The sequence below is a fragment of the Telmatherina bonti genome (genome assembly GCF_933228915.1).
Source record: "Telmatherina bonti genome assembly, chromosome: 3".
NCBI lineage: Eukaryota > Metazoa > Chordata > Actinopteri > Atheriniformes > Telmatherinidae > Telmatherina > Telmatherina bonti.
The window spans coordinates 24689516-24977873 of record NC_136621.1 but is presented as its reverse complement, the minus strand read 5'-3'; the positions used below and the strand labels follow the sequence as shown (position 1 = coordinate 24977873).

The following is a 288358-nucleotide window of genomic DNA, read 5'->3' as shown; positions in this document are numbered from 1 at the left end:
AAGCTGAGAGTGGGAGCTTTTTAACTTATGGTAAAAGCAACATAGTGGACTGCACTAATACACATTAGCTGCGTTAAAGCGTCCAGTTTTAAGTTAAAAAGAATAAAACTACAAAAAGTCTCTACTGTTTCTGATTATGCCTCAGCATAACAATTTCAGCACAGTTCTGGCCTTGGAGCAAACGCCCCGAGCTCAATGCAACATAACATCATCCCCATAAGAAGCATAATGTACTTATACCAAGGATTTAACTATTATATCAGGAACACTGCCAACTAACATGAAAAATCCAGCGGGTTTGTCAGTCCTTTCGATGTCGGGAATAAAAAATGAGACTCTCAGTCAACAACAGAGCATTTCACATCTTTGGCTTGTATCTGAGTCGAGATCAGATACAGGCCCAGGGCTCTCGTGGCTGTGCTCTCTGCCTACCCTGGGTGGCCATGGCCTGGCTGGAGTCTAATGTTGATGATGTTCTTGGCCCACTGGGACCTATGCCCTGTGGTTAAGGGGGACTGTGGCTGGGACCTTCCTCTGATGCCTTCTGGGCAAATGCATGGACGTTTTCATGGTGTGGTGCCTGGGATTGCTGCTGATTGGCCGGGTGTCAAGGCAACCCTGGACTGCCACTAGCGATCGCAGAGGCATGGTTGCATGTGCACTATCATGTCTGCATAGTCATGTCTGCATGGTGACATCTGCACAACAGAGGCTCAAGTGGTAGAGCTGCTTGTCTTGAGACCTGATGGTCTGCGGTTTGAGTTCTGCTCCCCTACGCTGCTGTGGCCCCAAGAGGGACAGAAATGTTCCCTAAGGGGCTGGTCTCAGAACTCCAGAGCGCTGCTGCTCAATTTCCTCTAAAACCAAGAAAATGCATCATATCACTCCTGTCCTCAGATCTTCAGACTGGCTTCCTGTCTGTCAAAGAATTGACTTTAAAATCCTGCTGTTAGTTTGTAAAAGACTGAATGCTTTAGGACAAAAAAGTTCTGTATCATCTGGTTTGTTATGAACCAACCAGATCCCTCAGGTCATCAGTGTTAAATTTACTTTCTGTTCCAGATTCAGAACTTAACATGGAAAGGCTGCGTTCAGTCTTTATGCTCCTTACATCTGGAAAAAACTCCCAGAAAACAGCAGGTCTGCGCTCAGCTGCTTAAATCAAGGTTCAAAACTTTATTTGCGGCAATCTATCAAAAGAACAGTAAATTTCTCACACTGTAACTTTTATTTCATTTTTCAAATTTTATTTCATTGTAATGCTTCCTAAACTCCACTGTAATGTTTTTAATGTTTCTATGTACAGCACTTTGAACTGTCTTGTACACATAAATTTGCTTTGCTTTGATATACTCTGTTCAGTTTGCACCAAACGTGGTTTTTCTTAAGATCAAACTTCTTCACTTTTATCTTCTTTGTCTGATGAACAATGTCTGATGGAAATTGCCCCAAAGGGATTAAAGAAAATACTTTCTTTTGGTAACCTCCAAATAAGCAGTACTTGTGTTGTTGTTTTTGTTTTTGTTTTTTTCTGTCCTCTCATGAACTTATAAAGATTTGATGGCTGAGCTAACTGACTTCTAAAGAGCCAAAGACTTAACCCTTATTTTTTTGTGTGTGTTTGTGTGTGTGTGTTTTTGATCTGATATTGGGGTGATATTGCTGGAACATCCATTTGCAGTAAGACTGGCAGCTGAGTTCAGTACTTTCCACTTATAGATAATCTTTCTCATTCTAGAAAGATGAACTCCAAATTGTCTGAAAAGGACCTTAAAGCTCTTCCTAAAGTATTGGGAGGCAGCAATAACTTCTCTAAGATTACCTCTGTCCTTTTTGGGATTGTGTTTACATTTGCCAGTGTTTGTGCTGTTATTTATTTGTGTAATGGGTTATTTCCTCTCTTTCAGATCTGATTGGTCAAGTTGTCCACCTGTCCACTTGTCCACTGCAGGGGCAGTATGTCTTCCACACTCTGTTCCCACCACAGCAGCCAAACCATGTGCCTTCCCAAGCCAGCCAGACAGAGTGTTGTGTGTCCTTGGTTTTGAGGTGGGTGTCACCTGCCACTCTGTTTTAGGTTTCGCTTTACTTTAGGTTAGTTTGTGGTTTTAGGTTTGGGGACATGTCCTGATCAGACAGACTGTGGCTGGTCTGGTTTGATGCTTTCTCAGTTGTTTGTCTGTTGTTTGTTTGATTATGATCATCATGACCCTTTTGCTTTGATTTGTGGGTTGTTTTTTTTGTGTTTTTTTTTTCAAGCGCACATGATCAGCATACTGCAAGACCTTTTGCTTTTACAGAGGTACTTGCGTGTTTCTGACTTTTTCCATGTACATAACAGTGCAAGATGCTAATGTATTGTTGTTCATCTGAGGTTTTCTTTACCTAAATGTCAGACCTCGTAAAGCCCTGAGGATTTCACTCATATGGGAAACTTATAAAATAAAATAAAATAAAATTTTTGAAATAAAAGAAAACATTTTCTTGTTGCAGTTTAATGCGATAAATTCTTCCTCTATGGTTTAGGGTGTAAGTAAACTTCCTACTTTTTGCTTAACTCCACCCACTGCTAATTTTGTTTTAAAAAATGGTTTAGATTAAGCACTTTTTAAGGCAGCCAAAGTGCTTTACATTGACCTGATCCACTTTGCTTTTCATCGACTGACTTCCTACCTTAAAAATCTGCTCTGCTCTAGATTGAAGTGTTTTCAAAGTACTGAGCAGCAAAAACAGAACAGCATAGCAGAGAGCAACTGTCCTTCTAGGATGTTTCAGAAACTCATGTAGTGCACCCGCTGGAACCACTCTGATTGACTAGATTTGCTGCAAAGCTGTGGCGTGGTACTTTCACGATTTGAGCTTGGTGTCTGTCACCAGATGAGGACCAGCAAGCAAAGAATTAAGTTCAGTGTTACTTAAAATGCCACTTAAAAGCACAAATCTGTCCTTTAATGTTCTGCTTTGTTTTGTCAAAGTTATTACTTCCACCAAAAGGGTTATGTTTACACCGACGTTTGTCTGTCTGTCTGTGTTCAACATGACTTAAAAAGTCATGGACAGGTTTTCATTAAATTTTTAGCATTTGTTGGAAATGTGAAAAGGAAGAAACAAATGAATTTTGGTGGTGATCCGGATCACTGTTTGGATCCAGGAATTTTTTAAAAGCCTTGGCGGAGGTTTGTGCTTTCCAAGTGCTTTTCTAGTTGAAGCTATATAAAATAACAGACAATTTCATGGTCTGCTCAACCCCAGTTTCATGTAAACTAAACTTACAAAAACTGCAGTTTTGTTCTAGAAATATAAATATATGACCATGTGTTTTATTTTGATTCCTTATAACAGAGATCCTCATTCCTGGTCCTCAAGGATCGGTATCCTGCAGGTTTTCCAAGTGTTCCTGCTGCAACACACCTGATTCAAATCAATGCATATTTAGCAGACGTGCAGAGCTTGTCTGAGTGTGAGTCAGGTGTGTTCCAGCAGGAAGACTTAGAAAACCTGCAGGACACCGGTCCTTGGGGACCCTGGTCACACACTGTGTTGTTGGAGCACTTGTGTTTTCAATAAGGATTTTTTTATTTCTGAAACTGAGAATTTAATGCATAAACAAATATCCCTTTCCCAATCATTTACAACATTCCAACAGCAGTACCAAAATGATGAACTAGAAGGTGATGTTTTGGATATGAGTCAAACAAAGCAGACTGTCGCAGCAGTGAACAGCTTTGTTTTTCAGGGAAGAGCAACTTTAATTATACAGTGAATGTTGACTTATTAATGTAGACGTTATTTTTTGTACCTATGTTTACTGTTCATTAGCATGTTTGCATAAAAATTAAATATTGCATAGAGACATCTAAAATCTCTCATAATAAAACTATCATTGCATAAAATGACCTTAATGCTGCAGTGATGACTATCACATCCTGTTGTCTCACTTCAGAGATGGGAAAAAAAGCTCTTTGGACTTAAAAGGAACTTAACTACTCATATCACACATCTGTTCATTGTTGCCATCATCACCATCATGCTAGTCATTATCTTTTACATCACTATGATTATCATCAAAATCTGCAACTGTTATCGTGGAACAACAGTCAATACATTGAAGAATGCACTGAATTCATAAACGCAAGCCTGCATAAATTCATTTATGTGTCCACTGCTTCAGCACAGAAATACATTTTGAACTGGGTTTGATATGAGCAGATGAGAGGGTTGTGCTTAATACTGCCTCCTACAAGGATGTTTCAATAATCTAGTCAAACTAACAGTAAATTTGCATCCACTCATGACTCTGTATATATCAGTTTACCTAAAAACTATTAGACCTTACAAAGTTGCTGCTATGGCAGCAATAGAAAAAGATTAAGACAAGCAATGTGGTCGGCCTTTTTGCATGCAATTGTGGGACCAGCAGTACTTCCAGCATGCACACAAAATGCAGAACACAGACCAATCCGTATGTGTAAAGCATTCTTCTCTGTCGACAGTAGCCATAGCAACTTGAAGCTGCTGTATCAGAGATGGCTAAATAAGCCTGGCCCTTCAATGAGACTTTGAAAAAGTGTATGATGAAAGTTTGTGAGGCCAGAAAAAAAAACAAGCATTTTCAAATGAGAGCGGAAACACAGTAGCTGATCACACATGATTTTGCCATCACTGTTAAATGAGATTCATTGTCATATATAGATTTTTTCAATAAATATCAATGTTGGCCTACTGTACATTTGAGTTTTACGTCCCTGGTGTAAGGAATCACAGACATCTGTGGTACTTATCTGCTTCTTATTATGTAGTTTTTACAAGTTACGACTGAAAAGACGAGAAGCAGGGAGCCAACTTTGTTTATTTCCGGTATCCGTCATACGTCACGTGCACCCTCTGTTCAATCAGAACCCTTCCCAACCCACCGCTTTAAAGAGGAATTAAGTGAGGACGTGTTTCATGTAAACCTCCATTTGGAATTATTATTTTCATGTAAACTCGGAGAATATGTTTATTAAAATTATTTAATTCTGAATTATTCATTCCAAATTAAAAAACATCATGTAACTGTACCTAATGACTATGAATCAGGTGATACTGAGTTGTAGATGCTCACAACATCTGAAAGCCTTTGAATAGGTTGAATGCAAATCTGCCTTTTTTTAAGCAGTGCAAGTTAAAGTCTCTCTTAATGGAAAATTATTTACTATTTTAATTTTACTGTCTGATTTTTACCATGCAGAGAAATGTATAAGAGAAGTTTAACACAAAAAAAACTCAACATTTATCCAGTAAAGGAGAAAGGTTTACCAGATCTTACACAACGTGAAATGTGAAAAGTAAAACATCCAGGGCATACATGCTTCTTTTCTCTCTTTGTTCTTCCGTCACCCCGACCAGTTTATGCAGATGGCTGTTCTCTCACAGCCTGTTTCTGCCAGAGGATTCTTCTTCCTATTAAAAGCCAGAATTTTGTTTTCTCACTGTTGCTCAGTGTTTGTTCAGAAGGAACCTATGAAATTATTATGATCACATTATTTTAATTTTAAGCATTACTACATTATTACAATATAAATACATTAAAAAATATATATTTAACAGACAGAGAGCTCTTTGCTGTGAAGTATGTGATGTGTTGCATTACCTTTGAAATGTACAATAATTGCAGTAATAGGTTCTCCAAAGAGAGTAAATATTTAAAAATGTTTTGAATACAAGTTAATTACATAGAGACTTTATTTACCATAAAGAAATGCCCTTTGGTGGTGATATTAAAATGCTGTGTTAAGTAAATTTGACATTATGTCTATTAACACCATTAATTTGGTTAGGAATTGGGATCGACGTAAAATAAAACAACACTTCTTGTTGTATTGTGATTTTTAAACAATGTAAGGTGCAATTAGATTTTATATTCTCAATATGCTTACCATAGTTTGTAAAGAAGTGCAGAAGTAAACAAGTCTCCCTTGCATAAAAAAGGTACTGGGAGTGATTTTATTGCTGTGAGGAGATGATGCAGCACAGAGCTGAATGATGAATTAAGATGGGTCAAATGCAGAGGAAAAATTTCCCAACAGGGATTACTAAAGTTTAACTTTAATTAATTTAGTGGAGCATTTATTTTAGTGGAGTCTGGAGAGCTGGTTTGCTTTACAGGTTTTGTGATGGCTAATTAAATAAAAACCATCCACTGAGTTGTTCATTCTCTCTTGACACTGGATTGAGCAACAACATTCAATTTACACATGGCAGGCCTCAGTTAATGTTGTCAGTGCTCACAGTTCACAACATTGATTATTTTTCAATGAGGAAGGTAGGTGGAGTGTTGTATTTATTGCTATTTAAATGTCCCCAGGAAATCAATTTTAAATCCTTATAAAAACGTCTATTAAGCCAGAATCTATTTATAAACATTTTAGTGTTTATTGATGTTAACCAACCCAAAAAAAAGTTTTAAAAATAATGTGTACAAATCAAAAATTTTTATTCAAAATGTAATGCATAGTCTTAATTCAATTTCAGAAAGAAGTTAATTATTTCAAAAAGAGGAAACACATTCTCCTGGGGGAAGAGTTGTGGGTTCCTGTAGGTCTTGTCCTCTCTTTTGATAAATACTTGTGCAGAGCCACTTTGGTGGGAATGGGGATATATTATTGTAATGTTGGGCTTGTTTGACCAAAGTGCAGCGTGAACATAATCTTGGTCCGCATGGATACACCCCCCTACAACTGAGCCGAGTCCCCGACCGGACCGGGTCTAGCGGACTATCCTGATGTAAATGCACCCTAAGTGCAGCTGCTTTCCTTAGATGCCTTTCTCCTCTGTGAACCCATGATGTTTGCACATACACATTATTATACACCTTGACCCAAATTTTGAATAAGGACGTTCTGGAGCTGCATTACTTTCCTTAACATTCACAATATCTCTGACCCATAATGCCATCCTGTTCACTATTAGACACTGAAATATCTCTGAGACACTTCCAAGGACATACTGCTGGGTGTTGTCTGCATAGCAGTGGAAGAAAATGTAAGTATTAAAAATGTGACTCAATGATGCGGCAAATAATGCAGCGGAAAAATATATTTTGAACTGAACCCTGGGGGACCCAATGAGAGATAAAACAAAATGCCAAACAATATGCCAAAATGGTTCCATTGTTTGCTCATGACATCAGCTTAACCAGAACTGTGCTGTTTACACCAGTTCTGTGCTCAAGACATTCAATTTTAGTGGCAGGGTTTACTTAAGTGAAAGTGAATGGATCACAAAAACCTTTGAAGAAAACAACAACACAGCTTGAGCCAACATTTAGACAAAGATTGTTTCGAAAGTGGCAACTCTTAGGAGACAAATTTCCACGTATGATGGTACAAGAAAAACGAAAGGCACTGTTCAAAAATAGCAATATGGAAATGGAAAAAGCCTAAACCTATCTTATTTATTTATTTGGTAACACAGACCCATTGAACAGATGAAACAGGATGTACAAGCCCCAGTGGCCATAGAATAACTTACAGCATGCATGACACTTGGGTGGACAATATTAAGAAAGCCCTTAGGGAGGCTTGTGGGGATAATGACAAGAGGCAGGTTGTAGATTTCATGCGGGAAAAATCCTGTTAGAAAGAAAGACTTCAAAGCTGCTCAGCACAGTGGGTTTTTCCAGTTAAATAAAATGCTTGGGACAATGGTTGGCCACCGCTGGAAGAACACATTTACAAGTGCAGAACATAGCCTGAGAGATTATTCACTTTAGCTAACTTTAGCAGTGGCTATCAGCTGAAACAGCATTTTTAAAGCGCTTCACTCATTTTTGGTGCAACAAATTATCACCTCTACACTTGGTTTTCTACTTTGGCAACTACCTCGTGGTGCTACTCCATCATATTCCATGGTCATTTCTTGTTAACTAATAAATGTGTCTCATTTTTAAAGCAACAACTGACAACATTTGCATACTGAGAATAGCTGCAGCGGAGGTAGTGGAATAGTCCTTGTAGCTGGTAAGTTTTAGTAGGAATGCATTTTTTGTGTGCTAAATTACTTAACTCGGACCTATGAATATGTAAGAATAAAAAGAGGTGCCCAACTCAAGTGATGAATAAGTGTTTTGTAGCGTGTGTGACAATTGATTTTCTGGCTAAAAATAAAGAAATCAGGACTTTTGAACAGTGCTATAAGTGTGAAAACAAATGCTTTTTTGTTGTGGCATCTGGACTATAACTGTTATATAATATACTAAAAGCACAGCATGATCAGCCTGCAGCACATCAAAGTGTTGCGTTACTGTAGCATAAAGTAACCAGTTGTGTGCAAGGTAGCTTAAAGGTCCCATACTGCAGAAAGTGACAAGGTGTTAAAGAGTGAGAACATCAAAATGTTCAGTAATGTGCACAGGCCTCTGTTCAGAAACTGTTCCTTAAAATTAAATGTCAGGACCTTAGTTAGGTTGTGATGTCACAACTATACAGGCACTGCCTTCAGTCATGCCTACAGCAACAGCATGAAAGGCACAGCACCAGTTCATTCCACATAAAGCCACTGGACACTGGAATAACCAGTTAGGAACAAGACTAAAATAATAATAAAAAAAAACATGGTAGGATGAATAATCTGTGCCAGTTTTTGAGCTGCAACTTTTATTTAAAAAAAAAAAGATGTTTTTGTATGTCATGTGAGACTTAACCAAAACATATTAAAAAGTCATTAAAGTGGAACCTTTGAATTAGTTAAACATTGATTAAAAAGAACAGCTGATGCCCCTGTACATACTGTATGCTAATACCTCAGTTATGATACACAGGGCACACTGACTTCATGTTTGTTGCTGGACATTTACTGGCCTGGAGTGCTGAGTTTTTTCTGTGAGGCCTGAAAACTATATTTTTGTCATGACCTCAACTGTCTCCTGATGTTTTTCAGCTATTTTTCCTTTTTCACACCTTTCCTCCCAGAGGAGTTCAGGTACAAAGCCATGTATTCATGTATTCTGAGTGTAACAAGGGGCAATGGATTCAGAAATAGTAAACCAAGAGCTACAGTGTGGAGAGAGAATCTCTCCTCTGTGCAGTGTTAGACACATGATGAAAGACAAGGGATCAAACAGATCAGGGCTGGAGATATTATGTGGCAGTGGCAATAATAAGCATGCAATAAAGTCTGAGCCAGATTAACTGCCAGGTTTATTGTCTTCTTATTGTCTGGAGATCCCAGTTGTTTTATTAACATGACATCAGCTGCAATTCTTAATATTCAATTTGACTTTTACTTTTAGGCTCCAACAGTTAAGCGACGCAGCAGAGAGGAAAATGTGAAGATGGAAGCTTCTGTAAAAACTTAATTATGTTAGAAGAAAAACAATTCTGTTAAAAAAAACATTTTAACTAATACCAGAAAAGTGAAAAAGGAAATTTACAATCCAGTTTTGAAAATCTATATCAAACAGACTTTTTTTTAAAAAACCTAAATAAGCCAAGAAATGTTTTACATAAAAGGCATTAATGCTAAAAACAAACATGTAGTTATTATGATAAAAAATAAACACATACATGCAAGTAAACTGAAATACCTTGAAACACACTGGGTGCACAGACACAATGCACGGACAAGCTTTTCCCTTGAAGCTTCTTTGAAAAGGTTTATAGAATCTTAAAATAGCAGTGGGGTCCATGAGCACGGAGATTTAAAAAAAATAAATAAAAGAGTGAGCTACTATAGAGCCACTGTAGTGTGACATCACACAGACAAACACACAACACCACAACCCTGCCATTGCCATTGCATTGTACTCCCCAACTGGGGCGTGAGAGCAGGAGGAGAGAAGGAGTGATGACAAGAGAAAAGGAAAATAGGATAAGGTTGGCAAGATGTGACAGGAAGAAAGAGAGAAAGTAAAAGACATGGAGAGGAAGCAAGAAATAAGAGGCCCGGACAGTGATAAAAGTGAGAAGATGAAGAGAAAAAAATCTGAATATACTGATGAAGGCTGATTTGTGTGGGACTACTGCAGCAGAGCAGCGTGTTTGAGGCTGAGCAGAGATGATTGCTGACTGATCTGAGAGATTTGTGAACAATAATGCACACGCACTTTTTAATCACACACACACACACACACACACACACACACACACACACACACACACACACACACACACACACACACACACACACACACACACACACACACACACACACACACACACACAAACACAGGTGTAAAGGCTGCATGTCCGGCAAAAATAATTCCCTCTCTGTTTGTGAGACTAATGGACCTGTTGGATGATAGCAGCATCCCGCTAGCCGATCACACAGCGCAGGCCGACAACAGGACACACCTACACAGTGTATGCTAAACAGCTGCAGCAGCTCTGCTCAGGAGAGACATTCTCAGCAGCCGTTTCCAACAAGCAAATAACAGCTGAGATTCACTGCCAGGATGGACAGATAAACGCAATGAAGACAGCTGAACCAGTATTACTGCACTGTCAACAATATTTTTCACAAACATCTAAAGAAGGGTGTCTCTTTACCCTGCAGTCGAAATAGCACCAGACCAAACATGGACAAACCTTCATATGGAATCAATTGATATTATTTATTCTGTTTAAATTAGTTCTAAACATCAAAACAACAAAATAATCTAATGAGATGAGGCGTCTCTTCCTCCTCATGCTGAGTGTGGAAGCTTTTGCTTTTCTGTCAATGCTTTTAAATGTCAGGATGGTTATAAGAGAAACCAATAATCCTCTCAACATGGCTGACCACAATGTACTCATATTGATAATGCAAAAGCATTCTGCCTTCTATGCAAGTTGTTTTGTCTCTAAGTTAACTGGATTAATTCCATGGTACCCCTGTGATGGACTGGCAACCTGTCTAGGGTGTATCCTGCTTCTCGCCTGATGACTGATAAGGGTTATTGGTAAGCAAAAACCTAAGTGGACAACGCTGTATAGATAATGAATGAATGAATGAATAATTCAATGTATGTTAAAATGAAATTGGAGCCACATCTTTGTGCACAACTTTGTGCAATGCAGCATCAGCAAGATAAACAGGTAACTTGCAGGCTTTGCTGGTTTGCAGCCTTATTGCAACATACACTGAGTCAAAGCGTTGAAACATTTTTTTGCCTGTTATCATGAGTGCCAGATGAGGTGGAGAATTTTAAACTAGCGGCATATTCTGATGTGAGTTAATGGTGAAAAATAAAATAAAAATGGACATAAAAAAAGATTGCAAGTGGAAATTTTTTGCGATAACATTTTCGTCCCCTCAGCTCTGGTGAACCAAAGGTACCCGAGTTGACATCGGCATTTTATGAAGTCAAAATTACTTTCCACCATAATCACTCAGATAACACACTGGATTATTTGCACATTGATAACACATTGTCTGGATTGCCTTGCTCAAGCAGTTTTCATGGAAATGGGCAGAAATAAATAAAAGCCTTAACTTTAACTCGGCTTAGGGCAGAGTAAGTCATGCCCTATGTGATGAACAGGGCCCGGCCTGAAAAGTTTTGATTGCTAGTTGAAAAGGGCAATTTGCACCCAAGTGTAAAAAGGGCAAACCATTTTTTGTCCCCATGAACGCCACTGGCTGTAAGCGTCAGCGCTGACTTGTATGAGCCGGAGTCAAAAGCAGCTTAGGCTGTTGTGGCTGGGCAACAGCATCGCCAGCTAGGAGCATGAAGAACAAGCTGCAGGATATCAGCTGCAGTTCTTTTTTACAATTCCAGCCTGTGTTTGTTGATAGATGTGGATTTTTCTTTCTCTTTTTTTTAAGCAAGAGATTAAGTTCAATGAAAACAAAAATTTGAATAGCAAAGCAAATCGCTCCAGTTTTCTTTCTTCCAGGTCCTTTACAGACACTTTATTCTCATAAACACGCGATAATTAAAAGGAATTCATTCACTGACAAATTAAGGCAGTTGAGTTGCCAATTCTTGAAGACATGTAGATTAAATATAAAAGACACAAGGCTACTATCATCTCCTGTCTCAAATAGTTTTGTCTTGCAACCATTCAACTTCAGAGTACCAGATTAAACTGACACAGGATGTTAAATAATACTGGATGTTACAACACAGCTAATGAGATGCAATAGCTTCCATCATGCTGAAACTTTGAAGCTTCACCAAATTAAATACTGCTGAGGCCAGGCCTTACAGCAGCTGATTGCTCGGTTCTCTAATGCTGGGCTTTGTTCCCCACTAATATGAAAGACTCATAATTGTCAGAAATAACAGACAGACAATGGAGCTCTTGGATGAATTGACCATTCATCATTCCAGAAATGACAGCCATTGTTTGAAGTTGCAAGACTTGCATTAGTAACTAAGTCAGGTAAGCAAAAATATATTTTATAAGATAAGCAGATTCAAACTGCGATGGACTGGCGAGCTGTCCAGGGTGTACCCTGCCTTTCGCCCAAAAGACTTCTGGGATAGGCTCCAGCTTCCCTGCGATCCTTCAATGGATTAAGCAGTTAGGAAAATGAATGAATGAATATTGCAGATTCAAAGACATAATTTAAATTTGTTGAATAATAAACCACATACACTTATAGAAGAACAGAACAGAATAATACTTTAATTCTAAAATGGGAAATTGTATTACTAGGTACATTTAGGTGCTTTGAATCAGGCTCTTTGTGTAACTAATCTGTAAAACATGGGCTACCAAAGCTATAAATTATGGACTGAGCTGAGCTTTTAGACTGCCAAATATGTTGCAGGGCATGTGCACAATTGTGATCTTTGAGCAAAGCATCTGTTTGTTTTAGTTAGATAAATCCCTGGTCTATCAACCCTGAAGATGGTGATCCATTCATTCAGCAACATTCAGATACTATGTAAAGCATCTTTTATATTCTGATTCTGATGTCTACAAACTCCAACTGCTAGGATCAGCTGCGCACCCCAACATATCTATTCTTTTCTTTGTTACCAGCTGCATTTATAGCCAAACTATATTCAACAGTAACAACAGCCACTTCAGTCATAACAACAGAGTTTGCAGAAAATTAAAAGATACTTCTGAAGCACACTTCAACAGACTGTATGTAAAGCCATGATACCACAGCACAGACCATATTTTTTTCATGTTTCCATAATCTTAGAGCTGCACAACATATCGTTTTAGGATTGTTGTAGCAATATCAGTGTGTGCAATAATTATATCGCAGTTCCTGCAGACTGGGAGGCAAATGAACTCATTTTCATCAATTTCAAGGCTACCCGACACACAGGTTTGTTTATTGCCAATGGCAATAAACAAGCCTTGTAGTAAAACACAATTCACGTTTGCACATGACAGAATGAAACATGTAGTCAAAACATAGCACAATGAAAGGAAACAATAAAAGATAACAAGAATAATTCTCAAATACAGACAAAAAAACATACTTGTAACATTCACAAAAAGAGGTCAAATCAGTGCAGATTGACTGCCAACAAGATCGCAGAAGTTCAGTATGACTTAAAGAGCAATTCAAGTAATCTGTTGAAAAGTTCTGTATTTTTTTCATATTGCAATATATACACATATATATATATATATATATATATATATATATATATACACATATATATATATATATATATATATATATATATATATATATATATATATATATATATAAAATATATATATATATATAAATATATATATATAAATATATATATATATATATATGTATATATATATATATATATATATATGTGTATATATATATATATGTGTGTGTATATATTGCAATATGAAAAAAATACAGAACTTTTCAACAGATTACTTGAATTGCTCTTTAAGTCATACTGAACTTCTGCGATCTTGTTGGCAGTCAATCTGCACTGATTTGACCTCTTTTTGTGAATGTTATATATATATATATATATATATATATATATATATATATATATATATATATATATATATATAAATAAATATATATATATATATATATATGGTTAGATAAAATCACAATGTAACTTTTTTCCATTATTGCGAAACCTTAACCCAGAAGAGCGTGCTTTTCAGTTCCCTCTCAGAAACTGTGTAGGACCCTCAGGACCTTCAAGCTCTCAGGACTCTTGACCAAATTCCTCTTGAGGATCCTACACAGTATCTTTGCTGTTCCAAACTGCGCCTTCTGGATATAGATGTACGATGTTCGTCAGCTGTCTGGAGTAAGGGTACCACTAGTACCCTTAGAGTTGTTATTTCCCACATATGCTCCCTCAGGTATGTTATTTTGGACAGATGCACCGTGATGAAGCATCAATTTCACTGTTAGTCAGTCATCATCCTCCAATCATTGTCTTCAGGAGGCAAATATTTTCCTTCAAAAAGCAATTCCATATGTTGTGCGTTTTCTTTCTAATCCACTCTGTGTCACTAACTATGAGCATTTACATATTGGTTTAAGCTATATTATACATACAATGATGTAGATATTTGTAAAAAAAAAAAAAAAAAAAAAAAAGTTATATACCTTGTCTATGTCAGTTTCTTTATAGAAAAGATGAAAAATAATTCCACAGCTATAAAACATGTTGAAAAGAGATCCTGAATCTTTATCTACTGTCTACAGTCACACACATTAACGGTCTTTCTTCTTTTAAGACGCCGGTTGTGTACAATTCACAAATTCAGACAAGACCTTTGTTTCAGTCTGAATAATGCCACTAAATCTTCATTCATACTGTTGCCAAGTTTATTTTGCTCATAGGCGGTACTGATTACTGACGTAACAGACATACAGACAATCAATAAAAAGCAAAATGCGCGCATAGAATCAGATGTTTTAAGCTCCCTCTGAGATACATGTTTAGTATTTATTGATATATCCTATGGGACAAGAGCTATTTTAAGCAAAGAATGTTGTCATCAAAACTGCATTTGTAACAGCTAGGATTTATGTTTATTTTGCCAGACAACAGCAAATTCAGCAAAAACAAAAAGTTCCCTTAGCGCTACAGACTCAATGATATTCATATTTAAGGCAGCGAATAGCTATGCTAATCAGATGGCAGTGTATCGTATTCATAATGTTTTTGTGATCCTATCTTAAGGGAAAATGTATAGTGTTGTATAAATGATGCTCTTTGATATGGTGAACTGGTTAACTGAGAGTTCACTTGGCAGATCTTACTTCCAGAGCAGATGGAGGTTTTTTTTTAATATATAGGTTAAGACAAAGTCTGCTAATGTAGTTTGTGTCATATACATACAGAGAAAGCTATTTTGGGGCTGGGACCCGGAGGTGAGGCGCATCCTTGAAGGCTTGCCAGTTCACCACAGGCTTAACTACAACACACGCACACACAAAGAGAACTTTTACCCAAAGACAATTTAGAATCACTAATTAACCCATCATGCATGGTTTGTTAGTTGTGGGGAAGCAGTGGAAGGAAACCCACTTTGGGACTGGGAGAGGCCATAGTCCTACGCACTGCACCATCCTGCTGCCTCCAACATGAAACTATGTTCCAAAACATGAAAAGATACAATCTTGTGTCATTTCAACAAAGCATCCCTGCCTGATAACTGATCAGATATCTTCTTTTTTTTAAGTTATTTTACTAAAAGCAACTAAGTTGAATTTCAGGACTACAAACATTGCAAACAGAGGGTTTAAAACAGCTGTTGCTCTGCATAGTAACCAGATTACATCATCACATTTTGACTGTGGATGTGACAGTTAAGTCATTTGTCAAGCAAAGACAGGATTTCTGTGTTTGTACGGACCTTTACAAATGTGACTTGTACTCCTGTGGATAAACATTATTTTCTCATGTAGAAAGCATTTTTAATGTGCTGCTCAGTCGAGCTGAAAGGAGCTAGGCCTTAAGACCTGCGGTGTAAATGCAGCCAGAGAACCATGGCAGCCAGCAGATCAGAACTAAATGCTGTAGTCTGGTTTAGTCACTATAGTAACCATATCAACCCAGCTACTTCCTTCCTCCCACTGTCTCTTTTCATTTCTCTCGCACACAAACACAAAACCCCATCATCCAATCATGCTTCACAAGACTTCAAGGCTAGCGAGACTTCCTAAAGCCTTCCAACATGGCTGGCTGTTTCTATCACATCCTGAGTTACCAGAGAATAATAACTATTGATGCAAGAGTGGAGAGACGCCAGGTGTTTGAGCAAGGCAGAAAAGCATGATTGTGCAAATGGGGATAAGGGGAGAAGGAGGGAGAAAAACAGGGGTGGAGGAGGAAAAATACAAAAAGGAGATAAAAGCTACAGCTAGAGAAAAAATTGGAGGTAAAAGTGTGGAAGGACTGAGTAAGTGAATGACAGCAGTGCGTCTTCTGCAAGTGACAGCAGGTGAGGGGAGCAGGTGTGTAAAATATTAAAGCAACTCAGCAGAGAACCTGGGCAAATGGCCCCGACCGATATGGGACATCCTGGGCTGGGACACACTCTGTCTCAAACACACACATGCAGACACACAGACAGAGAGTGGCATCCCACCACAGTGGCAGAGCAAAGCAGAAAGAACATGCATGTTTAATTCACAACCCTCCATTTCAGCATGTTCGTGTTTTTATGCTAGACACTGTGACCCCCAACCCCCATCTTCTATCCCCAACACACCAAGAACTATGGAGTCAAAAGAAGAGAATAACAAGGCTGGCAGAGAATGGCTGAGTACATATGGGGATAAGGTAAAGCCAACAACATTTCTTATTTCCCAAAGTGGTCCCTCTATAATGGATGTACTGCATTCTAAACTAACTTTGTGCCCCTCCTGGGTTTTCACGTGGCATTTCCCCCCATTCAATACCACTTCCTAAACATGTCTCACAACACACTATCCAAAGCCCTTTACCTAAATCCTGCTTGTTGTTTGGTGTCAGACATTAAACTGTGAAGAAGATGAAAAAGAGCTAGACAGGAAGAGTGAAATACAAACAGAGAGAGGACAGATTAGTTATGTTTATCAGTTTCTCTACTTGGGAGAAATAACAAGAGGTTTTGGAGTTGGAAGAGTACTATGTAACTTTACATGTAACTCCAGCTAAAGAGTTAAAATCATACTGTGGGATAGCAATGTATATGACATGAACAGTTGGCACTTTTCATGGAAAACAGCCAGTAAAGCTGAGCAGCTGTAAAATTATCCTAAATGTATGAACACAGGATATTTACTGTAGGTATAAAGTGTAAAAAGAATGTGTAAACCTTTAAAAGGAGTTATTGTACAGGTTTACACATTGCTTTTACACTTTATACCTACCATTCTGACATAGCAGCTCACAAAGTCTTTCCCTTTGACTCTCCCTTGTTTTCCACAGCATCCCAGAATAGACTCACTTTCCCTTGTGTTGAAGGAGATTGAATATACATGTACAGTAAAGATCATACAACATGTACAGTGAAGAATAGACACATGTTTTTTGGCAATTAAACAAATATTTTACTGTAGCATTATTTCAAGGGGAAGTACTGAGGCACAGAGCCTGAAGAACAAAAAATATATGTAACTGGATTGTACATACGGTTAAGAAGCCATCTGAGGGATTATGTTGACTTGTGAGGTACATTTCAGGCGGAAAGAGCTATTAAATATTAACTCGATAAAATACATGTCTAACCTAATTGCCAACTTACCAAGAAATGAGAAAATGTATCCGTTAAAATGCAATTTCACTCACAATTTAAACTTGGCTGGGAGCAGAGACTTCAGGATTTCTCTTATTTATTTCCAACGCACAAACACTGTGGACCTCCAGAAGCCTTTATTACCATTTTAAAGAAGGAAAAAGAAAACCGAGGCTGGTTTTGATAAGGCAGTTTAAAAAAATTACCTTAAAGCAATATTCCAAAAACAAGTCCAAGCTCAGTAATTGGAAACCTAAACAACTTAACAATAAAACCCTTTGTTTGAATCTGAGATTATCACCCTAATCCCCAACTCCGAGGTAACTTGAACCTTTTAAAACCGCTATCATGCTTTGAAGTTCCACTGTTTAAACCCAAGATTATATCTTTAAAAAGGAAAACTGTCCGTTTTAAAGTTTCTTTAAAAGAATTGCTGAAATGATTTACTTCTCCGCAGGCAGTGTTGTTTATCAGTTTCCAGCAGCGACCGTTTCTGTTTATGTGACACAGAATGATAGCAGCGGGACTGAATAGCTGATAAAAATGACAACTGGAGAAAGCCTTTACTTGAAATGTGACATAATCATTACAGTTAAGTTTGCATTCTGGCAGCTTAACACTACTTTAACACTAAGTATTTCACACTTATACTGCCCACATCCATGTATGGCCATTATTTTAGAATACTGTTTGCTTTAGTCTCCCTTCTGTATTTTCTTGGCATCTTCTTCATTCTGTCTTTGCACTCCACATAGCAAATCCTCTGGAAAATTACTTAGCCCAGCGAAGGTACAAGCATAAATTGAGACAATGTGGCAACAGAATGAGCAAGATTTACCCGCTCAAGCAGCAAAATAACACAATATTGTTTTTTATTATTGTTTTTTTTTTTTTTTTTTCATTGGTGGGGTATTGTTAGCCCACAGTAATAATGTTGAACAAGCCTACTGGGACTTATTTTGATCCTTCAGATTATAACAACACTGCTGACAGCAGGTGTGATAGCAACGGCCAAAACATATTACACAGAGCCTGTTTTTTTTTTTGGTTTTTTTTTTTCCCCCCCCAGCAAATTATGTTTGTTGGGTTTGGGTTGTCTGTATTTTTTTGTTTTGTTTTTTTAGTACTGAAGCTTCAAAATGGTTTACTGTTTTTAAATTAATGAGGGATAAAAACAGCCTCAAAACAACTCAATGGAAAATATAAAGAAAAGGAAGGGACCTGAGGAAGTGCTCTGCCCAAAATATTAAATGAAACTGAGTGATTAGAGTGCTGTCTGCTTATGAAATAATATGCTATTATCTCATGAACCTACGCATCACCGGAGTCTGCAAGTTTCTACCAGCATTCCTTTGTGACATTTGTTGTTGCAACAGTTTTAAATTAATATGATGCATTTCAATTCTTCATTTTAGTGAAGAAGCTGTTTGCTCCTCCATGGTAAAATATGCTTCTCTGCAGCAATTCTCCATGTTTGTTATTGGTCAGATGTTGCAACCACCACCCGGTTTATGTAAACACGCACTGACCAGGAAGGGAAAACCCTGGCTTAAATTACTGAGATGATAAATAGCTGCGTACGCTTAGCAGGATTAGCTGTGTAAAGGCCAGTTTATGCTCCCCTATGACCGTACATGGAGATGTCCATTTCAAATATTTCCATATGTCACCATTCTCAAACTCTCATGTGTCTTTTATGCTGCTATAATTGTTGAGTCAGTTCATTTACTAGTGGGGGGTGTTGAGTTGGGAGTAAATTGTTTTTCAATTGTCCAAAAGCACCAGAAGCAGAAGAATAAAACCAAGTTTTTGACTGTTCTCAGCTTCTGCTGTGTCTTTTTTAGGTACTTTTTACTTGGGCGTTTATTCATTGTCTTATTTCATATTCTTTATGTTCTGGCTTGTTCCTTTCGCTAGTTGCATGTGGGCTATATGACTCCATACTGCCTTCGTGATTTCCGGTATTCTATTGCTCTGTTTTCTGCGTCACATGACTGATAGCTAAGCTCCTTAAAACGCGTGTAACCAACACAGGAGAAGGACCAAACTCTCCATCCGTTTGTGCATCAGTTTTCTGTAATAAGCATAAATGGGCCTAATATGAAGCCAGGTAATGGAGAGCTATCCCCAGTATGTTAATCCAGCTTCAGTCTACAGCCCTACATGTGTCCGCATAACAAACCCAAGTCACAACCCTTCCTTTACTGTGCTGAACAGTGGTAATGCAGATATGCTTGGTTTGTTTTTATTATTAAACATGGTGTTGTGCATTATGACCCAACACCTCCACATTGGTCTGACCTGCCAAAAGCACATTGTTTTAATTTGATCAGATATATTTCTGCAAACATATGGTGCGCTGCCATGTTCTTTTTATTGGATAATAAGCCAAACAAGTCATAGTTGTTCAGTTTTTTTTTTCTAATTATACTATAATGCATCTCTAGAATGTCAGATGGAGTGCCGTTTTCATGTTCACTTTTCATTTTAATTTCTTTTAAATACCAACACTTTGGAGCTGATGTGAATTCGCTTAGATGATCAATCTCTGTATGATTGGTAACTGTTTTTGGAATGTCCTCATAGTTGTGCCTCATCCAGGCTATGGGGACACACATGACTGTTAGAAAACCTTTATATAGTGGATATTGCATTAAGATCATTGCTGATGACTTCCCTCCTTCCCTTAGGTTTTCAGAATGCCCTGACTTTAATGACTGTTAAATAAAAACTGTTTTAATTTTTGTGTGAAAAAAGTGTGTGCATAACTATAGAAACAAAAAGTTTTTGTCCAAATATTAGCCAGGGAGATTTTCTGCTGCATCTATGACTAACAGTAACATCTCTCTGTATTATTGCTTTCTTGCTTCATATATGGTCTGTCAGCTGATTTTATGCAATTATCGCCCCAAATCATATCTAAATATTTGTATACTTGGACATATCATCAAAACAACTGGGGCAACAGAGACACATGGAAACAATAAAAAGCAATATCCCTAAAGCCACACACAGTAATAGGTATGCTGGGCTCACCACAGAACCCGTGTGGTATACATCCTCAGAGTTTTCCAACAAAAATGATCAACAAATGAACAGAGGACCCTTGGCTGTTGTCCCATTCAAAGCTGCAGGAAGGATTAGAGGAATATTTACATGATAAACCTGGATAAGGATCAGGAAAAAAGTGATCCCCACTGTCAAACCCTCACACATTTTCCCTCACATGCTGTATCTGAACAGCTAACATCAGAAAAACTACCGACAAATGCCTTTACAATGATCTGCTGACGCACTAAGCCATTTGCCTTCTCTGGCTGATTTGGCCCTGAATTTATACCAAGACAGAGATTTGTGTAGTTTTCTTAATTCAAAATTGTGTTTTTATTTTCGAGGTAGCCTTGGTGAAACAGCTTTAAGGGGGATGGTTAGTTACAGGCTACAAACACTCAACACTCTCACCTGGGAGTCTCCAAAAATGACCGCGGACTTGTTATTTTGGCCACAGAGCAGTTCAGTTAGAGCAGTCGGGGGTTAAGTGCTCTGTTTAATGGCACATTAACAGAGACGATTTAAGGCGAGAAAGCATAATTTATTTATTTTTCCTATCATTTTATACTCAGTGGGGAGTTTAAGTCACTGACCTTCATGTTGCTTCTGCACTTTCCAACCTTTCAAGCCAATTCTCACCATCTCCCTCTCTTCTCTGGTTTTTTAAAAAAAATCTTTTCTTGCCAACACACATGCACAAACACGCACGCACACACACACACACACACACACACACACACACACACACACACACACACACACTGAATCTCCAGTCAACTTGTACTTCAAAAGACTGCTGTATTGCGGCAGTTATTGGTTCCTGTGTTTTGGTTTGTGTGCCCTGCGAGATTTAAAAGCTAAAGAGCCAGTTGTACTTTTATCAAAGCTTCTTCAGTCTGTCTATCAGTCAGCAAGGTCCACAGTCAGTACCAGAGAGAGAATTCAGATAAGAAAGACATATACACCCTTAACAATGTGCTGAACAGCACATAAAAAAAAAGATTTTAGAAGGATATTTTCTTTTTTCTTTCTGAAAGACTAGGAATATATATTTTTTGCAAACCTGCTGAGCAGTGGACTTGATACAGCAACGTGCAGCTAAGAGGTCTTTTTTTTAAAACATCCCTTTGGCTTTGCACAGCGCTGTTTTAGACCATGCAGGAGATACATTATTGCATATTTAAACAATGCTTGATCGTCTGTTAAAATAAAAATGATGTACCAGAGAATGTTGTATGTTCTATGGAAAGGTCTCCACTGACCGGAAGAAATTGCTCCCTGTGTGTAATTTTCTTATCTTCAACATCCATTTATTACATAAACAACTTCATCCCTTCCATTAGACAACCCCCAAAAGGAGTGACTCACTTAAGGTAAAATACAACATTTATCAAAAGTACTGGATTTATGGTTTTTTTTTTTTTTTCCACTTCAATTTTTACGACAAACATTACCAGTCAAAAGTTTGAAACTACTTTTACATTAAATCTAATGAGAAAGTGTGTCTAAACTTTTGACTGGTATTTTACCTACAAAAAGAGGCCATAAAATATGTCTCTAAAGCTGGAATACATAATGCATCAAATATACTTTGTGCAATTTGTAAGGGATGTCATCTTTTTCGTAGATTGTACTGAATTATTATATTAATTTTAGGTGAAGTGACCTCCTATATACCACATCTATCAATTAAATTACTGTCGGAACGAATTTCAAACATGCCATCTGCACAACCTGGTGGATGAAAAGCATCCACCTCCAGCAGCTGGAGAATGCAGAAAAAAAAAAGATTATAACTCCCTGCTTGCACTTAAAAATACCAAACACTTTGTATACAAATATCTAGGCATATGTTTTACAGCTTAGTGTATGTTTTTGAGCTGGACGTAGTGTGTAATGTCACTCACCTTGTCAGCCATAATCATAGAGGAGCCTCCATGGACTCCCAGGACTGGAAGTTGTGTCTGAACAGACAGGAAGTCAAGGATCTGGGCAATAGCTTCCTGATCGGTGCCATCAGCAAACACAATGCCATGGAGACGAGTGCGAGACAGAAGCTCACACACCTTAGAACACAGCGACACAACGTTTTAAACTAAGGACAGTGTGCATAGGTCTGTAATACTGCAAAGTGTGCAGTACGACTTCATTCTAACCTGTGTAATCACAGACTTTGGGTCTGTCTGGTTGATCCTCAGTGTTACCACAGAGACATCAAGGGCATTATCAGGGCGCCGCGGTGGTTGGACTTCCTGATCGGAAAGTGGGCGGGTCTGGCCCAGGATTACCCCGACACTAAGCCCTGGAGGCTTTTGGGATGCCACAGGCACCGTGACTGAGGAAAGTAGGAGCAACATCCAGGCCACTACACCCATCATACCCTGTAAAACACAGAAACATGAAATGTAAAAATGAATTGTAAATTAAAACAGAATGCTATGAACTTTTCATAATTCAATATATCTTATTCATAATTGAAAAGACTTAAAATGGTGAAAGTGGGTCATTTTGCTATTTTATAAAATATATCAGCTCATCTTGGCAGCTACATAAATTGGTGTTTTTTTTAATTGATGTGTCACATGACAGCTGTCCATACAGTGCATCGTCTTTGCATGCTTTGCTTGTTTGTGTGTGTGTGTGATTTACTAGCATCACGTCACGACAGTATTTTCACAACCATTATAAAGCACAGATTCACTAAGCATTTTCTGGACAGCATCTAAAACTAATGAACAGAAAAACAAGGGGCCAAGGTATCTGCGGTTGTCACTCTGATTGCATCTGCTGTCACATCTGCTGTGCTGCAGTTTCAGTGTGCACACAGATCAGACAACAACTCCACACAAACACAAAGTGACGGTGATCCAAGTATAGAAGGTAACTTTTGGCCCTTTACCGCTAGCATCTATTAAGCCCTTCCTGACAACGCTCCTCCTGGTTTGTAGGTGTTTCCATCAGGAGTTTTCCAGGCCGAATGCACACATTTTTAGCACCTACTCCGTTGGAGTTCTGACGGTGTGGAGTCTGCCTGTAAATGTGACGGTTACAGTTTGCAGGCAACTATTGGTCAGGATTTGGCATCGCAGGATGAGTCATGAGAGGAACTCCCAATAACAACTTTGGGTTGTCTCAGCAGGCAGCAGCATGAAAGCTTTTTCCGGCTCTTCATGGAATCTTTTCCTGATGGCAAGCCACAGACCGAGCAGCAGGTAAAGTGTGACCTTGACGCCCTCCGTTGTTGTCCCGGGTGTGTTGCAAACAAATGACCTCCCGATACTGACAAGCACCCTGCTACGCCAACCCCAGCCACACTGAGGGCACCTCAACTGTAGTAAAAATGGTCAAAACCAAGTGGTGTGGTGTTGGCTTAGAGGAAAAGGACCAAAATCACTTAAGGCTAACAGGTGTTTTAAAAGCGGAACCATGAACATCCTGCGTGAGAACAGTTTGGACTTTATCTGATTTAAGGTGAAAATAAGAAAAATCTAAGTTCCTGTGATGAATATTGTTTAAATGTGTTGATGTTTTATAGCTTTTATATTTTTTTAAGCTCATTTGTGTAAAAATAGAAGCACAAAGTGGCAAGCAGAAATAAACAATTAAATTAAATGTAGAAACATTTGAATAACATTTCAGGAAAAAAAGGAAAAACATACTGTAAAGATCAAATAATTTATTTCTATTAAATCTCATACTTATATTTTCCTTGTGCTGCAAAATACAGTAAATAAATTTTTTTGTTAAAAAAAAAAAAAAAGAATTAGTTTTTTTTTTTTTTTAAAACAAGCTGAAAATGTAATTGATTGTATAGTTGAGAAAATACATATTAAACAAGCAGCATGGGCCTTGTGGTTTCTGAACTTTCTTCACCAAATACCAGCAATTGCTTTAAAACAGCTTTAAAAGGGTGGAAAACCGCGGGTTTCTCAAAGATTGGCTTGTATTCATCTTCAAGAAAATGGTGACTAAGAAGTGTGACTTGAATTTAATTATCAGAGCAAAGCTTAAGCGTGCAACCATAGATTAAATGATTCACAGAGACTAGTGGGAGAACTATACTGTTCTTTTTCTATCCTCTACTGTTCAAATATTATTTTATTCAGTACCAAAGAAAATGACCATTTGGTAACCAGGGTTAAGCCCAACTACTTCTGCTAAAACCCTTATCAGGCATCATGAGATGCCCAAAATCTCTCTTCCAGTCTTTACATTTATATAAACATAATCTGTGCCTGTAGGCAACATGCTCAGTAAAGTGCCAGCAATTAATGGATAAAACAACCCTGAAATAAATGTAATATGATTTTATCTCGTTCTTTGGGGTCTAAAGGGAAAGATTTCAAGTTGCTCAAGGCACACAAGTGTCTGCATCAATCAATAACAATTTATGAGATAAAAAATAAAGCATGTTTTTGTTGCATATCCTAAAACCAAGCACCAACTTAAAAAAGAGGACTTTGAGCTCTTACTTTCTGCATACTCTGTGTTACCTTTTCCAGCAACGGGAGCAGATTTAAAAGAAGCAGATGAGTAGAGGAAATGCAGTGTGAAATGCCTTGGGCTAAATGAGAGCTAATGAAACCATGATGTGAATGCTACGTTGCATCTCAGCCAATTTCTTACACCACTACAGTCCAGCAGAGATGAAAAACACCCCAGGAGGAAACATCACATCTCCAAAATTAACTCATTGTCTCCAGATTTCCAAATCTTCCCCCTTTTTGTTTTCAGTATGCGCGCCCATACCTGCTAATGATCTGTGTCTGTGAGTTTTCTCTTGATGTGTGTATTTTCTTCATACTTTCTCTCTTTAATTCTGCCAATCTGTCTTTCCGGCTGGGTTAGTCTGTTTATGATCCATGTCATCTCACACCCGGTCTAATCAGGCCAGTTAGTCAAGTCAGTACTTTCCCAGCTTGCTTTCTCTGCCCTGGTGCCCACAGACTAGCCTGCAGCTCCAGCAGCACTTAACATACGCCGCTAAATCACACACCGCTACACTCCTGTCCCAGGGAATTAGTGTCAGCTCTAACCAACAGGACAAGATTACACTAACTTTCCCTGGAGTTAGCATCAAAGCTAACATCACTAGAAGTCACAGAGTGCTGCACCACAGTTTACAGAATGGTCAGCATAGCTGGCAGATTAAGTCACTGACTGTAAAGTTGTATTGTCATTTTTCAAACCATGTGTAGTGCAATAACTTCTGTGATCTGACTCCAAATCTCATGACGAGAACAAACTAATATGGCCATAATGCATTCAAGATACAGGATCTTATTAATGTCACAATATTAAATATTTAACTCTTCTAAAACTCTTTATTTAAAAAAAAAAAAAAAAAAAAAAAAACAAAGAAAAAACCTCTAAAAACAAATATTTCAATAGGAAAGCTTAGCAAAGCTTTATCACTTCATGTTCTCTACATGATAAAAATTTGCATTTAAGCAATCATTCTTTTATTCTTAACCAAAAGTACATCTTGGTTCTTGTGGCAAGAGCTAAACTCTAGATAAGCAAAAGTGATGTGCCTGTCCATGCTAGAGACAACACACCAAATGTTCAAGTGGGAGCTAAGAGACCCCCAAGCGGCTTCAGTGACAATAATTAAGAGCATGCCTTTCAGCACAGTGCAAAACAGCCAGAGGGATTTTCCTTGGATGTAAGCACATCTTTTATTTCAACTATGTTAGCCTTAACTTTTATTAAATAAAGCTCATGTGGGTGTAATTGTTTAAATCTATCAGCCCACAATTTTATTCTTTCATTCATCGCCAATGAAGCAGCTCTACACACTGTCTCGGAGATGACAACGCAAATTAGGATCTTGGTTAAAGGGTTATTTCCACGAAACTCTAAATTGTAGAGCGCTATTTTTTCCCAGAAGTCTTTGCACTGTTGTAAGTATATAATGAGACTTGAGCAGTTTAGATATTCAGTTCCTGGGAAAATAATTTAATTCACTTTAATTCTCACAAAAGAGAACATGGAGCTGAATATTTAAATATTTTTTCAGTGGCGTTGTACTTCAAGTCATAATTGCAAAGCTTCTATGCACGTTTATTTTTACTCTACTTGTTCAGTTTAATTTATTTCTGTTTCAGTTTAATGTTAGCAATTCAGCCTGTATAAAATAAACAAGTGGAGCTGAAAAGTAGCTAAACGCATTTATTTGATTTAAGAGAAAAGATTTAAAATATATCTTTAATAAGGTTCAAAGACAGAACAAAAGAAAACAAACATGGCAGTTAGGATGTCGCTGATGAGCCTCTTGAGAGAGAAAATAGGAAATATAAACAAGGAAACCAGTAAAGCAAGTCAGACCATCTCTAGAGCTCCTTTCCATCATCAAGATGATTCAGTAGGGTTCTCTTGACTCATAAGTCAAGCTTTACAAGTATCTGAGAAATGCCTAGCTACACATCAAAAGTAAATCTAGACACAGTCTCAGGGTTGAACAATACAGTAATATAATAATGCTGTTCTTTTTGTTATGACACACCCACTGGAGTTGCATCTAATATCATGAAAGTAATGGCCTTTATATCTCTGCTATGACTCAAAATGATGTAGAAAGCAGTTTTATTCCAAGTTTGTTTGTTTTTTTTCAATTTGGATGGTTAATTATAAAAAAAAAAAAACAGTTCTAAATTCTGAGAGAAAGGATCAAAATTATGTACATATTTGAACTGGCAATCTGCATGAAATCTGCGTTTCATTTATTAAAGCAGTTGCTAATTATCGGCAACTGGGACTGTCTGTAAGGTGCCTTCCACACAGAAAAATGATCAGCAAAGATGCCGTTCTCAACTGCAATGGGTATGCAGCAGGGTAATGAATGAAGAAAAATGTTACAACAGGAAATCTAAATAGATGTGTTAGTTTGGAAGTAAAAAAAATTCACATCAGAGTGCTTTCCATTTTGACAACTATTTGCTAATGTCCTAATTATATACTAAATATATTCCTATATTATTCATGTCGATTAAGCAATAAAACATTTGAAATATAGAACTCGTTAGAACGAAGATTGAAGTCATTATCACAATCCTATTATTTTACAATGTCACAAGATGTCACATTTGAGTTAAGGTTAATGATCCACAACTGTCCATTTAATTCACACTATTTGTCATTAATAAAGATTATTCATGCTACATATTGTATTGCTGCTGTCAAGCTTAATGTTATAAAAATAGTTATTTTCCCTTCCCCACCAAAACCTGTGACATGCCATCTCATATGTGACAATTGTCATTAAGTAAGTGACCCAAAAACATTAACCATCCAGTATCCCTTTTCTAATTTATGCAATCTTTATATACTAAATAGCTGAATGAAGAATAGAAACATACTTCACTGACTGCACGCGAGCTGCATGTCACATTACAGGCAAGCTGTGCTTTCAGGCCAGTGCATCTGCTTGATAAATAACATGCACATCAAGTGATTGCACAATGCTAATGGCTTTTATATTTGCACATAACTCAACGGCAATGGCAAAGATAGCTGTGTTGTTTTAGGAAAGTACCAGCTAGTGCATTCTGTCTGTTTGATTATGATACAAATGTATAATTTGCCAGGGTAATGTTTAAAGAGGTAAATGGACTTCTACTTATATATTACATTTTCATGTTGACCACTGGAAGCACTTGACACTGTATGTCACATTCACCCACTGATACCTCGATAGGCACACTAGTGGGCAATGCAGGGTTCAGTGTCTTGCCCTAGGACACTTGGAATTGATCCACCAGCGTTGCAATTGTAAGGCAACTAATCTGCCAACTGAGCTACAGTCATCCAGAACAATTGTGTACACCATTAAGAATGGTGTATGCAAGTGTATTTTGTTTAGAACAATTTGCTGCTGCAAATGACCATTTAAAATTTTCTCCCATATGCTCTTTAGTGAAGAACAGTCCACTGGCTGCAGTTATTGTCACAAGAAGGAGACATCAGAACAAAGCAGACACAAATTTTTCACTTTTGTGTAAATATTTTTAGGATAAACGAGGAAACAAGCATATAAACATATCACTAATCTCGTATTGCTATTTCTGAGCTGTTGGAGGAACGCAGGATGGATTTAGAGGAGTCAAACCCTGTTTTCCAGATGTGCTGTCCAAGTCCTAAATGCCATGTGTTGCTGAATAGTCAACGTTATTAAGTTTCCACACACTGCAGTCAATAACTAATACAGGACTTTCCAAAGTAACAGGAGCAAATGATGGAGCACATGTGCAGCTTGTGCCCCCCCCCCGCAAACTCTGATCATGTATATAGAAATTGCAAGCACATGCATTCACTTGTCATGCAGTGTCTGCGATGCCAAAAGCAAAATCAACGTTGTGGTAAAACGTCTCAGGTCAGTACATTATTCTTTTATTTTAAAAAACAGTGTTTTGCTCTCCTGGTTGCAAGCTGGAGAAGTTGGCTCTTAGGTGGGTCAATTTATGGAATTCTTAGTAAAAATGAATTAGACCTACATTAAAAACTAGAGTCCTATTCCATCTTTCTTTTTAAGAGGACTAACTCCCTTCACCCTATGCTCCCACCTGTTTAATTTGCAGAGGTATTATTATATGCCAGTTGGCTATTGCTTTTGTTCTCTTTCTAATGTCTTTATATTGTCTTTTTACTTCATCTACATTTTGCATCGTTTTATTGGTGGCATTAACATTTTCAGAAATTTGCTCCCATATAGCTTTTGAGTTTGTGTCCAATTTCTTTGCTGTAGGTTGCTTTCTCTCCAAACTCACAATGCTGTAAACCATGAAAAGCACAAAACCCTCATTTGAACAGGGAGTTTCCAAATAATAACTCTTAGTAAACCACCCACAAACCGTGGTTCAGACTCACAAAATTCTAGTTTTCACACTCAAATTACTATTTGCAAATTAGGGTCATACTAGATCTGGCGCTCAGTGTGCAACAGTTAAATGAAGACTTGGCGACCCACCTTTTACTTTGTAAACTTCAGTGGCAACAATACCGAGAAGCCAACTATTGGCATATTATCTGAAAATCCATGTTAAGTTTTATGGAAAAGAAATATAAAAGAACTTAAAGTTGCCATCCAATCAGATCTCCACCAAGCCTGACCTCAGTGTGTCTCCTAGGCTTGAGCAGGATGATAACCTTGCCTTTGTGCAGGCATGGCACCTTTCTTGGTTTGGTTCAGTTGGTTTGTTTGGTCCTGTTTTGGTTTGTTTTCGGTTAAGTTTCTATTTTACTTATGTTTCTTTAATAAAGTTTATTTTTGTTCTAAGCCTTTTTGTGCCTGCCTCCCTTTTTGGTTGCAGCCTTTGAGCTGGGTTGTAGCACATCTTCACAGGAATGTTTCAGAATGACAATGTTTCTAAAAATCTGGATTTTTCAGAACAATTTTCTGGATAATTTCCATTTCATTAAAGGTGTTGTGACCACATTAATTAGCATAAATCAGAACATCCTGTGTTTCTTCTATATACTTCTACATCCAATAAAAAAAGGAACTGTCACGGTTGGATAGTTTTAAGTACTTGTACACAGCACAGAGCTTGGACACAGCATCAGTGTAACATACAATGTTCAAACACACCACGGCGAGACAGGAACACTAATGCGTGACTGATTGGAGCTGAGCTGCAAACAGACACCAACATCTTTGGCATGCAACAGGCATAGCTGAGTGCCGTGAGAATGTCAGGTAAGATCTGTTGTCAGTAAACAGGTGGTGGTAAACAATGGCATCTGCCCTCAACAATACAATCAAGAATGTCAAGCTTACAGGAAATACATGGCTGCAAAAAACAACTTTTCATTTTAAACAGAATTTTGGATATATTTTCTCTTTTCCTACTGAACAAACAGTAAATATAAAAGCATAAGCATTAGGAGCGGAAAATTGAATTGAAAAAAATCAAATATCTGGATTTTTTGCTTCACAATTTTAAAATCAATAAAAAAAATAAAAAAAAAAGGTTTGCACTTTTTTTTGTTTGTTTCTTTTTAGTCTACAAAAGTTAGCAATATCAAAGAATTGTGAGAATCGCAATTTAAATCGAATCGGCACCCAAAAAATCGGAATCGAATCGGGACAAAAGCATATCGTCACAGCCCTACTGAGAAGGCATTCAAAATGGTTTGTTGCAAGGCTTTGGAAACATAATGCATTGTGCATTTCTGCTTGTGTATTTAAGGTTCATGATATGTAAAGGGACTTTATGAAACTTGAGCCTTACAAAGATAGTGAGGAGAGAACACTAATAGGCAAGTAATTATTGGGAAAACACACTCACACACACGCTGCATACAGCGGCTTAAAAATGTCAGTGAGGTTCCAGCTTAATGATCCAATTGTCATTCAGCTTTTGTTTTTTTAAATTCAAATAATTAGAATTACATGCACAAGATCTTCAACCCTTTAAGGTCCTGGTCTATCATTTGGTAGAGGTAAATTTGCAGTGCTTTGATGAATTTTTTCATAAAATTGAGGACATAAACGTGCCTGAGCCATCTCTACCACATGGTTTGATGAGTAAAACCCAAACTAAATGTTTGTTATAACACAGCTGTTTCAAATTTCAACCATTTCACTGTTGTTATATTACCATAAACTTCTTTTTAACATCTCAACCATTTGCTAAAAAATGCATTTATTCTGTTTATTTTTGCCAAATAAAAACATTTTTCACATTTGTTGTGTAAAAGTTAGAGTTAAGTAACATATATAAGTTGTTGAAATATTCATTAATTTTTTTATACCACGCAGTGGTATAAATAGGAATACTGCAACAAGTAAATCTCAACTAATAACTGAAAACAGGGGAAAACCAACATTCAAGAATATACTCAGGAGATATAAAGAGGCATAATCAATAGACTACAGGTTGAGACCACTGAATCTTTTTTGTACAGATCAAACAAGAGGCAGGAGAAGGATCACTAATTTTCCTGTTAATTAATTTGGTACATTAACAACAATAAACCACTAATGAGGTGCTGCTCCATCCTTGTCTACCTCTAAAGACAATAGTTTTAGGCTTCCTGTTGGGTATATAGCTCATGATAAAGCCAATCTGTTTGAAGAGCATATAATTCTCTGAAGAGGAGTTATGATTTATCTCATATAAAATAAATTAAAAAACACAGTAAAAATAGGAATATTGTCTTTCTGCATTGTTATCCACACGTTAATGAACAATTTTGCAGATGGTGACAGGTGTGGATGAAACAAGTGCAGCTCTAAGCTCTTGAAATTCAAGAAATAATGACGAAAATCAACAAACGGGTTTGTCCACTTACAATGCCAGCGGGGCTCTGCTTTCATTGTTGGAAAATGTAATCAGTGACTCATTATATACTGCTTGCTGAAAAGTAATTACAACACAAACTTCAGATCATCCACATCCACATGCCGCATCTTTTGCATTTAACATGAGCAGAAATGAAAACACTACTTTGTCATTCACTAAATAAGCAACAATCGGGTTGCTCTATTGATTGTTATTTTGATTACACCGTTAATTTGTGCACTAAACTTTTATATTAGCTGTAAAAAACAGGAACTAAGACTAGCACAAAGGAAACTGACTCTAAACTTAAAGTTTTTCTCTGGCATTTCATGTTCCATTAAATTTAGTTTAACATGAAAGAACTCCAAGCCAATTTTATAACAAGAGCAAGCATAGAGCATTTCCACCACTGATGCCAGCGCTGTCTTCCAAAGTTTTAACATGAGAGATTCCTGCCCATATCAAAAATTTATAGCTCCTCCATTTGCCAATTCCCCACTTTTCCTCAAAGTTAATGAAATTTGGCATCATAGTTTCTGCGTAATCTTGTTGACATGCAAAACAAAGCTATTCCTTGGGTTTCAGGTTGTGGGTTGACTGAGGACCTTTTTGAAAAGGATATACCTGGTCAACAGTGCTCAGTCCCTCAACTGTATGTATATAGTATTTTTTCACACAAATAATACATATTAATGATACATATCTTTCACAGCTCCTAATGGATATGTCCAATGTTATTTAATAAAAGTAAAACACATTTTCATCACTAAGAAATATGGTCAAAAAGTAGCTTGGACACATTCAGCAACAATTTAAATAAGTTTTTCAAACAGGATTATACAACGACAAAGGCTCCCTTGTTCATAATTTTTTCAATTTATTTGATCATAATATACAAATACATAATGTTCTACCTGCAGAAAAGAGATGTTAACTGACTAGTTTTGAGTACAACATGGAGAAGATAAGCATGCTGTATGAGTATCAGACATCCTGCTATCAAAAAAACGTAACATTTCCAAAGGCTACATGGAAATCACCACAGATTTTGAAATTCCTGTTTCATCTGTTTGTTATATCAAAAAGAAGCTAAAGGGGAATCTCAGTGAAGGAAGTCTGTGAAGGTTTGTGTGGGTTGTGGGGGGGAAAAAAGACACATCGCAAAAGACATCTAAAGAGCTCCAGACTGATCTGGAGCAATCTGAATTGGTGGTTTCAGCTTGTACCATTTACACTGCACACTGAAGCAAACAGGGCTCTGTGACTGAAGGGAAAGGCAGACACCCCTACTGAGAGACAGGCAGAAAAAGCCAAGACTAATGATTGGTAAAACATGCACAAATATGTGGATGTCCTCTGCAGAAAAGGGAACACATGCAGAGCTGTATGGGAATGTATCAGCTTGTTTATCAAGATATGCCATACAGCATATGCAAAAAAAACACACTCCCAACAACAAAGCATGGAAGAAGGTATTATGTTGTTGCTCTTTTGCCATCTCGCGTCCTGGAGAAAACTGTCAAAATATGAGGGGCATTTTTTTTTAAAGTTTATTAAATATAGTCAAAACTGTTCTTACAGGGTGTCAATACTTCCATATTAATACCTGAAGTCTTTACCATTAGTGTACATTATCAAGTTATTTACTACTGATGTCTCTCTGAAGTAATGTTTGCTGAACTTTTTAACCACTCATCAAACACAAAAGAATTCATTCATGTTGCAGAGTATGACAGATGAAATTAATAATAATGACTAGAAAAGTTTCCTTTAAATTAAATCTGTATTCAGACAATCATTTTTCTTTAAGATAATATGGCCAGTCAGATTTGACTTTGATGGTAGAGTACGACCATATCAATAAGATGAGAATATCTAGCGTTAACATAATATCCTTTTGAATCCCATTTTTCTGGTTTTTTTTCTCTTTTTCTGTTGTTTTTCTTTTTTCTAATTTGCTCTATAAGTGCAGTATTGTATGACAAAACCAAAATGATCTTTTAACTAAGTCAAATAATATTTTTTTCCTGAAAAGTTCAAAGAAATACCATCAAACACTTTTACATCAACTAAATATATTTAGCATGAGATTTAAAGGGTCACAATCCAGGTTAACTTTCAAAAGACATGCCTATTTATGTTTTTCTCCGACCTTTTTGTGCATAGGTTTACATTTCCAGGTATTGTTATACATTTACTAAAACATACTTTATATCATTATCCATCCACTTTGACACAGAATTACAAAGCCCAGTTGCTTGTTGTCTTATTTCATATAAGAAAGTAGAAGAAAGGGCTTTAAAAAAATCACATATTCATTTGTTTAATGTTGATATAAGTTCCAGCTGCCTCCCTGCTTGTCCTCGATAAAAATGCCCGCCTCCTCCCTAGACAGTCTTTTAACAGCCCAACAGCCTTTTTCCACATGAAAATTTCAGTATTGCAGAGAAATATGTGTACATGTGTTAGGGAGAGAGACTTCTGGCCAATTCTGTCTCAAGTTAGTGGTATCTGTGGAAACAGGGAAGCATAAAATGTTGTGTCATTTATTTTTCATTAGAAATAAATATGAACAAACAAGGACAAACACCAAAAAGAACACACACTCTTATTCACAGAGGGCCAGCCTTTAGCTTTTGTTGCTGCTTTTATGGCAACATCTATATTTGTGTGCCTGTGTTTGATGTTGAGGGCACTTATGTTTTTTGAGTGACAGGATGTCAAACAAAAGAAAGAAGAAACAGTTGGAGGAAACTAGAAGATTGAAGTTAACAAAAAGTGGAAAAAACTGAGAAGTGCTGAATCTCCTATGCTGGATAGGTCTCATTCTGGAAAGATGGAAGGATTTATAGGTTGAATTTTATTTCCATTTAAAAATGCATTTTGCTATCTAGTGTGTTCTTTTTAGGCAGTGTTTGTCTGTACTGGTACTCTCATCTTAGTCAAAAGAATCACAGTTATATGAGAATCAGAGTCTGTGAATAAGATTGAGGGGAGATCTTTCTTTTATGCGAGGAAATTTTTTAGGAGAAAATTGATTAAAATGTACATATTAGAAGAGCAGCCGACCTGTAACTGCATAAACACAAGGTTATGAAAACATTGTAAGACTGAGCCATACTTATGAATATACAATGCAATTTTCTAGCTTTTAATTATTAAAAGGACTTGAAACATTAAAATGACACAGGACAGTTGAAGACCAACATTTTAGACGATTTGATGTTAGTAAGACGTCATTTTTATCTGGAAATTCAAATTTGTTGTTATTCTTATATATGAAAAGCATGCCAATCTCCTAAACAATCTGCTATTGATAAAAAGGAAAATAGTTAATAACCAAACATTCTTAAGAGACCAAACATGGCTGCCTAAAGTTTGTGGTTTCCTGGTTGTACTGGGTGTGCCAGGCCTGTGTACACAGACCGCAAAATCTGATGGATATCTTTTGACAAATTGTAAATAAAACAAGGTGACACATCTCTGTGGTCTGCACACCAATCAGATTCATGAAAAATACACTTGTCAAAGTGTGATGCTGATAACAAAAGCCCTTTTTTTTAGATGCATCACTTGCATATTGACCAACACTAAAGGAGGGAAGAAGAATCCTCACATTGTTGAAAACCCTCCTAAAAAAAGAAATGTGTGTTATAAAAGACAAATGGCTTTGGATCAAGTCTGACGTATGAATAGAAGAAGTCTGTTAGTTTCCTTCTCTTTGCTATTCTCATTTCTACATATAGCGCTGAAACATACATATTTAAAGGGGATACATCCATAAGGCATGGACTATCTTTGGGAAAATGAGCATGAAAAACTAACATTATTGCTACGTTAGACAACTTTTGTAAAAAAAAAAAAAAAAAAAAGACACACAAATTAACCTTAATTTAGCATTTATCATTTAATGTTATTTTATTTGGGAGCAGCTCTGATTATCATACATTGTCTAGTCATGTTGCCATTAACTCTGATGCTGCGATCAAGCCACCAATGTCTAGACAAACCTATGGGATTTATTTACAGTTTATATTCAACTTGACCTCACCAACAGATAGATACATTTAACAGTTAATGGAGGCCAATTACCGTAAAAACACGGTGTATGGTTTTATTCGTCTATTGCTTAAAATAGATTTTCACTATTTGCATCCAGCACTGACAACAGATTTTCTTGTCCAGCCACTCATCGTCACTCAGCTTTCTATCTGTCTCTCACGCACAGTAGTGAGTGACTGGGGTCCCAGATCTGCTTGGTAAAGCTATTACCAGCAAAAATGAATTGTGTGTAGGTGTGCAGAGATGTGGATCAGAATGTAGCCACTCTAAATCAATAAGGAAATAAGGTCTTATTTCTCTGATTTACTGCTTTGTTCTGCAACTCACTCTTTGAGTCTTGTAAACACACTTGTATACTTGTAACACTCTTGTATACAATTGGAGGCAGAATCGGGGAGGAAAGGAAAGGCCCATTCAAGTCAAATGGATCCAATAGCTTGTTCTTCTTTATGCTCAACTGATTTCAGTCAGGAGTGTTGGAGCAGAGAAACAACAAAAAACAGAAGATTAGTGGCCCTTGAGGACCGGAATTTGACACCTCTGCCTAAGTGTCCTTAATTAAAAGAATTCATTTGTAAGAAATTAGTGTTAATTCATTCAGATCAAATCAAATTTGATTGATAAAGCGCTTTTCATGCCGAACAGCATAATAAAGTTCTTTACATAGTTAAAACATTCATTCATTCATTATCTGAACTGCTTAGTTCAATAGAGGGTCACGGGGAAGCTGGAGCCTATCCCAGCAGTCTTTGGGTGAGAGGCAGGGTACACCCTGGACAGATTGCCAGTCCATCGCAGCATAGTTAAAACAATTTATGGATGATAACACAAGTCATTTAACCCTTTAAAGAGCACTCCATTAAAAACTTGAATATTTACATTTTCAGCCATGGAAAAGAGTGTTATTTTAACATTTGGGAATATTGGAAGACTTTAAAACTTGGATTTTTTTTTTCTAAAATAACAGAAGTTATATAGTAATTAGTGAACAGTACCAACAATTTCTCACATTTCGTCCCTCCATAGTCTGCCCAAAATAGAACTCTAAGCCCAATTTTCTGTCTATTAATTTCATTTAGGTATAACAACAATAGAAAAATAAAAATTAAACATAATTAACATCTGGCTTGATGTTGCTGTAACAATATTTTAGGGTTACATCCACACCAGGAGCCACCCCCACCCATGACCACAGCAGGCGCTACCACTGAAACCACTCCAATCATGGCAAGACAGGTCCCCATCCAACATCAAAGGGCTGCAGTGCAGGACCTCAGCCATGCAGACAGGGAAACTGTTGCAACTCTGCCCCAGCAGCCCCAGCAGATCTTAAAAGTAACTAAAAATAAATTATGTTCTAAAATATGAAAGAATAAAGTAAGAGACTAAAACACAAATAAATTGAAAAAATATCTACATAAAGTAAATGAATAAAGACTATCATAAAGATTCAGTTAAAATCTAGGTTCTTCAGTCTCTTTAAAAAACGAAAAAACATCAACAGTCTCTTCAACCCTGACGTTCTCTAGCAGACTGTTTCACAGTCAAGGGCCATAGTGGTGGACCCAGGGCCCACTGTGGGTTTTACGGCTGAATTTAGAAAAAATTAGGAGGCCGGTGCCAGAGGACCTCGGGTCCAAGAGGGCTCATAAATTAAAAGCAGGCCAGAAAAATAAAAAGTTTTAAGACTGTTAAGACATTTACAAATTACTAAAAGAACCAAAAAGTCAACCCTGACACAAACAGGGAGCCAATACAGCAAAACTGTTAACTGTTCCTGTCTACTGGTCCTTATGAGAACGTGTGCCGCTGAGTTCTGGAGTAATTTTCAGTAGAAAATACTCTTTCTGAAAGGCCAGAGAGCAGGGAATTACAATAATCTAATCCACTGGAAATAAAAGTATGCATCAGCACTTCTGCGCTGGTAATGAAGAGAAATGCACAGACTGTGGTCTTTGTGAATATGTAGGATGAAATCCAGCTCAGAGTCAAAGAGAACACTCAGATATTTCACATAAAGGAGTCAAAGTCATTTTGGTGAAGTGATCTCTGTTTGTTTAGGACCGATTATTAAAAATTCAGTTTTGTCCTGGTTAAGCTGTTATCTGCCACCTTATCTGCCATAAATTTATATCTAAAATACAGTTTAAAAGAGTATTAAGTTAACTGGGTCTGTCATCAAGAGACAACAAGCACATCATCAGCACACCTGAAAGCCAATGCTGTGTTTCCAGATGACATTCCAAAGAGGCAACGTGTAGAAAATGATTAAATATTCGGCCTAAAACTTGGGAAACCGCACACTGGATTTCATGGATTCTTGAGAAGCATGTATACATGCTTACAAAAATTGTTGATCCATGAGCTAGGTATAAAACCATTTAAGAACGGCCCCTTGAGAGGCCCCCAGACTTGTCACTCTGTTTAACAAAATCTAGTGGTCTACTGTATCAAACACAGCACTAAGATCCATCAGAACGAAGTCAGAGTTTGAGTGTCTGAGCTAAACCAAAGATTGTTACCAATCTTTAAAATGACTGTCTTGGTACTGTGGTTTGTCCTAAAACCAGAATGATACATATTTTTAAATATTGTGTTGTTGTAAAACTTGTTTAATTGAATAAAAAAAGAAAAAAAAATTATCATTTCACATGAAAACAAGAACTTGGATACAGGTTGGTAGCTTTCAAGAATGTTTGTGTCTACATTATTGTTCTTCAGAAGAAGCCTCACCACTGCCATTTTATAGGCAGATGGGAAGATGTCCATCTCTACTATGTGTAAAAGCTCACAGTCAAAGAAACCATAAAATCTTTAAGAGTAATGTGTGAATAGGATCTAAAAGGTAGGTTGTTACTCAACCAAGGCAAAAAAGGTTAAAACTAACATGTTGTTTAGATAAGAGGCTGGATCTAATTGCATTGATCTCACTTCTGAAGTGGTCTGCAAAGTCCTTACATCCAGCTTTAGATGGCTGACTTGTTAAAATCTCTTTATTATTTTAAAAAGGAATTTGGGATTGATTCATTGTCTGCAGTGAGACAGGAAAAGTGAAGTATTCTTGCTTGATTCACTGTTTTTGTTGTAGATTATATGTTATATTTTCAGAGCTACACAGCTGATCCATTCAGATCTTTTAGCACTGTGGTCAGCAACACTATTGAACGTTTTGAGCCATCCATTCTGTGGCATCTCCATTTGCTTTTCTAACTATGCTACGGCCCAATTAGCGGTGACCTTTTATGGGCATTTCTTGGGTACCTATGCAAAGTAGAGGAAGTACCCAGCCGGCATATCCTTTTAACTTTAAGAAATGTTAGCATTCGCCAGTTTAAGTGCACATTCACATCAGCCTTTTTTATTCAAATCCAAGTCTGTTTGCTTGGAAAGTCTGCAACGTTTTGGGAAATGGGAATACGTCAAACAAATTCTGATTCGGACCAAAGAAGCAGACTCAGTCCGCCTACAAACGTAGATCTCAGTTCATTTCTAGCAGACTAAATACAGGAAGCGGACTACAAAAAAATTACTTTCTGCATTTAGCGTAGCTTTGCATTGTGGGTAAATACATAGCCATTGTCTTTTGCCTTGTCTGTTGTTCATACTGCGCTCATTGTTTCAGTGAATTTCTGCAGTATACTTGCATTTGACAAAATGAAAAAAATAAAAAACAGCAATAGTTCCGTGCTCCATGTTTAACTTGCAACAGAGCTTTCTTCTTCATGCGGGTCTTGTCCTCTCTTTTGCTAAATGCTAGTGCAGCGCCACCTTTGGTGTGAATGGGAACACATTATTCTAAAGGTCTGGCTCATTTTGACCAAAATAAAAGTGATCTCGGTTTAGCATGGATACACCTCCCTTCAACTAAGTCAAGTCCCCAATCGGACAGAGTCTATCAGATTATCCTGATGTGAATGCATCCTAAGATGAGAAAACACCAAAGAACAATTTTGCAGTCTACAAATGGTTTTTTTGTGAGAAAAAAAATTAAGAACAGCTTAAGTATAAATTTAATCAGATTCATGAGAAGATATTGTTGAATGAAGTCCAGCATATTTATGGTTTCTGATATAAGCTGCCATGGCGACACACCATAGTAACACTCAAAATCCTAGCTGAAATGACCATTTCCTTATACTTCTGCTTTTTAAGACACTGAAGATGATAGGACTTTTGCTGCATTTGTTGCCTTTCCGGTTGTTTCACAATTACAAAACTAATGTAATAATTTCAGTTTGAGCTTTCACCATTACACAATCAACATCTGAATCAATTATAGCCGCCAGCTCTGTGATATAGCTACACAAAATATGAGAACTTTGGACAAAACGCCACATTCCAGCTATGTGTATAAGCCTCAGTGATTACAACTAAATCAAAACAAAAAAAAAGGTTCTTTGTCATAAAGTTCAACCTCATAAATCTTCCATTAGGTAGTAACCCTGTCTTATGTCATTTGTAATAAATATATCAATGAATCAAATTATAAGTATGGCCCTGGGTGTTCGCCAGTTTGAAATTACTTGCAACTTTTCAATCAAAAACATTTGATCTTTGGCCATGTTTGCACAGAGTCCTATTTGTGGTGAGACATTGAATGTTATTGTCAGGCTGAAAGTAAACCAGGCAATGTTAATTCTCACAGAAAAAAAAGCCACAGGTGTGAGGCAGAGATACACTGTTACGTAAGCCACATGTATAAAGAGCAAATTAGCCATTTAGGTGTAAGACAGTAAACGCTGCATTTCTACTGTATAGTGGATATCTTGTAAAGTATAAATGAAAGTGTAAACAGTGCTTAGAGTTCCACTGGAATGAATAAACCACATGTGGTGATAGTCAGGCTCATGCTGTGATTGGATCACATTCACAGTTGATACAAAACTGCAGTTAAATGCACTTTATGAAAAATATCGGTGTATGAAGTTGGTGTGTTTGTAAACTTCACAGGCAAAAGTGGCAAAAAAAAACTACAGATGGATCCTTTCTCAAAAAGAAAGAAGCTCTCATATTTCCCAACTTCCCTTGATGTGGCAGGTGTCATGTTTTGATGACAAATGTGCAAGACCCACCAGGCTAACTTGCATAATACTCTGATAAGCAAAGTCACAGCTTGGACAGAAATTCCTACTTCGATACTTAACAAGATATTTTTTTTATTATAAGGTTATTATTATGGAACACTGTGTGATGTGAGATGTGAAGCTCAGACCCAGGCTTCATGCAAGTCCCAGTGAGCTGTGCTGGGACAACAACGCAACTGCAGACACAGTGACCGCTCTCAGGGCATGTTCACAATTTCGCTTTTTGGTCTCCTCTAAATGGATCGCGGTACGCTTCTAGGGACAGTATGATTTGTTTGGCACAGTATGAACACCAACCGCACTCTGATGCAGACCAAAGAAGTGCTTAAAGGCTGGGGGGTCTCTGTTCACTTGCAAACAAACTATCCAACAACCCAAGAGAAAGTGACTGTGACAGCTGCAATAAAGCATCAAGCAGAGGACAGAAGTAAGGAGAGTGTTGTTTGGGTGGGGGGGGGGGGGGGGGGGGGGGGGGGGCAACAGCATGTGTTAAGAGAAGTTCTTCGCACAGCAGCAAAATTAGGAACCCCAAAGCCAGAGTCCTGCACAGGCCTAATTTTACCAACACAAACCCACCCATATCTATTACGATAAACAAACCCAACCTGTTCATCCCTCCTATTGAAATCTCAACCCAACCGAATTATGTAATACCCACAACCTCGGCCTAACGTTAACACATTAAATAGACCCCCCCCCCATCACATTACTTTTCTTTATTAATTTGTTTGTACGATTAATGCTTTCTTATCATTTTCATTTATAATAAAAAGGCACAAAAACAACACACTAAGTATATTTGAAGGTGTTTTTTAAGCAGATCTTAAGATTTTTTTTTAACTTGCTTAATATTGCACTGAACCATTAGACCACCCCAGATAGTCTGTTATTTTGGTACTTGGGGGGGTGGCTTTATTCATTCGATTGTGAAAATTTTGCATAGACAAAATGTAGGTCCACCATCCCTGGCCTCAGCTGTGTTCTTCAACCCGGAATCACAGAACAAGCTTCAGAAAAATATGTCACTGACTGCTCTGGACACGTGATGGTGAGAACTTTCCTTGTAATAACGTTTGAATGAACTCTTGCAGTGCTCCACAATAAACGTGACCCCAGCGCTTGATCAGTAAAATACTTGTCATGTCCACAAAATTCAGTCTGCATGCACTATCCTGATGTGAATGCCACCCTTGGCTAAGTTCACATTGCAGGTCTTAAATGCTCAATTCTCATGTTTTTTTGTTTTTTTTGCACCTCCCATCAGACTCAACTGTGCACTAAAGCCCTGATGTCACAGATGAAGACATCACAATGGCTGCTACACGTTAGCATGTGTATCAGTTTTGAAATTTTTGTTCAATTAGAGTCTGACAAAGTCTGACAAAATGATTATATAATAATGTGTTGTCCATAATTTATGACCTAGATGTTGCAGTACCTAGTATTTGAACTGTTTGCGATGCTTTTAGGTTTTACTGATGTAAAGCAATTGTCAGTGGTGTACCTCGCCATCACACAGTGTTTTAGCCATTTATCACAATACACCCTCTGCTGAAGCAGTCCCACTATAGGTTGATCAAGTCTGGGTGTGTGTACTGTGGTTTGTTGTTTGCCTTAGCCACCCAGGTGGTGTCGTTTTGCTTGAACAACAACACAATGGCTCGTCCTCTTGGCAGTGTTGGCCAGCTCTTTGATGGTTTTCCTGTGACCCTGTCGCCTGACTCTGACCTCCCTGAGGAGCTTCGCTGTTGTGCTAGCTATGAAGCCCCTTCACCCCACCTCCACTAGGTGCACCCTTATCCTCTAGTTTCTGTACTGTGCCTCAGCTGCCAAGTTGTAATAGCGATGCGCCTTCTGCTCATATGTTTCTTCAACAGCCACCTCCCAGGAACTGTCAGTCCTATGATGCAGGCAAGCTAGCAATAATTAGACCAGAGGATGAGGTCCGGCTAAATGTTAGTTGTTGCAATCTCTGAAGGGAAAATGAGCCTTTGCTCTAAGTTGACTTGCGTGTTGGTACTGGGCTGCATTAAGTGGGGTTAAATTGGGGTTTGAGGGGCTAACCCTTGGCTTCTCCCATTCTCGAAACAAAAAGGAATACATAATTCTGTGAAAGAAAGAACCTTGATATGACTCTTTATCATGACAGTCGAACAGCTTAGCCAGAAGGACTTCAGTGTGATCTCAGCTATGTCTGAGAAAGACTCAGGTCTGTGGACCCAAAAATGATGAAGCATCTGATGACCAAACAAGACTCTACTGGTACAAAAGTATGGACATGTTGATGGGACATATTTTTGCTCTAGTGGGATGTAATCAAACTCACTAGCCTCAGACTTAAGCAAGTTAGTTAACAAGTTTGACTGGCTATCACATATTCTTAACAGTACAGATATAACATGAAGATATGAATGGAACAAGCTGATTCAGGATGCTGTGTGATGTCTTCAGGAGTGAGGAGATGACCTATTACAGCTGCATGAGAGCTGCTTCCTCCTCTTCCTGTTTGTTACAAGATGCAATTCTGTGACGCAAATAGCGCCATGCTGGCTATATAACAGGAACTTTAGGAAGAATAAATTCTTTTGATTGACAGAGTCGGTTTCATTTCAGCTACAATCACTGAAATGTCAGGTAGCACAAACCAGTGCTGTGACATTTAGTTGCATCTTGCAACTGTTACTGGAGGCAGTGCAACAAAACTTAATAACTAGGAGCACCACTACAATCGAGAATATGCAAAATGTGGCATGACAGTTCCAAACTTCAGCTGAGAGAAAGTCGAGGACAGCAAGTAATTTTGGATGAATAAAGCCAAACATCTACTGTCATTCCTTTTTTGTGGCTGACATATTGCAAATAGAGGAATGCCATTTATTGTATGACCCAGTCTCGGTGTGCCCAACATCTGTGAGGAAAACTTATTTACTCATCAGTAAACTTCAAATATCGCACACTTGTAAAGCACAACTACATCATAAAGCATATTTTTTATTTGCTGACACAGATGCATTTGTAGCATTATATGGTGTCTGCCGTGTGTATGAGGATGAAATTTCAATAAGTTTAATACACGTCACCATATGGTTACAGAAGAGCTGACACTTCCTTAATTCACACTGAATTGTTTCAAAATTTAGTTAATGTAAATTGGACACACTATAAACTATGAAGCATTTGTACAGTCCATGTGACTACGATGATTTTTCCATTTGACACGACAAACAAAATAGTCATGTTTTTTCCATCTTAATATTATTATTCGTGCTTTAATGATTCTGGTAGAAATAAAACAATGAATCCCAATATTCTGTTTTATTTTGCAAGAAGAGATTACACAATGATTTTGTCTTAAAAGACTTCTTAATAGTTTATGTTTATGAATGGTCAATTTATGACTAAAGCAACTATCAGAAATATAATAACAATGTAATGAAAATATCCATCTTTTGCTTGGATGTCCGAAATATTCTGCTGCTGCTGAAAATGGAGCACTGGTACTACAAGTACGGTTGTGCTCACTCACAAAAACAGGCAAATTATAGTTTTAAAGTTATGTTTAAATTAACTTTCTCAATCTCAAAAAGTCCACAACTTTTCTCCAACATACACAAAAACCTCAACAGTGTGTTGATTTATTTGAAACAGTATTTCAATTCAATGTGTATTTGAGGGAGAAAAAATAACACGCGGAAGAAAATAAAGCTATGCTACTTGAGCTTAAGCTGACTGATGAAATACTTAATGGACTTAACACCATTGGCACAGTTAGGTCTGTGCACACAGTGCCAGCCGTTCGCTTTCATAATCTAGCTGTTGGGTTATCAAAAGAATTACATTTCCTGCTCTCCCTATACAGCCTTTCTCCAACACAATGATGGTGTGACAGTAAAAAAAATGACTGTGCAAGCATTGTTAGAAGAAAGACAGACTGTGCGTGTGCTATATCCTCTCTTATAATTATGTCTGGTTCAGTGAAAATAAATGTACTAATCATCTCACTCACATACTGAGCAAATTTTGCCATAACGTATGTAAAATATCATATCATAAGCAGGGTAACCACATTTCACGGAATCATTGCAGCTTCAGCCACTCATAATGATCCCTGTTGGAGACAAATAAAGTGATGAAATCATTCTGATGGATTCAAGTGGCTGATCTGTTCCTCATTGCCATGGGAAACTGAATCAAATAGGATTTAAAAAGCTAAAGAATGTCTTAACTAGGACACTGTTGTATTAGTCTGAACTAAATATCTGGTTTCTGGAAAGCATAAAAACTCAAATTTATGTTTTTGAGATAAAAATGACTGAAAGGATAGGACCACACTACCCACCCTGAGGGATCACCTGAGGCTCTAAAACCCTCAGAGTGAAAAAAAAACCAAAACATTAAAGTCACAGGTAACAACTAAGCCTCCCACAAAGCTAGAAATGGGCTCAATCTCACAGCCACATGTAGTGTTTAATACTAATCAAGCTAATTCACAAGAACTGCATTCAAACGGAGACAGTAGGGGGGTTTCACTACAAGAGGAATTCCCCACCATTCTGAAAGCCTTAAGCTTACAAAAGACAAAGACTGACATCAAATGAAAGTACATCTATGTGTATCTATGTATGATGATTGTCCTTATAAAAAAGGTAAAATAGCAGCATTATACAGAAGTGCTAATGAGAATTTTCCTGGATCAAATGACCATTTCTAGCGTGTTGAAACTTTCACGCAGCTCTACAGTCCCACTCAGTTCTATCGAGTGTTTTAGTGGCAGATTTTCTGTTAGTTTTCTGTCTTCGTTGTTTCACTATTCATTTCCATGTTGTTTTATTAAAAAAAACTCAAACCCAAATTTGTTTTATCAGTCTTGTACAAAGCATCTCCAAAAAGCACAATACATTTCCCCAGGAAGCTACTGTAGACCAAAACAATAATTAAAGCGAGCGCATACTGGACCTACTTCATAATGTGCCTTGAGGCAGATCTCTAAAAATGAAAGCTCTTGTTGCTCCAGGTCTGGTTTTCATAATAAATAGCTGTTTGCTGCTGCATTCACCATAACATTGTAAGCTGATAGCTTTCAGTCTTCTGTTTATAGATTTGTTATGCAACTACCAAGTAGAAAAAATAGATAAAGAAATAAATCTATGCAGCTTTAAGAATAATATATCCACAAAGCAGTTTCACATATCAGTGAAGACTACAGTTTAAGGTTTTTGTGTCTTTGCTGACAGCAAGATTCACCATGCACACATTTAGTTCTCAATTTAACAAAGGTAATAACTAAACATTACTATCTTAGCATCTTTTAACCTTTTTACTGGTACTTCTGTTAACTAACCGTGAGCATACACTTTAACTGAAAGTAAAGTATGCCAGTTAAATTATGGTCAATACTTAACCACTGAGACTTAGACAGGTTGTTTCAGGTCAGACATTCTGTCAATACAGGTCAATAGAAGTCATAAACATCCCTTTAACCTTCAATGTTGCCATCTGTTATACAAATTATTTATCAATAATGGCATTCATTGCTGCCTGAAAAGATCTATGTGATCAAGATGGAAAGATAGAAAACACTGATTTTATAAGAGTGTTCACCGCAGTAAATGTGACTTAAAGGCAATATTTGTGTGTATGTACAATCTGGGGCTGGAGGCAAGGGTTAAGGCACATCCTGGATGGGTTGCCAGGCCATCACAAGGTCAAGACATAGACAACCACTCCCAGGGCTAATGTGGAGTCACCAGTTAACCTGACATGCATGTTTTCAGACTGAGGGAGGAAGTCAGAGTACCTGAAGAGACCTGTGCAGCACAGAGCTCTCACCCAACTTGAAAAAAAATAAATTAATAATTTGGCCTTTATCTCAATATAACATGATACTTTTATTGTAAAAACATGAAAAGCATAAAGTTATGACACAATGGTTTATTGTAAAAACATGAAGCACACTGTACAGCATGCAAATGTTGTTGCAACCTAGAAATATTAAAGCAAAATACATTTTATGGAAATTAGTCTCAAGCAGAAACACTTCAGCTCTTTTTGTAGGATTAATTGTTCTACTCTGATTTATTTTTGTACACAAAGGAATATGGGACAGTTATGAGCAGCACGGTATGTCACTTGCCTGCATGCAGTGAAAAAGTGCGTGTGTCTGTGTGTGTGTGTGTGTGTGTTCCTTTTCGTTAACATGCGTACCAGTAGTTACGCCTATGGCCTTTCTGTCTTCTGAAAAGTAAAATTGAATTGATAAAGGCTATATGCACCGCTGGGGCTAGGAGAAATAAGTTGCCGACACAAAGACTTAGTCCTGTCTGGTTTATCACTGTGCCCTCTAAGCTTCACCACAATGAGCACCTGTGAAGTACAAGTTTAATCACATTTAGTAAATTAGACATTTCTCTGATCTGCTGCCTGCACATTTTCCTCATTCAAGGACTAATATGTTTTATATCCCACATTTTCACTACATTTAGTTTCATGTTTTTGCAGTAAAACTATCATGTTATAACAAGATAAGGTCCCACATTTTTTTTATTTCAGTGAAGGCTCTGCTCCACATAGAAAGGCCTCAGTCAAGGGCTGCAACAAATACTCAAATCTCCTGTGTGCTTATTTAATTTAGCTTTACCCTAACCGACACAAGAACCAAGTAAGTTGTTTTTAGTGTGTTCACCAACCAACTTTATTTTATTTACAAAATATAAACAAGAATTTATCATTTGATTCCAGCATTAAACCTAAAAAGTAGTTCAGAAAGAGGGAAGGAGAGACAGTAATGTGGATCAAATAAAAGCAATTAAAAGCAATCTGGAATATAGTACGATCAAAGAAATTAATTGGTGACTTGTAAGGGTATCAAAATTGGGTATAAAAGAAGAATCCACTCCAGATTATGTTTTTCCAAGCAAGAAAAGGAAGTGACTCATAAGATAATACTGCTAGATTGCAAAAAGTCCTTGATCTGTCGACATGTACAGTGCATTAAACTGAAAAGACTGAAGAAGTCTGAGGAAATCTCAGTCCAAATGCCTAACTACTGCTGTATGAGTGTAACCTTTGAGCCCTCGGGCATAACTGCATGAGAAACCATCCTGCCACCATGATCAATATAACCACATGGACTCAAGAGTACCTTAGAAAACCACTCAGGATGGCTGCCTCTAAATCCAGAAACTAAGTAGGAACAGCTTTATGCATGGAAAAAGTCATATATCTGTATGTGTTCTGTGGTCGAATGAATTTGTGCATCAGACACTTGGGAAAAATCGACTGTGTTCGATGTGCTAAATATAACAAAAAAACATGCGGGCTTTCAGCAGACCGAGCTGCAAAAGTCGGCATCTGTGATGTTTTACGCGTGCACCAGTCTGCACAGCATGGAAGACTTGCAAATGCATGAATTTTGGAGATGCATATGATACCATAATATCTTTTCCTTGGAAGTCATTTCTTTTGTAACCAAGACAATACCTGACTTTAGTTGAATAACAATTTTGAAGACACAGAATGTGCCTGCTTGCTGGCCTGCCATCCAGATGTCTCCTACTGAAAACCTATAGCATATTATGCAAAGTAGAATCAGACAACAACTAACCACTGAGCAGCTGAAATCTTAGCAAAAAATTATAGAACAATGAATTATAAAAAAATGGCCAGAAATTGCTTTTTCAAAACAGCAATACTCAGCACCCTCCTTCTCAATTTATTTTAAAAAGTAATTACATAAAAGGGTAAAGTAATGCAGTGGTTGAACATGCCAAATTCCTTACATTGAGTTGTTCTCAAATTCAACATCCATATACTTTCTAAATACAATAAAGATTTGTTCCATGAAAACTGATTAATCAAGACTAAAAATTAATTGGTCAATTAAATCTTTATATTTTAAGTGGAAAAACTCCAAACCTTTCTGGATATGTGGACGGTAGGAACATGAAAGATGATTTCATGTTAAGACAACAATTTCTCGGTAACAGGACTATTTATCCTTGTCAAATTTCTAAATCCACCATTTCATCACTTTGCATGTGGGATGAAGATTATCCTGACTTTATCATGAACACTGTCTGCCTTGGAGTCATGATAAAAAAAACACAGAAACAACTTTTAAGATTGATCATAGGTAAGTTTTTTTATTCTCAAATCCAAATCCTAGCCTAAGCAAAAAGTATACAGTTTATTAGGTCTAAACAGGCTCCAGTTTTCTCATCTATTCCAATCCGATTATTTAAATCCTATCCATAAGGTTTTGAAAGACTTTGCTAGAACCTGATAAGTCTTATCAGAAATCTGAAGCAGATGGAGACGCTTTAAAACCATTAAAAATTCAATGACGCAGGTGTGCGCTCTGGATATAACATTTACACTAACAGTCTGTGTTTGCTGCAAGCTGCAAGCCACTAGTGCTGATAAATTCCTCAATAAGAGTTCTCCTAAAAAAAATTATTTAATAAATATGAAATCATTATTTTTTGAGAAGTACTACGCAAAATGAATCATTGGCTAACTGCAGTCCTTGTTTAGAAACATTTAGGATAATGTATGTGGTCTGACAGTTCAAAAGAGAAACATGATTTTTCAATCTACTAAAAATGTAGCACACTAATGATGTGCTAGGCATGAAATTATACCAGGGCATCATCAAAAACATCCTCCGCGGTCATCCTCATTACAGAACGATCAGTTAAGAAAGACCTGTATAAGTCAAATCCTACTTAATATCACCATGGCTCACTAACTCAGTAAATGAGACCACCGACTGTGTTTTGATTAAATGATTAAAAAGCACACGTTTATAAGAGGCTTTAGGGTTATTAACTTTGTCTCAGACTGCAACATCACACATCACTATACGGGAAAATCAGCAGGGGTCAAATTACTCATGATCATATGTCACTCAATGCTTTTTATGTGTAATTGCTATGAAAAAGGAAATGAAAACATTCATTTTCATCTTCTCAAGCCTCATGTGAGCGACATTTGACCTGTGTTTGTAGAAACAAAGAAAGGCTGCTGTGAGGGCAGGGGATTGGCTCTTACATTCATCTAACACGAACGAACAAAATGAGTATGACTTGTTGGTCACCGAGAGTCACATGCGACCAAATTTTGATGTTGAATGTTTTTTTTCTTTTTTTTCAGCATGCATATGTGAGCAACAAGCACAGGCACAGTAGTTTAATTGACTTTAAAGAAAGCACTTGCTCAGCAGATGACAGCTAAAGGCCATGCCGGAGGCGTGATGGCTGCACGTGAATTGGCTGTTTGTGTTGCAGGTAGAATCCAAACAACTTAAAGTTAACTTCACTGGATGTAACCAAGGGGGGAAAAAAAGAAAGAAAAAATACAGATAAGGGGATTATTTGCTGTAGCTCTTATCACATGATATGTCAATACTCCCTTCAGGACAAACACAGATACAATACAGGGCAGGAAGGTGCATTTTCCTCCCACATGTTCTTTGGCTTTTCCCTTTTTTTAAGCATCTTTTAAATTATTCTTCATAAGCTCCATGGTTGCAATTTCGTCTTTGTACTCCTACCTAAAATCCCCTAAACAGAGGGGGAAAAAAGGAGCGAAGGTTAAGATTCTTTGTTAGTTTTATCCCAGTATTTGTGACTCAAATGCATTTAACAACACATGTAGAACCACAGAATCACCTGAAAGATACCAGGGCAGTAATCCTATGGCACACACACAAGCCATAAGATAGTTATAGCTATTTTAGCAACAAGCTATTCTTTGATACTAAGCCATAGCCAATGCACATTATTTGCAATATTTTTTAATCATTTGAATAAAATTAATGGTTCAAAATAGGTGAAAGTTCTATATGTATCATTCATGAAAAGAAAGAATTGTGCATGACTGCTCTCTAATGCTTTCCCCTCCTGCAGGCACATGTAGACTTTAAGCTGATTTTGGGCTCTCATTCTAAAAATGTCTTGCAAAATTTGAATAATAAAAAATAAACAAAAAAACCCAGAGTAATCTGCATGATAACTTTTTAAAGCCCTTCCTCAGCTGTAAATGTGTAAAACATGCCCTCTTTCAAATAGATCTTCTATAAGGTGTGTGTTCAGCAGGACTTTTTTTGTTGCAAGCAGACAAAGAGTACTTTAGCATTTACATTCCACTTCTTTTAGGATCAGTAGATAATCTCAAGAGAGCTAGCCTGTTAACAGCAGCACAATAACATTATCAGCAGCACATTAACGTGAGAAATTAAACAGATGACGCTCCATACAAACAGAGAGAAATCAGTCCCGCCTGTGACAACAAGACAAGCCTCTTGAAGACAATGAGCTCTGAAAGACTCTACCTGCTCGGCCAAAAATACCGTCGGTTCGCTGAACGGCTCAATCAGATGCTTCTTGACACATGATTTCAAGACTGTGTCACACTGAAGCCAAAATGGAGCTCAGTATATAGTATGCATTACATCACAGAGCTTCTTTTTATTTCTGTGCTTATTCTATTAATCTTTGTTTCTGCATTTGGTTAATATCAGAAGTGAGAAGGGAAAAGACAAGGCCCAACTGAGCAACTGCTCTCAGGAGTGACAATAACACGGAGAAAGTGCACAGAAAGGTAGGCCTGCCATTAAATACTGTTGAGCTTCTAAACGTGTTATGACGTCACACCCAGAATTCGCTGCAGCTTTGCACAAGATATTTATATTAATGAAGACAGCAACAGCTCTCCACATTCATTGCTCCACACTCTATTGCATTTGTGTCCTACAGAGTTGATCTCCTTTTGTGTCATCCCACTCTTCAAGAAAATAGGCTACTGCTGTGAACATCATCAGTCTCTCCTCAGCTCTTTACAACACCACAATAGATTTGGAATTGCATGGAAAGTAATCTACCCTAAATGATCATGATAAATGAGCATACGGTATTTAAAAAGGGGGAGCTCTTACTCGTGTGCTTAAACATGACGGAGATATGTGAGATTCATTGCAAGCTTGGGTACTCTGTCCTGTCAGACTCTTCTAGATACCCTCACGTCACATCGGTGTGTATGCATTTGAGTGTGTGTGAAGACTTCAACATTGGAGAGTGGAGGAGAAGACACTTCTTGTGTCAGACTTGGCAAGGAAAGCGGGAGGAAGACGGAGGAAAATGTGTTTCCACAACGTGACTGCATTCAAAGCCTGAAAACTGTAATTTGAGCTATGAATTCATTACACGGCTTCTCATCAGCAGACAGGGATAACGTGATGCAACAGCGCCGCTTAGCGTCGCGCGGCGCCTGATCGCGGTCCTTACCTTCGGTGTCACAAAGCGTGGCTTCTGCTGGTTTGCAGCCGCGGAGCTTTTGCGCCTTCTTCTTCGGAGTCCGTGCACTGAATGTTGGGTTCTTTCGTGGGGCGAGGGTCTGTGCAGGCGGCCGCCACGGCCTGACTGTTTACTGGCATTTTGGTCTCTTCTCACAGCATCAGTGAAACCAGTGGAAAAGTGTTCAAACTTAATCTGAAAAGAGAAAAAGAAAAAAAAAACAGGACACCAAATGTAAGAGCTTCAGCTCCAGCTTTCAACGGTGAAGACTTGTTGACTTTGACTCTTTTTCTATAAATGAGCGCGCGCCTACAGCCTGCGTGAGCTATAGCATAACCCAGTATCACAGCCTTTCTCGTGACTCATAAGCATTTTAGCAATTTGAATAAATACGAGCTCACTTCAACTCCTTGTGTGTGCGTTTCAGCGCGGGTGTTCGTGCGAGTGCGTGCACGACCTCACTGGCTTGTGTTTGTGTGTTAAGACGTGCGTGCGTGCGTGCGCCTCTTTTTTTTTTTTTTTTTTTTTTTGGAGGATTAGGCTTCTGCGTGGAAAAAGCCTGCGCAACGAAAACGCAAGTTAGAATAAACGGTGGAACGGTGTGTGACAAATTAGTAGGCTGCGCTGTGCGTGTGTGCACGTGTTTTTCTGTGCGTGTGAGAGGAGAGAGAGAGAGAGAGAGAGAGAGAGAGAGGGAGAGAGAAAGGGGGAGAGGGGGCAGAGTAAAAACAGCCTGTGGCTCCTCAGCCAATATTCCCCTCACGCTTCTCTCTCCGGTGCCGCTCTCGTCTATGTAGGGCATGCAGCAGGTTGTGTGTCGAGGACTCGGACGAACGAAGGAGCGGAGAGGAACACAAACCAGCCACTCTTACCGAACCTGCCGCTGCTCTACTTTAAGGAAAAGGTGAGTGTGCAGCAGCATATGAGGCTGCATTAAAAACCACTGGGCCAAGACAACCATTGAGCAAAGGCAAAGAGAGTTCTAAACTCAAACAAAAGACACAATTTAGCTCACCCCATTCCCGTGACACATCTCTCAAGGCGGCCAGGTGGAGATGACATTGCAGCCTGTTACTCCATTCGGGTGCCCTCGGCAGGAGTGGGAATCACAAAAGACTCTGCCGTCAGATTAATCCATTCAATTCTTCTCCATTTAGTCCTCAAAAAAAAAAAAAAAAAAAAAAAAAAAAAAGGCCCCTCAAAAGTGATAAATCCACCTGTCTGGTTTCAGAAGATCTGCCCCCTCCCTCCACTGTCACCTACCCCTTAAAACAGATAGGCAGCAGCAGGCTATTCCAGTCGGGTGAGATGTCAAACGGTGTCCTTGCAGCGGCGGGAAGCGGAGTAGAGGGGAGCGAGGAACAAGCCGTTGACGCGCGTGGATCAGTTCGACTCTTGATGTCAAAATAACCGTTGGTTTGGAATCTCCAGCGGCAGCCCCGCGCGTTCCGCAGTGAGGGCTCGTGGACAGGTCCGCGCGCCTCCTCCTTCTCTCCTGTCCTCCTCCTCCTCCTCCTTCTCCTTGCGCCGCTCTCCGGATTCTTGGAGACTGAAGGGGGGGATTCCGTCACAAATAACATCAAAACACACACGCATAAATTCACGCACTGTCTCCACTCTCTCTTCTCACTCTCGCCCTCCCTTTCCTCTTCTTGTTTTTTTTTTCCTCACGCACTGTTCAGGGCGCTCCAAAGCCGCCCCTAAAATTTCAGAATAAGTTCAAACGGGTCGACTTATTTCTGTGGCTTTCTACGCCGCACGACGGGAGTGACGCTCAGCAGCAGACTGAGCGCCCGGGCGAGAAAAATGAGGCATTATCCGGCAGTGCTTTTACCCTGCAGCCCGACCGTCCGCCCACGCTCCACTGGCTAAAAGGTACTTGCACATCAACCTAGTTAATTAAATATATAAGAGGGGTAGAGAGGGTAGTGATGGGGGGGGGGGTGCAGACTTGGGTGACTTCACCTTCCCATTATGAATGAGAAAAGATACTAGAAGTAGGGAGTGAGGATTGCGCGCGCTGGGAGCATTTCGCCATGTCTACTCCTCCAAATAAAAAAAAAGGAAAAAAAAGCGACTCCAACTTCCACAGCGTGTTAAAAAACTGACGTGTCGCTATTCCTCAGCTGTAGTCGTGGGGTTGTCTGTCTGTCCTGTATTCTCCCCCCACCAAAAAAAAAAAAAAAGAAAGCGAGCAAATTGAAGCAATGGCGCGCGGCATCATTCGTCGTAAATGGCATCACCTGGTGCCATCTCGTTCAGCAAAACTGCATGCGCGCGTTTGTTCAAGCGTTACTGTATTAATGTTGTGTTGTGTGCGTGCGTCCGTGCGTGTGTTTATGCGCGCTGTGACGACTGTTCGCGTCAAACAAGTCGCTCCTTGGCGCCTCCGCTCATCAACTGCGCGCAGATTAACAAAAAAAACCATTTCAATATCCGCTAAACTGTTGTAACCTAATCTGGCACCCGTGCAGAGCCCACTCTTCCACAAAACCAATATGTCGATTGCTTCAAAATTACTGCACCAAAACGATTATTAGCTACTGATGGTGTGTCATGTCCCCTCCTCAGCGGCAGAGTTTTTTTTAAAAGCTATATGGATGAGATAAGGGGAAATGGAGGCAACGCTTGTGAATTACACAGTCTCAATTAAACATAATTAGCAGATCAAAACTGCAGCGCAGGGGGTCCTCGGGGAACGCTGACAGCCCCCCTCCTTTCCTTCCTCTCTGCATCTCCCTCTGAGTGTTGCCTTGGAGTCCCATTGCAGACAGATGGTGCAGATAGTCTACTGCAAGGGGTCATGTTAGCAGGCCGGGACTCTAGGACTGACTGTCATAAGCTGAATTACCCTTTGAAGCAAGAAACGGCTCTGCATAAGCAGATCAGAGAGGGCTTATTATTAACAAACAGTTCACTGCCCTCTTCCTCCTCCTCTACCTCCTCCTCCTCTATCCCTAGAATAAAAATCTCCACCTGTTGAGGTCCTCTATCCTCCTCCGTCAGAGCCAGAGCCTCCAAGGCTTGGAATAAAAGGAACACATGATTGCATAATGTGGACATAAAATAGAGGGAGAAAGACCCACACTAAGAGTGGATAATGGACTATTTTCTGTTTGAGAATAAAAATGGGTTTAAAGAAGATATCTGCTTTGCCTCTGACCATCTTCCATTAGAGATATTTCATTGGGAAAGGCCAGACAGGAAACCATTCATTCATTCATTTTCTGAACCGCTTAATCCAATTCAGGGTCGCGGGGAAGCTGGAGCCTATCCCAGCTGGCTTTGGGCGACAGGCAGGGTACACCCTGGACAGCTCGCCAGTCTATCGCAGGACAGTAAACCATATTGGGTACAAATAAACAATGACTCTTTAAAAAAAAGTGTAGCCCCAGTGGAGTCTTGCTGAGCTTGTCTTATTCTTTATTTAAACTAACGGTATTGAACTAAACACATTTTTTAAGCCTTCATACACTAAGCTTTAAAAAAAAAAAAAAGTGTTTTTCTTTAATTACATCTAAGGATATGCATGCCTGCAGAATGCCCTTTAGTAATTTCTGGGACATGACCTTTCTCTGGGTTCTTCATGTGCACACAGGCTTTAGGATTTCTCTTTCTCTTTCTCTCTCTCTCTTTCTCATTTAGTATGCAATCATCTGGTGCACACCAGCACAACACTTACACAGCATAGTGAGTCAGCTCTGCCCTGTTTGCATTGGAAGTTAGGCGGCAGAGTGGAGAGAGGTGGAGTCATCACCATTGGAACCATCTGAACATCTATCCCCTTCATAATAATAGATTTATAACTGCTAGTCTCGGTCGTCATGCATCTTTCATGGGCCAACAGCACACTGAACAGAAGTTACCCAGCCATGTCATGCTGCAGAGACAATGCCGGACAATCATGCAGACACTCAGCTCAGGTTCAGACCTGCTTCCCAGCATCCAAACACTGCGGTCTTTACCTCTTCATTTCTGATTAAATTTGACAAGCTGCTGTTAATAGCTTATACTAGAGTGTGTTTATAGAATATCTGAAAAACAGGAGAAAGTTATTATCACTGTGTAATGTGTTGACAACGTGCCAACTATTTTGTTAATATTCTGGATAATTATTCATGACAAAAGCTCATTCCAGTATTGAAGTCTGGCTAATAGTCAAAGCCCAGTGCTTTAATATTCCTGGAATGAATCGGAAGAGATGAGAAGAAGAAGTCTAATTAAAACACCCCCAACTAAGAAACCAGGAAGCAAGCACACAAACAAATGGATGAAAAATAAACAAACAAATGGGTAAATAAATTACATGGGAAAGAACTTGGTTACACAAGGCCTCTTACAAAAAAAATATGTATTTTATTATGTAATTTTTGTCTCTATAGTAACTGAATTTTCAGTGTTAGTATGTTATGCCAGAGAGAAAAAAAGATTAATACTGCTTAATATTTTGCCAGTGGTTCTGGACTTCAAAGTCACCATTCATTAACTACTTACTACAATAGAGGTTGTAGGATACCAGCCACTCATCAGAATTAAATCCAGCTTCACGTGGACCAGCCCCACTGCTCACACTCATCCAGGACAGCAGGCCGACTACAGCCCGTCTACTGCTGAAGATCTGCAGATGCGAATGTCCCTTTGAGCAAACCCTGTCAATTATAGCAGCTGCATAACAAAATGAAACTCACTCCTCCCGAAAAAGTCTGTGATTACCAACTTTGCCATTTTTTTTAAAGGACTGTTTCTATGACAACAGGACATAATGTCAGTCTGTGATGTACTTCTTCCTGTTATCTCTATATGTTTTAATGCAGAGCCTTGTGGATTTTTACATGATCAGGCAGCTAAAATGTTGTTTGGATTATTCAGGCTTGTTCAAAGCATTGTCCACTATGATTGCGCAAATGTCAGCATAGACTTGCCAGATTTGTTTTTAAAAATAACCTACCAACTCCATTGCAGCGCACAAAAGAGATTAGCTGGTAATCATTAAGATGTTGATTGTCAGACTAACATAATAAAAGATGCAGAAAAGTATGATTCATGTCCAAACTGCTGCTGGAAGCAAGCTGGTTGGTATAGAAAGTAGGTGGGCTGCGTTCAGTCTAATGACTGCATGAGGAGCTCAGAGGAAAGGCAAGTCTACAAGACAATTTCGTCTTTTATACAATGACTGTTCTTCATTTTCCTCCCAGATGAGGCTCTGGCATAGCACAGACATTACATTTCGGTACATGCCTTTATATAGACTTAGGAAATGAATCATTCCGTCAATAAATCGCATCAAAATAAGCTGAAATTTTTTTTCTAGGCTCTCTGTCTGGAGCAGAACACTGTGAAATCAGGCATTTATCGAGTTTTAGATTCCCCCTCTATCTTTTTATTTTGTTTCCATACCTCCATACCACTCTCCACCCTCTTTTGGTGTGTCACCCACAGAGAGTGGGTGACCTGGATTGAGCTCTCCCACAGAAGCCTCTGCTTCCAGCCAGAGAGGGGCGGTATCTCCAACAAGCTCTGGGCTGATTTCCCTGTATTTATTGGTAGAATCATCAACCATTAAAATTTATAGGCACATTTGTATCAAAAAATGATGGGTGATTACTTCCTGTCAGTGATGATCACATAGAAAAGTTAATGAATGCAGTAGCCAAATCAATTAACTGGGAGTGATGTAGTGCTGTCTTTCTTACCTGGTTTCATCAGCAATTATCCTTAGCATCTAAAGGTCAGTCAATAATTTATCAATCAACAGCAAGTAAAGGGAAAGTTTGAGCTCAGACAAAAACAGTTCCTTATAAAATTCATCTCTTCATTTTCACAACAAAAAATACAAAAACTTTTTCAAAAAAAGAACTGAATGTGCGTAAATGAAAAGCACTCTGCTATATAGCTGGGCTTACGTTTGATTACTTCAGGGGTGCCTAAATCCAGTCCTCAAGATCTACCTTTCTGCAACTTTTAGATGCATAACTTTTTCAGCACACAAATCAAATGGCTGAATTCCCTCATCTGCATGTCATTCAGCTCTGCAGAGGCCTGGTAATGAGGCATTCATTAGATTCAGGTGTGTTGGAGAAGGGTTGCATCTAAAAGTTGCAGGTTAGTAGATCTTGAAGACTGTATTTAGGCAACCCCAGATTTCAATCATACATATTTTGCATTAAGCATTAAAAAAAAAAATCTTACCATAATGAATTGGAATGAATTACTTATAAAAGTGATTTGAAGTTAATCAAGTTCCTTCTCTTTGGAGTTCAGACACATCATGTCTGCTTGCTAGGGAGAAGGACCAGAGCTCTGCAACTGCCTTCAGTGCTGAACGCCAACTCCTTTAATAACTGTAACGGCACAGGAGATGGGACCCAAAGGACACAGAAGACCTCAGGACTGGTTACAGATTTTATTGAAAATAACGGGGGACAAAGAAGCAGGAGGCTACGACAAGGACGGCTTGAAGTCCTCCTTTTGAGTACCCCAGCTGTGTCCTTCTGGTGATGACAGGAGGGTTAGTGAAAGACGGCACACAGGGAGAATCCAACTCCAGGAAAAAATGCCCAAGAAGGAAGAAAGGGAGTTCCTCTCACCCGAGGTTATTGGGGGTTTGTCCAGAATCCAAAATCCAAGTCCAATGCCCAGTCCAAGGTCCATACACCGAGTAGTAATCCAAGGGGAAGAGGCAAGGGAAAAACTCTGGGCAGGCAGGTTCTCAGGAGAAGGGGGAACAGGGCAGGAATACAGGGTAATCTTGAGTTCACAGAAGGCTGGAAGCAAACAGAGAGAATCTGACGATCTGGCAATCAACAATCCTGGGCCCGCTGCTTAAATAGAAGGAGGCAAAGGCGGTAATCATCAGCTCATCAGCACAGGAGGGTGCCTTCAGGGACGACTGGGAAAAACCATGACAAATAACATTTTCAAAAATTTTTTGATCACACATGTTGATAGAGCAGGGAAGGGCAACTCCAGTCCTGGAGGGCTGCAGTCCTGCAAGGGTTAGGAGTTTCCTTGCTGCAACACACCTGACTCGAATCAATGGCTAATTAGCAGAGTAGAGCAGAGTTTAATGTTTAGCTCTGCACCAACCTGCTAATTAAATTTGATGTGTGCCAACTCCTTTGAGAAAGTTTTCAATAACTTAATTACACATGCCTTCAGAGCATCCTGAACCATTTTGGTGGCATTTCAATGAAGCTTCTAGTAAGAGTTTGTTCCAATGCAAAGTCAATAAATCACTGAAATGGCATCTTTGACTGAAAATGGCCCACTTCCCTTTGGCTTAGTCCAGTGCTCCAAGAGACGTTTTTGTTTGCCATGGCTATTCGAACACAAAAAGTTGTAATTTTGCAGGGCTGCAAAAAAACAAAAAAAACAAAAATGGCGCAGTCACATAATTTTGCCCGAAGAGTCCCAAGCGCCTCAAAAAATAGTGTAAAAAATACATTTTTAGATTTTTTTTTTGAGAATGCAGTTTTTTTTTAGCATGTTCAGACATTTAAATAGCAATTCATTTGGGAGAAGAAGAAGAATGAAAGAAAGATCAACGTATGCATTTTAATAGCCCTTTACCACAGCTTTTGGTGCTTAGGCCTGAGCTCACCACTTAGGCCAACAATACCTAATAAACATGTTTAGTTTCTTCAGTGCATCTTTAAACTGAAATTTTTCAATGTAAGCTGGTTGCCAGGCAACCCAACACCACGAAGAACCACTTCAGAAAGTAAGGAAGCTTTATGAATGGTGGTCAGCTGCTTTAGCTACCTTAGCTAAAAAAGAAGCATTTTACATAATGTCATAACTTCTAACATTCTCTTACCTACAAGACCTTATTAAAAATAGACTCTCTTTGACTTTTCAAAGCTGTTCTAGTAAACCAGTGGTTTCCAAACCTTTTCTACAGGGCCCCCCTTTTCATCGACAACAACAATTTCAAGCCCATCACATGAAGCAAAGAAACATACTAAGAAATGTGTCATTAGTTTAGTGGATGAATTGTAGTTAACTAGGTCTATAGTTCATAACATATCCAATCTTCTGCTTTAGTGTGAAATATTTTAAACCAGGAATCTCTCCAAACTTCTTCAGGTGAGCCAAGTTTTTAGTGAGACAGATGGTGCTTTAGTAAAACAACTCTAAAGTAACCAACAGGCTTTTCTTTGTGTTTTGTTGATTAATCATTTGATTTTTTGAAAAAATTTATTTCAAACATGTAAAGGAAAATAATAGTTATAGAGTTTTAACAGAAAAGATAGTAGTGCTTGGATAGAGCAAACATAACTGACATAGTTGACAACTACATATTCTCTTTACATAAATACAACAAAACTTAATAATAACACCCAGTAATAATCAATCACCCTCCTCATTTATATACCTCGTAAAAATCATTTCTTTATATATATATTTTTTAAACTGACGTGTATTTGGACATTCCTTGAATGAGCTCTTCCACAATTTAACCCCGCAAATTGAAATACAAAAAGTTCTTCTCGTTGTACATACCTTTTAGTATTTTATAATTAAATTAACCCCTCAAATTATATCCCCCTTCCCTTCCGATGAATTACTTTGAATATGTTCTGGTAGGAGCTTATTTTTTGCTTTAAATAGGATTTGTGCTGTCAGAAATTCCACAATATCAACAAATTTCATGAGTCGTGACTGTAAAAGCAATGTGTCTGTGTGGCCTTGATATGCTGCCCTATTACTGACCCTTATTGCCTTCTTTTGCAAAATAACTGGTGGATATGTTGTTCTTATGTAGTTGTTACCCCAGATTTCTGCACAGTAAATGAGATATGGAAGAACTAATGAACAGTACAATATGCGGAGTGAATCATGATCTAATACCTGTTTTGCTTTATTCAATACCCCGATACTGTTGTACGGTAGGAATGAGTCTTGTAATGAGGACTGTAACTAGTTTGTATATGGATTTGTAATCACTCCAGGGTGTGCAGGAGTCAGATTGGAGCCAGCTGAGTACCGTGGTTGAATCTGTCCAATATACCACCCCTTGGAAAGTCTGGATCCAAACGCGGACAACTGTTCAGATCTCCAAAGATTTATTAGTATTTCCGAGTCTCTTGGATTCCTGAGGAGACGAGTGTGAATGTGAATGAGCAGACAGGCGGAGTGGCAGGCAAGCGGGTGGGCTGACCGATAGGCAGGCGGGCAGGCAGGCAGGATCTTCTAACAAGGAAGAGACACAAGCAGGTTAATGAACCGACGATCTGGACTATGAGCAATTCTGAGGCTGAAAATTGTTACTGCAGGGTAATTAGATTACATTAGATTAGATTAGATTAGATTAGATTAGATTAGAGTAGATTAGATTAGATTGACTTTATTGTCATTACACATGTACAAGTACAATGCAATGAAACACAGTTGGCATCTAACCAGAGAGTAATAAGCAACAAGTGCAAAGTATACATTATCTACAGTATGTACAAGTGTCTATTTTACAGCTGTGGCATGAAGCGATTGTCACAGTATACTGATTTAAGTACTATGAGCATTCAATACAGATGGGTATGTGCCTTAAATATACATCCAGTGTTGGCAGAAGCTATTAACATAATTACAGAGGTGGACATTAAATAGTATAAACAATAATGAGCAGCAGGCTAACTAAGTAAACAGTAAATTGGAGGGGCTGGTGCAATATTCAGTACATAGTATTCAGTCAGTTTTGGGGGTGGTGTAATGAGATGTAGGGTGCAATGAGGTAAGTTGGTGGGGAGGGCAGAGTTCAGCAGGGAGACAGACCTGGGGAAGAAGGGCTGTTCCTCAGCCTGCTTGTCTTTGTCCTGAGGCTCCTGAAGCACCTGCCAGACGGCAAGAGTGCAAACAGTCCATGTGCACGGTGGGAGGAGTCTTTGAGGATTCTGCGAGCTTGATGCAGACAGCGTTTCCTCTGGACATCCTCAAGGGCTGGAAGTGGAGTCCCTGTGATGCGATGAGCGGTTTTCACCACCCCCTGTAGTGCCTTGCGATCTGAGACAGCACAGTTCCCATACCAGACTGTGACACAACTGGTCAGGATGCTCTCGATTGCACAGTGATAAAAGTTCACCAGGATAGCTGAAGAATGTGTTTCTTCAGCATCTTCAGGAAGAAGAGGTGCTGGTGAGCCTTTTTCACAAGCCTGGAGGTGTTAGTGGTCCAAGTCAGGTCTTCCGAGACGTGGATCCCCAGGAACTTGAAGCTGGGGACACGCTCGACTACAATCCCATTGACGTGGATGGGGGCATGTGTGCATCCTCTTTCTCTCCTGAAGTCCACAATGAGTTCCTTGGTCTTGCTGGTGTTAAGGAGCAGGTTGCTGTTTGTGCACAACGTGGCCAGGTGCTGGACCTCCTCCCTGTAGGTCGACTCATTGTTGTTGCTTATGAGGCCAATCACTGTGGTGTCGTCAGCAAACGTGATGATGGAGTTAGATCCATGTACAGGCTTGCAGTCGTGGGTGAAGAAGAGTACAGGAATGGGCTTAACACACAGCCCTATGGTACGCCTGTGTTGAGATTGATGGTGGTGGAGCAGATATTGCCTGACTTTACATGCTGGGTCCTATTGGTCAGAAAGTCCTGTATCCAGAAGCAGAGGGGAGTGGTGATGCCCAGGTCTCCAAGTTTAGAGGTTAACTTTGAGGGTCTGATAGTGTTGAATGCTGAGCTGAAGTCCACAAACAGCATCCGTGCATATGTGTTGGTGTTGTCCAGATGTGTGAGCACAGAGTGCAGTGGAGATGCAGTGTAGTGGAGATGCGTGTATGGAGACTGCATCCTCTGTACTCCTATTGCTGCGATAGGCAAACTGATGTGAGTCCAATGTGAGTGGGAGGCAGCTCTTCAGATGATAGAACTAGCTGCTCAAAGCACTTCATCACAATGGGTGTAAGTGCAACTGGCCAGCAGTCATTCAGGCATGCCGGGCGAGAGTGTTTCGGTACCAGTACAATGGAGGTGGATTTAAGACATGTTAGCACCACTGCTTGGAGAAGGGACAGTTTGAAGATGTCCATGAAGACCTCTGCAAGCAGCTCTGCACATGCTTTGAGCACACGATCAGGGATGCCATCTGGGCCAGCAGCGTTTGGTGCATTGATCTGTTTCAGTGTGGTGTAGACGTCCACAGGGGTGAAGATGAGGGGCTGATGGTCTGCTAGCAGTCTGGTGTTGTTGGCTGCTTCGATGTTGTCCATATCAAAACGAGCAGGAGTAGGAGCAATTTAGCTGATTTAGAAACGATGCATCCGTGGTAAGCATAGAGGAGTGGCCTGGTTTGTAGTCACTGATGACCTGGATGCCATGCCACATGCATCTGGAGTTGGAGTTGGAGAAGTGCTCCTCTACCTTCAGCTTGTAGCAGTGCTTGGCCCTTTTGATGCCCTACTCAGGTTAGCCCCGGATGTGGTGTAGGCTTGAGCATCACCTGATCTGAAGGCAGGGTTGTGGGCCTTCAGCAGAAGCTGTACCTCCTTGTTCATCCATGGTCTCTGATTTGGGTACGTGGTGATCTGTTTCTCCATTGTGACACTGTTGATGGTGGTGTTGATATAGTCCAGCACAGAGGAGCTGTAGTCTGTGTTGGAACCTGACCTGGTGCACACAGTCTGTTCCATCCGGCAGTACCTTGATGGTCTTAGTTGATGGCTTCACACACTGGATAAGTGGTGAGTACTTAGGGATGAGAAACAGGGAGAGATGGTCTGACTGTCCGAGGTGGGGGAGGGGGGTTGCTGTGTAAGCCCCAGGAATGTTTGTATAAACTTGGTCCAGAGTTTTGTTTCCACTTGTGTTGCAGGAGACATGTTGGTGGAATTTTGGAAGTACTGACTTCAAGTTTGAATGATTGAAATCACTATAAAGGCAGCTTCCGGATGGGAAGTCTGTTGTTCTAAGTCTGTTGTTTGCTAATGGCTGCATACAGTTCGTTCATAGCTAGCCTAGCATTAGCGTCCGGGAGGATTTAGGCTGCAGTTATGATGGGAGAAGTGAACTCTCTTGGCAGATAGAACAGTTTACATCTAACTATGAGGAATTCTAGATTAGCTGAGCAGTGCCTCCCAACAATGACAGAGTTTCGGCACCAGGCTTTGTTGATATAACTGCACCGTCCTCCGCCTCTTGTCTTACCAGTCATCTGCCTTTCTGTCTGCCCAGAGTGTGTGGCGTCTGGCTAGCTTAATAGCACTGTCAGGTGAAGATCATGGCATTACAATCCGTAAGTCTCTTGTTGTTGTTGATACGGAGCCGTAGTTCATCCATTTTGTTCACCAGGGACTGCATATTAGCAAGGAAGATGCTGGGTAGGGTATTAGAATGATATTCATGTAGGACTATTCAGGTGTTGGTACGGAGGTTGTGATGTTCACCTTGGGGGTCAGAACACACACGATTCTCAGGGTAATTCTCTTTACTTTCACTCATAACAACACAACAGCACAGTATCATTGCACATGACAGGCTTACAGGTGCATAGTTCTGGGACTGGCTTAGGTGGATGAGTATAATTATGTGTGGTCTATAACAAAAGAAAATACAAAGAAAAATAATATAAGGCCATTCTTTCCAGGATTAGATACACATCAGAAACTACACATGCCATCCACACATTATACATAACCTCTCACTGTGTAATTAGGACAAAAGCTAACAATTAACTGGAATATAAAAGGTTAGCTCTCTTAATAGCATGGACAAGTCACGTGGTGAAGAGATTAACAGTTCTACATTAGCACAATAACCACATAACATTGAAAGTAAGAAAGATCCTGTTTAGGCAGAATTACGGCTATTTACTCATAAGTCCTCACAGGCACACACCTCTCAAATGTTCGGTTGCCCAGAAGTCCACCTTTAAGTCGGCTCTCTATGTGTTTATTACTGCTCATAAGTTTTACTTCTAGCAAGAAATTGTCCGTGTGCAGAATACAGCAGTTGCACATCTTTACCAAAAAGAGGGCACTCACGTCTCATCTACAGTCTTTCCAACATAGGGACAGCCAGTGTGGTGGCAACTGGGAATCAACAATCTGGCGATGAACAGCAGGCCAAGCCGGTCCAAATACTGCCGTTGCTGGTTACCAAACCAGGAGCTGGTGCTGATCTGGTTGCCAGGAAACCGGACATGCCCACCAGGGAACAGGATCCACTACAGATACATCTTGAAATTTTAGTTTGTACATATCTAATTTGTGGCTTCATTTAACGTCACCCCTAAGAATTTTATTTCAGTTGCTCTTTCGATAGTAACCCCATCCATGAGCGTAGCGGACGCGGGGTACATGGGGGACATGTCTCCCACCCTTCCCGCATCTCTGTCCCCCACAAGTTTTAGAGCCATTATAACCACTTAATCACCATTTTTACATGCTGAAACGTGTTTTTCCGAGCCGCACCTAAACGCATCACGAGCAGGCTAAGCTACGGCGGCTAATAACAAACACTGTGTGGCAACAGAGGAGTCTGTCTTAGGCATTGTTCCCATCTTCTGACATGTTCACCAAACCAGCTAGACAAGAGACAAAAAAAACTAAAAAACCGCGTCAGATGATTCATGCTGCTGAATGTCAACGCTGTTGAGCTGAAACAGATGTTCTATATTGTAAATGTCACCATGTGGATTATAAAGATGACAGATAGATGTCAATTAAATTAGCTAAGCTAACTTGTTAAGGCAGAGGTAGTAGTATCTACATTACTTGAATAACCTTTTGTACTCTTGGCAATTGTTTTGTTGCAAAAAAAGGTTTTAGTTGAGTATTATTATTCTAAAGTAATAATAAACTGCTATTACTGAAGTAAAGTCAGGCTACTATTTAAGTCTCTCTAAGATTGTCACTTCTGGGTAGAAAATAAGAATATAAATGTATTTCTGTTGCTCTGTTAAATTTGTAAAGATTTAATTATTTTTTGTGGTAGTTAAAGTTTAAAGTATATGAGTTTTATGATTTGCTGGTTATTATTTTGATTGAATAATTACATTAATGTTATTTGATGAATAAAATCAGATGTCAGGCTACACAGCATTTCAGTGGGTTGTTTTTTTCCTAGATCATTTTTATTCTTTCTCAGGTAATTATTTGGATGGGTACTTTTTACTTCTATGGAAGTAACATTGTTCTAAAGAAACAATACCCTTGCTTGAATTTTTGTTAATTTGCCCACAGAAATGAAACCATTCCTTCATTTCTGCACAGAAGTTGTTCCTACTGTTGTTTTCCACATATTTTATCCAACAGAAGAAGCAGGATGAGGGTGGAGACAGTGGTTCAGAGGTCAGCAGCAGGGATGGACATGGATGGTCTTCACAGCAGGAGAAATTATAACTAAAGTCCTGCTTTAGAAAGTCTGTGTTATAATTGACTAAGAGGAAATATTGATAGTATCAAAAGGATTTTAATGGTGGCAGTGAGGAAGGTGAGGACCCAAATGCAGAGATGAGGGAACTGGGATGCAGGTTGAAGACGGCTTTTAATCTTAACAGCAGCAAACAGGGAACAAACAACAAAATGATCCCACAACCAAGAACTGAAACTGAGGGGTATAAATACACTGGGGAACCAAACAAGAAACAGGTGTACTAAATGAACTAAAACAAGACCAGGTGAACTCAATGAACAAGAAATCAATAAAGCTAAACAACAAAAGGAAAAACTACAAAATAAAACAGGAAACCTGATACTAAGCACAAACCACATCATGACATTTTGGGATTAAATTCTACAACAATTTCACTTTTACTACTGTATGTTTTGTTAATTCATTTTTAATTTAGTTAGGTATAGCCCCCCCCCAAACGTTAACATAAACTGTTATTTATTTTTATCATATCACTGTTTCTGCTTGAGTGTAAAATGAATTTTAGAGCTCATGATATTATTTTGTAATATAGTTTTTTAGCCTGTAGTCTTTGATTTCCTTCAAAAAGGAAATATTAACACAGATGTAGTTTATCTGTCATTTAGAAGACAATATTTGTTTATAATTTATTTATTTGCAAATTTAATCTGACTGCTGTATCAGGCAGCAGGCATTGCTCCTAGTATTCTGTTTAGCTGATTAATTTTACACATCTGTGCTGTCATCATTGGTGATAAAATAAATGATAAAATAGCAGCATCTTAACGTTGACATGTTTATGGTGTCATTTTTACTCATCACTTTTAACTTTATATTAAATTATGTGGCTTTATTAGCCTGTTGCAGTGTCACTTCATGTCATTTTAGCGCTGATATATTTAAACAGGAACGGTGTTTTACAGAACTTTTTGTTTTCAGTGTCATCATTTGGCACATATTAATCTGACTACTCGCCCTGTAGACACTCAAGGGATCCTTCTCTGTCAACTCAACCAGTTTAGCAGCTTTAGATTTTATATTTTTGCTTTAGAGTTTGATAGTTTATCCATTTAAAGAACTAAAGTTGGTACCCTAGTCCTGTGCTGTTTAGTTATGCGGTTCTTTAGCTGCTGAGGATAGATGCAGTTGAAGTCTCTTTAAAAAACTCATCTTTTTACTTTGACTTTTAACTCCAGAGAGCAGGACCACTAGGTCTTTTCTGTCTTATTTTGTCTTTGAACTATTTTATTGTCTTTCAAATGTTTTTATTTTTATGCTATCAATGTTGATTTATTTTATTTTACCTGTACAACACTTTGGTCACTTCGTGGTATGTGAAAGTGCTCCACGAATAAGGTTTTGATTGACTGATTGAATAGCAGAGGATGATAAATCATTCTATAGATCTAAGCAATTTGTCCCCCTCACTTCTAAAATGATGGCTACGCCCTTGACCCCATCCAACTGTATATGTAACTGTAAATTAGATCTGTGATTTCCAAAGTGTATTATTTTTGTTTTACTCTGATTTAATGACAGTTTATTTCTGTCCTGCCATGTTTTTAATTTATTCAGTTCAGTATCATTCACTTCAGTTTTAATTTGTATGCCAGAACAAAAAATATTAGTATCATCAGCAAATAAAACCATCTTCAAAAGTTTTGAAACCTTGCATATGTCATTTATATGAAATTAAAAAAAGTTTAGGGCCCAACACTGATCCTTGAGGGATGCCACAGGTAATGTCCAAGCATGTCGAACAAACATTTTCCAATTTCACAAACTGTTTCCTGTTTGATAAATAACTTTTGATCCATTCTAATGATTTCCTCTAATGCCATTTCAGTCTAGTTTTGTGAATAATACATTATAGCTTATTGTGTCAAAGGCTTTTTTTTAGATCTATGAATATCCCTGCTGTATACTGTTTTTGGTCTGTTGAATTTGGGATTTCCTCAACTGAGTCAATTAATCCCATTGATGCTGTTCTATTAGATATAAATCCATACTGACTTTCCATGAGCAATTTATATTTTTCTATAAATGTGTCCAGTCGGTTATTGAAAAGTTTTTCTAAGATTTTGGAGAACTGAGACAATAACAACACAGGTCTGTAGTTTGTGAATTGGTGTTTGTTACCAGTTTTATACAAGGGTACTACCTTGGCTATTTTCATTTTGTCTAGAAATGATCCAGTTTGAAATTATATATTACAGATATATGTTTATGGTTTAAAAATCCCCTCAATCACTCTTTTCACAACAGCCATATCAACGTCATCATGGTCATTTGATGTCTTGCTTGTAAATTTCGGAACAGTATTTATAAGTTCTGTCTCATCCACTACAGTGAGGAACACTGAATTCAGTTTCCGGTCTATTACACTATGAAATTTCTCCTTAGATATTACCGGATCAGGGATTTGCTTTGCAAGATCAGATCTAACACTTACAAAGAACTTATTAAAATTGTTAACTACTTCATTGATGTTATAATTTCCATTATTATTGATATAGGATAACATAACTGTTTAGAGCCATTTTTTATTTCAGTGTTCAGTATGTTCCATATACCTTTCATATTATTCTTGTTGCCTTGTAATAATTTGTTAAAATACATTTTTTCTTGCTATTCTTATAATATTAGTGAATTTATTTTTATATTTTTTATATTTACTTTCAGCCTCTCAGGTTCTATGTCTCATAAATTCTCTGTAAAGTGTATTTTTCCTTTTGCATGCATTTTTTAACCCCTTTATAATCGAAGGTCGATCTGCATATTGCTGTTTCTGATTAAGTATCTCCACAGGACAATTTTCATGATATATGTTTTTAAATTTATTAAAGAGTTCATCATATGTACTATTTATGTCGTTGTAATTTACATTATTCCAGTTTTGAACTATTAAATCATTTTTGGGTGCAGTTATTGATACTTCCGTTATTCTATAGACATTTTAACTTTCAGGTTGATAAGTCTTGTAGTCAGTTTAATATATTGTGAAAACTGACTGATGGTCACTAATGTCACTGATAAGTATTCTGCTTTCTGTACTATTTACAATGTAATTTGTAAGTATATTATTAATGAGAGTGGCACAGTGGGAGGTAATCCTGGTGGGTCTGGTCTTTGGGGTACATGTTCATACTATATATTGTGTCAATGAAATCATCAGTCAAGTTATGTTTTTTTGGATTAAGAATGTTGTGGTTCCTGCTCTGACCTGTGCTGCAGTGGGTGTGCCTGTTTCCCTGGCAATCAAGTCCACACCAGGTTCTCATCGGGTAATCAGCAGCAGCAGCAAGATAAAAGGCCAGCTCAGTTCACCAGTCATCGCCTGATTGTTGTGTCATCTGTGTGCATGATTCTTGCCTGCCCGCCAACCTGCCTGCCTGCCTGCCTGCCTGCCTGCCTGCCTGCCTGCCTGCCTGCCTGCCTGCCTGCCTGCCTGCCTGCCAACCAACCAACCAGCCTGCCTGCCCGTCAACCAGCCTGCCTGCCCGCCAACCTGCCTGCCTGGCCACCTACCATTCTGCCCAGGAGAACAATAAACCTGTCCTAGTATCCACATCCAATCTGCACTTGGGTCCTTGTTTGTCCTACACTACAACAGAACAATCAGGCCATCAGGTATGGATCCAGCAGATTCTAACCCAGAAGGCGCCGCCGGACAACTTCAGCAAGCCCTATCCGGTCAGAATGCTCACTTAGCTCGACATGAGCAGATGCTTCTAACTTTGGACCAGAATTACCACACCATCCTTACGCAGTTGTCTCAACTCACCAGTCATGTGGCTGGTCTGGTACAGCCTGCTCCCGATCAGCAACAGGTTCCGGACTCATCCAGGCATCCTACCGCTTCTGCCACCCCGGTAAGAGAGACACACATCCCGGACCCCAAACCTTATGCCGGGGATCTGGGTAAATGTAGAGGGTTCTTACTCCAATGCTCACTTGTGTTTGACCAGAAGCCCATCACTTATGCCAGTGACAAATCCAAGATCTCCTACGTCATCGGACTTCTGGAGGGCAAGGCTTTGTCATGGGCAGAAGCAGCGTTTGAACGGCAGGGTTTCAGGCACATGTCTTATCCAGCTTTTATGGATGAGATGAAGAAGGTGTTTGACCATCCAGTGAGAGGGGGCGATGCCGTTAAGCGGCTGATTAATCTCCGACAAGGAAAAATGAGTGTTGCTGAGTTTGCTGTGGATTTCAGGACTGCGGCTGCGGATTCGGGCTGGAATGATCAGGCTCTTTGTGGAATCTTCACAAATGGTTTAAGCAGCCGGCTTAAGGATGAGCTTGCCACCCGTGATGCATCAGATTCCCTGGACGACCTGGTTTCCCTCTCAATAAGGCTGGACAACCGCTTACGGGAGAGAGACAGAGAGCGGCAGACTCGTTCTGAGCTGTATTTTCCCGGCTCCACCATCGGAGCGGTCCGCCCTTCCCTTCCTAGCACAACACAGTCCGAGGAGCCCATGCAGCTGGGCCGAGCTCATCTGTCCACGGAGGAACGACAGAGGAGGAGGGACACCGGCGTTTGTTTTTATTGTGGAAGACCAGGACACCAGAGAGCTGTCTGCACAGAACGGCCAAAAGATCTGGGTCGTCAGTAGCTGTGGGAGTACTGACGACCACCACTCCAAAGGTAATTCCCCACACAAAGACACTCATTCCAGCGGTGCTATATGTCAAGGGTTTCTCTCATCCAGTACAGGCTTTAGTGGATTCTGGAGCTGAAGCAAACTTTATTGACAAGGAATGGGCTGCAAGAATTAATCTAGACCTGGAGTCTCTCTTCCCTCCTGTTTCTGCCCGGGCTCTGGATGGCAGCATTCTTTACTCCATCACCCAAGAGTCTGTTCCGGTTAAACAAATTGTTTCGGGAAATCACCAGGAGTTTATCAGTTTCTTTGTTGTAAACTCACCAAATTCACCCCTGGTTTTAGGACACCCCTGGTTATCGTTACACAATCCCCATCTGGATTGGACTACTGGGAGGATTATTAACTGGAGTTCTTATTGTCATGCAACGTGTCTTCACTCTGCCGTCCCATCTGGTATAACCACTACCAGTCATTGTCCCACTTCTAAGGATTTGTCAGACATTCCTCTAGCCTACCATGACCTCGCTGAGGTGTTCAGTAAAGAGAGGGCCCTTTCTCTTCCTCCTCACCGACCATATGACTGCGCCATAGACTTGTTACCTGGGGCTCCGTTGCCAGCCAGTCGTCTGTACAATCTTTCTAAGCCAGAGACTGAGGCCATGGAGAAATATATTTCGGATTCGCTGGCTGCTGGTTTAATTAGACCTTCTTCTTCCCCTGTTGGCGCAGGTTTTTTCTTTGTCTCTAAGAAGGATGGTTCTCTTCGGCCTTGTATTGACTACCGGAGATTAAATGCTATAACCATAAAGAATAAGTATCCTCTGCCACTTCTTGAGTCTGCCTTCAACTCTCTCCATGGCTCAACAATCTTCACAAAGCTAGATCTCTGCAACGCATATCATCTGGTCAGGATAAAAGAGGGAGATGAGTGGAAGACAGCCTTCAAGACCCCACTCGGCCATTTTGAGTATCGAGTCATGCCTTTTGGACTTTGTAATGCCCCTGCTGTTTTCCAAGCCTTAGTTAATGATGTGCTGAGAGACTTCCTGAACCGTTTTGTTTTCGTCTATTTAGACGATATCCTCATCTTTTCCCACAACCTCACCGAACATATACAACATGTCCGACAAGTCCTGCAGAGACTTCTGGAGAATCGCCTATTCGTTAAGGCCGAGAAGTGTGATTTTCATAAGAACACTGTTTCTTTTCTCGGATACATTTTTGAGAGTGGGCAGGTCCGAGCAGATCCTGAGAAGGTCAAAGCTGTTACCGAATGGCCAGTCCCAACTTCTGTCAAGCAGCTGCAACGTTTCTTGGGTTTTGCTAATTTTTATCGCAGATTCATTCGCAATTATAGCCGCATCGCAGCTCCCCTGACAAGACTTACATCGCCTACAGTCCCATTTGTCTGGTCTGAGCCGGCGGCTCAGGCTTTTGTCAAGTTAAAGGATCTATTCACCCCTGCTCCTGTCCTCCTCCACCCTGATCTCAACCATCAATTTGTGGTGGAGGTTGATGCTTCTGATGTCGGCGTTGGAGCTGTCTTGTCCCAACGATCCCCAGAGTCTCAGAAGTTACATCCTTGTGCCTTTTTCTCTCGACGTCTAACACCAGCTGAGCAGTACTACCATGTCGGTGATAGGGAACTCTTAGCCATCAAACTCGCCCTGGAGCAGTGGCGCCATTGGTTGGAGGGATCCAAAGTGCCATTCCTCATCTGGACTGACCATAAGAACCTGGAATACCTACAGTCTGCTAGACAAATGAATCCCCGACAGGCCCGTTGGTCTCTTTTCTTCAATCGATTCCACTTCACGCTGTCATACAGACCTGGGTCCAAAAACCAGAAACCGGACTCTCTCTCTTGCCAATTTCCACCCAAGACTGCAGTTTCACCTGATACCATCTTACCTGCAACCTGTGTTGTAGCCGCTGTTTCCTGGGAGGTGGAGGACAGGGTTAGAGAGGCCCAACAGCAACAGCCTGACCCTGGCACAGGTCCCCGTAACCGCCTTTATGTCCCCAATTCTGTACGTTCCCAAGTCCTCCAGTGGGGACATTCCTCCCGCCTAGCATGCCACCCTGGTTCTGTGCGAACACTTTCTTTTCTGAGACGCAGATTCTGGTGGCCCACAATGGATAAAGATGTCCGGGAGTTTGTTGCAGCCTGTACGACGTGTGCACGCAGTAAGTCATCGCATCAGCCACCTGCGGGATTTCTTCGTCCATTACCTGTTCCAAGCAGACCCTGGTCGCACATTGCTCTGGACTTCGTCACTGGTCTTCCAGCCTCAAGAGGTAACACCACCATCCTCACAGTTGTTGATCGCTTTTCCAAAGCTGTTCACTTTATTGCCCTTCCCAAACTTCCTACTGCCAAGGAGACAGCCAACTTACTTGTTCATCATGTCTTTTGGCTCCATGGTCTGCCCACAGACATAGTATCAGACAGAGGACCCCAATTTACATCCCAGGTATGGAAGTCGTTTTGTCACTCACTCGGGGCCACTGTGAGCCTGTCGTCTGGTTTCCATCCCCAGACCAATGGCCAGGCTGAGAGGTCTAATCAGGATCTGGAAACTGCCCTGAGATGTGTGGCTGAGTCCAACCCCTCCTCCTGGTGCGACCATCTGGACTGGGTAGAGTATGCTCACAACTCCCTTACCTCTTCTGCTTCAGGCTTATCACCTTTCGAATGCTCCCTGGGATATCAGCCGCCCCTGTTTCCAGCACAGGAGGTGGAGGTTTCTGTGCCGTCGGTCCAGCTACACATCCGCCGCTGCCGACGGATTTGGAGGAAGGCTCGAACTGCGCTCCTTCATGCCTCCGTACGTACCCGCCGCATGGCGGATCGTCATCGGACTCCTGGACCCCATTACGCACCTGGCCAAAAGGTTTGGTTATCAGCAAAGAACATTCCATTGCGTACTGATGCCAAGAAGTTGGCCCCCCGCTTTTTGGGTCCTTTTGAGGTTGAGCGGATCATTAATCCCACCGTGGTCAAACTGAAACTCCCCAGTTCCATGAGAGTCCACCCTTCTTTCCATGTCTCCCAACTCAAGCCTGTTTCCTCTAGTCCTCTCGTCCCTCCTTCCAGACCCCCTCCTCCCGCCCGGCTTGTGGCGGGTCGCCCTGCCTACTCTGTCCGCCGTCTCCTGGATGTGCGGCGTCGGGGTCGTGGCTTCCAGTTTCTGGTGGACTGGGAGGGGTATGGTCCTGAGGAGCGTGCCTGGGTTCCGCGCTCATTTATTCTGGATGCCTCTCTGGTCCGGGATTTTCGTCGTGCTCATCCGGAGAAGTTTCGGTCGCCCGGTGGCTCCCGTGGAGGGGGGGGTACTGTTGTGGTTCCTGCTCTGACCTGTGCTGCAGTGGGTGTGCCTGTTTCCCTGGCAATCAAGTCCACACCAGGTTCTCATCGGGTAATCAGCAGCAGCAGCAAGATAAAAGGCCAGCTCAGTTCACCAGTCATCGCCTGATTGTTGTGTCATCTGTGTGCATGATTCTTGCCTGCCCGCCAACCTGCCTGCCTGGCCACCTACCATTCTGCCCAGGAGAACAATAAACCTGTCCTAGTATCCACATCCAATCTGCACTTGGGTCCTTGTTTGTCCTACACTACAACAAAGAATATTAATATTAAAGTCTCTACTCACAAAAATGTTTTACAGCACTTATTTACATACATTTCCTCCTTCCAGTCCTTGAACAGTTTAATATGTGAAGCTGGTGTCCTATATGCACAACTAATGATTACATGTTTATTCTTTTCTTTGAGTAGTTTAATTGATATGCATTCAAGCATGTTTTCCACCACTACGGTCATAGTGTCCAAAACCCAGAAGTTAATATTTTGGTCCACAAATATTGCAACTCCACCTCAACCTTTATTTTGTCTATCCATTTGTACAAACCTGTAACCCTCCAGCTCAAAATCTGACCCCTTTGCTGCATTTAACCATGCTTTAGTTACTGGAATGACAATGAATGATTGTGTGGATTGTTTCAAATATTCCTTAATGTTCGAGAAGTTAGCATACAGACTTCTGCCGTTACTGTGCAGAATTGATAGCTTCCCATCCTTATTGTTTTGGTTATATTGATCATCAGTGATATAGCAACAGTTATTATTGATAGAGTTGAAGAATTGTTCCATATCCAATACATTGTGATCAATATATTGAAATGTTTGAAGTTCAAAGTTATCAATCTCACTGAACCTCTTGGTTGTCTCCAGGGGTAAATGGGTAAGTTCTTTCAGATTGCAACATGTTTGTGTAGATGTTGTTACCTTACAGTCCAGCTTGTGTTGATCATTGGTATTTGGTGAACTCATTGATACTTTTAACCCTCAACACTTTGGCTTCCTATGGTGTCCCATTTAGCTTGATATAATGCCATTTGTAGTCCAAATGTGCTGAAGTTTCTTTTGCTTCCTTAGGTAACACGCTTGTTTAGCAATATCTGTGTTGTGCTTGGTTAGGCGCTCATTGATAAATACATTTGTACCTTTCGGCTTTGTCCCTTGTTTCAGCAGTGCAATCTTCTGTTTCTGTTGACAAACCGCAAGATGACAGCTGGTTTGTCTCTGGCATTTCTTCTGGGCAGGGGATGACAGGCTTCATTGTTGCCACAGTCCAGCTCTATGCCCCTGGTCTGCAAAAATGCAGCCATTTGCTGTTCAATGGAGTTGTCATCCAGGTCCCTGGTCCCCTCCCCGTTGCTAGCGGTCACTGCCCGAGCGTATGACCGGGGTTTTAAATCGAGCCCAGTGACGATGATGTCATTAATTCTCACGTACTGCTCCAAGTCAGAAACTTTGCTCTCCAGGAAAGCGATCCTCTTGTCCTTTGCCTCATTCTGGATGCAGAGACCTTTCACCTCCTCCACCAGTGCCAAGATTCCCTTCTGCTGCAGCCTGACAGCAGAAACCTCTTCCGAGAGTAAGTCAAGTGATTTTTTTATGTCATTGACCTTTTCAATTACAGGAGACTTCTTAGGACCCATTCTTCATCCATTTGTGCTAGTAGTCCTTAATGCTGTCAGCAGTTACCTTGGTCAGCAGATATTTCTATCAGATGTTAGCTCAGTGGTTAGTTACTGGTTAGCAACAAGTTCCGCTATTGCTCCTGTTATTGTCCTTCCAGTCTGTGTAAAAGAAAAAATTAGACAGAAAGGATCAAACCAAGTGATCAAGCATTTAATTCCGTGTGCATAATAATAAAAAAAAAAAGTAATCGAAGCAGTGCACCTGCAGCACCCACAGCACCACCAACCTTGAACAGTTCGACAGTAAATGATCATCATTTCCCAGCAATACTTTTACTAATTTGTGCAGTGTCAAAACTTTTTTGACACTGGAAATTTTTTTTTAGCCTTGCCTAGTCCAATTTGGAATTGTATGAAGCTGGAGCCTATCCCAACAATCATTGGGCGAGAGGCGGGGTACATCCTGGTCAGGTCACCAGTCCATCACAGGGCCAACCCAGAGAGATAAACAACCACTCACACTTACTCCTAGAGGCAATTTCGAGTAACCAATCAACCTAGCATACATGTCTTTGGATGATGGGAGAAAGCCAGAGTACATGGAGAGAACACACACACAGGGAGAATGTGCAAACTACAAACAGAAATGCCACCCTTTGAGCCCCCAGCTGAGGATAGAAACCAGCAATCTTGTTGCTGTGAGGCCACAGTGCTAACCACCATACCACTATGCAGCACCAAGTTTTATCAAGTAAAATATTTTAAGCTTTATGTTCTTCCTTTGGTTCAATAAGATGTTAGCTTTACTCCCCAACACCAGCTAGAGTAACAGAAAAGAATTAGTGGACAATCCGTGTTTTCTAAACCAATGTACCTTTGACTGCACCAAATAATAAAGATGTACATAAAATTTTAGTAAACAAAGGTGGTCTAATATTTTTCCCTCACTGTATATGTGTTTTAGTGTGCATAGATTTACAATAAAAACACAAGATGCATGGCTGTTTTATTTCAAATCAAAAGATTAACCTCTGCTTACTGTAACCACAAGATCACAGTTGGTGCTATTTCATTTTTAACTTTTATGGAGTATGTCATGAGTGGGAATATCCCCATGTTGATCTGGTTCAAAGGTTTTCAGACAGAGAGAAAGACAGGAGAGCTGTGGGAGAAGGGTTATAATTTTACAATTTTGACCCTTTACAGATTTATTCCTGCCCCAGTTTTAATTAGCACCTAAAACACCATGGCACACTGGTAAAGAAATCTTGACAGCTCAAAAAAAATCACAGAGCTGTGGGAAATCCTTGCGAGTCGCTATACAGCATACTCAGGACACTGTTACCAAGGAGCTGGTGGACTAAAGATTTCAATGTTACAGGCAGTAGCCAAATTAAACTAATTGGTCCAGCCCCCCAGAACAAATTTAAATAGCTCATCTTTAAGCTGTGATTTTTTATGGCTTTTATATTATCAGCATAGCTAGAGGGTGCATTAAATATCCAACTAGCAATAAAAGACTTGACTGCTGGATTAAATCATTGTTACATGTTCCACTAACACAGATCCACTGAGAAAAGTCTAACAGCACAACCTGTACAGATTTTTTAAGACAATTAAAGATTTGTCAGAACTTTTCTGCTGTTCAAGGTGGAAAGAATATGGTGTTAAAGGAGCTTTTTTTTAATATAAATAAATAAATAAAATAGTAGTTTGTGTGCATTTGCATCAGAGAAATTAACCTGAGCATAAACATGATAATCTGCTAATGTTTACTGCTGAACTCTCAAACTGTGTATTTTTAGGTCCCCTTAAACACTTAAATTCCATAAGCACACTTGAACCTCCTGTTTTCCATTAACACTGACTGAAAAAAAGCTCATGTAATGAGTTCAGTGAAGAGAGCCTTTTAAAAGTTTGGTGTTGTTGAATAAACAAGGACTAGCAAGATTTTCTCTGCAGATTTCTACTCCACTTATGGGGGCGAATCCAATAATCAGGCAATAACATAAGCTCCTAGCTCAGCCATTAGCCAAATGCTGATTGTGTTGTTATCTTGATGGTTTGATGCTGGAATCAGCATAATAGGTTAATGAAGAGAAAACGGCCAGTTTCTGGCTTCTGGGATTAGAAAAATTTGGCTTGTTTGTTTGAATGACAAGAACATGGGAGACTTAACTCTTTCTTTTAAAAGTATTAAAGGGTTTAATAAGGGATTAATGAATTTAAATGAATTGAAAAGGTAAAGAACTGGACATTTTGTAGTATATATGTGTGAATAGGAAGCAGTGATGGAATATGGACTAAACAATTAACTATATCAGAAATGCTTAAATGGGTTATTTGTTTAACTCCATTATACTAAATCAAATTACAAATCCATAAGTATTTACTTTAAATGGGCAATTAACGAATGAACAGATGAACCAAAGCAACAAAGGGACTTTCAAAGGTAACAATTACCGTGAATAAATTAATAAATTCAAACACCATTTATCCATTTCATAAGAATTGGATCCAACCTTCTGTAAATCACTTTGTAAGAGTCCTTTTAGATGCTTAATAAAATTTATTTCAATAAGTGCAGAGTGCATTTCACATTTATTTTGTCATATTATATTTTTATTATTATTTTTCTTACAGAATCAAATGCAAATTTACCATGTTTTTTTCCACATCCCAATGAGTTGGGTTAACCACTCATTTTAATTTGTGTGTGTGAGAGTACATAGTTCCTGTCTCTCTGTGTTAGTGCTATGATGGACTGGCAACATGTCTAGGGTCTGCCAGACTGGCTCTGATCTACTGGTGTACTTGTTTTTACTTAAGTGTTCCTGTTTGGGACATTTCTTTCCTGAATGCGAAACTTCAGCTCGGCAAGAATGTTAGCCATCTGCTGCATCTGCTAAAACGATCAGACAGGGAGAGTGGAGTAGCTACATTACTCTCTCTAACACAGACACACACAAAGCCATACATAGATGCTGATGCTGTTGCATTTTCTTGACACATATGGTCTGGTCAGTGTGTGATCAGTGAAGGCCACATTAAGATGACTCCAGTGGGACTATTTGTCTCCAATGGTGAGCAGCGTGTTTTTCTGTGCAGTCTCTTATGACGTTTTGTACTTTAATACCCACTGGCCAATATCATCCTAGTTACATCATTCCCATGAGAACAACACAAACACACTGTTATAGACATTATTGCTTCAATATCTTTCACAGTAACATCAGAGAGGAAATTCACTGGTAAAGATTGAAAAGAGGAACTCTTGTAAAGTGATTTTACTTTCTTCATAGAATATGACATACTACATATACAATATATCTTTTTTATGTTTAGATGTGCTTTTGAATTGAGAAAAAAGCATACAATTACCTAAAACATGAAGGAAAAGGAAAGCTTGATGTCCATTTTGTTAACATAGCAGGTGGTGGCAGTGAAGCTGTCATCAAAACTTTAATACCATAATCCTACAAAGTTTATGTTTTATGCTTCTGTAAATTACTCAGATGTCCAGTGTCTGTTGTCATAAAGATCTTGTGAGAAATCTTATTTAGTAAAATTTCAGCACAATTTTGACATCCACTCTCAGGCATGCCAAGTTTAAAGTGGAAAAAGTTAGAAAAAAAACTGGAACAGACCTTGATTTTACTCCTAAAAAATTATTTGCCCTTTTTGTTTTACACTCCAGCAATTTACATTACAACAGATTTGGCTTGTAAATTTTGCATCTGAGAGGCTGTTTAGAAGTGAAGTGGATCCAGTCTCAAACCAAACCAGTAATATTAAGTGAGAAAGTCTCTTTCTGTGTGTCTGCTCTCACTGCTGGTAAATGCTGCTGACACAAACAGGATATATGCAGCAGTTAAGCAATTACTTAGCTTGAATTCACAAGCGGCACAGCAACATATGCTGAAATGTATATGAGTGATGAGTGAACAAGTGAATGTGTCATGTCCAAATCAAGTGAACAAACTCCAGATGTTTATTGATTTAATCTCTCAATTTCTTCCAACTGCTCCTTGAGACAACACCTAATCATTTACAGCTTTCCACCAGAGAGTGGGGGTGCAAGGGGGTGAGTGGAGACAGAATATTTAGACAGCCTATGCAAAATATTTATGCACAAATAAATCATGTGCCAACTTCAGGTAGGTGTGGAGGTTATGCAGAACTGGATGAAGACATCCCTTTGCTTGCTGCTTCCTCTGCAACTTGATTGCGACAGTTACTGCCTGAGTGTTTCTACATCTGGCAACAACAGTGGCGTGGGTGGACTGACCATCATGAGTGGCCAACTGGGAACTCATGGCAAACAGAGAGCTGAAACAGCCCTGTGCTCTTCCGTTATAGAGAAAGAGAGCAGCATAGGATGTGGGTGTAGGGGGTATTAAGGGCATCATTGGATCACTTGTCCCTGGTTCTCCTGTAAACTATTGTTTAATGTCTGTAAATAGAAAAGAACATATTAGTAATGAATATGAAACACCAGTGAACTTTAAAGCTTCTGTGCATCCTGTAGAAAGGACAGGGTTATTTCAAACATATCAGAAAAGATGACTCTTGACAGGTAAAATTATTATGGGTTATGAGTTGAGCTAACAAGCAGCTGCTTTTTATTAATGTGAATAAACTATGCAACGACATTGCAGCTTGTCATTTCAGAACATGTGTAACTGATAACATTAAAAGAGCTCCGCGTGTGACAACATACACAAGGACACTAAATGTGGAGCAGTAAAGGGGTATTCAGCCATGACTGATTGCATTTTCTGAAACTTCCCCCTCTCTCCACACCCACCCTCCCAAAAAATGTTAGCATTACTTTTATTTATTCTTTATTCTTGTATATTATTTTTTTGTTACAGAAAATGATCAAATTGTAATTGTAAACGACAGCCTGTAAAGCAGTCATAAAAAAAAGTTCTAATGAAAGCAGGTAATATCTGAAATACTCGGTTTTGTACACTGATGGAAATGGGTTGAACAGCTAGTAAAACAACATTCAGGACTCACAATGTAACCTCCGCCATCATCAGTCTGACCTTCTATTGAAAGTTCCCCACTCTCACCCTCAAACATCTTTGAGCGCAACAAATTTTCTGCAATGCCTTTTGTCTTGCAAGAAACCTTACAAGTCTAAGTATCAAACTAATTTGCATTGCAAAAAATGAAAAACATTTTTTAATAATTAATTTTATTTATGCAATAATTTGATTTTTTTCTTTCAAATCATCATTCCTGGACGCTACTATTTCTCTTCCATTTGTAAATTTGCCTTGGTATTTTACTGTTGTTCCAAGCAGTGTTGATTGAGAATAAAATACTTCTGGTTTAATTTGCTGGTCTCATTCCCACTTCTTGAATTCCTTTCCTGAGCCCCATCTCCTCATGAGCGGTTTAAGCTTTTTCTCTACTTGACTCTACTCTGCTGGAAATTATGATAATTCACAAATCCTCCACAGACCTTTTCACAGCAGACATTTTGGCTTGTAATGTTGTCTGCACAGTTATAATTAATTACAATAAACACAAATGAAGTTCAGGAAAATGAGTTGGTTCCAGCACATGTTAATTAAGTCTGTTTCATTTGTGCTTTTTCATGCTAAGGCAACCAAAATCCCTTTTTGAGAAAGGGTCCATGTAGCATCTGTTGCTTTCAGTGGTTTCTACACCTGCAAAGTTTTGGACTTTTGGATGACTGCCCGATCCCTTCTGGTTTTATTTGTCAGCAATAACCTGACACTAACCTATTTCTTGCCTTTTTGAAAAATAAAAAACAGTTTTGTCCTACAACTCCTACCTGCTCAGTTTATTACAGTAATAACATAACTTTTGAGGTTGCAAAATGAAAATGATTTTATCATTTCAGGGAATACCAAAGATAGTCCTGCACTCTATAAACCTGAACCCCTTTATTACCTCATTATATATTCTATAATTTTTCTAAACTGTCTATTGTAGCCTTGCTTCCTGCATTCACCTCCCTGGATGTTTTCAGCAAGTTTAAACTCAGCTACATTTTAGATTTCTGGCTGCATGCCTGGTCCCCTCTGGTCTTTTTTGCCTTTTCAACATGCCTACCTGTTTCTGACCAGCATTGTCTCCTGCATTTTGCCTACTAAAATGTTTTTTTTTCCCTCATACTTCCCTCCTACATGCAAATACTGTCTTACTCCAAGTGATGAACCTGATTTTGAAGCTCCAAAACATGGGAACAGAGAGCATCAAAACCATGACAACAACAGCAAAAGTAGTTTAATCTAAGAATGTATTGGAATATAGATTTTCATCCATCTACTGTGGTGACAGTAGGCTAAGCATGTTAGCCAGCTTCTGTCTCTTTCTCTTTGTCTCTCCCTTGTGGATTGATTTTCAATCTTTATTTAACCTTTAGCTGTTGTGGACTACCTATGGAAAACAATAGCTGTTAGCTAATACATTATTTAGGTTACTACATAATGCATGACAACATAAAACACAGCATAGTAAAAGGTGTTTGAAGTATCACAACTAAAACTTTACTTCCAATCAAGTTGAAGGAATGAAGTAGTATCCTTTAACATTGAATTCCACATGTATTAGGGTCATTCAAAATGCCAATGTGCTATTTAAAATCCACCGCTCAGCATCTTTCTAGGCAGCAGAGAAACTCTTTGTGTAATGTTTTTCCTATGTGTTGCAAAGTGAGGATACTGCAGGTCTGCAGTCCACCTGAATATAAATGTGTGAAACTTGCCTGCTCACTAAGAATCAGTATGCAGAGTAATGAGAACAATTTGACAAATTACAACTGGCCATCCTCCGCATATGATGTACGAGTCTCATATTGCAGTACAATTAGTTGAAGTATTAAGTCTTCCATGATGGTGCTACAGGTGTCTGCTTTACCACATACTGAATTCTCTTTCTAAATTAGAAAACAGCTGTGGTCAGACTGCTCGCTCTTTGCCAAAAAAGATCTGAAACTGTCATTTGGCTTCATATAATAGGCTTATGAGATACAACAGCTTTTATATAAATTCCATATCTGTGATTTTTAGTGACAAAATAGGTGTTATCTGTGTTCCACAGCATCATCCCTACATGAAAGCATGATCTCTGATCCAAGTGGTTCCCAATGTTCAAATAATCACCTGCTGTGCCGAAAAAATGAGATAATTTCATATATTGCCCTTTTGCTTTCATAAATTCAACAGTAGAGTAGATCAGAGACTGTAAAAACAACAAAATCCTTTGAATCCTTTGCTTTCAAAACACCAAAAGGTACACACTCTAAGCCTGTCACCTATAAAGGTGATTTGTAGAAAATATACTACACTTCAAAATGTGTACATATGCTTTAAAAGAGGATAAACACCAAAAGCAGATATCATAAAACACATATGGGGTGCATCCGGTTAAAGAGACAGTATTCAGGGAATTATGTATTTCGGGGAATGTGTGTGTGTGTGTGTTTGGGGGGGGGGGGTGAGGAGTTGTTTGCTCTATGCCCTTGTGTGTGTGTGAGTGTGTGGAAAGAGCTTGTGTCTTCATTATTTTTTAATGCCTTGTTATCCAATGTTTGTTTTAATCCTTATAACTTGATTTGATTTGATTTGATTTTAGCATTCAGTCAAAAACATAGCCATAGAAATAAAAAATAATAAAAAAGCTGACATACATCTTATCTTCTCTCTTCTGATAATGCTGCAAGTTTTAGAGAGAGCAAAATTACTTATTAAAGGGGTGCTATTATGGTATTTGGAGTTTTCTGAGCTTTCTACAGTGTTACAGTGTTGAATCCTCATCAGACATGTGAACGGCACTGTTTTTTATCACCTAAACGCATGTTTGAGTTTGAGTTCCAGCACGCTCTCCGTTCGGTTTCCATGGCAACGAAAAACGCATTGTTTTAGAGAGTTTTTTCTACTTGGAAATCCTTGTGACGTCCCGGGGGATAAGGTTCGGTGATTGGTTACCTTCTACTGGTTAACAAGGGCATGTACAAATACATCAGGCGGGTGGAAAACGTTGGATAACGTTATTTCCAACGATGGCTGGTGAGTTTACCAAAGAGAGACATCCTGCTGCATTCGTTGCTGTGGGTTGCTGTTTTCCACTTCGTTTTCAGGGTCTGATTCAGGTTCCAACATGTAGGGCTGTATGCTATGTGTTGACATTGTATTTTGTTTTTTTTATTGAGTTCATATGAGCCTAATTATTCTGTTTATGAGATGTTACAATGACGGCGAAAGCAGTTGCGGTGTGCGCTCCTGATGTAGTGCAGTGGCGGGAGGCGGGGCTTAATGCAGAAGAGTCTCAATCCACTCGTTTTGCCCACAGGCTGATCTGACAGCCTACGGAGAGGGTTGATCTGAAGTAAATAAAGCGATTTGTGACAATAACTCAATCAATCCCAGCCCTTCTGGTCTCAGAAATAAAAATAAATTAGCCTGAAATGCACATAATAGTTCCACTTTAATGTATTCCCCAGAGACAACATTATTTAAATAAGTTGTCACTTTAAATTTAAACTACAAAGTTCTATAAACATTTTTTTATACTTTTAGTCCAGCTTAATGGGGCCAGCTTTTCCATTTCTATAAAAAAAAAGAACTGGTTATGAACTATCCAAAAAGGAAAAGCTGTAAGAACAGTGTAATTAAAGATTTTTGCTAAAGACATGACATGCTACGATGGTCTGTGACAGGAATCAAAGTGTTATGATTGATGGTAGAGTGTTGAGGAGTAGGTACTCATATGCAGGAGTACAAGATAACAAGCAGATGGATCTTCTGACTAAGAGTTATTTAAGAGGTAACAAAATGGTGGAACAGAAGGAGAAAGTTCCAGAGACAAAATCTTTACAAACAAAACAATTCTAAAGTTAAACAGTTAACTTAAAGCTTCATTTGCATTTGCATAAATCTAATATATCATGGTCAGTGATCATTCTAATGTTAAATGGCATGCAATATTTTCATATATATATATGCACATGTTGTTCAGTGAGTTAAATCACTATAATATCACTCTGTCATGGCTGTAACCATAGCAACACGTTAATCAACTGATTTAGATCAACTGGTTTTTGACAGGTGAATGACAGAAATGCAACAACAGTTATTTAGCATAAAAAATACATCAAGACAAACCTAAAATATTTTATATACTTTAGCATATTTAGCAAGTTTTTTTTTATAAAAAGGAAATAAACATTTTTATAAAATGTTTACTGTGTGGGACCATGGCATAAGCAGATTAAACAACTCAGATTTGGGCATTACACGATTATAAAGCTGTGTGTCGCAGCGTTCTAGACTCCATGTCATGCATTATAACCATGTAATGCACAGCACCCTGCTGTTTAATCCTCACATAGCTCAGATATTAAAATGATTCATTCTGTTGACTAAAACATATGTTTTTCTTTTTAACTTTTACACATAATTTTGCTGCCTACAAACTTTGGTAAGTTCTCTAGACATGCATCTTTTTTCCCCACAAACAGGTTTCATGAGGAACTCATTTGTATACGTTTTTATACACAATGCGTTAGTGGCCCTCTTCATCCATGAAGAGAGGCTGAGGAGGAGAGACAAATAGCAGCTGAATTTGATAAACATGTAACCATTTAGTCATTTAGAAAGGGCCAGTGAAAATGATTGGATGGCATTTCTTCAGTCCTGTCTGTTTCACAGGTAATTATTTTTTCTTTTAGCTGATGGATTAACAGCACATTCAAATCTTGATCAGTACAGCAGACTGAAGGAAAATACTTTTTTTGTCGACCCACATAAAATCTCCCACGACCCACTGCTGGGTTGAAACCCCATCTTTGGAAATGAATAGCATATTACAACAAAATAAGTATAAGGCTTGTAAACCCTCTGAAATAAGCTTTGCACGTTTCCGTGCTTTGGAGACACGGCTTTGAGGGAAGTCTAAAGAAAGGGGTTTGGACTTTTGAATTGTGTATTTTCAATATGTAGCCTCATTGACAATGTAATTCTGCAAAACCACATGTTTACTCTGCAAGATTATTTGCCACTGCTAACAATTTCCATTCCCATGCACACACTCACATTAACTCCATCATCATGATGCAGGTGTGGGTATGTTACCTGTCGGGCAGAGTGGACTCCACAAACATTATCCTTGCTTGGTTGGTGTAATCTGGACAGTGGATTAAATGACGGCCGGCACAAATTCACTGTGTTTGGAGTGCAACAGCAGTCCGGTGCATCCCTGAACAGAAAGGGTTCATCATGTGAAGCACGGACGCTTTGGCAGCAGCAGGGATTATTTGAAACTGATGGACACACAGCAGGACTCTCGCTACTCAAACAGCCTCTCTATCCTCCACTATATGGTTTATCCAGGTGGCGCGTCTATCAAGTGGATGTGGATGTATGTTTCCTGCTGTTTTTCTCTCTCTCCTGTTTCTCTCCATCTATTCATGGAAGTACCTCTATGCGTATGCCTCCTGCTCTCTTGCACACAAACAAATACATACATGTCTCTATATTTCCTGTGCGCTCTTTCTACAGTTAGCCTCTAACCTGCTGCTGAGACTGGGTGTCTCGGAGCAGATGTTCCAGCTCAAAACTCAGTTGACTTCTTCAGGAAGAAAACTTATGTCAGGGATAAGCTCACCAATAGGGTGCCTATGTTCCAAGCAAAGAAGGCTGGTAGTGAGAAAGCTCAGTTTAAATCAAGTTAAAAGTGTGAAGAAGAAAGACAATTTTTTCCCTTTGCTTGTATTTGCATTTTTGCTTTGTCTATGTGTTTAAAGTTTTTGATTTTTTTTTTTGGTTTTTTATTTCTTTCTTTGTCTTGTCCAGCATTTAAGCAGGCAAAATGGATTTTCTGGATGCATCATAGATATAATGCTCCCTTTGATATTCTGGTTTTTATTTTTATTTTCTATTTATTTTGAATATTGTTTGTATTACAAAGTTTTTAAGCTGCTGGACCGGACCGGAGAGGACAGAAGAGGGACAGAAAGAGAATCGAAAAGAAGAGAAAACAGAAAACACCTTGTAGAGAGAAAAAAAGAGACAGAAAGTAAAAAAGAAAGAATGAGAAAGAGAACAACCTACATACATTTGCATGTACATAAGCACACATACACACTCGCTTATATATACACACATCCATACACCTATATACACTAGAGTCATGTTCCCCCTGTGGGAGGATGAAGCCATCAACTATCAGGAAAACCTAGAGCTCACAAGCTCAGACACACAGGAAGAAAACCAGCCATTGTTAGTAAATAAACCTACAGATGACTCAGTGACTGTGTCACATGCAGAACATACAGAGTGGAACGTGTTCAGAGAAGAGTGATCATGCTAATGTGACCCTGCCCACATGCAGGCAAGAGGAAGGAAGAGTACCCCGAGGCCCGGGCAGCTGGCGGCCGTCCCCAAGCACAGACCCCAACCACCCCGCTCCAGAGCCAGCCATGCATCCACCCAGGAGGTGGCAGAGGGGGGGCCCCAGCAGAGCCGCCCACGGTCAGGGGGAACAGGCCCCAGCAAGGCCCAGCTCCACCGGGCGCCGGCCACCCAAGGCAGACAGAGTGTGGGCCCCAGGACCCCAGGAGCCTGAAGGCAACCCCCCACCCCCGCAGGCAGAGGGTACAGCCCATGCCAATGGAGAGCCAGGACACCCAGACCGCCACCGAACGGCAGCCAGGCCGTGCCCCAGTTCACCGGCTGCGCTCCCCAGGCACCAAGGCCCTCTCACCCCTCCAACACACACACACACACACAAACACCCGCTCCCATCACACACTCCCCCACCCCTCTGCCCCCCACCCCATTCACACACACACACACACACACACACACACACCATAACATCCCCGCCTCACACGCTCCCCTGGACACACCCTCACACTCATCATGCACCCCCTTCTCAGTCCCCATTCACACACTCTTCTGTGTTACACACAACCCACCCCAGTTCCCCTTATACACTGTCCCCCTATACATGCCCACACCTCCAACCCCATCCCTCAACCTCTGTACACCCACACACACCCCGTCACATACTCCACTCTACACACATACATAGCCCCTAACCCCCTTCCATCCGGCCTCATACTCCTTATACACAAGCACACTACATCATACACGCATCCATCGCATTGTGTCCCCCCGAACATGCCCCTTCCCATACCCCAGCCATCCTCATCCGCGTCCCATTGCCTACCCACTTACCTGAATTATTTCCCCCTTATTTCTCCCCTTACCCCCCCACCCCCACCCACAAACACACACACATATACACCTCTCTCACCTTCCATTTGCAACCTCACCTGTTCGCTCACAGTCACCCTCCTCTCCCCTTCCCAACATGCCCCAAGTGCGACGCCCCGGAGGGACAGAGGGCAGGCAGGCCCCTACAAAGGCCCCCATGACCACCGCTCACCACCCACAGTGCCCCCGCATCCCCCACAGATGCAGCCAACCTGCAGCCCCTCAAGGCCAGCAGTGCCCTCTTCCAGCCAAGCCAGCCGAGGCCCAGGTCTCACGGACAGCACCCCCCACCCCCACCCCGAATCCCTACGGAGAAGCCCCGGAAATGGGGGCATGGGAGGACCCCATCGCCCCTGCCTCCTTCACCGCCAATAAATTATTGTGAAGTGCAATTAAAATTGAGGGGGGTAACCACACCGTGTCGGGAGAGGAACAGCCTAAGCGGCCCCACCCGCCATACACTGCATGTCCCAACCCCCAAAACTTGACCATGAGTCGTTAGTGTTTTTGTGTTGTGGTGACTAAATGTGATTAAAACTGGGAGGTGAGCAGATACTAGGTGCAGTGATCAAGACCACCCTGATGGCCTTTCTCACCACCCAGCACACCGTGCCCACCTCCAAACGCCCTACCTGTCTGTGATGGAGAATGGGGAAGGAGAAGGGACCGGGGATGCACTCACACACCAACACACACACACTAACAGAAACACACATCCACATCCCAACCCATACAAGCCCACCCTACAAAATCATCCCCCAGATGTCCGCATCCCACCCATACCCCTACACTCACCCACACCCCCGTCACTCAAAAATACCCCCAAGCCTAGATCCCTGCCCCTCTCCTCCCTCCACTGCATCTCCCCTGAGACATTCCTCCGCAACCCCCTCACCTATCCCATCCATACCCTCCTAACCACTTCCCCTCCACCCACTGATATACACCCACCACCACAAGCACTCCCCCCCCCCACACACACCCATCCCCCACGTGTTCACACCAAGTGGCAACCTCTGGCGGTTAAAAGTGAAGCCTATGCGGAAGTGCATAAAACTGCAGGTCCCCCTTCATCCGCTAGGGGCTGGCTGCAAAACAAAGCAAATCCCCATAGACTCCCATGTTAAAAGGCCAACTTTACGGCAGAAATAAGCATGTTTACAGCCTGGTTCAAAAATCCATTTTCGGTTTATAGGTCAGGTTTACCTTCATGACAACTGTGGGGGGAGTGAATTTTTTTCTAACTTGCCCATTTTTAAGTAATTTAATCTTGAAGTTCGGCAAATTTAGGGGCGTGTCCTTTTTATTGACAGGTACCAATCTCTGGATTCAAGTAAGAAGAACGTAGAACAACCACGTTTTTTTTTAGCCGGTTAACAACGTGACTTAGCTTTAGCCCGCTTTCCTCCGTTAGCTGGGTAGCTCCCGTTATCTCGGGGTTAGCTTTAAGCTACAGAAAGCTCGGAGTTCACTCGATGTCAATCATCCGCCATGACGCTCATGTCTGCCCTCTCAGCTCCACCTCTTTACCCATATCTGTAATTTCCGTGCGAGACGACGCGCATGACGCTGCCAACATGGTGACAGTAGGAACCGCCCACCGAGCTTCAATTATGCTCTTCAGAAACCTATAGGTGACGTCACGGAGACTCCGCCCATCTCTTTATATACAGTCTATGCTCCACACACTCCCCGATACCCCACCATACATGCACCAACTCACTCCTCCACCACACTCCTACATACACACCCTCCTACCCCACCCCAAACTAAGGCACCCTCACACTCCCCTATACACACACGCCTACCCCCCACATGCATCCCCACCCTCCTCCATACAAACACCCCTTTCTTCGCCATGCTTAAGCGCCACCATACTTCCCCGTACACACATTCCTACCCCCCCCCCCCCCCCCACACACACACACGCACACACACACACACACACACACTAATGCACCACCCCACTCCCTATATGCAAACCCCTAACCTCCGCACACATGCACCCCTACCCTCCCCCATACATGCATCCCTACCCGTCGCACACATACACCACCGTCCCCCATACACATACCCTGAACACCCACCCACATGCACCACCACGCTTCACCACATTCATGCATCACTACAGAATGTTATATTGTGTAAGTTGTAAGTTTGGGTGTTTAATCATTGTGAAAGTGTTGATACATATTTGTCACCAGCAGGTCTGACTCAGCTTAATGGATAAATCAGATTCCCATTTTTTGGTTGGGAGAGAGTGTCTCATCCATTTCTCACATCAATGTGTAAAATTTTTATTTTAGTTTGAGGTTGCTAAGATTAAAGAACTTTGCTACCCTGATAGGAAGTTGTAAGTCTATGAGAATCAGGTTATACTTTTTACTTATTATCGATCTAAGTTGTTGGTATTCTAGAAATTTGTTACGACTGATTCCATATGGTGAAGTGAAAATGTCAAATGTCAAAATAACTGTTAATTCCTCAGACTGCAACTTTTATTTCATGCATATCTATTTTTTTCTCTTTTTATCTAATTTCTTTAGTTTATTTTTAGTTCGTTTTTAATGCTTCCTCCACCCTGCTCTAATGATTTTAATGTTTTTCTGAAAAGCATTTTGCATTGTCTTGTGCATAAAGTATGGTATACGAATGAACTTGCCTTGCCTATATGGTGAAAATCTATTTGTGAGAAAAAAATTAAATTAAAGCATGAGTGATCATTTAAAATGTAATAACAAACTATGCAGAGGAGCTCTGAAGCTTTCTTCACGCATTTTAAATATTTATGTTACTGTGTTAATGTTTCTCATTTAATATTATTCCTGCTGTGCTAACACATAGCGAGACACGAGTTACTATTTTGCCCTATTTGGTGTCCTTTGTATGGGGGATGGATATGCTGAAAGTAGAACCTCTTAAACGCAATGAAAGTAATGCTTTTTAATTATACATCTACAGACATAAAAGTGTGTGTATTTCATTGAGATTTCTTTCCAAGTCCATGTTCTTTGTACAATGAAAACCTGCCACATATTATTTTCATTTTGGGAAGATTTGTACAAATTACCCAGTTGTCACTTATGCATTCAAACTGACATAAAACTACAATATAAATCAGCCAAAGCTAATTGGAACACTGATTTGAGAAGCTGTGAAAACATGATTACTATGAACAATGCAGACTAATGCAAACTCCACCATCTTCAAAAGAAAGGCTTCCAGGGATGTTAACACTTCCGGTCAACGCCAATAGTTTTAACTTGAAAAAAGTGCAATTACCGGGTGATGACCCCTTTAAGGAGATTCAGTTAATACGAGTAAAAGCAGAGAAATATTTCAACTTTGCAGGGCTGTGGAATCCAATGACTGGATTTTGAACAATCCTGAATTACAGAGAATATAAAGTCACTCTCCCAAGAAGACCTGGTCTTATTGCATTGCAGAACTTATGGTAAGGTTATTGGTTAACTGACAAGTGGCTGGTCATAGGCTTTAAACATGGACTCTACACCATCACACACATCACACACACACACGCATCACACACATCCCTCCTGACATTATAATCCCCAAAACACATAACTCCTGCCCAGATTTCAATATCAATGCCTTTGTGGTAACATTTCATACCATATTAGTAGATTTATATCTGGAGAACTATTTAGATAGTTGTTAAGTGGACTATTTGATGTTTGATGGGATTCATGATTTACAAAAACAGATATTCTTGAACTTGGTGGAAAAGAATTGCAAGCTGGTCGGCCGTCTGCACAGACCAAGACTGGCAGAGTAATGTTGACTGATGATTGTGGCACAATGCCACAATACAAATAGGCTATAGTGTGTGAACACACACGAATGCCTCAATTCTATGGTGTGTAAGGTACTGTTGCGGTAATGTTTCTAAAAATAGCACGTACATAGCCCAAGGCTTGTTGCGTTTCTGAAGCCAGCGATGTCTCGCATCGCAGCTCGTCACAGCAGGTATGATCTCAAAGCCAAAAAGTGTTTTGATACGGCCGACCAGCTGGTGATGCCGGGAGACGGCAAGGTCGTCTGGGTTATGAAATGAATCCGTTGGAGATGCAGCAGTTTGTGGGTCTGCCTCGGCAGTTTGTTTGTTGTCAGGCAGGTCCATCTGGCGGGCAACAGAAGGACTGCTCATGTGGAGACGTTATGGTACATTTTGCGGTGTACCATCTCATGAGCCATCTCATGACACACTTTCTCACCCTGTTGAGCGCGGATGAAAGGAAGTATTTAGTACACAAAGCTCACTTTAAGGTATAATCTAGGCTTAACAGCCAGATACTGCAGACATACCCAACTTTTTATTCTGTTCTTTTTTACTTAACTGATGCTATATTTCATTTTAAGCTAGCTGTTAAAATTGAACCAGCTGCCAAAGCCTGCTCAGAAAAGATTAGTATCTTTCGTTAAATAATACAACTTGACATGTCTAAAGTTTACATACTCGGTTTATTTATCACTGTGTCTGTATCAGTGTGTCTCAAAGTGTTTATGAACGGTATGCCCACCCACGGAGCTCATCAGCTCTCACCGGAGTGTGTGGAACTCAAGCCCCCGGCCGGCCGCCGAAGAATAGCGGTCGTTAAATATTCATCCTCCGTTCCCAGTGGCACAGTTTTCCTCCCTGCAGACCGACCCCTACTGCTTTCTGCTTGGCCAGAGGAGCAGGTAAGGCGTGAAGCTGTGTAAGTAATTAAGATTATGAAAATGCAAAAGGGATTTGTTTAAATTTTGCGGGGGCATTTTTCCCTTTTTGTATTTCCCCCGCGTTTTGACCTTGTGAGAGGATGGGTAAACGTGACTATGGAGCACCAGTAACGTGAGGATTTCTTAAAGTAGGATGTATCGTAGCAGAGGTAAGTTTTTGGAGAGTTTGGATCCACATATCCACCCTCTCCGTTAAGTCTGCTGCACACACCCACGCGCAGTCTGTCATTTGTCAGCATCCTGGGACTTGGGATTTTCTTCATTACCTCTGCATGATAAATATTTCTCCGTAAGTTTGAAGATCAACGTAATAGATAAAGATCTGTGTGCTGGGCAAGCTTCCTGTGAACTTACCTGACCACCTGCAACCAGCTTGAAGTTAATAGGAGTGCTGCAGGTGTGGTGCTGCTCCACTAGATAGCAGCAGATTTCTGTGTGTTTGTGTGTGTGTGTGTGTGTTAGTGTTTTTTTTTAGTTTGTGTGTTCAGTGACAAAGATGATCTCTTGCTTCCCCTCAGGACCCGGATATTTTTGATGAGCCTCATCAAGTCCACCTCTGTCATAATTCAGCTTTATTCTCCAAGGCATGTATCCCAATTTCCCAGTGTTGACTCCTCTTTAAAAAAATTCTTTCAAAAGATGGTGGACCACCTGCCAGCAGCTGTTGCTTTGGGAAGATGGAGACTGGCTGCAGCTCAGAGCTTTACACATTTGAAAAGATTTTTAAATTCTTATCCAAAGGCACATGTGCAGTCAGAAACATACTGTTGGAAAAGAAAAAAATATTCTTTTACCATGCTCTTGTCTTTTTAAGACATCTCTATGAGCATTGTTTGGACACAAGCAAACACTACTGTGTTCTTTGCTGGTTGGTAATGATCAGATAGACTTACATCCCAAAAGATCAAGATCGGGCAACCCAACACCTATGCTGTGTAGCAGGACAGATCTAGCAATCTGACCCCTTCCCTGTGGAAGATGGATAATTTGGTTGATTGCACTAATAATCACAGTCCTGTCACCGATCCTTTGCTTGCTGTGGCTCTATGTGTATGTGTGTTTGTGAGAGTCAATCCTCTGTCACTGATACCAAGAGGGAAGACGTCATATCTCTTAGAAGTGAGTGTTTCTGCTGCCTCTGCCCCTTCTCCTGCAGTTCTTTACGTGGAAGTAGGTTTGTGGAGACTAATGTTCATCTCAAGACTGGTTAAAAACATTTAATACACATGTATACATTTATTAACGCATCACACTTGCCAGTATTGATAACTTTAAGAGAAAGAGAAGAGCAGATTCAGAATAGACCACATCCAGGTCGTCATCACCTCTAATGCACACAAATTAGATAGATATTTAAGATAGTTGATTACTAGATATTCATTAATTTGATGACATCTTGCTTCCAATCAGACTTTTCTTCAACATCTGATGTCGATCACTCTTTCTTCGTGTCTCTCTCGCTGGACCTTTTGTATTATTAATGCCCCGCCCCCTCAGACGCTCAGAGATCTCGTGTTACACCTGTAGAGCCAGATGACAAATTAAGAATCCGTCTACACCCCATCACAAGTAACTGTCCAGGCACACATACACTTACACATATGTGCACACATGCAAACACACACAAACAGGCAACTCATCTGCCCGTTTCTTTTTCTTTCTCACATACGCTTACTCACGCACACAAGCTATCGTGCACACTGATGAGGGCAGTGTGAAATAGGTGTCGTGTTGAATGAAGCAATGTGTTGTAGTGAGCAACAGAAGACAGGTCAGCAGAAGAAGTTCCTTGTGACCAAGAGGTATTAGTTAATACGTTTTTCTTTTTGTTTGTTTCTTTTTTTTTATGTTGACTACTGAAGAAGAGTTGTGCAGTCAGTATACAACAGATTTGAAGACTCCAGGCACTGGACTTACTCTTTAGTACCGTTTCTCGCTGCAGGGAAAATGACTAATGGAAAGCTCCTTCGGTGAATGAAGGTGGGAACACATCCATAAGAAGTTGGCTTTAGCTGCAAGTCTGCATGAGAAAGACTGAACCACAGTGGGGGTAGAGCTTTAGTTGGAGTTTGTGTGTTTTTTATGTTTGTATCTAACTTTAACAGAAAGCTAATGCTGCAGGGGAATGGAAATGATAAAAGCTATTACAGTAATAATCTCCTTGTAGGTGTGCAGTAAGACTCATTTTTATTATACAGTCAATGTTTGGTATACGTAAGCAGATTCAGATATATACAAGGTGTTCAGAGTGCTGGCTCACCAAACCTACTACCAATTAGTTTACAACATTCTTTAAAGATTGTTGGAAATTTAATTGTAAGCTTGAGGGATTAAAAACTTTAAGCAAGTCTTGAAGTGGAAAGTGATGTTTCACACAGTACATTATGGCAACTCTAACTGAAGTATTTAATACAACAGTTTGTGGTCAAATGTTAGCTCTTAATAATTAATAACTAAGAATGATATTTAGCATGATCCTAAATGTGTTAGGGATTTAAATCTCAGGGTTAGTGCTAACACCATGCACAAATCTTGAGCCATCTCTTGTGTATTTTACCATGAAAGTTGGAAATAGGTTTAGGGATTTATTGAAAGGTTTGTAAATGTGAATTGAAATGCAGTATATAAAACAGAATTTGTGAAACTGGTGTGAATATAAATATGTTTTATGGCTACTTTTATTCTTCAAATCAATCTAAACCCTCTTTGACAAGCTTTCTTGTAATTTCTTTAAGTAATCTACAGGAATAGTCTTGTAGGTTTTTGAAGGACATTTCAAAGCTTTTTCTTGGATGTTGGCTACCTTTTGTTCTGTTCTCTGTCAAGATGATCCCACATTGCAGAAATATTGAGGTGCGGTCTCTGGGGAGTTTTAATCTTTTCATAAAACTTGGTTGAAATTTGGCGAGCTCTATCAAGCAGCCATTCCTCAGCCAGTTTTCCCTGTTTCCCTTCTTGAAGAATGGCTTCTTGATATTATTATTGATGGAGCTTCAACAGTTCATAAGATGGATCAGCTGATGGACCTAAATTAAATATTTGTCTGAATGATCACTCAGATCCCGTGTCGAGTCTTAGCAGAATATTTTTAGATATTGTTCTGTTGTAGATAAGCAGACGGATGGGACAGACCTCAGTCAAGGCTGAGATATTCTGCTTTGGGTTTAAAGTGCTTCAGGAGCCACATTGTTGGTACAAAAGTGCTATTTTATAACTGTTTTCCTTTTTGCAGATGAAGCTGCTAAATACAAAATACATAAAGTTAAAATTTTAAATAGGTTCTTTTCTAAGTTGACTGTGAACACGACATCTGTCATATCAGTTAGGTTTATTGTGTCATAGGTAGGTTTTAAAAGGTTCAACAAAAAAGAAAAGTTTCAGAAGATGGTCAGGTATAAGTACTGAATTAAGACTACTTTAAAGGATTGCAAATGCCTAGCTCCCTAAAAGCAAAATACAGAAATACAGGGATAGCTCAAGACTTAAGCAACAATGTATTTCAATGTTTTTATGCAAACATATGTGTTTGTAAAATGATTCCTTAATCTAATCTTTTGTATATCTGAACAGAAGCCTTCATGGGGACTAGATTTAGGCAGTGTATGCTGCTTTGGCCAGGTGGACCTGTCCTCATACTTATACTGAACCTACATATAGTGCTTTTAGCACAAATATAAAGGCATATCTAAATCAAGAAAACCTTCTAAAGGTGGGTTCCACATTCTGTTTTTCATTTTAAAGACACATTTTCTTTATGATTATTTTCAAATACTTCCACATTGTTGACTTACAAGAATTGTAAATGTCATTCTCCATTTTAAGGTCAGCTCATTGCATCCTGCACAGAGGGCATGGTGTGCTCGTAGTCACTTGTCAAAATGCCTGGTAAGAAAGATGCTAAAAAGGACACAAAGAAGGGTGGAAAACCTGAACCAGAGAAAAAGAAAGAGGAGGACAAAAAAGGGAAAGATGATAAAAAAGGAGGAAAAGACGACAAGAAAGCTGGAAAGGATGATAAGAAAGGTGGAAAGGATGATAAGAAAGGGGGGAAGAAGGGAAAGGAAGAGCCACCCAAGGGAAAAGATGATGGGAAGAAAGGGAAAGACAAGGGGAAAGGTAAGAAAGTGGAGTCTGAGGAAGAAGAAGAGGAGCTGTTGAGTGATGAGATGGAGGATGAAGACTTTAGTGAGGAAGAGGATGAGGAAGATTCGGAGGATGACAGGAGAGGGAAGGGGCGAGGAGGCAAGGGAGGTAAAGCAAAGAAAGGAGGGAAATCTAGACGTGGGGAGGACTCTGAGGATGATGATGAAGATGAAGACGAGGAGGATGAAGATGAAGACATTGGTGGTAAATCCAAAAAACGAGGAAAAGACGACAAACAACATAAGGGAGGAAAATCTGACACTGATGCAAGGAAGAAAAAAGTTAAAAAGAAAGAGGAAACACCACAAGTTCCGGCAAAGGAAACTTTCCCTAAGAAAGGCTTGAAGAACATGTCCAGAATGTTTATGAAGTTCTCTGGTTTCAAAAGGCGCAGAAGCAGCATCAAGAAGCTCAAGAGCACATCACGTTTGTTCCTACGTTTGGGAAAGAGAAAAAGCCGGCTTGCTAAGAAGAAACGTCGCAAGTCAATGTTAAAGAATACTTCTCGATTCATGATGAGGTTTAAGGCGAGCAAAAAGAGAAAAAAGGAGAAGGAGGCCAAAGAGAAGGCAGCTGCAAAAGATGGAAAAAAACCAACCTATATGCTTCTTCGTCTGGGAGGAGGATCAAATGAGAAAAAGGGGGGCTTCTTTAAAGGTTTATTTAAAAAAAAGGATAGTGCTGGACCAGCTGACGATTTCAAGAACAGTAGTATGTTACTGGGTAAAGTTGCAGCGGCAACTAACTGGCTGACCAAACGCTTCCTGTCCACCAAAATGCGAGGACATTCAGGACATCAAGGCTGGGATGGTTATCGAGCAAGCGGCAGACAAGTCGGTTCCAGGCGGAATATGCAAGGTTATTATAACAGTGGTTATGAGCATGGAGAAGACATGTATGGATTCAACCAGCAATTAGTCAATCAGAAAGGTTATGGAGGATATGATGATGGTTATGGAGAGGATGCAGCAGCATATGGAAGCCAGGATCAGTTTGGTTACTATGACAATGGGGCTGACGGGCCTGATTATCAAGATCTGGGGTACTATGAGGAAGATGGGCTCTATGACGCAAATGCAGAATATTATGAAGGTGGTCTTTATGATGATGGTATGGTGGATTACTATAACCCTTATTCTTCTACACAAGAGTACTATGATAACCATGAAGCTGATCTCTATGGTTACCAGCAATATCCAGCTATGTATGGTGATGATACTTTGGCCTACTATGCTCTAATGGGTGAAGGCCATTTGTATGGAGGGGAGATGGATGGATTTCTTGATCCTCAGGTTCAAGCTTATTATGGTGAAAATGATCAGGGAGTTTACTATGGAGATGCACAAATTGGTTACTATGACAATGGGCAAACAGCATATTATGAGAATCCTCATTCTGCTACTATGGGAATGCAGGGAAGATTTCCCACAGATTATCAGCTTAGCTATAGGGATGCTGGCATGGTCTACCAAGACCTCAGCTCTCATTCAACAGCAGGATTCACACCAGGAAGCCAGCAAGGCTTTGGTTTTACAGGACAGGGTGTGGATCAGGCACAGGGTCTTTATGAGGACCAGTATGCAGGCCAAAGTAACCAATATAGCAGTGATACTGGTGGTGTTCACAAGGGTGACATTACATTTAGAGTTCCCAGACCTCAAGTGCGCCTGTTTGGGAAAGAACGTCTTGATGTTCCTATGCCTCCACCACCTACATTACCACCTGATCCAGAATTTGAAGACATGTCAGAGATCCAGTATGAAGATCAGATTCCTCTTGCATCTGGTCATCTTGGCGATATGATGTCACTGCAGCAGCAAATGTCAATGTCACCACAACAGATGATGATGTCCTCACAACCTATGTTTCCCCCTCAAACAATGTCTCCTCAACAACAAATGATGTCACCTCAGCAACAGATGATGTCACCACAACAGCAGACAATGCCAACACAGCAGCAGATGATGTTTCAGCAAGAACAGAGTATGTCCCCCCAGATGATGGCAACACAGATTTTGCCACAGCAGCACATTATGCCCCAGCAAATAATGTCACCACAAGACCAGATGATGCCACAGCCAATGATGTCACTACATCAGCCAATGATGTCACCACAAGACCAGATGATGTCACCACAAGATCAGATGATGCCCCAGCAAATGATGTCCCTACAAGACCAGATCATGCCTCAGCAAATGATATCTCCACAAGAGCAGTTGATGTCACAACAAATGATGTATCAGCAACAGATGTCTCCACAAATGATATCAACACAGGTAATTACAGCTCTGCTGTGTCTTTACTTCTGCCCATGAGGGAGAAACAGTCTCTTATACTACAGTGTCCAGTAAAACGTGAATAGGTATTCTTGTTAGCTTGATAAAATTTCTTCCCTTCAGCAGCCAATATAAAATATCAAGCAAAGTTTTAGTGAATGCAGTCAGGTCTGATTCCTGTTTAAGAACTATTTTTGACCCCAAATAACTGACAATTAGCTCATTGCAACAATTATGTACTATTCTGGTGTAGCTGATTGTCTAGAATTTTAAGTTTGTGTAGGAAGCTTTTTTTTCCTATGAACCTTTCCACTGTCAGGGGACAGGGGATTGGATTGAAATCAAGATCTGATGTTGGTTTTCCTAAACTTGGCTGATCATTATGAATAGGCTCAAACTGATGTTTCTGTAAAGTGCCCTGAGATGACATTCTTGTAAAGTGGCGCTATACAAATAAAGCCGTATTGAATTGAATTAAATACTGTTTTTAATAGTACTTAACCATTCTAATTATCAATAAATGGTATCATTAAAGAGTTTCTTGACTCAATTTTTTTATTTACTGTACACTTTCATTTATAATGTATTCATTGTCCTTATAACAGATGATGGCAGACCCAATGATGCAGCAGGGTTACGGACCCCCTTCTATACCAACACCATCCGCCATGATTATTAAACAAGCAAGCATGTCTCCCCTTCCTGCACGTCGCATACAATCCTCACCAACTCCATCCCGTCGTTCTGTCATCATGCCGTCTCCACAAATGCAACACCATCCTGTTACTAGACCTTCCCCATTATCCTCTCCTATGGTTGCACAGAGGCGCAGCCCATCCCCACAGGCATCCATGAGGAGTGGGTTAATTAATGCCCAAAGACCCCCATCTGTTATGTCTCGAAGGATCTCACCTCCTGTCTCCCCTATGGTGTCTCCTCTTGCTCGTAGGAGAATGCAACCTCAGAGATCACCATCTCCACTGGCTCGAGGACCGTCACCCCACCTCTCTCCCCGTGCTTCCACGATCCAACGTAGTCCTCCAGCCTCACCAAGAATGTCAATGAGGCAGCATTCTCCATCTTCATCTCCCCGCGTTTCCATGAGAAGGCAAAGTCCCTCACAGTCTCCTACTCCTGCCCAGCACCCATTTGGAGGGGGAAGGGTGCAAGGGTCACCCTCTCCTACCATTTCTCATGGCCCCACATCATCACCTCCTCCTCTCTCTCCACATCTCAGTAGAAGACCTTCTCCCTCTCCATCTTGTCGTAGTTTATCCCCTACAGCACCCCGGCCAGCTCCAACATCTCCCACCCTTTCCCGTCGGTCAACTCGGCTGCTGAGGGACCCCACACCATTGGCCAGGCCTAGGATGGGGGGAAATGTTCCTTTAGGTACCGTGAGACCCTCCCCCATGGGTCTCAGAGGACGACCAGTCCCTCCACCCACCCAAAATGTGCGTCCGTTTCGTGCTTCATCAATAAGAAGTAATAGATCATCTGTTCTTACAATAGACTCCTCCCTCAACTCTTCTCCTTTCCACTCTCCTCATATGGTTCATCGCACTCCATTAGGGAGGAGGGAATCTGGCCGAGTACCTCCCCGCCCAATTGCTCGAGGACGTCCTTTCATGGCCCAGCAGTCCATGAGGAGGATGCCTCCTGCCTCCCCACAGCTCTCCTTTAAACATATGCCTCACCCTGGATCCCCACGCCTCTCTCCTCAACTTTCTCGTCAGTCTTCACCCCTCCTACCTCATCGTGCTGTCCATTCCCCCGCTTTGACACCAGAAATGTACATGGCAGGCTCAAATGCAGATGCTTACATTGAGCAGTCGCATCAGTTTGCTGCCCCCTCCACTCCTATGTTATCTGGAGCTTTACAAAACCAGACTATTCAGCAGGCTTCATTTTCATCCACGTTTGCTCCAGATCCTACCCAAATTATGGGCATGAGTGAAATGGGTATGGAATCAGTAGGACCTTATGTGCCTTCATCCCCTATGCTGTCAGTTGCAATGCAAAACCAGGCCATTCAGGATGCATCCTATACTTCCTCAATGCAGGGACCAATGTCACCTTATGAGCAGTCAATGGCCCCTTCATCCCCCATTTTGTCCAGAGCCCTTCAAAATCAGGCTTTACGTGATGCCTCTTACGTGTCTCCCTTGCAAAGGCCAGGGTCACCTTATGAGCAACCTCTGCCACCTGCTTCCCCAATGCTGTCCGGAGCTTTGCAAAACCAGGCACTGAAAGAAGCATCTCAGGTGTCTCCAATTCAGAGACCTCAGTCTCCATATGCCCCATCTGTACCCTCATCTCCAATGCTCTCTGGAGCCATGAGACATGGTCAGGCACTAAGAGGCGTGGCTTCTTATAGAACTCCACAGTTACAATCACCATATGGACCAACTGTTGTTACTCCATTTGATTATGTCTCTGAGCCTGGCCCAGCACCATTGCTCCATGATGCACTGCAAAGTAGATCCGATTTGCACAATGTTTCTGCTTTGAGAACTCCTATGATGCAACGCCGTAATCCTTATGTACCAACTACGCCTCAGCTCAACTATGCACTTCAACAGAACTCAAACCTCCGCCAAGCATCTTATCAAACATCTATGCAACTTAGACAGCCCTCTCAAAGACCCACTTCACCAATGTTGGGAAGTGCATTGCAAAACCCACAGTTAATGCATGCATCATTCCGGCTGCCAGATGGGACCTTGGCATCGCCTTATACAGATACACGTTCCTCTCCGTTGCTTGGCCATGCACTGCAGAACCAACAGGTCCGCAGTGCCTCATATATGTTGCGTGATGGATCAGTTGTCAAGGTAGGTATAAAAGGAGTATATTTAACTGACAGTGTTTGTTATTAATTACAGTTCTATAATAATTAAAATTCTGCTTACATTATTATTCACTCCTCCATAACCAGGACCCTCGTGCACTTCAGAGACCAATGTCACCTAACCTTTATGGAGCGCTTCAAAACCAGGATGTCAAGGCTGCTTCATACACTCTCCCTGATGGCACCATCATAGATCCTAGACAGCAAGTAACCCATGACTTATAGTCCTTTTCTTTAAATAGGACTTTCTATTTCTATCTTTTTTTTTTTTTATCTTATTTTTATTCACTATTTCCCATTGTTACATTTGTTCAGTGTGTAGTTACTGCTAATAAATATTGTTCTTTTTTTGTATTGCTCTGTCTGCTTTTTCAGCAACCCATTTCTCCAAACCTCAGCAAAGCCCTGAATAATCCAGCTCTGCGCAGAGCCTCCTACTCTCTCCCCAATGGGACTATTGTGATAGACTCCAAGACACAAAAGTCCCCAGACCTTAAAGCAGCACTTCAGAACCCTTACCTAAAGAGTGCTTCTTACACCCTTCCAGATGGCACTATCATCATAGATCCAAGGAAACCTGTATCTCCAAACCTGTCCAGTGCCCTCCAACACTCCTCACTACTGAATGCCTCGTTTACACTACCAGGGGGTGTTCGAGACCCCAGTACACCTATGTCACCAAACCTGGCTCAGGTTAGATATAGATTCAGATCTCTTTGAAGGTTTTCTAATTTTTTTCCATATTTCACTGCTGTTTGTTCTATTTGATCTTAATTAAGTTATGACTCTCTCTTCCCCTTTTTTGTTTTCCATAATATAGTAGGAATTTATATGAACACACACTACACTGGTCGTTGGGTTATGTTGTTTCAACTTTACAACACTCGTTAAATACATGTGAATAAAAAAAGCAAGTTTGGATGTTATAAGGTTCTGTATAAACTCTTACAACGCAGGACACGTTATTTTATTTAAATGTACATTTTGATTTTTAATTATTTTTTTTTTAATTACCTCTTACGGGCTCCCCATCTGCGGGAGGAGCCATCGGGGTCGGGTGCAATGTGAGCTGGGCAGCAGCAAGAGGCGGAGGCCTTGGCGGTCTGATCCTCGGTTGCAGAAACTGGCTCTAGAGATGTGGAATGTCACCTCTCTGGTGGGGAAGGAGCCTGAGCTTGTGGGCAAGGTTGAGTGGTTCCGGCTAGATATAGTTGGACTCACCTTGACGCATGGCTTGGGCTCTCGAACCAGTACCCTCGAGAGGGGCTGGACCTTCTTCCACTCTGGAGTTGCTCATGGTGAGAGGCACCAAGCAGGTGTGGGCATTCTCATTAGCCCCCAGCTTGGTGCCTGCATGTTGGGGTTTACCCTGGTGGACGAAAGGGTAGTTTCCCTCCGCCTTCGGGTGGGGGGATGGGTTCTGACTTTTGTCTGTGCTTATACACCGAACAGCAGTTCAGAGTACCCACCCTTTCTGGAGTCCTTGGATGACGTGTTGAAGGGTGCTTCTGGGGACTCCCTTGTTCTCTTGGGGGATTTCAGTGCTTACATGGGCAATGACAGTGAGACCTGGAGGAGAGTGATTGGAAAGCATGCCTCCTCCTCCTCCTCCTACCAACTGGTCTTCTGGTGAGGAAGCAGAGCTGGGGGACTCAGGGTGGACTCTCCTATCTCTTTGGCTGAAGTAGCTGAGGTGGTCAAAAAGCTCCCCGGTGGCAAGGCCCCCAGGGGTGGATGAGATCTGCCCTGAGTTCCTTAAGGCTCTGGATGCTGTAGGGCTGTCCTGGCTGACACACCTCTGCAACATTGCATTGGCATCTGGGACAGTGCCTCTGGATTGGCAGACTGGGGTGGTGGTCCCATTTTTTAAGAAGGGGGACTAGAGGGTGTGTTCCAATTACAGGGGAATCACACTCCTCAGCCTCCAGTCTACGTGTGCTTTGTGGACCTGGAGAAGGCATTTGACCGTGTCCCCCGGGGAATGCTGTGGGGGGTTCTCTGGGAGTATGGGGTGCCGGATCCCCTTGTACAAGCTGTCCGGTTCCTGTATGACAGGTGTCAGAACTTGGTCTGAATCACCGATTTTGTTCATAACTTATATGGACAGAATTTCTAGGCGCAGCCGCGGCGTTGAGGGGATCCGGCTAGGTGGCCTCAGGACTGGCTTTTTGCAGATGACATGGTCCCATGGCTTCATCTTGGCCATGAACTCTAGCTCTTGCTTGAGCTATTCGCAGCCGAGTGTGAAGCGGCTGGGATGGGAATCAGCACCTCCAAATCAGAGACCATTGTCCTCAGCCATGGATTGCCCTCTCCGGGTCGGGAGTTAGGTCCTGCCTCAAGTGGAGGAGTTAAAGTATCTCGGGGTTTTGTTCCAGAGTAAGGGAAGGATGGAACATGAGATCAACAGACGGATCAGTGCGACATCTGCAGTAATCCGGACTCTTGGCCAGTCTGTCGAGGTGAAAAATGAGCTGAGCCAAAAGGAAAAGCTCTCGATTTACCAGTTGATCTATGTTCCTACCCTCACCTATGGTCATGAACTGTGGGTCGTGACTGAAAGAATGAGATCTCGATACAGACGGCTGAAATGAGTTTCCTCTGCACAGTGGCCAGGCTCTCCCTTAGAGATAGGGTGAGGACCTTGGTCATCGGGGAGGGGATCAGAGTAGAACCGCTCCTCCTTTGCATCAAGAGGAGGCAGCTGAGGTGCTGAGGCATCTGGTCAGGATGCCTCCTGGACGCTTCCCTGGTGAGGTGTGAGGAGACCCCGGGGGAGACCCAGGATACGCTGGAGGGATTATATCTCTCGGCTGGCCTGGAAGTGCTGTGGGATCCCCACCGCAGAGTTGGCAAATGTGGCTGGGGAAAGGAAACTCTGGGCTTCCCTGCTTAGGCTGCTGCCCTCGCAATCCGACCCTGGATAAGCAGCAGAAGATGGATGGATGGATGGTCTATTATAATTGCCTGTACTGTTTACCTATTAATATGATGTATAAAATATGTGTATTTAGATATGTGTATTTTTAGGGATTTTTAGGAATTAAGGGGGTATTTAAGGGTAAAAATTCATCTTGTACGGAATTTCAGATTACACTGTGGTGTAGGAACGGAACTCATTTGTAAACCAAGGACCATCTGTACAAAGATTTTTAAAAATCTCTCAAAACTGATGATGTTCTATTATTTCTAATAACTGGTAATCAAATCTGCTACTTTATTTCCTTAAAACCAGATAAATTGCAATTGTCTAATGTCTTATAGTCTCATTAACTGACACCATCTGTTGTAATACTCAGGCTCTAAGTAACCCGGCTTTGAAAGGAGCTTCATTCACCCTCCCAGATGGTACAATTATAGTGGACCCAAGAAAACCCAAGAGTCCGAACCTGGCAGCTGCCCTACAGAATCCCTACCTAAGGGGTGTTTCATACTCCCTGCCTGATGGTACCATCATTATTGACCCGCGGAATCAAGTTAGCCCCAACCTATCCAAAGTGTGTTTCTGTTAAACTTATTTTACTTTGCTAACATGCTTCTTCTTTTTTTCTTTTGTTCCCTTTGCACTAATCAGGTCCTTTTGTCTCTCAAAAGTAAACTAATTGTAGCAGCCACAGTCAGTTGAAAGCTATATTAATGATTTATATAAGGAAAATACAACAGTCATGTTCTTCAAGATACGGTAACTTGGAGTCTTTCTTCTGCAACTTGCAGGCTCTTTTAAATGAGAACCTTCGTGGTGCATCATTCCAGCTTCCAGAAGGTTCTCTGGTTATCCCTGGCCAGAAGCCCTCCACTCCAAACCTGGCAGCTGCCCTTAGGCAAAACAAAGACCTTCGTTCTGCAAATCTCTATCATCTCTCAGAAAACTCAGCACTGTCAGGTGCACCCAAACCCACCAGTCCTAACGTTTTCTCTGCACTGCAGGGTGGTGAGCTGCATGGTGTCAGTTTCAGGTAGGAGACTACACTTCTCATAAAAACTCAGATAGATGGCTAAATAGGCTTGTCCAAGTGTTGCACAGCATTACCTTTACAGATAATAGAAGTGCTATGCTGGGAAATGTAACTTTTTACCCATGTAGCATGACATAATATGTCCATTTGTCCCACAGGCTGCCGGATGACTCTCTTCTCACACGTCGGTTTCACAACCCAAGATTGTCAGATGCCATCCAAAACCAGCAGCTTCGCTATGCCTCATACAGTGTGCCAATCGGACTACAGGGTGAGGACTATCGCTATGCTGTTATACCTCCATATGGACCGCGCTCTGGCCACTGGGCCAGAAATGTTCAAGGAGGAGATGAAAGTGGGGAGGATGTTTGGGCAGCAGAGAGAGTTTTACCACATGGCACATTCCAGAATTTGTCCAAGTGGTCTATGTACAGAGAAGATGGGGTGTTAGAAGGATATTCACCATCTCCTCGGGTTGTGGATGGAAAGACTCAAAATGTCGACTGGACCCCCGGCAGAGTAAAAGTTCCAGGTCAAAGCTGGTATGATAAGGTATTTAGATTTATGATTAATTTGGGCGGTTATTTGAAAATACAAAGTAAGCTTTTTTTTTTCTTTAATACAGTTTGGTGGATAATAATCTAAAATGAGAATGAGTTTGATATATGCATAAGATGGTGAACCACCACAAAATGTTTTTGTTCAGCCCCAAACAACATAGCTATGTCATATGATTTTGTTGTGCTAATTATGTACTAATATATGTGTCTAGATCTACTCTATTGTAAGCATGCCCACAACAAGCTACAGGGTTAAACGCTGGGCGGAGGGAATGGAGGACATGACTCAGCTACCGTAAGCAAAATCCAGTACAATGAAAACAATCTGATTTTTTGGTTGTTCACTCTGTCAACCATTTTATAGCTTAAGATTAAAACTACACCGTTCATCTCAGTCCATATTCTTTCAGTTTTCTCATGCGGCAATTTATAATGGGTCTGGTCAAGTAGTCTTCTTTGCTCAGGCAAATTCCAAATCAGTCATGATAAAAGCTGGTTGACTTTTTCTGAAGAGCATCAGTGTCTCGTTTATAATCATCTACTTTAGCATAAGAAACACTAAGCTATCCTTCATGAAAGGAAAGGAGATCTTTTCTTCCTATGGTTTGTCATGTCTGCAACTTTAAAACCAAAGATGTTATTATCCTATTATCTTTCAATTTAATGTGATTTTTCAATAACCAACTTTAATATTGAGGTCCATTTGATCTTTTGTCTTTTTTTTTACATGTAACATATCCTTTGTGAAACTATATGATGAGAGCACATTTGACAAAATATGTAAATAGCTTTTTGTGAAAAATTATTTGAATTGCCTGTAGTTTCAGTTGTGCTGACACAGTACTGCTGAGAGACTGCTGTCAACAATTTACACTGCTAAGTGTAAATTGTTAACAGATAATTGTTGCAGTGCAGTCAGCTTTCCCTAACTCCTTAAAAATTTTCTTACCATCTTTACCTAATGACATTTTCCGGTGCATTTCAAGGAACAAATACTTTTTTAAATGCTTTATTAATATTTGTGTATTTCAAAAGGAAAATGCCACCACAATGTCATTGAGTATTTTATTAAACTGCCACACTTTCATACGTTTGTGTAGAACTTGAGTTAAAAACCTTCACCCTGAATTAGATAGTTGTGTTAATTCAACAGTACTTTTAAAGAAATCCGGGATTTTGATTGCCTTTGAAGTGTGATTAAAACTTGATGTGAAATTGAGTTTGGGAATGCTTCTCCAGGACACAAAATGTGCTCATTGCATGTCTTTTAATTTCCTCTGGGTTTAATTTCAGTGAGCTGAATGAAACTACAATTCTGATGAACCTCAAGAAGCGCTTCGACCAAGAACTTATATATGTATGCTAAACTTGTATTATGCAAATTAAGTAACCAGTATAAGAACATTTAAAATATATAGTTAAGCTACTGCTAGATATATGTATTCATTTACTGTCCTTTCCTGTCCCTTCTTTGTTTCTTCTTCCCAGACTTACATAGGCAGCATCCTTGTGTCTGTGAACCCCTACAAGTTGCTCAACATTTATGGCACAGACATGGTGCTTCAGTATGAAGGCCATGGTCTTGGTGACAATCCTCCGTAAGATCTTGGAGTGTGTGCTTGTGTGTGGCTTTAGTCGTGTTAGACACTGGATTTTTTTATCCTAAATAAGGAAGTAAAGGGTTCAGTCTGTTTGTAAGTAAGCTGAATATGTCAAAGTGTATTCTTACACTGCTGTACTAACTTAGATGAACACATCTGTCTTATCTCAACTATAATGATCTTATATAATGATCTTATTTATTGAACAAATAGTTAGATGCTGGATAGGCAGAAGCTGAGTTTAGTAAAACACCAAGCTTTAAACATTACTCCTTAACCTTTGTCTGTGATCCCTAAGACCATGTGTGTTTGAACTCTTGTTTTACATGTGTCTACATGTGTCTCCATGTGTCGTAAGCTGTACTGAGAGGTGCTGTTAGGTGGTAAACAGAAGTGTAAATGCCACCACTCTCAGGTGTTAGTCAGAGGGTAGTGTTACACTGTTTTTGGTTGGTTGCCAAGGGAGAGTTTAGTTATGGATTTCACTACCACTTCACTTCTTTGTCCAACAGACATGCAGTGTGAGCACAACTGATCAACTGACAAACGTGACTTTTCATTAAAAAAAACATTTTCTTGTGTTGCAGCCATCTCTTTGCCATTGCTAATCTCTCTTATACAACCATGATGGATGCCAAAAAGGACCAATGTATTGTGATCAGGTATAAATGTTGTTACAATTGTTTTTCTAATGGCTTAGATAGATCTGGAATAAAATGTTTATTTTACTTGCATTTTGACATAATGTGAGTTTTTTTTATGTCCCAATTATTACAAGTTATTTAAATACTAGGTATTGTGCCAATATAGCAAGTAATTTTCTATTATTTGACATTATGCTTTACCAAAATGAGGCTATATGGATTTTTTTCTTTTCTTTTTTTTCACTGTTATTCTGATTGCCTTTTCACTTATTATTCGTTTATTGTTCTTTTATTCTTATGATTATATGTTTTAGGAGTCCTAATGAAAAATATTTTTTATCCTTCTTGTTTATTTGCATCTCAAGTTAGCAAAACAACAACAACTAAACTTTTTGTGTGTAATTCTTACTTTCAGAATTTCTACTGATGTGGTTCTTTAACCGCGTTAGTCCAGAAGGAAAACATCTTTTTAAACACACAGTTAGGAAAATAATTTGTTGAATAGTATGTAGTATATGTTAATGGTTTTTGTTTTTTCCAGTGGAGAAAGTGGATCAGGGAAGACTGAAGCCACAAAACTGATCCTGCGTTATTTGACAGCCATACATCACAAACGCAACGTCACACAACAGGTAGCTGTCAACCATGTCTTTGTGTCTATATCAAAATGTAAGTTTATTCTCTGATCATTTAATTCAAGTATGTTTGTCAATTCTTTTTTCTTTCTATTATGCAACATCTTCCATCAGATAGAGGTAAAGTGTTTTGCTTTAATAACAACCACCAACCCTGTCGAAGGTAGCTATGGTAACCTTGCTCTGTGTGATGATTGGTCAGATCCTAGAGGCCACACCCCTGTTGGAGTCTTTCGGGAATGCCAAAACAGTGCGTAACGACAACTCCTCACGCTTTGGCAAATACACACAGATCTACATGGAAGAGTAAGTAGTAGCAGCACATACTGATGTTTATAGTGAAAAAGAAATAATAATAAAAAAAAACAATAAACAAACAATATTTTAATTTTTTAGGTCTTTTAGATCAAGAAAATTACTGGACTTTTAGTGTTTTCTCAAACAAATTGCACAATATTAAACAAGACCAAACTGTCATTTCATTTTGAGGGAAGAAACTGACCTTCATAAATGTTTAATGCTTGCAGATGCCTTGCATGAATTTGAAATGTGCTTGATGGTTTGTTTGGGTTTTTTTTTCATTTTTTCATTTCACATGTTCATGTTGTCTACCAGCTCAAAACAGGTTCAGACTGAGGGTTTCACTAAATACATTGTTTTTTCTCAGCTTGGCAAGTTTTTATGAATCGGCTTCGTATGAACACAATTATAATAAGCTGGACAAAATGGTATTATAATGAATTTGAATATTTATAATAATTTTATATATATAATTTATAATTGGATTATAATTGGAAATACATTGATTTGGCTTCTGCATTAGGAAACTCCAAGCATTTCCACAATCTGTCGGTGAATTTAGTGTCATAAGTTCAGAATCTTACAGCAGCAAGACATACTTTAGTGCGAAAAAGGCACACAGATGTTTGATTTAAAAAAGAAAGAACTAAATACAACAAAAGTAATATTCAGGAAATTTCTGAAAACAAAGCAAATGTTTTTTCTTTTGTCTGTGAACCCCACCATATTGACTGTATTTTCACAGAAAGCTAGAAGTATTAATAATTAATCTATCATTAATGTTAAAAAAATTTGTTTTGTGTGTTTTAGATCAACATGAAGCCTCATGATGCTATGAAACAGCAGTTACACTTGATTTGCTGTAAAATGCATGGAGGCATATATTTTTGGGCTGAGTAGCAAATGTGCTTACATGTCCCAGTAGCACAGTTAGATAAGTAGTTGATTTTCTGGTACAACTGTGACACGGAAGATCCAGATGCATTACACATGCATGACCTGTTACTTAACTCAGCCTCACTGTGTGAATGTGTGTGTGTGTCTGCCTGCCTGTGTGCAATTTACCAGGGGTGTAATCAGTGGTGCCATAACGTCTCAGTACCTGTTGGAGAAGTCCCGCATTGTCTTTCAGGTGAAAAACACAAGAACACATGGACACGCACACAGTAGGTCAAGTAGAGTCTTCTTACAAATGAGTCATTGTGAGAAAGAGGAGACTATAGAGTCACACAACATGAGCAATACCTTTCTTTCCCTGTGTGTTTGATCAAACGAGTTGCTGTCCTTTAATACATTTATCCACTTGCATCCAACAAATTTCCTTTAACTCACTTTGTGGACAGTATTAAACCCATTTAAACAAATCCACAACCATGGCTCTAAATCCCTCTGTATCTTTTAGCTCCCTGTTGTAATATGCATCCCTATGACTGGCTTATTCATGTGTTTGTGTGTGTGTGTATTTTCATCCACAGGCGAAATCCGAGAGGAATTACCACATCTTCTATGAGATGTTGGCAGGTCTTCCTCCAAATGAAAAGCACACACTGTACCTGCAGGAGGCTGAGACTTACTACTATCTGAATCAGGTGTTTTTATGAATGCTGCTCACACACTGCATGACCTACTGCTCGGTGTCTGGTTTCTTCTTTCTTATTTCAATGAAAGTTTAATTTTGGACTGATTACATCAGGTCACTGTTTTGTTAAATAAAATTGAGCTGTTGTGTGTTAAAATAATATTTATCTGTGTTATTATTTCTAATCCAGTTATTATAAGGTGATTTGCATTGCCACCCTGGTTTCATTAACTATTTTTACTATAATGCTTGATTCATAGTTCTGTCTTAAACTGATTCACTCCTTATGTCATAGGTACATTGTGTTTACATAAGCAGCATTTTGACACCAGAAAGTATTTTTTAAAAACAAACTCAACACTAAGAAAAACTATATTATTATCCTCTCGTTAAATGAAGGGTCAAATATGCATGTTTTTCCACAATAAAAACATCCCAGCATACCCCATTCTGATGCCATAGTGCTCATCCAAACCATGAGGTATGTCTTGTATATCACTGCAGGAAGATGAGCATCTAATCCATAAAAGTTTGCAAAAACAAGACTGAGAGCTTGTGATAAGTGTTATTTAATCAGAGGGAAATTATGTGAGGGTAATTATGTTGTTGTTGATAACAGTGCACGTGTGTGTGTGTGTGTGTGTGTGTGTGTGTGTGTGTGTGTGTGTGTGTGTGTGTGTGTGTGTGTGTGTGTGTGTGTGTGCGTGTTTGTTTGCAGGGAGGGAATTGTACCATAGAGGGGAAAGATGATGGGGAGGACTTTAAGCGTTTGCTGAGTGCCATGGATATCCTGTGTTTCACCCCAGAGGAACTAAATAGTATCTACAGGCTTTTGTCCTCTGTCCTTCATCTGGGGAACGTCTACTTCCAGCCACACCAGGTCTCCCTCTTGATTCTGCTCACAGAAATGTGCACACACATAAATATGATACATAACACCATTCGTATCACGGTTCAGTAGTAATGATAATGTTGATAGCTGATGGATAGCTGATGGTAATAATAAACAAATGTGTGCACTTCTGCAGGCTGAGGGCCAGGAAGTAGCGTCGGTGGTGAGTGCGCAGGAGATCAGGGTCGTAGCTGAGCTGCTGCAGGTCTCACCTGAGAACTTGCAAAAAGCTGTCACCTTCAAAATTACAGTGAGCAGACCCCAATTTTATAAAAACTTCCCCATCACTGACAACATATAATTATTTCAGATTATTATTATTATTAGTCACTAAATAAGTGTTATTAACAAAAACATGTGTTTAACACCGCTAGGATACAGTGAGGGAGAAGATTTACACTCCCCTGACAGTGGAGAGTGCTGTGGATGCCAGGTGAGTGACTGCAACAAAGCTCAGTATAGTATCTGTTCGGTAATATATATATATGATGCATCATGCTCTTGGAACAACTTAGTACTGAAGCCTGTCTGACTGTCTTGTTTGAGGCCTTTTAAAGTTCTTTATTCTTTTTTTTCCCCACCCCTTTTCAAAAATCATACCAAGAGACTATAGAGGGGGAGTGAAGAGTCTTTGATATTTTCTTCCAATCTTTGGTAGAGGCATGTGAGGACAAAGGACGTCAGGGCTGGGGGAGAGATTTTTCAGATGTCCTCTGTTTCCATAGGAACCGGGTTTTCTGTTTCCATGGAAACCTTATTGTGTGTTTCTCATAGAGATGCCGTTGCCAAGATCCTGTATTCGCTGCTGTTTAGTTGGCTGACAGAGCGCATCAACGGACGGGTCTACCCTCGCAACGAAGCCCTCTCCATCTCCATATTAGACATATATGGATTTGAGGTCCATAAAGGAATCTTTTCTACTGATGCTACTACAGATGTGTTTTGAGCCAAGTGATGCCGGTTAACCTAAACAAATGCCTAAGTCTCCTCTTTTTACCCTTCAGGAGCTGCAGGTAAACAGTTTTGAGCAGCTGTGCATCAACTACGCCAATGAAACTTTGCAGTTCTACTTTAACAGGATCGTCTTCCAGGAGGTGCAGGTCAGGGAAACCATAAACTCAGACTGCCAAACATATATGTGTTTTGGGATTATAAAAAGCCATCGTCTCCAGTTTTTGGCCTTGTGTATGCATTTCTGGTCCATTGAGGAGCATTATCATATGAGTATAAATACAGGAGGAGTATTAAGATCAACAAATAAATCATTTCTACTTGTTTGCATCATGCTATTGAAGTTTTAATTGAAAGGGAAATGATACAATACACCAATTTACATATAAATAACTTGCTTTGAAAATTTGGTCAATCAATCAATAAAAGCATCAGTGGTTTCTATAAAAGATAAACACAACACTCACACAAGTCAACAGTCAAGCACAAAATAAGGTCACATGAGGGAAAAATCAAATAAGGAAGCAGCACAATATATGTACAAGTTCAGTTTTTAAACTATTTTATTCTTTAAGGAAGAGCAGTTGTGTGCTGCATGTGGAGCTGTGCTACAGAATGTACAAATGTGAACTGAAAACACATGTTAACAGTAAGCCTACATTTATATCTCTTGAGCGCCACTATCGTTTTTAGCATACATGAGTAGGTTCATCTCCAAAAAAATCGATTGTAGAGTCAAAAGATACGTATCAGGTTTTGTGGATCTTTTTTTTCACATCTTTTAGGAACTAAAGTGGACACAGCAAAACTAGCAATGAAAGTGGGCTGTAAGAGTTTTACAATCATGTTTATTTGTATGTGCTAAATTGTGGTGTGTAGGAGGAATACATGCGGGAGCAGATCGAGTGGCAGCAGCAACCCTTCACTAACAACCAGGGGTGTCTTGATCTCATTGCTGCAAGGCCTCATGGGATACTGCGCATACTGGATGATCAATGCGGTTTTCCCCAGGTACACTTTCAGCTATAAAACCAGTCTTAATTTCTATTGCTGAAACACAGATAGTATAATAAATAATATATGTATAGATACAGAAAGTGTTGAATAAAATAAGACTGTTAAAAGACTTTCTTTAAGTTTCCAATTTATCATGTGGAGTCTATGCTTGTCACAAAGTTGGATTTGATTACAGATCACATCAAACCTCTTACAGTATGAAAGTGTACTATGAAGACTGGACAACTTCTATCAATAACTCATGATACAAATAGTTAATTCCTTAGTTTTTAAAAGAAATGGAATAAAACAAAAAATATATCACTATTGGATTTCTCTTGAACCAGGGGAGTGTCGTAGCCAGCTCAGATCAATACAAAGCTATTACACATGCCGACTTAACTGCTTACCTGCTGTGATCTTTATTTTCAGAGCTCTTTATATGAGAAGTTGACAGACTGCATATTGAGATAAATTTGTGATGAGGTCTCTGGTGCTCGGTGTGGAATATGAATACAGTCTGATGTGAAGAGAAGACTGAGGGAATCTGCTGAATGCAGACAGGCAGCATGCGATGGTGCTGTAAGGGTTTAGTTTTCATGGCTCACCAACCACTAACCGTTTCCAATTATTGCTAGGCAACAGACCACACCTTCCTTCAGAAGTGCCACTATCACCATGGAAACAACCCACTATATGTTAGGCCAAAGATGCCATTGCCAGAGTTCACACTGAAACACTATGCAGGGAAGGTCACCTATCAGGTATTTGTCTATTTGTTTTTGCTTTCTCTTCCTTTATTTCTGTCTTTCTACCTTTCTTCAATTAAATCCCAATTTATCCCTTGTTTTTCCCTCTGTTTTTCTTTTCTCTGTATGTCTGTCTATATTTCACGATATTCTTTTTTGAGTTGCTGTTTTATTTTATTTTCTTTCCTGTTGTAATCTTTAAATTTCTATTTTTATTCTTTGCCTTTGCGTCATAAATCACATTAGGAAACAGGAACAAATTTAACAAGGTTTAGGAACAAAGTGAGGTTGACATTTTAATTCAGTTGCCTTGTGATAATGTAGAATCCATACTTTTATGTATAAGCAAGATGGAAACTTTGCTTTATTGTTTTTAGGAAGCTCTCATTCTTCTTTGTAAAGTTTCCTTCACCATGTCCAACCACATCTTCAAATTTAACAAACAGTAGAAGGATTTTAAGTTTTACTCATGCATGACTTAAATTAGTACTACAGTTGTTGGTAATATGTGTAAATCAGTCTTTTCATTCACCAGAAATTAGTTTTCAAAGTTTACTAAGTTCAGACTAGAAGGAATTATTGTTTTACATTACATTCAAAAGTATTCACTCCTTGCTGTCAATAAAAAAACTTAAAGCCCCTTTAAATGGCTGCCTCAATTATTTTTTAAAATAATCCCACATTTCCCTTTCATTATCACAATTTTAGGTTTCCCTAATCAGTCTTAGCAGGAAGTGCTCAAGGCAAGACCAGTTTAGTTGTATAGCACAATTCTACAGCAGGATTATTCAAAGTGCTTTATAGACACATTGAAACATTAGAAATTAAAAAGCATAATTTTAACTTTAAAAAGAACAAAGGAGAAAGAAAAAAGAAAGAACATTGAACAAAAACAGTATTTAAAAGATGATCAGGTTTAAAATTTAGGTTAAAAAAAGTGCAGACTTTAATTTTTAAATAAAAACTATTCAAATGCAGCTGAGAATAGGCTCGTCTTTAACCTGGATTTAAATAAACTGAGCATTTCAGCTGATCTGAGGCTTTCTAGGAGTTTTTACAGACATGTGGAGGATAAAAGCTGAAGGCAGCTTCTTAACGTCTGGTTTCTTTTATCTCTGGGAATTCAGATGCATTCAGATGACCTGATGAGACCGGTTGGTTTATTCTTGGTCAAGAGTTCACTGATATATTGTGGTTCTAAACCATTCAGAACTTTATAGACCATCAACAGAACTTGAAAGTCCATCCAATGAAGGACAGGCAGCCAGTGTAAAGACCTCAGAGCTGCACTGATGTGGTCCAATCTCTTGCTCTTAGTGAGTGAGTAGCAGAATTCTGCTGTCCAATGTTGCATGGGGAACTCTAGTCTAAGTCTCTGGAAACATACAAAGTCTGATTAGAGGAGTTTTCCACTGATTATTGTGTAACAGTAGGGATTTCCCATTTCAGCCAAGAGCTCAGTTATAGAAACTATTTTCAGTCCAACCAAGTCCATTTGTCCCACATTTCTCAAATTGGCTGGGCTGGAAGATCCAAACTTCTACTTAACAGCAATGGAGGCTGCAGATATTTTTTCCCTGGTTTTATATCCAGATTTGGGCTTGTTTCACTGGCACAGACATGCTTCTCTGAATCCATGACTTCCTGAGGCTTATGGGCCTCCTGAAGTTTTTTTTCTTGTCTGAACGGGAAAAAAGATTAATGAATCAATTTTGAAATGTGGCAATTTGTATGAAAACTCTTCAAATTATGATACACTGCTGGGGAAGACTGAAAACAATATTATGTTGAAATATATGTTTGAAATATTTTCATTATTTAAAAGAATGTAACATAGATCTACATACATGATACCATCTTGAAACTTTTTAAACTTTGTACATTTGTTCACTTTAAAACCAACCTGTCTTCTATTGTGTTGCAACTTAAAATGCAAACAACTGTTAGATTCAGGCTTGTAGTTAAACAAGCTTGAATATGGTTTACTATAATATGACAATTTTGTGGTCTGAATTAGACTCTGATGTTTTTTTCTATGGTGTGTTGCAGGTGCACAAATTCTTGGATAAGAACTTTGACATGGTCCGTCAGGATGTACTGGACCTCTTCATCCAAAGCAAAAACAAAGTAAAAAATGCAGCTTTTTTTCTGATGGATTTTGGCGATTCTCCCTGTTGAATTTGTTTTTACCTCCACCAAGGAGGTTATGTTTATCTGTTTGTCTCTCTGTCAGTTTGTTTGTTTGCAGCTTCACACAAAATATACTACGTGGATTTTTTTCCCCCGAGAATAGGTCTTGGTCTAACTTAGAATCAATTCAATTTGGGGAGTGATCTGAATCACTATCTGTATGTGTATGCATGTGCACATTGTGCAGAATCAAATGAAAGATAAGCATAACTGTGTTTTCATCGTCTGATAATGTCCAGATTATGATTTGCAAATAAAGTAAAATAAAATAAAATAAAACAAGCTGTACATACTGCTATAAACTACATGCTAAAGTGTCAATACTTCCACTTTCTGAAAGAATCCTGACTGTTTGCTGAGATGTTGAAGTATTATTGTGAATCTTTCTCAAGTCTCTCATCTACCTCTTATCTTATCTTGTATTTGAGGATGACTTCTCTCTTTTGGGTTAACTCTCCCTTTTCTGTCTGTGTGTGATATATTTCTATGACTACAGATGGTATCAAGTCTCTTTTCAAAACACTCAGAGTCCGTATCAAATCAGCGCTCTAACTTGCGACGTAGCAGCACAGCTCGGCGTCAGCAAGCCAACACAGTCAGCACCAAGTTTCAGTCTAGCCTGCAGGAGCTGCTGGACAAGATGGAAAGGTTGGAGTAAAACTGTTTTTAAATTGTTTTTAAGCCAGAAATCTTTATATTGAAGTAACCTCATATCTTCCCACTTTAACTTTCAGCTGTGGCCCTGAAATAGCACACAAACATAATATGTAAATGTAAGGCAAATGTTTACTTAAATAGTGTGTTTAATACATAAAAGCTTTTCACTTTGTTTTAGAGATAGATAGAGAAGCTATGAAGAGAAATAGAAACAATGCAAAAACATTTTATATTTAGACATAATTAAAAAGGTCTGCACAAAAGTCTTACCTGATGATTTTTGCAGACACCTTTTAAATTTGTCTTAACATGATTTTAATTGTTTCTACATTCTCTCTATTTCTCATTATACCCTTCTTCTAATATATAGTGCATTTTAACTGATTCAAATCAAACATCAGTCTAGATGAGTTAAAGTACACAGTGCATAGGCGCATAAGATAAAAATCTTTTTACCGAACTTTAAACATGTCTACATTTTGCTGAAATCTAATCTCCACTCCTCCATTTCAGCGGTTTTTCTCGTAGCAGCTTTCTCCGTGTTTATTTTGAACTCTGGTCTGGACGAGCTGACCTGAATTCTAAATCTAAGAGCGCTGTCATGTTTATTTTCTTTAAACATATCTCAAATAGATTCTGGGCCTCAGCCATTCTGGGATTTGATGACTATCAGCAGGTTTAAAATATATTCTGCGGTAACTGCAAGCCAATGTAAAGATTTGAAACCTTAATGACCATCCCTTGAAAAAAATGGTTAGAAAAGTCCACTTTTTAATTAGGAGGTCTTTAAGTATCCCTTTAATAAAATGTGAAAAAGTAACCAATTTTTGAGAGATATTTATAAATTATTACCATGCGATATTTCAAAATTCCTATAGTCCAATCTTTGACTTTTTGGTGTCAAATAATGCGTAAATCAGACTGTGTTCAACAGTATTTTGAGCCTTTTTTTTTTTTTTTTTTTACCATAAAGCAATGCCAAATGTCTCAGAATCCGTATGCATCATATATGTCCTGCTGAGCTCTTATGGGTTAAAACTGGTGTGATGTGTTCTGGTTAAAACACCAGCAGCAGCAACTGTGCTGAGACTGAAGAACTTTGCTTTAACAAAGATAAAGTTGATTTTCTTTGATTATTTTAAGGGTAACAACTACAACAGAGCCCTTTTAAAATCCAACCTTCATTTATTTATTAATCACTTTATCGATTGTGATCTGTCTGTGTCAGGTGTAACCCTTACTTTGTGAGATGCATCAAGCCAAACCATCATAAGGTATCATTACATGATGTGTGCAGGTTTGCAGTGTTTGTTTTTGCATATTAATTTATATGTAGGCCTACTGTAAACAGCTCATTTATGTGTGTATGTGCAGGAGCCAGGAGTGTTTAACATGGACCTAGTCAACACTCAGCTGCACTACTCTGGTATTATAGAAACCACGTATATAAGAAGAGAGGGCTATCCAATCAGGATGCCCTTTCAGAGCTTCCTGACAAGGTTTGTTCCTGATTTATCTAAATGCTGAGCATGTTTCAAATTAATGCATATTTATTTATGTAGCAAATATAAAATGTCAAATGTTGGGCAACAACAAATGATAAAGTTTGTCTCCTGATACAAATTTGTATAAAAACTTGACATTTTCAAGTTAAAATGTTTAAGAAGATCAGAAATGATTATATGAAAGATTCATAAATCAATTAAATTTGAAAATTCTGTGAGAAAGAAAAGTGTATTTAGTTAATTTATGTTAATAATGATGTGATCTGGAAGAGTAGAAAAGAAATTCTTATAAGGAAGCCCAGTGAGCTCACAATACCAGCCTGGCTCTCTGAATTCTCAAAGCTGCCAGACAAAGCAAGCCAGCAATAACATACCTACTATAGCCCAATTTAAAAAAAAGCAATTGGGGGCAACTTACTTCTAGCACCTATATGTCATTAATGCAATTTTTAGACATATCCCATTTTTGATGGGTAACCAGCGTAATGATGTTTGTATAGCTGACATGTTTGCATGAATAAAAATACCAGTCACTCATGACAGTAGCTGTGAGCACTAAGGGAGCTAGATATATTGGAATACAGTTCAGACTATTAAACATCCTTTTTAGCTGCCTTTTACAAAATATATTTTTTCTGCTTCCCTGACCACTTTGTCAAAGTTGCTGTAATTATTGGTGTCTCAGAAGATAATACATTTCATACACATTGATCCCTCCATGCTGAAACAGCCATATGGCTTTTGTCAACTCCTGCTGTAGGAAAGCAGATTAAACCAATTGATCTCTCAGCACCTCTCACAACTTGATGCCAAAGTAATCTGACTTGCAGCAACATTCACAGTCGGCAGCGTTCACATTGAAAGTGCTAAAACCAAACAAATACCAAGCAGCCAACAGTCTGAATACCTAGAGCACCAATTAGCTTCATGCCAGAGCGCTCAGATTCACAGCCAACCTGAGATTTACAGGATTAAAGGACACGGTTGGGACACACGCTACAACTCTGGATTTCACTGATCCCTTGCCGGCATTTACTTCAGAATTCAGAGAGAATTGTGCTTTTTTCCTTTGTGACCACAGGTACAAAGCACTGCTCTGTCTAAAAGATCCACCACCTGCAGATGGAGAAAATTGTATTATCATGCTCCACAAGCTCTGTCCAGTCAAGACGGGCTCATACCAGGTGGGAGTCAGTAAGGTGAGCTCTCACATCAACACACACACAAACACAAGTTCAATTGTATTATCAACAGATACTGCTCAATTTTTCTCTGTATTTGCATTTGTGTTAGATTTTCCTCAAAGAGGACTTGTATCAGTTCTTGGAGGGGAAGCGTGACCGTGTGCTGGACATAGCTGCCATGACGCTACAGAGATATACCCGCATCTATTTTATCAGACGGAACTTTCTCAAATTCAGGCGCCGTGTGACTTTATTTGAAGCTCGCAGCAAAGGCTACCTGGCAAGGTAATGGGCACTTTCGAGAACAGCTGGTAGTATACATTTAATAGTTCATGAAATCTGTAATATTTTCATCATTCATCAAGAGGTGATGCCTTATATCCATCTCTGCAAAACATTTTTTTCAATTACTTTCTTGTTTTATTTTAAAGGAAAAAGAAAAATTAGACAGGATTTTCCAATTCTTAAATATATTAGTATCCTCCGTTTCTACCTGGAAGTTGACTCACCAGAACTTTCTTTAATGGCCTCGTCAAAACTTTCTTTAAACGCACCGCCCTGCTTGAGTCAGTAGATAGGAGTTTCAGACCCCGATTCAGCTATTTAGCCTTTAGTGTTTGGTTTCACTATGCCAAACAAGCTCTACCTTATCACAAAGACCTGCTTCTTTGTCCTTGATGTGAAGAGACAAGGCCAGAGAATTCAGGCTGTGCCCATCCATCAAAGGTGATAGATTTCTCATTTACTCCCAGTCCAGCAAAATCCAAGGATAATGCAAATTTGCACTCTCTTCTAGTGTGTTTTTAAAAAAATCACTAATAAAGTACTATAGTCTATGTTAAATGTTTTAATTCTGCAATACCAACTGCACACTCTGTAGTCTTAAGTGACATAGTGAGGTGTCACAAACAAATGGAAGGGCCCCTCATGGAGAATGCTTTATGAATGCATATTATGCATATTCTTTCTTCTCTCGGAATCTTTATGAATAATCCATTGTGGGGAACATTTTTCTCTCACCAGAAAAAAGTTTGTTCTGAGGAGGAAATACCTTATCAAGCTACGCTCTGCTGTGCTGCTAATCGTCAACCGCCAGCGCTACATGAGGGTATGCACACAGAGTTTGAGTGAATGGGGACTTTGCCGTCGACGGAAGAATTAAAAATGAACAAATGTGTGAAGTGTGATACTGTTGTCTTTCTGTCAGACAGTGGTGGAGCCTGCAAGGAAGGCGGAGGAGGTGAGTAGAGGTGGAAATGCAGGGAATATGTCCAAGGGAGGAGGGCGTGCTTTGCACAAAACAATGTGGAGCTTATAGTAAGATTTTGCATATGCACACACAGGATCGCGTCAATCGAGAAGTTGTAAATGTGACAACACTGCCTATACCAGCAGAGCTGGCTGGACTGTTGCAGGCTGCTTCAGGTTTGTGCACACACAAATACACAGAGGAGGCCTTGTGTCACCTCAAAAGTACCACAGTGAATAACTTATAATCACCTTCAAACAGAGTGTATCTGTCAATGAAAGCTTAGTTATAGCTGAGATTAACTTCATAAGCGTGTGTATGTGTGTGTGTGTTTTATAGGTTGTGAAGAACTGCATTCTGACTGCTTGGCAGTGGTCCAGGCTCCAAAAGTGCAGGTGGATCTTCAGCTGACACTACCTCTAGATGTCAACAATTACCTCATGACACACTATATCCGGGCCATGTTTCGGGTAAAAGCACACACACACATACACGGTACACACTGTAGTCTCTGAATGAATTCACATAGCACTAACCAAGACTTTATTTTCAAATGTAGTCATTTACATTATTTTAGGCACCTATAATTTAAGCTGAACAAATTCAAAATGATGTAGTTTTAGCAATCGAAATTGTGCAGAAGTGTCAAAACATAATTAATTGAGATGTGTGTATGTGTGTGTGTGTGTATTTGTATTGTAGGAGGCGTTGTTTGGGATGCTGACAGCTCCTCTGCAGAGTTCCCTGATGCGTCTGGATGAGGAGCTAAAACAAGGAGCCCTGAACATTTTCATTCTGGTACATGTTGTATTTGCTAGGAAACACCAACATCTACATTTAATTTCACACAACATAGATTCATTCTACTCTTAGATAGATTCTAGATAGATTACTTTTTTATAATTTAAAATAAAAATCAGTATACCAGAGATTATTTAATTATTTAATTATACGGCAGCTGATCCATAAAAACAATGTCATTAAAAAAAGTTTACAGCAACAGCAGTTATAAGGATATAAATGCCTGTTAATAGAAGTTGTGCATGGTGCACGGTCTCATATTAGTTAGCACTTTGCCCTCACATCAAGAAGGTTGGTGGTTTGAGCCACAGCTTGGGAGAGGTTTGAACAGTGGCCTTTCTGTGTGGAGTTTTAATGTTCTCCCTGTGTGTGTGTATGGGTTCTCTCTGTGTACTCTGGCTTCTTTCCATCATCCAAAGACATGTATGTTAAGTTGATTGATTACTTTAAATGATCCCTAGGAGTGTATGTGAGCATGAATGCTAATGTGTTGCCCTGTGATGGACTGGGGAGCTGTCCAGGGTGTACCCTGAGTCTCACTCAATGATTGCTGGGATAGGCTGCTGCTTCCCTGCGACCCTTAATTGGACAAAGCGTTTAAGAAAATGAATGAATAGTGCAGATGCTTAATTAAAGTTCCAGTGCCCAGTATGGCCTCATGTTGCTGGAATAAAACCAAATTCAGTGAGTAGTAAATGTGAGATATACTTTCTGGATGACGTGATCCTATCCTGTAGTTATATGACAACTTAAAGATTCCAGCATTACTTTTCCCATCCAATCAAGTTGATCAAAACCTCATATAAACTAGCATCTGTATCATTTTTGGAGCTCCTGTCATTAATTTTTATCCTACATGTAAAGTCAAAGGATGTGATATAAATAAATGATTCTTGTACTTTTTAGATACTCAGGTTTATGGGTGACCCAGATTTGAATGGGGCGCAGGAGAATCTGTTTGGGAACTACATCGTCCAGAGAGGACTTGCCAATCCCAGCCTCAGAGATGAGATACTGGTTCAGATAGCCAATCAGGTAAAAATTAAACAAACGATTAGTTATTTATTTGCACTAATTTGGCACGTTATCTGTATGTTCCTTCATTTACTTCAGCCTTGTCTTCTAGGTGTGGAGAAATCCGAACATCCTGAATTCAGAGCGAGGCTGGCTCCTCCTTTCCTCCTGTTTGTCTGCTTTCCTGCCCTCTCAAAGGCTGGCTAAATACCTGCTGAAGTAGGACATGCAGTCCTGAATATTTATTCCTCATATTAACATCTGTTATTCTACATTTTTGCTTCTTTAAACGTGTTTTACAGTAATTCATCCACACATTGTTCATTTTCATTGTTGCAGGTTTGTGTCAGACTATGGCCCAGACGGATACAACTGTGTGTGTCAGCACCATCTGCTTCAGGCCTTACAGCGGCTCAATGTCGGCCCAGAGTATGCTCGAACATATCCACCCTGTCTACTCGAATGGACCGCCAGTCGCAAGAAAGCTCACACTGTTCTGCACATACACTGCTTTGATGGTGAGATTACCAACAAAAAGTGCTCACGGGTGGTGATGTTAAACCATAGAAATGAAATCATGTGATATTAGCCATGAATTTACTGTTTTTTCTGTGATTACCTTTTGCTGACCCAGCCTGACCTCTCTCGCCAGTTGTTTTTTCCCTTTTACTTTGGTTTTCAACCTGAGCCAAGGCAAAGTTGATATCTGATATATATCATTTCCTCCTCTGATCTAGTTAATCTGTCCTTTGGCATTTTGGCAAGCGCACTGGGGATTAAACAACACCTGATACTCACTTCGGTTTACTGGCTGTGTTTATGTCTATCTGTGATGTTTTTGTCAGTGAGACAAGCCAATGAGGCTGGCGCCTATCATTTCATAGCCAAAATAGAATGTCTCTTAATGCATCACAAGATTGCACTCTGTCTCATAGTTGCAGTTTCATTGAATAATTACTGCATGACTGGAGCAATAGTTTTTCTTCCTCAGGTGTGTCCGTCTTGTGTCCGCTACATTCATGGACGACAGGAGAAGAGATAGCCAAAGACATCTTACAGCACAGGTATTGGTTTACTGGAAGAGAAAAGCATTACAAAGGAATACTGATGAAAGGAAACTGAAGGAAACATCTGAGTGTAACTGGTTGTTTTGTCTCTGTGTGTGTGTATGGGTGTAGAGGTGTGGTGGAGGGCCGACGAGGCTGGTCAGTGTTGCTGAAGGAACCGGCTCAGTGGGTTGAACTTGAAGGTTCTGACTATGTTTTGGACTTAATGTGCGACTTGGAGCTTCCTTCCGACTTCCCCAAACACAACAGTTACTTCATCATCTCTGCTCTGCAGCCAAGCAGAGTGCGATCCAATGCCAGCATGTGAGACCACAGACACGCACATTGCTGAGATTTTAATAAGCTTGCCAGCTGTCAGAGGTTTAAGGCTGTCACTATGTATAAGTGGTGGAAAGTTACTTAGTACACTGAAGTTCAAATATGCCATATTTTAAACTTTAATTAAATATGCTACAACAACATGCAACATGAAGATATAAAGGCTTACTGATGTTCTGGCCGCAGTACACAGTCTGCTAAGCTAGAAGGTGCCACCATATACACACAAGCACAATAAAGTTCTTTTTTACTTTTTCTCAGATCAATAACCTTGACAAAACAAACAAAAAACAACTTCCAGAAAGAGAGGGATAGGATCTGAGACCTGCTCAGTTTTATCTTTGTCAGAAAGATTTATGAGCTTTTTTAAAGGACACCTTAGGCTTCACTTTTGGTTTTGGTTGTTGTACGTATTGGTTTGAATTGCTGATGATCGTAGTTGTTTGTTAAGGTCGAGTAGCTACCCTTTAAAATACTGTAAATGTCCTGTACAATTTGTTTTAATCCATATTTTCATTCTATGAATTTGAAATTTAGAACATTTCAAGGGACTTTCAGTTTAAAACCCTTTCGGAAAATGTAACACTTGATTGAACTCCTTCACACAGGACTTAACGTTGGGGTAGTTGCATCTGTATGTAAGCCGATTCTGTGGCTTTGCAAGAGGTTCTGTTGATTTTACAACAGGGGTCAGCTATGGCAACTTTCATTTTTATGCACTTTAATCTAAAGTCTATTATTTTCTACTCTTTCAAAGAGGCGCTATGGAGGTGTCAATTGCAGCAATTCTCGTGCAAACTCTCCTCCACTCAGCTGTCAGTAGTGTTTATTTTCTGCTCCACTGATGGTGTATGTTTATTTATTTATTCATTAAGATTTAGTCATTTTGAATAGGAGATTGAACAAAGTGCAGGCGAGGTTAACGCACACCCAGTCCAACTGCCACACACACAGCCCACTCCTGATTGTTAGTGACTGTCTGATAAATATTAAGCAGCAGAGCATGTAACAGCATAAAAGACTAATTCTTTTCTCAAATGTTATCAGAGATCACAAGCAGAGCAGTGTGAGGGTTGAAGTCATTGCATTTCTTTCTTCTGTGCTTAATTTAAGGACTTTTCTTTTTTTTTGTTTGTTTTTCTTTTTTTGTTTCATAGAAGCCTGTTGGGTGGTGGTTTTGACATGCATGATGATGTAATTTCTTCATCCATACCTGGTTCTGATCAACTCAGTCAAGGTACGCGATATAACCAAACATATGAGTGCAAACACTCTATGATCAGAGTAGGCAACCAAATCCTCTCCTCTACTCCCTCCCTGCAGACTTGGATCACCAGAAAGGGATGGATCACTATCTTGACAGTCTTTTCGAACCGGTACTGTCTGACGGAGCAGGAGTAAGTAACATAATTCACTCATTTTGACACACTTGACAGCATAGGAAGAATATTCCGTCAACCATTTTGTATTAGTTTCTCAAAAATGAATGAAATATAAGTCTTAAGAGCTAGCTCGAAGCCTAATAACAGACAATCTAAATTATGTACAGATCCCACAGTTTTGCCACCAAATTCTGAATTTTCCCTGTCTTTGGGCCATCTCAATGAACAAGTATAACGCCTTAATCTGTATCTGGGATTCTCTCAAGATGCTAATGCATAGTGCAAAAACATATGCCAAAGTTTTACACACTGCCTCCCTGTAACCTTAACCTCTTCTCTAATATTAAGAAAAGAGGGTATACTGATGTCCTCTTTCACTACATTCATAAATCTCCTCTTTGGTCTTCGTAAAGGCCTCAGAGTTGGTAGTTCCAACATCACTGTCCTAAAAATATATTTACTGCCCCTCCTCATTATGGCAAGCCACTTTTATCTAGCCTCTCTGACTTTGTCTTCAAAACATCTAGCATGTGCTGTCCCTTTAAACCTGAAACTTTTCTCCACCCATTCCATCTTACTTGTACACATCTCTTCACTTCTTTTCCACTTTAACCATTGCCCTGGACTTTGAAGCCACAGAGTCCATCAGTATGTGTTTGTTAGTAGGATGGATTTGTACTGCATCAGTCTTATTCACAGCTAACGTTAGTATTTCACTTCTCTTTATTTGTTTATTTTTAATTGTTGGGTTGTAGTTGCTGAAGATTTAGATAAAACTTTATGTATTTAGTCAGAGCAGTGTTGCAGTGAATGCTGGCTAGGTTTGATCCATCAATCTCCAGCTGAGACGGTGATGTGGTTAATGTTAGCTGTGCTATCGGATGTGGCTGACAGGAATTAGCATGTATCAGGTGTGTTCTACAGACATCTCCTGCCCAGCAACCTATTACGTTACCCAGTTACCGTAACTGTCACAGCCACCGGATCACCACGGTGATTTCCCACCCAGGCAACATGAGGATCCGCTTACAAGGAACTGACACTTTGGCAAATGAAGAGCTTACTATTTAATGAGACATGGCCCACAAACACACACTGCTAAGGATTTATGGGTCAGAGCCTGATTTCTGATGGAGCAGTCACACAGTTAAGTGAGAGAAAAGGTTAATCAGGTAGTCAAAAATGCACAACTCAGTTAAAAACACTAAGTAGCACAGATAATTTATTAAATATATAACAAATATTTAAGGAACCAACTACTTACAACGTGCATGTATTGGCAGGTGAGATATGGTGTAGCTGTCATTTTTAGAGCTACCAAAAAATACTTTTTAAAATGAGTGACAGAGAGATGGAATAAATATATCTCTACGAACATTTTGATTTAAATTAAGAATCACCTTAATTTTCTACATTGCTTAGTCCAGTTCAGAGTCACAGAAACTGCAGCCTATCCCAGCCATTCCATTAGCAAGCAAGAGACAGGGTACACCCTGGACAAGTTGACAGTCCACCAAAGGCCCAATATAGAGAGGCAAACAACCATTAACACTCACACTTACTCCTAGGGACTATTTATAGTGACCAATTAACCTAACATGCAGGTCTTTGGACTGGGGGGGGAAGCTGGAGTACCATGCGTCCCACACTGTTTCCCACACTGCAACCTGTCCAGGTTTAATACTGGGGTAGATTCCAGCTTACCCAAAACATGAATGGGAATAAGTGGCATATGAAAATGAGTTAATGAAAGGATTAGACATTTCCCACTAGCATGACAGTATTCAGTACTTTTCATTTTCATTCAATTGTGAGATTTGAGTAATCTTTTCAAGAATACTTTAGGTAAAAAAAAAAAAAAAAAAAAATCCTTTTTTTTGTCTTTTAATTTGGTGGACTTCACCTTCATTTTTATGTTGAATTTGCGTCCTTTCTTCCCATGTTAAAACATTTGTCTGCCCTCACAGGAAGTAGAATCAGCTGCAGGACTGTCCAGCAGGATGAAGGGGGCTGGGGGAGTTGGTGGGAGATGGCAAGGGCAGGGGCAGTCCACAGGGCCTCCACCACCGCCTGGAGGTTTGTAACAAACAAATACACACCTGTTAAATATTCATACCTTTGCCACTTAAATGTACACACAAATAATTATTAAGTACTCATGCTTCACCTCTGACAGACACTGGATATGTGTGTGTGTGTGTGTGTGTGTGTGTGTGTGTGTGTGTGTGTGCGTGTTTTTGTGTCCACAGCTGTAAGAGTACTTCCTGTGGGAGGTGTGATGTTGCCACCTGTCGCTGCAGTGGCGCCTGTAACACCTGGTTTGTAGCAAATGTGGTGACAAATTTCCAAAAAAAAAAAAAAAAAATGAAACAGTCAAACATGATTTTGCATCCCGTCATCGTGTTTACTGTGTTCTTCCTCCAGATGCCCAGCCGGCTGTTTTGACTCAGCAGCAGCAGGAAATTGTCAACCAACAGGCCATCATCATGGTAACTCCTTCAGTTTTTATCTGCATCTTAATCTGTGTCACCATCTTTGCCATTGAGAGTCATGAGTCATTTTCTTGTTTCTCAGGCCCAGCAGATGACCATGCAAGCCATGGCTATAGTCAGCAGCCCAGTGTCAAGCCCCCCCACGTCCCCCATAACAAGCCCTCCCATGAGTCCTCTGCTCCATCACCCTCCAAGCCCATATGCCCCTTCAAGCTCATATGCTGTCATACCTCCAAGTCCATATGCAAACATCCCACCGAGCCCCTATGCCAACTTCACTCCGACTCCGTATGCTGCAGCAGACATCCTGCCCAGCCCTTATCCTTCTTCTGCTCAGCAGGGGCATACTGCATCACAGCCACAAACTCAGCTTCCTGCTGAGCCCCAGACTAAGCCCCCAGCCCAGCCTCGGCGTCAGATCCCCCAACCTGACCCTCTACTGAGCTCCACCAAAGCCGACAAAGCAGAGCTGATGCAGCCTAAAGCCAGCCCTGCAACGCTGGTCAGTAACTCTGAGACATGAGAGTTACCAGCTCACACTGACATACGGCAGTGTTTATCAAGGATGTTGTAGTTTTTATCATAAGCTTCCGAGCCCATCCAAGAGTAATGCACTATTTATGTACTTAATATGAAATGCATTTTTCTTTCTGTAGAAGGAAAAGTTTTTTTTTATTAGAAATTAAAAGAAGTGTTCCTTGGTAATGAGTGGTAACTCGTTAAAATAAAAAGAAGAAGAAAGAAAATGCATTGGCAAAAGATCCCAGATAGAAAACATACATTTTTTTCAGCCTAATGTCTCAGGGGAAATCAAGTCGATTTGAAAATGAAGCAAAAATCTTCAAACAGAAGTAAATATGGGGATGACGTAGATCTGGCTCTTAAACCTGATACTGAGGCTGGGGCTGTTTTCTCTGTTGTTGTTTTTTTTTATGTTTCTTGTTAATGAATATTTAGTTCTTTGAAATATTTTTTTCTTTCAGAGCAGTAATTCATATTTTATCTGATAGATTTCAGTTTTGTAAAGCTTCATATAATCAGCCTTGACAAACGGTCATGCCAGTCTTTGCCTGAGCACTGAAAAAAAATCAAACTAAATCCCAAGAGACGCTACACAAGGCTGTTAAATCTCAAGCACAAATTCTGTGTTGTCTGTCTGGGTTTTGCAGGCTAAGTCAGGAAAAGACAATGTACCCCGGAAAAATGCTCCAGGCGTTCTCATAAACAAGGAACCAGCCAGGAAATTTGGTATGAGCATGTGAGAGACACAAAGTTCATTCAGTCCCTTCAACTGAAACACATAGTTGGAAATGCTTGAGGCAACAGTGGATGGCTTACTGGCTGTGGTATTTCATGTGTGCATTTTGTGTGTGTGTTTTGTAGCCCCAGTGGCAACGTCTCCACCGCCCCCTGCTGGAGAAGTGGTGAAGTATTCAGACCAGACTGCAGATCACATCGTCCCCAGTCAAGACATCCAAGGTGACTGCAAGTTTAGATGTGGTGACTCAACCATTTTTTTTACAGTTTACAGCGGGAAACATTTGTGACCTGTTATTAATTTCCTGATTATTTTTCCTTGTATCTAAATCAGTGTTTGGGCTTGTTAAAAAATGTTAACTAGGATTCATTGTTATATGTCCACCTTAAGCTGATATGCTTGTTATCATTTTGAAGAAATCATCAAAAGGTACAACTCCCCGCCGCCACCCCAGGACCCACTTCCGCCTGGCAAGAGGTCAGTTTATATGGACACTCCAGCAAAAACTCAGAAACAGCAGTCATTTTTGTAAGATATGCGGATGTTTTATGCAGAGAACTTTATAGAAATTTAGGCCTGTAAATGTTGATTTTATCTTCAGTGAAACACAGGATCAAACAAACCACCAAATTATTATTTAGATGACTGCATTTGTGAATAACTGCATTTACACACATTAAGCTCACACAGATGACAAAGTGAATGATATATCAAGAGAAGAAGTCCTGAAAAATCTGACTGTAATGTTGTCACATTATGGATGCCTTTAGGAGACCAGATGGGAAGTTTAAAAAGAAGCAAACGCCTCGTGATGAAGCATTACAGATCCTCAAACCTCAGATGGACAACCCTCCTGCTCCACAAGTAAACATACACATCTGAAGCATGCAGTCACAGATAAAAATGAGCAGCACACACAACCATTTCAACACACACAGCAGAAATCAGTCAGTTAAGAAGCTGTGTGTGTGTGTGTGTGTGTGTTTCTCCAGCCCAAACGTCCTGTGGCACCTTCACCCTCCGCATCTGCAATGAAAGAAGCAGGGTTCAAACCCACCAAAAGCATCAAGCCAAGAGCATCTGATCGTCCCCTGCCCATACCTCCTCCAGGTACTTCCTCAAAGCTGCATCCGTCTGCATGTTCCATTTTGTGGATTTGTCCATTTTGTGTCTTTCTCACAAAAAACTAATTTTGTGTAGCTTTATGTGAACATACAACCTCAAAAAACACTGTTTCATCTTATAATTCAGCTATAGAGTACGTAGTCTTAATAAGTTTTCATCAGTTTATTTAACTGATTGCATTTAAAATGCACCAAAGAGGGAGGTCCTGCAAGTCACACGTTAGGCCCCATGCCCTGATCACACCAGACATTAGAGTTTATACGGGATGAGTCAGTCACAAGTGGATAGCTTTAAGTAAAAGAGAAAATTCTACCAGGTCATATTGATTGCTGTCTGACTGATCAAACCACACTCTGAGGTGGTCTGGGCTGCTTATGGGGACATATTTTATGTTGTGTGAAGATCGGAGTGCCTTGGGCCAAACTGACATGTAAGCCTCTGGGTGCGTGTAAAGATTTTATTTCTTACTGGGGTTTTTTTTCATCCAGAATGAATTTACACTTTGTGAAACTTCTGAAAACACAGGAAACGTAATGTACAGAAAACTTCCTCAGTGTTGTTTGTTTTCATTTCTATAGCATGCAGGCATAGAAATTTTTCTATGTCTCCTATGCATTTTGGTCTTCCAGGCTGCCTCCTTAACCGTTTCCCCAAACGTTTAGGACTGAGTCTGAAATTTTTCACTGGCATCTTAATTTAATAACAATACAAAAGATGTTACAAAAATAATTTATATCTAAATATATATTAACTTGTTTGTTGCCCACAGCTGGCCCTCAGTCCACTTCCTTTATGTGATGTGTGTGTGCAGATTAGCTCAGAGCTGTCTTCTTGTGATTGGTTGTTTAAGACATATTTTACTACCAGGTATGATCAGGACCTCAAATCCACAGGCAGAAGTCTTCTAGCAGCTGACAGGATTTTAGCAGTCAGGCTCCCACAGCTCAGGGACTCTATGTCTGAAGAGTGATGCAGGCAAAATCAGTCACATCTTTGAAATCATTATAGCCTTCACCAAGGAGGTTATGTTTTTGCTGGCATTTATCTGTCTATCTGTCTGTATGTTAGCAGCTTTAAACCAAAACTACTGGACAGATTTTCATGACTTTCTTTTCCCTGAGAAAGGTTCCTGATCTAACTTAGATTCCATAAAATTTTGTCAGTGCTCTAGGTCACCATGTGGATCCAGGAATTTTTTGAAGGAATCTTTATCATTGCCAGATTGCGCAGATTTTCAGTATATATGCATATGACTCCACAATAAATTGTCAGGATGCTTGGCCAAAATAAATAGGAGATGTTCTCAACAGGTTTTACAAGATACCAAAGATAGGTCTATATCCTGGCAAAATTCTAAATACTGCAATCCTGAACAGAAAAAAATAGGGGCTCTTGGAGTTTTTATCACTGAAACAGAACAAATTCAGATATAAACACAATATGGGCAAGACACTGTGGATTGATTATCAGTGAATCCAGGAATTTAATAGAGAATACGTATACAATTAATCTACGATGGACTGGCGACCTGTCCAGGGTGTACCCTGCCTCTTGCCCAAAGACTGCTGGGATAGGCTGCACCTCCCCCATGACCCTTAGTCAGACTAAGCGGTTAGGATAATAAATGAATGTATGAATTTACAATTAATTTAAGCATTTAATAGCAAGTGCAACCTTACAAAAAATGTTAAATAAAAGCAATTGGAACATGATAAATTCAGTATTGGTATTTTCCCTCTGAGCATGTCAGTATGCTAAAGCTAGCACTGTAGAGTCTCACTGAATAGCCAGCTGTTTATTTTGTTTCAGACGAAGTGAAGGTAACAAAAACATGTTTGATCTAGTTTCTCGAGAGCTTCCAGTGGAAATGGAAACCATCCAGACACAGCTTTATCAAAGCACCAATGAGGAGCACTACACCTACACCAACGTCCCCTGGAGACTATATCTAAGAAAGGAGGTTAGCATCTACACAAATACACAAACAATGAACATTTTTAGATGACCCAGTGTGTTAAGCACTAAAGCTGTAAGTACTACCTTTTCTTGTCTGTGTGACTGCAATTTCAATCAAGAACAAAACAATTGTCATTAAGGAAAGGTTATTTTTCATGTGCAGGTATTTTATCCCAAAGACAGTTTCAACAATCCTCTGGTGCTTGATCTTATTTTCAAACAGGTACATATTCCTCATTTGCTATTTTTAACTTATTGCCATATTGTGCTTGGTAAGTTTTGGTAATAACTGAAAAATCCTAGGATCATTCACCTAAATGATGATAAAAATTCCTTTTCTTTTCTTCTTTTCTCTCCTGCAGATAGTGAATGACACCCTGTCAGAGGCTTGTGTCCGCATCACTAGGGATGAAAGGCAGAAAATGAAAGCCCTTTTCGGTAGTCTGTCTGTTCCTCCTGGGGGTATTTCTTATGACTCTGCGCTCTAATTCAAACACATCTATCTGACATTTATGAATTTGTGTCTTCTTGTGTGAATGACAGCTAAATATGGTGTCGAGCAGAATATGGATCCAGTGGAAGAGCACGTGAAAAAAACAATTGTGACAGCAGCCAGGGAAACCTGGGAAATATACTTCTCCCGACTCTTCCCTGCCTCGGTGAGGGTGGTGGTGGATTTTTATAGGAGATAATCACTTGGTGTGTTATTTTAGTTTTTAAACCTCTCTTTGTGAATGTGTGTATCTGTGTGAGTGCAGGGCAGTGTAGGAACAGGTGTGCAGGTATTGTCAGTGTCGCACAGCGGTATTAAATTGCTGAAGACTGTGAAAAGCAGTGCTGCAGCTCCAGACTACTTCAGAGTCTTACGTCCATACACGTAAGTACTGCTCTTTGATACATACTGGCATTTCTCTATCATGCTCACAAAGTCAGGTGTGTTGTCAGGTGCACAAGCAAACATCAAACTATCCTGATTATTTTAGAAGAATACTGATACCTGGGTGAAGTGTTACAAGTTTTGGATTTTTAAGATGACTAATCAACTAATCCTTTATAGTGATCATCATTTTTGTGGCTGATACAGCATATTTGCTGCTGTGTGTATAAAGTGTGACCTCATATTTTTCTTGTTTTTTGGTTGTTGTTTTTTTTAGCTATGCAGACATCCTGTTTGTAACTATTCCATCTGAGAACATGTTGGAGTTCAATTTGGCCAATGAGAAGCTGATCCTGTTCTCTGCAAAAGCATTGCAAGTCAAACACCTCATAGACACCTTCATCAATGAGATCAAAAAGGTACAGCCCATACAGTAAACACACATACACCCATGTTTTATGCCAGATGCAAACTGAAATCGCACATTTCTCTTAGGACTCAGACTACGTAATTGCAGAGCGTAACTTTGTGAAAGACGACCACTCGATGCTTAGTTTCCATAAAGGTGACATCATCAGGCTGCAGGTTATGGATGGGCTGGAGAAAGGTGAAACACTGCTAGACTCTGTGTACTATTACATGCAGGGTAAATCTATAATCTAAAAATATGAAGGAATGCTGCCTCCTCCAGGTCACAGCTACGGTTGCGTGGTGAGGAAGAAAGTTGTGTTTTTGGAAGAGCTTAAAAGAGACACACAAGACTTTGGTGAGTTTTGAAGTGGTCAAATCCCTTAACTTCAACCACAAACTGAATCAGATCAACAAATTCAACATCTTTCCATGAAGTGGCAGATGTTAGTCTCAAATATAAGCACAGTGAAGACGGCTTTGAAATATAACCTGGACTGTGTCTGTGTACCCTGGAGATGTAATGATATTTTTTAGCTAAGGGGAGAAAAAGCTGCAATGACACTGACAGCGCCCACAGCACTCTTTAAACACAATATTGAATCTGAAAATTATTTTTCCAGATGAAAGATGCTGAAGCAATTTGAAATATATTGATTCATGTTCTTTCTTGGGGACATAAAAGATGAAATAGGATCACAGATGTCAAACAGATACTGCATAAGATGGACTACAGAGAAAGCAAATCTGCACACAAATGTGCAATTCATAGTTGATAGTTTTGGAGCCTTTTTTTTCTTTGATCACTGCAATCTGTCTTCAGAAATGTTACATAAATAATATAGGGTAGAAATAAGTTTAATATCTGAGCAGGGAGGATTTGTTACACCCAATTTATGACACTTCTGGTAGCCTTTCTGGCTGGTGTCATCATACTACCAATTTGCTGTAACATTATGACGACCTGCCTAATATGTTGTATGTCTTTGTCATGATGCCAGAAAAGCCCTGACCATTCTGGGCATTAACAAAGGATATTTGCGGGCCATATTTTCAAAGTAATATTCTTGTAAAAATGCCAGCATGTAGAACTTGGCATTTTATCAGGCTGAGAAGCATTGCTCACCTTCATCTGTTTGTGATTTTAATGTTAATGGATCATCAAGAAAAGATAGTTGCATGTTTGTATGTAAAACTGAGCTAAATAAATGTCTCTGAATACATAAAGCTGGTAAACTCTTAAGATTACATTTGAATGGCAGGTTGCAGCAGAACGAGTTAAAAAGAACAGATAAGGCCAATGGAAAGCAGAATCTGTAGCAGGTCTGTGTGTCAGGTTATCAGTAGAGCAGCAGAGGGGAGGCAGGTCTTGTAAATGATAAAGAAAGGCATGCAGATAATAATCTCACATGCTATTGGAGGAAAGGCAATGGTGGTGGGGAAGATGGTTTAGTAGTCAGGTGGGTATTCTCATGAAAACTGTCTGTTTATGTATCAGGTTGGAAGTTTGGTGCCGTGTTTGGGCGTCCCGGTGCATTCCCGTCTGAGTGCGTCCATCCCGTTGCTCCTCCTGACTTTCTGACACTGCCGTTGGACCGGAAGACAGAGCCTCGAGGTGGTGCTGGACAGTTTGCTGTGTCATCAGCTGTTGCTGTTGCTGTGGCTTCCACTATGGCTGCACATGAGATAGACCAAACCATCGAGGTTCACATGCAGAAACACACACATACACACAAATGCAATTCTGTCTTTATAGCAGTCAAACTCAGCTTGTTTTTCCCTGTCCATCTTTGCCTCTCAGAAAGTTTCCCTCGATGGCTTTTCTGATGGAGATCTGGATGAAAGGGCCCTACAGGATAGTAAATATGATATGTTGGAGTTTGCCAAGAAGTTCTTTAGACAAGCAACCAGTGGGAAGGGGTGAGACTGTCACAAACGTACAAAAACGTTTAAAACCTTTTCATGTTGGCATTCAGTATTAAGTAGCCTAATCATATACATTGACACTAATTATTTAAGTACAGTTTTAAAATACCACGTTACACACTTTAACACATTTTTTCAAACACTATCTTATTTTTCACTAAATTCAGCTGACTAATTTTTCTATGTTATCAATTATCAGGAACATTTTTCTCCTCAAGATTTGCTTATTGATATTGTTGAACACATAAAATCTTCACAGTCAGTCCAGGAATATTTATTCTCATACCTGATTTTTCTGTAACTGAAAAGTAAAACAAAAATTCAAAAACAATAGAATTTCTGTCCTTTTAAAACTACTCAGTGATCCATAGAGCCACCTTTCCTTCTAGCACCTGTCAGAGGCCTCTGTAAGTGTCTTGATCTGTTCACGACCAGGTTTCACTGCAGCAGTTACTGCAGCCTCCCAAATGCTGCAGAAAGACATATTTTCTTCCCTTGCTGTAAATGTCATGACTGAGAAAAGACGGAAGATTTTTGATAGAAATTCAGTCATGTGAGAAGGGGATGTGGTCATCTTTAAAGCCTGTGCTGACTCGTCACACCGTGGAGTGTTTGGATGCCCGTGACGGAGAATTGTCCTGCATAGAAATCACAGCTTAGTGGAAACAGACTTATTTCTGTTTAACTGCTTGAAGAAACCATCTTCCAGAAACTGGCAGGAGGTTTGGGAGTTGGTTTCTTTAGCACGTCCGCCTTCCAAGACTGTCCATGTATTTCATCTTCAATAATTACATCTGATGCAAAGTGTCCTAATTCACTCTGCTGGAGTCTGACTCGCACTGGTGTGTATCAGCACAGGTGGATTCATCTGCTCTAACAAGAGAAACCCTCATTTTAACTTAAAATTTTATATTTTGAGAAAATTTTAGAAATCCATTTTTGGGGTTTTCTCAGTTGTGATACTTTAAATTGTTAATCTTATTAAGGGCTGATCACATTTAAGCTTGGTTTACTTATAACCAAATTTTGGTGCATTATTTTCAGTGTTTTATATGAGTAAATTGTTAACAACATGCATCTAAAGGCAGCACGTTGTGACTGGTTTTGTTCTCAGAGATTCCCTGAAGAGCAAAAGCAAGAACAGAGACTCCAGAGAGCCCACTGAAATGATCAAGTTCTCTAAGGTGCCTTGTCCTTCCCATCACCACCTCACAGCAACGACAGTTCATTAAATTGTTCAGATTACATTTTGCTGAAATGATTTTGTCCTTTGCAGACTCCTCTGAGTGAATCTCTGATAGAGTTCACAGACCCAGCCATGAACAGGGTTGCAGCTGATCTCTTCCTTTGTAAGTTTTTGCCTTTTCTCATGTGTACTCTCACTGCAGTCTCGTGTCTGTCTGAAGTTGTCGTTTTCTTTTTGAGTTCTTGTTTATCAAATTAAGGAGACTCTAGGACAACCTTAATATTCTGACATTCAATGGAGAATAGATTAATTATTCCTATTTACATAAATTTGTTTTAAAATACCACTTCACTTACTTCCAGCTCCAAAACTGTCCTGAAGAGTCTTTATGTTTTGATCAACATTTAGCAAACTAATTTATTCTATTATCAATTTCTTTCTTTCTCTTTCTTTCTTTCTTTCTTTCTCTTTCTTTCTTTCTTTTTTCTTTCTTTCTTTCACTAATGCAGCTCTTTCTCTTACTTAAATGTGTATTTATACAAATGTACTGGCTTACTGATGCCTTGCTCTGTGGCACTCGTGTAAGGCAGACAAACATCTTGTGTTTTTTAACTGTTTCATGTACAATGAATTAATCTTTCTTTGTCACAAGGCTATGTCATCATAAATTATTGCTGGCCAGCAGATACATTACATGATGTTTTTTATATGACTTTGTCCCTTACTGACCTATTAGAGGCACAGCCTTAGCTTCATGGACAAGATAAAAATTGTTGACATAAAAGCAGCTTTGGTCAACCAAAGCACTCTATAAATAGAGATGTATGGTATGATATGGTTGTTACTTAATCCAATCTGAGTTTCTGAAAGTTCAGATTAGTGTGTGTGAATACAATGTCCTGTGTAGCTTGTAACAAGCCAGGTGACATGGCACCTTGGCCGTTTAAAAGAAGAGATGAGTATAGTTAATATGTGAGTGTGTGTGTGTGTGTGTGTGTGTGTGTGTGTGTGTGTGTGTGTATGTGTGTATGTGTGTGTGTGTGCATTTTGTGCAGGTATCATGCGCTTCATGGGTGATTCTGCACCAAGGGGTCTGGCAGAACATGAAGTGGTCAGCACATTCCTGAAGGTCAACATCCCTATCATTTTTTTCTTGCATTATCATTTTCTCAGACTGTATGCAAAGGCTCTTGCAAAATACTGACGCCTTGGTATTTTCAATTTAGAAGGGACCATATGTTGTCAACATGGTTAGATTCACAGATAAGTCAAGCCATGGTTACAGTTTGATTGGACTCAGTTATTGATCCACAACCTTTTTTTCCAGTGTACATGAATAGGAGAGTAATTGTCATTAATTGAACTAAATTTCACACTGTGATGTTGTGAAATTCTGCCCTTTCTAACTTTGTGGGTGATCATTATGCAAGAAAGTGTAGGTTAATTCAATGCCTAGATGTTGTCTTCAAGGTATTTGAATGGTAATTTTGTCAGATGATAATGCAGTTATAAAAAGGATTTGATTAGAGTATGCAACTGTCTGAAAATGCTCTACGTAACTGCAAATTGTTCAGTCAATTGTCTTATTGTGCTGCTTTTCAGTTGTATTTTCTGACACATTTACCTGTCTGAATATAAAACAAGACACTATCACACATATTAATGAGAGAAAATCACTGAGGAAGTTGAATACACTTTGGCTTTACTGTTTCATATAGAATTATATGAAAATATGAAGCTTAGGAGCTTGGGCACTGAGCTTTGATTCTACTGGAATTCATACATACTGGAGTTATTTGACTACCACCTACATTATATGTCCAATCTACTTTTGATTAAGTTTAGTAGGGCTTTCAATAAGACTGACATGCCTTTTTAAAAGTCCATTTTGATTTGACTAAGTATTTGAGCTGTAAAGAAACAATCTGATTGAACGGCTCTGAATCTGAATTTGACTGCTGCTTTTCATCATTTTCACTGTTTGAGTTTCCAGTCAGTGGATGAGTTTTATTGTTTTATAGACTGCATCAGCTGTTCAGTTGGTCATACTGCCGCAATCTTAAAATAAAATTTAAGATAACAAGACATAAAGCAGAAGTCTGGATGTGTATTTAAGCTGCTGAAAATCATAGTGAACCTTAAACCAACTTAAGATAGCCAGATACTGAGAGCAACAAAGAGGAAAACTGAAACTAAATAAATCAGATATACCACAACATGCACCATCTGAGTGAATGTAATGTTCAGTGTGAAAGTATGAGAAGAGTTAAAATAAAAATAAAGTATAATTTAAATAGAGAAATAGTAATATGTTTGGTCCAGCAGATTTTTATCCATCTTCTGTTCTGCCTGAACTTACAGTGCTGCAGGGAATCCAGAGGTATACTAAATCTACATTAAATGTATTTCACATTTGACCTCATCTTCCTCATATAGTGTAGATGAGTACTTAAAAGATAATGGGACTTGTACTTAAGAATTCATTATGAGTTTCCTCTGGCCATTTTGGAAATTCCATTAAAAATTAGACTTTTTTCCAGTATATATAAGAACTTAGAGAAACTTAGGATGTAGATAGTTTATAGTAACATTTCACAATCCTCATCTTAAGGCAGAATAAGGATGGAGTGATGATCTTTGGTCTTATGTTATATTAAATGTGTGTGTGCATGTGGTGTGTGTGTCTGTGTTTCCCTCAGCTGATAGGAGAGTTCACCTTAATGAGGGATGAAGCTTACTGCCAGCTCATCAAACAGCTTACTGCCAACACTAGCTCCAAACCGTAAGTCGGCTGGCCATGCACTATGTACACATCACACACCAACACACGGCACATGTTTCTTTGGTCTCTGAGCTTGTGATCCTGAGCATGTCGGTTCACTCTTGTGCTCTGCAGCGATAGTTGCCAACGAGGCTGGAGGCTGCTGTATATCCTCACTGCATTCCAACGCTGCTCTGAAGTCCTCAAGCCCTTTCTGCTGAAATACCTGCAGCAGGCTTCTCGCAGCGCCGGGCAACAGTATCAGGGTAAAAACATTGACAACATCTAGTATATAGTTGCACTTCATACTACCAAAGTCACCATTTGTGATTTGTTTTAAAAATTTCAGGTATTGCTAAAGCATGTGAGCAAAATCTAAAGAAGACGTTCCACTACGGCGGTCGCACTGTTCCACCAAACAACATGGAGCTGAAGGCTATGATGGTTAGTACCTCCTTTTATTTGTTTCCAAGGGTGCAAAAATACTGAAATCTCTCACATCAATAAAGTTACTAATGGTATAAGTGCACAGATTCTCTGTTAAACATTAAAGCAGCAACCAGTAAACATAGGAGCAGCAGAATGAACGAACGAATGAATTTGACAAGAACATGCACAGCAATCACATAACCTCAAAGAAAAACAGGTTTGGTGCCAGGCTACTATTCACCTTCTGTTTCTGGACGGGTAGTTACAGCCTACACACAGACATTTACACATTTGTATAGGTTTTTTTGGGACTGCGACCACTTTTTGGTAAAAGCATTTCACCAAACATTGTATGTTTGTGCATATAATTAATTCATTTGGAAAAGTGTCACACAGTCTTGAGGTTTTGTAAGACTGGACGAATGATGTTTTATGTCTGAGAACACTGAATTCCCCTCTCGTTGCATACCGTGTCTTCCTAGATGTTTTCTCTGAATTTTAAATACAAAAGAAATGTTGAAATATTTTATCATATTTTCAAATTTAGAGTTTTTAAGGATGTTACAGTGATGGGACAGTGTAGGCTATTTTGGTCATGAATTTTGAGTGTTCTCTTGTATCATGTTATCATGTTTCAAAAGTTTAGGAGATATTATCCTGAATGTGTCGGAGACTAGATTGCAATACAACATGAAAAGTGTGGAATAATCAGTGTAAACATAGATGTTGGAGGCTTCATAAGTCAAAGTATGTCTATTATGTTTAAAATAAACATAATAGTTCTAGAGTTTTTTATACCAAAGATTTCATTCCAGCTCAACCCCTAGATATTTGACTTCAGTGACATTATTTATGCTTTGCTTATTTGAAAAATCTGAGGAAAAGAGGAAAGTTTTTATTTACTAAAATTGAACATGGAAATAGTTTTGTCAACATTTAGGGTTAGATTGTAAATTCATCACCATTTAATAACTGTCTGCAATTCATTTGTTAATTTGAAAGCAACCTATTTTTCATTTCTTCTGAGTGGAGCACAATGTCATCAGCATGCAGCCCAAGTCTTCATGCATGTACATAGGTGAAAGGTAATTTATACAGAAAAGTAGGGATCCTAAAATAGACCCCTGAGGAATTCCCTTTGTAGCGTTTTAAATGTAGATTTAATGGGGTCCACCTTAACCCACTGATAGAGGATGCTTAAAAAGATTTTATCCACTTTGTGTTTGTACTGAGATGTCATATCTGTTTAGTTTGCCTAGTGAAATATTATGGTTCACAGTTTCAGTGGCTCTTTATAGATGAAGGAAAACTGGTCCAACCATTCCCATTTCATTATAAAAGGTTAGTTTGCGTTGAATATAAAACAGAATTTGTGTCTAAATGAGCCGTAAGTTGCTCAGCCACAATTTTTTCAAATACTTTTTAAGCAACTAGAAGAATGCTTATTGGCCAAACAAAAGCTTATTTGCTAATTGTTACCCAATTTAAATATAGTTGCTATCTTTGCAGGGTTAAGGGGAGCAGGAAATGAAGCAGAATAGCCACATTCAGGATAAAATTATGGCATTCAGACTCTAAATGATACACTTGTCATCATTCAGGACCAGTCATGTAAAAAAAAACAGGTTAATGTTATGTAAAATGTTGATTTTCTTTTAAGTCAGCAGTAAAATGTTTAATTAATACATTTGAACAGATATGCATGATGCTCATGAAAAAGTGTCTAAATAAACACTACTTGACAAAATACAGAATATTGACATGAGTATTTTCTTAAATTAAGTTGGTTTTTTTTTTTTTTTTAAAAAGTCCTTTAGTAAGGTGACTTCGGCAGCTATACTTGTCGCTGCTATGTATGCCTCTGGGATGTGTAGTTTTAGGTCCAGCAACCATTTTGAGTATTGGTGGCTGCTGGACTGGGACCTCTGATGAGGTCACACTGTCTTTTTTCCCACATGATTTCTTCCTGTATTTATTTTGCTTTTATAAAATTGTAAATATTTCAGGCATTTAAAATGAATGTTAAAATATTAAATCAGCATAATATCAAAGAATGCTGGAAGACAATGCAAAGTTCTTTATGAGTATCCAAGCTGATGATGAAATGGATCTTTCAAGCAGATAATTCACTGAAAGATTTTGCATCTGAGAACATTTTTATTGGCCAAGATACCAGATGACAAAAACTTTTGGACTGTTCAGCACTTAGATGCAATTTAAAAAGTATCGGCTTGAGTGTCTGCTTGACCTTTGTTTAGTACATCTGAAAACTTTAATTTTTGTTGTTTGTCACATTTTCAAATATGCATTAAAAAAAAGGTTAAAATATTTCATGGTATTTTGTTCACAAATAAATATTCCATCACCTATTTTTGGTCTTAAATAACAGTGAAGTTTGCATTGACTTTGATTATGTAATGTAATGCCACTGTAATTATTATATACCGCAAGCCTAATTTTATTTAAGGCAGGTCAAATTCTGCTTTTTTCTGGTCAATACACGATGGTTCTATAGTCATTTATTCTAGTCTATTCAGTAGTCATTTGTCAGACACTTTTATCCAGAGTGAATTACATCTCTTCAATTAAGCACACACGCATGTCTGTGGTCATGAAAAGACCAACAGAGATTTTATTTAACCAGAAGAGATCTAGAAAAACCTTGATGCAGTTTTTCTTTCAGAGATTCTGAAATTTGACAGTAGATGCCATGTTTCTGGGGAATATAGTCTGAAAAAAATTGCACAATTATGTCTCGATTCAGCAATCCCAAAAGATTCTGTACCCAATCATTTTAGCAGCTATTAAAGCTGAAGTCACTGTTGTGTTTATTCATGAACCAGTGAGCTTGAAGCTGAATTCCACAGAGACTTGCGGCGGGTAAACACTTAATGGCAAACAGTAATTTTTGCTCTTTTCTGGTCTTTTTGTTGATGACATAAAAAACAAGAACATTCACGTTGCACAGCACTGAAAAGTGTATAACTACATTATATATTCCGGGTTTTGATTAGTTTCGGCCTTGAAAAGCACACAGGAGAGTGTGTGTGCAGCATACAGCATGTAAGTGTGTGACTTTGCTTCTTTAGGCTGGACGAAGTTCCAAACGTCAGCTATTTCTCTTCCCCGGAGGCATTGAACGTCATGTGAAGATCAAGACATGTTCTGTAAGTGTTCATGTACTGCTGGCAGTTCAGTAATACTGGTGTACAAGTATAAGTAGGTTGTGATGGACTTGCTTGTTGTGGTGCTGCCTTGTTTTTCAGGTAGCCCTGGAGGTGATAGAGGAGCTCTGTTATGAGATGGGTTTGCACAGAATGGATGCCATGGAAGAATATGCTGTTTTTTTAGTGACTAACAGAGGTATGCTCACAGATGTCTTGTTCAGTCACACACACACACACACACACACAACTTGGTTGTATTCATGCATGATGTCAGTCTTCTTGTGATACTCAGTGAAACACATCCACCCACTGATCACATTTCAAACTGAAAGACAAAGTTATTTGTTGAGCCATAGCAGCATTGCTAAATATGAAATGCTTCCATAAACTTTGTGTGACAGTAGGTTCCATAAATTACACCATTAGAAAAGGACTTTATAACATTTTAAAGTGCATATGTGCCATTTATTTGCAGTTTATGTATCTTATCACCTTTCCAAGGAACTTATGTGACTGAAGCACACAATGTTTAGTTCAAAATACAACATATTGGTTGTTTAAATAAATTTACTTCACTTTGTTTTTGTCAAATATGTGCTCAAAAAGAATTTGATACTAGCAAAATGTCAATGTCTGAACAGAGGCAAGAGGTTTACTACTCTGCATAGAGCTGTGCTGTTGAATAGAACTTTTCTATCATACAAAAATACAGAAAAATGTCTATGATCTGTACATTAAAGATTAAGCTAAAATGAGCAAAATCTCTATTCAAGGGACAAACCCAAAATCTTATAATAGTCTGCATTTGTTCAGATGACAGTGCTTGTATGTCTATTCTTTTCAACATGAGATTACTAGCCACAAACACAGTATCCTAATGCATTGATTGTTATCTCTGGAAACCATCCATTTTCTGTTGCATATCTGGGTCAAGTCACAAGGGCAGCAACTTATGCAGGTAAACCCAGATTTCCCTCTGCCCACCCACATATACCAGCTCTTCAGGGTGGATCCCAAGACAATCCCAGGCCAGCAGAGATATAAGGCAGGAACATCCCTGTTTTCCCCCACACAGATGTGCCCCGAACACCTCACCAGGGAGGTGTCCAGGAGGCATCCTAACCAGATGTCTGAGCCCCCTCAACTGGCTCCTCTCAGTGTGGAGGAGTAGCTGCTCTACTCTGAGCCCCTGTTGGATAAGTGAGCGTCTCATTCTATCTGTATGAGAGAGCTCAGCCACCCTGCTGAGTACGCATTTCAGATGCCTGTATTCATGATTTTATTCTCTCGGTCACTACCCACAGCTTGTGACCATTGGTCATTGGCTGGTAGGTCAAGACTTCAGTAAAATTGCCTCTGTGCAACATTTCCAATATTCTGACACTTTGTCAGCTGTTCCTTCAGAGAAAATATGGACTTATTTTATGCAGATGTTAATGTGGCAAGTGTAGAGGGGAGGACTGAGTCCAACAGCGCCAACTAGGGGATTTTACCAACAAGGTGAATTATAGCTTGCTGCTAAACGTCAGCAGATTGGATTCAGACACAGACTGAGGAGTAGGCAAACCTGCCCAACGATAAGGCCCTCTGATTAGCCTTAATGGCTTACCCCTGGTGGATACAGATTGGTGTGGAAAAGTTAAGCATTCCTCACCACATTCAGAATTCATAATTCCTCTTGCCTGCCATAAGGGGGTCTTTATGCAGCACCCAGTCATTACACAGATGATTAAAATCTGGTCTATTGAAGCTAAAAATGATCTGAATTTTTGGTGGATACCCCCACAACCACCTGGATTTATGACTGTTAAACAAACAGACCACATCTTATGAGACTGAAATGTTGTGTCTGAGATGGTTGGCCAGCAGCACTCAAGCTCCAAAAAAAACTGCACACTCACCATTTCTCCTCACACTGTACTTAGACTTCCAGTGCAATTCTGAGTTCTGTCATCTACAGAAATACTCTGATGTTGTGGGATGTGTCAGTGCTGGACAAGAAACTGAGTGCAGAGAACTGACCAGTCAGTTTGTGAGGTGGTGCAGTAACAATCACATCATCTTGAACATTAACAAAACAAAAGAGATGGTTGTTGATTTCAGGGGGAATAGGAGTAAACAAAATAGAACAAGCCAAGGAAAAAATGCACAAATGAAATTCAGAGATCTTTTTCACTTTCTATGATCCCAAACTCATTTGCAATTGATTGAAGCACAATGATAAAAACAAAAATGGTCAGCTTTCAATTTGCTTTACTAATTAAAATTCAAACTATTTTGGGAGATGGATGCAGTATTTACTAGTGAATGTGGCTTTGAACTTTTACATCTGCAAAGGAACAGTTGATGTTAAATGATAGATAAATGGTGGAGCAGGTACACAATGCTGCCATCCTGACTTCAAAAGCAGTTGACTCTGTAGTAAGAGTCCACGGCTTTGGCAAATGCGGCTCTGAGTGCTGGCTACTGATTCCTCTTTTATTTCTTCTGTTTATGGGAAATTAGACACTAGAGTGTACTGCATCTCATCTGATGGTAACAGTGGTTTGCAGTAAAATGCAATCTGTCCCCAAAGAATATAAGTTTTATTTCACATAAAGCCACATAGAACAAAGATGCTTTTTCTGTAATGTCATAGCTATTGCTTTGTCCAATTCTGTTTATCGCTCGTGTTGATTTTTTACGTTTTTAAACATTTTATTTAAATAGCATAGTTGAGCAAAATGAAATTCATTTTTCAATTTCTACATTTCATATGTTAGCTTTGCCATTCTCAATAGTTAAAGCCTATTTTGACATGTTTGCATTCAACTGGAAACGTCATGCATTTATCATCCATTCTCTCTGGGGACACACGAGATGACAAAGGTGGATGGATGAGTAAAGATTGCCTAATTAAACAGAAAACATTTCTGAAGTAGGAACACAGGTCTATGAAACTATGAAACTGGGACTCAAGGATTGGAAGAAAAAATCATGAAAAAAAACACTGAAGCATATATACAAAGGGAAAGTCTATAAAGAAGCAGGTGTGGCAGTTATCATCTGGAAGCAGGGAACGTGGAATAAAACAGGCAACACTACAAATAAATCAAGAAACAAGACAGAGCTTAATATGACAAAAGACTAAAAAACAAAAAAAAAGAAGAAAATATAGTATGTATAAAATCAGCAGATCATGACGGGAAACGCATAGAAGCATAAAACAAATCAAACATTCATTAAATCTTTTTTTTTTTCATAAAGCACATTGTCATTTTTTCCCCAATCTTTCTGCCATCCCCAGATCACTTTAATTTAAAAGCATTTTGTTAACAGATGTGAAGCAAAAACGGCTTTGAATTCAAATGGAGAGACCCCTGATCACATCAGTGAAGTTTAAGATGCAGTGCTGGATGACATGGCTCAATGGAGCTCCATCTGTACAGTTTCTCACGTTAGTACTGTTCCCTCTTGGACAAACAGATGTCACTGTCCTGGTAGGACAAGCCTTTTGTTAAATCTGCTGGAAAGGAAAAAGGCCAGATGTATTCTGCCAGATCAAACAAAACATGAGCTCTCATATTTCTGCAGTTACTGAGGTTTTCTTTTTTTCTTTTTTTTTCTTATTTCACCTTAGCACCATCCATCAGATCAACTCAGCTAAATGAAAATGCCTTCCATGTTTCTTGAAAGCCATGGCTTCATTTAGAAGCACAAATATCCAAGAAATCAGTGGTAATTTGTGGTCATCTTGATAATTTAAGATTTAAACACCACAGGAACAATAATCCCTCACTGTAGAATAACAGTGCAAACACAGAACGAGTTGTTTCTTGTGCTTTCAGTTCTCTCTAATGAACAAAATACTTCCAAGCTGCTAATCTGTTTTATTAAAAAAGATTAGCAGCTTGTTCCATTGTTAAATATCGCCACATGATCACAGCCGGCAGCTGCTCCCATTCATGTAATGCACAGCAGGTTACCCAGCATGTAAATACACAGTAATAATATGACATTTCAGCATCTATGTCGGTAAATTAACTAATTTTTAGGGTACAGTTAGATTGAGGAATCCCTAATGATTCACATTTTTTTTATGTACAGTAACATCATCATGTGTATTGATTTAGGTCAAAATGTGCGTCCTCTGAATAAGCATGAGTATATCCTGGATGTAGCCACAGAGGCAGAGGTAGTCGACACCAACTACAGCCTCTGGTTTCGACGAGTTGTTTGGACTCAGCCGCTCAAGTTTGAGAATGAACTCTGTGTTGCCATGCAATACAACCAGGTACTACTCGATATGTTTCACATACTGCACACACCCTGTATCTGCAACCCACTTGTTTTTGTATGTATAACTCTGTGGAAATGTCTAGATCCTCCCGGACTATCGAAAAGGTTTGCTGAATGTTCTTCCACATGGGAAAGTAAGCGATCAACAATTCCACCAAATCTCCAAGCTGGCAGCTTTGCAGCACAGAGCCAAAGACATCATCTTCATCCCTAGCATGTAAGAAAACTGTAGCAACATGAGTATGGTTTTAAGCTCCTGTCCTTCTCTCACTGTGTTATTTGCAAATTGTAGTGTAGACTAAATTTTTACTTAAGGAAATACTAATTTGAAAAAGCTTGACTTAAAATTAAACCTTATTTTAATTATTTTTCTTTGTTTAGATATGATTCTTTTTTTTTTCTTGTGGATGTCCACAGCCATAGTTTTAGCTTTGTCCTCTACAAGGTTTGTTTTGGGTTAGAAGAACTTCTTCCTTTGAATTACAATCATTAGTACCGAAATTCAGCATAGACTGCCAGCCTCTGGCCACACTTATCTACATATTCCAGTGGTGGGCAACTCCGGTCCTCGAGGGCTGCAGTCCTGGAAGAGTTGGGAGTCTCCCTGCTGCAACACACCAAACACCTATCAGTCTCAATTAGCAGACTTGAGCAGAGCTTGAAGTCACAATCTGCACAAGTTTGCCAATTACCCATTAACTTGAGTCAGGTAGGTTGTACCAGGGAAACTACCAACACTTGCAGGACTGCAACCCTTGAGAGCCGGAGTTGCCCACTCCTGACCTGTTTTATTCACTTCAGAGCAGTCTAAAGCAGGGCTGTACAACTTGGGCCCACGAGGGCCATAGCCCTGCAGGTTTTCAACGTATGCCTTGTGAGGCTTGCTGTGGTGGTAATGACATGCCTGTTCCAACACGCATGAATCAAATTAACGAGTCATTTTGCAGAACTTAGTAGGCTGTTGGAACTATTTCATTTGATTTGTTTTCAGTTGTGTATTGAAGACAGTGCAAGACTTTTTGGGAGCAAGTTAAACAGCGCTGGTTTTAACTAATTTCATTCACATAACTTTTGTGTGGTTTTTCTAAAAGATTACTTCAAATTATTGCTATATTCAATATTGCAACTAAATTTATCTGTACGTCCAGATTACTTACTTTTATAACAATGCCATAGTTTTTTTGTTGGTTTTTTTTTTGGGGGGGGGGGGGGGGGGGGGGGGGTGTTTAAACAAATATATTAGTCAGCTGTATGTTTATCCTTACAGTTTCTTATGTGTAACATCACCAACATCTCAATCCCAATTATCATGTGAAACCAACAGCAGTTCATAAGAAATTTATATGAAGTAATCTACTAAAGGTTTATTAGAAAGATCCACAGGAGAAATTATTTCCACATCATATCCTAGATTCAATGAGTGAAAACATGGAAAAATGTCTCTGTTCTTGTGCAGTAAACACGGGCTCAGAAAAAAGCAAAGTCCCCAGTTGTTGTGTTTAAAGGGTGTGACTGAGTTTTGTTTTGTTTTTGTGTTTTTGGCTGTGAAACCTCTTACTCTTGCCACTGTTATCACTCCCACACTGGGAAGAGCAGAGCAGAACAACGCACTGAGTTGTGTAAAATTATTTTAAGAAGTGTTGGAAATCACAGTGAGGCAGACTTCTGTTTATCTGAAACTCGGTTTCTATTTTTTTTTTTCCACAAGACATGAATTATCGGAGTACATCGCCACGCCTCTTTTCAAAAAGCAGCCGCCACAGCAATGGGTTACCATGGTGACACAGCACATGCAGCAAGTACAGGCTCTGAACCCACACCAAGCCAGGGCACAGTTTCTGGGTAAGATCATTGTTCATTTTAGTCAACTTAGCCAAACAAACTACTGCTTTTGGGACATAATGTATTACAGTGAAAGTATTTTAAGATGAGTAAACTCCCTGTTGAACTAACAGTAGAGGAAAGTATCTGTATTAATTCAATATTACAAAAGAAAATGTAACAATAAATAAAAAAGTGGATTCTTTTTTGTTAAACAGTGTTTTTGTGTGTGTAGGTCTGGTCAGTGCATTCCCCATGTTCGGCTCCTCGTTTTTCTACATCCATAGCAGCAGCTCTACCACCTTCTATGCTCCATGTATTCTTGCTGTCAATCAACATGGTCTGCACTTCCTGCACAAAACGACTCATGTAAGAAATCACACAACTTCCTTCAGAGTTCGTGTGTGACTCATCAGGGTGACAGAAGCATGAGCTCTGAGGCAAAGTTTGACTTTAAATTAGATGCTGTAACCGTTTGGTCTCTGTGGTGCAGGAGTTGATGGCAGTGGTCCCCCTAGTGGAGGTGCAGTCCAGCCGCACACAGATGCCCACCACTGGAACCAGTTACCCATATGTTGACCTCACTTTTGGAGACATGAACACACAACGGGTCATTCAGCTGCAGCTGGAGCAGGTATGAAAATAAATCAGACAATGACACAAACATATGTTCATCTGTACAGGAACTGTTACGTTCAAGTCTCTGTTGATGATGTCTGTTCTTGTCCACAGGGGCTGGAGTTGTGTCGAGTTATTGCAATGCAGGTGGAAAACATGATGTCTGTGCGGGACAAGAGGCTCACTCTACCACCCAGTGAAATTACAATGTTGTAACATGATGCACAAACTCTTTTTCATGTTTAGGTGTTTCTTGGATGTAGCTCATATACAACAACATGTAAAGTAAGCACACCAAGAACGTTTAATTCAACAGTGTCTTTTTCATGAAAACATTTTGTAGCTGAACACTACCATGTTTTGTTTTGTTTTTTATTATTTTTATTGCTATGGTTGACTGTAATCATAATGTAAACAATAATTGTATTCATTTTATTTTTTTAAGGAAAATTCTATCAAAATAAAAAAAAGCTTTTCATGGGAATTGCAATCTTTCATGCATTTGATAAATTAGTCAAGTTAAATGATTTCACAGGCAAGAACAAAAAAAAAAATTTAAAAAAAAAAAGATGAAGTGACTGTGTTCAGTTTTAATTTATATGGAAAGTGATTACCCCATGACATTAAAACATAAAACAATAGATTTCATCCATCCATTTTCTGCCGCTTTCTGCCGGGTCGGGTCGCAAGGAAGCCCAGACTTTCCTCTCCCCAGCCACATTTACCAACTCTGCAGGGGGGATCCCGAGGTGTTCCCGGGCCAGCCGAGAGATATAATCCCTCCAGCGTGCCCTGGGTTTTCCACAGGGTCTCCTCCCGCAGGCACGTGCCCCAAACACCTCACCAGGGAGGCATCCTGACCAGATGCCCGAACCATCTCAACTGGCTCCTCTCGATGTGGAGGAGCAGGGCTCTGCTCTGAGCTCCTCCTGGGTGACCGAGCTCCTCACCCTATCTCTAAGGGAGAGCCCGGCCACCCTGTATAGGAAACTCATTTCAGCCGCCTGTATGCACAATCTCATTCTTTTGGTCACCACCCACAGCTTATGACCATAGGTGAGGGTAGGAATATAGATCGACTGGTAAACTGAAAGCTTTGCCTTCTGGCACAGCTCCTTCTTCACCACGACAGACCGGCGTAGAGTTCGCATTACTGCAGACGCCGCACCGATCCACCTGTTGATCTCACGCTCCATCCTTCCCTCACTTGTGAATAAGACGCTGAGATATTTGAACTCCTCCCCTTGGGGCAGGACCTCACTCCTGACTGGAGAGGACAATCCATCCTATTCCTGCTAAGAAATTTCAAATAAAAAATATATTGTCTCTTAGTCATTGACCCACATTAAAACTAAAATATATTATTATGTATATAGATAGATAGATAGATAGATAGATAGATAGATTTAAGCAGACTGAAAAAGTGTTTGTGTGTTTTTGTTTCTTTTTTTTTCTTTGACTGACACCTAAAAGTCCAAAGTACTTCATTAAATGATGTTTTCTCACTGGTTGTGTTTAGCTTGTTGTTGTTTTTTTTTCTTTTCCAGTATTTTAACGTTATGTTTTTATTATATGGTTATTATATTAGCATTTTCTCATATGGTTTTCTTTACAGACAAGTTTAAACCTCGTGAGCGTAAACGAGATAACAGTGGGACAAAATTAGCAGCAGCGGGCTGAAGGACGTCCTGAGCGACCCCGAAATGGATTTAGCCCCTCCCACAAACTCACGAGTTGCTGAGCATGCGCGGGTTTCCGGCAGGTTACACGAGTTTATTTTCAGGTTTGTTCTTGGAGTGTGCTGGGAAAGGTGCAAAACTACCACAAGCCTTGTGTCCTTATGTAAAAAAATGTACTTATTGGTAATTTGGAGTTAGAAGGCAGGATCGTGCACGTTCGGAAGTTGTCGGTGACATGTGAAATGTTGCTACGTGGTTTATCAGTATATCCAAGCGGCGACAGACTGGCCAAGCCAGGCTAGCTGAGCTAACCAGCTAGCTGTTAGCCGAGCAGCTCCGCTAACAACGCTCATCTTTTCTCCGGATTGCCTCAGCGTGGTGTGGTGTCGACACAGTTTTTATTTACATTTCTGTTTTGTGCAAGCGTTGGATAATATTGGAGAACTACAAAGTGCTACATCAGAGTACCACTTCAAACCAGAGACTTGGTGGTGAAACCTAGCAAATGTTAGCTTTTTTGCGCTTTACGCCGCTTTGTGTGTTAGTGACCACTTAAGTAAAACCAATATTGTGACATCCTGCTTGTTAATTTTAAACAGACTGTACAATCGGTCCCGAAATGCAGCGCTGATGCATGCTTTCTGCTAGCAAGGAAGCCACGTTATAGCACAGCGGTCATATTGTTTCGGCTGACATGGCAGCTAGCGGATACTCTGACCTGAGGGAAAAGCTGAAATCTATGACTCCGCACAGAGACGACTGTAAGAATAAATATGTAGAGAGGACGAGTAACGGCAGCGAGAAAGGCAGAAAGAGAAAGTATCGAGAATCGGACGACGATGAGTATGAGCACAGTGATGACAGCACGGAGCTCCGGGAGCAGGAGGCCCGCCGGGTGAAGAGCAGCATCCAGCAGATGAGCATATTTACTCCGGAGGAATGCGCCCACATCGAGGAAAAGATAGACGAGGTGGTTGCCAAAGCAGAGGCTGGACATTACCGTGAACACACTGTGGACAGGGCACCCCTCCGAAATAAGTACTTCTTCGGTGAGGGTTACACTTATGGAGCCCAGTTGGAGAAGCGAGGACCGGGTCAGGAACGGCTATATCGCAAAGGAGAGGTGGACGAGATCCCGAGCTGGGTGGATGAGTTGGTGATCAAGCGGCTGGTGTCCAACGGAGTGATCCCGGACGGGTTTGTCAACAGTGCTGTCATCAATGATTATCAACCAGGTGGCTGCATAGTGTCGCATGTAGATCCTCTGCACATATTTGCAAGGCCCATCGTCTCAGTGTCCTTCTTCAGTGACAGCGCACTCTGCTTTGGCTGCCGCTTTCAGTTCAAACCAATCCGGGTGTCAGAGCCGGTGTTTGTCTTACCTGTGAGGAGAGGAAGCGTCACGGTACTCAGGTGACTCCTAACATCCAGCATTGACTGCTTTTTGTGTAGTTGATTAGGCCAAAAGTTTTAAATGCTCAGGATCTTTCCTTTATTTCTCTCTCTTTTAGTGGATATGCTGCTGATGACATTACTCATTGCATTAGGCCCCAGGATATTAAGCAAAGACGTGCTGTGATTATCCTCAGAAAGTGAGTAACCTTGCTTTTACAATAACTAGATTAAACTCAAGTTAAATCTGCTTCCTATTCTAGGTTTTTTTTTTTTTTTTTTTTTTTAAAAACACTTGTGTCCTCACTTTTTCTGCCAGGACCAGACCTGATGCTCCTCGACTGGACCCTGAAAGGCCTTTAAGATCTTCTCCTACCGGGAGGCCAGCTCCGTTGAAAGCCAAGCGCTCCCATCGCAAAGCAGATCCTGATGCAGCTCACAGGTATAAATACACAAACACAACTGACTTTTTCCAAAGATCCAAACTAAACATAAGATGAGGGACAATGGTTGAAAAGAGCAATTAGGAAGATGAGAGCATCATAGCTGCTAGAGTTGTGATACACTTGCATCATTTTCATTACCCTGTTTGAAAAGGGAAAAAATGCTAAAAGGCTAATCTGCCTGTTTTTACCTCGTGCAGCAAATATGAGCAATGTTTAGTGTCTCTTTAAGATGAGATATTGTTTGTTTGTTATATTGATTGAAGTACTGAACACTACCTGAATGTGCTTTTACCTTGATTAGAAAGACAAGAATATTACCATACACTGAGCGTATCCAGTCCAGGTTTTGTAATGAATATTGACTTTTCCTTGCAAAACTAGTGATAATAAATGAGTGAATACCTTTCACAATTTCCCCCACCAGGCCGAGGGTTTTGGAGATGGACAAAGAAGAAAACAGACGTCCTTCGCTCTCCCGTCATCATCATCACAGCATCACTTCAGAGAACTACTGGAGGCGTGGTCAAGACGACGACAAACACAGAGAGAGTTCAGGGCGCAAAATCAAAATGAGGCGCCACTGAGTCCTTCATTCACGTACATTCATAAAAATGAAAATCCCTGCTATTTTGTGTCCAACAATATTCGTTTTTCTTTCATCACTCATGATCTTGTTAGTCCAGCTCAAGGCCGGAACAAGAAGCACAGTCATGTTTTTGTTTTTGAGTCTGGCTTATCCTCAGTGTATATTTGTTTCTGGCAGATAAAGCTGGTGTCTCTGCTGCGTTTTCCAGAACCTCATGTTACTCACTACAGTAAAAAGCTCTGTTATGCTGTTTAGTTGCATTAAATTAAATTTTATTTTTTCTTTGTTCTTAGTTAACTTTGAATGGCATGTATTATTTTGTACACAAGGTGTACAGACCTAAAAGAGCTAAAAGGAAGATGTATGTATGAAGTTGTACAAAGGTAAACCTGAGCTATAATCTAACTTGTCATAATGTACAATATGTTTGTATAGTCTTTTATTGGGGGGGAGGGGCTTTCATGAGGGGTGATCCTATGTTTTCTTCTTTTTTCCCCCCTGCTGCGCTTAACATTTAGGATCCATACCTTTGCCGTGCCATGTCAAGTCTTTACTCTTTGTTCATTTTAATCTCAACATTGCAGTGTAAGTTGAAGTAGCTGGCATGTGTGCAGCCTTCTTTTCTGTTGTGATTTGACCCGTCTTAAAGGAAGTCATATTGTAGTGTAAGAACTACACTGATGCTCTAAGAAGGAGTGAGGAAAAAAACTCAGGTCTTCTTTTACACTCCTGTCAGTCTAAAGATGCTTTACTTTATTAAATTGGTCATGTCGTATTAAATCCAATTTTTCCTCACTGGGTGTTTTGGATCTTCTGAAACTTTGACCAAAAACCACCTTTGTTGCTGCTGAGTAAAGATCTTTTGTTTAGATCTGAGATCTGCTCTAAAGGCATATGTCTACTGTTCCCACTCAGCCGTATTTGGTAGTGGTACTCCTTAGTTGACAGCTATGTTAGTCTTGAGTTACATATGAACAAAAATAACTTAAGGAGGAACTGCTTTCTAAAACAGATTGAGTAAGGTTCTGCAACACTATAATACTTGAGTTATTTGCACAAAGCAAATACGAGATGGTGAAATGGGATAGAGAACAATGGGAAACCTTTGGCTATGTTGTGGCTCTTTGTGTTTATATTTGGATGAGATACTGGCCAAAATAAAGCTGAAACTATCATTAACTAAAACATTCTCAAACAGCAGGTTCACCCTAGAGAGTATTTGTCACTTGTATTGAAAGTGAACAGAAATCACTGCACACTGTTAGAGGGAATTAAATACCCCTTGCAGCTTAAAATAACATGACATTCATCTCTGCTTTTCTTCTTAAACATATAGATATATCAAACTGGTATCAGAAATACGTTTTGGAGCTTAAATTTAGAATACAGTTTTCCCTTTAGTCTGTATAAAAACTAAAGATTATCCCTGACTTGTAAACAGCTTTTTGGTTGCTTTGGTTCACTGGATCAAATAAGTCTTGTAGACCCTTCAAATTAAGAACCTTATCTCAAACTCAGTTTTCATGTGTTTGCAGACTGCTAAATTTTAACTAAGGGATGGCCTAAAGTCTAAAGATATTACCAGTGGACCTCTGAACCAGGAGTGGTTGCATACGTTATATACTGTTTTTAAGGGAGAACACGTTAAAAACAAAAAATCTGTTATAGTTAATCACAAATCACAGTAGAGATGGAAATTGAACATTGATGTGATCATTTTTCAATGTCAAGTTTGAATAGAATATGTAGAAGATTTAACATTAGATTTGACATACCTGAGTTTGAGGCCAAGGAAAAAAAGACTTCGGATGGTGAATGGTAAAAGTAATAGTTACTGTTGTCTCGGAGGATCACCAGGGGGCGATGTTGATATTTTGGCCATTAATTGCTACCACAATTAAATAGACGAAGAAGAACTCAACAGCCGTTAGCTAGTTGATTATGACAGTGAGCAACAGAAAAACAAACTCAGGGAAAGACATCATTTCTCAAATGCTCATGGTCTGGGATTACATTTTTATGTATCTTTGCGTATCGAGCGGTGAGAGTGTTTTTTCTTTTAACAGAAAATATTACTTAATCGCTAGTGAGTGTTAATATCGCTAACTCGTTAAACAATTAGCTGGTTAGCATTAGCTGCTTGCAGTAGTTTTTAACTGCTGGTTAGAGGTGGTGGACAGCTGTAGGATTACTCCTAGTAATCTTAGCAATAACAGTAGTGTAGAAAGAAAGTTATTAATGAGTGAGTTTGTAAAATAAGCTGTTTTAAATAGATGTTCTTTCTATTTGTTATTTTTATTGTTATGATTACTGCTAATGTCTTTTTTGACACGAGGATAAAATATTTACCCGATTTTCTTCTTACCTGGCTTGGATGTTGGCAAGACTGAAGACTGTTAGCACTGAGCCGAGGGAGGAGGCATCAGTCTGACTTGCCCTAAAAAAATCTTACAGTTTCATTAGATAAGAATTAACAAAAGGAGTTGAACCCTGTTTTAAAAAAAACAAAAACAAAAAACAATTACCTGTTTGTTTGTTTTGTTGTTGTTGTTTTTTTGTTGTTGTTGTTTTGTTTTTGTTTTGTTTTTGTTTTTTTTGTTTTTAAAGAAGTCTCCTGAAAAGTGGTTGTTCTGAAAGAGAAAACTAATCCTACGTTGTCATAACAATTTCAAGTCGATAGGTTATTTCTCAAAATGCAAAACTGGGGGCTCGACAGGATCATTGGAGATCCAGATAGATGGTCATCTGAATGATGGAGAGAACAAGAAACATGAGAGCATTTTAGCTAAATTGATATACGGTGAAGATTGCTTGTTGATTTGGAGGCATAATTTTGCCAGTGCAACTACTGGTCTTCTTAATGCATAGAAGTTAGCTGTGATGTTGTTTATTTAAGCATGCAATAAATGTCTGTTGGGGTTAAATTAATTCAACAGTACAACCCTGATCTTAGACAATCAACCTGTTTTGAACAGCAGAAAACAAAAACGCCTGTCTTCATTGACTGGAGGAACAGAGTTTATCAATATACATTCATTCTGGGAGTACATGGGAAAAAAAAGAACAAAAGACACAGAGACAAGATAGCGGTAAATTCAAAGAAGTAGGTAGACATCTTGATCCATATGGTTGAATCAATACACCTGCCCGGAATCTTGAAAAGCAAAGAATGTTTATTAAAATTAATCAGACATATCAATAAAATGTTGCAGCCAAAGCTAGTCAGACAATATTTGATATGAGCTGTGATTTTTCTGGGTATTGTAACCACTATCTTGTAACGCTGATTAGTTCAACCTTTTGTATTTTGACCTCCAATAGATTGCTTGAACCCAAAACATTGCTTTAACACAGCACATCTTCTCGTGACTGTCATGTTGTAAATTTCATTACGAGGTAATTCAGTACTTTTGAACAAACAGAATTTGCTAAATTGGTAATGAGACCAGTTCAGCAAGGAGAGCTAGATATGGTGATATTGCAAATTAAGTGCAAAAAAACCTTTGTATAAGGCCCCTCTGCTGTTTTTGTGCACAGACATTTTGCTTTAACATTTGCTCTTTTGTCAAACACAAAGGACAGCAGACAAACATTTGGTTTTGGCCATATCTACCACACTTCTAAAGCCTTGCAAGATATAATCATACCACTGGTATAAATTTAGCTGGTTCACTAAAGATTGTATGGATTTTATAATCTGCATGTTTAGACTGATGATATGATACAGCTAGCTACAATGTGCTACTTGGAGAAAACAGCGTGCATTTTTATTAATGTTACTATTAACTGAAAAATCAGTATGTTTTTCAAATATCTAAACTGCATTTGTTTGAAGCTCAATTGCTGAGAATTATTAGTCCACATTAGCAGCACCTTTCCCTGATTCTAATGTAATCAACCTGAAACAGAAATGTGAATCTACTCGTGTCAAAAGGGCCTCATTGTGTGTGCTGCAACTAGACGAAAAAAGGTTGTTATAAATTTGACCCAGGCAGTGTGACTCACTCAGGCATGCATTGGGTCTATAAATAGTGTGCATTAAATCTTGGTACCTGGTACCCCTCACAGAGAGAGACGACACATAGATGGCTAAAGTGATCTTTAACTAACCTCTGTGGCTATTTGTGGAACACTGGTGCCATACACCAAACAAATGAAGGTTTAGGCTTATTCCTCAACTTCCAAAGTCCATGTTGAAGTGTATTTGTGCTAGATACTGAGCTCCATGGTATCTTTGAGAGTGTCTAAGTTGCTTTGAATTGAATCATGTGCTGATAAATGTAATGTGATAAACACAGGGTAAATGTTCAGTCTGGTAAAACTTAAAAGTCTTTCTTGTCAATTGACTTTGATTTTTCACAGCAGGAAAATATTATACTGTAGTTATTAATAGCTATTATCCATCAAATATCTCTATAAAGAATAAGTGTAAATGTAATCACCAACAGATATTGGCACTATATTGTGCAATTAAGTTACCATTGCTGATCAAATTTTTTCAAAATTTACTCCATCAATTTAACTGGGCGCTGTCACATCTTCAGTGGGTTTTTTTATGGCTTTGGCTGTTTATAATTGAATCATTTTAACCATCCAAATCAGTTGTGCACAATCTTTGTTGCTGTGTATCTGTTGTTTTGATGGACGCCCTGAAAACTAAATATTGTATCTCAACGGGGCTATCATCTAATAAAGTTTTGTATTACCACAGTCCTGATAATTGAAAATCTACATATGAAGGTGAATCAACCCTAGTTTTGGGTTAGAAAACAATCAACTCAGCTATCTGATTCTGATACACACAATGCATATCTGATTGTAAAACTACACCTCTTGTATATATTTTATTTTTATTTGGGGGGGGGGGGGGGTCCTTATGTCATATTCCCAAATCTAAAGCAGTTGTCAGTCATTGAGGATGGAAATATTTATTCTCAACAATGAGCAGTAATTTGTATTGCTTTAAAAGAGAAGTTTATCATTAATACATCGGTACATCATAAACTGACAGTAAAACCCAAGCTGTCTGGATTAGCTTTGATTCTATTTATTATATTATAGCCATGTTTGTTTGAAAAACGGATAGTGTTTTACATTTAGTATCTTCTCATTATATTTACCTAAATATGTGGGGTTTTTGTTTTTTTGGGGGTTTTTTTTTCTTCAAAGGCTAACCCTAAAAGGAAGCCATGAACTTCTACAGCAGTCGGAGGAGAGGAGAAGATGGCATCGCCATGGTTATTGACTTACTGCTTTCTAATGCCCGGCTGGTTCTGGGAGTTGGAGGAGCTGCTCTGCTGGGGATTGCTACATTGGCAGTGAAACGGGTGAGTCCTTCTAAGGGTCCTAAAACCCCATGAGAACTTCTTGCTCTACTGTTCACAAGGAAATGTGCCTGTATCTGGATGCGAAAACAGCAAAATACTTGCCTTTTTTTGTAATATTGCTGTTCTTTTTTACTTCTTGTAGTTATCATTCATAATCGTCACTATAACTCATTCTGAAATGTCACTTCCCTTTGTTTTTTGACTGTTTGTGTCATTTTCAATGAGACAAAGCACAGATGACTGAATGTTTTTGTTTAGCTAATCGAGCGTGCAGGTCGAGCAGCAGAGGATGAAAAGGTGGAGCAGAAGATGGCTGAGAGCTGGGAGGAGTTGAGTTTAGTTTCTGCATCTCCAACTCTGATCAGGAAGGGCATAGAGGGTGTGGTAATGAAACATGTTGCCAAGGCAACCAGACAGCAGAAAGGTATGGGTGATATTTTAGTGGTTCACTGGCAGTGATCAAACAAATGGCCAACACAAATATACCCAAAATTTACATTGCACATGTTTCTAACCCTTTTTCCGTCTTAACCAGCTGATCTCTGCCAAAATCCTGAGATGTCCACTCCCGAGTTGCAGCATAAACCTGAGTCCAAATCCAAGCGACTCGAGCTGTGTGTGCTGACTTTACAGGTACACTTAGACCCCTCAACTCTGAGCTCGGTTGTGCAAAATGATTCCTTTTCATGCTATGTCATAGAATGTGCTGGAATGTGCTGTGCTTGCAGTATATGCATAATTATTAGGTTTGTTGGGATACACAAACCCTCAAACCCTGCTGGTCAAAATAAGAGTTTGAATTGGAAGAAAACAGAAGGAAGACTGATGCCACTATGAGCTAGTTTAGAAAGCCTCCACATGTTCACAGGGATAAGCTAAATCTTTTTCAAAAGCAACCATAAATTTTAATTTTCTACTTTGCATCTCAAAAATTACGCTTTTTATTGCATATTTGCCATATTTGATGTTTAAAATTCGGCAGTAAACCAGATTTCTCATTCGAACTGCCAATAAACATTAGTAGGAATGTTCTGATGTTAATTTTGCTGATGGCTGATGAGCAAAACAGATCGTTTTATACTACATTTAATGCCAGGGAAACAGTAACATATTCAGTTTTAAATATGATGATACAATAGTGAAAGTATTTAAGCCCTCATTTTACGAGCTTGATGTGGGCTAGTAAGGTTTTTGTTTATCTGGTTAGGTTACCATCAAGTCTTTTTGGTAAAAGTAATCCACCTCTCCTGTGTTTAATAGCATGCTTTGCTTTGCTAAAATCAGCTTCACACTGTCAGATTTTATAAGTTGTCTTTATAATATCACTGCAACACATGTGTTTTAATATCTGTAAAGCACTTTGTGCTACTTCCTATATGAAAGGTGCTATACAAATAGATTTTGATTTTAATTAGTCAATCACATAGCTCAGCTTGAGAGCATCAACAAAGCATGCTGGTTATTCCTTTGGATCTTGGCTATGACATCATGGTTGATGTACAATGATATCTACTGAATAATAATAGGCTGCAAAAAGCAGCAAGGATTCTAAGCATTACAATGACATGAAATAGATTAAAAAAGCTGGCAGATTGAAACATTACTATGTATTAATATTTAGTCAATTATGAGTTGTGATCCCTTCACTATTTCTTTGCATGCTTCATCCATCTATGCGCAGCTGAGGTGTCAAAAACTGACACGTCTGTTTACTTTTATTGGCAAAAGAAGGTTGTTTTTAACCTGCTGGTGTTCTTTTACTTGTGGCAGACAGAATAAGCTCAGTCACGCATCACTGTGAGCTTACATCAAGCTGTTGTTGCACAAGCACCTCAGTGACAACAACACTGTGATGACTTATGCAGTGCCAGCTTGATGTGTGTAAATATGTACGGGCAGACTGGCTTTGTATCCGTTAAGCTTTCTTGTCAGTTCAGAAGCAGCTCATCTTCAACCCCCTGCTCTACTTTGTGATTTCATACTGTAGTGTTATTGTAATACATGACTAAAAGTGTCAGACATTTGTCCTTTGCTTTATTTGGTTGTAAGAATGTCCCTCACAGTTTTTTTTTTTTTAGCCTAAATTTAAGATAAACCCATCACAGTTGTTTATCAGTGATAATCTTTCATCCGGGACGTTCCCGTGGTGACGCGCTCCATGGTTATGGGTGGGCTGGCCCCTGGTGTGAAAGGATCCCCAGGATATTGTTTTCTTGCAGTGTGCCAAGCTAGTTTTTTTTTTTTAATTTTTTTTTTTTTTTTTTTTAAATTATTATTATTATTGATTAAAGAGACAGAAGATTTTTTTTAGTTTTGCCATGCAGCATTTGTTCAGCATGTGTGTGTGTGTGAATGATTATGTGTCTTTATGTATTCCCTGTTGTTTTAATATCTGTAAAGCACTTTGTGCTGCTTCCTATATGAAAGGTGCTATACAAATAGATTTTGATTTTAATTAGTCAATCACATAGCTCAGCTTGAGAGCATCAACAAAGCATGCTGGTTATTCCTTTGGATTGAATCAGTGGTATGACTTGTAGCAACTCACTGGGAAAATGTCTTCTCGTCACTTCTCATGTCTGTTTAAATTTACAAATGAGACTAAGAAGATGTTAACAAATGAGAAATGCAGGTATTTTCTGCAAATGTGGGTCATATTGAACTCAAACATCTCACCTCATGTTTACAGTTATTTTGCAAGGAATGCAAACTGTGTCTTTAAGTTTTGGTTGTTTACCTGAATAGTGACTAAGTAATCAATACGTTGCAATGTTTTGTATTGTTTAATAAAAAAAATCAAGATGGGAAAAGCAATGCATTTCATTCCTGAAGGCAAATTATGATAAAGATAAAAATAAATAAAATCATGAAGAATATCATATGTTATATTAAAAAAATTATCCGGTTTTATACCATTTAACCTTCACAGGAGCGTCTGCAGCAGTACTATTACACTAGAGCGGCACTCTCCACAGAAGACATCCAGAGGGCTCAGTCTGTGGCTCTGGAGATCTGCACTGAGATCCAGGGTTTTCTTCACAGCCGTCACCCAGACATGCCTTTAGGAGAAATGAGTCTTGGCGGTTCTTTACTGGATGACTTGCAGGTACATATGGAGAAGTAGCCTTTAATTTTTAGCTGATACAACACTTTACCAAATCTCTCATCTATTGTGGTATAACAGGATGTTGTATGAATCTTAGAGCTTTATGTTTTTATATGTAAAACACCTATAGGTGGTCAGTGCAGACCATGCATGTCTGCTAGTGCCGTTACAGCTGGAAACATCTCTGTGGCGCCTCGTACCTGGAGAGGAGACACTGCTCACACACCCTCTGCACTGGATGGTCCGTCGTGTCAATCTGGAGTATTTTCCACGAGGACGCAGCTACTGGGACAGGTAGTTATAAACAGACTGAAATCCTTGTTAGAAAGCTATACAATTCTTCATATTTGAACACATATTCATTATTTTTATGTAATTTACCCATTTAATGTTCAATTTTAATAGTTTTGTCGATATAGTGACAGTTTACAACAGTAATTTAGTCCAATTGTAATCCAATTTGCTTTACTGCAATCCAGTAATAATCCAGTTTTATTATATTCCACTTATAAATAACTGAGTAAGACAGTTTTTATTCACATCATCAGGACATTTTAGAAGTTAAACAGTGTTTCAGTCAATTACGGAAAATTAGTCTGATGTGGTTTGAAAATTTGGTGTGACTTCACAGCTAAGTATAGTTGTCAGATGATGCTTATATTATATACCATTATCTGCTGTGTCATATTCACACTTTAACACTGTAATGAGTAGTTTACCAGTTCCCACTTCAGGGTTCATGAATACACGTTTCAGCAGTGCTAATTTTAAGATTGCTGAGATTTACATCCCCCATTCATTAAGGCTTGAATGGATGTTACATGTGTGAAACTCAGACCAATGAGTCCCAAACATAACATATTCTATATTAACATCTATAGACTAAGTGTTAGCGTCACTAAGAACCACAGCCATCTGCCTTAACCAAATAGGGGATGGGAGGACAGGATAGATGGGTCATAAAGCAGCATAACTGCAGGCCATAGATGCCTACTGAGAAATCAAAGACAGCCATATCCTCAGTATGCTATTCTATATCAGCATAACTTCAGGGAAAGGGATGGGTGGGGGTTACCTAGCCCAGCTTTTTTTTTTTAAACAAGGCAAGTTTAAAACCAAATGGTAGTGTGTCTACCTCCCAAACTGGTAGCTGGTCACCCAATCCTCATAACTGAGGACTTTGCCTCCCATTCACATTTTAGAAACCCTAGAAACAACAACGAAGCCAGCAGTCTTGTAGCAGAGTCCTTCCATGGTCAAAATATGGAACTATGAGATTAAAAAAAAAAATTTAAAACACGTCATTCAAACTGACATACAGCTTCTGTGCAGTTTAGCCTCTCTTCACTCACAGATGTAGTTTTCATTTTCCTCCTCTCATCATCCACAAAGACACAGAGTTCAGTAGTGTCTATATAAACGATGAAACTATACTCATTAAAATCTTTAAGCAGCTTTGATGTTCCACGTTAAAACAGCCAGAATAGATTATTGTTCAGTTGTTTCACAGTTTAATAGTATAAGGTGTAAAACAGAAACCTCTGTCTTGCAGGTACCTGGTGGGTGGCTACTTATCTGCAGAGGCTGTGGTGAACATGTTCAGCAAGGTGGTCATGGAAACTGTAAACTGGCCCTCCATCAGCAGCATTCTGGACTGCCTTGTCAGGCCTGTACTGGGAGGACCAGAGCTGAAATTGGAGATCCAGTGTGTATCCATGCTTCATTCTTATTTTGCTGTTTTAACCTGCTTCCACTGGTTTCAGCTTATACCACAGCAGTTGTTGCTTTGTGCAATGTAACATGAAGATGTGTTGCACAGTTGACATCATTCCACTATAAACTATATCATTGATAGTAAATAGCTTGCATAACTTAATTAGAACTTTGATTTATTACTACTACAGGTCTAAATAGGTGGGGTGGGGTTTAGGATGCTATATGGACTGCTATAACTGAGTTTTGTCTTTTTGTGATGCTTTAGGCTTGGAAGTGAAAAAGGAGCAGAAAGCAGCGATCAGTCCCTGTTCATCTCCATGCTGCCTGTGCTGAGGGAAGGGGACGTGGTCCTGACTGCTCAGACTGAGCTCACCTCTCCCTGGGTGAATGCCTGGCACCTCTCCCTTTATCCATGGGAGACTCAGCGTCTGACTCAGCTGGACATGGCAGACAAAGGCTGCCGCAGACACACATTAAAGATACTCAAAGCAGTTTGCAGGCTCAACCCTGCACTGCGAATGCTTAAGGCCGCTCCGCTGGCCAATCTCATCCTGCACCTTAGCGACAGTGAGAAGGACTGGTCTGAGAAAAGCCTGGATGTAAGATTCCAGCAGTGTATCACTGAGCTGATTGGCTACCTTGAGCAAGGGGCATTACACAGTTACTTCAAACCAGCTGTCAATCTGCTGAGCGCCCTGTCAGAGGACCAGGTGGACCAGATGGGCTTCATGCTCTACTGTGCTGTATCAGAGCCTGAAATACTGCTCATTTAAGTCTCTCCTCATATATTACTCTGATTCAAGAGAAACATTTACTGTTGCAGTGACAAGATTGATGTGTCAGGAGACTGCACGTGTGATGGTAATATAACCTCAAAAAGTCACAAAAAAGGACATGTGCCAAGTTTAGGATATTTTAAACAAAAAAATGTTTCAGGATGTGCTGCTGGGTATACTTTTGATTATGTGCAATTATGTCTCAAGACTAGTAAGTGGTGTTAAGCAGCAACTCAAAGTTCAGTGTGTCCATTAATAGCAGAAGTACTCAGCTTGAATGTTTATATTCTGCCCTCTGACAGTGCACTGCATTAGTTTCTAAACGCAACCATTTTAATACTTTAATTATACAGGAAACCAAGGATGAAAAGCACCAGCATTTGCTGCATTTATTACACTTGAGATTAAAGCCTGAAGTATTTGCTGGTCTTATTTAATGTTTAGTCTACTCTTAACTTATTAAAGGTTTCTTTGGTAAAAGCAACCCTTTAAGTCGTCCCTAAAATTTCCAAAATGTAATTCTGTTGCTCTTAAATCCACTTGATTATTGTGGACAAAGGTATGACAAATGGATGAGTGTGTGTGTGGGTTGACGAATGGAGCGAACTGAACTGCAAATAAAACATTTTAGTTTGTTGTAGTTTTACTTTTTTAAAGCTTAAAACCATGTTTTAATGTCATCTTACTTTCGTTAAGGTTATAAGGTCAGATAAAGCCATTAGTTTGAGCACCTGAACTGTTGTGTTCCAGTCATTGGACACCTGCCTTTGAATGTTTCAACCCATCTAAAAAATTATTGGTCATTATAATTATCCTCACGTTGTTTATCGAGGGATTTCTTATACATCTACTTGTAATCTGAATTGGTGACAAAATCTGCCATTTTGCAAAAAAGACAAGTTTAAAATATTTTCCACAAAGAGTAAAAATAACCAAAAATGACAATCGTTCATCAAAAAGAGGAGACTTGCCTCATTTCTTGCGTCCTTTGTAATCCACTCTACTAGCTTAAAGCAGGTGTTAGGCAGCAGTTAGGAAAATCCAAGAGGCCAAATAAGTAAGATGAATTTGAGGATTTCAGATTTCAGCTTGTTGAACTTTTTTTTTTTTTCTAGTTTGAGAGTCTTAGCTTCATAAAAATACTTTCTCTGACATTACTTCCACTCATTAAAGAGATGCTGCCTGCACCAAAGCAGAAAAGAACAAGTAATCCTTTGGTTTGGGGTGCATCTGGAATCAACTTGCAAACTTAGTATGAGGTTAAAATATTATTCTTATCTTACTTTATCAAAGGACAACCTGAATCATCCTGCTCATGTGTGGAAACACATTAAATCCCTTTAAGGCCCCCTTTGTGCTTACCACTCTCCATCTTCTAAAAAGGAATCAAAATATTATTAAAGATGTAATCAGTGTTGCTGGTACTTTAAATAATCTAATTTCTGAAAGATCAATCTGGTTCCAGTAAAGCAGAGATACAAGATTACACTCTGAGCCTATCACAGGTTGTCCTTGGTTGTTCACTTTATATCACATTTCTGTCACTCAGCTTTCTAAGGTTTTATAGAGCTTAAACTGCAAGAAGTCTGCTGGGTCCTGGACAGGTTACCAGTCCACAGCAAGGCAATATTTGTGTTTTTGAATCACATGACATGTTTATGGAATTGCATCCAAATGAAAAGCTTGAGAGGGAGTCATGTGATTAGGAGACTTTTGAGAAAACTTTTAGGGCCATCCAGGAGTGGGCGATACATATTTTTTCCTGTCAATGTCACTAATACACTGATATCAATACTTTTTGCCCCTTAAAGAAAATCATTTTTGTATAGTGTGAATTAATTCCACACTACAATCAATTCATGGTGAGCTGAACATGGAATATGATTAAAACTCAAAAACATTGTTTATTGAAAGAAAGTATTTTAAAACAATGAATTACACTGGTGAGTAAAACAAAATGAGATAAAATACATCTTTCTAAAATGATTCATTAGATTACAGATGAATATGAGATTGTATAAGAAGTACTCTTTACATTGTGTGCAATAACCTGCATTCGACCAGTAAAATATCAAGACTAAACAACACAAACCGTAGCAGCATACAGGAAGGGACCTGAGGCACCCGAGTCAACATTAGTGTATAACCATCAAGACTTAGAATGTGTCATCAACAGAGGCTGGGAGTTTCTGAGTAAAGAAAACTTTTCGGTCTTGTGGCCCTGCTGTGTGTGGGATATGGTTAACATAACAAAAAAATCGATGGTAGCCCTGCTACAACTGGTGCCCTTGTCATTGATATTGTAGATAATTAAACAGCTGACAAGCTACCGAGCAACATTAGCCATTTCTGAAGAGAGTATAGCCTTAAGCAGCAACAGCGACTTAAAAAGAGATTGATCGTCATTGCTTTTCATAATTTATACCAAGTCTTAAGGCTAGCAGTTCACTTTTTAATAACCGCATGTTTAATAATGAAACTTAATTTAGTAGCCAAAAAGGGTGTGGTTTATTGACAAGAAACACATATTTTTAATAATATAACAACAGAGGATGGTGGCATGCAGACGCTTCATGTGTGCAGTTCCAGAGCCTGCATGGGGCGGCTTGCTTTATGCCCGTGTTTAGAATTATACCTCCTGGCTGCTGCTCGCTGGTTCCTCTGGGCCTCTGTTAGCTCATCTGCAACATCTGTTTTCATCGCTGCACCATCTGCCCCAGACTGCAGCTCAGACTGCTGTTCCTCACTGCTTTGAGCAGGCAATTCTCGCAGCCACTGCTGGTAGTAACCACGGAAGCCATCTATGTGTATCAGGTAGTTGTTTCTGGACTTGTACTAGGATTGAGAAAGCAGACAGGGGACTGATAAAAAAGGGTTTCATGGAAGTAGCAACACAACATGCATGCTTTTAAACTTGACATTTTGAAACATGAAATGAAAAGCTACTGGTACATAGGAGTGGGCTGACACGGGTTTTAAACAAGTAAAGAAATTTTAAACTGAATTAAGTTTAGAATTCATTTGTAGCCTTTTCCGTCACTCGACTGGGTTCTGACCTGGTTGTAGTTGGGAGGATACTGAGCAGCAAACTCCAGCTGTCTGATGATGACCTCATTAGGCCACACACTCATTTCTTTCATGCTTTTGAGGATCATTTTCAGGTAGACATAATCAAGTCTGCGAGTTGCTTGGCCAATTAGAGCGGAGAACACGTGGACATTAGGTCTCAGTCCTACAACCTGCAGAACACAAAGAAACAGCCATGTAAAGGAAACATAAGCCTACTCCGATATCTCTGCACTGATTTAGCTTTCATTATGACTCTTCTGTATGTGCTGCCAGAATACGTTTTTTTTTTTTAATGTATTGTATCATTAACAATTGTTTAGGTGACAGTAGCAAAACAAGGAACAGAAAAACACAAGAAAAATTAACCGAGTAACAAAGGTAGAATATATTTACAGAGAAAATTAAAATAAAGAAACTAATAACTTTATTAAATTAACAATTTAAAAAAGGGAAAAAGTTAGTCTAAATCAGAAACTGGCGAGTCTCAAACCCTGATGTCCTGTGGAGCATCATAACTAATTTTAAGTATGTAATATTGATTGTAGTGATGTTACTGATATTAAAATCACAATAATAATGAAAAACCAATAATAATACCAGTAAAATCAATAATTATCATCGCTACAGAGCCAATGATAACTACATCAAATAGCAGCTGTATAAAGATTGTCATTATTACCTCCGCCAAGGAGGTTATGTTTATCTGTTTGTGTTCAAGATAACTCAAAAAGTTATAGATGGATTTTCATGAAACTTTCAGGAGTTGTTGGAAATGTGAAAAGGAAGAACTGAGTTCATTTTGCTGCTGATCCGGATCACTGTTTGGTGCTTTTCTAGTTAATAAGTAAATAGAGGCATATAGCTCATATATTATAATTAATAATGTTGCTTTATCAATTGACCCATGTGAACCTATCAAGTTCTCTCGCATAAAGGAGGACACAGTGTCCCACAGTAATAATAGTTTTGTTCGAAACATCTGCTTTTAGTTATGTATTCTTGATCACCTCCATGTCTTTTAGCAGCTGAAGACCATCCTTCTGTTGATCACAAGCCAAAGCAAGACATCCAAATGTCTGCACATTCACATTTATGTGGCGTTGTCGCATCACACGCAGCACAGACTGGGAAGAAGACAGAATCAGGAGAGAAAAGCATTTAACTGGTGTGGACACTTGAAGCATTTATCTGGTTAACAAAAGATAATGGTATAATTTGCGTAGGCTTATAATACGATGTGCATCACTGCTCAAAGCAAAGCTACTTTAGCTTTCAAGAGATGGCAACTAAAGTAAATTTATTACATGACACATAAGAAATACAAAAGAAAGCATCAAGATCCTGATGCGTCACTTAAAGGTGAATATTTTGAAGTTAAAGTGGAAAAAGTTACATTTCATAAATAAAATAATATTTATTAAAGTAGATAACTGCGGAAATAAACTAAGTAGATCAATCTAAGTGTGCTATTTAAATTAAACTTGTAATTCAGGTGTGTGTTAGGCTGACATAGTATGTTTTTATCAGTCACTCAAGGATGGCGTTACAAGTATTAATATTTCACTTCAGATCGTGTTTTATAGTTCAGACAAAGAGGAAGAAAAACTTTCTCTGGAAAAAAATGTGAGGTCAATGTAAAGTATTAACATACCAAATTTAAGAAGTTATATATTCATATGAAATCATTCTACTTCCTCACCATCCTATAGTGAAAATCAAACATCTAAGTTAAAATTAATCTAAAACCAGGAACAAAGTTGTAAAATCCAACATTAATCCAGAGTTTATCTGCACAAAGGCATGTAGTTTTGAGTGTGATGGCAGAATTTTTAAGGAGAATATAAAGCTCGAGTGTGTTAGTGACGAATCCTGGTTTCAAAGTAAAGGTGTGTGTTCTCATTTAAAGACAGTAAGACACGCCTATGCTTTAAGGATATCTTTCATGCTGACTGAAGGTTTGCCAGCATGGATCAGGTCATGTTTCCAGTGTAAGTTAGTCCAGCTGAGGCATAAAACCACCATCGTAAAAACAAAAATGACTATGTTCCCAAAACTCCTGCCTTGCACTACAGATTCCAGTTTTATGATTAATTATAAAGATGGGAATGATGTTGTACTATTATCACTATGCGTGTGGTTATATGTTATAAGTAGTATGAAAATATATTATGTAATTAAGGTGAACTAACACTTTAAGACTGATAAACACAAGAACATAACCATGAGTTGGTGGAGATTACTTTTGGGTGCACGCCATTACCTTTGCTTCCTCCAGGTTACTTGCTCTGGCTGCTCGGCGAATCACAGAGTTAAAAAACGCAACATCAACCTTCACCTGATGTTGTTTGGCTACCTTTAATAGCCACTGCAGAGACTGGTAGCTCGGCTCCATCGTGTCGGCCAGCAGAGTCAGAGTTCTGAGATCCGGACTGAGTCCGTTCGTGACCATCTTCTCCAAGAAACCGTTGGCTCCACCAATGAGGGCAAGCCTGTCTGACACTTTATCCACAGAACTGAGAGACACCACACCCCCTCTTTTGCCTTCAAACAGGTCCAGTAGGCTTGGTGGTGTAGAATCTGCAACTGTGTTAGCAGAAACTGGGATGTTCTCTGTTTCTCTGACTAGCTGAAGATGAGTGGCATCCTCTGCATTGCACCTGTTGTCCTGCTGACTGCAGCTGTAAGGATCAGGCTGGATAAACAACTGTCTCTCCAGAAGGTCAATATCTATTACATCCTTGCAGTTAGCCTCTGACACATCTTCTGTCGGTTTCCTCTTCTCCCAGTCGGTCCTAAGCAGAATACTGGTGGCCAAGGCAGGATCGCCAATACCACAATCTCTGGCAGTTCTTAACAGCAGATTATAGTTATTTGAGTCAGGAAGGATCCCAGAATGCAACATCTGGCGCCACACCTGGAATAAATATAGAAAAGTTGTTTGCTTTTTTTTTTTTTTTTAAAAAAGGAACAATACAACATATTTTCAAAGCGTCTCAGCTGTATCATACAGTACAGCATATTTTTTGAAGTCATATCAGACAGTGCAAAGAATGTCAGCTGGTACACAGTGATATGATAGTTTACCTGATCCACCTAAACAAGTCAAATAAAAATGCAACAAAACAATAAAAAGAAAAATAATATCCTGAGGGGTCAATGTTTAAATTGCAGAATATATTAAAAGGAGAACATAACTTTAAGCTTTTTTGTGATCTAGAAAAATACAGTATATCCACGGAAGCCTGCTTGTCATAGAAACATTTCAACTTGAGTTGCACACTTAGATTTGAACAGTGAAATATTTGCTTGGCTGTTTACAAAAGTAAATTTAATTGTGAGTAAACTAAATTAATTTAAATAGAGTTGTACAGTTGAGTGGATAAAAGTTTATATATCGATTCTATGTGTGACATGTAATTGGAAGTTGTTGCAAATCAGTGGATGATGACCCTTCATGAAGAAAATAGTAACAATAATAACAAAGAAAATAATTCAGAAATTTTTTTTTTTTACAACATACAGCCATGTGAGGATTGTTTTTCCAGGAGGGAGATATAATCCAACCTTACCATGAAGAGAAGACTTCACAAGAGGAAATTTAGATGGTTCAACATGAGGTATAAACCACAAGCAAGTTTCAAGGACAGAAAAGACTGACAAGATTAGGAAAGGCATTCTTTTAATATATGAAACTAAGATTAACCTGCACCAGGATGAAAGAAAAAAAGTTTGGAAAAGATTTCTATCAGTTCAGCCAGTGTGTTAGCATAGGACCACCGAGTTACTAATATGAATTGGTTATGTAACAGAGAACAGGACTGCATTTCAATGTACAGTCGGTCAGTGACCAAACAATTGCCACTAGTTGAAAGCCAATGAAAATACTCTACACTAATGTAGTCGGTGTCTCTGAACAATGTTTTTACCTGTAAAGCCAATCTGAAACCTCTTTCTTTGTCCTTCAAGCAGCCCATCAGCAAATAATGAAATGTCTCTTGAGTTACGGCATGTCCATTCTGCAGCATTTCCTACAAACACAAGGAAACTCATGATTAGACATGACAGTGAGAGACTCTCATACATGAAGTAGGCAGGAGTTGTACCCTGAGTGTATGAATGCAGGCTTGAAGGTGGTTGGTCATGGCGTGAGTCTTGAGAAGAGCATGGTATGTAATTGTGCTCAGGGGGTAGTTTTTGCGACACAGCTCTTGTTCCAGTTTCAGAGCTTGCTGAAGACCTGCTTGTTTTGAAGGTGACTCAGCGCAGGCGTTGAAGAGCGCAGTGTAGGTTGCATCTTTGGGAGTGAGACCTCGTTTCTTCATCTGGAGGAAGTGCACAAACAATTCTGAATAATATTGGCAGGGTCAGTAATAATGTATGTCTGTCTGTCAAAAAATAGCACTGACAACATGAGGTTTATAAGGTGGGTTTAGTTCTGTTTACTTCATTGTAAAGTCTGAGGGCCCTTTTCAGTTGTCCTGCTCGACCACAGCCTCCAATCAGGACAGAGTAGTTGTACTCCTCAGGCTGCAGCCTCTCTCTCTTCAGCATATCTATGCTGAACAAATCCAACGCCTCCTGAAGCTGTTGGACAACAAACACGTTTAAATTTGTGCGAATATGAAACGGAAACATAGCAGGAAAATTAAACTACTCAAGACTAACCTTGTTGTCTTTGATCAGTTTCTTGCACTGTAAGAAATACCAGTAAGGAGTATTTCTCCTTCTAACCCTCCACTGAGGTCTACTCAGGTCCTTTTCTTCCTCTTCCTTTCCTGTTGTATCTTCTTGGAGTCGTAGGTCTCGGATGTGTGGGCTGCTTTTCCTGAATGACCTCCTGGAGGCAATGTCCATGGACATGGACCCAAAGTTTTTATCGTCAGGTGTGTCTGAAGAAGAGTCCTTCGTGTCTGCTTCTTCTTTGGAAGAAGCTGAGACCGACACAGACCTGACAGTGGGTCCAGCGAGGAGCTGCCAAGGAGTCTGTGTGAGGACCCTGCATGGCTTGTGTTGTGACAAATCTAAAGTCCTTGTAAGACTGACTGTTTTGGGCGACTTTCTCGCTGTTGAACAGGTGTATAACCTGGAAAAGGGTATTTTGCTCCCGTTTCTTGTGCACTTACAGGCAAGAGATAACATATTTTTTCTTTTTACACAAACTAAAATACGCATGAAAGCCAGCTCGTTGAAGGGTAGCTAGAACGCAGATAGCATGTCAAGCTTAACCACGATGCCTCAATGACGTGCAGTTGTGCAGACATGACTAATAGATGCCAAACCATAATTATAAAGATTTGTGTTGTGGCTCTTGGTCATGCGGGGTAGGTATTCAAATTGCTTATTGTTATGTAAATTCACTGCATTTTATAAATTGTGAAGAAAAAAAAGCTCACCGGACTCAAACCATTCCACTGCACTCTGATCGATTTTTTCTTTATAGATTATTCTTCCTGAGTCATCAGACTCGCATACTGCCCCCTGCTGGTCGAGGAAATTATTGTCTGATCTGCTGTTGGCCCTACAACAGAACCACATGAACATAACTATCCTGTTGGGGTCAAGTTTACTGTACTGTATCAGTGGTGGAAACCTCATATTTTCTTGTATTATTTCAAGAACAGTACCGACAGAGCAGAAAATTCATACACAAGCCATAATTAAAAAATATTAATGGAGTTTATTATATCTTCATTTACAAATCAGACTTGGCATCAACTGTGAAATGTCCTGAAACAATATACCAAATTTTAAAGCCTGAAAGTAAGTAAATTTCTCTTTAAAAAAAAAAAAAAAATTAAACAAAAACTAAAAGACAAAACAAAGTAAAAGAAAAAAGACAATTATTGTGTGGGTAAAATGTAAACAAGTAAAAATGTAAACAAGTATATCTGATGTACATTTGGAGAGCAGCAAATGACACTTAAGTCTCTTTCAAGTCTAAATTTTATTTCCAGTAGTAATCACACTGTTCTGTTGATGTCACAGTGGCGATAGATGAGGTGGCTGTGCCACGTGGCTCTGAAATAAAGTTATCCGATCCAGCAGGGTTAGAGGAATACCTCTGATAACTGACGGTAGGTCCTCATGTTGTAACGGATAGATGACCACGCTGAGAGCGGAGCGCTCAGCTGAAAATCTGAAAGAAACAAAACAGATTTATGGATTTAGACTGGGAAATGTCTATGCAATATTGTGCACCTGCTGCTTCTAAAACAATCACGGACCTTTCAAGCAGAGTTTTCTGCAGCGTACGACAAGCTACCAAAGTGCCCCCCATGAACATATGGCACATGATGACTAGGCTACAGTGCTCCATGAAGGTCTCTGTGGCTGATGGGTCAAAGGTTCCGCTCCGTGAGATAAGGCAGACACGCTGCAGACGAGAGCAGCAGGATAGAGCTTCAAAGAAAGATGCATTGGCGTTCAGGTAGGGCTGCTCTAACCTACAAAAGAAACACAAAACAATAAAATGGAATCAACGAGATGAACGAAAATGCAAACTGGTTCACAGAAGTTTTGATCAACATACATGGTATATTGAAAAATTGTCAATGTCAAAGAAAGAACAATTAGAACTGTATGGTAAAATCATTTCTAATTTGCTTAGAAAAATCATGAAATGTTATCATGCTAAATTATTATTTGCTGAGATGATAACAGATGTTTTTATATGTTTGTGTCTTAAAAAGGAGATAGATTTGTGGGATTATGTGATGTACAATTGTTCTGAAGAACCCACTACATAAAACTCATAAAAGACGCCCCCAAAAAAAATTGGGCTTGGAAAATAGGAAAGCTGTAAATAAACAACGTATGTGTTCATTTTTTAATAATATTCTATCTATTTAAAAGTTACTATATGTATTTGTTGTGGGAATACAGTTTACAACCTGAGTTCTTGCAGCTGTGTGCACTGCTTCAGCGTGTCCAATAAGGCAGCTGTGTAGTTCATAGTTTTCAGTGATCCCAGATTGGCTAGGGACAACACTCGCAGGTCTCTGCACTGTCTAGCCATCTGTAGAAGTCCTGTTCCTCTAAGAACTCCAGGAAGTCCAGCAAGAGTCACACAGCGCAACCTAGCAAAAGCCTCCAGTGCTGCTAAGTGCGCATCGCCAACTCCTCGAGCCCAAGCACACATACCCCGAGGCTCCACGCTGGCACGAGTGCAAGGCTCTAGTCGAGGCAGCGCTGAGGCAAAGCCTGGACCGATGAGCTCAAAGGTCTCTAAAAAAGGACAGCCTGCTACAAGTAGAGCCAGTCCTGAGGTGCTGTCCCCTGACAGAGAAGACTCGGAATCGGGTTTGTAATTTTGGAGGCCCACACGTGGAGCTTTCTTTAACCCCTGGAAAAAAAGAGAGGGAGCCATATTGCGCGCTGTGTTGTGATTTGTATCCAAACCGTCGGACAAAGCGCAGGAAGGCAGAGTGAGAGCACGCAAATGCTTAAATTTTCCCAAGCTGGCACACAGATGTGTCTCTCCATCCAGGCCTGGTGAGTGTTCGTGATGATAATGGGTGTGCATCAGGTTCAGGCATTTAATGTTGGCACAGGTGACAGCCAACTGGTTCATTGTCGTGGCAACCAGTTGATCTTCGGTACTCCTGCACTCAGAGTAGGGAACATGGTTAATCCCACTGAGGTTTAGGCTGATCAGCTGTGTGGCATCTTGGACTCCTCCATTCAGCAGTGACTGGAAAACCTGGGGCCACAACGCGGGACAGCGGCTGAAGCTGAGGTGCTTGGGGCTGTTTCCCTCCAAAGCTCGCTTTAAGGACATAGAATTCAGCCAGGACCGAGGGAGCTGCAGGGCCACCAGGTCTCCTCGTTGACCCAAGCTCTGTGCCAGGGAGGAGGCTGCGGGCCAGTGAGCTGGGTTTGGACCAGGAATCGACACAAGGAAAATCCTTAGATGCTTTGGGATGTGAACACTGAACACTGCCAGGTAGAGAAGGAGCAATGTCTGGTTCACCTGTGGCCATCAAGACATAGACACATCAGTTACAGTCTCAGCTGCAAGTGCAAATGTGTTTGGTTTGCATTAGTACTGACAAACTCACCTCTCCTGGAGCCAGCCTGGCAGTGAACTCCTCCAGCTGTTCATAATGCGGCACACTGCTCTGGCCAACCATCAACTGACAGCAAACACCAACACCTTCTCTGGTCACATCAGGGATGTCAAACTGCAACATCAGCCTACAACCAAAGACAAAATATATAAATACTCTAAAGCAACATGGTTTTCCTTTCGCAAGAGCAAACACACACATGACAACTGAAGAGGTATTATTTATGTATCATGGCTACGTAATGCAAATTAATTTTAAAAGTTGTATTGCAATCCTGTTTCTTGATCTTAACTATTTGTTTTCCCAAACATGCCTTAAGACATGCTTGTCTTATTTTTTTCTATTTGTGTTTCTCTCTACATGTGTTTGTCCGTTTGTCCCATCCGACTGTGCCTTTGTGTGTTTTTGTGCAGTGCGTTTCTGTCCTCACTGACTTCAGAGATCCTACTAAAACTCAGTTGAGCGAATCCCAAATAACCAATACATCGCTGTTTATTAATTACTGTCTCAAACCAAGCAACTGATGCTACTTTTATCATTTTACTGAGCCTAACATTAACCAGTCAAGTATACTGAACAGATGATTTGACATTACATAAGATAAAAATGTCACAAGTGGTATTACAGTAATTGCATTAAAAAAAACAGACATGAGTACAGTTCTTTGTAAGGGAAATTGGAGGTAAACTTCTAAACAGTCATCACTGCAATCTCACTGATTCTCACTTGCGAAGTTGGGCACAGCATGGCACCACACCATAACTTGGTGTGAAGAGCGTCTGTCTAAGCTCCGTCAGGCGGCTCAATGAATCCACTGCCTCTGAACTAAGCAGAGCAGAGTTGAAGCATGGCCTGACATCAAAAGCAAGGGATCTGAGTGAAGACAGGGAGGAGAGGAGGCGTGACAGGCAAAGAGAGGTGAGGCGACAGCCGGTTACATCCAGATGCGTCACTCCTCTGCAGCGTGCAAGATGCTCCAAAGCGGAACCAGACAGCCAATAGCAGCCGTTCAGGCTGAGAGACTGCACATGATTGGCCAGCTGCTTCAGTACATGACGGACCAACTGATCATCAGCCTGAAATAAATGAAGATATGCATTTTGAATGTTCATTCATCAACTTTCTGAAACATGGTTACCTATCATGCTGTGTTTTACAAAAGTTAAATGACCATTTTAAAGTTAAAGAAATGTTTGGATGTATTCTAAAAATTGCATGCGTACTTAATAAACCAATGAAGAACAGATATTTCCAGTTTGTTTGAAAAAACACATTTCAAACAAAAGATTAATGAGTTATTTTCCTGCTCCTTTACCTGATATTCTTCAGACAATCTGACATTAGTCAGCAGGGTTTTGTCTCTGCATAGTGTGTTCAACTTTTGGCACACCTTTGCCACATTTGCCAGCAGGTCACACACTGGGACATGACGGAGGATACACAGGAGGATCTCGTCAGACAAATCCGACATCCCGACAGAGGTGGAAGACATTGTGTCCTCATCAGATACAGCCTGAGACAGACAACAAAGCCAGTCTGAATTAGGTATTTTGAGTTCATCATAGGATTATCAAGATGTTACTAATGTTTTATTTCATCAATAAGTGAACGAAGGGTGGGTGGGGGGTTGTTGACAATATTACGCAAGAAAAAGAATAAGTGGGGTGGGTTATGATCACTTCTATTAAAATGCTAAATACAACATTAGTCTTTGCAGTGGATGAGTGTACTTGTTTTACGACGTAATAAAAGGTAACTCTTTAATTTTGGGCCTTTTTAAGCAAAGAGGGAAGAATTACTAATGACAATTATTCTGACACATACAATGAATCATATCACGAGATAAATTAATATCTAGTTATGTCTAGATCTAGTTTTTAAAGGGAGACATCAAAATAGCATTGCATTATTCTTCATATCTGTTTTAATTAAAGTTAGTTTAATAGGTTTACAGAACTGGACCAGGCCTTGAAGCTATTAAATTGAGTTGACCGTGTATTGTTTCGAGGTACCGAAACAATACACGTTTTGGGGAGGTTTTTCAGTAAACTTACTTGTTTTATCTGTCCGTCCATATCCCACACAACCCCGATTAGTGATAGGAGGAATTTTAAATGATTATTTGCTCACTCCATGCCCCATTAAACCCGCTTTACCCTCAACCCCAGACCGTTGGGCGATCGGCAGCTACCCGGATGATATACGATGTTGCACAAGTGGGAAGTATTTAGACAACGGAATAACTTCTTTCCGGTGAGGAAAATAAAATGATAAAAGAAAATGTATGTATTAAATTTGCCAATAAATAACTGGTTTGTACGGTGAACCTTTTTTTGTTTGTTTGTTTGTTTTTCTTTTCTTTTTTTTTTTTTTTTTTGCAATAAACAGTTTTTCAGAAACTGCAGAATTGAACCAACTCAATGTGAAGTCCTGAGCTCTCAACCTTGCAACTCGGGTCGAAGGGACACGTGAACGAGATTCAAGATTCATTATATCTATTTCTAACCCATCTAAAATAAGTTGGCCCCAATGTAAAAAGCTCAGGTCAAGGGCTGTGCTGGTTTAGTGTTAGTATTGCACACTTTGAGCACAAGACTATCAGCTGGAGATACAATATTACGCAATAAATAAATAAAATCTTGTTGTGATGATTGAGGTTTCCCATGTTGGGTACGGTCATTGAATGCATCTGGGAGGAAACCCCGTGTATTAAAAGGATGCTGTGAGAGGGGCTGCTAAAATGTGGTTGATTAAATAAGTCGTTGAAGAGCTTCGTGTTATTCTTCATTTTTGCATAACGCCAGCAGACGTTACACTTGTCTTTATCTGCGTTTTATGGTTTTTTTTTGTTTTTAAAAAAAATATTATTATTATTGAAAAACATTTCTCACTTGTCGTGAAACTAATACAGCATATCAGCCCTTTTAAAAAAAACAAACTAGTAACAAAGTAATTGATTAATAGCGGTAATATTGAAAGAGACTGACCGCCCCATAGCACCCACTTTACTTTTGTAAACAATTTTACTCGGTCTGTTTGCGTCAAATAGACTGAGAAATTTAAATGAAAATATCTACTTTGTTATGAAGTTAACATTTTTGTTTTGTTTTGTTGCTAAGGCGCAGAGAACGTGTAGAATTCTTGGGGGTTAGCTACATCCTGAAACTAAACTTTAACTGGTTATCAAATTTAAACATTTTTACTAAAGTTATGTATTTTACACTGGCATTCATTGTGTGGCAGAAGAAAAACAACAGCACAGTCAAGTTTGTTGGAAAAGTTTCAATCTGGCACTAAATTATTTATTATTGTTGCTTCACTAGCGTTGACGTAATCTCGCGAGAACGACTGCAAATCACGCGAGATTCGATGACTATAACTTTGGATTCCAGAATATGCTAATTTTGTAGACCTTAAGCGATGTCGCAACACTCTCTTTGATTCAAAGGACTCTGATGTCGTCACTTTCCCATTTATTACCTCGATTCTTAATAGAATTAGTCATTTCATTGTTGTCCGCACGGAGAAAACAGAGACAGAGAAATCCAGAATTTTGATCACCATGCCAGGCACAGAAAGAATATGTATTTTTACAGAAAATCCATCCACCATGGATCTTTTTGATCAATGTGCCTCTCCAGAGGCAGAGGCAGAAATCAAAACTCTGTGTCTTGCCAAAAAAAGGCAAGCTTTTATCACCACGATCGAACTTCCAAATTATGTGTGTGAAGAAGCAGGAGAGGAAGGTATCATTTTGCCTGAAACTCCATCATTGACAGATACTTCTGACCAGTCTACCTCCCCAGAGGCAGAGACTGAATTCAAGACAGAAGTCAAAGATCCCGGCCTCGTCAAAGGAAGCCAAGCTTCAGTCAGCATGACCAAACCAAATACAGGTTGTGTGTATGAAGAAACAGAAGAGATCAGCAAAATTTTGCCTGTGAGTGTTGATGTTTCTGACCAACCTGCCTCCACAGATGCAGATGCAGATCCACACATCGGAGAAGAGACAGCAGTCAAAGATCCACTCCGTCTATTTGTCACTGTTCTCACAGTGAGAATACTGAAAGAGTGTAAAGTTTTCCAGAACTGGGGACAGAAGGAGATTATCAGAAATACCAAGAGCCTCATCAACGATACGATGGAGGGACTTTCTGTCGCTGCAAACTTTTCCCCGGACATGAAAAAGATTCCCAAGATCAGCAAGAAAATTTTGAAGAAGCTGAAGGAACAGTTCTGTACCATGCAAGCTGTGGAAGCCCTTTTGACAATAGAAGAAGGAAGTGTGCACAACGCCATCGTCCAGTCCATTAGAGCCCACATCACAGAACTCTCAGACTGCTTCACAAAGCAGAAATCTAAAAGGCCTTTATGGAAAAATGCGCTCAAAGCTGTGGGGATTATTTTCGGTTTTGTGGCAGTGCTGGTTTTATTATTACTTATACCCTGACTGTAAATAGACGTGCAAGAGATGAAGTTTCAGGAAAACAGAAGAAAAACATCATTTGTCTTTTGCACATTTGATTGCCAGAAAACCTCCCAATCACCATTTAAATCCTGAAAAATTTGAGAAGCACATTAAAAATGTGTTTTAAACCAGAGAAATTCAATGTAAATGTAATAAGTTGGATGACTTCTTGATTGCCTATGATGACCAAGGAAAATTTCTAGGAAGGAGGCAAAATGACAATGAAAGACTTATTGAGAACCATTGAAAAAATTGGTCTCAATTGTGAAATAATTTAATATGTTTAGAAGCCTCATAGGACCTGAATGAGGCACGGACTCATAATCATTGTTAATGGAGCCGTGAAAAAATCCAACATTGCATACGGCTGTATAGCAGATCGATCAGCTGACCAAGAAACTTGCTGTGATCTAGGAAAAAGGTCTACACATGAACAGAGGAGCATTTTGTATCACCCCATATTGGCTCTTCGTGGATATGAAAGAGAAATTTAAGAGAACTTCTACTGTCAGAAAGCTGAACGGTTACTTTGCAACAACAACCATACCACATGTTGGGATGTCAGACAAAAGGACTCCTTTTTAATTTTACTGAAATACAGAAGAGCAAAAGAAAGTTTGACACTAACAAGGTGAACAACATACACCTTGTTAAAAGAAGATAAAAAGTGGAGGGACATTTCTTTTTCTGGTCCTGATACACAAGTTCCCCAGCCAGGTACCATCGGGCTGACGGAACTATCCACACAGAGACCTCCACCAATGCTGCATGATGATGAAAAGAACAATACTGAAAGAACAAACATCATTGTGCATTTTATATCCATGAGATGGGGTGTATCACTGAAAGCAAAGCTCACAAGTCATTTTTGCATAACGCCAGCAGACGTTACATGGTGTCAGAAGTGGACCGGTGTTGGTGAGGACAAGCATGTCAAAGTTTAACCCACCAGAGGAGTTTAAGTTCACAAACCCAGGAGAATGGGCGGAATGGAAACAAAGGTTTTTGCGCTATAGGATGGCAACAAAGCTCAAAAAGGAGGATGGCGAAGTCCAGGTCTGTTCGCTAATACATGCAATGGGCAGCGAAGCAGAAAAGATATTCAGCTCATTCGAATTTGTCAACGAGGCAGCCAAGAAAGACTTTAATGTTGTGCTTAAGAAGTTTGACGACTACTTCATTCCAAGAAAGAACTTGATTCATGAACGTGCATGCTTTTATCAGCACTGCCAGCTACCGGGAGAAAAGGCGGAAGTATATATAAGAGCTTTATATGAGTTAGCAGAGAACTGTGAGTTTGGAGACAAAAGGGATGAACATATCCGCGATAGGATGGTTGTAGGAATCCGGGACAAAGAATTGTCACAAAAGTTCCAGCTCACAGCAGATCTTACCCTGGCTCAAGTTATTCAACAAGTACGGCAAAGCGAAGAGGTGGCTAAACAAGTTAGCATCCAGACCGCTGCACCGGAGCTACAAGTGGCTAGCGTGAGCAGCGACAAACCACGGCTACAGCACAGAGACACGAGGCGCACGTCAGAAACAACAACTAAAGAGAAAAGGACCTGCAGTAGGTGCGGCTCCCAACATGAGAGACTGAAATGTCCAGCTTTCAAAAGTATATGTAAGAAGTGTAACAAGAAAGGACATTGGGCTCGCGTATGTCACACCAAAACAGTGAGTGAAGTCACAGAGACTCTGAGTCAGTTTCAGTTTCTGGGGGAGGTTAGCAGTGAAGCTAGCCAGGACAAATGGATGATAGACCTTAATGTTGGTGGTTCACCCCTCACATTTAAAATTGATACAGGGGCGGACGTGACAGTCATAAGTGAGAAGACATTCAAGTCACTCCCAAACGCAAGTAAACTGGACCCCTCAGAGACATGTTTCTTAGGTCCAGGTGGGAAACTGAGATGCTTGGGATGGTTTAGAGCCACCACGATCTTTAAAGAACAAGAATACACATTCCCAGTGTACGTAATAAAAGGGCAAAGCAGCAACCTACTCAGCAGATTGGAAGCAGTACAGATGGGACTCGTGAGATGAGTGCAAAACATTAGTGCTGTTTTTGGTACAAGTGGTCTGTTGAAGACAGAACCTGTCGAGATAATCCTCAGAGAAGATGCCCAGCCTTATGCTGTCCACGCGGCCAGGCGAGTACCGCTTCCACTTATGCCTCTCGTGAGGAAAGAACTGCTGAGACTGGAAAGCGACGGAATCATTGAAAAGGTGACAGAGCCTACCGAGTGGTGTGCTGCAATGGTTCCAGTGTTAAAACCAGAAGAAGGTGCGGTGCTGTGTTGATATGAGACGACTCAATCGGGCTGTGAAACGTGAGAAATACGTTTTACCAACAACAGTGGAGGAAATCATGCCAAGGCTGTCAGGATCCAAGGTCTTCTCCTCACTCGATGCAGCCAGTGGATTTTATCAGATCCCTCTCCACAAGGACAGCTGCAGGCTCACAACGTTCCTTACTCCACTTGGGAGATATGCATTCCGCAGACTCCCATTTGGAATAACGAGTGCACCAGAAATTTTCCAAAGGAAAATGACTGAGACGCTGAAAGGACTGGAAGAAACGGAGGTCTATATGGACGACTTCCTGATTCATGGGGAAACAGAGGCAATCCATGACCAGCGGTTAGAACATATGCTGAAAGTGATTGAATAAAAGCAAGTGCAAATTCAGACAGAGACAGGTTCAGTTCCTGGTACACATTTGATGAGAATGGTGTGCGCCCGGACCCTGACAAAGTTGCGGGAATAGAGAACTTCCCACAACCACAAAACGTGTCAGAGCTCAAACGATTCCTGAGTATGGTCAATTACATGATTAAATTCATTCCAGACCTTTCCACAGTGGGTCAACCACTACACGAACTGCTGAAACAGAAGGTCGAATGGCTCTGGGGTCCAGCTCAACAGACAGCCTTCCAGAAGCTGAAAAACATCCTGACATCAGCACCAGTGCTCTCTCTTTACAACGTCACCAAGCCTACAGTGGTGTCGGCCGACGCCAGCAGCTATGGCTTGGGTGGGGTCCTGCTGCAGGAACATGAAGGAGACTGGAAACCTGTGGCCTATTGTTCCAGTAGACTGTGGGAAGATGAAACAAGGTATGCTCAAATAGAGAAAGAAATCTTAGCAAGTGTTTGGGCATGTGAGCATTTTGAGAAATACTTGCTAGGGCTTGGCAGCTTTAAGCTGATCACAGACCACACACCACTCGTACCTCTGATGAACTGTAAAGACTTGGATAATGTACCGGTCAGATGCCAGAGGTTTCTGATGAGACTTATGCGATTCAACGCAGAAGCTGTTTACGCTCCAGGGAAAACGCTGGTCGTGGCAGACGCCCTTTCCAGAGAACCGGGGCTCGACATCAGAGAGGACACATCGAGTGAGGATGTAGCGGCTCACATAGACTCTGTTCTGAGCCACATCCCTGCTTCACCACAGAAGATCCAGGACATCGCAGCTCACACAGCCTCTGATCCTCAGCTGCAAGCAGTCAAGCAGTGCATTCAGTCAGGGTGGCCCGAGTATGGGAAACAGGTACCTGAGATGATCAGAGAGTTCTACCAGGTGAGCTGTCAGAGGTTGAGGGGTAAGTGACCAGAGGAAGTCGCATCATAATTCCTACAAGGTTGAGAGAAGAAATGATAGAGAGAATTCATGATGGTTATCAAGGTATATGTAAATGCAGAGAACGGGCCAATCAGTCAGTATGGTGGCCGCGGATCTCACAAGACATAGTCAAAAGAGTAGAATAGTGTCAGTTCTGCAGAGAAAACAGAAACACTCAGAGAAACGAACCCATGATGCCAACAGAATTACCCTCCAGACCATGGCAGAAAATAGGAGTAGATCTGTGTGAACACAAGAAACACTCGTATCTTATATTGTCAGATTACTACTCAAGATACTTGGAAATCTTACATTTACCAGCTGCAACCAGCAGGTAGGTTATTGAGAAGCTGAAAGCTACTTTCACACGTTATGGTCTTCCCGACATGCTAGTGAGTGATAATGGACCTCAGCTTGCCTCAGAGGAGTTCAGGAAGTTTAGCGTGGAATATGATTTTCAACATATAACATGCAGTCCACACTATCCACAAAGTAATGGTCAGGCTGAGAGAGCTGTTCAGGTAGCAAAGAATCTTCTAAGACAGGAATACACTCTTCTTGCCTTAATGGTATACAGAGCTACACCATCAGCATCCACCGGGGTCAGTCCAGCTGAACTACAATTTGGTTGGAAAATCAGAACTAGACAACCTACCTTGTCTGGAAACCTTATCCCAAACTGGCCGGATAAGGACATGGTTAGACAAACTATTGCTAAAGCTAAACAGAAGCAAGCTTTCTACTACAACAAAAGACATGTTGTGAGAAATCTGCCTGTACTGAAACCAGGTGACAATGTTCTCCTGAAATTGGACAGTGAGAGACAGTGGACAACTCCAGGGGTTGTTAAGGGGTACAGTTGTACACCAAGGTCATACGTGGTGAAGACTCCTGAAGGAGGACAGTTCAGGCGCAATCGAAGACATCTACTGAGTGCACCACAAAGCAATGCGTGTTCGGACGCGCCAACAGGTCAGGAGTCGGTGCAGACCAGTGACTGTGAGATTGTGCAGAACACTGGACATTCCCAAACTGACAATCTGACGGGGATTATGACAAAGACAGTCATTCATTCAGGAAGAGTGATTAAACCACCTTCCAAACTTAGTCTGTGATGAGTGTTCTGAAGAACATGTCTAAATGTGAAAGTGTTGCAAAACGAGAAAGGCAAGAGTGTGAGGGTAACACGGGAAATGACAATTGTTCTGTTAACGTACTGTTAAAATGTAATGTTGGGGTCAGTCTTACCAGGACTTCTGTATCTGTTAGATGAAGAGTATGACAATACTTCATGCAGTTTGTATGAATAGTGTCGGAATAATAGGGTGATCAGAGTTAAAATTCAGAGTTCTTGGCGATGTTTAGCAAATAACCTTGAAATTCTGCGTTATAATCAGATGGTTTACTGTTGCAATTTGTTAAGAGGGGAGATGTGATGTATGAGGTTTCCCATGTTGGGTACGGTCATTGCTTCGTGTTATTCTTCATTTTTGCATGACGCCAGCAGACGTTACACTTGTCTTTATCTGTGTTTCTTTTTTTTTTTTTTTTTAAGAAACATTTCTCACTTGTCGTGAAACTAATATAGCATATCAACCCCCCAAAAAACAAAACAAAAAAAAAAAACAAAACTAGTAACAAAGTAATTGATTAATGGCGGTAATATTGAAAGAGACTGACCGCCCCATAGCACCCACTTTACTTTTGTACAACAATTTTACTCGGTCTGTTCACATCAAATAGACTGAGAAATTGAAATGAAAACATCTACTTTGTTATTGTAGGGAGAACTTTGATTGTCCAACAACGCCAGACTGGGGGGGGGTTCACGCACCAGAAATTAACCACAGGTCCGATTATATATACCATGGTAGACAGTTTTGTTACAAAAACCACTATTTTATTTAAAATCCCCCACCCTTTTTGTACACAGGCACAATTAGCTTGGGTTTTGCCCTGAAAACAGAAACATGCAAAGAAAACACAGCACACCTCAGTATGGTTATTAGAAATGCAGGCACAAAAACAAAAAGTCCTGTTAGAACCTGGGCTCTAACCACAGTCAGTGCTAGAGTACCCGTGGTGCTTCAAGATGGGGGGGGGTACACAGTTCAAAACCTGGTCATTGACCATCCGCAGTCTGGATGAATGGCCAGGGATCACAGGGGAGACAAAAACAGCAGCAGTTCCTCAGGCCTGTTGAAGCACAAATTTATTTATTACCTGGGTTAATTGTTGGTTGATTTAGAAAAACATGCCCTTACCGAATGTTGCCTCCCCCACAAGGAAGAGAACAGGAATACCGCTGTCCCGGCACCGGCTCCAATTTAGCCGTCCACAAACCCTCAGAAGTGAGGCTGCCCAACTCCGCTGATGCCCTATTAAGCGGCCAGTGGCATGCAGAGCAATGGAATTGGCATTCAGGCTAGTCTAGTCACAGCTACCATTCTGCTACCCCAGGCAAGGAAGATCTGCTGAAGGAGACCACCTGGCTGAACATAAAGGCATCCAGCTCCGCCCAGTCATGATTGCCAATCTGCTGTAGCTTGGAGGTGCCATGTGGGAGGGAGGAATCTCATTCCACCACATTATGAAGTTAACATTTTTGTTTTGTTTTGTTGCTAAGGCGCAGAGAACATGTAGAATTCTTGGGGGTTAGCTACATCCTGAAATTAAACTTTAACCGGTTATCAAATTTAAACATTTTTACTAAAGTTATGTATTTTACACTAGGATTCATTGTGTGGCAGAAGAAAAAAACAGCACAGTCAAGTTTGTTGGAAAAGTTTCAATCTGGCACTAAATTATTTATTATTGTTGCTTCACTAGCGTTGACGTAATCTCGCGAGAATGACTGCAAATCACGCGAGATTTGATGACTATAACTTTGGATTCCAGAATATGCTAATTTTGTAGACCTTAAGCGACCTTAACCTCATCACTTTCCCATTTATTACCTCGATTCTTAATAGAATTAGTCATTTCATTGTTGTCCGCACGGAGAAAACAGAGACAGAGAAATCCAGAATTTTGATCACCATGCCAGCCGCAGAAAGAATATGTATTTTTACAGAAAATCCATCCACCATGGATCTTTTTGATCAATGTGCCTCTCCAGAGGCAGAGGCAGAAATCAAAACTCTGTGTCTTGCCAAAAAAAGGCAAGCTTTTATCACCACGATCGAACTTCCAAATTATGTGTGTGAAGAAGCAGGAGAGGAAGGTATCATTTTGCCTGAAACTCCATCATTGACAGATACTTCTGACCAGTCTACCTCCCCAGAGGCAGAGACTGAATTCAAGACAGAAGTCAAAGATCCCGGCCTCGTCAAAGGAAGCCAAGCTTCAGTCAGCATGACCAAACCAAATACAGGTTGTGTGTATGAAGAAACAGAAGAGATCAGCAAAATTTTGCCTGTGAGTGTTGATGTTTCTGACCAACCTGCCTCCACAGATGCAGATGCAGATCCACACATCGGAGAAGAGACAGCAGTCAAAGATCCACTCCGTCTATTTGTCACTGTTCTCACAGTGAGAATACTGAAAGAGTGTAAAGTTTTCCAGAACTGGGGACAGAAGGAGATTATCAGAAATACCAAGAGCCTCATCAACGATACGATGGAGGGACTTTCTGTCGCTGCAAACTTTTCCCCGGACATGAAAAAGATTCCCAAGATCAGCAAGAAAATTTTGAAGAAGGTGAAGGAACAGTTCTGTACCATGCAAGCTGTGGAAGCCCTTTTGACAATAGAAGAAGGAAGTGTGCACAACGCCATCGTCCAGTCCATTAGAGCCCACATCACAGAACTCTCAGACTGCTTCACAAAGCAGAAATCTAAAAGGCCTTTATGGAAAAATGCGCTCAAAGCTGTGGGGATTATTTTCGGTTTTGTGGCAGTGCTGGTTTTATTATTACTTATACCCTGACTGTAAATAGACGTGCAAGAGATGAAGTTTCAGGAAAACAGAAGAAAAACATCATTTGTCTTTTGCACATTTGATTGCCAGAAAACCTCCCAATCACCATTTAAATCCTGAAAAATTTGAGAAGTACATTAAAAATGTGTTTTAAACCAGAGAAATTCAATGTAAATGTAATAAGTTGGATGACTTCTTGATTGCCTATGATGACCAAGGAAAATTTCTAGGAAGGAGGCAAAATGACAATGAAAGACTTATTGAGAACCATTGAAAAAATTGGTCTCAATTGTGAAATAATTTAATATGTTTAGAAGCCTCATAGGACCTGAATGAGGCACGGACTCATAATCATTGTTAATGGAGCCGTGAAAAAATCCAACATTGCATACGGCTGTATAACAGATCGATCAGCTGACCAAGAAACTTGCTGTGATCCAGGAAAAAGGTCTACACATGAACAGAGGAGCATTTTGTATCACCCCATATTGGCTCTTCGTGGATATGAAAGAGAAATTTAAGGGAACTTCTACTGTCAGAAAGCTGAACGGTTACTTTGCAACAACAACCATACCACATGTTGGGATGTCAGACAAAAGGACTCCTTTTTAATTTTACTGAAATACAGAAGAGCAAAAGAAAGTTTGACACTAACAAGGTGAACAACATACACCTTGTTAAAAGAAGATAAAAAAGTGGAGGGATATTTCTTTTTCTGGTGCTGATACACAAGTTCCCCACCCACACAGAGACCTCCACCAATGCTGCATGATGATGAAAAGAACAATACTGAAAGAACAAACATCATTGTGCATTTTATATCCATGAGATGGGGTGTATCACTGAAAGCAAAGCTCACGAGTCACTGGTTGCTGCATGTGCAGCTAGTGTCGGGCCAGGTTCAGCCTGGAGCTGACCTAGCTGCTAAAAACTATGCTGCCGGTGTCGTGCCAGGTTCAGCTTGGAGCCGACCTGGCTGCTGCTGTCAAAGCAACCAGTGACAAAGAAAGCAAGTCCATCTCCTTTAACTGATCATTCTAGTCAGAGCAGAATGGAATAGAGCTTAATTTCCATCCCATATGGAATATATAAATCATTTTTATTTTGTTTTCATTGAATAAAAAATTGAAAAAAAAATTAAACATGGCATTTGACCTTTCTTTTCAATAATTCTTTGTAAGAGTTCATAAAAGATTATAGTTGCCAAGTCTGGCCAACAGATTATTAGTACAATTAGCATCAGTGTATCTGGGATGTGTGTGTCTTACACCCCATTTTCCACTTTGTAAGGTATGGAAGCAGAATGGAGGGGTGAAGTTGATGCACCTTTGATCCATCAGTGGATGTAAACTGAGCTGAAACATCACGTGTTTCTGAGTCTCCACAGTAGAACAGCTCCTACCAACAACACTCTTGATCACTGAGCAGATTCTTGTCTTATAAAAGAAAGACGGCGACATGTAGACTCACATGTTCAGTCTGATGTATAGAGTGTGAACGAATAAGAGAAGATAAATATCGACACTGAATAACAACACTGAACCACTAATGTCCTTTATAAACCAACAAAAAAAATAGATTTGTCTTTTACATTACTGTAACTGGGGAGGTGTGTTTGTGATTCCAATACGCACATGTCTGTCCAGTGGCTTGCTAGTTTGCGTTGCTGTGATATCGGGGACATTTTCTGAGTGCTGACTGAAATAGAGTCAAAGCTCACATATGAGTAAAACTCAAAGAACCCCTTGAACAACCAAGTACTGTTTGCAACTTGAAAGTGTAAGAAGAAAAATCTCAAACTGTGAGCACATGAAGGGCTGGAGGATTGCATGGATGCAATTTATTGTATTCTAGTGTGAACAAACTTTAAAGAATCAGAATCACTTTATGTGCATGTTTGTGCAAACAAACAAGGAATTTGACTCCAGTGGCAAGTTGCTCTCAGCTGTACTTGTATTAATGTATTAAAATAATCAAAGAATAAGCAAAAAACAGGAGAAAGAATTAGATAATAAACATAAATACATAGTAGAAATAAAGGAAAGCAGCAACATGGGTACAAGCAGCAATGAATGTTGGTTATTGGTTATTTTCTAACTATTTACATGGTATCTACACAGCATTTGACAGAAATGACACATCATATGGATGTGTGCAAATGTGCATCAGCGTACATTTTCTTTAAGACCGTGATGGCCTGGGGAGGAAACTGTTCCTGTGTCTGCTGGTTTTTTAGGACAGGGCTCTAAACCGTCTACCAGATGGGAGAAGTTTGAAGGAGTGTGTGTGCAGGGTGTGAGGGGTCTCCATAGATGTCCCTTTCCCGTTTCCTAACCTGGGACAGACACAAGTCCTGGATGGAGGGCAGGTTGACCTCAATTATCCTCTCTGCAGACCTGATGGTGCATTGCAGTCTCTGCTTGTCCAGTTTGGTAGCGCATCCGAACCAGACTGGGATGGAAGTGCAGAGTACAGACTGGATGATGGTGGTGTAAAATGTGATCAGCCGTTCTCTTGGCAGGTTACAGTCACAGTTCTGGATCAGGCCAGCTGTCATCTGCATACTTCAGGAGTTTCAGAGACAAAGGGAGAAGAGAAGTAGGGAGAGGACACAGCCTTGGAGGGAACTGGTGCTGATCGTCTGAGTTCTGGATGTGAAGCTCCCTAACCTCACTTCCTGTGTCCTGTCAGTCAGAAAACTGGTAACCCACCGGCAGGTGGTCGGCACTTTTAGGTGGGTGAGCTTCTGATGGAGTATTTCAGGGATGGCAGTGTTGAATGCGGAGCTGAAATCCACAAACAGGTTCCACGTGTACGTGCCTGGGGAGTGGAGGTGATGTAGTATGTGCTGCAGGTCCACATTAACTGCATCATCTGTCTCCAGCATGGTAGGCAACCTGCAGATGGTCCAGCCGGGGGCCTCTGATGACCTTCAGGAGGTTCAGCACCAGTCTTTTGAAGGATTTCATGACCACAGATGTCAGAGTGACGGGGCTGTAGTCATTTAATTCCTTCCCAGAGGTGGCAAGTGTAAAACACATGAGAATTGCATGTAACCTGTAAGTTCCAGCTCTTTCACACCTGAGGGTCACTTGAACCCAGCTCAAATTCCTCCGTTTTGATATATATAATTTGTTTATGTAAAGAAAAACTCTGGGTGAGAGACACTGGGGAAATCTCATAACTATATTGTGAGCCTCTATAAGGAGGACAGATTGTTAGAATGGCGAAGGTAAACTTGTGTTTGTACAAGTTTCTTATTTCCTATTACTAAATGTCTGGAATATGAGAACAACTGCAAAGGGCATAATAACCTTCATGTAAGATCATTTCATAGTAAAACCTCATCCTGGGAGTCCCAAGAGCTGAGATAACAGTTTTCTCTCTTGGGGAATTCCCACTCTAAAGTCAGTTGGGGGTAGGGGTGCATATAAAGGTACATTTAAAAGGTATTTTTCCAAATAATATTAAAACGGCAAAAGTTTTACCAATATTTAAAAGTTGAGTTAAATATTGTATTGACAATTATAGACAAGTGTTCTTTTTTTCCTCAATTTTCAAAATATTGCAAACATTTTTTTAATGAAACAACTGGATTGTTTCATTGAAAAACATACACAGTGACAAGCAGTATGGGTTCAGGAGGAAACAGAACAACCACTTATGCTGGTATGGATTTGTTAGAAGAAATTTTTAGTTATTGATCATGAATTAACATGAAAACCACATGTTATGTGAAAAGAAAGATTTCAAGGATGATAGCATTCTTGTACAAATCAAGGAACATATTAAACTATAAAGCTTTATATTATATTTATTGTTCCCTCATTCTTCCTTATATATCTTGCTTTGTGGAAGTCTGGAGATTAACAAATAAAACATTAAATGAAAGTTATTTTACAAAAACGAGTTATATGGATCATCAATAAGGCAGATTATTATGCACATATTCAGCCGCTTTTTACCAAATCACGTTTTAAAATTCAGTGATTTAATATAATACAAAGTAATGCAAATACTTTAAAGAGCCGAAAAGGAAGTCACTTCCAGCCAGCATACAAAGATTTTTTCGTTTCCGAGAGATACTTAAGAGACACCTGCAAATTCACAGAAACAAAAGACAAAAAAAAAAAAAAAATTAAAAGATGTTTATTGGTTGATGGGATTTCATTATGGAATGATGCTGATAGAAGTTTAAGAACTTGTGGTACATTTTTGGTTTTCAAAAAGGTTCTTAAGGTGATTTTTGAGGGCTGTGAGTTATTTGTGAGATATACATCTTATGAGTTTGCTTATACTCCATTTGACTGTTTACTGGTTTTTCTAAATTCATTTTTTTCCCTTATTTTCTTGGTTTTTTTTTCTATTATTTTTTGTAATACTTACACATGTTGATGGGTAGTTTAAATAGGACAAACTTAAATATAAGCATGCTTCAGCCTATTCCTTTCAGTCACTACACAGTGTTATGTTTGTATTAAATACATTTGCATGTGACTAAAATATAAGGGTGTTTTAAGCTGAATGGATGTTTGGACTGTATAAACTCCCTGCACGTAAAAGCATGTGCCTTCTCACAGATGTCAGTTGAAAGCGTTTGAAACAGACATGCTTGTTTGAAAAATGTTCAGAATCATGTTTTGGACCAGATTTGGAGTCTGATGTCATATTTAGATTTTAAACTTTATAGACCACATCTCTCAATACCTACTTTTGTCAAACATTTTAAATTCAGCAAGACATTGAAACAAAAAAGTAAAGCCATTTTCTAATTAAACCCATCAAAATGTAATGTTTTAGAATGCATTAATTTAGATATAACAATCCTAGTAAAGATTAACAGCTTGCATGCATTTAGGTGCAAAGTGATCAACTTATGGGGTCAAACTCAAGTTTGATAGTATTTCTGATTTCTCTCAGCAGGGGGAGACATTGTACTGACAATTGCTCTCTTGCTGTACTCAAACTTGAGTTGATCATTTCAGTTCAATGCTGTTCATGATTCAAACTTATTGGAGAGCGGAGCCTTTTACATGGAGAGCTTATTTGCAGTCAATTTGAGATCAAGTATTTGGTCTCAAATGTGCTTTGCCACACAAAGCCTTTCCCACCCAACTGTTACTTCTCAAAAATACCCTCTAAACCATATTCACATGTGTACTGGCTACATCACAACCTTAAATGCCAATTAGGTTTTGTTAAATTTCTTAGCACAATGCTTAACTGCTTACAGTCATGATACAGTAACATGACCTTTGCACCCCCCCCCCCAAAAGTAAATGTAGATTGGTGGCTCACTAGCATCTTCCATTTAAGTCTTGAAATGGCTACTCCCACTTTACACTTATGGCCCAAGATAAGAGCAGACAGAAATCTCAGACATGTGCGCTTTATTGGGTTTTTGTGTACACTAGAGGCTTTAAACCCCATGCACAAACCTTCATTACACCTCAACACAAGGTAGAATCCTCGTCTTTTCCATGACAAAACTGGACTGAGTATTGTTAAGGCTGAAAAGTACAAAAAAAAAAAAAAAAGTTCAGATTACATAATTTACATATTAAGCAATACAGGTCTGTTGGGCAGTGGGCCCACCAGAGAATAAACCTTCATAGAGGCAAATAAAGGTGAACACACATTTGGAATGACCTACACAACACGACAATGGACATCATGTTCCTCACATTCACACCGCCTGGATGCTCTGTACTTCCTGCAGAGTTTCTCCCCATCAGGGGGCTTGGTGCCATAGCCAGAGTGATGACAGAATGGGTAGAGGTGTAGGCTCAGCACAGTGTGTTGGTGCAAGTATGTATGCAGAGCCTGTTTGGGCTTAGAGCAGTGTGTTTTTTGGGGGGTGGGGGGGGGGGGGTGGTTGTAGGGTGATGGACAGTCTGTTTAGAAGCATTTCCTGTGGACAATGCTGGGGCCAGATTCATCGTACTCCTGCTTGCTGATCCACATCTGCTGGAAAGTGGACAGGGAAGCAAGGATGGAGCCTCCAATCCATACAGAGTACTTCCTCTCTGGAGGAGCAATAATCTGCAAGAAGCAGTAAAGAAAAGTCAATAATGTATGTAATTAAACAACAAGTTCAATAGGAGGGGGGTGGTTGTGCACTTAGTGAAGAGATGTCCAGGACTTCATTTCCTCAAGGAAAAGTTTACCTTGATCTTCATGGTAGTGGGTGCCAGAGCCGTGATCTCCTTCTGCATACGGTCAGCAATACCAGGGTACATGGTGGTTCCTCCAGACAGCACAGTGTTTGCATACAGGTCCTTACGGATATCCACGTCACACTTCATGATGCTGTTAAAGGTGGTTTCGTGGATACCACAAGACTCCATACCTGTGAACACATGCATAATTTAGTTATGTCTTGCTCAGGATTAACAGTTTACTAGTTCAATTACAAGTCATAAGTGGGTTGCCACATGTTACACACCAAGGAAGGAAGGCTGGAAGAGGGACTCCGGGCAACGGAACCTCTCATTTCCAATGGTGATGACCTGTCCATCTGGCAATTCATAACTCTTCTCCAGTGAAGACGACGACGCAGCAGTACCCATCTCTTGCTCAAAGTCCAATGCTACATAACACAACTTCTCCTTGATGTCGCGCACAATTTCACGCTCAGCTGCAGGACAAGATAATTGTTAGTGCTCCCATTCCTTCGGCACAGATTTTTTTTTTTTTTTTTTTTTTTTTTTTTAACGAGTCAAATTGTGCATGCTCACCTGTAGTGGTGAAGCTGTAACCCCTCTCAGTCAGGATCTTCATGAGGTAGTCTGTGAGGTCTCTGCCAGCCAGGTCCAACCGGAGGATGGCATGGGGCAGAGCGTAGCCTTCATAGATGGGCACTGTGTGGGTCACACCATCACCAGAGTCCATGACAATACCAGTGGTACGACCAGAAGCATAGAGGGACAGCACAGCCTGGATGGCCACATACATGGCTGGTGTGTTGAAAGTCTCAAACATGATCTGGAAGGAGGAGAGGATGGCAAGTTTAAAATAAAAAAAATAAATAAAATAAATAAAAAAAAAAAACCAGTAATTTTCAGACAACTGGTTTGTTAGCACAGTTAACACACTGGCCTGTTTAGAGAGTACAAAGTAAACTCTTAATGCAACAACCTGCGCAGTTATGGTTAAAAGTCATGCAGACACCTAGTTAGGTGATTGCCATCTACTTTAACATTAACATGCTGCAACTAATCATTCCTGATGCAGTGTCAGAAGACAGAAACCTCAAGTATCCAGAGAGGGAAAGATCAGTTCAGGAACAACCTGGAGGTTGGAATAGGGAGGAAATGACAGATTGAGCCAAGAAATGCCCAGAAAGTGCTCAGTTGGGCCTGCAAGTGAGCAGAGCCCATTTAACCTTTTAAAGACTCAGGATGTCAGCTATTACCTGTGTCATCTTTTCCCTGTTGGCCTTAGGGTTCAGGGGGGCCTCTGTCAGCAGAACTGGGTGCTCTTCCGGGGCAACTCGCAGCTCATTGTAGAAAGTGTGATGCCAGATCTTCTCCATGTCATCCCAGTTGGTGACAATACCATGCTCAATGGGGTACTTCAGAGTCAAGATTCCTCTCTTGCTTTGTGCTTCATCACCAACATAGCTGTCTTTCTGGCCCATACCAACCATCACACCCTAGGAAGGAAGAACAATTGAGTTAAGCTGAGAAGGTGTGTGGAGATAAAGACTAGGGGGAGAAAAAAAAAAAAAAAAAAAGTTACCTGATGCCTGGGGCGGCCAACAATGGATGGAAAGACAGCACGTGGGGCATCATCTCCTGCAAAGCCAGCTTTGCACATACCAGATCCGTTGTCAACAACGAGGGCGGCAATTTCGTCTTCCATTTTCTGCCAGAAAATATATATAAAATGTTACTTCCAGCTGCTTTTCTGAAGAATGGTATAACAGCACCTGGAAGGGGACCAATTGCAACGATGTCATAGACACCAGACGCTGGACGTCGCAGTAGCGCAGAAACGAGCCAAATCCTAAGCTGCTAAACAAATTGAGGTTTCTAGCCTGGTCCGGCTATATAAGGCAAAAACGAGAGCAGCCTGGAGACAGCGGTAGACCGGCCCGGAAGCCGCCCCGTGTGCCATTCAACCTCAAATGACACCCACAGACTGCCACTCCCTTCACCGGTATCTTCATGAATGAATTAAGCATCCAAATGCGTCAGACAGACGAAAGAAAGCCAGTTGACTTAGAAATTTATTTAATTTCTGTCAAGCTGGCAGTCATGTGCAGTAATAGTGACAGGAGAGGGAGAAAGAAAAGGAGGTTACCGTTTCTAAAAGCAACTTCGCTGTCGCATGAATTAATGGCTGTAATTAAGAGTTTTATTTTAAAAACATTACTCCGCCATTTGTGAGAAACCCGATACGCCGGAGCAGGAAGGTTGTCAAAGCAAATGCTTACATGTAAGCGAGAAGGTGAACCTTTTAACGCAGTCTGAGTTCAGACAGGAGTGACATGAGGCTGCAGCGCAAGTTCCCAACATCCAAATTGATACACATCACATTAAAATTTACATCTTCCTGGTCTTCCAGTTTAACAAAAATGTTTTTACATACACCTCAACTTGCTAGAAGTCTCGGAAAACCCTCAACATTTGGCTAGTGGAACAAAACCTAAATGCAATTGGCGTGACCAACAATACAATTTAAACTAGACGCACTGCCAACATTTTCCCTTACCGGTATGAAGAGTGGTTATTCGCTGAGGCGGCCGGTGAATGAGCGTTACACTCCTTTCGGGATTAGTGTCTGAGCTTGACTGCAATGAAATCCAATAAATTGCAGGGTTTTATCGGGGCTCGTGCTGCAGCCCCTCTCCATAAAAGGAGAACTTTCCGCACGGCGCTTTTTGATTGGCTCTGCTGCATCCACTGGGTGTGGCGCATGCAGATAACAGCTCTGTGCTCTGACATGACACAGGGGACAAGTATAATGAAAACTAGCCCATATACTTTTAAATGTATCTTTCAGAGGTGGTCTAGAGCTTTACAAAACGTATCTATCAGATAATCATTAATGGCAAGAATGATAGTGATTATGTTGCAGGAGGACATCAGATCTACACAAAACTACTTCTCTGTGACACTACAACAGGCATTAGGTATTCATCCACTGAGCATATGTTAAATATACATATAGTAAATAAATACACATATATACATATATAAAATATAAATATTTTAACATTACTCTGTCTAAGGCATAGTGCACTTCTTTTAAATGTATCTGCCTGCCATGATTACTACCCTGATTTCATTGATCACTCGCTTTGCCATACACCTACCACAAACATTTCTGTAATTAATCAGAACAAGACAAAGAGGAAATAGCAGAGTTGGGCTGTTCATGCAAAACCAAGCTTTCCCACTCATCACAAATATTAGTTGTGCCAGCAAGGACTTGGTGTGGTTACAATCTCAGGGTCACTGACAGCGTTGTCAACAGCCTGTCTGACACGTCTGCCTTGGCATACCATTCTGTTTCTCTCATTTACACACACACACACACACACACACTCATACCCAGATTTGCAGAGCAGAGTGACAGAGATGTTTGTGGTCAAGCTGAGATATGTTTACAGCAAAACTCAGCAGGCTGTAAATCTCCGTCTCATCACTTCTGTCATGTGGTGATTAACAATGCTTGCTACATGATAAGCAGGTGTGTTGGCATTAGTAAATACATGAGACCTGAAATGATTCTTTTCAGAATTTATGTGTGAAACAAGTGCTGATATTAGGCATCACGTAACTTGTGTTTTTATAATTGTGTAAAAGTCAAATTCAGTTTTATGATACAAGCTATCTTGCAAGGCTCATCTTAACAGGAGGCAGTTTAACTCAATCAGGGCGCTGGGAGGAAACTCATGGATTGACACTTGGAATTCTGACTAGCTGTGTGTGTTCCAAATAAGGATATATGGGAGCTGATTCTCTAGTTGGGATAGGAAGTGAGCTTTTAAAGTGCCTCATTTTGTAAGATAGATGCAGGAAGTGAGCACAGCTAAGGACAAGGTACAGGAGGGTGGTGTGTGTGTGTGTTGGGGGAGTGCATGAGCTGATCAGGGAATTGGCTTTTCAGACAGGCATTATCCTGCTTTAGACAAACAGACACTCACCAAGTTTAGATCCAGAGCAGGACAACCATCCCTTTAAGAGTTCCTTTGGATGACGTCCATATAAGGAGATATTGGAGGGTGTCACATGGGGGGAAGAATGCACTGCTCGGGTCATGTGACCAGTCTGAGGAAATGAATGAATCTCCCTTTTTAAGCCTGTTTTGTGGCTTTGTGAAAGTTTGTGGCTTTGAACCTTATTTCTTTTTTGCTATCTTTGATTTATGTTGTAAGTGTTCATTTTAACAAGTTTTATTTCATTTCTTTCTAAACTTTGTATTTATTTTACTCATTGACAGAGATTTCATAATACATCCTGTATACTGTCATGCCATTCTCTGATAAGTTTCAAAACCCAGTAGCATACATGACTCACATGCATTACAACACACACACATACATACGCACATAGGCACTCCCGTCTGCATTGCTCACTCACACAGTCAGAGAAACTCTCAGGCCTGGCTCTCTGCTCCAATACCGTATATGGAAGAAGCCAGCAGGTAGCTTCTGTTCACTTCTCCAGCCATCTCATTCTCCGCTGCTACATCTCTCCTTCAAATACGCCTTTGCTTTTGTATTTATTTTTTATTTTCACTCCACACTCCACTCCAACTTTTCATATCACAACTCTGTGTATGTGATTGAAATGCAGTGTGTATATATGCTTGTTTCACTCCATACCAATATCTTCCAGGTATTTACTGCATTGCATCACAACTGAGTTCATATCCTGGGAGGGATGTAGTGTCCAGTGTATGTATGAGGTTAATTTAAACCCTCTTGCTTTCTTGTCCCTTTCAATTCATGTCAGTGATTTTGCAGTTGCATTTAATAAGGAAAATACATATTCACTCTGCTTGCTCTTTGCAAACGGTCATTTAAGCCTATTTGTTGTTGCTGGAAAGACTTTTTAGGCAACTGAGGATGGAAAAAAACAGACACATATCACACTGTCAGGGAGGATCACGACATTTGGCGCAGTGATGACATGTATATTGATAACAAATCCACATAATGCACCCACTTGGCAAAAGTAGTACACTTAAAGTTTATTTTATTGAACATGCTTGAGTATAAATTTAAGTATAGCAAGTATACTACAGACCACAAAGTTGTAGTATAGTTTTAAAAAGCATACTAACATAATACCTCTTTGGACTAAATTGGAATATTTTAAGTTCATAAAAGTATACATTGTAAAAAAAAAAGTATTCTTCAACTACAATGTGTATTAGAAGTATAGCACAGAGAAGAGTGTACTTGTGGTATACTTTGATAAACCATAATGTGACACAGGAGTATATAACTAAAACAATGGCAGTATATACATGTAGATGAGTGTACTTCCCCAAGCTAAATCTTGAACTAGTGACCTGCTTCCTGTTGGGTCACTATGTCAACCACCACACCACCATGCAACCCATTGTCTGAATTTAAAAATTCCTCCATTAACACATCTACTTACAAGAACTACAGACTTAAAATGACTATGTTTACATTGACACAGATTAATTAGAAGTGATAAATGCATTTGGAGCTCCTGCCAGCTCTTCAATCCACTGCATCTAAACAAATGTCACATTTTTTTATGCGTCGATGAACAGTTGTCTTGAAAACATGCTGTACATCACTTAGTTGTAGAGAAAACTGCAGCTTGCAAAACTAAACCGGAGTCCTATATGAAGATTTTGTTCTGAATGATGGGAAGGATGAAATATCCAAACATGGTCGAATCAGCCTCACCTGATGGAGATTCCTGCAAATGATTTATGCCTCAATATTGAAGATCATTCAAGAAAAGGACACAGCAGTCATTTAATTCAATCTGAATGTGCAGCGGAAGAGGATGAACTCAGAGTTGCTGTCTAAACCTGCCAGCGAGAAGATTAGTCTCACCATGGCAACATACTCTGGAGTTCAGCTGAACTCCCAACTGTGAAAGAGAAAACTCAGTTTCCTTTAATTCCACTTAAAATGACTGGGTTTAGATTAAACCGGCTTTCTGAAGTAAGGCCCAGGTGTTCTGATGAACAGATGCCCAGATGGCACACCTTAACTATATGCAAAACCTAAAGTGGTACACTGCAAAAAATCCAACTTGTATTGGTTGGCCTGAAACAGTAATTTAAGTAGGTAAAACTTGAAAATATGTATTAATGGCATTTAAAGCAATAATGTTAGTAATCACAACAAAACAAGCAAGTTGTTTGCCCCAAAACAATTAGGTGAGTTGTTAAAAATGATAACTTTAAGTTGGAGTTTAATACAAGGGACAACAGTTCTGCTAACTTTAATTTCTTAGTTGTAAAATGCGGGAAAACCAACTTTTTGAGTTTGCAATTTTCACTTGAAGTCTCACCTGGCTGTGTTGCCTCGAGCTGGACTCCACGCAGGTAAGTTTTTATTTAAATTAAGTTTAAATGGTATGGAAGTTGTTGACTAGTGTTGTGTAGTATGTTTTAGATTTATGGAGGAGGCAACCTACACATTTTCAACATTTAAACACAAAACAGCTTTTCACTCAGCAGCCGTTAGCAGAACTGCTGTATGAGTTAGCAGCACTGCTGTATGAGTTAGCAGCTAGCTTATCTGGGCTGATACCGTTCAAACAGGACAAGACATGTTAGCTTCTGCTGGTTAGTATTCAGTTAATTCATGCTCGCCTACTAGCTGCGGCTAAAGGAGTAGCTATTAAGGTTTTAATGCTAATGCTAGTATCAGGACAACATGGAGCAGTTTGTGTAACACTGTTTTGTTGTAACATTTACATCATGCTGAGTTCAATCAAACATGTCATGCTACTACCATTTATATATTAAAATGATAAGATGTAAGTCATGTCAGAGTTGATAAAATTATTACAGTGTAATGGTTGGAAAGGCCAATCTACCTATTTAAAATATTGTGTTGGTCATAATATAGGCCAGCCCTGAATTTACCACATTGCTTTTGATTAAAAAAAAAGGTGTAAATTTTTGTACTCTGGCCCACTGTGGGCTCCCAGGCCTGGATATATCGTCCTTCTGTTTAAAAACATTGAAATGCATTTAATTGACTGCCCTGTTTTATACTGACTGCTGACTTTCTTAACCTGAACTGATGTAGGTGTTGGGTTTAGGTATAGATATAGGTTGAGAACCTTAAATAATATTTGTAATTAATGTTTACTACATGTGAATGTGTACTCTTCAGCTCAAGGGTCTAGTCTAGTCTTTGCATTGTCAATACATTTATAAAATGTTATGTGTAATGTATAACATTTCAGCTGACTGCCTTACTAATTCCCTGCAAATTGTCATCTTTGTTTTTCAGATTGAAATGAATGCAGTTCAAGTTCTGCAAGTTTACAAACGCATTGAAGCTGTTCAGCTGAAACATTATCGGCCACATCATAGAGGTTCAACACGGCTTTGCAAACACAGGGACTGCTGCACTTTCAGAACCATCAGGGCTTTGAAATCACATCTTTCACGATTGCACAGGACTGTCCAACTGTTCTTTTTAATGAGCTCAAGTTGTCTTTTATTTTTCTTATATTGATGAAAGCGCAAGCTGTGTTTTATTTGCCTTTTTATTTGATTCAATGCTGCTAATTTAAATAAAACTAAGGTTTTGAGGATGTATGTTGCATCTGTAATTATTTATACATTTGATTAGAAGTTATTGAAATTAAATTATGAAGTTGAGGTACATTAGTAGTGTGCAATTTTAAATGACTCTTAAATTATTCTGCTATTTTAACTTAATCAAATTCAAGTGGATTTTGTGAAAGAATTTGAGTTATTACAGTGTAACATGATACATTATTACAACTTATGAAAGAGTTAGAGCAAGTAAGGCTTAAAAGTTATAACCATGTACATTTTTAAGTTGGTAAAACTTGTGGAACAGTTACCAAAAGTAAAGATGAAAAGTTATTACAATATAAAATTATAATTTTTGTGGAACTTACAATTGAGTTGTAAAAAATCATCATTTAGAGTTGAGCAAACTCAAAAGCAAAACTTAGAATATTTAGTTTAGCTGTCCAACTTAAAATTTTATCGAAGTTTGTTGCCTTGAAATTTTAAGTTCACCCAACTTTTTCTTTTTTTTACAGTGTATGCAAAACCTGAAATGGTAAAGCAAGACCAGCACTTTCATCAGTAAGTCCATATGCAGTTACCACCTCTGTTAATTGGTGTCAATAGAGAAAACAGCTATTTTATGTCTTTATTTCCTAAGTGGATATGCAGTTCAGGATTTTACCATTTTCTTTTCAAAGCATTTTAATTTATAAATACCTTTTCACACAAAATGCAAAAGAAAGTGCAGATTTTGTACTTTAATACATTTGACCTTCACCTTGTACAACAACCAACCTTTATCTGATGTTCCAGTAGTTGTAGCTCTATTTGGGTTTCACACATTCGTTATGAGATAATTTTAAGTCAGCCAAAGTACACTTTCGAGGTATGCAACAAGTACCCTCATCTATATACTGCCATTGTACTTGTTATATACTTCTAGTCCACATTGTAGTTTATTGAAGTATGCCTAAAGTATACAACTAAACTCTTTTTTGTAGCTATACTTATAGTCCACATTCTAGTTTATTTATGTATACTTTTATGAACCTAACTTGTTCCAGTTTAATCCAAAGAAGTTTTAAGTAAGAATACTTTCTAGTAAACTGCAAGTACACGGTCCATATTATACTTGCAATAGGCTACTTAAACTTATACTCAAGCATACTTAATAAATTACACTTAAAGTATGCTATTTTTTGCTGAGGGAAAAATGAGTCAATAACTTTAACCTCAACTTTATTCTGTACTACAATCAAGATATACTAAGTATTAGTTCTTTTGGCAGAAAGAAGTAAGAAGACTAAAGTGCAAGTACAAACTTTAGTATTATACTATAGCCTCTATAGTTCTATTAATGTATTTAGTCTTGAATGTCAGTTTAAGACAAGTATACTTCACTATATTATTAAGTAAAATAAATACAGCACATAAAAAGTAAACTTAAAGTTTACTGCTCAGTTTTAGTTTATATTAGGTAATTGTAGTACACTCCAATAAACTACTTTTCGCTAATTCAGTTAAATTAGAAACAAATCTGAGAATAAGTAGTAGTTTGGTCTGCAAAATTTCAGAACATATGTCATAGGGATGGAGCTAGACTGACTGTACCTAGAAAATGAGAATTAAGTACATAAAATGCGATTATTTTTTGGATTCCTGGTTTGATACATATACATAGGAAAAAACAGAACTACCTCTAGTTCCTCTTTGTTGTTTATTTCTTTGTTGTACATAGTCTTGCACAATCAAGAGGAACATTAAGAAATTGCTTTCTTTAATTAGGTTTGGTGCTTTTTCATATATTTCTATAAATGCAGAAGCTGCATTTGAAATAACTTTTATTTCAAATGAAAAAAAATCTGAGTTTTTGTGTTATTCTTGCAACTTAAAAGTGGGACAAGTTGTCACAAATGCATTTACTGGAGCTGCACTCCCTCAGTGAAGCTGGGTTGTCATCGAGTCATATATTACTTTAAAACTAAAAGAAAAAAAATGTCAGAGAGAAAAAAAGGACAAACTGTCTTTAAACACAGGATTTAAATATGCATGTTGTTTGTAATATAGAACATTAAAACTATCTTTTACAAATGTGCTTTTTCAGTACATGGATACATTCTCTTATCTAATTTACAGATGTAGCTTCAGCCAAAACTTGAATGCCTTAACTTAGAGTGGAAGCAGCAAGTCAGACTATTACGATTATCTTCTACTTGTTTATTTGACATTGTCTTGACCTTATCTAGGACAGCCAAATGTCACAAGAAAAAGTAAAACAAATAACTTCTCTTTGAAATCAAAGTTAGCTTTCTTTTTTTTTTAAATAATTTTTTAAAAATGAATTTAACCAATTCATTTTACTCACAAGCTTAAGCACTTTGATTTCCTGGAAGAAGAACGTTCTCAGTTTATTTTCCCTGTACAGACATAAGACTCAATTTCAAATAAACTTAAAACGGTTTCCTAAAAAATAACTTATTTTTAATTAAATTATATTATTTTATGTATGCATTTTTATTTTATTGTCAGTACTCATGTACTGTAAAGAAGCACAACCTCAAAAGAAAAATGTAAAATTCACAAGAGCATTTTCTTTAATGTCCACAAGACAACATAAATGTCTATTTAAGCATTACATAAAACTGTACCATTCATGGAAGCCAATCAGGCATCCTCCAGTTAACTTTATCAGAATTTTGATTTAAAAAAAAAAGGGGGGCAAAAATAAAAAAGCACTTTTTTTTTTTTTTTTTTTTAAATTAACAAAAACAAACATTTAAGTGTTACATTGGAACGATGAGGAAACAGATTAGCTTCAAGCAGTCCAGCTCTTTCCAAGGTCTACCAGCTCCATGCCTTCACAATAGGATCGTGGTCGTGACACCCTGACCTGGTTTGACAGGAGAAAAACACATCATGAAACCTGATAAGTACTTTTCTACCAACCAAACACATCAAATGCACTCACTGTCTGAGTCCTGTGGGAAGCCAGTTGTTGCAGAAGTGGAAACGGAGTCCAATGAATAGGTTCAACCGGCCAGCTACAGACCGACAGGTCACTGGCCTTACCAGAGTCCAACACACCATCCCCCATACTCATCGCACTCCCCCTCCAACCATACTGGGAACTGAAGAGCAAATACAGGGTAAAGGGGTTATTTACACAGACCAAACTTTTCAGAAGTGAATAGTTACCTCATAGGTCAAGGTAGGGGTGGGTAAAATAATGAAGAAAAAAAAAGTACTAGACTTTTAAGCAGACTAATGGTAAGATTCCACAAAGTGACAGGCATTTTATCCTGGCACCAGTAGCATTCAATCCTCTCATTAAAGCGTTATTCATATTTTCATACAATATGAAAGAAGGACATTAACCAATTTATTGCAGCTATATAGCTGCAGATAATTATTACACACCTACTGTCGTCATCATCATTTGGTCGGTTATCATTTTATACGTTTATCCCCCCAATATTCAAGTCTTTTGAAGATAAGCTGCTGTTGAGTGTGTGGCAGCAGCTAGCCATAAATAAGCAAGCAATACAAAGAACAAAAACTCCAATATGCATACATGAACAGCACATCCAATATTTAAATTAATGCCTCTTAGCCAAGTGTAGCTTGACAACACAATTTCAATCAAAAAGGCAGAGGAGAAAGTGGGTTACAATTTTTACATAACTCCCCAAGGAATAAATCAAGATTTTTTTTAAAAATTCAATTGAATTTCTATCATACTAAAAGTTTCCAAATGTTACAAGGCCTCTTTTACTGCATGTTATTGATTGTGACTTCAGATGGTCTGTGCCAACTTTGAGAGGTTGTTGACAAGTCTCACTAATCAGACCAACACAATGGGAAATACAAAAAGATCAAAAGTGATTAAAAAAAAACTCTTATGAAAGAAGACTACTTAAAAAGGACCTTGAAGCTCAGCTAAAGTTTAAACTGTCATCCATAAACTGAACATTTTATTCATGAGATCTAACAAAGACACATTTTCCTTTTACATTGTCAGTAAAGATACAACAGCGTTGTCAGACACCAACAGCTCACATGTGATGCTGCAGGTGTTCTGTTACCTGTGAGGATAGATTGTATTGATACGTGCTCCATGGCTGGGGCAGGTGGAGGCCAACGACAATGTGTCATCATGGTAACAGCAAGGGCGGTCGAGCGCCCGCAGATGTAGCAACTCATCGGAGCGCATAAAGGCAGGATTGTCCAGAGAATCTGCCGATCCCGCCCACGAACGCAACCAGAACCGACCTGACAGCTCATCAAAATGGTTAAACCTGCGATAGCTGTACACACACACACACACACACACACACACACACACACACACACACACACACACACACACACACACACACACACACACACACACACACACACACACACACAACAAATAATGGAGATGGAATTCTGTAGTCACAAAGGAAAACATTTCTCGCGTGCACTTCAGTGATTAAACTAATAGCAGCAAAGATCTTACAAATGTTATTTTAGTCTACAACTGAAAGTCCCTCAAGCAAAATTTGCAAAACAAAAGAGTCTTAAAAATGTGAGTCATGACCTGATGACATGACATGACTAAGTCATTCCTAAGACTCAATAAGAATTCATCAAGGAGGTTCTTCTATTCTAAATTATACTAAATGTTCTTAGGATTAAATTTCCTCTAACACAAATATTCACAAGGCTCCTGAGAGCCAGTTTCAGTAAGCAACAAAGAACTCCAAAGAAACTCAACTGGGTGGAGCAAACACTGTTGCTATGGATGACATCATGACCCATGAATGAACTTACTATGTTTCAGAGACGGCTCTGTGCCAGAGAAATTTTCAGTAACAAACAGAAATGGTGATAAACATGTTTTGACTGTAGTTATTCATCTCAAAAAGAGAACATGTTGGTTTTCTATAGATTTTAAAAGCATGTGACATTTTTCCAGGCTGACAAAACAAATTCAAGCTTTACAGCTTCTACTCATAAGCAGCTCTTTACAATTAAATTCAGTCACAGCCATGAAACCAGCAGCACACATTGCTGTTAATTGTGCAAAAAGGTTTGACAGTGGAAGACAGTCCCTGCATGTATGCTGGCAGTTCAATGAGACCAGAGATTGGCTGTGTGCAGTCTGTGCTGGATTTTCCGGGTAGACAGCTGTCAGTATTTTCTGTAGAAAACTGCCAACAGTTCCTAAGTGCTGACAAAGTGAGGAAATATCTAGGATTTTTCCCAGATATCTCCAATTATAAACTCGATCTTCAATTTGGAGATGGTACTGAGTCTCACTCCAGAGAATGATATAACGTGGTTGTTCAGAACATCAGCTGGAAATTGCTAAATTTCCAAATTAAAAACAAAAACTAATCTAGATAGGGTCCATGTCATCAAATTCAATCCCATTACCCATAGACCCCTTCCAATTCTGCATGTCTTTATTAATAACAAAGTATCTTAACTGCATCCATAACATAATTTGTACATAATATTCCTGTATATATTGCAGTTTCTTAATCTGTGTTTTTATATAGAGTGCTAAATGACCAACCACCAGTTTATAATAGCGAGTGACCTTTTTGCACACTTATGTTCCCAGTAAGTTCTGATATCACATGATCTGGGTCTGCTGTCTGTGAAGCAAACAGGGCTGAAAACTAGATTTGACAGAGTCTTTGCAGCAGCTGCTGGAACTTTCACTCAGCCTGAGATCTGTGGACTCAATGATCTCTTTTAAAAAGCAGCTAAAAAAAAAACCCAAAACTTGTTTTAAACTTCATTTGGCTTTGTTTACATTTTTTGTCTCCTGTGTTGTTTCAAGTTTTACTGTGAAGCACTCTGTTATTTCTATTTTCAAATGTACTTTATAGATAAAATTGTACTTCTTGGATGTATTGTTTGGTCATTTAGACCATCTTTATGATCCAGATGATCATCTTTATCATTCAGACTCAGACTGTCATTCCAGCAATTTGTCACGCTGACTTCATCCCTCTCTTTAGTGTGTGGTTTAACCATAAGATGCTGACATCTAGTGGACATGACTGGTTACAATTATCATAGTAAATGTGCAACACTGTAGTTGGTCTGTTGTAGTTTTTAACTTTCTAAGTTCCAGCAGTGAGTGGGTGGTCATTTCTGAAGAATTATTGGTCTTTTTAATATTTCTAATATGTTATGCGTTTTTGGTTACAGCTGTTCAACTGCTTGTAAATGTTGTCATTTACTTTTTATGGTCAGTGTGTTTCTGATCACAGTATGTAATACATAGATGTATTGCTATTGTTAAACGCACTGCTTTTATAATAAAGCAAGCGGAAGTCACTGGCCAAGCCCGTGTGCGACTTTGAGGTATTCTTTAAGTCCTAAGCCCACAGCATTCTCGGGGGAGAAGTACTGTGCTGTAGTTGCCGGCTGAGAATTCGGGAGGCGTAAGTGTCGTCATTTTTAATCCTTTGCATAGTAAACTTAATCCGAATTTAACTTAAAATGTACACTATGTGTTTTTCATAAGGGACCTATGTTTGTCTGTGTATTTGTGTCCTGAAAATGTGAAAAAGAATAAAATAAAGACGAAGAAGGAGGTTGCTGGACTGCTGATCATTTCAAGGGTGCAGCATTAACACATAGTTATATCTGCCAATCACGTAGCACCAATATGGTGCACTTCGACATGTCCACATTGTCAAAATATGAAAGAAAGTGATATTTAAGTGAATCTAAAAAAAAAAAGAAGAAATGGTATGGTTGGTAGTGCCAGATGGGCTTGTATGAGCACTGCAAACTGCTTATCTACTGAGATTTTTAGGCGCAAGCATCTACAAGGTTTATGAAAAAAGTACAAAAAGACAAAAAGGAAAATATCCTTTGTAGTCATATTTTAATTGCTACTTCCAGTGGGAAAATTAACCATCCCATAAAATTGGTTCATTACACAGGACTACTGGTTCACTGTCCTCCTACAGCCTCCAAGGTGAGCAGAGATCTCAGTCCAAACCCGCATTTGAGATGAAGTGAGGCAAGAGACTTTCATCATGATGGTGCATCGAACAAATGTTCCGAACATCTTGTTGAAACTATGCAACAAAGTATACGAAGGAAGGCTGAAAGCAAAAGGGTCCAACTCATAGTAGCAAAATATACTTAAAGAGGTCAGTGAGTATGTGTGTGTGCTGATTTGAAATATAGGTTTTCATTACAACACTTTATGATCCTCATCAAACAGTAAATTTTGTTTCCCATTTTCAACATTTCTTTTTACCAGAGCTTCCTTTTAAATATCTAATCTGTCGGTGTGAGAAGTAAGCCATTATTAACGCTGCGTGGGGTTGTAGCTACCTGCTGCGCGTCTGGTCCACTTTGGCCTGGATCAGAATAGTGCGATAGCGTCGTACAGCCAAAAACGCCAAAATGCCAATGATAGTCACTACGATGAGTAAGATGGCAAGACATGCACCCACGAGCCTTGTTCGAGTCATCCTCACGTCACATCTCGGACCCATGTACCAGAAGTCATCACCTGCAAGGCAACTAACACACAAAGAATATCCTACTTACTCTCAGAACATCTCCAGTGAACAGAAGGATAAGATTTTTTGTAGAAGCGTTACCGGCAAACTGGAGGATGGTCTGGATGATGTGTGCAGATGCCGTGGTGGTGGCAGTAGTCAAAATGGCAGACTGAGGAACAACTGTAGTTAGAGGTTCCATGACGGGGCATACATTTATAGCCTGCAGGGCACTGCAGCAACCAGTCACACACGTCACCTTGCAGTCCTGAAATGAGGACATTTGATAGCATGCACAGTTTTCAGTTATTTCCTGATTGTGGTGCTTAGGACATTTCTTTTCATTCCTTTAAAAAAAGACAAACATATTTTGATTGATTTATTAAAGGAAAAGTAAAGTTGAAACAGCTTAGCGCTGCAGTTTAAGCCAACATTGCAGCAATTAGTGATGTTAAAGTAACAAATGTTAAAGTAATAAACACATACAAAAGTAATTTTTGAAAATGTGACCAGCAATAAATAAAATCTAAAATGAATCTGAGACTAAAATTTAACAACTGGACATGACAGCAGTGTAACATCCCTGGCATGACCATTTTGTTGTTTTGACTTTTTGTAAACAAGTTGTTTCATGTCAAAAGTTTAAGAATTTTCCTCTGTTGCTTTCAGTCTTTATGTTTTGTCCTTGCAGGATATCACAGTCTCTAAACCCTGATGTGGTGGAAGTGTAATAAACTTACAAAGAGGATATTTATTTAAAATGCCAGCACATTAAAAATGTATTCAAGCGCAGTTGAAGCAGGTTGTCAGCAGGATGTGCCATGTAGACATAAACGATATTATCCATTTTCATTGTCTTAAGGACAATACAAATAAGTGACCTACTGCTCATCTGCTTTTAAATGTTTTTGTTGGCATGTCATTGCAAAGCTGAAACACCACAGATGATGAAGTAGGTGTGCCAGAAAATAAACATTAAATAAACATAGGCCTATGGCTTATTTTGTAACCATGTTTACTTTTGGAACAAACTCACTTCTTTGTGAAATTAGATTATTTGTACTGCGATTATATGTGAGTTTTTCACAAGCCAACCAGTTTGCTTTGAATTTAACCTTTCCTGATTGTTCTTGGCAAAATTCAGCATATAAACCAGTACAGTGATTTATATGTTCCAATAACAAATTCAATATCAGGATGGACCAGGTGCAATAATCCGATTTTTCATAATCAGATTACGACCTAATTGAGTCAGTCTAACTGGGTTACACGAGTCTTCCTGGAATGGGGTAATTAAGTAAAGAGGTTAAGAGCAGAATTCCCAAAAATATTTTCTTGCTTATTTGAGAATTTACTGCACAGTAGAACAGAGCATGGAGGGAAAGATAAGCATGACCACGTGCAGCAACAGTAGCCAGACTCACACTATGCATTATCCGTCAGCCACCAGTATGCAATGCATTGCTTGGGTGGTGTATTATTTTTTGTCCTGACCTCAGTTTAACTTGTGTGTAGAGCAGCTTGAGAAATATATAAATGTCATTTTGCTGCTGGGCATGTAAAAAATTGCATTTAACTGTGCAATTTGTTACCATGACTAACGTATAACTTTTCCTGCAAAGGGCATCTAATGTATGTGTGCTGCATTAAAGACCAATTCATATTTTTCTAGTTGGACAAAATAACATATCATGTTGCATGTCAGTCTTGGCTCACCTCCAAGAGTGATGTTGGTGATCTTGGACGATCTGAACTTCCTCCCCTCATGAACAACCTGGGCTAATCCTGTTAGCTCTAACAGCGACAGGGATCCAGTCATGCTGAGCCACTGCAGAGCCCCACGGGCTTCAAACTCTACAAGACTCTGAACTGCATGTCCACTGAAACATTAACAGAACAGAAAACTAGAAAAGCACTTGATAAGCATAGACCTCTGTCAAGCAGCTCATTTCCATCTGTATTGAATAATCATTTTAAAAATCTTGTCCACAATTCCTTCTAAATCATTCCAAGAATTTAATGGAATCAAAGATTAAACCCAGACTCATTCTTAAAAAAAACTAAACAAACAAAAAAACAACAAAAACCTACAAAAATCAGCCCATTAGTTTTTGAGTAAAGTTGATAACACATGTGGGCAAAGCCATAACCTCCTTAACGATGGTAATGACCTGAATTTCTATCGGATCGTATTTTATAGAAAATTAGGTCATTTTGTTTAACAACAAAACAAGAGACAATAACCATGGTTGCAGGTATTTTGTCCAGTATACACAACAAAACTTTGAGCTAAGTGTTATTAAACGTAAAGGACAAAGGCAAAGTTTAATTTACCCCTGGTTATCAGGTAATAATCTGATTTATTCAAGTCTTTGATGACAATTTCAAGGTAATCATTTATTGAACGACTGAATTCTTCTGTTAATGACTAGAATTTATCTGTAACAGATGACAGAAACAGATTGCTCACCTACTCCAGACATCCAGCAGCTTGGTGAAGCCAGGGGCTCTCTGTAGGTATGGCTCCACCTTAAAAAGAAAGGAAAGAAGAGCAATGCAAACGCTGACAGACAAGAGAGAGAAACTTAACATCTATGACATAAATATTTGCACGCTTTGTGCGCACTCCTGTGTTTGTGCACAATGCCTCACCCAAGCAGCAACGTCTTCCTTCAAACCAGCAGTCATTGCAGATCTGGATTCTTCTACAACAATCTGCAGCAGCAGCTCAAATGACTCCACTGGACAGAACCAAATAAATCTATTAAAAAATGCCTGGAAAAATGGCTACTTACACTTCATTATGGACAACCCCCCACAAAGTCATTGCATCCAATACCTCTGATAGCAACAGGCTCGTCTTGCACAATGTAGAACATTGGCATGTTTGTGGCGCTCCTAGTAGGACTGGACGTTGTAACAGAGGGTGTGCGTGCCAAATGGTCCTGCTGGCTGTCATGTAAAGTTGGTAAAGGTCCAGCTGTGGGAGTGTTCTCCACCGTGCTGCCGGATGACCACTGCCAAAACTCATCTCCTCTCTCTGTTTTCACCTTCTCATAATCTGACTTTATAGTTGAGAGCGCTGATGTATACGGGGTAGTAACAAAGTTGTGCTGCTGTTTATATGTAGGCAAGGCAACAGCGGCGGTCGGGAGAAGCAGGCGATGATGTGTATGAGGGGAGCGGGATGTTTGGCGGTCCACAGAGGTTGTGTGCATGGAGGATTCAGTAACAGGAGAGGCTGAAGTTGTATCAATATCATCATTTATTGTTGTGTGTGTAGATGAGTGTGTGGTTGTACTGGATGACAGTAAAGGAAGAACAGTTGCCGAATCCCTTTTTGAACTGTCATGTAAAACTGTGTGAGTGAATCGTGGTAAAAAGGTTTCCATGGTGGTTGCTATGGCAGCGGAGTTTTCTACTTTAGTTGCCTGCGATGCTCTGGGTGTAAAGGAAGAGCCGGAGAAACCTGATATCTCACCATCATCCTTAGCAATGGCAGACAAGGAGGAGACTGTGTTTGTAGTCGTGTCTGAACTCAAGAAATTCCTCTGTGTAATTTCTGTTGCTGTTTGTGTCTCTTTGTTGGTTTGTTGTGTGAACAGAGACGGTGTATATGCAGAGTGTGTGATGGGCTCTGTGCTTTCAGGAGCATTTGTTTGGCTCTGTGTGGAATGTGGGAGAGTGGGAAGCACATCTGTGTTTTCATGCTTTTCAGACAGCTCAAACTCAGCTGTGCGAGCGGCAGCATCAGATGCGGCAGAAGCGAGTGAGTCACTTGGTCGTGTGTTTAGATTGACAGAAGCAGCCTCCACAGCACCAGCAGCAGTGTCAAGCTCTGAGATGTGGGTGGTAGGCGAGAGATCTTGTGAAAATGATGTAGTGGGTTCAGTGTCAGCACTTGCACTGCTTGAGTCATGCTCCAGAAGCCTGGTTGATGATTTTACAGGGTCCAAAGTGGTGGCGGAGTTTACACCAGAGTTAAGTCTGTCTGTGTTTCGCTGGCTTCTCCAAGAGAAAGGTTGTTTATCTTCAGTCTGAGTAAAAGCTCCGCCAGGTGGAATTAGGATAGTGTCACCCTCCTGAGTTGGCATCTCATGTGGAGAAGAGGTAAGAATCATTCTGGAGTCAGAAACACTCTGGTCTGTTTGTGTGCTTACATGTCTGTCTGCTTGTTGAGAAGTCTGAGTGGATGTAAATGTGTGTTTTTCTGTCCCAAGCAAGGCGAAGGAACGGCTGACAGCGGCATCTATCCATGACATCTCGGTTTGAGAGAGGGTTAGGTCGGTGGAGTTTAATGTTTTGGATTCAATGTCCGCACTAAATGCATGCTGAAAATGAGGGCGGGTTCTGGCCGTCACAGGATCATCAGTGAGGTGTGCGACTCCAGATGTATCCGCTCCATTGTTTAGCTTTTCCTCAGGAAGAGAGAGAATTTCCCTATCAGCTTTCCCAGCGTCAGGGAGTCCCTGCTGGGGTGAGGTGGGGCGCAGCGGTCTGTTGTCCTGAGAGGACACACTAGACACAGACTGAGACCCAAAACTCCACACCAGACCTTCGTGTAGGGGACCTCTGCCCTCCGTTGTGCCTCTTAGAACCTCTTGAGCAACACTGGCAGTATTAGTGAAGGTGGTTCCTGTCTGAGACCAACTGACTGATCCTTTGTCTGGTTGATAGGTTGAGTGGACCTCCAAGGAAGTCTTCTCATCTTCCTGAACTGGATGACCAGAAACAAACACAAAAACAGAGATAGGCGGTCAGGGAGGGGAGAGACAGAATGGAAACAACAACATCATAACATTTCTCTGATATAACAGGGAGTGATGAGCATGTTCCAACTAACAGATTCACAGCATACAGTACGATTTCAAAACTGTAAGGCCTGCATGTCTTATGTCCAAAAGAAGCCTACTTCTCCTCAACTGTAAACAAAAAATGCCCTTCATATAAACAAAAACAGCTCCCACAACAAGTAAGATCCAAATTTCATTAAAAGTACTTGACCAAACACTCGGGATCAGGTTAGGGGAAGGAAAGTCGATTATTCTGTTTAAAATAATTGAGGAATGTTTTCTCACCATTATAAACCAGCTGAACAGCATTTGTGAAGTGTCTTGCTCCTGTCCAGCGAATGATGGCTTTATTTCCATCACAGCCTGACAGCACAGTTGTTTCTCCACTCTGTAAGACCTGATGATCCTTGTTCCACATGCAATGCACCGATATATTCAAACCCCTTTCTAACTCTACAGCCTTTAAAAGTACCACTCGCCCTGGAGGAATATCTAACACCCAAGTGCAAACTAAAAGCTGCAAAGTTTTGTCAGACTGCTGCTTCATGTGGTTGGGTCTGCTGGTATCAGTAAAAACTCCAGGTGCAGTGAGTTTGATGTGACCTGAAGGCTCCTGGTCCAGGCTGACATTTCCACCACAGTAGTGGTTTGATGAGGCCAAAATTTTATCTGAGAAGAGGTGAAAATATTACAGGTCAAAACGAGATGGTCATACAATGACATAATCTACCAGAATTTTCTGTTTTTACTGCATTAAAGATCAGTTTATAAAGAGAAAAATAGGAAAGAAAACAAAACAAAAAAAAAAAACTCTTCTAATAATATTCTTTTACACACACACATTATATACATAGACACACACACACATATACATATATTATATATATATATATATATATATATATATATATATATATATATATATATATATACACACACACACACACACACACACACACACACACACACACACACACACACACACATACATTATTTAGGTAAATTTATATAGAATACGTAACACATCGCCGATTATCATTCCTATATTGTTTTTCCCAATTTAATTTATCCTAATGAAGCAGTCCTGGAATATCTCTCTTATTAGAGAATTTTTCTCTGTATTTGTCCATATGGATATAAAAACTTAGATTTCACAGAATATATAAATACATACGCATAAGATAAATACATCGTTTGAATATGTCGTGCGTGATCTTACATGCGATTTATAAGGGTTCTGCGTTAAATGTGTATAAAACAGTTTGGTGGCAGATTACCTGTTGTGATGATAAAAAGCAACAGACAGGCTTGGAGCTGGATTTCCATTGTTGAGACATTTCAATGTAGGAGGCTCGTTTAGTCCAAAATCCATGCAGATCGTTCAAATTCTCCGTGTCTGCACGCAACAGTGAGGAGATATAAGCTGCGCAGAGCGCAAATGATCGGTCTTCCCGCAGACAGTCCCAACAAAACGCGGAGGCGTCACAAACTTTCCTCCTCCATGATGTCTTTGAAAGGAAAGCGCCGTGCTGTCAGGGGCACGGCGTCGCGCAGCCAACTAAATTAGATCCACGTGTGTCTAACGGTGTCCTAATGCCTGTGGATGCAGGAAGAGGAAAACTAACCGCCTCCAGGCTGCTCCGTGCTGTCGTTTAAGTCAATGAGCATTTCCAAAGATGAGAGGAAGGAATCTATTGGTCACGGCGGGAGCTGCTTTTTTACACAGTGCGTAAAGTCGTCACAGGAAACAGCAACACAGGAGGTATGGGGATGTGAGAGGGGACAGTTCATTAGAGTTTCTACACCAACACCCCACTGGGAGCAAGGGAAAACACTACTCCAAGCCAGACCTCATTTATGAAACCCTTCCACTTCACCCAGTCACTGTCCAGTAGAAAATGATAGGTCTCTCTGTATTAACTGGTTAGAATTGACTGTATCATCTACTTTCAACCATCAGGTAATATCAATTGTAAAGGTGCCAATTGTAGCAGGCAACAGGCCTACCATTACTGATTGTTTTTTATTATCTAAAGAATAACTCAACACATTTTGTGGTCTAAAATTATTATGTACACAATACCACACTCATGTACACACCAGTAACATACTGGAACCAGAATGAGAGGTTTTCTTTACACAGAAACACCCATCCTTTAATGAAAGATGTGTCTGCACAACGTTGGCTATATGCTCCGGGTCTAATCCTCATAGTTTGGAGATTCTCCACTTTGATGTAATTAGCTATGTGTGTATCCGTCTATCCATCCATCCATCCATCCATCCATCCATCCATCCATCCATCCATCCATCCATCCATCCATCTATACTTCCATCCTCTTGGTCCAGTTAAGGGTTGCTGGAAGCTGGAGCCTATCCCAGCAATCATTGGGCGAGAAGCAGGTTACATTCTGGACAGGTCGCCAGTTCATCGCAGTGCCAACACAGAGAGACAAACCACCCCTTCATGCTCACACTCCCTGCTAGGGGCACTTGAGAGAAACCAATCAACCAAGCGTGCATGTCTTTGGATGGTGGGAGGAAGCCAAAGTACATGGAGAGAATCCAAGCATACACAAGGAGAACATGCAAACTCCACGCAGTGAGGTCAATGTTCAAACCTCCCCTTTGTGTATGTGTGTATGCAGTCTTTAAACTAATGAAGAGGGCAATATGATTGGGTCATTTTAGGGAGCAATGTACAGAATTTAATAAATGATAAACAACTAAATTATCCTTGCCTAAATGTAGGAATTTGTTTACTATGAGGTTGAAAATTTGATATTTCTTATATAAATTTCACACTGAGTAAAACATAGTTATAAATGTTTTATTGCAAGTCTGTGATCCCAACTAATGTTGCACACAAGAACTTCTGGTGAGCTTCAGTTTTTACTTTAAGGGGACATTCATATTTTTTCTTAAATGTCTCATATATGTCTCATATGTCTTTAGCCCGTTTTGATGTTAAATAGACCCTTTATTAAAGTTATTCATATATCGCGCATGCATGCACAAAACTGCTTCCAGTATGCAGAAAGTGCAGCAATTAAGAAAATCCGGTTTTGTGTTTGTTTTTACTTGGGAAATTACACCAGTCCGAGACAGTCGTTAGGCATTTGCCTGTTTAAGTTGTTTAGGTGAAAATGCGTGCGATAAAAAAATTTGTTTTCACCTGTTATCTGTGAAGAAACACCAGCAAGCAGCCTGGATTTCTGGGATCGGCTGTGAAAAATGGAAGGCTAAGCTGTGGCACCGGGTATGCAGTGCTCGCTTTATCTCCTGTTGTCAGTCTGATGACATCAAAGTTGTGGACTATAGAGAATGTGAATTTCATGTAATTGGCAGTACATGATGGGATGTCTCTGACATGTCGGCACCAATGGTAACTTCTTGTGGCTTTTTGCAATTCTCTGGTTCTACTGCATGTAGAATGTGTGTGTGTGTTGGTGATAATAACTAACAGACCTGTTTAATTTTTTCTGCTTGTTTTTATACTACTTTGTCCGAATAAATTAAACAGCAATCGTAACTGTCTTCTGTATGATGGTCAGTGCAGGTTATAGTGAAAGTGGCACATACTGAAATGGGTTGGTATTGCAATATTTAATTTCCAGTTGTGTAACTGATGAACATTGTCCATATCAAAACTTTGAAATTGGGCCAATAAACAGAAGATATGAACAAAAATGTGTCTTATAAATTGTGACGAGTAAATATGTATAATTTATGTAATCATCCGTTACATAAATTATAACGGATGATTACGTTACACAAAATATCAAAGATAATTCATTTTAGGTGAAAAGTGTTTAAAACAATATGCAAATGCTTTTGCAGAACAGTGCGAAGTGTAAATGTGCATGAGAAAAATATTTGAAACTGGGGGGAAAAAAGTTTGCTATGGGCAATGTGGCTACGTAGTTAGCTTCTCCCAAGTTTAGCTTCACATGTATGTGAGCAATACACTGTGTTTTTAATTTTCCAGTTTAAAGATACGCAGGCCTGAACCCATTCTTTCTTAAATTCGACAGGGCTTCCAAGGATGTATAGTTTCTAGACTGATCTGCTGTGTAGACGCTCACACCACAGACCAGGTAGGCTAAGACATCGCCATGGCAACCTGTGGTAGTTTGTCTATGCTGTTACTCCATGCCTTGGTTTTATTTAAATATAAGTCTACATTATTTATCATGCTAATTTTTTAGAGATAACGTTCTCCGACTTCAGACACCTCAGTGTATCTCTGTAAATCACCTTTCCCACTTACTCAATAAATGCATAAAATCTACAAATTAATGAATTGATAATCATTAGCCACATTGACACAGTCCAATATGTTATGTATCAAATTGAAATCACGCAAATGAGAGATTCTAGCTTTCATCTTTACATGACGTGACAAAGCGATCTGATCTATTGTGTCTTTACCTGATGGAGAGAATATAATGCGATCATAATGTAAGACCGTCACCTTTCTGTATTACCAATGAAGGAATTCTGAAATCCACTTATAGAAAGAGTATGCAAGTTATGTCCACATGCTTCACATCATCTTGATTTCTCTGCTAGGAAGAATGGCTGGTTTTGCCCGCAACAAATCATGACAAGAGTTGCTTTGGACAACTTCAGTTGAATGTTTGGTGATCTCTGACAATTCACTTTCTTTAAGTATCTTCAGGTCTGCTGCTATGTAATACATTTTACAGAAGTTTGAAGATGATTGGTGTTGATTGGTTAGTAACAATGATGCAAAAAAGCCTGTTTTTAACAAAAACACATAATTAGCCACAGCACTCCACAAAAATCCACAAATACGAAAACAGAATACAAAAAAACACAACATGAATACAAAGAGACATTGTCAAAACAAAAGAGCCATGAATCTTTTACTGTGAAATAGATTGTTTAAAACAATATAAAGTTGAAAATAATGACATTATTTTGGGCATAATTCTTCAAACAGCAGTGGCCACTAAGGTGTTTTGGGGAAAATGGCAGCATGAAAACTAACTGGATAAACGTGATGCAAATGTCAGCACAGCCCCAAAGCTCTGGATTTTCCCTGCTAGTTCTTTATTTGCTGTATGTATGATTGCTGTCTGGTGATGAGTAGACAGTGGGTCATAGTACGGATGTAAATCACATACTTTGGCTTGCTGATGATAAATACCTATCAGTTTATCTGAATGCATTAATAATCATGTTTGGTTTTACTGCATAAAAAAACTAAGTGTGCGCTAAGTGTATGTTACATATTTATACCCTGCAAGTTTTCAGTTTAAGTGTGTTTTGGTGTAAGTCAGTTTCCAATAGTTTATTTTACTAATTAGCAAATTCAGTAATTAGCAATTACTGAATTCGCTAATTCTGTAATTGCTAATTTGCTGGTTGCTTCAAATGGCCAGTTACTTGAATGCATATCTTATTTTATCATTGTATTTGCCAGCAAGAAAGTCATATTTTTAAACAATTCCTCAAATTTAATCTGGCAAACGCTTTACCTGATGATTTGTTTTGTGTTCTGTTTCAGGCTGAGTTAATGAGAGACAAAGCTTTATTCTTCTTTTCATCTTGGTTTTCATGCTTCTTTAGATGCTGCATGTTAAACCAGTAAGACTGTCATCTTCTCACATATGACAAACAGGTAATTTGTTCATGTAGTCCAAAGCAACCTGTAATAATTTTAAAGTGTTAGTGACCTCTAGTGGTCAAGAGAACAACTGCATAAAAATTATATATTTTAATCAGTATTTCTCAATCCTGGTTCTCCTGCCCAGCATGTCTTAGATGCTTCTGTACTTTAACACACCTTACTGAAATAAATGGCTCATTAGCAGGCTTGCAAACAACTTGTCCAACTCTTCAATTTATCAGAATTAGGTGTGCTGGTTTGGAGACATTTAGAACATGCAGGGGATGGGGTCTACGGTGAGAACAGGACTGAGAAACACACGTTTAAAGGTAGAGTATGTAAGATTTTAAATATTTTCAAAATAAATTAACTAATAAAATAACTACAAACATAATTAGAAAGTTAGGTTCCAGTCTGTTAATATTTGATGCGTTATTAAATTACAAGTTTAATTAATGACAAATGACAAAAAGCACTTTTTTTTTTTTTTTTTTTTTTTTTTTACTGGTAGGGCAAACATTTAAGAAGGGTCTTTGTCATTAATTAAACTTGTAATCTAATAACACATCAAATATGGAAGGACTGGAACCTACATGTTTAAAAAAAAACTATCTAATTATGATTGTAGTTATTTTTTAGTTAATTTTTTTTAAAAATATTGAAAATCTTACACAATTCCACCTTTAAAGCATGAAGATGTGCATTTTCAGCCAAGAGTTTTACATGTTTCATAAATCATTAGTATTTAAAATGGTGATGATAAAAGGAAAAGACATGTAACTTAGGCCATAAGATATATATAAGGCACTGGTAATAGAAGGCCTGTTCAAAGTCTAGGAAGTTGATAACATGAAACACAGTATGACAATCTTTATTTACATGAAATGTTTGCAGAAAAACTGATATACAAGGATTTGGTACAATTTAAATGCATTTGCAAACTGCTAAGAGTACGCCAGAAATTATTAACATTTATTTTCAAAATATGAGTTGCACATATTTTTCACAATATTCTGTTAAAAGCCAAAATGATTTTTTAAAAATTATTATTATTATTATACTTGTAACTTTAAACTTTGCTCACTCGCTTTAACAAATGTTTAAATCAACAACAACAACAAAAACACTTCTCCAAATGTATGTTTTCACTATGGCGATGGTTTATAAAGGTTGCACCTGTCTCCAGTCAGATGACCGTCACAGGTCAAAGTGTACTGGACCTCAAAGCCACCTCGCTTAGCTGGACAGGTGAATCTGTGTGTTCCCCGGCTCAAGTACTTCACACATGATCCAAGGAGGTCATCGTACCGCAGGTCTTCATCCCAAACCTCAACTTTCAAGCCCAGATGTGTGTCCACCTTCATGGGAAAAAAAACACACAAACTAGAATTACATTTAACAGTGTTATCCTTCAAGTGTTGAATAAATGTTTGGTTTTTTTTTTGTTTTTTTTTTAAGAATAAATGAATAAATAAATAAATCAGCAGGCCTACATAGGTTTTGAAACATTTTTTAATACAGTGACTACAATATGTCTTCACCTGTATTTTATCTCACTTATTTCAATAAGATGTGGTAAAATAATATGACAAACTTTTATTTTGATCTTTACTCCTTTACAAAGGTAATGAATAATTTGAATGAGGTATAATTGGTGCTATTTTTTGCGCAATAGTTTATTTGTATATTTCATTCAGGTTTCATATAATGGACATACAAGTTAAATTGTGAGCCGATATCAACTGATGCCAATATTAACAAAAGTGTTTAACTGTATTCCGGCTGTTTATCAACATGATAAACAGTTGCAGCATCGACCCCTTATGTGTGAAAAGCAGTGAATGTTGTCAAATTCAAAACTTGTGGCTTCCTTCAATTATTATTCTATAATCTTACATGACAGATTTTGCTATAGACACGAAGTACCTCTTAAAGTACAATTTATTTATTATTATTTTCAGTAGTAGAAGTTGTCATTGTCTTATTAGTTGCCAGTTATGAAGTGTAAAGTAAAAGCAAGGAGTCCTTTCGTGATACTTTACTTCACAGGAGCCAGGCTTTTTCATAATATTTCAAAGTGACCTTGAACAATATTTTTGCTGTTTTTTTGGGGTTTTTTTTGGACGTTGTCTGTTCCCTCTTTTTTCCCAGTAAATCAATTATGATCAATTAATCATTCAAAAGGCAAAAAACTTAAGGTCTGAATCGTTGTTAAGTCTATTCATAAAAAGCAACTTTGCAACTAAACTTTTTAAAATAATCTTTGGAAACCTTGCTACCAGCTGGACATTTTTGTCCTCTCATGAAATAAGATGTGGCTCACTATTACAATTTACTGTATAATAGATTAATATACTAGTAACAAGTATGCTCTCTGTGTATATGGTTGCTTCTACATATATATTGTTGTTTAAAACTATGTTTTATGATGTTTTTATTGTGTACTTGTTATCCCCATTGTATTTCACATCACAGGTCACCAAAGACGGTATTAATATTATTAGTATTACTTTTAATTTGATTTGAACTTTTTTCAGCACTTTGGTCATCTGGGAGTTGTAATGTGCTGAATAAGTAACATCTGAATTGAATTGAGCTGAATATGGTTGTCAGTATTTGTGGGCAAGCTAATTAGCCAGCATGCTAACAACTGTGTTTGGAAAATAGATGGTAAAACAAGATGGAAATCATCTGTGAGACCATATGTTTGGCATTATTTTTCTTCTAATATATATTATTGAGCAGATCTGTAATGAGAAGGTTTACTGACATTGCCCAGATTATAATAAGCGTTCCACCAGGGATGGTTTGACCGGATCATGTGAGTCCGGCGATAAATGGAACCGTACCACATCTTTGCATAGCTGTGAACAAAATAAATCAAACAGGGGTAATACAATAATTAACATTGCTTTATCATCATCACAATATCTCAAACTCTCACCCTTCCTCAACCAACCTCTCGGTTTTGCCAGTTAGATCTCCTTTCAGATTCCAGGCTCGGATGATGGTCACCTTCAACGTTCCCCTCGAAGCCTTCATAGGACAGCAGTTGTAAGCCAGGTTGGGAGTGTGGGATACACACTTGGGTTCCTGAGTTGAACTCTTCATGGCATTGTCCTCCAAGTACTTCTCAGTGGCAGCCTTCATTCCTGCCTTCTGTGTTACAATTGGTATAAGCTCATGTATTGGCCGGAGGGAGTACCAAACAATGTCAGGATGATCCTTGAGGGTGGCCAACCAAGCCAAGTAGCCCGCAGAGTCATTATAGGTAATTGAAAACTCCCCTAACCAACCGTTGCCTCCTGAGATCTGTGTGTAGTGTTCGTGGAGACCGGAGCTGTACTTAGTAGAGACATCCTGGTTCTGTAGAACCTTGTGACAAGATTGTCGAACACTGGAAAGTTTCAGCTTTCCCAGACCTACTGAGATGCCCAGTGATAAACAGGAGTAGACCTGGATGACAGGAGGAATACTGACATGTAACATTTGATGACTAAACAGAAACATACAGCATTTGAAGACCCAATGACAACATTTTTAAATGATCTATTTGTTTTCTAAATCACAGCAAAGTAATTTTGGTGCATATAATCAACTCAAAAGCTGTAATGAGAGACACATAAGAAAGAAAATGCAGAAACAGAGCTTAGTTCTAAAATCTGATTTCTGAAACACAGTGAATTCATACACATATGCAGGCAGTTAGCAGTGCACAATACAAATAAGAAGCAAGCAAAAGGCAGTCCACACACAAACACACACAGACACTCTCAACACCTCCTCCCTCCTGCCCACACACACACACACATAAATCATAACTGTCTTCGTAAACTTTTTTTAAAAAAAAGTTGTTAAAACAATTGAGAATGAAAACTGAATGGAAACGGTTAAGTTTAACTTTTCACTTCTGTCACCTTTTGCTTTATTGACTTTGTTGCTAACATTAAAATATACATGTGACCAGATGGGCCTCAAATTTATATGCCAATGTAGATATTTTATATAACTTTAGCTGCTGTGATCAGCGCTGTTGCTATCTGACTGAAAGGTCAAGTGTTTCCCTGACAATGTGCTGCAAGGGGAAACTAACAGTTGGCTTCATGCTATTCTCTATCATACATTACTGTGTTGTATAAACAAAACAACAGTATGTTATTTGCTGTTTTTGAGCAATGTATAAAAAATTGTCCATATAAAAGTAGGGTTTATGTACAAATGTGTAGTCTGGTGCCTTTGTTTGAGGCAAGTGTGGTCCATGTACCTCATTTGAAGAGAGCCCATTCAGTGTGGACAAACAGGTTCGTGTAGCTGTAACTCGCCTCAGTCGGCCCCCGAGATGTACCTGAAAAAAGTTTAATGGCTGATAAATGAAAAGTTGTTTTTTTTTTTTTTATCACTATTGAACTAAATGAAAGAGGTGAGTATGAGTTTCAACCTGTCGAATATAGTGTGTGCCATAGGTGTGTATGAGCTCATTGTATTGAGCACTGGTGGAAGAGTTGTAGTGAGATGGCAGCCTTGCTACATCCTTAGCAAACTCTAAGCTCAGGGTTGGCCTTGATGATACACGGTAACTAAACACAGAGACCAATTAGCACATTATATTAAGAGACATGAGTTTGGCAAAGTGAACAGAAAAATCTAAACTATGTGATGATGCAGAAGCACTCGTGGCGAACCTATAATGGCTGCAGGTGATCCTATGTGTGTTGAAGGTGTGTCGATCCTCTCTGGTCCTTTGTGAAGCAAAGTGATACGCAGAGGAGCGTGTTCCTCCCACATCCAGTCCTGCAGACACATACTTATCTAAATTCAGGCCAACCTAATGAAAAACAGGAGAAAAAAAGCCCCATGAGCTGTGTTCAGTCACTGTAGATGCACTCTGTCCACTTACTGAGCACCAGAGGAAGAGTTTAATGACTCAATAGCTTGGACATAGCTTAACAGTATTATGGATCATAGATTATCACATTCATTGCAGCTCTATATCATGAATGCTACTCTTAAATTACTGAACTACTGTGGTGGCATTCTGTTAAGCCATTAGAGGAAGACTATTCAATTAAACTCAAATGGCTCCAACAGTCTATGAAATACTGCATAGTGACTCATTAACTTGTAGTCAGGTGTGTTGGAGCATGGAAACAGTGAAAACCTGCAAGGCTGGGGCAATTGTGGAACTTAACTGAATGACCCTGCTTTAGAGTTTGTGAGCCTGCTTGTTGATATCAGAACTGTCATGTGCTTGTCAGTTGGCCAAACTTTTGCCTTAACAGATGCTGTTTTTTTTTTTTTGACAAAATATAAAAAATATAACTTATTTATAAAACTGTTGCATCTGAAATTAGCTTTTTTATGTACTACACTCAAGGATGAAGGACTCTTACCTTCCAGTCATTGCTATCCTGTGAGGTGTAAGTATTTATCAGTGAGCTGTGGAGACAGTTAAAAGGAAAAGCTGATTAGTGTATTTACTTTTGATTTTAAATATCGATGTCTTATAACTTGTATTTACAAATGACAACAAACTAACACGATAAAAGAGTTTACTATTAGATATTCCACTGTAATGACAGTGGTTCAATGAACCTAAATGGAGGCAGAACTTGCACCATTTACATATTACACATGAGACCGGCATAAAACTGGTAAATGTCAGGTTAATGTTGTTTAGAAGAATCATATTGAGCTGAACATCATACAAAAGAAAACAACTTTTAATCCTCTTGTGAGCCAAATTATGTTGTGAAAAACTGAACATGAATATCAGAGGGATTTTTGTCCTTGTTCTGGTGATTTATTTCTGCCTCTGATGGTACCTTACCTAACAGAGGTGTGTGCGCTACTGTAGATATCAGCACTGCAACGGCTGAAAGCACGCCAGTCCTTTACAGAAACTGGCAACTGGAAAAGAAAAACACCACTATTTAGTAACTTTTCTTTCTTTCCTTCTTTCTTTCTTTCTTTCTTTCTGTGTTTCTGTGCTTCTTATTACCTTCTGCAGCCTGTTGGCTTGAAGAGGATTGGAGCAGAGGGTACAGGTGCCATTTGGGGTTAGATAGGTCTTTACATCAATCATATAAGCTCCTTTTCGCTGCAGAGTGACCACATCAAAGCCCTCCCCCACCAGATTGTGGCCTGGTATAAAGGAAGCAGATTCACACTCGCTTTCCTTTGCAGTCCGACAGGAGAGAACAGGGGACAGAAATAGGACCAGACTCAGGAAGATGTGGGCTGGAATTAAACAGGAGTTCATGGCTGGAATCATGGGCACTAAAATACTTAAGACAAAAAAAGAGTGAATGGAAATTATATTAGCCATCATCATTTCAACAGTTAACAGAAAAAGACATTATTTCATTTGACAATGTGTCAATTGAAAAAGTCCATATAATGTCCTTTATAGCATCATACATTTATTTTACATAACTCCACGTTACAACCTGTTGTTTTTTCATACTGATCATCAGTTAACCTTTTAAGGTCCTGGTCTACTGTTTGGTAGATAAATTTGCAGTGACTTTAATTAATGTCTTTTGAAAAACTGTGGAACTAAACATGTCTAAGTCATTTCTACCAGTTGGTTTGGGTATGTAAGACCCAAAGTGTTTGTTTTAACACTACTGTTTCGGATTTCAACCATTCCACTCTTGTTACATTATTATTAACTTCTTTTTTAACATCTCAACCATTTGCTTGAAAAAAAAAAAAAAAGCATTTATTCTGTTTATTCTTGTCCAAAACAAACAGAAAAACACAGATAAACATTTCTCTGGCTTTTTTGTCAGTGCAAAGTTAAAGGGTTAAGTGCATTTGCAAATCAGTTGCCTGATTATCTTTTGTCATAAACTTTGCAGTGTGTTTATCCAAGTGGAGATCAACGTAACTCACTGGTTCAACACACAGGGTTGACTTAAAATCTATGGCTACCATAGAAAACATGGTCATCAGCCTTAGAATTTCAAATAGGCTTTGACAGCCAATCAGAAACAAAAACAGTATAAAATCAAATCAAATTTTATTTCTTAAGCACTTTTCATGCACAAGTCAACATAAAGGACTTTCCACAATAAAACAATTTATGCATATAAAAAACCTTCACACAACAGAGTTTATAACAGCAGTTTAAACACACACACACACATAATTAATTTCACACAAAATCACATACACACACATACAAACAGAGCGCATACCCACCCTTACCCCATTTGCCATAAAATCCCATCCCATCATTGCTGCCTCTTAACTGAATGTAAAAAGTATCAATAGAATAAAAACTCTGGCTTGATGCTGCAGCGAGGAAACTATATCTTGCAGATCTACACCAGAAGCTAGCCTACCCACAGCCATAGAGGGCATCTCCACAGGAACAACTAAAAGTCATAATAAAAAGCAAATACAATGATGAAACAGCACAAATAATTCCGTTAAGTTAGATTTACAGTAAGCCAGATTTACATTGTTACTCAGAAACTCACACCTACACTAAAGCGAATGTGGTCAGTAGTTATGTCAGTGAAACATACAGTTGCATCAAGAAACATTCAAGCTAATTTATTGTCTCAGCCTCAAAGTAAAGACAAAAAGTATATTATGTTTATATTTGTCCAGGAGTCAAAATAATTGTCATCAAGTAGACTAATGTCTAAGTTTTATCCACATTAAAAAATGAACAACTTCTGTAGAAAACAAAAAAGTTTTCAGCTGAGAGACTTAAACAGGCAATGGATGCATTTTCTACACAAGATTTCTCTTGTGTAGATTATATTTTGTACACGTAAAATCTGTCAATTGTGTAAAAGTGACAGTGACTGACTATGATTATTGTATGTTAGGCTATTTGTACAACTAGCAATGAACATGCTACGCATCACACAGTGCGTGTATTGTTGTGTTGCAAGTTGCTATGCTAAACATATGGATTGTAAAACTGTATATGAAAATGAAATTGTATTGAAAGCTAACAAATAAATCTAGCAAATTATGTTTACAAATATTCCTGATTTCACTTTGTTTTTAGACAGACATCAAGCAGGATTGTTTTTAAATGAACCCTCTTTCTGTTTGTGCAAGACTGCTAATAATACATTTTGAAAAAAAGTTTGTACCTTCTCCAGATGCTGTGAAAAGTTGCTACTGCTGGGTGATTTGCAGTAGTCTGGATCAAACTGAGCAGTATGAACAACCAGTAGGATGGGAACAGGAACAAACTGGGGATCACAACTTGTGAGGGTATAAATCAGAAGTCAGAAGGGTGGTTTAAAATAGACAACCAATGCCCAGCTATGTTTGAGTATAAGGAAGTAGCCTTGGAATAAAGAATGTATATTGACACCTTTGTGCTCGATAAGAACTGATAAGCATTGTTTTGAATGAAGGTGAACCTTATTTCCACAGAACACTGACTTTGTTTATGTGTTTTCTATGTTTATCTCATTCATAATTCCCAAATCAGTTCCCAAGACAAAATATCCATTTAAATTTAAATTAAAATACTGATACAAAAAAAGTAATAATAAAAAAGATGCATTTGGTTTGGATTGAGCAGTTTAAACTACAATGGGCCCTGTGCACCACGATGCAGATACTTGAAAGTCATCGTCTTACCTCAGATTGAGATGTACAGTGTTATATTGAAAATACAACAATACCGTGACTCTGTAACCTCCATCGTCATCAGTGGTACAACTTGTCCACATTAGAAGGACTTGAGCAAGTTTGCTATCAGAATCATCAGTTTTTTTTGTTTTTTTTTTCGTTTACTAATAACTCCTAACAAGGTTTCACATGTCCCATTCTATTCCATTGGGTTTTTGCACCGCTGTATTAAGATCCTGAAGGTTGGAAAATGCCCTTGTCATCATTCTGGTCTTTAATTTCATCAATCAACTCAACCCTTTTAAGACTGTTCCATCACCACTATCTCATTGAGAGGCTGCATTACTCATTCAGTTTGTTTTTCTGTTTTTAGAATGATGTCATTTTAAATTGTGCTCTTATTTTTGGCTGTTCTCCTTTGTTTTTTTTTCTGTCTGTTAATCCAAAGCCATTTTTATGGTGAGAAACAAATTTAAACTCTAGTTTAAATATTCAAATTGATTTTAAAAATGAAAAGAAGACTAAACTGTTGTAAAGAGTACAACGTGGTAGCCAGCTCAACAGAGAAAGACAGGTTAACTAAGAACTAGTTGGACGTTAGAGGTGTTGCATTGATTTATTGATTGATTACCCAAGTTTATTCAAGACTGCTAATGATGATTTTAAAAATAATTTGTAGCAAGACTAAATGCTGTAAAAAGGTTGCTGCTGCTGTGCCACTAGTTTGAATCGAGTTGAGAAATATGAAGAGCCAGTAAGAATGGATGAGATAAAACTTGATAATCACACTATAAACAGTATAAGCATAAATCCGAAGGCAGAAGGATGGTTTAAGACAGATTGCCAACAGCCTGCGACGCATGTCCGGTTATAAGGAAATGGCCTTGGAGTACATGAAAGTGTTGTTATAGATTTGTGAATTGATAAGAACTGACAAGAATTGTTTTGAACAAAGGTGAACGTCATTTCCTCATTGTTTTCTTTATCTCATTCATAATGTCAATATCAAATGCCAAGTTGGACTTTTGCTAAATGAAATTTACCTTATGGGTACTTCCTATCTCTGTATCAGTAGGTAGCTTTGAAATGTGCAACACATTAACATCACACCTCTGATTATAAGTGGGGAGTGTGTAATAGTTGCAGTCAGAATGACATGAGGATGTATTTAGATCCAGTTTCTTAGATCAGGATATTTTTCTGCTTCTGTCCGCATTGCTTCTGAGGGTCTACTGCAGAACCACCTTCTGACATGACTCCATGCAAGCAGCAGAGTTATTGAAGGTCACCAGAGCAATTGTATGTAAATTCAGAGTGTTGTTTACAGCACAGTGCAGCATAAAAATATGCAGTTTTGTAAGCTAGTGTGTCCAATGTTCACAAAAGGTTGAGAGTAGATAGAATCAGCAGTCCAGGAATTTCCTTAAAAATTATTATTTTTTATTTCCATCAGTTGTCCATAGTACAATCTTAAAAATCCACTTAGTCACCAGTTTCACATCTTTCCTCCCTCTCTCTGACCTGCAAGCTCCCAAAACTGACTACTTACATAAACAATGAAAATCACACCTGTTCTTATTTAGCCTATAACATTTCCACATATCACTATCCCAGCAACCTATCTACACCAACATTAATAAACAAATCAAATTCCTAAACAACAACAACAACAAAAAACTACACAAGAAGGTAACCACTTCTAATACTCTAAACAAAATAAGCCCCACATTTGAACACAAAAAAGAAATCCTCCTCTTGGTTTTACCTAATGAACTTTTACCTGAAATGAGGAAGTGCTGAGTTGGCCACTCCTCAACACTTATCTTGCAAGGTGGATTCAAACAAAGAATGATGTTAAATATTAATACAATGGCAAATGCAACACAATACCAACACAAACAACCCGGGATGGTAAGTGCAGCATGGTTGCATGGCAACAGAAATTACAGAGAAAAGTTAAAGCAACAAATGTGACATAAAGTTAACATAAGAGACAAGTGGTGAACAGTTACAGTCTCGTCCACTTTGTCACTAGTTTTCATAAAATGTTTTAACATTTCATAATTTATTGTCGAATACAAGCATGTGTGTGTGTGACATTCTAAAAGGGAAGACAGTATGGCATTTCTTTACAAAACCTTTTGTTCATTGAATACAAATGGGCTTTGTGTTTAATCAGTTTACATTAACATGGTGAATATGTCTTTAGCGCTTTATGTATGCGCCACCCCTACAATCAGACTGATCATCCCAGGTGCGCCCAATAGCCACCAACCCCTAACATTAATTTCCTTTTTATATTAAGCCACAGCTCAGGGGTATACAGAGTCAGTTTTTGAGGGCCACTGTCTTGCAGGTTTTCCACGTATTCCTGCTCTAACACACCTGGCTTACATTAAAAGGATACAATGGTCTATGAAGTTCTGTACAATGACTGATTAATTTGAGTCAGGTGTGTTGGAGCAGGGATACATGGGAAATATGAAGGATTGTGGCCACTGAGGACTGAAGCTGCACACCCTTGCTATAGCTAAAATAATACTAAATGTCCCATATTATACATTTTTTATGTCAAATGAGTGTAAATGAGTCATATGAGTGTCAATTACAGTATGGACTGCTTTTTTTCTTATGGGGGGGCTTCTCTTCTTGAGGTCACAAAGAGACAGATCTCAGACTCACCTGTTTGTACACGTTTGGTAAAAAGTGGTGCACAAAGAAGTGACACAATTTTCTCATCTTTGGGCCTCATACACAGACTACAGGGACACATATGACTGTTTGGAAACCTTTAGAAGGTAGATTTTACATGATATGGGGACTTTAAAATCAAATAAAGTTTTATAAAACTAAGCATGAAGTAATAACGGTATCCTTTTGTTCCATAGAAACAAAATCTAAATTTCAGCTAGTGCAGCCTGAGTAGGCTATTTGCAGAACAACAAATGTGGATGCATAAATAAATGACATAAAACATCTTAAAAGAAAATCTGAATCTTAAGCTGCTGTATGGTGCTGTAGACTGGGTTACAGGTAAATACGCATGTCAGTGACACTCTAGCCCGACAACATTTATATTGAAAATGTTCTTTCTACATCAGTATTACCAAAGTTGATCATAACTTTGATAATAAAGTTATTGTCAAGTGTGTTCAGCTAAAAGAGTGTGGTTCAGCAAATTAATCATATAACTAAAATGTTCATTTCATGTACTATAAATATCACCTCATGAAATGACTGTGCCATGTTCACAGATAAAGCAGGGATGTCTAATTCTGGCCCTCAAGGGCCCCTAACCTCCATAATTCCCTGCTTTGACACACCTGATTTATTGGATAATTTATTCTGAATAAACACTGACAAAGCTGATTGGACACAAAATATTTGTACATTACTGATCAGTGGAGCAACTCTAGCCTGTTACAAACCTGACTGCAATGGGAAAAGGGACGGCGTTAACAACAGAAAATTAAAATGTACATGTAAAAATGGTTTATTAAGCAACCTCAGCTTCAAACAAAGGATTTTTTTCCACTATTAACCAAAGTAAACCTTAAAGCAGCACAAACAACACAAGAAAACAAAAGAAAAACAAACCAAAAAAAGTCCACAATGAGTTCTTTCAAAAGCAAACACAACTATTTAGAGCTGTAACTAAGGGCTGCTGTGCTAAGAGTACACTAGAGATTTCTATTGTTATGCTCAAAATATGAATTGCTTAATTCATCACAATATTCTGTGAAAAGCAAAAAAAAAAAAAAACCAACTTTTTTTTAGTTTTTTTTTTAAATTATACTTGCATGTTCAAAACCTTGAAGCATCTATAACATCTTATTAAAAAGAAACACTCCCCCAAATGCATTATGTCACTATGGAGATGGCTGATAATAGCTGCACTTGTCTCCAGTCAGATGACGGTCACAACTCAAGCTTTACCGCAACTGAAAGCCTTCGCTGCCATTCCAGCAGGTCTTGGTGTGTGAGCCCCGGACTAAATAGATTTTTCATGATATAAGGAGGTCATGTTCTCATCCCAGACCTCAATCTTCAAATGCACATTGGTGTCCACCTTTATCAGGAAGAAAACAAACAAACAAAAAAAATTATTTAAGTTTACTACAGTGTTATCATATAAATGTTACACTGGTGTATTCTAACAAGTATTTGATTTTGCTTACATCAGAAACTATACTTTAAAATTGAATCTTTATTCACATTTATATCTTATTACAAATGTAAAAAATGAATTGAATGATGATTATTTTTTGCACAATGGTTCATTTATTTATTTTATTCAAGTTTCATATCAAGGAAGCACAAGTTAATTGGTGAGCTAATATTAGCAGATACATGCAAATGTTAACAAATACGTTTTATGTAAATCCAGATATTGTTGTTAGTCAAACAAGCAGGCACTGCAGGCAATTGCAAATTACGAGAGCACATTACCCAACTCTGAGAGCAAAGCAAAGCCAGTCCACTAATCCTTTTAAACATATGTTGACATTTGGCATAGTGCAGTAACATAAAAACATACAGTCTATGCATAAAAAGCAATCTGCGTTTTATGCATATGAATTTATACATTGAAACTGACTGCGCATGCATGAACACACGTCGAAGACGTGAGAGGAAAAGGCAGCGTAGCACTGCTTTCAGCAGTGTGGCCTTGAGCCTGGTGTGTTGTGCAGCTTTTCTGTCTAGCCAGGAGGAGGTGCTGTTGAGTCATTTTATTGAGCTATGAAAAAACACTGAACATCACTTTCAAATCGATATGTATGACAGGCACTGCTTTAAGTGGGCCGGTACGCAGCAGTACGCAGCGGTACGCAGTACCGGCTCTTTTCAATTCTATCCTTTTGCGTATCGGTACTATTTTTTACAGCGTAGGTGCACACCGGGACTATGTTTTTTTATAGCGTATAGTGCCCACCGGGACTTTTACCGGCTTTCTTCAGCAATCAATTAATTATTTAATTAATACATTATGGCACTTTTATAGCACTTTTATATTTTTTGTTTTTAACCCTTTTTTTTGTTTGTTTGTTTGTTTTTAACCCTTTCATGCATAGTGGCCCTGTAGTGGGCACCTATTTACAAGCTTTTTTCTTGCATATTCATGAATGAGGAGGGTATTTTTTGTAAATAAACCGATTCAGTGGGTTTTTGTTTTTTTTGTTTTTTTACAAAAATGTGAAAAATGTTGCATTGTCTTTAATTTTTATTCATGCATGAAAGGGTTAAGGAACTTTAAGTTTATGTATTTACTTTTCAGTGTTATTTTTAATGTCCATGCAATGAGGCTTGAAGTTCATAAAAGTGTTTCTGTGGCACTTTGAATCAGGCAAATTTGGATTTGATTTAGAACTTGCTGCATTTGTTTTTTGTCATTTCTGTGCTATAAAACTATTAATCTATAGATCAATTTATAGATCTACATGTAAGTATCAGCCATATTTTGTCCCATATTTGCATTACAAACTGACCGCAATTCATCAAGGGAGTACCACCACTTATCTTGTTCCACTTAAAGCACTGACGACAGGCTATTGAAAATTATCATTTGAAAGCTTAATTAAAAATAATAATTATGAAAGAAAGTTAAAAAATAAAAACTAATTCTTAAAATGGAGTGATCCCATTTCTTTCTTTCTGCCTTGCTGCCTACCCTGCCTATACCCTGACTGCAAACCACTGCAAACAAGATGAACAAAAGACTTAAGAAAAGATTTAAAAACTACAGCAGATGAGGAGACTCTGAAAGTTTTGGGCTTAAACATAAACTAGTAAATACCTGACACAGGATTTAATAAATGCAGTAGATCAGCAGATTCCTTTTGTAGATAAAATCTAATGTTTGTCTAAGCCTCATCATTAATGGGCTATGAAGCCATTTTTCTGGCAGCAGTAGTGGCTCACTTTTGCACAGCGGCTGATGACAGGTGTCAGTTGTTGTAGACAAGCTATTTAGCCAATCTAACAGCTATGTGGATAATGTATTATGAGTTTGGAAATGCTATTGTTACTGTATTTTTTAATCATAATAAATTGTTATTTGTATCATAATGTTTCTTTATATTGTTTTCTTGGCACCTGTTATTTTTGTTTTTCTGTCAATTTGGGGCCCATTCTCAGTCTAAAGAGAGTCTAGTTACATGGATTCCACATCTACAAAGTCCATGTCATCTCAGTTGATTGTCCACCAGTTATGATAACTTACTCACGTGTTTTGACTGATTTACATACACACAGAAAATAAAACAATACACAAATAATCTGTAAGACCAAATGGTAGAATTATTTTTCTCTTTATATGCTCTCTTGAGGAGATCTGTAATGAGAAAGTTTACTGACCTTGCCGTAGTTGATATAAGTATCCCAACTGGGATTATTTGACTCGATTGTACGAGTCCGGTGATAGGTGTCACCATGCCAAATCTTTACAAACCTGTGAATGAAAAAAAGAATTAAAGAGGAGAAAGATATCAATTAATGTTGCCTTATGATTTATGTTTTAACTTCTGACCCTTCCTAACCTACCCGTCAGTGGGGTTAGGGGCCAGATCACCTGCCAGACTATAGCCTCTGACAATGGTCACCTCCAATGTCCCCTTTGAGGCCGTCAGAGGACAGCAGTTGTAACTCAGGTTAGAAGTGTGACACCTGGGCTCACTGGTTGAACGATGCACAGTGTTGTCTCTCAAATACTGCTCAATGGCAGCCTTCATGCCTAATTTCTGTTTTTTCTTTGGCATAAGCTTATATATTGCCCGGAGGGAGTAGGAGACAACATCAGGATGATCTGTTAGGGTGGTAAGCCACTTCAAGTAGCCCAGAGAGTCATTATAGGCAATGGAAAACTCCCCTAACCAACCACTACCACCAGAGATCTCTGTGTAATGTTGGTGGAGACCAGAGCTGTAACTTGTGTAGGCATCCCGATTCTGTAAAACCTTGTGACAAGAGCTTTGAACACTGGACATTCTCAACTGCCCCAGGCCGACAGAAAATCCCAGTGATATGCAGTTTTTGATCTGGATGACAGAAGAAATAATTAGATGGAATATTTAACAACTATACAGTGACATAAAAATGTTTGAGCACCCATATACAACATTTTGAGACTATCCTAAAAATAAAACCACTGGTCAGCTGTTCAAGCATGATATGACCAATTATACATTTAAAGATATACCTCAACTTCTCAGGTGAAAAGGTCCATGTCAAATCACTTTGGCATAACGATGACTTGTAACTTGTCATTTGTTTTGTAAAGCAATTTTATTTTAGTCCAAACGGTTTGCTTTTTCAAATCCTGATTTTTTCAAATCAAATTGACAATTAAAAAATACCCCCTCCCCCCATTTACATAAAGTAACATAACAGGAACATTATGACATAAAGTGTTTTGGTTTTTGTACATAAAGTTTGTCCTTCATTCCTTCAGGGAAGCAAATTCCTCAATGACTGATAAAAATTAGGGATCTTTTCTCCTGGAATCTGTCTGCTTGTAGCAGTGCAGCACTGATCAGATGCTTGGAGAAAGACAACTTAAAACATGTAGGCTTTGCTTTAAATCAATATGGATATGAATACAAGTTAGCTTTACTATATAAATATACATTGTAAAGTAATAATGATAATAATAATATAAAAACTAATTCTTTTTTTTTTGTTTGACTTAAGGAGCAATGCTAAATAACACAGTGCTTCTTTAAAAGTACATTATATTATACATGGCCTATTTTAAGGAAGAGTATTTAATTTTTCACTATTTCTGATTTTCCCAGCATTTCAAATTAGTGAGTATCACTTTGGTCATCAAACCAACTGCAACTTGTACTGTACAATTACTGTTAAACCTAACTGCCACCTAGCCCAAGAAAGTTTAAAGTGTCTGTAATTGTTGTAGCTTCATTAGTTTCTCATGTGTAATAATGTGAGAAATAGATAGACATGTCACCATTGCATCATCTAGAACAGGGGTAGGCAACTCTGGTCCTCGAGTGCCACTGTCCTGCAAATGTTTGGAGTTTCTCTGCTGCAACAAGTTAATACGACAATATGGTGTTTATGTGTGTGTGTGTGTGTGTGTGTTAGAGCATATAATTAATAGACTCTAATTGGGGTGTGAATGGGATTTTAAACAAGTCAGATGCTCCTGAAAAATGTCTCCTACCCTGCCTTTTAGAACAGTATCATTTCCCATACTTAAAAGAATTGTTTGCATTGATATTGCTACTCTGTGCTACACTGAGTTTTATTTGAAGCTCTTTTATATTTGGGGAGTTTAAAACACTAAAGAATGGCAACTGAATATAAACTTGCCAGAATATTTAAAGAAACATGTCATTAATAATTCTTACAACTTTTGGCATCTTCATTTTCTTAAATATTCATGTTGAAATACAGATGCTCCAAAGATTTGCTCCTGTACCTGACATTCATATTTAATATTTTTATGCTGAAATAGTTGCTTTTGACTTAAAAGTGAGAGCTCTGTACAAGTCAATGTCATTGTGGCAACTGGACTTCATGTAGCTTCTACCTCATCTGTGGAGAGCTTGTTCAATGTGGACAAGCAGGTTCGTGTTGCTGTAACTCGCCTCAGTCGCCCCCCGAGACGAACCTGAAATTAAGTTCATGGTTGTCAAATAAGAATCTATATCTGTTTATATTAACAATGAAAGAAGTTAGGGAGTTTAGTGTGGGTTTCAACCTGTCGAAAGTAGTGCGTGCCATAGGTGTTTATTAGGTCTCTCTATACTGATCACGAGTGGAAGAGTTGTAGTGAGTTGGCAGCGCGGCTACATCCTGAAGGAACCCTGAACTGAGGGGTGGCCTGGTTGATACACGGAAACTAAACAGAAAGAGAGTAATTAGCACATTATTTTGAAGGACATGAGCTTTGTTGATTTAACTGGAAAAGTCTAAACTTTACAAGATGATGTAGTTACTCTAAAGACCTACCTGTAATGGTTGCAGCTGACCTTGTGTGTGCTGAAGGTGTAGCGATCTTCCCTGTTCTTTCATGAAGCAAAGTAGTATAATGCAGAGCGTGTTCCTCCCACATTCAGCCCTGCAGATGCAAACTGACCTATATCTAGGCCAAACTGATCAAATCAGATACAGTCAGTTCATTCTACTGAGCACTGGATCAAGAGTTGTAATAAATGTAAGTAACGCTTATAATCCTGCTTTTATTACTATCTTTGTTATTATTGCAACTTATTTTTAGAATAGTCTGTTTTTAATTTCTATTATTATTATTATTGAGTGTTTTATTTTCATTATTTAAAGTTTAGTTCTTTTTTTTCTTGGAAGCACGTTAGCTCCACCATATCAAGATCACCAGTGTATGAAATATGGGTAGACATGGGACTGGGTTGGTGGGATGTGATGGTTTGCTGGATAACCCTGTAACCCTGTTCAATAACAATGACTTTTATTTAAAAATTTGTGTAAATAAATCTGCCTAAACTACCTCCATTATTTTACAATTCCTCATTATTCTCATTACTGTTTTAAGTTTGTTACTGTAATATTAGCTGGCATCAAAAACATTTATAGAAATAATTCATTTAAAAAACACTCAAAGAAACATTTTTCTCTTTATTTTTCTTAGTACGAACTTTACAGAGTCACACTCCAGCCAGTTGATTTCAGCTGCACTCACATTGACTGATCAATATTGGTCTTTCTGTGTGTTTATTCTTCAACTTAGAATTAAAAATGTTCTTTCCTCTTTGAGATTAAGAACTTTGTGTTTTAAATGCCAATTAGTTATTTTCCCAAATTCACATCTTGTAAAATATTTTTTAAAAACTGTAATCAGAGTTTTGTTTTTTATTCTTACTGATGTTACTTAACAGTTTCCAGACACCCAGAATCCCTTATTTCACATACTAACTCTAACCTAAGTTAATGATTCTGCTGGACATTGTAGTAGTGATATCTATTGATGGTTTATTGATTTGTTTGTTTGTTTATTTATGGATCATTCAAGCTGTGACAGAAGCACTCTTACCCCCCAGTTGTGAATGTCCTCTGTGACGTAATTTTCAATCAGTGAGCTGTAGATATGATTTAAAAGAAAACATTATTAGCATATTTATTTTTTTATTTAAACATCTATATCTTAACTTTTTTCTTTCCCAGGTGAGAAAAAGAATAAAGTGAAACTCTTAGAAACTTGGCTGTTATGATCATGGGAAAAAGAGGACAGAAGTTTTAAACACCAAAGTGTTAATGAAAAAACATGGACTCCTGCAGCATTAACATGATATGCTTGAAACACACATGACGCTGGTCAATATGAATTAAGTAGTTGTTTATTGTGAATAGCTGGAAGCCTAATTTTTTTTAAGAAACACGGTTTGAATGTCTTTAATTCAAAAGAAAAAAATCACTTGGAGACTATATTGTAAATTACAGTAGCAGTTTTTATTTTACCTAACAGTGGTGTGTGAGCTGCTGGAAATATCAACATTGCATCTGTTGATTGTGCGCCAATCCATCACAGAAACGGGCAGCTAAAAAGAGGAACAGTCGTTAACTTGCTCACAGGTTTTTAACAACTACTTATATTTTTTCTCTTACTTTCTGCCACTTCTTGTGTTTGGCCCCATGACCATTGAAGCAGAGGGTACAGGTGCTATTTGGGGTTAGATAGGTATTCACATCAATCACATAAGCTCCTTTTCGGTGCAGAGTGACAGCATCAAAGCCCTCCCCCACCAAATTGTGGCCTGGTACAAAGGACGCAGATTCACACTCGCTGTCCTTTGCAGTCCGACAGCAGAGGGCAGGGGACAGAAATAGGACCAGACTCAGGAAGATGTGGGCTGGAGTCAAACAGGCTGCAATCATAGAGTCCATGGCTGCAATCATATAGAAGATGAGGAGAACTCATCAGTTCAGGCTGCAGGGTACATACAAAGTCTTCATGTATCATAGCAGTAAACATGTTTATCAGTCCAATTGGAAAATACATCTACTCAGACGCAAATACCACTACCAGTCATAATAAAAAAGCAAAAGCAAATATAAAGCAGCAGAAATATATTTTAAATACACAAGAAAATTGAACTTTTTTGGCGGTTATTATTCATCATTCTGTCGCTCCTTCACTGATGGTGGCAGTTTGCCATATAGTGGGATCTGTCTGGATGTTTGTACTTTTATTAATCAATACTACTGAAAACTATTACCTTACACAAATATTCTGTACATTCAAAAGACTCAAAATAGTTACCAACAAAGGAGACTGACTTGTCATTTTTTAGTAAAGTTTAATACATAACATTTTCAACTGAGGGCCAGAAAACATTCTTTAAATGCATTTCAGTTTTTGTCAGAACTTGCTAGCTGTGAAGAAATGCATGGCACAATACCATTCAACTAATAGTCCTAGTTGAAAGCTGTCTTTATCTTGGCAACAGGCAGTTAATTCTTAATTGTCTCACTCTGAGACACCATGATGATAAATGTGCAAATGTGCTCAGTGTTTTCTCAGTGATTTCTCTTGTGTACACCTGCACAGATAAAAGTCTCGTGTTTGCATGTCAGTGATAAAACTTTTCTGTTGCATAGTATTGAATCATCAGCTCTTTCTTCATTTGAGCATCAACTGTTAAACACACATCTCTTGCACTTCTACATCTTACTTTCTGCACGGTGCATGAACAAGACAGATGTGCAGAGTTGTTGAAACTGATTTATGAATAATTAGGACCTGTGTGGTATAGTGATCTTACAGGGAGCAGACATGAACAAGGTGGAGATTTTAAGTACTTAAGGTCAACAATTCAGAGCAACAGAAAGTGGAAAAGAGGTGAAGAGGTTTGTACAAGCAGGTTTGAATAGGTGGACAAAAATGTCCAGTGTGATGTGTGAGGAATGAGTAGTAGCAAGAATGAAAGGAAAAGTGTACAGAGTCGAGGTGATACCAGTAACATTGTTTGGTTGGAGTCAGTGGACCTGAGGAAAAGATCATTAATCATTAATCATCAGTTAATCTGCCGCTGCCATCATATCATCTTTTACCAAATTATGACCTGATGCATGTGTGCAATAACCTTCCAAACTAGAAATGTCAAACAAGACTACTTTGACTTAAATAAAAACAATCAACATGAGGTCAGTGTCATTTACAATAAAAACTGAAAGGTAAACTTCTCATCTTCATTTTAAGATTGTTGTTGTTTCCTAAAACGCCAAGAAAAGACAAAAAATGTTTTGTCAGAAACCCTCAAAACCTGAAAAAAAAGGAAGAATTAGGTCACGATGGGGTAAAAGATGGTGTTTTTAGTAAAAAAAGAAAAAAAAAAAAACCTGAGCCCAAAATAATGGATTTTAATCAAATGTACCAGTCTGTACAATGTTCGTCTTAAACAGTATGCAACTATTAATGCATACCAGCAGCTTTGAAAATTATGACTCAGGTCTGCTACTGGGGGAGAGACAGATCAGACTGAGGACATCAGAGGACTTCTGCTATCAACAAAACCCTAACATCCCACCAACCAAGTTTACTCAACAAATATATATATATATATACATATATATATATATATATATATATATATATATATATATATATATATATATATATATATATATATATATATATATATATATATATATATATAGATAGATAGATAGATAGATAGATAGATAGATAGATAGATAGATAGATAGTCAACAAATACACAATTTGTATAATTACACACTGCAATAATAAACTCTAGTAGATTACAATTAATTCCAAATTATGTATGAATTTCATAACAAACTGATAATATTAAATTGCCATTTTACATCCAGAAGCTGTTTTAAAAAATGGAAATGTGTTATGAACTCAGGAAATAAAAAATATGGCAAACCCAAAGTTCGGATAATCTGTCACTGGTGTCAAACTGTGGAATAGGTAAAAACAAGCTCTACTTACAGGTCATAAAAAAGAAAGCATAGAAATAACATAACGATGAATTATCATGACAAATGGAGATCTAAAGATCTTGTGGATAGTAGTCGTTCATTTTAGTATCAATGATGGTGATTTTCTTTGTCTTTTTTCACTTAAAGTTATTCCTGGTTTAAGGTTTTGCTTTTTTTATAATGGGTATGTGCTTCATAAGCAACTGTCTTCTGCCATCACCTTTGCAGTTTTCCACCTTCTTTTCTGTATTTCCTTTGTTTTATTTACTTTTAATATAACAAATAAATAAAATAATAAATAATTAAACTCAGAAAAAGTCTTTTCAGGCTCTTTTCCACTATAGAAACAACCTGTAATGAGCTCTAATGCTCTCTGCTTATATTCTTGTTTATTCAAGAGCGCAACAATACATTTTAAATAGAGTTCGTACCTGCTTCAGATGCTGCTAAAAGGTTGTGCCACTCCCAGTAATTTGAATCCAACTTAGATGTACGAAGAGCCAGCAAGCCTGGATCACAGACAAACTGGGGATCACAGCTAGTGAGGGTATAAATCTGAATCCAGAAGGGCGGTGTCAAAAAAATTAACAATGGCCTGTTGTACTAAAGAATAAGGAAATAGACAGCAATACATTTAATAACTGTGACACCTCCCTATCTGGCTGTACTGCCTAATTATAAACAAAAAGGGTGAAGATCCTTTCTAAATGCTGTCTTTGCCTCTTTGTCTCATCCCACACATCAGTTGCCAAGACAGAATTTGATCTAATGTCCAATGTACATCAAAATATTTATCAAAAATACAGGCTGGAATATTTCAGATGTGTTAAATATGAATTACAATTACAATGAGGTTGGGACATTGCATAAAATATTGATTTGCAAATCCCTTTTAACCTTCATTCAACTGAATATACTACAAAAACAACATATTTAATGTTTAAACTAAAACTTTGTAGGTTAAACCAGCTTTTCATAAACTAGGGTTTCCTGGTTGCCATGGTGGTCCCAATTTCATTTCAAGGGGCCAGATCACCCAAATAAATATGACAAACATTTATCAGTGACTTTCTCTGTATTAAACTCCAAGTGTGACACAATCTAATAGAGAGACGCTGATTTTTGGAATATGGGTGCTTTGTTACAAGGGTGAAGATATACCACCATAAATACCTTTGTCTTCTTAATTTATGAGGATGAGTGGTTTGCCCTGTGGCCTCACAGTAAGAAGGTCGCTGGATTGAGAAGGGGTGAAGGCACAAATGGCTGTTGAGATTGATAAACATATCATTATCCAATTGTTTAGAAAGGGCCGGTCAAAATTATGTTTTTTTTTTTTTCCATTCTGTTTTCCATGTCTGCTCCATTCAAGCTGTGAAGGGGATTTTAAGCAATATCATGAAAAACATCTCTTTCCTTCCCTAGAATGACTAATTAGGAAACCAAAGTTATTTCAACGTGGTAGGTGAAAGCAAAGCAGATGTGCCTGTAAAAACTTATCTGTGTGTAGTTCTAGAAAACAAATAGGTTTTTGAATTGTACAAGGCAGATGTGCATGAACTGATTTGTGAATAAGTGGGACCCATGGTACAGGGAGCAGACATAAGTAAGGTGGAGGATTTTAAGTGCTTTAGGTCAACAAATGAGAGCAACAGAAAGTGGAAAAGAGGTGAAAAGGCTTTTACAAGCATGTTTGAATGGGTAGAGAAGTGTTCGATGGGATGTGTGATAAATGAGTATCAGCAAGAATGAAAGGAAAAATGTACAAAGTGGTGATGAGACCAGCAATACTGTAGAGTTTAGAGATAGCAGAAAAGAACTGGAAGTGGCAGAGAATAAAATATAGCACGTTGTAACCAAATGCACATACTATTACATTCTGTCTAGCGATACATTTTGCATCCATATTTCCAAGACAGACTACTTTATATGAAGGAAATAAAAAAAATAGGTCATAAAATAAATACTTAAATAAAGATATTCTTATAACCTTCATGCAGGAGTTTTTCTCTATTTTGTTACTGCTTTCTAAATATTCAGAGCAGTTGTAGAGTTGATGTTTATTATCATCTCTCAGTCTTCTTGAAGAGTTTTGTGGGAAAATAAATGAAATGGGGAAAAAAAGTCACAAAAGAGTATTATATAAAAAAAGGTTTTTATTTATTCCCCAATGACAGCAGTGTTAGCAGTTCATGTGAACATTGATGCTTTTAAAAGCTGTTGGGCTAAATGTTAAAACCTACAAGCTTTAATTGGTGAAATCTTTGCATATCCGGTGGAGGGAGGGGGGGCAGACCATGCACTTTTCAAAGTCATCTATAAAGACAACTAATTTTGTTTCTGGGTATTTGCAGAGGACAGCGAAAATAAAACAATGGTACAATGAGGAGTGAAGAGAAGTCAAAATGCAGGGATCCAGTTTCTTTATAACATTTCTGTGAACATTTTCATAACAGCGATATGGATAAAATAATTGCTTTGGCACAAACAGTAGCAATGGAAAATGTTACAAGAAAAAAGACAGTAAATGGTCCTTTTTGGAGACATGCACTTAATATCTGCAAACTTTTCCAAGCACATAGTTAAACTTTCCTTGTGTGTTTCCAGGATGTGGTCACTTTAACAGGCACTACTGTTGTTTAGATAATGACATTATTATGGTTAATAAAAGCTTGAGGTCTTCAGGGATTATCTGCAAAAACCCATTAATTTTCCAGAGTATTTCAACTAGTCTTATTCAATAGCATGTGGAACAGATGATCCCACCTAAAATAACGCGACACAGGCCGAAAGCTTAATTTACTGAGAGGCATGTGTCATGAAAAGAACTGCAGGCCTGTTTGGGTTGGACTCTGTATGTGTTTAATAGAGAATAGGATAAAGCGTGTGGTATCTTGCTTTCAGCCAGTACGTAAAATGATGTGGACTCCAGAATCAGTAAACACAGGACCGCTCATGTCTCCAACTTTGAGAGCGAAGGAGGCATCTTCAAAAGGCTTCTGCATTTGACCTAAAAACAAACAGATAGTCTATGTTGAAAGCAATAAAATCATTATGAATATCAAATACAAAATTTACATAATACTTCAGCAATGACACGTGTCATTTCAAGTTATTTTATTTCAGTATCTTTTCTTTTCTCCATGAGCCTTTGAAAGGTTTTTTATTTGATTGCTAGTCATAAAAACGTTAAGTTATAGGTGTATTGTCAGGTCTGAGACGAGAAAACACCTGCTACTGATTTTATATTTGTTTGTTGTTTCTTATAGCCCTTTTCCATTAGTATCAGCTTGTCTCAACTTAACTCGTCTCGGTTTGTAGGGTTTTCCACTAGGCTTTTGTATCCGTTAACCGGTACTTTTTTTTGTAACTCCTCAACCCAGGTTCTAAGCGAGCCGAGTCGGGTTGTGTGTGACGTTGCCAGACTGCATGCCGCTATTGGTCAGGAGCGTGGCAAATCGGGCCAATCAGAAGTCAGGGAATGACATCACTGGAAGAGCGACTCCAACTTGCAAGTGGTTTACATTACAACAAGCAATGGCGCAACAAAGGTCTGTTCCGTGGTCCAACACTAAGGTGGAGGAATTTCTTTGCTTGGTTGGTGAGGAAAGGATACAGAACGAACTAGATGGAGCGACACAAAATTAAAAAAAAAAAAAAATCTATCAAGAGATTTCTGATTCAATGGCTACACACAGGTACCAAAGGAGTTTCCAGCAGTGTTGAGAAAAGCTGAAAAAGCTCAAAAGTGACTATCGGCAGGTCAAGGACCACAATGGTCTGAGTGGTTCAAACAGACAAGACTGGAAGTGGTTCCAACAAATGGATGCCATTTATGGTCAGAGACAGAAAAGCGATGGGGAGAAAATTGGTGTTGATTCGGCCACTACTGTGTTGGAGAGCGTATTGGTGGACGGTGAGTGGATTTCCACTGTTTACATTAGTTATAATTTGGTGTAGAGGAGATAATACAAAAATTGAAGTAATAATAACAACAGCTAGTTACAGATGGATGATGGCTTCATACTCTTCTGCATTTTGTGTGACGGTTGATGTCGACTAAAATCAGTTAATATCAGTTAGCACTAACCACTAGCCAAGCTAAAAGCTATAAATGGCAAGCACATTTGTCGCACACAATACTGACGACACACACATTTGATTTCACACAAACCCCGCTCATTTTAGAGCTGGTACTTAATTGTAATGGAAAACAAACAGGACCAAGCTGAGACAAGTTGAGGCAAGTTAAGTTGAGACAAGCTGATACACATGGAAAAGAGGCATTAGATTTATATTATAGCTGCTGTAGAAACAGTCACAAAATACAATTTTATTTCACAGAACCACCCAGGTTTAATAAGGTTTGACTTTATCACAACAATATAGATCTGTGGATGCTAGATCAGGGGTTGGACACCTTGGCCCTCATCCTGACAGTTTTTAATGTACCCTGTTCCAACACACCAGATTCAAATGGATAAATCACTGTGCAGATCTTGATAAGCTGTTGGATCGATCTGATTTGAATCAGATGTGCTGGGCCAGTGATACATGGAAAACCTGCAGGATTTTGTCCATTAAGGATCAGGGTTCCCCATCAATGAGCTGGTATGAGCTGGAATCAAATAAAATTGTTCAAGCCTGCCGCGACACAAGATGGTGTGGCTTGCAAGCATTGACAATCATAATTTTAAAGAAATACGAATAGAGGTGAGAATTTAAAAAAAAAAAAAAAAAAACAAACGTGAAAAACATTCGGTTTAGTCTCTCAGATGTTTTCCATTTCATGTTTCCAGTTTCTCCTGAGGCCGATAATGTGTCAAATCTGTTGTAAAAAAATAATAAAGTCTGAAAGAGTTAACTAACTCACTGTTCTGTCGCTCTGTCTTGTCTGTTTTACTGCTACAATGCTATCAATGATCAATTTGCTTTGCAACACACAAAAGCAGGAGAAAAATGACAGTTGTGAAAACCTTAACTACATTGTTTCAACAGGTTTCCAAACATAACAAGCAATGCAGTTATGACAGGAATGGTTGTCAAGATGATACAGAACCAAAACAATCCTTACCGTCATTGGGGCATGCATGGTCAGGGTAAAACTGGAAAACTAAGGTAAACACTGCACCCAGGCAGAAAAACAAACAGAAAGCAAGGCTTAAACCTTGTCTAACCACAGTCTATGTAACTGCAGGATCCAATGGATGTTGTGCAGAGTATGTCTAGCATGTTGCATTACTCTTAGGATATGAAAAGAAGCCCCTGGGAACACACTTTATTTGTTTAGAGACAGCTGAGCTAAATAAAGATAAGTCTGAAATACTACAACATTGGAACACTTATCAGTCCAGACGTGATAAAATGACATGTATACCTCTGCTGAACAGTCCAAGATCGCCACCATTTTTAGCTGAGCTGCAGTCACTGAACTGAGATGCTAAGGACTCAAACTTCTCCTGTCCAGACTTGATCTGTTCTATGTACTCTGCACAGAAAAGAGGAAGTGTTAAACATATTTATCACACCTGACAGAATCACACCCACTTCTTCTTCTCTGTCTTACTTACTCTGGATGAGATCCAGAGCCTCATCTTTACTTCGTGTAATGTTTTGTTCTCTCCATGAAGATGGACGACGGGACTGATTATGTTTCACCAGGAGGTGAGAGCAGCGTACCTGAAAGACAGAAAAGATGACACACCCATTGTAAAAATCTATAGACTATTAATGATATTAAATGGCAAAGATAGACTGTTAAAAATTAAAAACCTGATGCCCAGGTAAGATTTATTTCCAAAATGGCATGACTCATGATTAAATTATATTATGTTTATCCTTCCAGACAGATACAGTACAGCGTAAATGCATTTAAACTCAAGACTTTTCTATATTTTGATCGGAACCAAAAAATAAGTAAAAAGGAAAGTACAAAAAAAGCAACAGGTGTTTATTTTGATAAAGATTGTATGAGATGATGCACAAATCATTTAATAGAATTGCCATCTCAAGAACTGGCTTAGATAGATATATGTTTTCACAAAAGATCTAAGACAGATGCAGAATAACAGTAACCGAGAAGAGAACTTGTGAGAATTGTAACATTTGTGACATTTCATGAGTACATATATTCTAATATGTAAAACATTGAGTATTTGTCTTTTCATGACAAACTGTCTAAATCAGGGGTGGGCAACTCCGGTCCTCGAGGGCTGCAGTCCTACACGTGTTGAGAGTTTCCCTGCTGCAACTCAGCTGACTCACATCAGACTTGAATAGCAGACTGCTGCAGAGCATGACATCAAACTGCACTAGTCTGCTAATTACCCACTGATTTCCAGCAGCTGAGCTGCAGCAGGGAATATCCCAACACGTGTAGGACTGCGGCCCTCGAGGACCGGAGTTGGCCACCCCTGGTCTAAATGAAAACTGATAACAGTTATAATGGTTTATTTATTATAGCTTTGGTTTCAACAGCCTGACCAAAACCACTGCAATATTATGTATAACTTCTGTTTTCATACACCACATTATTTCCACATAATCTAATAAATAAATAAATAAAATTAAATAAAAATAATAAAATGGGGCCAAGTAGAGTGAAATTCTGTCTTATAAGTTTATGAATTAAAAAAATTGTGACACTGAGCAACTCCTCAATAAAGGCCACTAAAACCCAAAAGATCCTTAACTCTAAAGCCAAATGTATCATATTTGATAATTTCTGAGACCTTTTGCATAACTTCATGGCATAACCTTTAGTAGAAACTTTGTTTTACACAATCTGATATGTTTTTCTCCCGCCTAATAGAGACCAGGAGCAGAAGACTAGTGTACAATAATTTATCTATCACACAGTGATTAATGGCAAGAAATGTAAAATTCACCCAAATTTTGTTGAAAGGGCCAAATAAAGACTTAAGAGTAATACATTTTTTTTTTTTAAAAACAACAACAACAACAACAACAAAAAAACCTTTTCTCCACAGTTTTTCTGGAAGCCAGGCTTCAGAAAGTAAAAAAAAAAAAAAAAAATCTTCCAGTTGCCATTGTCTGACTTGCTATTATCTTTGTCAGAATGTGTCTGTGCACCAACAAAGCTAAAAATTGAGTGGACAAAAGGAGGTCACTAAAAATAAATTTTTCCTATTACTTTTTAACTTGAGCCATCTTTCTCTTGTCAGTTTGTACATCAATACGATCTGCCTTTTTAAATTATATTTTCAGCCACTTTCAATTAAATCCTTGGTTTGCATAAGATTGTGTAGTTGATATTTGTCAGTATTAACTTAGATGCAACAAAATACAACATGAAAACAACCTTATCTGGCTCTCCACGGCCATCTCCCACTGGACGTTCCCACTGGCTGGCATTGGTGATGTGGTTAAAGTAATACACTTTTCCTGCAAGAGCAAGGGCAGAACAACACAAGTTGCAGTTCTTTAGTAGAAATCACTTTACATTTTGTAGTGACACTGCATGTTGCACAGTTTCCTAATATCATATAACCCCATAGCAAATATGCTATATGGTACATGAACACACTGATCAGGAGTCTAGTCATTACCAGCATGACGACTAGTGGGAAAATGTCACTGTATTAGTATTTTAAAGGAAATGCTGACGCCTTGAGGATGGTAGCATTAGTACCAGACATGTTTCATCCCAGATCCCCAATATAAACATAAGAAATTTTACTTTAGTAGCTTTACAAAGCTTGTTAGGCCCCTATTTCCTCCCGTCATTGCAAAGACGGCCAACTGAGTAATCAACTAGCTTGACTTTGAGGTTTTGGTGAAAAAGTTATCAGAGATCAACTGTGGTAGATTACGGAGCATGAAGAGGCGGTACGAGGCATGTAGGAAGGGTAAGCACTGCAGAGATCGTAACTTGTGTAAAGAGACCCATGAAGACGTTTAGGGCTCAAAAAAATGTGCAGAATTCCTGCAGAGTCTCGCGCAGTTTGCAGGTAAGGAGGGAGCGGGACGGAGTGACGTCATGCAGGGCCCCACAGCAGCCAGTTTGAATGAATTTCGCGTCTCGTGAAGCGACACAACTATTTACAGTAAAACATTACTTCTAAAACAACACCTTCGCCTCAAACATACACGTCGTTAAAGTCAGCCTATAGCACTTAAAATTATTGTCCCCTCTACCTCATTTTAGCACTAATACCACGATGCTCGAGCCGCTAACTAGCTAGATGGCTAACTTCATAATAAGTGTCATTTATATAACTGTCTACTGTATTTGTAGTCGCGTGGCTTGCATTACCTGAACTGCGGCTCATTCTTTTCTCCCATCCAGCGGGTAAATTCTCCTCATCTGCCATATTTTATTTCTGCAGCAGTGTTTTTAAATTCTATATTGCTACGGTGCGACAGGGTTGTAACTAGAGAGACGACAGCTGGCTATTTGTTTACGGCACAACTTGTTTTCCCAGTCGGAACCGCCTTTCAAGAGGTTCTCTGTTCTGTCATTGGTTTATTGGCACTGCCTATCTTCGGTGCACTGATTTGATTGGTTGAAACTCGAACGCTGCTGCTAAATCTACTTTACGTTAGCCAGACCGAGAGCGTTCCAGAAAATATCAGCAAAAGGAAAATCTTTGTAAGTGTCCACGTCTGTGTTGTACGTTTAATACTTGGTTTAAATTATGTGGCTCAATAGCAGTTTTTAAAAGATATATTGCGTTTTATTAGTTAACACATTCTTTGTAGTAACAGTTCATCGCCAGTGTTTTGGGCTCTTAAGCTAATGTTAGCTAAACAACGTGTAAGATGCATGTTAGGGATTAACTCCGTATATTTTAAGATGTAAATATAATTTGTCAGGAAATTGTTAAATAGTATTCTACCGTTTTTAATGTTACCCATTCTTTTTGACAGTAACCGAAGATGATCGAGGTGGTTTGCAACGATCGCCTGGGCAAGAAAGTCCGGGTCAAGTGCAAGTATCCTTAAATGTGATGTTGTGGTTGATGCTGATTTCTGGGTGCTGGTCATGTACAGTGCTGGTATACCTATCTGGATACCTGCACTGACAGCATGGATAACTTGATTTGATGACTTCAGGTCTGTAGTCGGGATAAAAACATTTTTCAGAAGCGAACAACTAATTTGGAACTGTTTTAGGCTTGTCAGTCACCTTTATCATCTTACTTAATCAATTCCCTCAAGTGAATTTTATTATCTGATTCCATTATTTTAATTTATCAATATTCCAAGGACAAAGGCACCCTCTCTATTACTTATCGCTAAACAATACTAATAAAATAAAAGCTTATAATTAACACTGTTTCTTTCTTTAAATGAATCAGTTTCATACAGAGCAAAATAATTTTAAAATCAAGTGTCGGAGACGTATTATCACATTTTCAATGGAAGTAATTATTACATTCACAATATTTAAATTCAGTAAAATTTGTCATTGTGTGATGGACTTCTTTCATGCTTTGCAGTAGATGGAAACTTATTTACTTTAATGATAAAGTTGACGTACTTATGAAATAATTTTTAGTTGAAGGTCTTCAGAAGTCCTGCAATATGTGTAGGGAATGAATTAAATGGATTATTAGTTTTGTTCAGCTTGTTTAAGTAATTGCACTTTAGATCAGTTACCTTTATTAAATATCTAAGTCAGTTGAATATTTTCTTAATTCAAGAACTATTCATTAAGTTGGATATTTGTAGGTAGTTAAATGCTGCAGCAGCACTAGAAATGTATTGCTACTTGGTCGTTCATTTCTTTTTTCTATTTAAAATTATTTATCTGAGTTATCAGTGGGAGGTAATCCAAGATTTAAAAAAAAAAAATCTGTTGTTGTATTTGGTTGAAGAGATCAAAACAAGCAATGTAATTTTCCATAGAGCAGGGCTCTGTAGGCTCCAAGAAGAATATAATATGTACCTGGAATATTTGCTATTCTGCCATTCCTTAACATCCATATTCAGCTCAGAAGACACAATTGGAGATCTGAAGAAGCTCATTGCTGCTCAGACAGGAACGCGGCACGATAAGATTGTACTGAAGAAATGGTAAAATCCCAGTCTGGTATATTCCAATTTTAACTGCTGTTTCTGTTTCTGTTAACAGATAAATGCTCTTCATCTTTTTCCACAGGTATACAATATTCAAGGATCACGTGTCTCTCGGTGACTGTATCCTTTAAACTAGTTTTCCCTCTGCTGTCTGTCAGTAATTTTATATTTAGAAGTCTTTTTTCATTTCATACATGGTTTAATAATTTTCTTCATATTTTTCATTTCATAGATTTAAAACGAAGGGTCATGTTGATTTTTAATAGCCTATACCGAGTTAACTGGAGTTTAAATCAATATATATTGATGGAGATAGCAGAAAACAAGTGTGGTATTGGCATAAGCACACAACTTATCTAAAAAGGTTTTTTTTTATTATTTAATACAACAGCAGCAAAAAGCTTTTTCTCTTTATTGGTTTATTATAAAGGCCACCTAATGACCTGTGCTGTTTTAAGCATCTACACCTGTAAGAATTTGTGGTTGCGGCGAGGTAGGGAATAGATTAGTGGAAAAATCGCAGAATCTTTCATTTTGATGCTTTTTAACAGATTTTATGAAAGAATATTAATATCATGTAAAGTCACAGATGACTTGATCTTCTTAACTACGGCCTTCTCAGATGAAATCCATGATGGGATGAACCTGGAGTTGTACTACCAGTAGATGAGAGGTGGACCAAAAGTCAAAAATGCTTAGACAGACCTTGCTACAAAACACACACCCAAACACAGAAACAGGAACCCAAACAGAGGGATTTGAGGCTGGAAACCTCCATGATCTGGCAGAACATCTGGAAATTTACAAAAAAAAAACAAAAAAAAACCCCCAAACATCTACAGACCAGAAAACTTACTGATGTTGCATAGATCTGAGTTTCTGTTGTTGATTTTTGCCCACAGATTGTTATGTTGTTGCTCTCCAGTTGTTTTTATTTTGATATTTTGGAAATAAATGTGATGAAGCCACAGGATTGATCCATGGTCAGTGTTGCTCATTAACTGAAATAATTTATAATGCAAAATATCGCAATATAGACTATTGTTTTTCCAGCACACTATCTTTATCACAAAATTGACTGTGGTGTTGTGCACTTCAGGGTTTATTTTCATTAAATTAGCTGATTGTTGTTAAATCATGATGTACTGAATAGAATAAAATTCACTTGATGAGGATTGAGCCAAATCCAGGTAATGTCTTAGCATGGCTTGTCTAGATATTTGAAATTTTATTTTTTGTTTTAAATTAAATGACCGTTATTTGGGCAGGATCATTCTTGTCTAAATAAAACATCCAAGCTGTCAACTAGGCACTGGTTTAACTTTATGCATAAATCCAGCCATGTAAACTAACATCTTAGGGGCTTGGTCTGGAAGAACTCCACTTTCTGGCACAAGGCTGTGATTCATCAATCATCTATCAAACACCATTGGAAAGAATTAAAAGCCAACTTGCTTCTCATCAACAGTGGGTGTTCATAAAGGGAACTTTGGCACAAGATTATAACTTGTTTACATCAAGGAGCAGATCCTTAGGTAAAAGTTTTACGACTTCAGGCATTTCTATTGCATCACCTTCACTTTAGAAATACTGCAAACCTGCTCTGTTGTGTTGTGTCCACAGTGCCATCTGCAGCTTCACCATAATGTTTCCCACAAATGCAGGTTTGTTTAAATCTGCAGCTTTCCGTCTTGACCTGATGCTACATCCTGTGGTAAATTGCAAACTCTTAGAAATGCAAAACCAGCGCGCTGTCTTAACTGGAAATGACTTAAATTATCACTTTGCAGTTGAGGTCCGAAGTAAGCTGACTTTTTGTTAAATGTTTAAAGGGTTTTAATTAGACATAAGATCAGAGATATTTGTAGTAACGAACTGTAGGTGCAAAGTTCAAGTTAAAAAAGGAAGCTAAACATAAAGCAGACAGATTTGGTCAGTCAAACAAGTTTTATTCACATAATTTGACACTCAGAAATACCATGTTTCCTCTCTCTCTCACACACACACACGCACACAATCACACCCATGCATATGTGTTAATGCAATCGCCCACATAGACCCTATTCACGTCCGATTCAGACTGGGGCTTCACATTTCCTGTTGGAGCATGTCAGCAGTAATCAGAGTAATCCTCCTCAACATAGTTAGATGGAAAGAACCCCACCTGTAAAATGAAGCAGTGGGAGAGTTTAGGTTAGACAATAGTTCTGAAAAAAAAAAAACATTACCATAAAAAACCCTCCCCCCAAAGTTTAGATATTCTCACCCGGCCGTAAACCTCTCCCTTCCACCAGCCAGAGTTGCCCTTCTTGGAGAGGATCTTGATGGTATCACCCTCCCGCAGCGACAGCTCTGATCGGTCTCTTGCTGAGAAATCATATCTGGCCCTCGCAACACCAAAGCTTTTCATGCTTCCTCCTGTGAAACAGCCCACATTGTAGCATGATGAGGCTTGAAAGTTTGACATGTCAGGAAATAATTTTTGTGTACTTTAGACTTGTTCAAGTATCATCTTTGGTGGTTTTTTTTTGGTGTTACATAGTACAAGTTGATACTACAACAAGCAGAATTACATCTTACGTGTCATGTTAACAGTGTTTTTAATAACAGTATTGCGAACAAAATAGTTCGTGGATTATTGAATAATGCTCCAGTTTTAAGAGTTTATAACTGCATCTATATAAGAAAACAGCAACCCAAGATCCAGACATGTGAGAACTGAAAGAGTTATTAAAACAGCTTGAAAGATGACTTGCTGATTCAAAACTGGGAACCTGTATATGAGCAAACCAATGTTGATGTATTTGATACCATTTCTGAGAACATTAATGTTGCTGTATAATAAGAACTGCTCCATAATAACTGATGTCAAAGGGGAAAAAACATGTCAATCGACCATGGATGACAAAGGGCTTAGTAAATGCATTCAATAAGAAAAATGTGATGTATAGTAAATTTATAAAAGATGAAAAACTATAAATATTAAAAAATATAGAAACAAGTTCACCAATATTATGTGGAAATGTAAAAGAGTATTATAAAAGTTTGAGTAAAAATAAACTTAACATTAAAGAAATGTGGAGTAAATTAAATAATGTTATCAAAAACTAAAACTGGAAATTGCAACTATCCACATTACTTTCCTAAAGAAGACATTATAAAAGATAATGCAATGGATTTGGTAAATGACTAACATTTTTTTGTGAGAGTGTGGGTAAATCTAGTGAGTGAAATACCCGAGTCACCACCTTCTCCCAACTGGAATGTAAACATGATAAATTAAACATTCATTCCATGTTTCTTACTATGGTGAATGAAAATAAAGCATTAACAAATGTAAACATCAAACATCAACTGATTGTAATGGTATCAATGTGACAACTGTCAAAAAGGCAAAAGGGGGAATTTTAAAACCTTAGATGCATCTGTAATTCATCATTTTAACTGAGCAAATCCCCAAATCGAATGAAAACAGATAAAGTTGTTCCACCAGCAGACTACAGACCTATTTCTGTCCGTCCACAGCTCTCAAAATCCTTGGAATACTTTTCAGTGACTGATGAGAAAAATTCCTAAATAAACATAAAATACTCTCTAGCTGTCAATTTGGTCTTAGGTCAAACAGTTCAACATCACTAGCACTAATAGAATCAAATGAGAAAATCAGAAAAACTACTGATGAGATGCAGAATGCAAAATGGAAAATTGTTGGATCTGAAAATAGCATTTGACACTGTTGATCATGACATATTAATCATTAATCTGGAATCATATGGGATCAGGGGTGTGGTGTTTCACAGGGTGATGAGTTATTTTCATCAAAGACAGCAACTTGTGAAGTGAAAATTCATCTTCATGTTTAGACATTACTTTTTGTGTCCGCCAGGGGTCAGTGTTGGCTCCTAAGTCGTTTACACTCTAGAAATGACTTTTGTAACAGATAAAAATAATATTGTTTGCAGATTTATACAAAGAGAAAATCTAAAGGACATGTTGTATAGTGGACATTTACAAGTAATTACTTCTGAAAAGTAAAAAAGAAAAAAAAAGTGAAACTATACATAAAAAACGAAGTGCATGTTATTTGGACATTGTAAAAAGAAACAAACAAAAATGAAAAAAATAATTTGCACAGCTGTATATAGATGGTGTAGAAATGGAATAATTTAATGAAATTAAGTTCTGAGGTGTAATACCAGATGACAGAATAAGTTGGAAATTTCCATTAATAATAAAGCAAAACATAATTTAATTGATAAATCATTTCCTATTTTAGATTTTTCATTGGTTTATCCATATTTAAAGTACTGTGTAGAAGTTTGAAATAATACTTCTGGATGTTGACTATCTTCACTATCTATGCTGTAAAAAAGGGAATAATTCACACTGCTGGTTACTTAGACCATAAAACTCCACTGTTCTTAAAGGCAAATATATTAAAATGAACAGATCTGGTTCATTTTCATATCGCATCATTAATGTATGACTAAATAATAATTAATCCCAGACAACATTTCAAAACTGTTTGTTAATTAATGAAGCAGTGCAATGGACTGGTGATGGACTTAAGAAATATCAAACCACAACTAAATTTAAAGTACTATAAAAGAAATCAATATTTAAAAAATATAGAATAGAATAAGATCTTTTATATGGGTGATCACACCAAATTTTCATTGTTCTTTTTCCTTTAAGTTTTTCTTATGGCTTGTTTCTGATTTTTATATAGATAAATAAACCTCATAATCTATGTGGGACCATTTGCGTGTTTGTAAATATGAATGTAAGTAAATAATGTGATTGTAAATAGGGTTTGGCTGCCTCATGCCAACATTACCATGGACTGGTTCTTCTACCTCCACCTATAAGCCCATTGTTCCGCAGCAACCAGTCACAACACACTATTAAAATCTGGTCTATCAAAGCAGAAGGTGCTTCAGGAGTGGCCTTTGAGGCCACAAACTGAAGTGAACCACTCACAGAGGACATCAGTGCAATGACTAAGTGTGTAACACCTTATATGAACTTCTGTATGGATGGCGTCATGCCAACAAAAACACAGAAATGCTTTCCCAATAACAAACCCTGGATCACAAGTGACCTGAAAATACTGCTAAACATGAGAAAGAAAACTTTTAGTGATGGAGACACTGTGTTAATGAACACAAAAGCAAGGTAAAACAAAGATTCTACAGTCATATAAGATTAAGAAGTGCAAGTCCAACAGACCACACACCCTCCATGAGCCCACAGCTTTCCTTTCACACATCCACTTTGCTACACTGTAGCTCAGTCATCCTTAACACAGCCACAACTCCCACCCCATCTACTGAGACCTCCACCTCTAGCCTCTCTGTTTCCCGCAAGAGATGAAACTACTGGAGGAACTGAAGTGGAGCAAGGCTGCAGGTCCAGATGGTTTTCAGGCTCAGAGTTCTGAAGACCTGCTCAGAACAGCTATGCTGGATACTTCAGCACCTCTTCAACACCAACCTTAGTCAGAAAGGAGTTGCTGTGCAGTAGAAAACATCCTGCTTTGTTCCACTGCCTAGAAATTCCAAACTATCCAAACCAAATGACCACAGACCATTTCACATCATGAAAGTCATTGAGAAACTGATTGGCTCAACACAATAAGCAAATGAACACCTTTCAGAAGCCATTAAAGTTTGCAATCGTAATGGGGGGGTTGAAGACACCAGTATCTACCTGTTTCAGAGAGCTCACGCTCATCTGGACAGATTAGGCAGTACTTTGAATATCCTGTCCTTTGATTTCTCATGTGCTTTAATACAATTCAGCCTGCTCTGTTATGAGAGAAACTCTGTAAATTCCAGGTGTATACCCCCCCACAACCACCTGGATGTATGACTAACTAACAGACCACAGTTTGGCAGATTGAAAGGCTGTTTCTAAGATGGTGCTCAGCAGCACTAGAGCTTCACAAGCGACCGTTCTCTCTCCATTTCTCTTCAATCTGTACAGTTCAGACTTCCAGTGCAACTCGGACTTCTGTCATCTACAGAAATACTCTGATGACTTTGCTGCTGTGGGGTGAATCAGTGATGGACAAGAAGCTGATTACAGAGAACTTGTCCAGTTCTCTGTACAGAAATGATGTTTCTGTGAAATGGTGCAGAAACAATCAGTTCATCTTGAACACAAATAAAAATAAAAGAGATCATTGTTGACTACAAGAGGAACAAGAGTAAACAAAACACTGTTTATAACTGTTTATATATAAGAAGTGGTGGAACATAAGTATCCCAGAGTTCATCTAGACAACAGACTGGACTAAAAATGCAACACAGAAGCATCTACAAGAAAGGTCAGAGCAGACTTTGCTTCTTTAGGAAGCTGAAAGTCAATGTCTACAGCAAGATGTCTAAATTAAATCAAAGCAAACTTTATTTATAAAGCACTTTTCATACAAAATCTCTTTTCCCTCACACATTTGATCACACTCTCACCAACACAGTGCACAGATACACCCCCCCTCGCTTTGCACAAATATCTGACTTCTACTCTGACAAACAAACTTTGAAACTGTGACTTCTACTTTCTGTCTCCTTAACTTAAATATCAATATAACTTAACTGGAGATAAACATCTACACATAAACAGGTCAGGTCATGTTGCATGTCTTCTATAAGTCTGTTTACAGTGCAATCAGCTTTGCAGCCATCTGCAGGGGCAGCAGCATCACAACCAGAGACTTAAACAAGCCGAACAAAATGATTAAAAAAGCTGGTCCTGTGTTGGGGATGACTTCGGAGCTGATTTGTCCAGAAAAAAACAAAATGCTGCACAAGAATGCTGATAATAGTGACATATTCCTGTCATCCCCCAGACAACACAGTGAAAAAACAACAGTGTTCAGTGACAGACTTCTTTCACTCCAAAGCAAGATAGAGATGAGTCCTGCCAGGAGTCATCCATCAAGATAAAATAAACAAATACTAATACTTCATTTCATCATCTTCATCAGCTTTGAGAGTTTGCTGAGAGGGCTGTCACCACTCTTAAGACGATGTGTTGTACATGAACGCACAGCAAGGAGATGGTACACAAGTCTCTCCTGGCTTCAACTGGCATGTCAGCACATAGACATATAAACGGTATTAATTTGACATTTCACAGCAGTATTAATCCAACATAACTGCTGCCAACATTTTAAACGTGTGTATATTCTCAACATGTCTGACTTTCTTTCACATGGTCATAAGGAGGACTGTTCTGTACCTGGTGTTGTGTTTGGTGTGTCATGATACGAGTTGCTTTCTTCTGGCTGTTTGTAAGGTGTAGACAGTGTGGTGTCCACATCCTTGAAGTACTCTTTTAGTGAGTTCTGCTGGTAATACTGAATCATTTCCTAACACAGGACAGAAGCATGAGGAGAACATGAGAAAAGTGAGTTATGGTTAAAGACAGGAAATGAAGTCATTCACAAGCCAGCATGTGTAATACACTGTAAATGTCTGCACTTACAATTAATCCCTTGAATGCTTTCTTCTCATTGATGCGGTAAAGACCTTCACAGGAGGTAATCTTAATGTGTCTAATGTCCATGTTGAATCTGGAGAAGACACAGGAAGATATGAACACAAGACACATACTATACAACAACCAATGAGATTTTTTAAAACAATAGTTTTTAAACAATGTCCTAATTTAGAAAAAGGATATAATCAAGTCAAGCAGTAAGAATTAACATCTAACTGAAGGATGAGGGGCAACATGAAGGGCACGGGGAACAAGAACTTCCTGTCATGCTCAGTGTAAGAAACAGCAATGAGGACGTTTACAGTTTATGAAAAGAATATTCACTTTTTTACTTCTGCAACTATCTTTGTGTGACAATGATATACCGACACATTGTCTGCGAATAATTTGTTAGAAAGGGTATATTTCCCGGCCTGTGAGAGGAAGTGATAACTGAGCATACAGGCACCACCACTCCACACATCTGACGGATGCATAAGGGCTATCCCCCCCCAAAAAAAACAAGAAGTCTGATGGTGGTATATGCCCATTCTTAAAATAAAATCAGAAAGGTAAACTTTTAGTTCACTTTTTTTTTTTAAACACTGGAGATGGCTGTAACTTATAAGATGATCTCTAGTCTGCTTAAGAAAAAAGAAAGGTTTTACTCTCATAAGAGTGAATACTTGATAAATTTTCCTAATCAGATATGATATGACACTTTTATGATGTGATAGCTTTATACATCTAGATAACAACAGTTCTTAAAATTGTTATTATCCACTTAATTAAACTGAGCATTAATCAATAGAAAATTTGCTCCAGAAAACTGGGAAAAACATTTAACCTGAAATACTGGAATGAACTTAATTTACTACAATATCATGACTTTGAAACTTATTAAACCATTAAGTTTGACAATACACTGAGATTTTGAGTAAATAAAGACAAACCAAACATCATAATGGATGTTTTGGCAAATGGTTGCCGCCATAGTAACACAATGAATGATGGAGCGACTCCATCCGAACATAAAGTAAGGTACACAGCTTTTGTTTGCATTTGGGCACTTTTCCCAACCCATCATCTGAGTGAAATTACATACTATTGAAACTGAAATCCCTTTCCAAACATTAAAAAGTTCACCACTACCTGCCTCTGCATCAGACCAACCTAAATCAATATAAGAATGATGAACAAATCAAAGGAATCTCACTTGATGCTGATTGCAAACTCTCCTCCATCTTTCTGCCGTACCAGGAAGGTTCCATCGGACCGACCCATTAGCAGGTTTTTGGCAGCTGTGCGGTCCATGTTCCCTGCAAACCTTGAGTCAAAGTGGAAATTTATTTTATTATTCTTCCATTTGAGTATTGATAATAAAAAAAAAAAAACAAGAAAGAAATTACAAAGCATCTCACAACTTGGGCGAGTAGGTTGTGTGTGTGTGTGTGTGTGTGTGTGTGTGTGTGTGTGTGTGTGTGTGTGTGTGTGTGTGGGTGGGGGTACACTTCAGTATTTTGTCATATATAGTATAACTGATAAATTCTGATAAACATATTACAGCGTTGCTTCCATTAATGACTTTATCCTTTGACTTGACAGCCTTTGTTAGACACTCTATTCTTTCACCATTACTCATGGGCATTTTTTATGTTGATATTAACATTCATTTTGTGTTAACACTTGGGGTAACTCGATTTTGTAATTCATCAGCAGTATATAAACATTTAATAAACATCTTAATACAGATGAAAATGAACATGCTGTTGTGTGCAACCAAATCCTCGCAGTGCTAAAAAAAACTTATCTGTTAAAGAAGATCTATATGACTGTAATACAGTTCATAATCAGTTTTACACAGACTAAAGTAAGAAGAAATACAGATCTCTACAATAACAGTAAAGTTTTACAGTAGGAATGTAATGATTAGGAGTGTTTTCTGCATTGCTCAGGGTTGTGCAGTTCAAAATAGCATTGTGTTGACACCTTTATTGTAGGATCTAAGTGAGAAATAAAATACAATTCATGCAGCTGAAAGGTATTGCAGATACGTTTTTTTTATACAACCACTACGCAGTACCAAAGTAAAAATAGTTTTCGTGACTGACATTACATTTTCACACATTTCTTACTTTGAGTTCTTTCCCTCCAGAAAAAATAAGTTATTATCAGAGAATAAGGACGATACAAATATTTGTGCTAAAAAACGCAGATTATTTACACATTTGACCGGTAAAATTGTGTGAGATGGTACATCTCATTTGTCTCACGGTGTACAAGCACTCAAACGCTGCTTTTAAAACACCAGCCCTTTCTTGGTATCTGCTTCTGCTTTTGTGGTGATGATTAATGTTATTTTCTGTTTCAGCTCTGTGGTGCTTCCCACCAAGTTTTGCAGAGCGCTGCAGTACAGGAAATACAGATCACAGTTCTAGCTGTAGCTTGGAGTGTAAGTGACTCAACCCAGTTCTTGTTCATACTCACCAGGTGAAGTCAGACAGGTTTGGTGTTGGCCTCTGAAAAGAGATGAGTACAAACAGAAGTTAGCTGTAAGGTTGTGGTTACAGTGGTGATAATTTATATTCACTTCCTAATAATGCTAGTGCTTGCTTCAGCGCAGAAAGGTTGAGTCAGCAGGTCAAAGCTGACAAAAATTGCTTGAATCAATTGAAACAATCTTCTTTGGGTCAGATCTTCCTCACGAAAGGTGAAAGTGTTTTCAGTGGTTCATTGTAGGTTATACGACTCACTGAGATGTAGGGCTGAACTTTTTGGCAGGGGAACCATCCTATTTGACCAGCAGTCAGATTTCTTCCCTGAGTGACACACAGAACAACAAACCACAGTATCAGACTGGTAACACCACACACATATGAACAGATAGAAAGTGGTTAAATATAAGAAGCAGTTTTGCAGTGCTCGAAACTACTGTGTAAGCAAAAATATCTTTTAAACAAATTAGAAACCGGGAAACTAATGTGGTCAAAACATGGCAAAGACTTCCAGTAAATGAAACTGTTCTGTGTTTTGCTCATCACAAAGTTTGATTGTGGTGTAAAATTCACTTCTTCTAAATTTTGTAAATTAAACTTAATGAACCCAATGGTGTTCATACTCTTATTCTGAGAAGTTTCCCACATTCCCAGTCACACACACCCAAAGTGTTTCCCGTCTTTGTAGACAGAATCATAAAAGCTCAGCCAGGTTAGAACAATTATCAGGACAAATGTTCTCAACTCAGTCCACACTGGTAATGTCCAACATTCTGAGCATTCTGGACAATAGTTTTGACTCATGAATATTTTTATGAATCTGTTTTCCCCTCAATCCTCACTAGTCACAGTCAGTGCTGGAGAAAAACCTCCCAGTATCATATTGCTGCCATCTTTTCCTGCAGAGACGGCACTAATGAGGTGATACTCAGTGACCGGTTCCTTCCACATGAGCTCTTGGCAATGGTGGCCGAACAGTCTAATGAGATCAGAAGATTCTGCTCATGGTCTGAAAATAGATGAGGTGTGTTTTGGGAAATTTTCTGCAGACTGCCATGGGTTCTGTCTAACCCCTTTACAGAGGAAAATGGAGGAGAATAGTTGAGAAATGTGTCTGACAACTGTGTTTTGGGCTCTTATTTAAGCATTACTTTCTTATTATCTGATAAGGTTATTTCTTTTCTCAGCAGCAAGTATCAACACCATAGACTGATCAACACAAAACATTTTCATGTAAATGGACTACATCACTGAACCATGACGTAGTGGTTGGAGCTGAGGCCTCACGGCAAAAGGTTTGGGTCCCTTCGCCTGAGGGAGGTTTGAACTTTCCATGCAGCCTTAGCATGTTCTCCCTGTGTATGCGTGGGTTCTCTACAGGTAAACCGGCTTCCTCACATCATCCAAAGACATGGATGTTAAGTTAACCGATCACTTTAAATTGTCACTAGGAATAAATGTTGTTTTGTTCTTCTGTGTTTGCCCTGTGATTGACTGGCGACCGGTCCAGAGATCCTGCCTCACGCGCAATGATTGTTGGGACAGGCTCCACCGCGAATAATGGGAATAAGTGGTTGACAAAATGAATGCATGAAATATTAAGACAAAAATTATAGATGCCTTGCAGCGTAAATGATACATGTTTACCTGAGATATCATCTTCAATGAGAATAAAATAGTATAAAAATAAAAACTCATGGAAAATGCATACAAACTGAACTGTAGCAAATAAACAATTTCTGTGACCATGGTTGTAACTACCTCTGCCAGGAGCTTATATTTTTGCCTTTGTTGTCTGTTAGTAACTTTATGCAAAAACTACTGGGTGGATTTTTGGGATTTTATTTCTAAGAATTGGTCTTTATCTAACTTAGATTCCATTAAATTTGGGGAGTGATCTGAAAGGAATTGTGGAGATAGAATTGTTTTTTAAGCATTTTTGACAGTGTGGGTGGAAATGAGCTGCTTGGTGGAGGTCTGTGTTCTCTGAGTGCTTTAGTTGAAAAATGTATTTGCATGGAGATAAAAGTCACTGGCAGTAAATACCAGGAACATGAACACTAAAACAGCTCAACCATTAATTTACATTTGTTCTCTAGATTTAAAGCATTGTGATGAATCGCACAGTGGACGGCAGACAAGCAGGAGTGCAGGTTGGTAATGAGAGAGGAAGTGAAAGATAGAGAGCGAGATGACAGAGGAGTAACTCAAATACACACATTAAGCATAGAAAATAAGGCTCCCTCCTCTTATTTGTCCTCAATAATTATCATATGGGATTGGATTCGCTTTTACCTCCCACCAGGCCACATCAAGCTCTGCCCGGATCAGTTCAATGATGTCCCCTTTGGAGAGCTGAAGCGGCTGTCCGAAGCCCACAGGGGGTGGTGGTAAGCCATAATATTCCTCACACACCTCCATCTTTGGAAAACCTGAAAATGACGGCAGGTGGAAAATGTTGTTATCCATGCACTTCAGTGGTGGAGTCTGTTTTTATTCAGAAACCTTCCTAACTAAGTAAAATGTATCAAAGGATCTCAGCCATTATTGAGCTCTAATGCTCCCTTTATTGCCCCGTTCCGCAGATGATATACCAGATAATCCTTAATGAAATAAAGGAGATGACTGTTTGAAACTTCCTTGCATCTACAACTTTAAAAGCAATGTTATATTTGTTATATTTGGTTGTTCTAATTGTAATTTGTGAAAATAAATGTGAAAACATTGGAATGAGAGTGAGCACCTTGTGACAACATATTAAACTTTCATTCTTTTTTCTTTCCTTTTTTAATTATAAAACCTCAAAAGAAAGTAATATAATGAACCATTTGTAGAATACTGTTTGAACCTGTTTTTTAGACCCACATCACAGTTTATTGTAAGCCTAGCTGGATTCTCACTCCAGCACCATTGGATATTCTTCAGGCCTTCCAAAGTTATAATGCCACCTTCCCTTAATAATATAGCATTTTCCATCAAGGAGGTAGTGAAGTTGACCATACCCTTGGACATTCCAGAGGTTATTTGGAGGGTGCATGTAAACACAACACAGAGGTTTTACTAATTGAATTGAAAAGTACAAAATGGAAAGTTAAATGTATCATATGGGGAATATCCTACCAACACCAGACTGTCCAGAGGACCTGTGAGGTTTATTGCTCTAAAGAAGAAAAGAAGAAAATAGAGAGAAAATTCATCCATTTGCTCAAGTTAATTCAACAGAAGACATTTAACAGGAGAGTAAAACTCCTGAAATCTTGAAAATGATCAAATTTATGGTACAAATAAATGTTGCTTTACCTTCTTCATTGTCAAATAATGTTCTGTAATGTCAAGAGTAAAATCAGTGTAAGAGGTGATCCATAGACAATTTAAAATGAGTATTTGAACACATGGAAGTATATGTATACAGACCTGAGTTGCGTCCACAGGATGGAACTCTGCCTAAACACTCCTTATGTGCCGCCATTTTACAGCGACTGCATCGATAACCCTGGAAAAATGTCCCTCTGCAGATGGTATGGAAAGACTTAATTTTACCGGACAAGGTATCTTTCTTTCTTGCCCTTTTTTTATTTATTCATTTATAGATCTATAAAAATAAAAAAAAAACAAAAACAAGAGAGACACAAATGTACCTTAACAACATCGAGCAGGCCTTACAGGAGGTGGTTTCCTCGAAGCAGTGCATCTGGAAGTCATGGTTATTTGCAGTGGAGTTTTCAGGGCACATGTTTGACCTACAAACACAGTATGGCTTTTGATATGGCTTTTCTTTTGACATTTGGCAGATAAAACCACACTGGAAACAGTTGTAAGAGCAGAATAGACTAAACACATGTAGAGACATTCTAAAAAGCAGGTCTTAAATGTAGAAGTCACACACCTTGTTTTTCTACCTAGAAGGTAGTTAGACTTTTCTAAACATATTAAATTAAAAAAAATTAACAATGATAATTAGCTGCAGCAACAAAGTCAGAATGTAAATCAGGCAAACAACAAATCTGTTCATTTTTTTCAGAGACCATCTAGTTTTATCATCTAGATTTTCACATATACAGCTACTTTACCTTTAAAATACCCAAGTCTCAGCAACTACTCAGGGAAAATATGTGGATATTTTGCTATTTTAGGTTGTGTACTACTGGCGTATGTTTGTCCATGGACAAGTGTGACAACTCACAAAGCCATCTCAAATTGCTCCAGCCATTTCTTCTTCAGCTCTCTGGTTTTGAAGAAGAAGTCATAGCCACCTCTACCGGAGCATTCCAGCAAGAGGAATAAATAGGACCACTGTTCACACACACGCACAGAAATGCACTGTCAGTATGGATGCCATGTGGATTTAATAAAACTGATGCTATGAGAAAAGTAGAATACCTTCTTGTTGTCCTTTTCCCCGGTGACTTCGTCTCGTATCTGGTAGTGATTTAGTTCGATGATTTCCTTCAACTCAAAAGTCTCTCCACTCTTCTTCTTACATATAATCACAGCTTTATCAAAAAGGAATGCATACCTGGAACAGTGGCAAACCCAGAGTTAAACAAAGGAGTGTACAAAATAAAAACTACAAACAGATGGCACAAATACACACCTGTCCTGTTTAGACTTTTTCTCTGAGCTGCAAATCTTCAGTTCTCCATCAATCTTGGGGCGACCGAAAAGAGCCAGAGACTGAGACTAGAAAGCAGAGGAGAGCTGATATAGCTAGAGAAGAACTAAAAAAGTAAGAGTGCAACAATGTCTTGATTTGAATCCATAAATCATCCATGATTCAATGAACCAGTGGTACTGATCCAAATGGAAAATTTCACAGCTAACAAGAACATGTGAAATGGTTTACATTTGCTTAGTCCTTACTAAAAAAAAAAATTCTGTTTCTAACTTAATGAGAAAAATGCAAATACAGAAATCCTGTTGTTGCAGAATTTGTGATATCTGCAGGAAATGAATTGATAAAGTGCATTGCTGTAATCAAAGGGATTTATGCACATACTCAGAACAGCCAAAGAAAAAGTGCTGAAGAGTGAAACTAATGAACTAACCAAGTTTTCTATGGACATCTGAAAAGAGGTGATTTGTTTGATTATCTCGTTGTCTCGTTTCACTTCATTCACACACTGTGCCAGGTCCTGTGAATACACACAAAAATACACACAGATGAATGGATGAGGAAAAATTGGTGGTTGACAGTCAAACACACAGACCTACCCTCATAGCGTCAAGAGCTGCTCTGAGATTGTCCTTATCTGTTGGGTCATTTGTGTGTTTCGTCAGCTCCTGCAAACACAGTCCAAACATGAACAGTTTGGAGTCAAACTAACCAGTCAATCATGACACAGTCACTATTTGTATGTAACTGCACACAGATACCTGTAGCAGCAGGTGATATTTGAGGACTCTCTGCATTGGGACCATAAGTAAATCTCTGAGAGTAAAACGGCCACTGTTTGCTCTCTTTGAACATTCCTGAGAGAGAAAGCATGAATTAAACACCTTTAGTAAACCATCATTGTAGGCTAATTTTCAATAGAAAATGAACTCAAAATAAAGATGACAATTATACATTATACAATTCTTAAATTAATTTTCATGATTCAACCATAAAATAGAAAACTGGAAATCACATAAACAGCAAAGTTCAGCTAAATGCCCAGAATTTCTAGCCGGTCTGCTTGGCTGTGCCCCTGAGGACCTGGACTGACAAACACTGGTAAAATATGTCTTGTTTGTGTCATGTCAGTTCAGCATGTTTATGAAGTATTACACTAAGTTCCCAGGTACAAAACTCACAACTCACAACAACTCACAGGGATAGAGATTAATAGTTTATGCAAATGTTGAGTGGTTGCAAGAAGTAAGCACATTGAATGATTGTTTTATTTGGAAAAGTGTTCAAAGTTAAGTTGATGAGCGTTTGCAGAGGGGGACTGGCCATCTTTTCTCTGTGAAGAGAATTTTAATTTGTAGTTGTATATTTAAAACCTTTTGATACATTTTTACTTTGTTCAAATTTCAATAATTCTTGTCTTCTTGGCAGGGCACTGGAACTAAACGAGTAAAGTACCCATTTACCTGCTTAAGAGCTTGGGAAGCAGACCATGTGAACCAGGATGGGGGAAGTAGCAAAGATAAACAAAGTTTTATGCAAAGTATGATGCAAAGATAGTTATTGAATTCGGTATAGACATGTATAGAAGTGTGTATGTAAATATTTATGCTTTGTTTTGAAATTGTAGTTATGGATATGAGTTACTATTTTGTGGTTTTGGTATTGTAGCTCCACCTCAATGAGCTGATTTCTCAAATCATTGGCAGCAGGGTTGTTTGTTTTTATCATGTCATATTTTGTGTCTCATAATATCAATTTGCTACATATCTCCAAACTCTTCATTTGGCATCTAATTTAGGCTACTTTATGTCTCACAGGCTGTTATTTCATGTCTCATATTGGTTATTTTATGTCTCGTACAGTATGGTTGAGTTTGCGCCTCTGTGGTTACCTTTGGTCTTATTCAAATTTATTTCTGATTGTGGTTATTACAGTGACACTTGAGGCAACATTTTGGTCATAATGATTATAAGACAAGGCACGTTTATTTGTTTAGCACAATTCAGTGACAGTATGATTCAAAGACACATTGAAACATTAGAATAAAGAAGCAGTAAGAAGTTTTTTTTTATTATTATTATTATTTTGCAAATCCTTGAGGCCAATCTTCCTCTTCATGGTTGTTTTACAGTATTTATATTTTTGCCATTTTGGTTATTTAAGCTTGTTTTTATAATGCATTTCTAGGATTTATTTGCCTCTTGTGTTTTCTTGGGCCCACAATAATCACTCCCTGTAATGAATGGTATGTTTTCCAGGGTTAGTAGCTGATTACTTCTCATGTGATCGGTTTATATTGTTGTCATTTTTCTACTGATATCATAGATTCAACACTCCGTTTAAATCTTCTCAACTTATCCATGATACTTCAATAATAGTGGCATTCAGAGTGAAATAGGTTATAGTAAGGTGATAAAAAATTGTCAAAAACAAGTGTGTCTTTAAGTTCTCAGTGAGATCCAACCTTCACACCAACAATCAGAAAGTGTTTTTGAACTGATACAGGCTGTCTGGTGCTGAGAAGATATGATGACAGCTGCACCAGCTGGAAATGTTTACCCGAGTCATGTAGCATGCTAAGTATAAATTGTTGTCTTCCATGGCTAATCCTCCTAAGAAGGTGTTATGTACCTGATGACTCTTGACAATTTATTTTTCTCTACATCCAGACATTCACTATAACTTTTAATGTCCAGATGAAAATTGAAAGAACAAATCAGATAAACACTTACATCATCACTGTTACTGAAAAAGTAATTTTACTGACTTCAATTTTGTCCTCTTAGCCATGTAATATCATAATATTCTCAAGAAATTAATAAAAAGACAGCATTATATCTTATAGTGCTGCTCTAGCTATTATTCCCATGAGATCTGCTGTTGTGAGTTTACTCACCCATCTGTGTCTCCCGTCACTGCATTATTTTCATAGTCAACCTGCTGTTGCACTGCTGTTGAAATGTCACAGTGTCAATTCCCTTTTTTTGCTTTCAAATTAGGACTAATGCAAAGTGAAGCTAATGTGAATATTATACGGGGTAATTAAAACAGCCCTGGGGGAAAATTGGTCATTTGGGGTTAGGTTTAGGAACCACAAGTGTCTGTTTCCAATTTTGGCCTAATAAATTGCTCAGACACTGAGAAGTGAAAACTTTGAGCTTTTGGTGGCTCAGTAGGAAAAGATAGAGACTCACCAGAAACATGCTTTGGACAGCTCATTTAATGATACTAGGAAAATCAGAACCATTTCCTTGAGTTCTTATTCCCTCTAAATTCCTCTCCTAAAGTAAAGATAGTGAGTATAACCAAGGCAAAAAACATAAATTCCCTTCATTTCACTAAAGTTGTTCAATCAACACATTTGACTAACAAGACTTTTGTCTTCCTGACTGGTTTCTGATGCTTGTCTTTGACCTCCTCACCTCCAGTTTCATCCTGATATCTTCCTTCGTACTTGACAGCTTGTCAAGATGTTTTGTTGCTGCTTCCACCTGACTACAGTAATGACCATAAAGTAGCAGCCTGTGAGGAGATAAAACATGAAAAATATATCCCATACATGTACTTGTGGTCTTACTGGTTAGCAGAGACACTTGCATATGTAAGTGTACATGCTGTGTACCTCTCCTTGTAGTTTACAAACACTTGGTGAAGATTTTTGGCTCCATGGTTTGAGATGGAGCTTTGAACTTCTTTTAAGAGACCATGATGGGTAGTAGCCAACTCCTAAAAAACACACACATAGAGAAAACATGTAAACTAGGCTTTGAAGTGAATGTAAACCTAACTATTTGCACAAAAGCTATATTGACAAATTTATGTACCTTTACGTTGATGAAGATGCTTTCAATGTCATTAGGATGGAGAAACTTTTCCAGAGGCTTCATAAAGTGCTGGACATAACAGAAGAGGTGCTTGTTAATTTGTCTTTAAATGTGTGTATGGATGTCTGTTCAAAGTCAGCAGGTTAATTAGTGATTTCCGATTTAGTGGTGTGAATGTGCATGTTCACTGTGTCCCTCTTAGACTTGTAATGCAACTGTCAAAATGTCCAGAGACTTCACATCCAGTGACAGGATAATCTTTAGCTCCCTACAACTGAGCAAGATGGCATGAATGTGGAGAATAAACAGATGAATGTCTGATTGCTTTTATGTTTATCATGTTTTAGGAAGTCACGTAAAGTAAACTCTATTGTCTGATTGCCAAATCCTTGTAAAGCAAGAAGTTTGCAAATAAATTAAGAATAAATAAACAAAACATAAACAAAACAGACAAAATACTTTAAATGTTCAGCAAAGAAAAAGTCCAGAGTTCCTCTAAACTTTTGGTTGCAGTTTTACTGCACATTTTTACAACACTGTATTGCCTGTTCCTACTTGGAGATGAGTTCTGTTTAACGTGCAGATAGAGCTTCTGTCAGGCTGAGTTTGTGTGCACACCTGTAAGATAGATTCCAGGGTACCGGTGTATTTCTCTTCTGTCTGTCGGATTTCCTGCAGGCAGCACTCCCGCTTGTCAACACCAGTTTTCTGCTGATGCATTAATGATGAAACAAAATGTCAGACAACTTCAGGCAGTTTATGTTTTTTTTATTTAAATTCTTTTTAAACTATGAAATTGACATCTAACATAAAAAGTTATTTAGAAATAGAGTAGTATCCAAATACTAAACACTTTTAACAGGAAACTCACTGTATCTCATATCCACATGTTTACTGTAAGTGTGGTGAAATTTCTTCCATTCTTTCTCTAAAAAACTAACTAAAAAACACATGGGCAGAGATTTGCTGTAACCGTCTCAATGGTGGACAGTTTTCTCATGAGAACAAAATAACACCAAGTCCCTTTAATTGTCCAAGTCAGTCTGGAATGTTCTGAAGTCCATTATTTGCATTTAGCCCGAATTTATTTTTATACCTGACCATCAGAGTTACATAATCAACAGACTTAAGATTATTAACCATCCTTTCCATAAGAAATGAAGAAAGTAAAACTCTTTCACACATTTTCATTCACTAAATTTCACAACTTTTCCATGACTTAACAAGAATCTGGATTTTTTTTAAAAAAATGTTTTTAAAACATGAATACAAATGTATTCTGTATAATGTCCAAATGAGCTATTGGATTAAAAAACTATCCACAGCTTGTACCCTGACCTAATTTTGTTCACTTTTTTATAACAATGATTACATATTCTTGAAATAATTCTTTTGGTAGATATAAAATGATGTGTTTAAATGATCTATTTCATGAACTGCTCACAGTTTCAGGAGGTTGCTCTGTCCCAATAATGCATTCGTAGATATCACCCCCTTCCTTCTCTTCATCTTCCACAAAATCATACAAGTCATCATCTTCATCCACAGTGTCACTGTCAGTTGTAAGAAAACAAAACAAGACAAAATAGTTATCATAATTTATTGCTATCATCATGCATTGTGACGGATCTGCTAAGTGCTAAGTGTGTGTTCACACCAAGCATAAATCTTAGTCCTTATGTCATACAACCAGCTTTCAGGCCAGCAGCAAATACTTCAGCAAGTCTATTAATTGAGGTGCTCTGTTCCATTTCAAGAAAACTGATAACTTTTTAAAGCTGACTCTCTCCCCCATTGAGAACATTATTGTGAACATTGATGGGAAAATGGCTTACTCTATTTGGTCAGAAAGTCCGCTGTATATCTCGTCATCAGGAACACACCCTTCAAAAGGAAAAGGCCTGTAAAGGAGAAATATGTATTTGAATGAGTGCGTCTGTATGAGGGTGGAAAAGTGCATGGAAATTGGCAAATAAAAGAATCAATATTTATTTATTATCAGCTAAGCTGTTTTATTAAATAGAAATCAAGGTTATACTTTAGACTGCTTTGGAATACACACAACACCAGCATGACACATAATTTTACACTGAAATATAAATTATTTTACTTTTCAAGCTCTCTTGCCAATGTTAACTATGAAACCATGCAGAACCTGTTATACTGTATATTCAATAAAAAGAGTAATTGTCTTCAGTGTGTGGGTTATGGCCTTTAAAATGTGCAATAACTGCAAGTCTTTTCTAATTGCAGGGATGTGCTGTTATCTGCTATCCTGATGTTTGGGGTATAAGAGCATCAGATAAACAAGCTTCTAATCTTCTAGCTGAATACAACTCTATAATGTCTGTCTACATACTTATTTCCACATACAAACGGCCTACTTTATTAAGAAAAATGGGGTGAATGTCACTTGAATAAAGCAAGCCTTTCAACTTCCAGTAGTATATTGTGTCCAGTTTTAGTTTGCCAACACAGTAACTGCAGAAGTTTACCACCATAATATATTAACATAATTTCAGTTGCAACCTAATATCTATACATAACATTACATTACATTCTTACAAACTAACACATACCAAAGTTTTAGTATAAAACATTTTAAAGTTTGTAACTGCTATACAAGATAAACACTGAAAATGTATTTATATAATTTAACATTAACATTAGTACATTAATGAGCAAAATACAGAGGTAAAGGTGTACTTACTGAAATCCTCTTTGTACAGCGATGGATGAATAAGACAGGATAGACAAAGTGTTAATAACCTGTTGCATAAAGAGACATATGAAGAAACAATGCAGTTACAAATAAATACAAACTATTGCAGGACTATTGTAGTTTTAACGATCAGCTCAATATCTCTTAAAATCTTGAATCACTCAAAAAAAAGTCCTGTTTGCATGTGCCCCTAAGTATTTTTCTTTTAGACTGTGAACCATAATCATATCACTTCATTCACACACCTAATTATGGGTTTAAATGTTAAAATTTTAGTTCTGTTTTAATTTATCTGAAACGATCAAAATAATTATTTTCCATCACATTAAATTACACAATATGTTCTGTTTGACTGACTGGAAGCAGCAAAGTAAAACGAGAAGCTCAGTGACTGTAACAGACTGTAAGGTAAATAAAAGTTAAACACCACAGAAAAGGCTCCACCCCCTGTTGACTCATTTTGTCCGTGAAGGCACAACTTCCTCTTTGCACAAAGTCATACTCTGTATTCAATCCCATCTTATTCACTTTAAATTGCTGCATGGCTCTGAAAGTGAAAGAGAGCTGAAAAATTCACGCCATCACTCGGCTTCTAAAAATGAGAAAATTGACATTTGTTTCCTGTTTGGGCAATGTGGGTGTCTGCAAGTTGCAGTAAGTAGTCCAGACTGTCTACATGCAGGCTTTTGCCGTAATGACTGAGGACATGAGTTTTTTTTTATAAGAAACCTCATCGAATTAAAAGTAGCACAAATTCAATGTACTGAATGTCAAAATGAAATGATTTGCTAAAATTTAAATAAACCAAATAAAGTCTCAGTAGAGTCTAGTTTATTTCTGTGTTCCATAATCTCAACTCTTAAAATCAGGATTTTACACATGTTCTACAAGCAGAATGGAGACGGATTAGCTCCCAAATTAATGTATATTGTTCTGTGTTTGTAGTGCTTTAAAAGATATTAACGTTCCCCATCCATGTAAGCTGAAGAAATGCACTCCCATAAATTACAGACACTGGCTTTTTAACTGTATGCTGATAACAAGCAGGAGGTTCTGCTGCTCCTAAACCTGGAGGACAACATTCTTTCCAAAATTAATTTCAAGTTTAAGTTTTCCTCGACATCTGCACCACTGCACTGAAAAAAGGATAAATAAAATTATGTTAGAAAAATTGTTTGTTGATTCATATTTTTAAAAATTTTAACAAGAAATATATATATATATATATATATATATATATATATATATATATATATATATATATATAAAAATTTTTTCCAAATTAGGAGGTAAAGTGATTAACATTTTTTGAGATTTATGATGAATTAACTTAAGAGATTCTTTTTGCATGCATTCGATTTAACTTGTACTTGTAGATGCAGCATCAGAGTGCAAATTCTAAACTGTTCTTCATTATAAAGACTCAAGCAGAACAATTGTATTTGAGTATAACCTAAAGAATGCTGTTATTCATCCACCTTTATTTTTTATTTTTTTATTTCTGACTTCAGACATTATTTACGGCCTTCATTTTCATTGCTCTTTCAAATAGTCCCCCATTAAAAAATTAAAGTTAAAAAAAGTTTAGGAAACGTTTTGTCACTTGGTAAGATATTTAATTTCTTACCATTTATTTTATCACAAGGGGAGACATCTGATTTGTACTACATTCAAAGCAGGTTGTCAGAAGCCTCTCACTTTTTTTTTTTTTTTTTAACTGATCTTTCTTCATCGAATGATATTTTTTTAGGGGAGTGGTAGCCTAGCAGTTGTACAGAAGTGAAGTTAGAAGACTCTAGTTCAAGCCCCTAGAAGGGACCTTATTACTCCCCACCCACCCAAACACACAATAAAAAAAGTAATAAATAAGTGGAGTTGAGCAATACCTTTCCAAAATCCCGTACATCGAACAGTTCAAACGCTTCAAAAAGGTCGTTCTTTTTGAGATGAAATCTTTCTTGGCAAACTCCCAGAAATGTCCGGATATTCTTCAGGCACAAGAACTAAAGACAAATAGAAATCCAACATAAACAGTTGTTAGAAATATACCAATTGATTTTAGGCATATTACAATATATATTATTTAAATTTACAAACTTGAAGCATGTTCTGTCCTAATGCCTTCAGCCCTCCCTGAATTTATCCACTTAAACTTGTCAAACACCATGTTTTTGTTAGGTGTTACAAACTGAATGTTATTTTGCTTTATACTTTCATTGAAAGAAATTAAGACATTTTCAGGAACGGCTAATCAGCATTATTTACGTCTCCTTAATGGTTTAACCAAACCAGAATTCTTTCTATTATATTAGACTTAATTAGGTCTTCACTCAGACTCCGTTGGTGCAAAACACAATAATCTAAGGATTAATGGGTGATGAAAAAAGACAAAGAAAAAAATCTGTAACAATGCTACATTTAAAAAAAAAATGTATAAGACTGATGCACATTTTATCTTATTCTTAAGCATGAACACAAAAAAGCCTCCCCAAACTTGCAAAATATGTTTGAAGAAATCTTTTAAGGACCACTGAAAAATTTCAAGCAAAAAGCAAGGTGCATGTAGCACAACGCAGGATCAAACAATGACGATACATGTTCAAATTTGGCTATATAAAGATATGTTATATAACTATGTAAAGTTATATAACTTTACATAGTTATATATAGTTATCCTACTCTATAAGTACATATAAGAGCTGATACAGAAAGCGCTAAAAATAAAAAAACGGCTGACTCTAAATAGAGGCAGTCTAAAGAACTGCACTTAATAAGCAAGAAGAAAAAAAGACAGAAGTGATACAAATCACAGTGTGACTGATGTGGTGGTCAGACATTTGTTGCTTTACATTAACTTCCTGAACTAGCTGCTCTGCCTCATTGTGCTGTCTGTCTATTTCTCTGTCCCCTGCCCTCTGCCTGTCTTCCTGTTCAAAAGTGGGAAATGCAGAACTCTTATTTGTAAAAAGAGGAAACGTTAAGTTTTGACTGAAACTGCTGAACGTGCCACATAACACCACTCAGGACTTCACATGGACACAGTAATCTTGTAGTCCTCGCAGCAGTAACTCAAACTGTAGTAATTCTCATGACAAAACGATGGGGAAGATCCTTGATTTGTGTGATTTCAAGAGTGTAAATGTATACATCTGTGTGTGCATGGGTGTGGCTGAGAGTGTAAACGTCAGAGTGGACGTTTTCTGCTAATAAGCGGATATTTCTTCATATTTCTGAAGGATTTCCCAGAGTTGCACACACATGTGAAATGCTTCCTTGAAAACTTGACAAAAGATTTTTGTAACTTTAAAATGGGGAAGGACAGAGCAGAATTATCAAAATTATTTTTTGGAATATAAGAAAGAAGAATTATATTTTGGAAAATATTCTTTTTTTTTTTTTTTTTTTTAACTTTTGGGGAGCTGGATGTTAAGATTAATGCCAGTCTTTGTGTGGAGAGTAAACTTACTGGAGCCACCAGTATATTAGCTTATATTATGAAAAAGTGAGAAAACAGAGGATGGGAGCTTCACTGGTTCAACATAAAGGGATAAAAATACATTTTAATATCTGCCAACCAGCACTGGAAGTTGTGAATTGTATTAAATTCTATTTACTGATGGCTTTGTGTGTCGAGCTTAATCTGCATAAGAAATACATAACTGATGAAGCTGTCAAACATTGCATAAAAGGAGTCCAGATATGATATAGATATAGCTTTAGATATATATTTTGAAATCATTTGTTCATTTTTGACAGTGCAAACCTTCGTAAAGTAAATGGAAGTAAATTTAGACGGCTGATTGTCTTCAGGCTATACTAAGCTTACCGGCTATTCTTTCAAAGCTCAGAGAGGGGCAATTTTATTTTTCATTAATTTGATGTTTTTTGTGGAAATCATTTCAGATGCAAAATAAAACAATGTCTTTCTTATTCAGTCAATAATTATTTGGGAGATTTCATACAGGCTGTCGCCATTACATCATACCTTGCTCTATCGCCAAGGTATGATGCAAAATATTCTCATACTTTTTAATCCTTGTATTCTATTATGTCATGAAGTTCTTGAATGTCACAGAGGGAAATATCTCTTTATGGCTTACTATGATTTCTTTTCTTCTTCGGCCATGTTTGGTATTAACCCAGCTCCCCTTGTCATTTCTCTGAAATGCTCCGTTTAGCCGATGTCACTTTGACAAGTAAGTTAATTGGTCAGTGGTGGGTTACAGAGCAGAACCTCACTCTGTTCTTTGTTTGAAGTGTACCACATGAACCACTTTACAGGTATTATGAAAATGCACTACACGATGATGCAGATAAGTAAATGAATAAAAGCCTGGAGTACAAGCAAATAGCTCTGGCAGTTCAAGAACAGTATCTCACATGGAAGAAAATCACTCCTTTAGTAAAATAAATATAATAATAGCAACAACAACCAAATAAGACTTACAGGTAAACTTTAACATCTTTTAATGTTACAAAACCTATTGCAAAAAGAATTTCAACTTAAAATAACATAATTACTTGATAGAAATAGTTTCTTTTTCTGTATGCAATCCCTCAGTTCTTTCTTATTGCACTTCTTTGTTCCTATTCACCATAGTCATGATCATCAAGCTGCTTCCGGATGAGGATAGATGTAGATTACAGTATTTTCTTATCAGACTCCCTCTGGGCTTAATAGATGCATCCTGGTTGAATAGTTGCTATGGAAATGACCTATGAAAATGGAATAGGAAAAGACTTTGGTGTGCGTTTTACCTGGGACATCTGTGGCCGCAGGTTGATCTCCTTCAGGTTGACAGCCTGAGGCAGCAGGTTGTTGAGCAACTGACAGAGCAGCACACCATCTCTAAGAGCCTGAGCCAGGTCACACACCTGAATACATCATACCCACACACACACCTATTACACTGAGGAAAGAAGAGACTAGGGCGGGTATTTGTATTCAAAGGTATAAGTGTGGGTGAAACACAGCTGATTTACCTGGGAACTCTCCCATGTGACTCGGTGGTTCTCAGGAAGTACTCGACATTCAATCAACCACAACGCACACTGTCTCCACATTTCCATCTTTATTTTCTGATAATACGATGGCTGGATGGATGAAAAAGATTTAATACATCTTGGTCATAAAAATAAAATAGTTATGTACTGGTGCTAAATCTTTCACGTTTCAATCTTTAACTTAGAATTCTAACGTAGAAAATACATTTGATTTATCTGAGATTAAATAGCAGCAAATTAGTTAGCCTATCGCAAATACTGACCAGTTCTGCTCATGCAGCCTCTTTGATAAAACATATAAAACTATTCAAAATACAAAGACTGCTTTATAAGAAAACATAGTACTTTACTCAATATCATCGTAAGATAAATATTACAATCATGTCTTACCTTTAGTAATTTCTTCTGGCTGTTCTATGTTTTTAGATTTTCAGCTCCCTGCCATAGCTTCATTAACTCATTTTCAAACTTAAGTGCTTTTGCTCTGCCGTTCTGTGGTGGGTGTTCTGCAGAGCTGCACTGTGCTGTAAGCTTTTAACTTCACCCCGCAACTTCCTGTTTCCTCTGGCGCACCCTCACATTCTCACACACACACACACACACACACACACACACACACAAAAGACACGCACATGTGCAAAGCATCTGCTGTTGCTGCCACTAGCTGACAAAAAAGTGTGAGGCTAAAAGTTATCACTACATGCAACCAACAAACACACAACATTTGCGTACACATATGTACATTATATATATATATATATATATATATATATATATATATATATATATATATATATATATATATATATATATATATATATATATATATATATATATATATGTGTGTGTGTATATAAAGAGAGAAAGACTGAGATAGAGAAAGAGAAAAAGTCCTTATATATATATATATATATATATATATATATATGAAAATCTATGGTGAATGTTTTCACAATGGAATATTTAAAACCTTTTGCATGATTTTTTTTCCTTTTTTTATTTTTTACAAACATGTCAGACTTCTTACAATGTTAAACAAACCAAAAGAATGTTTTTTTTTTTGTAATTCATTGTTAAAGTTTTTAAAAATATTAATCCGAACAAACATAATTTTACTAATATAATTTTATTTCTCTTTTTTCAGTCCAGTGGTGCATCAAAAAAAGGTTTCATACATGATCAGGTTCCAGCTGAAATGAACTGAGAAAGCAACTGAAACACGAACTGCATGCTGTATCACTGGATCACATAAAGATTATTTTAGGTCAAAGATGTGCTTATGTTGGAGATTATACACATGAGCTTGTCTGTGATCTGCAATCTAACAAATGCTATGCTGCTATCAAAGAAGCCAAGTACATTTTGTAAAGTGTGTAATTGGGTGACATTTTAAATGATGAGTAACAGGGGAAGATAAATTCACTCAGTAAGTTTTTACAGTGACGTAAAATGACTTAACACAACAGTACAATGAGGAAACTGACATTTACTGCTGCAAAGACTATGTCACCGAACTTCAACACTAGGTGTCACTCTTACACACAAGTTCCACCAAACCGTTGATAGCTGGATGAGAAAACACACCAGTATGCACACATACCTTTTCCTGACTTGACATGCTGACAACTGCCAAAAGTTTTATGACCCACCCCACACCCCCCATTTTTTTCCCTTTTCACAATATGCCTCTACCTGCTCTCTCCGCCTCCCCAGAGCTAATTCAGATTCCTGTGCTGTGATTTGCTGATGTCTCTGAGGCACTGCATGCCAGCTTTACAATCTGATTGGCCTTTTAAGTGACCCTGTAAGTTTAAGGGGGAGCGGGCCTCGAATTTGACCACAAACAGAAAGTGAGAGGCTGTTTTGATGACAGGGTTAAGTTAGATGGGAGCAGTTATAGAGGAAGAAGAAAACACAGGATTGCAAGAAAAGAGAGAAGTCACGGAGAAACTAATTAAAAGCAAAAAATCCCAGCGTGCTACACAGGACCCTGAAAACAGGTAGGTGTTACATTCTTCAACAAGGTAAACAATACAAAATTCTTCTCTCCATGTCTGTATTATAGTTGACTTGTGTCAAACAAAACCTTCATCTGTTTTTTCTTTTTTTCCTCACACTCCAATGCACAGAAACATGTACAAGCGTGTGTTTTAGCACTTGTGCTGGGATGTAATCTGTCTCTTCACTCCTACTGCTGTTCAGATATGAATAATCGCTCCATCGCCTGGTGGCTGAAACAGATCGGCCTGCCCCAGTACACCAAGACACTAGAGAGTGAATACTATGGTCTAGAGGTGTGTAAATATTGAAAATGTATCTGTCTCTCCTTGTCAGCATTTGTCTTTCTTTTGCTTCTCATAATCGTGAGTTGTGCTTTCTTGTCCCATTGTTGTTTTCCTGCAGGGGTTACTAAATGTAACAGACGGAGAGCTGAAAGATGCTGGGATAGAAGATGAAACACATAGAAAAACCCTTCTCACACAGCTTTCAAGACATGGACAAAGGCTGGACCCACACTCTGGTGACACACATAGAACACATGCAAGCACACATGCACACAATGGCACTAAGTACAATACCATTATTAATAACAAGTACTACTTTTAAACTAATCTTGAAAGATAAAATCTTAGTGGTTGAAATGAATGTTCAAATGTTGCACATTACCAACAAGCAGGTATCCTGTGGACCATGTACTTATTGTATTGTAGAAAGTATTCTAACTTCAAAATTGTTTTGACTAAACTAGAACAATTTTAGGTTCTTTAAGGTCTATTTAAAAAAAAAAAGAATATAGACTATAAGTGTATTACTAGTACAGAGAAGAGTTGGAATACTTTCGGCATACTTCAGTAAACTATAGTTTACTGAAGTTTACTGGCAGCCATTTAGTTCAGATTGAACTAAATGGCTGCTGTGTCCTTTTCTTGAAAGATCAGTCAACATCGGGATGCAAATATTTGCAGGAGTCTCCATTGGGAGAAGATGATTGGACCTTGTTTAGATATTTTATCATTCCCCAATGACTTTCTATATGAGCATTGTTGTTTTATCCCGCTGTCCATTACTTTATCTGAATAATATTCTAAGCCCTCATTTAGCATGGCAAAATTCATCTCATCTTGGAGCAAAATCTTCAAATAGGACTCTGGTTTTTTTTGCAACTGGTAGTTTTCAGTACAAGTTGGTGCTTCTGCATTTTGGTTCAGTTTTTGAGCCAAAGAAAAGAAAATTGACACAAACTTGCACCAATAAAACACCATTAAGTTCTTTAACTTGCTAATGCATGTAGCATTTGTGAGGGCGTCAATGAATATTCAGTCCTACATCACATGACTGCATCACTTGACAGAATATCAGCAGTGAGCAGAACACAACACCTGAGTATATGCCAGTTTCCAAACAGGGTGCTGTGGTCACTTTTTTTTTTTTTTTTAATAGAAACACATTTACAATTTGCAATGTCTCACTTGGAGACTAACACTATCAGCAACAACTTGCAAACAAAACAGATGAACTGAATAATTTATCAGTAGTTTGCACCTCACCATCAGTCCCATTCTGTGTGGCTAATCAAATCAAATCAAATCAAATCAAACTTTATTTCTTGAGCACTTTTCATGCCTCAGGCAACACAAAGTTCTTTACAGTCCATGTCCATGTCAGTAATGTCCATGTTCTCATCAAAAATAAGTAACCTGTTGCAGGGCTAACCCCTGCAACACCTGTTGGTGGTAGTTAATCTGAGTACAGTGGTCCTCAGAGCACTGAGAGTAAATACATGTGTAGAAAAAGATTTCAGTAGTTTTTTTCGTGGCCATATTTGGATTTAAATAAACTGTTCAAATAATCTTCTATTATTTTGTAATTTGCAACAAAACAATCCAAAGTGTCAAATTTTTCATTTAAAATGCCTTTGTGTCCTCTCAGATGTCCAGATTGTAAAATCCAGAACCAGACGAAAACACTCTTTGGGATCCTCTATGGATCTGGTAAGGCTGCAGGTTTTACACCACAAAGTAAAGGGAAGTCAACTGCCAGTGAAACTGAGGTGCAACACTAATCAGCTCTTTACCATATTCCACAGGAGAAACCAATAGGTCTGTTTCGCCAGAGTGTTCTTCCCCGCCTCCAGCGTGCCGACAAGAAACACCGCCTCTCTGCTTCCTGCTCACAGCTCCGTCCGTTGGAGGAAGATAACACCGTCTGTCAGGAGAGCAAAAACAGGTAAGTTTATCCAGTGTGTGTTTCCCTGTCAAAGAGTGTGATATTGCGGCTTTGAAAAAAGGTTTACTTTCTCTTGGTACTTGGTTCATATCTTGCCAATAATTAACTTGCACCACGTAAAAGCTGTGCCAGACTTTGTAGGGCAATTGCAATGATCAGGCCTCTACTAACATAATGAAAACAACCTGAATAGATAATCATATAGCACACTGACTAACGTGGTTTGATGCAGTACTTTTGACAAAAGCAACAACAGTGGTTAGTGACAAGGAACACCATACATTGTGACTTTAATATGTAGATCACACATAAGACATAAAGGACTGAAATACAAAGTCCTCTCAGGTAGTTTATCTTATCCTTGGAAAAAAAAACAGGTCCCTAGAGGCTGAAGAAAAGATGTTCTTCCAAAATTTAGGAGGATTCTGTTTAAGATTCTTCCATTTTCTATATAGCAACTGGCAACCCATCCAAGGTACCACCTGGCTACCACCTGCATGGGTTGCCAGTTGCCACATCACAAGGCGTAGAGATAAACAACCACTCAATCCTAGGCAGAATTTAGAGTGTTCAATTACTCAAACACGCATGTTTTTGGATGATGGGAAGAAGGCGAAGTACTAGGAGAGAACCCATGAACCCAGCCTAGAATAAAAGGCAGCTGTTAGCGAATGTTCAAACCAGCAACCTTCTTGCGGCGAGGCTGTGTTGCTAACCACCACACCAGTGAAGCATGCTGTGAGGTCCTTTCCATTAAGTGTTCAGCTGGGTTGAGATCTGTTGATTGTGATGGCCGCAGTGAGTAATTCACATCATTTTTATACTCATGAGCCATTGATGAGAGGTGATGTGGAGACGTGACTCAAATTATAGACGATGAAATTATATATTAATGGCCGTATGATGTGCAATGGTATAGTACAAACCAGGACAGAATGGATAAGGAACTGGTAATGAGCAAAAGAAAACAGGGAGCTAATGACGAAGAAGCAGATGTTTATTATCAGCAACAGAGGTTCAGGTGTGAGATGGGAATAGGAAGGAAGCAACAGAAAGCAAAACAGGACGAACTACAAAATAAAACAGAAAGCTAAAAGACAGAAAACTTGAAGAGAAGCTGCCCTGAAACCTGAAATCAGAGTGAGGAAATAACATTTGAAACAGAAATCTACCATGAACGAAACCACAGATCATGACAACAAGGACACACCCGAGGGTGCAAGGGATAACAGGCCCCTGGTGGTCTTGGAGAAGAGTTGGACCCCTTTCACCAGGCCCATTCATTCATTCATTCATTCATTCATACATTCATTATCCTAACTGCTTAATCCGATGAAAGGTTGCGAGGAAGCTGGAGCCTATCCCAGCAGTCTTTGGGCGAAAGAGAGGGTACATCCTGGACAGGTCGCTAGTCCATCGCAGGGCACACAGAGACAACCACTCACGCACACACGGGGCAATTTAGAGTAACCAATTAACCTAACATGCATGTCTTTGGACGGTGAGAGGAAGCCGAAGTATCCGGAGAGAACCCACAGCCGGGGAGAACATGCAAACTCCACACAGAAAGGCCACTGCTCAAACCTCGCCCCAGCCGAGGCCACAGTGCTAACCACCATGCTGCTGTGGAGCCCCCAGGCTCATTCAAGAACAAGGAAATAAGGACAACCTCTTCATGGACTTGGAAGGGAAGCAGACATTCACAAGTAATTTTGAATGAAGGTGCCACAAAAGGGTGCCTGACAAAGGGGATAAACCCCACAAAATAAAACAGGAAGTAAGCTATAAGAAAGAAAGCTCTAGCTGGACTTAAATATAACCTGAAGTGAAAACTGAAAGGAGGCCGAGGAAATAACACTTGAAACAGAAGTCTAACATGAACTAACCCAAAAACAGGACAGAAACCCACAGATGAGAACATATCAAAAGCTCCCAGTGAGCTTTTTACCCTATAGTTAGAATTATTGCAATCCTGGAAGAGACTACTTCTTTCAAGTTAGAAACCTTTCATCAGTCAGAACAACTTAGTATTGATTTGCAGTCACTTTCCCTACTAAGGAGACATGTGAATACAAAATAAGCCAGTAAAATAACCTCTGAAGACAAACTGCTTATTGCTGGACCATGTGTTTTCATTTTATCCCCATGTGTTTGGGGGTAAAAGACATTGAGATTGTAGTGCTAACGTACTGAAAATCTGGATTTAAAAGGATCAACATGTTACTCCAAAAGGTCATTCACTTAAGTTTAAATAAAAAAGGGGGTGAGCATAGTTCCAATGTATGCATGTGTTCACTTCCATAATCAATAGCCTTGTTCTCAATCACCAATGTGGCAAACATCCATCCATTTGCTGAACCGCTTAGTTCGATTTAGGGTTGTGGAAAGCTGAAGCCTCTCATTGGGCAAGAGTCAGGGTACACCCTGTACAGGTCGCTGCACCATCACAGGGTAGCAAACACCATCTCAAAGATTCTATGACAATGGACTTTCTTACACATATATGTATGTATATATATATATATATATATATATATATATATATATATATATATATATATACACACACACACATATATATATATATATATATATATATATATATATATATATATATATATATATATATATATATATATATATAAATAAAAGCCATTCACAATATTTAGGGAAACCACCAGAGATTAACCACACTTCGATGTGTAAGCAAAGTACAAAGTTTGATTACAAGAAGTTTTTCTGAAATCAAGGCATGACAAAACCTTGCATACTCTGCTCCTCATGATTACTCTTCAGGATACTTGAGCTGAAAATGACACCTTCATTTTTAACCAAAGAGCTGATTGTTGTTCTTTCACGTCTATCAAATTATAATACATTCATTTAAATGATCAATGTTTATACATTAATACCTTTTTAAAACTCCAGACACACCATTATTACAGGATTTTATAAGCTGATTTGATCAACCACAACTTACAAATGAAGAACATATTGGAACTGTCATTCATCACTCTGCAACTTTTATTTCTTGCATTTTATCTTTTAATTGGGATTTCTGTCTTTACTTAATTTATTTATCTTTAAAGTTTGCTTTATTGTACTTTTAACACTTTCTCTGCACTCTGCTGTAATAATTTTAATGTTTTGTGTAAAACATTTTCAGATGTCTTGTATGTGACATGTGCTATCAAATTAACTGGCCTTGCCTTGGAGGGCAGTGTAGGGTGCGGCGTCTTATAAAACGATATTTGACAGCACTACTGCTAATATTACTAATACTGTTAGTCATGTAAAGAAACATAATCAACACTGCCTTTTGACCACACTAAAACATATAGTATCCCTTTTTTTGCCCCTCACTTATCAATACCTCTTTTAATCTTTTCATCTGTACAAAAAAAGGTGGGCTTTATACATAGCTGCTGCCTCAGTCTTCCTGATCCTGTTTATGTGTATGTTGTTTATGTTTATGTGCATGTCCACTCTTAGTTGTGTTGTACTAGAACAAAATGTTGTGTTGGGACACTGGTGCAATGACAGTAAACCATGCATGCATTCATTCATCTAGAGCAAGGGTACTTTTTGATACATCTGCTTATAGCTCTCAACAAACTCTGGATCGTCTCCACTGTTAAAAGCTAATTCAAAATGTTCTTATTCTCACTAGATAATGATTAATAATGTGTGCACCTTCTCATGTTTGTCTGTACATGTATACAAGCACATGTATTAAAGTTTATTACAGTTTGGTATCTTTTAGTATCATTATTGTGAATGGTACTAAAGGTTAGAGGTACCTATGTATGTACATGCATGTGCTTTGATTTGTCTGTATATGTGTAACATGCATGTTTGTGTGTGTGTGTGTGTGTGTGTGTGTGTGCACTGCACACTGTGTAGTAAATATACTTGACAGTCTGTCCATTGAACACACTGGATTTACATGCTATGAAATGTGCTAAAAAAAAATCATATATATGACTCAGCTGCCACCTCATAACACACACAAAACAACAAACCACATTATTTTTCTACTGACTTGAAAACACCCTCAGCAGCTGGACACGATTACCTTTCAGGTTGTGCAATAAAATCGAGGCCAGAATTGACGTGTCAAAAGAGATTATAAAATGTGAAATCCCATCACATCGTTACCTACCAAGCTACCCACCCAGTTTTGGCCGTGGCCAGGTGATGCGTGAGCTCAGATTATGTCGGTATCTCAGGAATGCCAGACAGATAGCTAACGGTGTTTCTGCACGGAGGCTAGGTGCGGGGAGGAGGACAGCTCGGGAAAACTTGTGAGAACTCGTCCAAAACTCTGCGAAGTCCGGGAGGAGAGGAAGCAGAGGATAAAGAGGAAGGGAGGGAGTGCAGCAGAGAAAGACCGAGCAGTCCAACTTCCCAGCTGTTGTTTTTTGGGGGGCGTTCAGTTTAACCACAAATAGTGAAATTATGCCCAGGAGTAGTGAGCTGTGAGCCAGTCAAGGTAAGCAGGACGTGCCGATGGTCGTAGCTAAAGTATGACTCTCTCTTTCTTTTAAGAAAAAAAAAAAACCTAATCACTTTGTAATCGAGATCTGTCACAAGTTTAGACTACTTTCTTGACAGACATATAACTTCGGAGTTTCGTCGAAGATTAGCTCCACGTGCCCAGTTTCTAAAAACTACCAAGTTAGGCTACTTTCACATTGTTGTTACCTGTAGCTTTGCCTGCCCGGCTACCTGTTGCACAATTAGGAGGCACTCCTTAGACCTAGCGTCAGTTTCATGCGTGTTTTCTCGTACTGACTATTGGAAATAACTCCGAAGTACCGACCAGACCGACTAAGTGAAATATGTATAATTCATATATAGCTACACCCCTACAGTAATGTGAATAAAAGTCTGTAATGCTGCAGTGTGTGGTAACGACGCGAGCATTTCACAACAGTATCCCTTAAGCTTTGCACAGGTGTTTTTGGTGACTTACATGGACCAACGCCCCTTTAGTGTGAGCTTGAACCCATTTTCTTCACAACAAATAGTAAAACTATCAATCTTCAGCTATTTGTATTCACGTGTGTTTTAGAGAGTTTAATTTGAGGCAAGCTAAATAAGTGGCTCATGTCCCCAGTAGTCACTGTCCGGAAGGGTTCAGATGTTTCCCTCTGTCAACACACCTGACTTACATTATTAGGTCATTGTGTCAAATTTGACAAGCTGTTTTATTCTGTTATTCCTACCTAAGATAATTTGAATAGAGCATGTTTGAGTTATTTTCAAGCAAAAAAGAATATTAAATTGATTTTTAAAAAGCAATATAAACAGATAATAAATGTAAAACCTTCAAGAAAGTAGTATCTGTCTCTAGTAATGATGTTCAGGGTGCAATCAGGGGAAACAAGGAGGCTCCATGTTGCTGTCACAAGAATCTCTCCTCGTATCGTGTATAATT

At 38.8% G+C, this 288358-nt stretch overlaps 14 protein-coding genes across 15 annotated transcripts in view; 5 read left to right on the top strand and 9 right to left on the bottom strand.

Moving 5' to 3' along the window:
• Positions 1-53428, bottom strand: part of grin2ab (glutamate receptor, ionotropic, N-methyl D-aspartate 2A, b) — a gene marked incomplete at its 3' end in the record, with an annotated part of 103425 nt that extends 49997 nt beyond the window's left edge. The window contains exons 1-4 of the mRNA XM_079261435.1: positions 53398-53428; positions 52374-52577; positions 22820-23044; positions 22571-22729 (exon numbers count right to left, since the gene is read on the bottom strand). Of these exons, the coding sequence (XP_079117561.1) occupies positions 22571-22729; positions 22820-23044; positions 52374-52577; positions 53398-53415 (606 nt within the window). The 5' untranslated portion in view covers positions 53416-53428. The remainder of the gene's footprint in view (positions 1-22570; positions 22730-22819; positions 23045-52373; positions 52578-53397) is intronic.
• A 43773-nt stretch (positions 53429-97201) lies between these two features.
• myo15ab (myosin XVAb) lies at positions 97202-151341 on the top strand (the record flags this gene model as incomplete). Its single annotated transcript, XM_079238276.1, is given in 74 exon segments — positions 97202-99740; positions 99743-99813; positions 100348-102576; positions 102681-102800; positions 102969-103286; positions 105893-106090; positions 106308-106549; positions 106708-107101; positions 107322-107404; positions 108403-108466; positions 108598-108707; positions 109298-109372; positions 109896-109992; positions 110192-110295; positions 111358-111421; positions 111765-111878; positions 112587-112748; positions 112897-113010; positions 113135-113193; positions 113535-113658; positions 113765-113860; positions 114591-114722; positions 115346-115471; positions 117506-117583; positions 118143-118294; positions 119532-119577; positions 119678-119802; positions 120890-121007; positions 121102-121277; positions 122016-122100; positions 122200-122232; positions 122336-122417; positions 122581-122711; positions 122944-123039; positions 123949-124077; positions 124169-124275; positions 124396-124574; positions 125048-125120; positions 125235-125426; positions 126599-126678; positions 126765-126838; positions 128791-128899; positions 129073-129141; positions 129248-129312; positions 129398-129817; positions 130485-130563; positions 130699-130794; positions 130990-131050; positions 131344-131437; positions 131566-131683; positions 133543-133658; positions 133818-133877; positions 134017-134092; positions 134198-134313; positions 134413-134531; positions 134809-134950; positions 135027-135138; positions 135223-135297; positions 136438-136643; positions 136741-136859; positions 137980-138049; positions 138142-138214; positions 139107-139180; positions 140751-140833; positions 140948-141078; positions 141162-141256; positions 144331-144408; positions 144508-144604; positions 148521-148681; positions 148770-148903; positions 150395-150528; positions 150743-150876; positions 151001-151141; positions 151240-151341. Coding segments are annotated over 74 exon segments (13350 nt in total).
• A 1535-nt stretch (positions 151342-152876) lies between these two features.
• On the top strand, positions 152877-156023 carry alkbh5 (alkB homolog 5, RNA demethylase). Its single transcript, XM_079264643.1, has 4 exons — positions 152877-154217; positions 154316-154396; positions 154516-154638; positions 155067-156023. Exons 1-4 carry the CDS (start codon positions 153499-153501, stop codon positions 155224-155226), a joined length of 1083 nt encoding a protein of 360 aa, XP_079120769.1. The 5' UTR covers positions 152877-153498; the 3' UTR covers positions 155227-156023.
• A 1114-nt stretch (positions 156024-157137) lies between these two features.
• Positions 157138-166790, top strand: mief2 (mitochondrial elongation factor 2). Its single transcript, XM_079265055.1, has 8 exons — positions 157138-157269; positions 160398-160555; positions 160814-160979; positions 161091-161188; positions 163485-163661; positions 163792-163955; positions 165214-165366; positions 165643-166790. Exons 2-8 carry the CDS (start codon positions 160418-160420, stop codon positions 166148-166150), a joined length of 1404 nt encoding a protein of 467 aa, XP_079121181.1. The 5' UTR covers positions 157138-157269; positions 160398-160417; the 3' UTR covers positions 166151-166790.
• Positions 166791-168099: 1309 nt separating this feature from the next.
• Positions 168100-174433, bottom strand: ptcd1 (pentatricopeptide repeat domain 1). Its single transcript, XM_079264470.1, has 8 exons — positions 173888-174433; positions 173666-173806; positions 173326-173544; positions 173149-173250; positions 171483-172136; positions 170230-170346; positions 169210-169392; positions 168100-168988 (listed from the first exon to the last, which is right to left on the bottom strand). The coding sequence occupies exons 1-8, from the start codon at positions 174392-174394 to the stop codon at positions 168725-168727; spliced, it is 2187 nt and encodes a 728-aa protein (XP_079120596.1). The 5' UTR covers positions 174395-174433; the 3' UTR covers positions 168100-168724.
• A 768-nt stretch (positions 174434-175201) lies between these two features.
• On the bottom strand, positions 175202-179473 carry fbxl18 (F-box and leucine-rich repeat protein 18; the record flags this gene model as incomplete). The annotated part of the gene is made up of 7 exons (XM_079264818.1): positions 179343-179473; positions 178604-178801; positions 178015-178364; positions 177280-177415; positions 176113-177191; positions 175447-175665; positions 175202-175358 (listed from the first exon to the last, which is right to left on the bottom strand). Exons 1-7 carry the CDS (start codon positions 179361-179363, stop codon positions 175202-175204), a joined length of 2160 nt encoding a protein of 719 aa, XP_079120944.1. The 5' UTR covers positions 179364-179473.
• A 15219-nt stretch (positions 179474-194692) lies between these two features.
• actb1 (actin, beta 1) lies at positions 194693-198096 on the bottom strand. Of its 2 annotated transcripts, XM_079238377.1 has the most exons (7): positions 198020-198096; positions 197045-197170; positions 196719-196958; positions 196042-196288; positions 195750-195941; positions 195472-195653; positions 194693-195346 (listed from the first exon to the last, which is right to left on the bottom strand). In XM_079238377.1, the coding sequence occupies exons 2-7, from the start codon at positions 197165-197167 to the stop codon at positions 195203-195205; spliced, it is 1128 nt and encodes a 375-aa protein (XP_079094503.1). In that variant the 5' UTR covers positions 197168-197170; positions 198020-198096; the 3' UTR covers positions 194693-195202. The 2 variants fall into 2 exon arrangements, with proteins under 2 accessions (XP_079094503.1, XP_079094504.1); XM_079238378.1 differs by lacking the exons at positions 197045-197170; positions 198020-198096 and adding an exon at positions 196555-196594 and having other exon boundaries at positions 196719-196810.
• Positions 198097-205674: 7578 nt separating this feature from the next.
• On the bottom strand, positions 205675-216770 carry LOC306773551 (uncharacterized protein). Its single transcript, XM_079263406.1, has 11 exons — positions 216611-216770; positions 215619-216002; positions 213380-215257; positions 213193-213281; positions 213011-213069; positions 212257-212420; positions 210643-210808; positions 210371-210562; positions 207106-207327; positions 205992-206151; positions 205675-205913 (listed from the first exon to the last, which is right to left on the bottom strand). The coding sequence occupies exons 1-11, from the start codon at positions 216657-216659 to the stop codon at positions 205839-205841; spliced, it is 3438 nt and encodes a 1145-aa protein (XP_079119532.1). The 5' UTR covers positions 216660-216770; the 3' UTR covers positions 205675-205838.
• Positions 216771-222116: 5346 nt separating this feature from the next.
• LOC306773541 (perforin-1-like) lies at positions 222117-227239 on the bottom strand (the record flags this gene model as incomplete). The annotated part of the gene is made up of 9 exons (XM_079263394.1): positions 222117-222326; positions 223739-223832; positions 223928-224424; positions 225233-225313; positions 225407-225545; positions 225651-225793; positions 226359-226404; positions 226796-226875; positions 226967-227239. 9 exons carry the CDS (start codon positions 227237-227239, stop codon positions 222117-222119), a joined length of 1563 nt encoding a protein of 520 aa, XP_079119520.1.
• An 8006-nt stretch (positions 227240-235245) lies between these two features.
• On the bottom strand, positions 235246-240450 carry LOC306773533 (perforin-1-like; the record flags this gene model as incomplete). Its single annotated transcript, XM_079263381.1, is given in 8 exon segments — positions 235246-235266; positions 235927-236020; positions 236113-236606; positions 238121-238201; positions 238292-238327; positions 238330-238432; positions 240025-240104; positions 240172-240450. Coding segments are annotated over 8 exon segments (1188 nt in total).
• Positions 240451-244710: 4260 nt separating this feature from the next.
• Positions 244711-250921, bottom strand: pin1 (peptidylprolyl cis/trans isomerase, NIMA-interacting 1). Its single transcript, XM_079238332.1, has 5 exons — positions 250787-250921; positions 249833-249915; positions 248082-248190; positions 247889-247999; positions 244711-245521 (listed from the first exon to the last, which is right to left on the bottom strand). Exons 1-5 carry the CDS (start codon positions 250842-250844, stop codon positions 245412-245414), a joined length of 471 nt encoding a protein of 156 aa, XP_079094458.1. The 5' UTR covers positions 250845-250921; the 3' UTR covers positions 244711-245411.
• Positions 250922-251041: 120 nt separating this feature from the next.
• On the top strand, positions 251042-253525 carry ubl5 (ubiquitin like 5). The gene is made up of 5 exons (XM_079264425.1): positions 251042-251122; positions 251401-251465; positions 252466-252549; positions 252635-252672; positions 253175-253525. The coding sequence occupies exons 2-5, from the start codon at positions 251410-251412 to the stop codon at positions 253216-253218; spliced, it is 222 nt and encodes a 73-aa protein (XP_079120551.1). The 5' UTR covers positions 251042-251122; positions 251401-251409; the 3' UTR covers positions 253219-253525.
• A 904-nt stretch (positions 253526-254429) lies between these two features.
• On the bottom strand, positions 254430-278757 carry vav1 (vav guanine nucleotide exchange factor 1; the record flags this gene model as incomplete). Its single annotated transcript, XM_079264788.1, has 26 exons — positions 254430-254716; positions 254819-254970; positions 259795-259924; positions 260041-260128; positions 261251-261361; positions 262522-262553; positions 262788-262853; positions 264825-264961; positions 265944-266038; positions 266168-266269; positions 266713-266822; positions 266910-267045; positions 267124-267209; positions 267575-267661; positions 267741-267809; positions 267903-267998; positions 270564-270663; positions 270764-270867; positions 270966-271034; positions 271584-271676; positions 272410-272518; positions 272801-272866; positions 273676-273734; positions 275574-275690; positions 278446-278562; positions 278671-278757. 26 exons carry the CDS (start codon positions 278755-278757, stop codon positions 254663-254665), a joined length of 2472 nt encoding a protein of 823 aa, XP_079120914.1. The 3' UTR covers positions 254430-254662.
• A 2138-nt stretch (positions 278758-280895) lies between these two features.
• Positions 280896-288358, top strand: part of sh2d3a (SH2 domain containing 3A) — a gene marked incomplete at its 5' end in the record, with an annotated part of 25727 nt that continues 18264 nt past the window's right edge. The window contains 4 exons of the mRNA XM_079238135.1: positions 280896-280985; positions 281095-281212; positions 282622-282683; positions 282779-282918. Of these exons, the coding sequence (XP_079094261.1) occupies positions 280896-280985; positions 281095-281212; positions 282622-282683; positions 282779-282918 (410 nt within the window). The remainder of the gene's footprint in view (positions 280986-281094; positions 281213-282621; positions 282684-282778; positions 282919-288358) is intronic.

Excerpts from the sequence above, each read along its gene's own strand:
- pin1 (XM_079238332.1), bottom strand. The coding sequence starts at position 250,844 with ATGGCAGATGAGGAGAATTTACCCGCTGGATGGGAGAAAAGAATGAGC. Across the intron at positions 249,916-250,786 it reads AAGAATGAGCCGCAGTTCAG|GAAAAGTGTATTACTTTAAC; the intron begins GTAATGCAAGCC and ends TTGCTCTTGCAG. Across the intron at positions 248,000-248,081 it reads GGCTCTGGATCTCATCCAGA|AGTACATAGAACAGATCAAG; the intron begins GTAAGTAAGACA and ends TTTTCTGTGCAG.
- ubl5 (XM_079264425.1), top strand. The coding sequence starts at position 251,410 with ATGATCGAGGTGGTTTGCAACGATCGCCTGGGCAAGAAAGTCCGGGTC. Across the intron at positions 251,466-252,465 it reads AAAGTCCGGGTCAAGTGCAA|CTCAGAAGACACAATTGGAG; the intron begins GTATCCTTAAAT and ends ATCCATATTCAG. Across the intron at positions 252,673-253,174 it reads TCACGTGTCTCTCGGTGACT|ATGAAATCCATGATGGGATG; the intron begins GTATCCTTTAAA and ends CGGCCTTCTCAG.
- LOC306773551 (XM_079263406.1), bottom strand. The coding sequence starts at position 216,659 with ATGGAAATCCAGCTCCAAGCCTGTCTGTTGCTTTTTATCATCACAACA. Across the intron at positions 212,421-213,010 it reads CTGCTGGATGTCTGGAGTAG|TGGACATGCAGTTCAGAGTC; the intron begins GTGAGCAATCTG and ends TTAATGTTTCAG. Across the intron at positions 206,152-207,105 it reads AATACAATCTATCCTCACAG|TTCCCAGTATGGTTGGAGGG; the intron begins GTAACAGAACAC and ends TTTGCTCTTCAG.
- mief2 (XM_079265055.1), top strand. The coding sequence starts at position 160,418 with ATGAACTTCTACAGCAGTCGGAGGAGAGGAGAAGATGGCATCGCCATG. Across the intron at positions 161,189-163,484 it reads TGTGTGTGCTGACTTTACAG|GAGCGTCTGCAGCAGTACTA; the intron begins GTACACTTAGAC and ends TAACCTTCACAG. Across the intron at positions 165,367-165,642 it reads GAGCTGAAATTGGAGATCCA|GCTTGGAAGTGAAAAAGGAG; the intron begins GTGTGTATCCAT and ends GTGATGCTTTAG.
- alkbh5 (XM_079264643.1), top strand. The coding sequence starts at position 153,499 with ATGGCAGCTAGCGGATACTCTGACCTGAGGGAAAAGCTGAAATCTATG. Across the intron at positions 154,218-154,315 it reads GGAAGCGTCACGGTACTCAG|TGGATATGCTGCTGATGACA; the intron begins GTGACTCCTAAC and ends TCTCTCTTTTAG. Across the intron at positions 154,639-155,066 it reads GATCCTGATGCAGCTCACAG|GCCGAGGGTTTTGGAGATGG; the intron begins GTATAAATACAC and ends TTCCCCCACCAG.
- ptcd1 (XM_079264470.1), bottom strand. The coding sequence starts at position 174,394 with ATGCGTATTTTAGTTTGTGTAAAAAGAAAAAATATGTTATCTCTTGCC. Across the intron at positions 173,807-173,887 it reads AACTGATCAAAGACAACAAG|CTTCAGGAGGCGTTGGATTT; the intron begins GTTAGTCTTGAG and ends GTTGTCCAACAG. Across the intron at positions 170,347-171,482 it reads GTAACCTGGAGGAAGCAAAG|TCTGTGCTGCGTGTGATGCG; the intron begins GTAATGGCGTGC and ends TCTTCTTCCCAG.
- actb1 (XM_079238377.1), bottom strand. The coding sequence starts at position 197,167 with ATGGAAGACGAAATTGCCGCCCTCGTTGTTGACAACGGATCTGGTATG. Across the intron at positions 196,289-196,718 it reads ACAGGGAAAAGATGACACAG|ATCATGTTTGAGACTTTCAA; the intron begins GTAATAGCTGAC and ends TCCTCCTTCCAG. Across the intron at positions 195,654-195,749 it reads CTTCCAGCCTTCCTTCCTTG|GTATGGAGTCTTGTGGTATC; the intron begins GTGTGTAACATG and ends ATGTGTTCACAG.